Source organism: Brassica napus, chromosome C7 (assembly GCF_020379485.1).
Source record: "Brassica napus cultivar Da-Ae chromosome C7, Da-Ae, whole genome shotgun sequence".
Classification (NCBI taxonomy): domain Eukaryota; kingdom Viridiplantae; phylum Streptophyta; class Magnoliopsida; order Brassicales; family Brassicaceae; genus Brassica; species Brassica napus.
In genome coordinates, this window is record NC_063450.1 from 52,337,036 (window position 1) to 52,610,386 (window position 273,351).

The 273,351-nt window shown below is 35.4% G+C and overlaps 45 protein-coding genes, 1 long non-coding RNA gene and 2 pseudogenes across 69 annotated transcripts; 27 read left to right on the forward strand and 21 right to left on the reverse strand.

Annotated features, from left to right (window-relative positions):
* Nucleotides 1–5,573: 5,573 nt before the first annotated feature.
* On the forward strand, nt 5,574–6,873 carry LOC111207666. Its single transcript, XM_022705924.2, has 2 exons — nt 5,574–5,859; nt 5,935–6,873. The coding sequence occupies exons 1-2, from the start codon at nt 5,692–5,694 to the stop codon at nt 6,484–6,486; spliced, it is 720 nt and encodes a 239-aa protein (XP_022561645.2). The 5' UTR covers nt 5,574–5,691; the 3' UTR covers nt 6,487–6,873.
* Nucleotides 6,874–8,525: 1,652 nt separating this feature from the next.
* On the forward strand, nt 8,526–11,676 carry LOC106407704. Its single transcript, XM_013848577.3, has 14 exons — nt 8,526–8,847; nt 9,075–9,202; nt 9,286–9,351; nt 9,431–9,544; nt 9,831–9,899; nt 9,994–10,050; nt 10,150–10,203; nt 10,289–10,351; nt 10,426–10,488; nt 10,615–10,770; nt 10,851–11,006; nt 11,093–11,173; nt 11,262–11,323; nt 11,410–11,676. The coding sequence occupies exons 1-14, from the start codon at nt 8,691–8,693 to the stop codon at nt 11,489–11,491; spliced, it is 1,308 nt and encodes a 435-aa protein (XP_013704031.2). The 5' UTR covers nt 8,526–8,690; the 3' UTR covers nt 11,492–11,676.
* Nucleotides 11,677–13,382: 1,706 nt separating this feature from the next.
* LOC111208293 (fasciclin-like arabinogalactan protein 5) lies at nt 13,383–14,665 on the reverse strand. Its single transcript, XM_022707309.2, has one exon. It carries the CDS (start codon nt 14,438–14,440, stop codon nt 13,559–13,561), a length of 882 nt encoding a protein of 293 aa, XP_022563030.1. The 5' UTR covers nt 14,441–14,665; the 3' UTR covers nt 13,383–13,558.
* A 13,940-nt stretch (nt 14,666–28,605) lies between these two features.
* LOC125590150 (flowering-promoting factor 1-like protein 1) lies at nt 28,606–29,335 on the forward strand. The gene has a single exon (XM_048763274.1). The coding sequence runs from the start codon at nt 28,677–28,679 to the stop codon at nt 29,049–29,051; it is 375 nt and encodes a 124-aa protein (XP_048619231.1). The 5' UTR covers nt 28,606–28,676; the 3' UTR covers nt 29,052–29,335.
* A 3,150-nt stretch (nt 29,336–32,485) lies between these two features.
* Nucleotides 32,486–34,300, forward strand: LOC106409280 (protein CHROMOSOME TRANSMISSION FIDELITY 7-like). Its single transcript, XM_013849938.3, has 6 exons — nt 32,486–32,778; nt 32,919–33,156; nt 33,252–33,350; nt 33,425–33,493; nt 33,677–34,005; nt 34,083–34,300. The coding sequence occupies exons 1-6, from the start codon at nt 32,609–32,611 to the stop codon at nt 34,225–34,227; spliced, it is 1,050 nt and encodes a 349-aa protein (XP_013705392.2). The 5' UTR covers nt 32,486–32,608; the 3' UTR covers nt 34,228–34,300.
* Nucleotides 34,301–34,962: 662 nt separating this feature from the next.
* Nucleotides 34,963–37,917, reverse strand: LOC111207611 (annotated as a pseudogene).
* Nucleotides 37,918–46,164: 8,247 nt separating this feature from the next.
* Nucleotides 46,165–47,812, forward strand: LOC106408780. The gene has a single exon (XM_013849480.3). It carries the CDS (start codon nt 46,475–46,477, stop codon nt 47,441–47,443), a length of 969 nt encoding a protein of 322 aa, XP_013704934.2. The 5' UTR covers nt 46,165–46,474; the 3' UTR covers nt 47,444–47,812.
* Nucleotides 47,696–50,528, reverse strand: BNAC07G50990D. 3 transcript variants are annotated; one of them, XM_048763275.1, is made up of 6 exons: nt 50,343–50,440; nt 49,789–49,942; nt 48,730–49,707; nt 48,501–48,650; nt 48,266–48,409; nt 47,696–48,145 (listed from the first exon to the last, which is right to left on the reverse strand). In XM_048763275.1, exons 3-6 carry the CDS (start codon nt 49,681–49,683, stop codon nt 48,005–48,007), a joined length of 1,389 nt encoding a protein of 462 aa, XP_048619232.1. In that variant the 5' UTR covers nt 49,684–49,707; nt 49,789–49,942; nt 50,343–50,440; the 3' UTR covers nt 47,696–48,004. The 3 variants fall into 3 exon arrangements, with proteins under 3 accessions (XP_048619232.1, XP_013707086.1, XP_013707089.1); XM_013851632.3 differs by lacking the exon at nt 49,789–49,942 and having other exon boundaries at nt 50,343–50,528; XM_013851635.3 differs by lacking the exon at nt 49,789–49,942 and having other exon boundaries at nt 50,360–50,507.
* Nucleotides 50,529–63,167: 12,639 nt separating this feature from the next.
* On the reverse strand, nt 63,168–64,128 carry LOC106409871 (pathogenesis-related protein PRB1-3). Its single transcript, XM_013850422.3, has one exon. The coding sequence runs from the start codon at nt 63,827–63,829 to the stop codon at nt 63,281–63,283; it is 549 nt and encodes a 182-aa protein (XP_013705876.1). The 5' UTR covers nt 63,830–64,128; the 3' UTR covers nt 63,168–63,280.
* Nucleotides 64,129–66,264: 2,136 nt separating this feature from the next.
* Nucleotides 66,265–70,739, forward strand: LOC106410259 (coatomer subunit beta-1). Its single transcript, XM_013850745.3, has 6 exons — nt 66,265–66,468; nt 67,127–69,183; nt 69,372–69,881; nt 69,965–70,050; nt 70,122–70,327; nt 70,426–70,739. The coding sequence occupies exons 2-5, from the start codon at nt 67,138–67,140 to the stop codon at nt 70,324–70,326; spliced, it is 2,847 nt and encodes a 948-aa protein (XP_013706199.2). The 5' UTR covers nt 66,265–66,468; nt 67,127–67,137; the 3' UTR covers nt 70,327; nt 70,426–70,739.
* A 2,470-nt stretch (nt 70,740–73,209) lies between these two features.
* Nucleotides 73,210–74,558, reverse strand: LOC106407607 (protein OXIDATIVE STRESS 3 LIKE 2). Its single transcript, XM_013848481.3, has 2 exons — nt 73,922–74,558; nt 73,210–73,616 (listed from the first exon to the last, which is right to left on the reverse strand). The coding sequence occupies exons 1-2, from the start codon at nt 74,152–74,154 to the stop codon at nt 73,229–73,231; spliced, it is 621 nt and encodes a 206-aa protein (XP_013703935.2). The 5' UTR covers nt 74,155–74,558; the 3' UTR covers nt 73,210–73,228.
* A 112-nt stretch (nt 74,559–74,670) lies between these two features.
* LOC106409186 lies at nt 74,671–76,687 on the forward strand. The gene is made up of 2 exons (XR_007326359.1): nt 74,671–75,304; nt 75,945–76,687. It is a non-coding gene; the product is annotated as an uncharacterized LOC106409186 (long non-coding RNA).
* A 603-nt stretch (nt 76,688–77,290) lies between these two features.
* LOC106411220 (sanguinarine reductase) lies at nt 77,291–79,102 on the forward strand. The gene is made up of 8 exons (XM_013851929.3): nt 77,291–77,625; nt 77,755–77,921; nt 77,992–78,076; nt 78,192–78,297; nt 78,377–78,463; nt 78,535–78,632; nt 78,713–78,822; nt 78,936–79,102. Exons 1-8 carry the CDS (start codon nt 77,352–77,354, stop codon nt 78,999–79,001), a joined length of 993 nt encoding a protein of 330 aa, XP_013707383.2. The 5' UTR covers nt 77,291–77,351; the 3' UTR covers nt 79,002–79,102.
* A 6,583-nt stretch (nt 79,103–85,685) lies between these two features.
* LOC106411287 (probable WRKY transcription factor 11) lies at nt 85,686–87,276 on the reverse strand. Of its 2 annotated transcripts, none has more exons than XM_013852023.3 (3): nt 86,488–87,276; nt 86,071–86,196; nt 85,686–85,988 (listed from the first exon to the last, which is right to left on the reverse strand). In XM_013852023.3, exons 1-3 carry the CDS (start codon nt 87,156–87,158, stop codon nt 85,808–85,810), a joined length of 978 nt encoding a protein of 325 aa, XP_013707477.2. In that variant the 5' UTR covers nt 87,159–87,276; the 3' UTR covers nt 85,686–85,807. The 2 variants fall into 2 exon arrangements, with proteins under 2 accessions (XP_013707477.2, XP_013707475.2); XM_013852021.3 differs by having other exon boundaries at nt 86,071–86,199; nt 86,488–87,265.
* A 9,969-nt stretch (nt 87,277–97,245) lies between these two features.
* On the forward strand, nt 97,246–98,213 carry BNAC07G43330D. The gene is made up of 2 exons (XM_013849668.3): nt 97,246–97,563; nt 97,883–98,213. Exons 1-2 carry the CDS (start codon nt 97,279–97,281, stop codon nt 98,009–98,011), a joined length of 414 nt encoding a protein of 137 aa, XP_013705122.1. The 5' UTR covers nt 97,246–97,278; the 3' UTR covers nt 98,012–98,213.
* A 182-nt stretch (nt 98,214–98,395) lies between these two features.
* On the forward strand, nt 98,396–108,144 carry LOC106420437 (golgin subfamily A member 4). 7 transcript variants are annotated; one of them, XM_048763280.1, is made up of 10 exons: nt 98,398–98,608; nt 98,835–98,964; nt 99,155–99,779; nt 99,916–105,545; nt 105,639–106,425; nt 106,515–107,161; nt 107,264–107,408; nt 107,494–107,575; nt 107,657–107,777; nt 107,879–108,144. In XM_048763280.1, the coding sequence occupies exons 2-9, from the start codon at nt 98,914–98,916 to the stop codon at nt 107,757–107,759; spliced, it is 8,070 nt and encodes a 2,689-aa protein (XP_048619237.1). In that variant the 5' UTR covers nt 98,398–98,608; nt 98,835–98,913; the 3' UTR covers nt 107,760–107,777; nt 107,879–108,144. The 7 variants fall into 7 exon arrangements, with proteins under 7 accessions (XP_048619233.1, XP_048619234.1, XP_048619237.1 ...); XM_048763276.1 differs by having other exon boundaries at nt 98,396–98,608; nt 98,832–98,964; nt 107,494–107,777; XM_048763277.1 differs by having other exon boundaries at nt 98,397–98,608; nt 107,494–107,777.
* On the forward strand, nt 108,055–109,502 carry LOC106420438 (serine/arginine-rich splicing factor RSZ22). The gene is made up of 6 exons (XM_013861270.3): nt 108,055–108,277; nt 108,348–108,440; nt 108,515–108,603; nt 108,700–108,928; nt 109,014–109,148; nt 109,281–109,502. The coding sequence occupies exons 2-6, from the start codon at nt 108,352–108,354 to the stop codon at nt 109,321–109,323; spliced, it is 585 nt and encodes a 194-aa protein (XP_013716724.3). The 5' UTR covers nt 108,055–108,277; nt 108,348–108,351; the 3' UTR covers nt 109,324–109,502.
* Nucleotides 109,503–109,909: 407 nt separating this feature from the next.
* Nucleotides 109,910–112,888, reverse strand: LOC111208179 (probable xyloglucan glycosyltransferase 5). Its single transcript, XM_022706958.2, has 5 exons — nt 111,761–112,888; nt 111,386–111,694; nt 111,018–111,308; nt 110,831–110,944; nt 109,910–110,759 (listed from the first exon to the last, which is right to left on the reverse strand). The coding sequence occupies exons 1-5, from the start codon at nt 112,463–112,465 to the stop codon at nt 110,124–110,126; spliced, it is 2,055 nt and encodes a 684-aa protein (XP_022562679.2). The 5' UTR covers nt 112,466–112,888; the 3' UTR covers nt 109,910–110,123.
* A 2,670-nt stretch (nt 112,889–115,558) lies between these two features.
* On the reverse strand, nt 115,559–119,618 carry LOC125590151. The gene is made up of 2 exons (XM_048763283.1): nt 118,530–119,618; nt 115,559–118,434 (listed from the first exon to the last, which is right to left on the reverse strand). The coding sequence occupies exon 2, from the start codon at nt 118,204–118,206 to the stop codon at nt 116,050–116,052; it is 2,157 nt and encodes a 718-aa protein (XP_048619240.1). The 5' UTR covers nt 118,207–118,434; nt 118,530–119,618; the 3' UTR covers nt 115,559–116,049.
* Nucleotides 119,619–120,610: 992 nt separating this feature from the next.
* On the reverse strand, nt 120,611–123,201 carry LOC125590152 (putative B3 domain-containing protein REM4). Its single transcript, XM_048763284.1, has 6 exons — nt 122,885–123,201; nt 122,230–122,727; nt 121,779–122,135; nt 121,464–121,703; nt 121,046–121,376; nt 120,611–120,953 (listed from the first exon to the last, which is right to left on the reverse strand). Exons 1-6 carry the CDS (start codon nt 122,960–122,962, stop codon nt 120,904–120,906), a joined length of 1,554 nt encoding a protein of 517 aa, XP_048619241.1. The 5' UTR covers nt 122,963–123,201; the 3' UTR covers nt 120,611–120,903.
* A 299-nt stretch (nt 123,202–123,500) lies between these two features.
* On the reverse strand, nt 123,501–126,035 carry LOC106420298 (B3 domain-containing protein REM5). Its single transcript, XM_013861156.3, has 6 exons — nt 125,749–126,035; nt 125,381–125,681; nt 125,215–125,291; nt 124,266–124,520; nt 123,887–124,184; nt 123,501–123,791 (listed from the first exon to the last, which is right to left on the reverse strand). Exons 1-6 carry the CDS (start codon nt 125,824–125,826, stop codon nt 123,745–123,747), a joined length of 1,056 nt encoding a protein of 351 aa, XP_013716610.2. The 5' UTR covers nt 125,827–126,035; the 3' UTR covers nt 123,501–123,744.
* A 4,948-nt stretch (nt 126,036–130,983) lies between these two features.
* LOC111208146 (glutamate receptor 2.1-like) lies at nt 130,984–132,608 on the reverse strand. Its single transcript, XM_048764366.1, has 3 exons — nt 131,871–132,608; nt 131,426–131,572; nt 130,984–131,352 (listed from the first exon to the last, which is right to left on the reverse strand). The coding sequence occupies exons 1-3, from the start codon at nt 132,606–132,608 to the stop codon at nt 130,984–130,986; spliced, it is 1,254 nt and encodes a 417-aa protein (XP_048620323.1).
* A 312-nt stretch (nt 132,609–132,920) lies between these two features.
* On the forward strand, nt 132,921–134,610 carry LOC111212368 (protein TOPLESS-RELATED PROTEIN 2). Of its 2 annotated transcripts, XM_048763285.1 has the most exons (6): nt 132,921–133,134; nt 133,325–133,392; nt 133,492–133,647; nt 133,755–133,886; nt 134,024–134,213; nt 134,306–134,610. In XM_048763285.1, the coding sequence occupies exons 2-6, from the start codon at nt 133,337–133,339 to the stop codon at nt 134,366–134,368; spliced, it is 597 nt and encodes a 198-aa protein (XP_048619242.1). In that variant the 5' UTR covers nt 132,921–133,134; nt 133,325–133,336; the 3' UTR covers nt 134,369–134,610. The 2 variants fall into 2 exon arrangements, with proteins under 2 accessions (XP_048619242.1, XP_048619243.1); XM_048763286.1 differs by lacking the exon at nt 133,755–133,886 and having other exon boundaries at nt 132,951–133,134.
* A 108-nt stretch (nt 134,611–134,718) lies between these two features.
* LOC111212367 (B3 domain-containing protein REM7) lies at nt 134,719–137,862 on the reverse strand. Of its 2 annotated transcripts, none has more exons than XM_022713896.2 (8): nt 137,711–137,862; nt 137,346–137,628; nt 137,071–137,180; nt 136,922–136,974; nt 136,025–136,655; nt 135,563–135,955; nt 135,118–135,489; nt 134,719–135,041 (listed from the first exon to the last, which is right to left on the reverse strand). In XM_022713896.2, exons 5-8 carry the CDS (start codon nt 136,118–136,120, stop codon nt 134,796–134,798), a joined length of 1,107 nt encoding a protein of 368 aa, XP_022569617.1. In that variant the 5' UTR covers nt 136,121–136,655; nt 136,922–136,974; nt 137,071–137,180; nt 137,346–137,628; nt 137,711–137,862; the 3' UTR covers nt 134,719–134,795. The 2 variants fall into 2 exon arrangements, with proteins under 2 accessions (XP_022569617.1, XP_022569616.1); XM_022713895.2 differs by having other exon boundaries at nt 137,342–137,628.
* Nucleotides 137,863–138,709: 847 nt separating this feature from the next.
* On the forward strand, nt 138,710–142,080 carry LOC111212364 (annotated as a pseudogene).
* Nucleotides 142,081–147,958: 5,878 nt separating this feature from the next.
* On the forward strand, nt 147,959–148,755 carry LOC111212363 (protein GLUTAMINE DUMPER 1-like). The gene has a single exon (XM_022713891.2). It carries the CDS (start codon nt 148,087–148,089, stop codon nt 148,579–148,581), a length of 495 nt encoding a protein of 164 aa, XP_022569612.1. The 5' UTR covers nt 147,959–148,086; the 3' UTR covers nt 148,582–148,755.
* Nucleotides 148,756–161,929: 13,174 nt separating this feature from the next.
* On the reverse strand, nt 161,930–162,597 carry LOC106363708 (eukaryotic translation initiation factor 3 subunit B). The gene is made up of 3 exons (XM_013803409.1): nt 162,395–162,597; nt 162,226–162,331; nt 161,930–162,154 (listed from the first exon to the last, which is right to left on the reverse strand). Exons 1-3 carry the CDS (start codon nt 162,595–162,597, stop codon nt 161,930–161,932), a joined length of 534 nt encoding a protein of 177 aa, XP_013658863.1.
* Nucleotides 162,598–167,533: 4,936 nt separating this feature from the next.
* LOC106368694 (lariat debranching enzyme) lies at nt 167,534–170,207 on the reverse strand. Of its 2 annotated transcripts, none has more exons than XM_013808710.3 (10): nt 170,028–170,207; nt 169,524–169,658; nt 169,273–169,430; nt 169,080–169,201; nt 168,814–169,007; nt 168,556–168,738; nt 168,352–168,470; nt 168,131–168,267; nt 167,904–168,023; nt 167,534–167,806 (listed from the first exon to the last, which is right to left on the reverse strand). In XM_013808710.3, the coding sequence occupies exons 2-10, from the start codon at nt 169,644–169,646 to the stop codon at nt 167,715–167,717; spliced, it is 1,248 nt and encodes a 415-aa protein (XP_013664164.1). In that variant the 5' UTR covers nt 169,647–169,658; nt 170,028–170,207; the 3' UTR covers nt 167,534–167,714. The 2 variants fall into 2 exon arrangements, with proteins under 2 accessions (XP_013664164.1, XP_013664163.1); XM_013808709.3 differs by having other exon boundaries at nt 167,534–167,824.
* Nucleotides 170,208–170,510: 303 nt separating this feature from the next.
* LOC106368692 (monogalactosyldiacylglycerol synthase 1, chloroplastic) lies at nt 170,511–173,378 on the forward strand. 2 transcript variants are annotated; one of them, XM_013808706.3, is made up of 8 exons: nt 170,511–171,140; nt 171,607–171,779; nt 171,869–172,030; nt 172,127–172,268; nt 172,349–172,573; nt 172,652–172,714; nt 172,856–172,930; nt 173,013–173,378. In XM_013808706.3, exons 1-8 carry the CDS (start codon nt 170,619–170,621, stop codon nt 173,247–173,249), a joined length of 1,599 nt encoding a protein of 532 aa, XP_013664160.1. In that variant the 5' UTR covers nt 170,511–170,618; the 3' UTR covers nt 173,250–173,378. The 2 variants fall into 2 exon arrangements, with proteins under 2 accessions (XP_013664160.1, XP_022569615.1); XM_022713894.2 differs by having other exon boundaries at nt 170,580–171,140; nt 171,594–171,779.
* A 5,524-nt stretch (nt 173,379–178,902) lies between these two features.
* On the forward strand, nt 178,903–180,466 carry LOC125590153 (WRKY transcription factor 18-like). Its single transcript, XM_048763288.1, has 4 exons — nt 178,903–179,229; nt 179,311–179,715; nt 179,817–179,933; nt 180,032–180,466. The coding sequence occupies exons 1-4, from the start codon at nt 179,161–179,163 to the stop codon at nt 180,296–180,298; spliced, it is 858 nt and encodes a 285-aa protein (XP_048619245.1). The 5' UTR covers nt 178,903–179,160; the 3' UTR covers nt 180,299–180,466.
* A 153-nt stretch (nt 180,467–180,619) lies between these two features.
* Nucleotides 180,620–182,362, forward strand: LOC106423298 (protein POLAR LOCALIZATION DURING ASYMMETRIC DIVISION AND REDISTRIBUTION-like). Its single transcript, XM_013864082.3, has 3 exons — nt 180,620–181,068; nt 181,410–181,747; nt 181,842–182,362. Exons 1-3 carry the CDS (start codon nt 180,828–180,830, stop codon nt 182,154–182,156), a joined length of 894 nt encoding a protein of 297 aa, XP_013719536.2. The 5' UTR covers nt 180,620–180,827; the 3' UTR covers nt 182,157–182,362.
* A 7,170-nt stretch (nt 182,363–189,532) lies between these two features.
* On the forward strand, nt 189,533–190,350 carry LOC106423333 (early nodulin-like protein 1). Its single transcript, XM_048763295.1, has 2 exons — nt 189,533–189,797; nt 189,886–190,350. Exons 1-2 carry the CDS (start codon nt 189,620–189,622, stop codon nt 190,221–190,223), a joined length of 516 nt encoding a protein of 171 aa, XP_048619252.1. The 5' UTR covers nt 189,533–189,619; the 3' UTR covers nt 190,224–190,350.
* A 474-nt stretch (nt 190,351–190,824) lies between these two features.
* On the forward strand, nt 190,825–194,544 carry LOC106423362 (pentatricopeptide repeat-containing protein At4g31850, chloroplastic). Its single transcript, XM_013864137.3, has one exon. The coding sequence runs from the start codon at nt 191,043–191,045 to the stop codon at nt 194,340–194,342; it is 3,300 nt and encodes a 1,099-aa protein (XP_013719591.2). The 5' UTR covers nt 190,825–191,042; the 3' UTR covers nt 194,343–194,544.
* On the reverse strand, nt 194,423–196,932 carry LOC106423363 (probable protein phosphatase 2C 60). Of its 6 annotated transcripts, XM_048763293.1 has the most exons (12): nt 196,779–196,837; nt 196,542–196,625; nt 196,352–196,475; nt 196,193–196,256; nt 196,007–196,115; nt 195,784–195,937; nt 195,529–195,654; nt 195,325–195,448; nt 195,176–195,252; nt 195,045–195,097; nt 194,902–194,956; nt 194,423–194,801 (listed from the first exon to the last, which is right to left on the reverse strand). In XM_048763293.1, the coding sequence occupies exons 3-12, from the start codon at nt 196,466–196,468 to the stop codon at nt 194,622–194,624; spliced, it is 1,059 nt and encodes a 352-aa protein (XP_048619250.1). In that variant the 5' UTR covers nt 196,469–196,475; nt 196,542–196,625; nt 196,779–196,837; the 3' UTR covers nt 194,423–194,621. The 6 variants fall into 6 exon arrangements, with proteins under 6 accessions (XP_048619250.1, XP_048619247.1, XP_048619248.1 ...); XM_048763290.1 differs by lacking the exon at nt 196,542–196,625 and having other exon boundaries at nt 196,779–196,932; XM_048763291.1 differs by having other exon boundaries at nt 196,568–196,867.
* Nucleotides 196,933–200,851: 3,919 nt separating this feature from the next.
* On the forward strand, nt 200,852–202,643 carry LOC106423404 (putative glutathione peroxidase 7, chloroplastic). Its single transcript, XM_013864180.3, has 6 exons — nt 200,852–201,355; nt 201,593–201,669; nt 201,747–201,808; nt 201,896–202,014; nt 202,121–202,288; nt 202,453–202,643. Exons 1-6 carry the CDS (start codon nt 201,113–201,115, stop codon nt 202,480–202,482), a joined length of 699 nt encoding a protein of 232 aa, XP_013719634.1. The 5' UTR covers nt 200,852–201,112; the 3' UTR covers nt 202,483–202,643.
* A 15,410-nt stretch (nt 202,644–218,053) lies between these two features.
* LOC106423380 (sister chromatid cohesion protein PDS5 homolog C) lies at nt 218,054–223,549 on the reverse strand. 3 transcript variants are annotated; one of them, XM_048763299.1, is made up of 14 exons: nt 223,183–223,549; nt 222,686–222,889; nt 222,428–222,609; nt 222,073–222,199; nt 221,805–221,996; nt 221,629–221,667; nt 220,227–221,543; nt 220,037–220,150; nt 219,680–219,753; nt 219,482–219,533; nt 219,242–219,322; nt 219,117–219,166; nt 218,949–219,008; nt 218,054–218,858 (listed from the first exon to the last, which is right to left on the reverse strand). In XM_048763299.1, the coding sequence occupies exons 1-14, from the start codon at nt 223,282–223,284 to the stop codon at nt 218,384–218,386; spliced, it is 3,069 nt and encodes a 1,022-aa protein (XP_048619256.1). In that variant the 5' UTR covers nt 223,285–223,549; the 3' UTR covers nt 218,054–218,383. The 3 variants fall into 3 exon arrangements, with proteins under 3 accessions (XP_048619256.1, XP_048619253.1, XP_048619255.1); XM_048763296.1 differs by having other exon boundaries at nt 219,117–219,322; XM_048763298.1 differs by lacking the exon at nt 221,629–221,667 and having other exon boundaries at nt 219,117–219,322.
* A 5,098-nt stretch (nt 223,550–228,647) lies between these two features.
* LOC106378718 (CHD3-type chromatin-remodeling factor PICKLE) lies at nt 228,648–234,400 on the forward strand. Of its 2 annotated transcripts, none has more exons than XM_048763301.1 (18): nt 228,648–229,114; nt 229,709–229,781; nt 229,968–230,107; nt 230,204–230,365; nt 230,455–230,672; nt 230,790–230,885; nt 231,173–231,309; nt 231,398–231,583; nt 231,672–231,779; nt 231,919–231,984; nt 232,187–232,295; nt 232,377–232,479; nt 232,748–232,822; nt 232,933–233,000; nt 233,104–233,180; nt 233,544–233,674; nt 233,755–233,968; nt 234,077–234,400. In XM_048763301.1, the coding sequence occupies exons 2-18, from the start codon at nt 229,713–229,715 to the stop codon at nt 234,152–234,154; spliced, it is 2,037 nt and encodes a 678-aa protein (XP_048619258.1). In that variant the 5' UTR covers nt 228,648–229,114; nt 229,709–229,712; the 3' UTR covers nt 234,155–234,400. The 2 variants fall into 2 exon arrangements, with proteins under 2 accessions (XP_048619258.1, XP_048619257.1); XM_048763300.1 differs by having other exon boundaries at nt 228,648–229,053.
* A 2,465-nt stretch (nt 234,401–236,865) lies between these two features.
* On the forward strand, nt 236,866–239,526 carry LOC106453563 (brassinosteroid-related acyltransferase 1). The gene is made up of 3 exons (XM_013895802.3): nt 236,866–237,420; nt 237,893–238,333; nt 238,832–239,526. The coding sequence occupies exons 1-3, from the start codon at nt 236,992–236,994 to the stop codon at nt 239,342–239,344; spliced, it is 1,383 nt and encodes a 460-aa protein (XP_013751256.2). The 5' UTR covers nt 236,866–236,991; the 3' UTR covers nt 239,345–239,526.
* Nucleotides 239,527–239,920: 394 nt separating this feature from the next.
* LOC106453574 (two-component response regulator ARR10-like) lies at nt 239,921–242,657 on the reverse strand. The gene is made up of 6 exons (XM_048763302.1): nt 242,322–242,657; nt 241,911–242,063; nt 241,459–241,824; nt 241,297–241,373; nt 240,271–241,041; nt 239,921–240,148 (listed from the first exon to the last, which is right to left on the reverse strand). Exons 1-6 carry the CDS (start codon nt 242,446–242,448, stop codon nt 240,071–240,073), a joined length of 1,572 nt encoding a protein of 523 aa, XP_048619259.1. The 5' UTR covers nt 242,449–242,657; the 3' UTR covers nt 239,921–240,070.
* A 2,924-nt stretch (nt 242,658–245,581) lies between these two features.
* On the reverse strand, nt 245,582–246,942 carry BNAC07G43600D (uncharacterized protein At2g39795, mitochondrial). Its single transcript, XM_013818814.3, has 3 exons — nt 246,595–246,942; nt 246,007–246,335; nt 245,582–245,887 (listed from the first exon to the last, which is right to left on the reverse strand). The coding sequence occupies exons 1-3, from the start codon at nt 246,856–246,858 to the stop codon at nt 245,728–245,730; spliced, it is 753 nt and encodes a 250-aa protein (XP_013674268.1). The 5' UTR covers nt 246,859–246,942; the 3' UTR covers nt 245,582–245,727.
* A 136-nt stretch (nt 246,943–247,078) lies between these two features.
* Nucleotides 247,079–247,819, forward strand: LOC106453592 (60S ribosomal protein L39-1). The gene is made up of 3 exons (XM_013895826.3): nt 247,079–247,174; nt 247,295–247,398; nt 247,622–247,819. Exons 1-3 carry the CDS (start codon nt 247,172–247,174, stop codon nt 247,668–247,670), a joined length of 156 nt encoding a protein of 51 aa, XP_013751280.1. The 5' UTR covers nt 247,079–247,171; the 3' UTR covers nt 247,671–247,819.
* A 301-nt stretch (nt 247,820–248,120) lies between these two features.
* On the reverse strand, nt 248,121–251,373 carry LOC106453582 (aspartate aminotransferase, chloroplastic-like). Of its 2 annotated transcripts, none has more exons than XM_013895818.3 (12): nt 251,154–251,373; nt 250,944–251,029; nt 250,776–250,826; nt 250,476–250,670; nt 250,332–250,370; nt 250,158–250,247; nt 249,959–250,067; nt 249,766–249,875; nt 249,546–249,689; nt 248,905–249,071; nt 248,570–248,834; nt 248,121–248,472 (listed from the first exon to the last, which is right to left on the reverse strand). In XM_013895818.3, exons 2-12 carry the CDS (start codon nt 251,001–251,003, stop codon nt 248,341–248,343), a joined length of 1,362 nt encoding a protein of 453 aa, XP_013751272.1. In that variant the 5' UTR covers nt 251,004–251,029; nt 251,154–251,373; the 3' UTR covers nt 248,121–248,340. The 2 variants fall into 2 exon arrangements, with proteins under 2 accessions (XP_013751272.1, XP_022562210.1); XM_022706489.2 differs by having other exon boundaries at nt 250,944–251,041; nt 251,154–251,311.
* Nucleotides 251,374–253,511: 2,138 nt separating this feature from the next.
* On the forward strand, nt 253,512–258,566 carry LOC125590154 (B3 domain-containing transcription repressor VAL2-like). Of its 2 annotated transcripts, none has more exons than XM_048763304.1 (13): nt 253,512–253,888; nt 254,214–254,343; nt 254,443–254,524; nt 254,616–254,717; nt 254,871–255,385; nt 255,480–255,576; nt 255,652–255,826; nt 256,382–256,458; nt 256,594–256,911; nt 257,000–257,049; nt 257,327–257,440; nt 257,543–257,610; nt 257,679–258,566. In XM_048763304.1, the coding sequence occupies exons 2-13, from the start codon at nt 254,225–254,227 to the stop codon at nt 258,269–258,271; spliced, it is 2,310 nt and encodes a 769-aa protein (XP_048619261.1). In that variant the 5' UTR covers nt 253,512–253,888; nt 254,214–254,224; the 3' UTR covers nt 258,272–258,566. The 2 variants fall into 2 exon arrangements, with proteins under 2 accessions (XP_048619261.1, XP_048619262.1); XM_048763305.1 differs by having other exon boundaries at nt 253,513–253,888; nt 254,871–255,373.
* Nucleotides 258,567–260,575: 2,009 nt separating this feature from the next.
* Nucleotides 260,576–261,714, forward strand: LOC106453624 (proline-rich protein 36-like). The gene has a single exon (XM_048763308.1). The coding sequence runs from the start codon at nt 260,707–260,709 to the stop codon at nt 261,247–261,249; it is 543 nt and encodes a 180-aa protein (XP_048619265.1). The 5' UTR covers nt 260,576–260,706; the 3' UTR covers nt 261,250–261,714.
* A 1,042-nt stretch (nt 261,715–262,756) lies between these two features.
* LOC106364757 lies at nt 262,757–265,029 on the forward strand. Its single transcript, XM_048763306.1, has 5 exons — nt 262,757–263,240; nt 264,176–264,232; nt 264,310–264,372; nt 264,494–264,562; nt 264,677–265,029. The coding sequence occupies exons 1-5, from the start codon at nt 262,875–262,877 to the stop codon at nt 264,854–264,856; spliced, it is 735 nt and encodes a 244-aa protein (XP_048619263.1). The 5' UTR covers nt 262,757–262,874; the 3' UTR covers nt 264,857–265,029.
* An 803-nt stretch (nt 265,030–265,832) lies between these two features.
* On the forward strand, nt 265,833–267,763 carry LOC106453613 (homeobox protein knotted-1-like 5). Its single transcript, XM_013895846.3, has 6 exons — nt 265,833–266,450; nt 266,532–266,652; nt 266,721–266,926; nt 267,004–267,135; nt 267,215–267,354; nt 267,449–267,763. The coding sequence occupies exons 1-6, from the start codon at nt 265,968–265,970 to the stop codon at nt 267,462–267,464; spliced, it is 1,098 nt and encodes a 365-aa protein (XP_013751300.2). The 5' UTR covers nt 265,833–265,967; the 3' UTR covers nt 267,465–267,763.
* A 204-nt stretch (nt 267,764–267,967) lies between these two features.
* LOC106453634 (protein PHOX4) lies at nt 267,968–270,923 on the reverse strand. Its single transcript, XM_013895863.3, has 2 exons — nt 268,464–270,923; nt 267,968–268,377 (listed from the first exon to the last, which is right to left on the reverse strand). The coding sequence occupies exon 1, from the start codon at nt 270,630–270,632 to the stop codon at nt 268,494–268,496; it is 2,139 nt and encodes a 712-aa protein (XP_013751317.1). The 5' UTR covers nt 270,633–270,923; the 3' UTR covers nt 267,968–268,377; nt 268,464–268,493.
* Nucleotides 270,924–271,320: 397 nt separating this feature from the next.
* On the reverse strand, nt 271,321–272,683 carry BNAC07G43670D. Its single transcript, XM_013818823.3, has 2 exons — nt 271,866–272,683; nt 271,321–271,785 (listed from the first exon to the last, which is right to left on the reverse strand). Exons 1-2 carry the CDS (start codon nt 271,921–271,923, stop codon nt 271,484–271,486), a joined length of 360 nt encoding a protein of 119 aa, XP_013674277.1. The 5' UTR covers nt 271,924–272,683; the 3' UTR covers nt 271,321–271,483.
* Nucleotides 272,684–273,351: the final 668 nt, after the last annotated feature.

Sequence of the window (273,351 nt, forward strand, 5' to 3'; positions counted from 1 at the left end):
ATATATGATACACATCCCCATTTCCGTTTTATTTTAATCTGATCCTGCGTTTGCTTTTGCTTGATCTGATTTCCAATGTCTCCAAAATGGATAGATGCGTTAAAAGTTGTGACAAGATAGGATGATGCATTAAGTGGCTACAAACTAAGAAAATCATCTTTTTTAGTTTATACTATTATTCCACTAAGTTCACAACTCTCAAGCCCAAATTATCTTATAATGTATATTGGGCTACTAATACTTTGAGACCAACACACATTTTCTAGTAATGGTTGTGGAAATGGATAGCTCAAATGGTAACTAAATCAAATAGTCTGCAAGTGTCATTTTTCTTTGGCTATTTATCTCCACGTTTCCCTCTCTTTCATCTTGCTTATAGTGACGTTGTCTGTCCTTGCATGTGACGGAAGTTTCTAAATATAGTACATTATTAATGTTTCATGATCTTTCTATTGTTTGATTTTGGTGTTTTGTGATTCAAAAGATGAAGACTTTGTTCTGTAGAGCGATTTTTTTTTAATTAAAAATCGTTACATACAGATATGACTGGTTATGGGCATATGTCGCATGGATATCAAATTATTTAAAATAATTTTAAAATGTTTATGATCTTTTAAATCTCAGATCTAGCTCTGTACAGATTCAATAAACTTGCGTTGATACTTCACATTTTTGTTAGTTTTTTGGTATTGTTTCTTTGGCCACGCATACGTTTTCCAAAAAAATGGCTCAACGACGTTCATGGTATGTCTTTTGTTCTATGCTATATCTTATGATATTTATAAAAAATAATCAGTTTATTTTAAAAAAAAATAATATTGCCCAAGAAAGCTTTACTCTAGCAGATTTTTTTTTTTTACCAGCTCAACAGAGACATTTCAAAAAAATGGGTTCCACGAATGAGAGTTTATTCCACATGTGGGAAACATGATTCGAACATCAACGCCTGAAGATGATGTCGGATCTATGGCGAATGACTAAGCTAAACAACACTAACATTGAAAGTCACGATATACATAATCATTAAGTCGATCTCCAAGCGACATAACAATAAAATTAGTAGCTAATGTAGTGTTTCATGGAATGGAAGAGTTGATATTGATCATTAATTAAGGGTCGACATACAAAAAAGAAATTAAAGGTTCTAATTAATTTTGCTTTGAATATATGCTATGTTTAGAGCTGTCTTGTATTAAAATAAACCAAAATATAGTTCACAGCCATCAAAGAGAAAGAAACCACTTACAAAAGCCAATAATTTCGGTGTAATTAAGCTCTAGCAAATTGATATTACTGCTGTATTTTTTCTATAGAAAAAAATACATTGAACCAATGATATTTTGTTGTCACTATGGAATCCATGTCATAGACATAAGCTAATACGGATTTAGCAAATTCTCTCTTGATTTCAAAGCTAGTTATGATTCATACTCTCTATCCAAGAAGGTTTTTGTTATTTGTCAGATCACCAATCGAGTCTATAAGATTTTGGAAATTATATTTTGTTTTGTTTTCTTTTTGGAATGTATATATACATGTAAACCAATGACTCTGCCGAGATAAAAAGATATTTAGGAGCACATCCCTTGTGGGACGAGGCAGCATAATAATTTGTCTGGTGAAGTATTTTAAAATGCAAACAGCCACATAACTTTGCGTTAACATATCTTCACGATTTTATTCCGCACATCTTCAAATCTGATGCGTCTTGATATAAGTTATTCTTATGCTTCATAGTGAAAATTATAGACATGTTCTATAACTCGTGTGTTCTAAACATATATGAGTTGCTTAATACACAAAAACATACTACGTACATGCATGTATATATATATATATATGCGAATTTACGTATACAATTTAAATTTTCTTTAACATTTCCATCCTGCTTTGTTTTCAACTTTCAATTAATTGAAATGGTTTGAAAACTAGCTATACTATTGTTTTTTACTTATTGATCTGCTATACGATGGCTATCCATCCTTATATATATATATATATATATATATATATATATATATATGATGGTTCTACTACTGAATTTGAAATTGAGTGTATTTATATGTTCAAATTTACCATAATAAGTTAATAACAGTCTCTTGATTATTTTATTTATTATGTGATGTATAAACTGTATACATTTATTAATGAATTCAATATATTGCTCGATGATTGATTCAGCTTTTTGAAGTTCCTTTTAGTAGTAACTAATAAGAATATAAAGGAGCACTAAAAAGTCTCGAGTTATGTATTTGATTCAAAGTTCCTTTTAGTAGTAAATAATAAATGAACTCAAAATACGAACCAAGCCACACTTCCCGTCTAAGAACGTCGCGACCAAAGTTTGACTCTGTTAAGCAATTCTTGTCGATATATCTATTTTACTTTACTATCGATCGTTTTGTATTTGATTCCCTCAAATATTAGCAAGGAAAGATTCAAAGTAGTTATTCTTCTAAAGCATATATTTACTTTGCAATAGAATTAGAATGATAGACTCGTGCATTGATGGTAGAATAGAAACTGAGCCATCGATTCAAATTGATGAAGCTGTTATTTTTTATTGTCTGAAACAATATTTCATATGATCTTAAAAATATGTAATTTTGTTGAACAAAAAAGAAGAAGAAGTAAATTTGTATATATATATTTTTTTGAAACATAAGTAACTTTGTATACAGTAAACATACTAAATAAAAAAGGTTATAGATATACCTAACTTATAGCATGTGTTTTTCCTGCTTATTGGTTGTAATTTGTAAATAGTTGTTGATTGTATTGTTCTGTACATGATCAGGTTGTATATAACATCTAAATTGATATACTATAAACTAGTATAAAGTATTTGGTTCAGCCTCTAGTTTAAGACTATCTTACAATGTGTATATAAACTCCCAGTTGTACATTTTGCCTAATTAATGAAAACAAGATTTATTTGATAAAATGTAATAATTGAGGGTTTATATTAAAGTAGAAGTAAAAAAAGTTTATGAGAAGAATTCTGAAAGTAATAGCTAGGACTCCAACGTTTTGGAAGATAAGTGGAGTGGGTGAAATGAACACACAAAAACCTAATAAATAAGTAATGACAAAGGATTGAAATGGTTAAAGGTCGGCCTCATGCCATCTCTTGTCTCGTCTGATATGGTCCTCGTCAGATTTCACTCATTTTATTTTTGCTAAATCATTATGTATAAGTTATTGCGCTATGTTCGAGTTTTTTTTTTATTGTTTAACTTTTTAGTAGTATCTCATAAATTGAAGAAACTTGATGTTATTCGTAGATAAATAAATACCAATGGTCTGGTTTCGTGTTTGAATATATTTATTTGTAAGGATAGAAGGAAAATTATGGTTTTCGGTGACATCAATCAGTGTGAGAAATAACAAGGATTGAAATAGCTATAAGAAATTTTGGATTTTGATTATAATTCCAGAATAATCCTTCAAATACTAAATCATTGTTACTTTACAGCATTTTCTAATCGATTATTTTTTACTTCCTAACCAGATGAAACTTTGTGGAAACTTTTTAGCAAAAAAAAGGAAAAATGATTACTGACTACATGAAGTATTGACAATCACATGGCTAACCATGCAAACTAAACTAATATATATCTAATCACACGAAATATATGTTATGCATGACAACATTCTTCAATTTTATGATGTTATGTAGTTAACATCCCGAATTTAATTCATTCATTCAAAAACTGATGCGATGTTAGAGATCATTTAAATATCTTGTTTCAACAATTAAAATATGATCGACCCGACTATAATTTAATTACAATTAGATTTTGACCCACATTTTTAAAACGTAAGAATATTTTTAACAAAATCTAATTTACAAAATCAATATTTTTAATATTTGTTTATAAGTAGTGTTTTAACATTTTTATTTTTGTGTTTAAAACTATATAATTGTATTATTTTTATTTATATTAATCTGTTTTGCTATGAACTTATAATAAGTAATGTTTTAACATTTTTATTTTTGTGTTTTAATATTTTTATTTTAGTGTATTTTAAAACTATATAATTTTATTATTTTTATATTTATTAATCTGTTTTGTTTTTTTAATTATATTAATCTTTTTGTTATGAAATTTTAATAAAAAATTGTAATTCGTTTGATTAATTGCGTGATATATACTTCTTTGATAAATTTTTAATTATGAAACTTATTTTCTATCAATTTATTAAATTTAACATTTTATTTGCTTAAAACTTATGTGATGTCAACTTAAACCAAACATAATCTTGCGTATATAATTATAAATTATATACTTTTAAGAATAAAAATAATCAAAGAATAGGAATCTAATGTGAATGTTTTACTAAGTTTAAATGAATGGAATTTTTGTTTATGAAATAATATATAAAATAATTCATTAACTTAATAATTTCATATTAAACAAATAAAATATTAGAGTCAATAAATTGACATCAAAGAAGTTTTATAATAATTTTTTTTATCAAATAAGTATATATCACACAGTTAATCAAACGAATTACAAAATTTTTATTAAAAGTTCATACCAAAACAGATTAAAATAATTAAATAATATCTTATATAATTTTTATATTTAATAAAAATAAAAACAATATAATTATATTGTTTTCAAATACACTAAATAAAAATGTTAAAACACTACTTATCAAAATTTATAGAACATATTGATTTTGTAAATTAGATTTTGTTAAAAAAATATTTTTACGCTTTTAAAACACGAGTCAAAATTTAATTTATGTAAATTACCGTCAAGTACGTAACATTTCAATTAATGAAACAAAAGATTTAAATGGTCTCCGACATACACATCATTTTTTGGATGAATAAAACTAAACTCGTGATATTAACTACATAACATCATAAAGTTAAAAGATATTGTCATGAATAATATATATTTTATGTAGCGAGCAATATTTTTCCGGAAAAAAAAACATTGCGAAAACTTTATCCACAGAAGAAGCATTGAGATAAAACAACAGTATATGTCGGAGTCAGCAGATATTAGGAAAGTAAATGCGACTTAGAATAAATTTCAAAGCTTTAATTTAGATAACAGTTGTACGTGTCGTGCAGTGTGCATGTAGTAATGTATACATACATACATCATATCTCTACTCTCTAAAATTTCAACATAAACAACGTATATATTTAAATTAGAAGTTTAGAATATATATAGCTAGCTAGAGAGTGAAATAATCAACAATGTTAGAGACATAATAAAATGTTCTTATATTAAAACAAACAGTTGTAGTGTGATTTTCTTTTCGTTACCTTACTTGACTACATATACGTGATTAATATAGGCCTTAATTATTCAAAATTACGACTAAAAATAAATGATCGAAGATAGAAATCAGAAGCGTGCAAGATTTATAAAAGTATGATGGGCTCCAACCAGAAATCACTTATTAACAAAATAAAAAAGAAGAAGAAGAGAGATCAGATAACTTTAGAAACCAACAATGGCGAACAAAAGGACAAACTATCAACGTCATCCCTCTTCTTCATTTCCCTCGTGCTTCAAGTTTTCAGTGCAATAATTTTTTTTGTATTTATCAACTTTTCTTATAAATAGGGTATTTTTCTTCTACAAATCGTCGAACAAGTCATACATAAAAGAGGCGTTATAAAACCTACCAAAAAGATTTCGAGCTTTGATAAGTCTTGAACCAGTAATGGAGTGGAGAGAGTGTTATTTAGATGTGATCTTGGTGCCGCCAGGGCTAATGGTATATGCTGCTTACCATGTTTACTTGTGGTACAAGTTACGTACACAGCCTCTCACCACCATCATCGGTACCAACGCTAGAGCTCGCCGTTTCTGGGTCGCTTCCATCATCAAGGTAATCTTTAAACATGTATACATCTACGTACCCATACACATATATGTAACTATAAATGTATTTTGAATAAACTAGGACAACGAGAAGAAGAACATCTTGGCCGTTCAAACGCTAAGAAACTGCATAATGGGATCAACTTTAATGGCAACAACGTCGATCCTTCTCTGCGCGGGTCTAGCTGCGGTTATAAGCAGCACATACGCAGTGAAGAAGCCTCTAAACGACGCCGTTTACGGAGCTCACGGAGAGTTCATGGTGGCTCTCAAGTATGTCACAATCCTCACCATCTTCCTCTTCTCCTTCTTCTCTCACTCTCTCTCGATCCGGTTCATCAACCAAGTCAACATCCTCATCAACACTCCTTTTCCTCAAGAGGACTTGGATGAGGAGATGATGGTAACGCCGGAGGAGTACGTGGCGGAGTTGCTGGAGAGAGGGTTTGTTTTGAACACGGTGGGGAATAGGTTGTTCTATGCGGCGTTGCCTTTGATGCTTTGGATATTTGGACCGGTGCTTGTGTTCTTGTGCTCGGTCATGATGGTTCCTCTTCTTTATAACCTCGATTTTTTCTTCTTTGGTAAACAAAGGAAAAAAATCGATGGAAAAACTAGTTGTGGAATTGCGTAGTACCGAGTTTGAGTTGGTCGAGCAAGTGATGGTGAATAAGTGATCGATTATTCAATAAAACATGACACAGTTGCAGATTTCGAAGATTAGTTTAGTTTTCGTTTTAAGATCTTTTTGTTCAAGTGAATTTCTAAGTATATATTATGCGTAGAGTAATGTATTAATCATGGTCATATAGTATTTGATTAGGGCTTATGGAGCGTTAGATGATGAAAGAGTATGAGTTACATCATGAGAACTTTAAGATATATAATTGTATTGGAGTATGTTTGTTGTGTCACGTTTTGGTTTGTTGAGATTTGAGCGTTATTATTGGCATTTCCATGTGGGTAACTTTATAATGTATACGCGTATGATTATGTTATATATGTGCGTTACTTTCTGTTATAATTCACGTTACATACGTCTAGCAAGAAAATGTGAAGTGTACATATTGATTCCGTGCATTAGTATCACTCTGAGTTAGTTGTCATGTGTCGGAACCAGTCGTCACGATCGACTCTATATATATCCTCACTATATACAACATTTTTTTTTTTTTGCTAAGAAGACAATATACAACATTTTTTTTTTTTTTACAACATGTTCTGAGATTTATTTTTCTTTTTAAATCAGCTCTTACCGAGTCGTGGAAGCCCATGCATGTTCAGATGAAACTAAAATTGTTTGTTAATGAACTTTTTTTTGTTCTTTTTAAAAAAAAAATTAATTATAAGTTGGATCAGTTCAGTTCAAGAAAAGATGTTTCTCACAACAAAAAATTACAGTTTTAGCAATGGGAAATTATGTGGTCACTAGATACTAAGAGCATGATTATCGGGTGAAACCCATTTTGGGTTTCCAAAATTTTTTTTTTTTTATTTGATTAAATTTTTTTTTTTGTTTTATCTGATTAAAAAAAAAAATTAAAACCGAACCAATCAAAGACCGCAACGTATCGTGGGGTCCGCAAAACAGTGTAACAAACCAGCCGAAACCATTTTTTAATTCGCGATTTCTGGAGCCCGTTTTTATCTATATGGCGGGGTCCACTTCTTAAAAACCGTGTTAGTATACCGCGATAGTAATGCTCTAACGTGGCCAACATAACCAGTCATGGTAACATACTATGGCTAATTAGAAACTAATAAAATAATGTCAATTAATCCACAAAATAGTTAAAAATAAACATTTGGCTGAACGACGTAGCTTATATGTGGCCATCCATGGTCAAAGAGTTGCTTGGTACACACAGAATTACAGTTAAATTTGTCCACGGAGTGGCATGTTTGCCTATTCAAGTATGCGATTGATATGACTCTGTTTGCCTCTAAATTTGTAACCTCAAAAGGTCAAAGATTGAACATTTTCCATGAGAATACAAAAGTTATAACTATAAGTCAAATATCTGATAATTAGATAATTATCATGTATGTTCTGCAAATAGAGTAACAATGACAAAGTGACTAGCATGTTAAGAATCAATAGGGATAATTTGTTATTCAATGTTGATTTATGGCTGAGCATATGCTTGTTTTTTATGTTAAGATCATGTTCAACTGTTGTTCAAAAAAAGATCATGTTCAACTTAGTTTCATATTTGTTTTCGCAATAGTATTTGGAAATAAATCTACTCAAATTTACCTATATTTATTAGGAGAACAAAAAAAAATTATTTATTTTATTTTTTATTAAAATGAATGATATTTTAGAAAAATATATCGAAGTATTATAATTTTTATTTTGAAAAACAGCAAAATATTTTATTTCAAAACTTTTGGTAAGAAGAAAAATATGTTATTCACTGTTGCAACTTTATAGATCTTATATATTTGTTGGTAAGTAGATGAATATATGATTATTTAATTTACTTTGAAAACACTCCAATAATAGTATTTCATAGCCCATAACAATAAAATAAAATAAAATAAAGGTTTAGCCATTTGGATTCTCGCCACGTCATTAATGTAAAAAAAACACAAAGTAGATCTGGTGTACCACGTGTCGGTCACGACATCCCCACGATGTCAACAACACACAAACCTTCTTCCCTCGTCTCTGTCCCTCTTCGCAAGGTGTTGGGTGAAAAATATATTCTACGTCCATTGTCAAAAAAGTATATATAACAGAGAGAGAGATCGTGGAAACGTTTCTCTTTGTTTTGTTGGAGTCTCCGTCCCTTTAATTTGTTGATCGTTCGCGAGGTTTAGTGGTGAATCTTAGACATGGCAGCCGCCAAGCTCGTGGCTTTGTTACTTCTTGCCTTTGTTTTCACCACCACTGTCTTCTCCGATGACGAGCCAGAGACTTTTGACGCCGCAGGATCCGACGGCTCCTCTAAGATCCAGCTGGATCAGCTTAACGCCAAGATCCATGCACTAGGTTAGTTAACGAGTTGCATTCTTCAGACTCTTCCCTCCAATTGAATTATAGCAAGTTTTGATTTTTGTAACTTGAATTAGTATATGCTGATCATGAATTTCTGTTTCAGCTCGTTGATGTGGTGCTATGAGTTTGTGGCATTTGTGAAAATCCAATTATCTAAATCTCGGAGGAGCTTTGTTGAACTGGTTGATGTTAATTTTCTTATGTTTTTGTTTGTTGTGAAGAGTCTCAAATCGATGAGAAAGCTCGCGAGGTTAAGGGCAAAGACGAGTTGGTAGCAGAGAAGGAGAAGCTGCTCAAAGAAAAAGAAGACAAGATTGCTTCCTTGCAGACTGAAGTCTCATCACTACAAGTATGGATCTTTCTATTGTTTTTGAATCATCTTCTCGTTTGACACTTGTGGTAAATGTTTTGAATTTTTTTAACACATTTTAGGGATCATCAGATTCTGCTAAACGGTTGGGGAAGGTTCAAGCACGAGTTGTTGAGTTAGAGAAGCAGGTGAGACTTTTTAAGTTCGTGAAATCAAATCTGTTTATATGGCTATATTTAATTTTGTGATGCTACTTCTGTTATTCAGGTGGAGGTACTCAGGAACTTCTTGGAGCAAAAAAACAAGGAGAAAACTTCCACAGAAGCTCTGACTAAAGAGGCTGAGAAAAAACTAACCGAACTAAACTCGAGCCTAGACAAAGTATGTCTTCTTTCCCTTGTTTCCGAACTAAACTTCCACTGAATGCTTGTTTTACCTTCTTTATTCCAGCTCTAGCTAAGACTTTGTTTAGGCTGAGGTCATGTATCTTCATGATCTAGCCTCCTCATTCATGTTATCTTCTTTCCCTGAAAGCTTCCATTCTCAGCTATACTAGATCACTAAAGGACAGCTATGTGCTTGTATGGATATGTACTTTAGACTGAGCTGGTTGTTTTAATAGTAATATCCTGAAGATGTTTAATTTTTAGTATGTGATGTCTTGCAGCTTGAGAAGACAAATGAAGAGCAGATGAAGAAAATAGGCAAACTTGAACGTGCTATTAAGATAGCTGAGGTATATATAGAGTAGTACTCTCTTACTAGACTTAACTCCCTACGGTTTTGGTTTTTGCCTCACGTTTTGCTTTTGTCCTTAATTTAAATTTCAGGAAGAAATATTGAGGACAAAGCATGAAGCATCCTCAAAAACTAATGAACTCCTGGAGGTAATGGTTTGACACGGTTTTTTCATTGTTTGGGATATTAGTAGAGCCTGGAAGTCAGAATTGAACATAAAAATTTAACATCACTTGTCTTTTGGTCAGGCTCATGGTTCATGGCTTCCCCCTTGGCTTGCCGTTCACTGGATTAGTATTCAGGTAAGGTTTTTGCTTGTCTTTTCTACTCTTTTGTTACATGGCGGTTTTTTCCCTCAATTAACTTGAGCATTTAATGTACTCATAGGCTTATACGGAGACACATTGGGAGGCCCACGCGAAACCTGCTGTGGATACAGTCATTCTAAAGGTGTGCTTCTTTAGATTTGAGTTATAAACAGCATAGGAGCTTCTGACTAATGAAGTTTACTTATTATCTACTAGGTGACGGAAGCAAAGACTCAAGCTGTGAAGTGGGCTGAACCACATGTGAAAAACGCTAAAACTGTAAGCTTCTTATTGGCAATTTATTTTGCAGTAATTTTCTCTGGCATATTAGTTTATTATTGTCACAAGTCTCTAGATTTATGAGTGGCTTTTATGTTCTGTGTGTTTATGATGCACTTCTTGCAGAAATATATTCCAGCCATCAAGGGAACTGTCGCTACACATGTTGAGCCACACGTCCGAACACTATCAATTAAAGCAAAAGAGGCTTACCATGCATCCAAGAGTACTGTTTCTCCTCACATTGTCACGGTTCAAGAAATTGTAGACCCTTATTATCAGGTATAGTGTCTTTATCAGTTTCTATTTTTGAGCTTGTGTGTTTACGATTGTAAACTTATAGCGTGTTTAACCTTTTCCAGGAGGCTAAAAAGTTTAGCAAGCCATACGTTGACCAAGTGGTAACGGCCACGAAACCACATGTTGATAATGTCAAGGTTTCCATGAAACCTTACACAACCAAGGTGATTATCGTTTATACAGAGTTCCTTGAATCGGCCACGACTTATCACAATCAGGTATGAATCAAGTTATTGTCACTTTCTGGATGAATCAATGAGTTTTCTTGATTTTAAAAGCTAAAATTCTCATGTTATCTGCGAAGGTTCAAGCTCATGTTGAACAAAGACTAAAGAGCCATGAGCTCACGGAGGCTTTTGCTACCAATGAGTTTGTTTGGTTTGCGGTATTTGTCTTTTCACTTTCTTCTAGAAAGTATTTTTGATATTTTAATCTGTCTCCTCTCTTAATAACTCAAAATCTTTTCACTTCAGGCTTCTGCGTTGTTGGCGTTACCCATCTTCTTTGCATACAGAGTGCTCTCTTCCCTTTTCTGGTGAGTCTCCTAATTAACTCACTAAATTTTTCATGAATAGTTGATCTAGAAATCATTGTAATATTTCACATTGTTGTTTATTGCAGCACAAACACAAAGAAACTTGTTACACACCCTCATCACCATGGTCGTCGCAAAACCAAAAGGAGTCATCACACTGACAAGTGAATTCATTGTTCCACGCCAAGTGAATTAAAATTCAGTGTTATTAGATAAAACATTTGATAGATATGTAATTTGAAATGAATTGAAATCACTTGTTATTCAATATCCATTTGATTTTGTTAGATTTCAGTAACATTGGATTTTATTGTATTTTATATCTAAATCAAGCTTTAAACAAGTATTATACCTTTCACCTGTTTTAAGGATTTCAAATATCTCTCTCTCTCTCTTTAGCACATGAAAAAGCCATCTTGGTTATTGATGGGCAAAAGACTCGAATCCGAATATGATCTTAAAAAATAGTACTAGATATGAACTGAAACTTGTTGAATATCCGAAAAGGTTTAACACTTTGGTATCTAGAAAACTGAACCCGATCTAAATTGAAATTTTTTGGGTCTCCGAATAAAATATCTTTTGATTCTCAATCCAAATATTTAAACCAACCAATTAAAAATAAACGCAATATTATTATTAATTATATTAGGTGTTCAATTTTATATTTATTATAATAGTATACGTTTAAAATTTATATAAGTATTATATGATAATTTTATTAATTTATCATGAAACTGCTACTGTATACACTATTTAATTAGTCAAAAGTATCCGGAAAACATAAGTATAAGTTATAACATGTAAAATATACTATGGTCGCTAACCACTATCAAATGGATCTGAAAAAAATATCATTTTCTTTTGACATATTTTAATTTTCATATCTTTTTAACATGTTTTATTTACTAAGACTATGAAATGAATTGTAAATTTATTTAAAAATAAAACATACAAAATTATTGAGATTAATCTATAATTATGATATTCCTAAAGAACATAATCTATTATACTTGCTTGCAAAGTTATGAATATATATGATTGAGAATACTAATAAAAGCTTTTAAAAAAGACGGTAGGATATAAAAAATTATCTAGTGGTTTTAGTTTTTGAATGAAAACAATAAAAGTTATACAAAAAAAAAAGAATTAGAAAGTTACAAAAAAATAAACTTTAAGGCTGGCTTTTTGGTTACATTGTTAATCAGAAAGGAAAAAAGATATATTTATATTGGTATTTGTACCTTCTTTCTTTTGTTAGGACTCAATTATGTATTTTAATATGCAAGTGAAACTTAACAAAGTCAGTATTAAAAGTTGTAAGAAACTGGGACCATTTGGTGGTAACAAATGAGCTTCTTTCTCTTTGGAAATCCAGAACGACAAGTAGTCATAACCTGTAGAAGTAAAACACCGAGGCGTCTCGAATTTCTCTTTATTAATGGCTCCTGCTCCCTTCAGACAATCGAACGGTCAAATATCTTTCTTAATCCTTGTTAATCTTTACGGTACATTCAAATTACCTTTTTCCAAGATGAAAGAAAATAAGATTGACTAGAAATCTCCACCGTCCGTTGAAATCAACCAAGAAAAAGAAGAAAAAAAAAGACAAAGAGCGGTAAGAGCACTGGTAAAAAACATGTATATATAAGGGCTTTTCCTCGACAATGAAGCTAAAAGCTTTGGTGTCGTTGATGTTATTGAACTGTATGTTGAGAATCTTGTTTTCCGTGTATCACTTATGTAGGAGATGAAACGTCCATTTGCTCCAATGAAGGCTCTTGCCCTTAGTTTAATCACTAATCAGTTAGGATTATGTATAAGACTTTCTAGAGCAATGTTGGATCTGTTAGGTTCACTTTTGTAAGTGCAGTCTCGTTGTTTTACAATTTACGATTAGCTTGGTTGATCTGTTTTTCTTTGTGCGACAGTGTGAGATTAATTACTCGTATTTGTAAGGGCTCGTTTTAGTCATCTCTCATTGTTTGAAGCAAACAGATGCAGAAGCGTTTTTCGTTGTGACCAGGCATGTTTTTCTAACATTAATGGCATTGGTTAATCTATGTTTTAAACACACTTAGAATTAGAAAAGTTCAACAGGACAAATACCACATTTGCATGATCACAGTCGTCTCTCTTCTTGGTAAAAAAAAAAGCTACAAAATGAATAAATGTTTTTGAATCTCATCTACCATTATTGTCATCAGACCACATGATCTAACTCCAACTTAAAAACTAAGCAAAGCTAACAAAAAATACCATCAAGAGAACAACAACTTCAAAGCTAAAACGTGTCTTGCAAGCAGAAGAGGTCTTCCCAGCCTTATCAGCAGCTTCAATCTTCTCATTATCAGCGCTTGGAGTAGGTGCTGGAGAATCAACCTCTGGTGTCTCTGTTTCGGGTGTAAGTTTTGGTACATTACTATCCGAGGCATTGTCTTCATTACCTGGTCCAGGAGCTGGAGCTGGAGCTGGAGGGGTTGCACCACTCATGGGAGATGGACTTGGAGCCATTGCAGCATTCATAGTAGATGGAGCAGGAGCTGGAGCTAAAGGAACGGGTGGTGGTGGAGGTGGGAGAACGGCTAAGCTGAGTCCAGGAGCCACAATGGGCATGGTAATCTGTATTATAGAAAGGTTAAAAGGGTTGTGATACAACGTGGTAACATACTCAGCGTTTAGTGGTGAGCCCTTTACTCCGGATCCAAAGTAAACTCTTCCTTTGGATTTGGTACAGTTGAGAAAACCATTCATCTCTTCACCCAAACCGGTTGTTTGGTACAAGGTAGTGAGCATGATGCTCTTCTCCTTCATCCCCTTAAGCTTGAGCTCGTCATAGTAATCAAGAATGACATGAGTCATGAGGATGTTCTTGAGCTCAATGGCGGATTTGTTAGTGATAGAGCTGATGTTGTTGTTGTTAACAGCGAGTAAGGTTATGGTTTGGTACTTGCTTATGAGTGTAGTGAGCTTGGTTTTGGTGAAGAGGTCACTCATGGTGCTGAAGTTGGAGTATTTCTCAAACGCATGTGTGATGTTATCGGCTGTAACGGTGGGCGAGAAGAGGAGTAAGAGGGTTAGGGAGAGGAGAGAAAAGGAGGAGACGTTGAGATTCATCTTGTGTGCTATATAGTGAAAAGCTAAACCTCAATGGGTTCACATGTTTGGTATTTATGCTGAAGTGAGGAAGTTGTAGAATGAACTAGTCTTTTTGATGAGCTAAGTCTACTCTCCTATTTTTAGTGTGTAATAAGACTTGGCCGTAGATAAATTTAATTATTTGGAGACTAATTTTGTAGATTATTTAGGGTTTGGCATGTGTGTTTATAGAAGAATGATCAAAAGAATAGATTTGTTTCCATGCTTATGTATTCATTTACTAATTATAACTTGACAAAACCTAAAGTTATATGTACTGAGAAGCCATGCAAAACAATTTGTTACGTCAAATGATATATATTTCGTTTTAAAAACATTTAATCGGTGGATTACGTCAAAGAGGTTGGCAGAGTTTATTCCCCATGTATAATTAGGCACTTAAGCATATTATCATTATCCAAAAACATGGAATATTTTATATTCTTATTTCTTAGTATTCTTACATTAAATAACACGTTTTATTTGTCGAACCTATGTTCTAAGTTAGATGGTCTTTTACACGATACACATAAAATATATATATAAACACGAATATTAAAAAGTTGCTGCTTTGTACCTATTATTCGAATTTGCAACTCGGAGAGAGATCATATTCTCTTTGTTAACCTACGAACACAACATCTCATAATTGAGCGCGTTTGCTGCATTGTGCTACTAAAAATGTAATATTCATTAGCGTAATAGTTTTTCAATACTTTTAAAATTCGGGCAGCTGGGCTTAATTGACCTTTAACTAATCTCAACGTGATGCGTCATGCTAATTAGTTTATATGACGAGCTATAGATCATCATTATTAGTACTAATAACATCATGCTAATTGCTAAACTAGTTTACAGTGCAACTAGTATCATACACTTGAGCTATATGTCATCATTATTAGTGTAAACTTCAACTAGCTAGTATCATTCACATGTAAATGTATAATCCTAAGAAGAAACAAATAATTGGTTTCTTGACATATAAAAACTAAGCATCGGTTGATCCACCAAAGTGATAGCGGTCACTTGGTCCCGGTATGACCCGGTAAGATAGTAAAAACAATTTATACAAATTCTAGTCAATAATTCAGTTGGTATATTTCTGGTACACAAGTGGTAGTGACACCCCAAAATTCCAAGTTCAGTTCACCATATGATCTCTTGGCAGTTTTTGTTTTATATTTTTTACTTTTTTTTCTTCTCATTCTCTTAGAATTTTGGGCATATTATATTTCCTTTATGTTTTATTATGATGATAACAGTACGAACTGATAATAACTATGTTGTGTATTTATTTATTTATAATGTAATATTATTACCCTTGCCATATAAAATAATTTAAGTATTTTGATTTAGTTTTATGGCAACTCTAATTAGTATTTCATGTAAGTTCGAATAAAAATGGCGTAGGAATACATAAATTTCATAAATAACCAAAAATATTTAGTTTTTGAAGCACCAATCCAATTGTAATTGTAAAATTCTCGTCTTATTCCGCGTTAGAGATCTGAATTTGAGATGTTGTAGTTACCTTCGCCGACCAATTAAATTGTAATATTATAGAATTGGAAAAATGATGATATGTGAACCCATAAAATGGCTACACGCCTACGCTAATTGTTATTCTTAAATCACTAATAGTACAAAAAATATTCTAAGATGCCCTAATTAAATATAATTTTAAATTACCAGTAAGGAGAAAATTAGATCATGATATAGAGTGATTCACTAGATTGGAATCAAATTTCATGTAGTCTAATGATATATAATAAAATATAAATACCAATACTAGTAATGTTAGGTATCTAAAATTAGACCGAGATATCATTTTCTTGACAGGATCATTCTAAGCTGCAAGTGACATACCGATCGCTCATTCATTGGCTACTCGAGCATATCTTTCGCAATAAGAATACCACTAAAGCTATTGATCCCTCCCTATAAGATATATATATGTGTGTATGTGTGCTAATTACAGTTAAATTAACTTTTCTTAATTAATTTTGCAAAATCAATTAAGAAAACGTTGAAGATGGCTTGAATGTTCCCAACACCTAATCATTTCTGACGTCTAGAGGTATATAGTAATTAAACACTACATATAAAAGTGTGATGAATATTTTCTGGCTGAATCAAAAGGTTGGGTAGAGTATGTGGACACACGAAGAATGAGAATAATAGTTGGAAAGTGTATATCGGAGGCCTCTAGAAACAACATATAGATAATCACAGAGAATAGTTCCAAAATTTTACTGATATAGTTCTATTTTTAGTTTTGTAGAATTTACCTTTGTGATGTTGACACATCGATCAAGAACAAAGGAGGAGAACAAAGCAAACGATAAACGGATAGAGGCAGTAAATGCATAAGATGCATAAGAATAATCAATATCAGTATAACTTCGGGTGCCTATTTGTATTCATTGAATATCGACCATGGTCAATGAACTTCAGATTTTGGTGGAATGGGTCATCGATATGAGATCCGTGAATCAATACCGGCAAATACACTCGATTGGCTTGCGGTTTAAGTTTGGCTGAGATGGGCTGTAACCTTTTGATATAAAGTCACATAACCGTGAAGATCCCAAAAGTTTTGTAAGCCCAAAAACTAATAATGCGAAGCTTTACATCCGGATACAATCCATCAATATATCACTGTTATGTGGCCAAGGAGAATCAAACTCATGGCATAAGTTTTGCCAATACGTTCTCTTCATTATGTTCTTAATTTTGATCTCTAATATAATGTATCTCAAAGTTTAGGACGTTTTTAATCAATATAGGGCATAAATTAATTACATCGCAAAATCATCACAAATAAATAAGTGTGATGGATATTCCGCCCGCAGAAAAAACTAGTTTGGACCTAATTTAGGTAATAGTTTATCATTAGAATGGTTTGGTAGAATGTTTTAGTCTTGTTTATTAGTACTATCCTAATGATGAAAATACAAACTATTATATTTCTACCTCACGAGCGGTCGCAAAATGATAGCTAGATTACCAAAAAGTAAATTGTCATGCAACATCTTCAATATACTGAAAAAGTGTTTACAAATAAATTACAAATTGCACGAGCAACGTCATGCATGTCGTATAATATAATATATATGGGACCTAAAACGGTAAGTAAAAGGAGGAACAAAAGGACTAAAAACTTTGTGGTTGTGTTGTGTGAGTGCTTAAGAGAATGAGGACTGAGTGAGTTGTTAGAGATAAACTTGAAGATAGCTTGAAACTCAAGTCATATTAATCCTACTTGTATTAGGATTAGGATAAGAGGTTTTACTATTAAGTATAGGAGTTTTAGATCTCAATATAAGAAGATGTTGAGTTGTGACATGAACTTATAAGTGAGAGAGATTATTGTGAGAGCTTAAGTTTTGAGAGATTTTCTTAAGCTAATAAAGAAGTTATTCTATAATATTGTGAGTTAAGCAAACATGTTAGACCATTAATTGGTATCAGAGCAAAATCTGAAATCATATTCAACGAAGATGGGAGACATCACGACCGTATCGACGAGACCAAAAGAAGGGCCATCATCCATAAAGTGTCCGATGCTGACGGCAACAAACTATACAGTTTGGGCAATGCACATGAAGGTCCTTCTCAAGGTTCATAAAGTATGGGAAACCGTTGAAAGTGAGACGATCGAACCCGAGAAGAACGATATGGCCACAACTCTTCTCTTCTAATCCATTCCAGAGGCGCTTATCTTGCAGGTCGGAGAGTTAGATACCGCGAAGCAGGTTTGTGACGCCACTAAATCCCGGCAGCTAGGAGCAGACAGAGTTAGAGAAGCTCGTTTACAGACCTTAATGGCAGAATTCGATCGCTTGAAAATGAAGGAAACTGATACAATCGATGACTTCGTTGGCAAGCTATCTGAGATTTCTTCGAAATCTGCGTCTTTAGGGGAAAACATTGAGGAAACTAAACTAGTCAAGAAATTTCTCAAGAGTCTTCCTAGAAAGAAGTACATACACTTCGTGGCGTCCCTCGAACAAGTACTTGATCTCAAGGTAACAAGCTTTGAAGATATCATTGGTAGATTAAAAGCTTATGAGGAGCGGGTTGGAGAGGATGATGAGGATGGTCATGAAGAACAGAGTAAGCTTATGTATGCGAACTCAGAGAATCGAGAGTACAATGGAGACTTTAGAAACAGAGGACGAGGAGGTCGTTCATATGGAAGAGGACGAGGACGAGGAAGATCTTATCAAGAGTTTGACATATCAAGAATTACGTGTTTTAGGTGTGACAAGAAAGGACACTTCGCGTCCAGTTGCCCCGATAGACTTTTGAAGCTTCAAGAGACATACGAAAACAGACTCAAGGAGATAACAGATGATACACAAGAGGCAGATAGGTTATTGATGCACGAAGTAGTCTACCTCAATGAGAAGAACGTAAACCCCAAGGAATTTGAAGCTAGCTCGGATAGTGACAGAGTTTGGTATCTCGACAATGGGGTGAGTAATCACATGACAGGGAGGTATGAGTACTTTAAGAATATTGATTATTCGGAAACAGGAAAAATGAGATTTGGAGATGACTCAAGAATCGACATCAAAGGCAAAGGCTCCATACTATTTGTAAGTCAAAACGGTTATAAGAAGATCTTGGCTGATGTCTACTACATACCAGAGTTGAAGAGCAATATCATTAGTCTTGGACAGGCTACAGAGGCTGGTTGTGAAGTGAGGATGAAAGAGGAATACCTTTTTCTCCATGACAAGCAAGGGAAACTTATAGTACAAGCAAAGAGGTCGAGAAACAGACTGTACAAAGTTTTGATGAACATCGTGGAAGCTAAGTGCCTTCAGGTGGAGACACAATCCGAAAGTAGTAAATGGCATGCACGGTTGGGTCATATTGGAAAAAATACCATGCGAATGACGATGAAAGAGCAACTAGTAATAGGCTTGCCAAGCCTAAACGTCGACAATGAAACGTGCTATTCGTGTTTACTTGGCAAGCACGGCAGAGCTCCATTCCCTAACTCCACTGTGTATCGAGCAACTCAGCCATTGGAACTCATTCACGGCGACTTGTGTGGACCCATCACACCTCCTACCGCCGGAAAGAATCGATATATATTTGTTCTAATTGACGACTACTCAAGGTATATGTGGTCAATACTTTTGAAAGAGAAGAGTGAAGCTCTAGAAAAATTTAAAGTTTTCAAAACCGCCATTGAAGGAGAAACAAAAGAGTCTATAAAGACTTTTAGATCTGATAGGGGAGGTGAGTTCACATCAAATGAGTTCAGAAGCTTCTGCGAGACGACGGGAATAAACAGACACCTAACTGCTCTATATTCGCCACAACAAAACGGAGTGGTAGAACGACGAAACAGAACGCTGATGAGATGACAAAGAGTATCCTCAAGCACATGAGCGTACCTAACTATCTGTGGGGTGAAGGAGTTAGACACGCCACTTATATCATCAACCGGGTAGGAACAAAAGTTCTCGAGTCTCAGACACCATATGAGGCTCTAAAAGGTCGAAAGCCTAATGTCGAGCATCTCAAAGTGTTTGGATGTATCAGTTATGCCAAGGTGGATACACCACATCTAAGAAAGTTGGACGACAGATCAAGGATACTAGTACATTTAGGAACGAAACCGAGGAGCAAAGCATACAGATTATTCGATCCAATGAACCGGAAGATAGTTGTAAGTAGAAACGTGGTGTTCGACGAGCAAAAGAGTTGGAATTGGAGTGTCTCTACAAGCGAAGCAGCTCTTGCTCAGGGATCATTCAAGCTTTCTTTCGGTGATTTTGGGAACAATGGCATACGAGATGATGAAGGAAACGTAGATGAGAGTGTCAAAGAAGGTAAAGAGGAAGAACAAACTCCTATAACAACATCAGTTGATGACAACGCTCATGAGACAGAATCCGAAACAGAGCAAGAAGCAGAGCCTGTACTACGAAGATCAACTAGGGTCAGTAAGGCTCCAGCCTACTTAGAGGACTATGTATACCTATCTGAAGTCGAAGGAGAACGTCTGTTACTACTGTTGAATGAGGAGTCATTCAACTATGATGAAGCATGTGAAGAAGAGATATGGAGGAACGCTTGCGACGATGAGATACTATCTATAGTGAAGAACAAGACTTGGGAACTGGTAGACCTTCCTCCCGGAGCTAAAGCCATAGGTTTGAAGTGGATTTTCAAGATAAAAAGAAATTCTGATGGAACTATAAACAAACATAAGTCAAGGTTGGTAGCTAAGGGATACATTCAAAGACACGGTGTACACTATGAAGAGGTTTTCTCACCTGTGGCGCGAATAGAAATTGTACGTCTCATCATAGCACTAGCAGCTTCGAGAGGGTGGCAAGTGCATCATCTTGATGTCAAGACAGCCTTCCTGAACGGTGATCTAAAAGAAAATGTTTATGTATGTCAACCGGAGGGATATATAGTCAAAGGAAGTGAAGAGAAAGTTTACAAATTAAAGAGACGTTGTATGGCTTGAAACAAACCCCGAGGGCATGGAACGAGAAACTTAATGAAACCCTCGAGGATCTGAAGTTTGTTAGATGCACAAAGGAAGCATCTATGTATTGTTTGATGATAGATGGAGACGTTTTGCTTGTGGCGGTATATGTTGATGATTTGTTGATCACAAGAGACGAGTTCAAGGGCAATATGTCGAACAAATTCGAGATGAGTGATCTTGGTCTCTTAACCTATTATCTAGGCATTGAAGTCGTTCAACACAATGGTGGAATATCAATCAAGCAAGCGAGCTATGCAAAGTAAGTTCTTGAAGAAACGAGCATGATTGACTGCAATGCAACACAGTATCCTATGGATGCTGGTCTCAAGCTCTCCAAGGCGGATCAGGAAGCAAGCGTGGATGAGAAGGACTACCGCAGGATCATAGGGTGCTTGCGTTACTTACTCGACCGGACTTATCCTATTCCGTTGGAGTATTAAGCAGGTATATGCATGAACCTAAAGCTTCTCATTGGGCGGCTTTAAAACATGTTCTAAGGTATGTGAAAGGCACATTTGCATATGGTCTCAACTTCTCCCGGTCAAGCAAAGCAGGCTGGACGTTAACAGGGTATAGTGACAGTAGTCACAATGTTGACATTGATGATGGAAGACGTACCACAGGCGATATGTTCTACCTAAACGATTGCCCTATCACATGGTGCTCTCAAAAGAAAGAAACAGTTGCTCTATCTTCGTGTGAAGCCGAGTTCATGGCAGCTACTGAGGCGGCAAAACAAGCAATTTGGCTACAGGAATTACTTGCTGAAGTAACTGAAGAACCGTGTGAGAAGGTGGTGGTTAAGATAGATAACAAGTCTGCAATAGCGCTTACAAAGAATCCGGTTTTCCATGGACGGAGTAAGCATATTCATAAACGTTATCATTTCATTCGAGAATGCATAGACAATGGTCTAGTGGACGTGGAGCACATTGCAGGGAGTCTTCAGAAAGCTGACATTCTTACGAAAGCCTTAGGGAGATTGAAATTCAAAGAGATGCGAGAACTGGTTGGAGTTCAAGATTTGAAAGATGGTGACTTCAAGTTTAAAGGGGAGAATGTTAGAGATAAATTTGAAGATAACTTGAAACTCAAGTCATACTAATCCTATTTGTATTAGGATTAGGATAAAAAGTTTTACTATTAAGTTTAGGAGTTTTAAATCTCTATATAAGAAGATGTTGAGTTGTGACATGAACTTATAAGTGAGAGAGATTACTGTGAGAGCTTAAGTTTTGAGAGATTTTCTTAAGCTAATCTTACTCTATTAAAAGGAGAATATAAGCTCCGTTGAGCCTATCCACCTCAGCAAATTAAATCACCCAATGAAATATAATTTTTTTGTCATGTTACTATTCATTGACATGAGTTTTTTGCCTTGTCACTATTTATTGAATCCAATAAAACACTTTATCTTCATTGTTCTTAATTCTTATTGAAGTCTATGAAATTGTCGTTATCCTACATTTAAGAACCTCTATTTTTTTAAACTTAATTCCCTTCGTTGATCCTTGCAAGATGAGAGACGATGACGTTTCAACTTCCGTTGTTTCTCTCTTTATAACTCTTTCGCTGAATCTTAACCAAAGGTATCACTTCTTATAATTTGGAATCCTGCTAAATTTTAGATGTAATATTTAGTTTACAAAACGAAATAAAATAATCATACACTACATTCTCATCTTTATTGTGTTAATCATGTTATTCTTTTTTGGTTTCGTATGATGGAAACCTATTTTACAACACATAATCCATGATACATTTGAGAAACTAAAAATAAAAACTTAAGCCTTTTTCAAAAATCTTACTCTATTAAAAGGGGAATATAAGCTCCATTGATTATATCCACCTCAGCAAATTAAATCACCCAATGAAATATAATTTTTTTGCCATGTCACTATTTATTGAATCCAAAACACTTCATCTTCGTTGTTCTTATTGAAGTCTATGAAATTGTCGTTATCCTACATTTAAGAACCTCCATTTTTTTAAACTTAATTCCCTTCGTTGATCCTTGCAAGATGAGAGACGATGACGTTTCAACTTCCGTTGTTTCTCTCTTTATAACTCTTTCGCTGAATCTTAGCCAAATGTATCACTTCTTATAATTTGGAGTCCTGCTAAATTTTAGATGTAATATTTAGTTTACAAAACGAAATAAAATAACCATACACTACATTCTCATCTTTATTGTGTTAATCATGTTATTCTTTTTTGGTTTCGTATGATGGAAACCTATTTTACAACACATAATCCATGATACATTTGAGAAACTAAAAATAAAAACTTAAGCCTTTTTCAAAAATAAAAAATAAAAATAGAAAACTCTGTACTACAAAATATATGCAGAACATAGTAAAAAACATTCGGTTTAAATGTGTCAGACAAGAATATATTCTAAATTTACACTAAATACAATCTAGAATGCAAAAATATACATACAAAAATGACAAGTTTTACCAAATTATACCATATCATTCGCGTGTAAATGTCAACGTAGTATATAGAATAATATGTTCAAATAATAGAAAAATTGTCAGATCACAATGATTCAAATAACAGACCACTATTTTAAAGGAATAAATAAATATGCAAAGTTATAAATTTTAAAATTACAAGTACCACGTAAAATTGTAGGACAAAACAATTGAGTTCAATAAATAAAATTGAGAATTCGGCCAAAAAAAGCACGAACTTTACACGAATCGCCAAAAAAAAGTTGTACTCGAATCTGGCCAAAAAAATATCGTACTTTTATTGACTCTTTTAGTTTATTAAGCCACTTAAGATTGACTAGCCATTTTAGCACACCGTGAACCCACAGTTAAGACAGTGTTAAATAAACGTTAAATGTTGGCGTTAAGCGAAACGACGTCGTTTTCAAATGAGATGAAGCGACGTCGTTTTACATGATTTGAAAAAAAAAAAAATACACCCCTAGATTTGAACTCAGGTTGATTAGGACAAATGACAAGGTATTTTACCACTGGGCTAGTGGCACTTTCAATTGAGTTACTAACACATTTAATAATATTTGGTACTGATTGAATATAAAAAAATTCTCAAAAAACTTTAAAAGATCTTTAAAATTCCAAAAAATTAAAAAACTAAAAAAACAATTTATAAAATTAATTTTGAAATTAAAATTAAAAATAAAAATTTTTTTTCTTTAAAAATCAAAAATATTCCAAAATTTTCATTTTTTTAAATTCCAAAAAATTTAAAAATTCAAAGAAAATGCAAAAAACTAAAGTTACAATTATCAGCTAAAAATTAAAATCGCACTCATAATGGGTACAATAATTATTTTAAGCATTTTAATTTAATTTTAATATGTGGGTATCTTTTTATGTGTGTATAATTAATTTCAATTTTAGCAATTGTTTAAAAAAAATTGAAAATTTTGGAAGATTTTTGATTTTTTTTTAAAAAAAAATTATTTTTAATTTTAATTTCGAAATTAATTTTATAATTTTTTTTATTTTTTCAATTTTTTGGAATTTTAAAAATCTTTTAAAGTTTTTAGAGAATTTTTTTATATTCAATCAGTACCAAATAAAATTAAATGTGTTTGTAACTCCTTTGAAAGTGCCACTAGCCCAGTGGTAAAATACCTTGCAATTTGTCCCAACCAACCTGAGTTCGAATATAAAGGTCTACTTCTTTTTATTTTCAAATCATGTAAAACGACGTTGTTTCATTTAACGCCAACAATAAACGACATCAAACTTTTCTGTTAAATTTGCTGAAGGCTTGCTAAATTGGCAAGTCAACGAAAACATTGTTAATTAGGCTTTGATTGGTAACCATGCGGAATGGCGGAATGGCATATGAAACGCGATTCCGCAAGTATTTTACCAATCAAGAAAATGTTGCGGAATTGAAAAAGAACGCAAAAACGCAGATTGCGTTTTTGCCGACAAAATTATAAAGAAAAAGTTTATTAAGTGGAAAAGTGAGTTTTAGTAGATTATGGTGGAAAAGTTTACAAAATTAACACTTTTATATTATTCAATTATATGTTAATACTATCTTAAAATTTAAAATACATACTAATAATTTTTTAATGATGAATAGTTATGTTGTAAATACAAATTTATTATAACTTTTATATTATAAAATGTTAATTTATTGTTAAAACATATTGAAAGATAAACTAGATATTTATAATAAAAACTAAAATATTTTTAATACATTTTACTTGTTTTCAGATTTATAATCATTAGTTTAATTATTGCTATTTGTTTTTTTGTTATAAAAATTAAATATCATATAAAATAGTTTAATCAATTTAATATATATTCCACCATTCCACAAATTTTAAAATTTTCCGCCGCTTAATTAATTTTTTGCGCAGCTTAACTATTATTTCTGTGATTCCGCGATTAAGCGATGGTTACCAATCGGAGCCTTAATTCTAAAGTCAATGAAAGTTTTGTGTTTTTTTGGTCAACTCAAAAGTTCATGTTTCTTTTGGCAATTCGTGCAAAGTTCGTGATTTTTTTGGTCGGATTCTCAAATAAAATTACATAAAGTTAAAGAATTTTTAAAAATAGAAGCAAAAAACAAGACAAAATACAAAAATTTTAAAAATAGAATCTAGTAAAGAAGTTATTCTATAATCTTGTGAGTTAAGCAAACACGTTAGACCATTATGAGTGAGTGTGACCTCGCTTCATCTCCCACGAGGGCCTTCGCCTTTCTGTGTACTTTTTGTCCATCTTTTTTTTTTGCTAACTATCTTTTCACAAATCTATAAAAATAAAAATTAATATATAGAATATAGCATTATTATGAATTATTGCAATATACTAGACCCCTCTAGAAACAGAATATGATGATGTTGAAGCTAGTCCTTATCACATTGCATATGTGAGTCAGGACCCAAGGATCTATATAAAGATAGATGATATAACGGAAGGAACAAATCTTTTGATTGCTAAAGAATTACTCCTATCAAGCTCTATACTAATCTATGACCAAATCACTTTAGACCAATATTCCAACGTGAGACATAATAGTGTTAACGGTTTCATACATAACACATGCGCGCGCAAATATATTGTCATCCAAAATGACATAAGAAAATATAATATATATTGAATTACTGATTTACTTCCCATCTTTACTTCGATGTGAAAGATATATTGTTTTTTTTTTAAGTATGTGAAAGATATGTTAATACAAGTAAGCATATAAAAGAGAGGGGAAAGGCATAGATCGAGGAACAAGGTAGAAGAATTTGGCAAGACATGAACTTAATTCATTGTCTCGACCAAAACCCGACCAAAAGGAGAGAGTAAGGACCATTAAGTGTTGAAAATCCACTTGACATTATGTTGTTGTCTACAGAACAAACATAGAACTTTAGGAGCGTTACTTAACAAGAAAAAAAAAGAATAATATAAACTTAAATCTTAACATAAAAATTTAAGGATAACTTTTTCAATAATTATTTATTAAAAAAAAACTGAACACATTGACATTGTTTTCAAATTTAGCCTTTTAGGTATGATACACGTATCAAAATTTTAACTAAGACCATCCTCAAAAATGAAGTATTTATTAATTGTTTGTATGTCTCACATCATTAATATAATTTATCTTTGCATATATTACTTATAACACTATTTTCCACAAATTGCAATTCTCCTTTTAAAGGCAGCATTCATTTCACTTTAATTTATCTATAACGCCCGATTCGTCCACGGCTAATGGGCCACCCACGCCCGCTCTCTCGGCCCGTGGGCCCCATCCCATCCGACGGTCGGTCCGTTAATTTCTGAAGGCTCGAAATCATTGTTTTCTGACCCTGCAATCACCACCCGACCTTTTTCCATGCTTTGGCCTCACTCGCACGCTATCGCGAATCACTTCCCGATAGGTCACTCATCCTTCCACTACTCCAGCTCAAGCACGCTTAACTCTAGAGTTCTTTCAGGTTGTGCTCCGGAAAAGGTAAGTCAACTTTGGTGACATAGGTAGTCAAATCAATTCTCTTAAGCCTTTTCACATATCACAACTCGGGATGTTGCAATTCACTCCCTCTCAAAGAACGCAACGTCCTCGTTGCGCTCCACGACAGGTCTCAAGACGCCTCTCAGGTCAGAACTGAGATGGCTAACCAGCTCTGATACCACTTATAACGCCCGACCCGTCCACGGCTAATGGGCCACCCACGCCCGCTCTCTCGGCCCGTGGGCCCCATCCCATCCGACGGTCGGTCCGTTAATTTCTGAAGGCTCGAAATCATTGTTTTCTGACCCTGCAATCACCACCCGACCTTTTCCCATGCTTTGGCCTCACTCGCATGCTATCGCGAATCACTTCCCGATAGTTCACCCATCCTTCCACTACTCCAGTTCAAGCACGCTTAACTCTAGAGTTCTTTCAGGTTGTACTCCGGAAAAGGTAAGTCAACTTTGGTGACATAGGTAGCCAAATCAATTCTCTTAAGCCTTTTCACATATCACAACTCGGGATGTTACATTATCATTCTCAAAACTATAACCCTCATACAAATAATGATTTTATTATGTAGACTTGTATTGATATTATACTTGTTTAAAAAGTTTATATTGATCTTGAAACAACATGATGAAAATGAAATTTGTAATTTGCGGAACAAAACAATGATGAATTTTCAATATATTCATATATGTCTTACCCGAAACATAAGTTCTATGATATCTTACCTGAAAGACAAATTAGGATTCTTACTGTATAAGTGTTCTAGTTTATGATATTATTCAAAAAATGATTGTATTCAAAATATGAAACTTAACTATAAGAGGAAATAATCATTTTCTACACGTTGATCAAAAATTATCATTTTCTACAAGCAAACTAAATAATCGATTTAATTATCTATATCATGCAAAATATAGATATAATTCATATTTTTGAATAGTCTCATGAATTGTAAGAATATTGTGAGTGACACAACTTTGTAGTAAAGTAATAATAAGTTGGAACCGATGTTACATTAAGCATGAGCTCATGCAAACTAGAAAGAAGATGTCTTGCCTTAATTATTTGAATTCCATATAATATATTTATATATTAATATAACGATCAAGAATCTAAATTTTATGAAATCCTACCAAAGATTCTTCGACATAAAGAAAAAGAAAGAAATTAACTAACCACAAAAAAGGAAGAGATTCCCCCAAAAAAAAAAACTAATTCCTCATCAGGGTATGTGGACCCACTATTTCTAATATTCTAAATTGAACTAAATTTCTCATATTCTAACACACAAATTAAATCATTTTCAATTAATCTCCATAAGAAGATATGGCGTTTCTAACGTCGTATATATGACGATAATAAATTTTAAAATTACATGTAATTCGAATAACATAAATTTAGCTTTAAATCTATGGAATTTAAGTTATTCTTTCGTGTCCAAGTATGATAATATAAATTGGTGAGAATGATGGATAAGATTCGTCCCTTTCGAGAATTCTGGAATTCTATGTTTAACATATTAAGTTACAAATAAATGTTAATACATCTATGTATTAGTCTCATAAAATATTTCTCAGCATCTTAACATGACCCCACTAAATATCTATATATAACTCTTCACAGTTTCCTTTCTCCTCAGAAAAATCAACAAGCTCATTGTGAAGAGAAATCATATTTGAAAAAAAAAAAACTAAAAACCCTTAGTTCGTAAAAATCATCATCACAATGTCTGGTGTGTGGGTGTTCAACAAGAACGGAGTGATGAGGCTGGTTGAGAATCCTTACAACCAATCCGCTGGAGATTCGTCAGAGTCTTCCTCCTCCGGTGGTAACCAGCAGCAGAGGCTGAGAAGGAAGATCCTTGTCCATCTTCCGACCAACGAAGTTGTCTCTTCGTACGGAGCACTTGAGAGGATTTTGAAGGGTCTTGGATGGGAGAGGTACTACAATGAAGACAACGTCGATCATCTCCTCCAGTTCCACAAGAGAACATCGATCGATCTCATCTCACTCCCCCGCGACTTCTCAAAGTTTAACTCTATCCATATGTATGATATCGTCGTCAAGAACCCTAACGTCTTCCATGTCCGGGACATGTAGTAGTCCATCATCAAAACTAAAACCGAGGACAGTTTGTTTCTTCAAAATCATCCTCTCTCACATCTATCATGTATATAGTTGCATGTTTGCGTTGCTTTATTTTCTGTTGGGGGGGGGGGGGGGGGTTTGTTTTAATTTTATGTGTGTTTGTTTACGTTGGTTGATTTGGGGTGGTCTAAGCTAAACTCATTTTAATAACTTGTATCATTTTGTGGTTTTGGTGAACTTTGTATCAAGATCTCTCAAAGATGAAATAGTAAAGATGTTATATTTGATTTAGTGAATTAGTCGTTCAATAAAAAAGATATATGCTGTGACATGTTTGATTTGGTGCCTACAATACAAGTAAGCAAATCAAATAACTTAGAAAAATTCTTTAGAATAGCTTTGTTAGTTTATCTACCGGTAATAGCAATCCAATTTAATTCTGAATTCCATTTATATTAAAAACTTGTGTTATTTCTAAAAGATGTCAAAAAAAATTGTGTCTTTTCTAAAAAAATTGTCTTGCTTGGCATATTTTCTAAAACTTCCTTAGAATAGCTTTGGTAGTTTATCTACTAATAATAGCAATTCAATTTAATTCCAAAGACTGTGAATTCGAATTATATTGAAAACTTGCTTCATTTCTAAAAAATGTCAAAAAAATTGTGTATTTTCTAAAAAACAAAAACTGTGTTGCTTGGCATCTTTTCACCGAATGGTCTCATTCTCGAGGCAACTCTTAAATGAAACTTCTCTTATTAATCTCTCTCTATATATATGTGTATATGTGTTTTACTAACACTTTAATCCTCCATCGTTCTTTTGTTTCCTCTCAAATTTCCTTTCCACCGAGAATCTCAGAATTGATTTATTTGTTTCTCTCTCTATCCCCAATCTGAAGAAAATTAGAATTAATGTTTCGTAAGACAAAAATTTTGTGGCATTAATTCCAGTTGCGATGCAATTGAGTTGGTGGTTATCACTTACTGCCATCTCTAATTTCAGTGAGCATTTTTACTGTTGGATTTGAAACGTGTTTACATGTGTATCATTTTCATCTAATAATTATTTATTTTATTTCATAGATGGAGAACAATATTTTAAAATTATAATAGGGATTCCAAGTAATGTCTACAAATACGTCTCTTCATTATAACTTTTCTAGTAAAGATGTATTATACATTTTTGCTCATAATTGTTTATTGTACTTTTTTGCTAATAATTGCTTCTGTTTTGTTTATAACCGCTTTTGTTTTTTAAAACTGTATTTTTTAGAGAATTTGTACTCCCTACCCACAGCTTCCCCCCTATTTGCATTCTATACCCTATTTCCTTCCAATTTTCTTCCTCCCATCATTACCATTTTCCCTCAATTCAATGGTATTCCACTCTTCTTAGGATATTGAGCTAATTTGCTCTATTTTTTTATATATAATGCTTTGTTAGAGATTTAAATGAATAATTGCAATTGTTCGGATGGACATTTGCAACTTTTTAGGGTTAACTGTTGCAAGTTTTGGTGTTCAACCATTACAATTTTTGGTGATCAACCATTGTAATTTTTTATTGTTAACCATTGCAATTTTTGGTCTTTGTATATATAGTACTTATAAACAGTGAAAATTGCAATAACTAAAAAAGAAAGAAATATATAAAATAAGAGTGAGAGATTCACTATCCAAATGATCATAAACTCTTTGGAGAAACACATATTAACCTTCAAAAATATTTCGCGTAGCTCAAAACTTGACAAGAGTCAAAATAAAATAAATGTTCTAAATATTATATATATAATTTTTAATATAGATTTCTTCCGCGATATCGCGGGGGTTCCTTTCCTAGTTTTTACAAAAATAATCTTGAAAAAGGAAAATAGCCAAAAATAATTTTATTAAAGGATAGAAATACATTTATATCCTAGGATTAACTAATCTAGATTTAAGGTTTAAAGGTAAGGGGTGGAGTTTTGAGGATAGAGTTTCAAATTTGAAAAAAAAATAAAAAATATATTAAAATTAAAAAAAAAAATCTATTTTGGTCATTTTCTTCTTTGAGATATATTTTTGTGACAAAAGCTTAAAAAAACTATATGAGAGAATTGTCTAATAACTTACGACAGATTTATTTTTTTCAACAAGAAATTAATATCAAATACTATTTGAGACGCCAACACGTTTCAAGTTCGATTCAACTGCTACGCGAAACTAAGTCACAATTATCTTGGTCACCTAACACGGATATGGACCTATGCTTTAGGGTCCATTTGAATACCCGGAAAGATGGTCTATCCGTGGGGTGCACCTCCCATTGGGGATTAGTCTGGAGTTTTCCATGGGCCAGGGATACCCTCAGATTAACCCAAAAAAAAATTAACTTATGATTTGATGAGAATGTTTAAAGAGGTTTACAGGTTTCTCGAATTAGCTTATTTCAATAACGTGGTTTCAAAACCATAACATACATGATTAAAACCATAGATATATTATGCCATACTGAACCATAAATTTATAACGATAATTTCATTTTCATTAATGATATTTACAATCTTAGCAAAAAAAAAAAAGGATAATTTCAAGAGTCATGACGAAATCCAAAGAAGGAAAGTCAAAAGATGTCCAAATAGAGAAGGTCCCCCAAAGGTTTAGGAAGACAATGGAAAAAATGATGGGCGCACGTGATATCTCATACTTTTCCACCAAATTTTGACAGCTGTCGATTATTTATTGCCCAGTTCTCCGCTTTGTCGCATATTAGAATGATGGTGCACGTGACATATATCCTTTTGCTTAGAATCTGGACACGTGTCTATTCCCCGTTGCCCATTTCCCCCACTTTGTCACTTCCTTATCGATGTCGAACAAAACTTTATATTTTTTTAGCTATTCCCCCCCCCCCCGGCCAAACAAATTCACACATATCGTTTTCGTCTCCAACTATTATTATATTCGGGGCCTTTTAAAAATTTGTTCTTTCACGGACTTTTTCCGTTTCGATATAGATGATGTTTTAGAAAGATTTTTTTTTTCATAATAGATGATGTTTGCCAAAAATATAAATGATTTTAACTTTATCAAAAACCGTGTAACCAATTATACTTTTATTATATCTATTATAAATTAAATAAATTAGTTTTAAATTATATTTTATTGATACTTTTGATTAAGAAATAGTTTTTTTAATATATTTTCATTAAGCTGAAACATCGTCTAATATGAAACTGAAGGAGGTGTATTAGTTTCCGTGATTTTTTTGGTACTAGAATTTCTTTAATTTTTGAAAATGGTTAGATATATAGTTTGTATGATTTTGGGATTACAGTTTCTTGAACTAATACAATGGGCCTGACTAAAGATGGCGCCGTGATGGACCGCAATGCTAGAGATTCTCCAGCATCAGGATTGTCCAAAACCAATATTCTGGTTTATATATTTAATTTCCTCTTAATTCAATTAATTGATTTGATAACGTTATTTCCTCGTGGCGGGAAAATAAAATTCCGGTGGCGCCAAAATCGGAGAAGAAGAGGAAAGGGGGCAAAGCAAACCCTAAGAACAATTCCGATTCTGTAAGCTATGCAAGCAAAGATCAACTCTTTCTTCAAGCCCTCTTCTTCTCCTTCTCCGTCTCCCATCGCCGACGTCTCAGCAACAACACCAGAAGCAGACGATGGTTTAGCCGTGTGGGAGAAAAGTCGAAACGTCATCGTTAATACCTACGAGCGTCGATCCGCCACGGTCAATAGGTATATGAATCATCTCCTTAGGCTTATGAAAGAATCGATCTTTGATATGTGGTATATGAATCATCATCTGGGCTTTCTATTTTGGGTATAAAGTTTGGATTTTTCTTAATTTTTCGAAAATTTGATTTGGTTTATTACAGAAGTGAAGTGCTTAAGGGATGCATCGGGAATCCACCACTGAGGAAAGGATCTTCTTTTGGGTCGAAAAACCTCAGCAAGAAGCGGAGTTATACACAGTTCCACTTAGAGTTGGGCCAATCTGATTTTCTTCTCAGACATTGTTCAGAGTGTGGAGCTACGTATGCTCCTGGGGATGAGTTAGATGAGAAGAGCCATCAAAGCTTTCACAAGGACTATATGTATGGTATCCCCTTTAAGGTTAGGATGACTGTGACCTTATTTATATATGTGCTGAAGATATATTGTTTCCTTGGATTGTTTGATTAAGTGTTGGGTTTTTGAACTGTTCTCAGGGCTGGCAGAACGAGAGAGTGTTCGCATCGCCTTCTTTCAACAAGAACCGCATTGTTATGGTGTTATTGGAAACGGATTCTCCTGCACACAGAAACAAGGTTCGTTTTCCTTTCACAATGCTGTTTCCTGTACTGGGTTAGAGGATCTAATGGCTTATTGTTTGCACTTTCAGGTGCAAGAGGTTGTGAAGATGATGGAGGTTGAGTTGGGTGAGGGTTGGATTCTTCACAAACGTTGTAAGGTATGAGTCCTAACAAACATTGTTTTTTTGATAAACTCATACATGATTATTTAGTACCTAATGTCTACCATATTGAGCCAACTGCGATCTGATAGTAACCTGTTGGGGCCAAAGAACCAAGATGTTTTGAATAGTTTCTTTACTTCCACAGCGGTTTCAAAGAGCTACCTTGTTATGTGGCAGGTATATCTATATGTCTCCTCTCAGAGGATCAGTGGATGTTTAGTTGCGGAGCCAATTAAGGAAGCATTTAAGATCAAATCTCCTCTTGAGGATGAAAAGCGGTTAAAGAAAGAGAGCTCTTCTTTGCCTTCAACGTCCATTCAGTTTGGAAACATTGTGTTGCAAAGACAAGTATCAAAAAGATGTCGAGAATCTAATGGCAAATTGGATAACGGAGCCATTGTATGTGAAGAGGAAGCTAAACCGGCTGTTTGTGGGATCAGGGCTATCTGGGTCTCGCCTTCGAACAGAAGAAATGGCTTAGCTACACGGTTACTTGATACCGCGAGGTAAAAGGACTATTCTTAGCAGCCAACCAACCAACCACCTGAAACCATTCTCATTTTTATATGTATGTAAACCGCAGGGAAAGCTTCAGCAGTGAGTGCGTTTTGGAGAAGTCGCAGTTGGCGTTTTCTGAACCAAGCTGTTTGGGAAGAGCTTTTGGATCCAATTATTTTGGAACTTGTTCACTCTTAGTTTACAAAGCTCAAGTAGAAAGGCTCGATTAAAACAATATAGCTTTGCATTTTTATGGGATGTTATGTCACATTTTTATAATGAAAATGATTGTATTAAATCAAACTCAATCTACAACAAATACAAATAGAGAAGTCATTTCAAATGAGTAAAACTCACTTTTTCCATAACTAAATTCTAAATGCTTTTGTGATAAATGTTGATTGGATAATGACGAGCATAATAATGCTTATAGTAATGTTCTACCAATCAAATCCTAATTCATGCCTTGATTTGTCTGGAGCTCAGGTCCAAGAGTGGAAAGCAAAGTAATAGTTTGCCGATAGAAACTAGCAACCAACCATCTGACACAACGCAAGAACAACATCTGGTGTCTTTGCTTGATTTTAGAGCTGCAATGGAGGTTAATCCATCTCAACTTGGAGAAGACTGGCCATTGCTTCGGGAGAGACTTTTGATGCGTTCGTTTGAGGAGGTGTGAAGGAGAATGTTTGGGATGTTGGATAATGCAAATTGTCTGAGTAAAGTTGATGTGGCCCCAAAAAAAAAACCTGGCCACTGGTTTTAAACCGTTACATCCCATGATGGACCTGATGGCTGAGAGACACGTCCATGCCCTGCGGCCGCAGACTCGGGGCAAGTTAGTGGTAAGCTTGGTCATCTCAGTGAGTTTCAAGCTCTGTGTAACAAGCAGGTGGAGATACTGTAGGATTTAAGCGGAGCAAGGTTCAAACAATCATGTAATAGCTGCAGTACTGCTTTGTATGTAACATATAGTCTTAGAATTGTTCAGATTCATTTCTTAAAAACACATTGACATTTTTACATTTACTGAGACTAAGAATGTAAGATGAAATCTTTGTTCTTCAAATGACATCTTTGGAATGCAATAAGCTGAAGAAAAACACAGGAGAGTTGTGTCATTAGACAAAAGAGATGGAGAGAACACATGCAATAGAGAGACAAAAGCCAGTGTGAATATGTATGTACACAAAGGAAATGCTGAGGCCATTTTTAGGCAGGTTCCATTGTTGTTCACAAGCTTTGGATGAAATAAATACTATGACGAACCAGGAGGCAGAAAAAGAAGAAGACGGTGGTTACTTAGAGGGGGAGGAGGTATCTGCAGTGGTTTTGCAGATTGGGCACCAACTCTTCATCCGCAACCACTCTTGCACACACTTCAAATGGTATGTGTGCTAACAGTGTAGCCTTCCAACTTCATCACCTATTGTATACTCTTCCTGAAAACAAAAAAAAATATCAAAGAATGAATAAATCATCCACATATCAGTTCATATCAGTTCTATATTCACTGTCATGATCACCATCAATGAAACGCTTGTAATCATCAAAGCATTAAAAAAAGAGACAGACCTGGCAGATGCTGCATTTCGCATCTTCCTTGTGATCACTTGAAGGTTTCATCAGATAGATGCTTGTTTTCAAGCTCTTTGATATGGCTTCTTCTGTGAGAGCAGTGCTTACTGTACCAATTCTCTCTTCTAAAGCTAATAGTTCCTATAATTTCATTCATAAGAAAATAGACAAAAAAAGGTAATTAAAGATACTACTTCTCAGGCGGGTTTGAAGATGTGAGTTAAAGACAAAACCTCATAACACATGTTATCAATGTCTAGCCTCATGTCACGGTGTTGGTCATAGAAGCTTAGCCCACCGAGAAGTAAACCTGTCTTCATGATAAGCAGTTCCTCGTAATTAGGCTCAATATCTTGTTCAATCCTATCAAGTTCTGGCAAAATCTGCAAAAAAAGTATTGTGTTAAGGCTATATTTGATGATGCTCAGACAAGATGTCAAGCAATAGTTACCTCAGAGATCCCATCTAAATTGTAATTGCGAAAACTGTCTTGACTAGATAAAGAACCAAAGTCTGGGAAACCAGAGAAGAGCTCCAAAGAGACAGGAGAGTTCAGATTGTTTGATGTTTCAGTCTAAGACATCTATCTTGTTGTAATAGAGGATAAACCATTTCTTCCACTCCCTCGGTTTGAGAATCTAGTGCGGCTATCACCTCTATTTACTGATCTCTGACTCCCTACTGAAGCATCATTCAGAATGCAATGCCTAGCCCGTCTAGTGTCTGAAACAGAACCTCCTCGGGGGTTAAAGGCAAGACGTCTCTCTTCAGAAGGTAGTTCTGATACTATCTTTTTACCTCTAGCTGAGGAGCTAGAGCTGCTTTCTCCGCAAACTCTTCTCTTACTGATTGTATCCACCTTCCCACTAAGTCTTTTCTCCAATCCAAAACCACTTAATAAAGGGCTGCATCCTCGGTTTGTTGACTGGCTAGAAGGACCAGGACAAAACTCTTGCTTGCTCAAAGCAAATACAAGATATTTGGAAGCCTTCTTTTCATTTAGTGTTGCATTGCCCCTATGATATTAATTATCAACAAGAAACCACTTGCAACAACCCCGAGTTTGACTATGTTCGGAACCTAAAAGACCAGGTGGGGTGGCTAAACAAGGCTAATGCCTTTCTGTAACTAAATTTGGAACCTGAAAATATTTTATGTTGTCCCCCACATGTGTGATTCACTAATACAAAAAAAGTGCCTTTCATGGACATAATACTCTCATTCAAAAGAACCTTAATTATTTATGTGTTATAATAAGCAAATACGCCAATTTAATTTCACAGCACACAGAACATACAGTAGAGCAACCATATATATGGTCAACTTGGGAGAGTCCTTGAATCAGTTGTCCTTATTCATCTCTCCACCGTTAAAGGCTACAGCTGCTATACATATGGAGAAGAAATTATATATATATATGTGGGTAATTAACTTGAGCAAATGAAATAAGAAGAAACAAAATCGTTTTAAGATTATATACCATGGTTGTCTTGTAAATGTAACTTGTGCATTTGAGAAGATATGTCTTCTCCTTCTTCTTTCTTGTGCAGATCTGGGTTCATGGGAATGAGTTGATTCATCATCGTAAACATCTCATCCGTGAAAGACTTTGCAACCGAAAGGATATCAAAAGTGTAACCGTTATCTCTAGCATCCTCCCATCTGCAGCAGCATTGGCAAAAACTCAAAAAGTGTTAAAAAATTTAAGAATATAGTCACTGCTACTACTACTACTGTTAGTGATCTAAAACAAAGTAATCAATTATATATCCAGTTATTTATGTTTTGCGAATTTTTACTCCTTAAGGCCTTCATGTGCAATGCGTTGGATATCACGACTGATAAACTCGTCCGTTTCTGGTATTGGCATTTCCATCATCCCATAAGGTCGGGAAAAGATCAGCAGAAATCCTGCTTTTATGTTCTCACCTCTACGATCAAAAGGAAAAAAAAAAGAAAACAAAAAAAAGTCACAACAAAAAAAAAATAATAAAACAAAGATTTGCAAGCAAAAAAAAAGCAGAGGTTTACTCGACAAGAAACTTGAAGAATCTCTGCCTCTTAACAAAGTAGAACATGAGGTTTGAGTAATAATTTGAATCCTGTGTGGTGAAAACAGACAGATACTCCTCGGCTCCATCGACGTCCCCACTAACAAGTAATGCAAAAAAATGTTCTCTGTCGAAACTGCAACAAAGAAAAATAAAAACTTCACATGCACGTACAAAGTACAACAACCAAGTTAAACCATTCAACAAGACTGATTCATTCATTCGTGCAACTTACGTTGTAGGGAGACTAGTTTCCAAACCCCGTATAAGATCAGCCCTCATGGAATCCATCCTAATACTAAGAATCACTTTAGCTTACAGTTACAAATGATCAAACCTAGGCGGCCATCTGACTTGACAGCAGGAGAAAGGAAAGAAAGAAACACACTGCCCTAGGTTTTGTCAGTCTTTTCCTGTAACCAATCATAATGAAGCCCAAAGCCAAGCCCATTCTTCAGTTAGCTCCTTTTATTTCCTTTTTTTCTGTGTTACGGTTTTCATTCCTTAGAGCAGCATCAACAACGGGCCTCTTAGAGCCCTTCAAAAAAATAATAATTTAAAATCATACGTATCCCACCATTATTTTTAGGGCTGCCTCTTCTACCTCTTCAGTAAAAGACGAGTTTAGAAGGATTTTGCCGCTTTTTGCGGACACCAGTGACACATGGCGGTCCGCGATTGGTTCATTTTCAATTTTTTTTTTATCAGACAAAATAAAAAATATTAAAAAAAACTCGTAAGAGCCCTTTACCATTAGGATGATCTTAATACTAAAGGCTTGTTGTGGTAACAGTTTCAAAACCGCTACAAATATAACAACAATTAGTTTGAACACAGAACTCGAGGTGAGAGAGAGACGACGATGACTCGACGGTGACTCGGGAAGAGGGAGAGAAACCGATGGTGGAGAAGAAGATAAAGTAAGAGTATTATTGTCTTTTGCTTATTAATGAAAGTGATATTTCTGAAAATGTCTTTAGACTGATGGTAAAATGTTGAAAAGTGGTATCCAACAAAGTGTAAAAGTAAAATTTCCCAAAAAAAAAAAATTATTATTATTATTATTATTATTTAAATAATGATTTATTATATATATAGATAACAAAGGTATAAGAGTCTTTTGCCACTTAATGAATAATGTATTTTTGAAAATGTCCCTTTAGTGATGGTAAAGATGAAAAGTGGTACCTTGAAAGTGGTAAACATAAAATTTCCCCTAAAATTATTTTTTTTGAGTTATGCCAATTTAATTCAGTTTAATCTTGTAAACATAAATAGTCATTTAAAATCATACACGATAAAGAAAGATAAAAAGTTTAAGTCTTCTATAAAATTAAACACAAATATATGAAAATATGACATTTACTAAATATTTATAAATTTTTAAAAAAAAATCAAGGAAAATAAATTCGCGCTTTAAAAGCGCGGATCAAAATCTAGTTTATTATATTAAAACAGAATACCTTTTTTAAGTGTCCTTATGTTTCAACAATATTTACATGCCCAGTGCACTGGAATATTTAAAACCTATGATTTTAATTAAATGCTTTATATTTTTCAAGAAATCTTTATATTAACAATCTCATTATTCTGTAGAATCTTTTCAAACCACTATTTTTATGTGTACAGTCGACAACAGAATATATTCCTTCGCAAATATACATTTGATTTAATAAATGATGAATTTCCTAATGAACTTGCTTAATAAATATAAAATCGGGTTAATTATAGAAATTGTAATTTGAAAGTTAACAAAATAATAGCAATAGTTTATGCGTAATTTTAGAAAACAGAATATTTCTAGAAATAAAATACTACCAAATCTTCTGAAAGTTCAAAAGTTCTTTTTTAAACAAATTAAATACGAGACATTCAGATTTATAAATTGCATCATCCCCAAAAACCTATTTAATCACTTTTTTTTGTTCCACTTGAACACTTTAGAGACCAGAAGTTTTGCTTAGTGGGATAATTAAGAATGTGTCTCTCACAAACAGATCCATTGCTAGAGAAGAAGAAGAATGACTCTTAATCAGGGGTCAACAATCAACATGCTTTTTAAACCGAAATGCAATCATTCAGGCATTAATGTCTTCTCTTTACGAATGGGTTGATGATATACATACATAATTTTTATAGAGGGGGATTCTCCGTATATCATAGTTGTTACATATTTCCAAACTGTGATATCTAAAACCTTGGGCTGCTATGGGCATTATTATTTGTTTAGTTTAGCTTAAGCGTTAACATAGGCATACATACATATATAGGGGTTTTTTTTTTGCTAAAACATATATAGGTGTTAGTTATTCATAGTTTTGTTTTCTGGTGAAATCATCCTTCTTTTCCCCATGTTTTGATACATACACTAATAAAGATCACGCTCAGATGAGATAAATCACGACGGATGCTTAATGTCAATTTTTTTTGCAGGTTTTCGAAAATTCTATATGGTATCTACAGATTGGTTTTTAGTATGGAAAATACCTCATAGAATATATTCTTTAGGTTTAGTTTAAGTATATATGTATAAAAAATAAAACGTGTTAAAACAATAAAAACTAAATATGAAAGATTAAAACTTCAACAGATACAATTCTATTTTGAATATTATAGACTACTGTGTATGATTGCTATAATATATTCATATTTATACATTCTTACTCCCTTCGTATGTAAATATAATTTCAAATAAAACTGCTGATTGATAGAGATATCAATTCTATTTAAACAGCATAGAAGAAAGTTTGTTACAAAATTCAACACTATTGTGGTGTAAATATTTTAGAGACATTCTCATTATATGTTGATAGAATCAACATATAATGAATTTTGCAGAAACTGTTGAAATAGAGTATATAAACCTAGGTGGGAATTTTTATAAGATAATAGTTAAAGCTATAATTTACAATGATAAAAACAACTAAAACGATTTAATATCGCCTAAAAATGTTGTCTTAAAATATAATAACAGTGTTAATATATTTTATTTTAAATTTTAAAATATATTTAGTTTTATAAGAACATTACATAATTTGAAAAATTAATTTTGAAGTTATCAATTAAATGTTATTATAAATTTATATTAATTTAGTTTTGGTATATATATAATGAATAAAGTCAACATTTTAAAAATAAATAAACATTGAATTATTTGATAAAACTATAAAATTAGACAATATTTATATCTTATTATTTTTTGACATCTCCTTAGTTTTTTCCAATATTATAAGTGCGTCACTGCATTTTTCTACGTATTGTAATTATTCAATTAATGTTTTTTTGAACATATTTTAGACCTATTTAATCTCGCCTAACATCTACACATATTCCACAAAACTCTACATTATAATATCATAACAGTCTTAATATTTTATTTATAAAACCTCTCAGTAAACAAAAAATGAAACCAAAGAAAAAAGTGAAACCAAAACCGAATCACTTCCTATACTATCAAAGATAAGCTCTCCTCGTTTTAGCTGCTTGCCTCTGTCCCGTATGCATCCAACATGCGACCTCTGTCTCCATTTTATTATATTTTTACCAATTAACTTAAAAAGTGAATTATAAGTCAGAGAGATGGCTCTAAAATTTTGCAGATCTTATTTTTTTAATCTACCTAGCCATGATGAGAATAGTATAGCAATCCAACGAGTACTACTGCACCAAGTAGATAAAAACTAAACCGAGCAATCATAAACAAAAACTTACAATACGGAATTTGACTCGAAAGTAGATACTATTGCTACAAAGAACAATTTGTGTAGGTAGGTTCTATTCAGTTTGCGAGAGATCAGAGATCGAAAAGCTTTAGTTACATATATAAATATTTTGATATTTCTAGCTATGTTATATAGTAGGAAAAGTAGATTAAAAAACCTTGGCGACTTTGTGAGAAGCTTGGTGTCTATCCATATGAGCCATACCAATAATGTTGATTCTAAAAGCAGTCGAGCAAAATCTCAATAAGCAAAACTTTATCAAGACGCAGCAGAGAAAGGAAATAACAGAAGACCAAAAAAAAAACAGAGGATACAAAAAGGAAGAAGAACTGAAGAAGAAGAATAAAACGCAATAAGCAGCGATCAAAGCCTTCGGACATTCAAATCTAAAGGCATACAAAGATTTAATCGAAGCAAAGCAGAGGAGTCTTAAAAGAGAGACAGAGAGATCATTGGTTTTTGGTCGGAAGAAAGTTACTTCTTTTGTTCGGTTTTTTTTTTTTGTCATTTGTCTGAATTCTCTCTGGGTCCCGCTTCTCTCATTGCGCCCGCTTCCTCCTCCATCTCCAATTCGAAATTCATCCTTTTAAAGGCAATTCGAATCCGTCGCTCTGTTCTCAAACCTTCACTGATCTCTCGATTTGCCTCCAGCGGTAAAATTCTCAAAGTGGGTTTTGAAAGATAAATGCTCTGCTCTGATGCAGTTTCCTCTGAAGTTCGTGTTTGATTTGGTAATTTTTGAGCTAGGGTTTGGTAATATATCCTGTTACTCCAGGTTCTTGGAGGTGTGAGCTAGAATAGTATATGCTGATACTCTGTTCTCTAGGGGTTTTGGCTTCAGCTAAGTTCTTGAAAGTCTTCTTCCCGCTGCCAAATATTTCTTTAGGACAACCTTCCATTGTGTTTATCTCCTTTTCCATAAACTTGCCACAAATGCATTTTAAGGAGCAGGAGTTACTATATGCCCTAGAGCATGAATCAGAAGCTTCCAAATTCGGGCACCTATAGTACTTTGCGACCGGGGCGTCATCTATGTTAACCTTAAGTCGTTTGCATTCCCGCTCTTTCGCATTAATCGGATTCAAAAGTATATGCCTACAAGGCTCGGTTAAGAAATCCTCAGTGCTCATGTCAAACAACACTTTTGTAACTACTGCTACATGAATTCAATTCACGCTGGGAGAGATTATTTACAATGCTTGGTTCCCGGTAAAGAGGTGAATTACACCCCAAAAAAACTTAAACATACTCTATGAAAGTTCTGTAATGGCAACTCTTAATCCATATAAACAAAGATAAATGTTTGCTTCATATCCGCCTTTGTATTCAACGTTCATGATATATTAATGATTTCTTAGTGATGAAAACTTCTTTGAATGATCTCGGTGTCTTCCAAATAATTCATAAAGATAGATCATTCCTTTTGTTTTCTTTGTTCTAGATATTAATTTTGTTATTACTAATCATTGGTTGTAGTCATTTTTAGTCCATTCGATCGAATTTTGAACCTTGACTTTGTCTAAAACCTAGTATGAAAATGGTTGAGAAATAGCTTTCAAGAAATCATATTGGAGGATAACATCTAACAGAAATGATTATATTTGTTTGGAAGCAATAACCGAACTAATTCGTTTGGTACGGAATTAAAAAGTAGTCAACCTGTATTTGAGTGCGACGGGGTTTTTTTCTTTCCAATGATCTTATCTTTGGGCTAAATTTTTGGATATGAATTTGCTAGCTTAATATGACAGATATTTCGGCTGTTGATTCCATTCAAATGATGAAGTAATTATTGGGGAAACTGATTTTTATAAATAGTTAAATCAATTATGTCTATATGGACTCGACATATGAACCACTTGACAATATTTAAGACCAAAAATACTTTTAGTAAACAAGAAACAAAATGGTAAAAACCTCATTATCCATCGATTAGAATAAATTATACTCCTATATCATAAACAAAATTATATATATATCGTCTTCTAAGTCACAGAGTGACAGGCAGGGGCAAATGTAGAGGTATATTACAATTGATACATAAACTAAAGAAGATCGATTACTAGATGCACTTAAGATTTTTTTTTTTCTCACAATTATCTAACTAATTCATGTAACTTTACATTATAAAAATGTAAGACGTAAGAAAAAAACAGTAGGTGCATAGAGCATCTAGTCATTTCTCTCTAGATCTACCACTGCTGAAAGCTAAAGTTTAACGACTCTTAACAAAGTCACTCGGGATTTTTCTGTTATTTGTTGAATGAAGAAAATTCTTTTTTGTTTTCCATAGAGAAAACAAAATGTTATACCAAAACTTAAAAAAAAAAGATAAAAACATATCTCTCCTCCGTCTTTTTTCTCTCAAAAGTTACAGTAGGTGGTCTTTGTGTTCTGCTCCGGCGTTGGTTTTTCCGACGTCGGAAGCTACCTTCTCTTCCCGATCTAGTTTTCTCTTTGCTTCCTGATTCTAAAAAGATCCATCTTCGATATGTTTTGGTACTCTGAATTTTCATCGTTGGTGAGTGTCTGGTTCTTCTACGGATAGGACTAGTTTTGCCGGTTGTTTGAGTGTTTGGTGTACCGACAAGTTGGTGTGAGCTTGATAGGGCAAGGGAGAGCGTTTTCATGGTTGTGACTTAGCAGTCTTTTTGGTAAGGGTAATATGTTCAGTGGTTGCTTGCTGTTTGTGACTTCTCCCGTGAGTGTTCATGGAGAAGTTCTGTAGGCAAGGCTTCAGTTTCATGGTGTTTGGGTGAGTTTCTTTCTTTAGTTGTTTGTCGTGTATGTATCCAAGGTGTGTGGACCGAGTTGCGAGTTCCCTTTGTCGAGTTATGAAGTCTCCGGGTTAGTCTTATTGTTTGGCGGGCGAGGCAGCAGCGATAAGTGTGGTTGTATGAGAAGTGGAGGTTACCGGGTGGCGAGCCAGTGGCAGCAGCGGTAACTCCCTATCATTGGCGTTTACTCTTTTCTAAATACTGCTTGGTGTGTTGTTGTAGCTCTTGTGATGATTATCCATTTATAGTGCTAGTGTTGGTTTGGTTATTATGTTTTATGTTTTTTTTAAGTCACTCCTATGTGGGTTTAAGTCATCCCGATGTGGGTTTAAGTCACCCCGGTGTGGGTTTAAATCGCCCCTGTGTGGGATTTAGTTACTGTTTTCTATGGGTTTTCAGTGTTGGGGCTATTTCGTTTTGCCGTCAACGTTTGTATGAATTTTGGTCTTTTGGCGTATGAACGAATATCAATTTGGGAAAAAAAAAAAAAACATAATGTTATACTTATATATACTCTTCCCTTGACTTTTGTTGAGCATAACTCTCTGTAAATGCATTAAATTACAAAAACAATTTATTTGTCATTTTTATTCTTCCGAGCTAATGTGTATGCATTAAATTTTCAAAACAAGCTTAACAAATTAAAATCAATTTGATTATTTCTGATACTCCGTCTTGATATCTGTTATGTAATTCAAATTATGTCGTATTAACACTTCTCGTGTGCTTAATGTTTGATAAAGTCTCTTGTGTAGTAATTATTTGTAAACTTTAGCTAATAAAATGATTAAGATAGAAGTTTTAGGAAAAGACGAAGAAGAGAAAGAGTCTAAGAGATCTTTCTCCAACTGGTTCTACTTTGTGATCAACGTTGGTGCAATGATCGCTTCCCCTGTTCTCGTTTGGATTCAGATGAATGTTGCCATGTTGGTTGGGATTTGGCCGTGGCTGCCCTCTTGTTCTTCGCGGGAAGCAACTTCTACAGGCTTCAGAAACCAGGAGGAAGTCCCATCACAAGAATGCTTCAAGTCATTGTTTGCTTCATTTCAGAAAATTCAAAGTGAAAAGTCCCTGAAGCACCTGATGCTATGAGGAGTCTTTGCTCGGCATTGTCGCTGACGACGGTGGCATTAGGGAACTATCTAAGCACATTGCTGGCGACGGTTGTTACAAAAGTGACGACTACTGGTGGAAGACCAGGGTGGATAGCTGATAACCTGACCAGAGGTCATCTTGATTACTACTACTATTGGTTATTGGCTGTTTTTGAGTTTCTTGAATTTCTTCTCCTACCTTTGGATTGCTAAATGGTGTACTTACAAGAAAGCTACGGGGCATACATACGAAAACTTCACGACGTCTGCAATTCTTATAGAGAGATCCTATGATTCCTTTTCGGTTTGGCTCTGTTTCATGATGATATATCTTACTTTTTTCATATCTTAACTAACGTATATGCAGTAATGCATTGCATTTTTCACTAACAAAATCATATTTGATTTTTCATGAACTCACACAATAGCAGTCAGTAACATGAACATATACAAAGGTGATTTTGTAGTGAAAAAATATATATTAAGATTAGTAGATCGTACTGGTTATCTCGCATTGCAACTTGAACAATACTCAACTTGCAAGCTCTCAAGGAACCTGCAGGATTTAACAGATTAGAGATGAGAACGATGCTAAGTTGTTTGAACTAAACTAACCAGTTTTATCAGAAGAATCAAATAAAGAGAGAGAGTGAGAAACTAAGTGAGGGTGAACATATAGCAATGATTAATAGACCCAAGTTTTGAAACTTATAACTTGGGCTTGATATGTCATGCTAACTTTGCTTTTGCATCTATAGACACATCTCTCCTGAGTGGTGTTAACTCAAACCACCAAGACCAATGTGGATGCTTTATGTGTATATTTGAAAAGCAGCAGCAGCGATGTTTGTTTCAAGCTCTACTTAAAATTTAAGAATAAAGATTACACCTTTATGAACTCTTTGATAAATACAGAGAAAATACCTCAAACTCTCAAGACTAAAATTAGGAGAAAGATTCACAACTCATGAATCACGGCCAAGCTTTAGACACATATTCAGTTAGTTGTTCCAAAGTCCGAAAGCTTTCTTCTTCTTTTTCTTCGACGGCGGCGGAGGGAGCGAGTGTGTTAGGTTGTTGTGATATAATAATATATAAACCAAACCCAACCACTTAAAATCTCGAAAACGAACCAATTTAAATTTTGTCCGGTTCGATACGGTTCATTTAGAGATATGATCAGTTTTGTCTAGGTTTTGTTTCTTGAATTTTGATTCGATAAGTTTTAGAGTTTAGAAGAAGGAGAAAGATAAGTATGCAAGGTCATGAAGAAGATCACAGGACTGACCTGAAATTGCATATTGTGAACAAGGTTGGGGCTGAGAGATGTACAAGGTATTTTTATTACTTGGGTAGGTTTCTGAGTCAGAAGGTTACCAAGAGCGAGTTTGATAAGTCATGCCACCGTCTTTTAGGGAGGGAGAATCTTCCTCTGCACAACAAGTTGATTCACTCCATCTTGAGAAATGCATCCCTTGCTAAATCCCCACCACCTAACCATAATACGAATGATCATGTTTGGTCAGCCAAGGTGGCGTTAAGAGACAGGCCTAGTCCACTTGTGCCAAACGGCAAGGTTGAGAGTCTGTTGTTGCATTGTAGAGATGACAAATGCGGTAATAGAAACATGGAGAAGGGGGACTCTGGTCCCTTTGCTTATCATAGATCATCAAGTCAGTATGCTGACGAAAGAGGTAAGGTCGTCGCAGCTCCAGTTAGAATATTGACTCTTTCCACGAGCACTGTAGTTGCTGCACCTCTAGGTGGGGCCCGCAGAGCAGTTCCAGTTTCGAACAGGTCTGACTTCATTAGCTGCTACGGCAGTGGTGGGTTGTCGTCAGACGCAGAGATGCTGAGAAAGCGGATGGAGAGTATTGCAGTAGCACATGGTCTTGGGGGTGTTTCACCTGAGTGTTCTAGTATGTTAAATAGCATGTTGGACGTGTACCTGAAGAAACTGATTAAGTCATGCGTTGATTTGTCTGGAGCTCGGTCCACGGATGGAAACCAACGTCATGGTTTGCAGATACAAACTAGCAACCAACCGTCTGACACAACGCAAGAACAACATCTGGTGTCTTTGCTTGATTTTAGAGCTGCAATGGAGCTTAATCCATCTCAACTTGGGGAACACTGGCCATTGCTTCGGGAGAGACTTTTGATGCGTTCGTCTGAGGAACGAGAAGGAAAATGTTTGGTATGTTGGATACTACAAATTGTCTGACAGTCTGAGTAAGCTGCTCTGGTCCCAAAGCGATGCATCCCATGATGGACCTGATGGCTGAGTGCACATCTATGCCCTGCAGCAGCAGACTGGGGCAGTTTGGTGGTAACTTGGCCACTCCAGCGAGTTTCAAGCTCTGTGTAATCATACAGGCCGGTAAGGGAATCAGGAGAAAGTTTTGGCAGAGATACAGGCTGGAGGAAGGTACAAGCGATCATGTAATAGCTGCAGTACTGCTTTGTATGTAACATATAGTCTTAGAATTGTTCAGATTCATTTCTTGAAAACACATTGGCATCACTTTTTACATTTACTGAGACTAAGAATGTAAGATGAAATCTTTGTTCTTCAAATGACATCTTTGGAATGCAATAAGCTGAAGAAAAACACAGGAGAGTTGTGTCATTAGACGAGAACACATGCAATAGAGAGTCAAAGCCAGTGTGAATATGTATGTACACAAAGGAAATACTGAGGCCCTTTTTAGGACGGGTTCCATTGTTGTTCACAAGCTTTGGATGAAATAAATACTATGACGAACCAAGAGGCAGAAGACGGTGGTTACTTAGAGGAGGAGGTATCTGCAGTGGTTTTGCAGATTGGGCACCAACTCTTCATCCGCAACCATTCTTGCACACACTTCAAATGGTATGCGTGCTCACAGTGTAGCCTTCCAACTTCATCACCTATTGTATACTCTTCCTGGAAACCAAAAAAGATCAGAGTGTGAAGAAATCATCCCTATCAGTTCTACATTCACTGTCATGATCACCATCAATGAAACGCTTGTAATCATCAAAGTATTAAAAAGAAGAGACAGACCTGGCAGATGCTGCATTTCGCATCTTCCTTGTGATCACTTGAAGGTTTCATCAGATAGATGCTTGTTTTCAAGCTCTTTGATATGGCTTCTTCTGTGAGAGCAGTGCTTACTGTACCAATTCTCTCTTCTAAAGCTAATAGTTCCTATAATTTCATTCATAAGAAAATAGACAAAAAAGGTAATTAAAGATACTACTTCTCAGGCGGGTTTGAAGATGTGAATTAAAGACAAAACCTCATAGGACATGTTATCAATGTCTAGCCTCATGTCACGGTGTTGGTCATAGAAGCTTAGCCCACCGAGAAGTAAACCTGTCTCCATGATAAGCAGTTCCTCGTAATTAAGCTCAATATCTTGTTCAATCCTATCAAGTTCTGGCAAAATCTGCAAAACAAACATCATGTTAAGGGGCATTGCCTTCAGCTCTATTTGATAAAGTTGTAGAGTAACAAGTAATAGTTACCTCAGAGATCCCATCTAAATTGTAATTGCGGAAACTGTCTTGACTGGATAAAGAACCAAAGTCTGGGAAACCAGAGAAGAGCTCCAAAGAGACAGGAGAACTGAGATTGTTTGATGTCTCACTCTGAGACATCTCTCTTGTTGTAATAGAGGATAAACCATTTCTACCACCACTCCCTCGGTTTGAGAATCTAATGCGGCTGTCACCTCTATTTACTGATCTCTGACTCCCAACTGAAGCATCATTCAGAATGCAATGCCTTGCTCGTCTAGTATCTGAGACAGAACCTCCTCTCGGGTTAAAGACAAGACGTCTCTCTTCGGAAGGTAGTTCTGATACTATCTTTTTACCTCTAGCTGAGGAGCTAGAGCTGCTTTCTCCATAAACTCTTCTCTTACTGATTGTATCCACCTTCCCACCAAGTCTTTTCTCCAATCCAAAACCACTTAGCAACGGGCTGCATCCACGGTTTGTTGACTGGCTAGAAGGACCAGGACGAAAATCTTGCTTGCTCAACCCAAATCTCTGCCTAAATCCTTTCTTGGCTCTTGAGCTTGATGGCAAGTCTGAGGATTCCATAACTTTCTTGTGAACTCTTGGTTCTTCCGAGATCTCTGTCTCTACCTCGTCTTCGCTACCTTTGCTGCTCTCTGATGAGTCCGTAACTATCTGAGGTTGTTTCTCATTTTTAACAGAAGAGGAGCTAGAGATAGAGACAGGAATCTTAGAGGAAGTTCCAATGACTTCCTTCCCATTTGGGGAAGAGCGGCTTGAAGTTGAAGACCAAACTGCTTTCTCTTTCTTGTATGAAGAGCCAACGAACCGAGTGAACTTCATAGATTTTTTCTCATCACTGCAGATACTGTTGTTAAATCTGTCTCGCAGGACAACACCAGAACCCTTCTTTGTGTCAGGTCGCCCCTCAATGGCTCTTTTGCCTGACCACCGGTCCATGAACTATTTGGATGGATGCAATACCTGTAACAATTATAGTTTATCACAAAGTGTTTATACGCATGAAAGGAGCAAACTCTTGAAGCAAAAACTATTAGTACTAACCTGCTAAAACCTGCAGTGCAATAGTTTTCCGACCGGACATAAAAGCATCATTTGAAGAAAACGATAGTCTAACTACCACTCTTGTAATTGGGATTCAGAAAATAGGTTTAGGGGCGCCTAATCAATAATCTTTTCTAAAGGGCCTAATCAACGCCTAGCCAAAAAAAAACATTAGAAAATGAAACCTTTCATTAGATCATCCAAAGGATTCTTTTTTCACATGTCAATATATAATTATCTAGACAATAAACTAGTTATGAACCTGAACTAAACAATCAAATTTCTTGAACGTAAAGAGAAACAAATCTTAGCTAAAAATCAGTTTTTTAGACGTTTCTCTGCTAATATCTTCCATGTTTTGTGTTTTCACAAGTAATACACAACAGAGATTTGTTTTAAATATATATTACCCGGTCCAGACAAGAGATTCAAGAACAATAATAACATGATTCGTTTTCAATACATCAGAAGAAACACAGAAGTCAATATTGACCAAAAAATATATAAAAATGATAGATTATCCAGAGAGAACCAAAGAGAAGATAGAAGCTAACCTTGTTCGAATGATTGCCTTTCAATTTCTCGCTTCCTATCTTCTTTCTGGAAATGAGAAAATGAGAAAATGATAAAAACAAACAAGTAGAAGAGCGTTTGTTTGTTCTTGTTGGCGATATTTTCTCAACTTTTATTAAGTTTCTTTCTTTTTTTTTTTGGAAATCAAATATATTTATTGTTATTCCATTATGACCTGAAAGCAACTATTCATTATTTATTAGTATAAGAAAAAGAATCTGAAATGACGGAGACGTAGATAGATCTTGGCCGTCTATAAATGGGACCGGAATATCTGACGGTTGGTAGAGATTGCGACGTCTCTAGGTAGTGGTAGAGAACTCAAAACAAAGTGTAGATTTGACCACCATTTAATCAGAAAAAATCTATATATATATAAAAATGTTTGCCTCCCTCCTGTTGTGACACGTCAGCGCCAGGTCACAAAGTCGGAAGCTACTGTGCTGACACGTGTCCCCTTAAGACGGTACGCTGCGTTTCATTAATAGGACTATGCACTTCGGTTGGGCTATTCTTCTTTCACGGCTTCATGTATTTCTTTTTTTCTGGGCTTTATTTTTAATTCAAACTCCTGTGCAATTTGGTTGGACTTTTGACGTATTGGGCCTTTAGTTATTTTCGCACAGAATGAAGCCGCTTTCTGATTAGGGTTGTTAACCCCGTGTTCTTATTCTTTGCAAGATATCGTTTTCAAAATTACTAATCATAATATTTTCAGAACCTCGACTCTCTCTTCTCTTCAAGTTTTCCATTTTCTACTTTTATGAAAAACATCATATTAACGCTAAAACATTAGTTAAATTTATGGTTTTATATACAGAGTCCCGACAAATATTTACTATGTTTCAGAGGTTTAAGATATCCATAGAATATATTATACTACCATATGCATATAGCAAAGAAAATTTTAAAAAATCAAATAAATCAAGACAACTAATGCGAATCACAGCCTGATAAAATAAAAACCAACCAGTAAAAAAGTAGTCTAAAATCATTACAAACACATAAATATAATAGTAATAGTTTAAAAAAAAATAAAGAAATTGTCAATCCATATTATTAAATAACAAAAATTCGTTCACATAGTTCCATGGGAAACGAAATTGGCTTAAACTGAATTAAAAAAAAACTCTAGGAATTTTTTACCAAAATTATTCATGTCGATCATATAAAAATAAATTGTATAAAATATATTATTATTAACATAATAAAATATACCACTATATTATACTCCCTTTGTTCCTTATAGATCCATTTTTAGAAGAAAAAAATTTGTTTTAAAAAGATACATTTTTTACATTTTCAAAACATTAATTAACGAAAAATTGTACTTTTCAAAAAATACAATTATGTTTAATAAAATCTCATTGGTTAAAAGTTATTGGGAATAGTTGATTAAGAAAAACAATGTATTGAAAAATACAATTTTAAATGTTTTCTTAAGAAATGTGAAAAAACTATAACATGAATCTTTTAGGAACGGAAGGAGTACTAAATCAGTGTTTTTGGCTCATTTGGTTTGATCGGTTTCATACACCAAACCGTATACATTTACCGTGATCTCTTCAATAGAACATTTACCTTCAGAACCAAACAATAATATTTTTTTTAAAAATGTCCTAATTATTTTGGATGTTGATATGGTTTATTTGATAATTTTAAAAATATGTAAATCTTTAAACAGTAATCTGTTATGTTTTAAGTTGATAAAAACGATAGATTAAATTTATTTTGCATAATTTAAAACAATAGATTTAAAAGAGATTGTAAAATATAAAATATATATTAACAATATACAACCGAAAAAACTTATTTGTTGAATATCAACCACAATTCTGAATACTATTAGTATTAAAAATCTAAAATATTGACATAATAAAAATGATTTTTTGTTAGTTAGATAAACATATGATTTTTAATAAAAATAACAAAACTAAATAATAAAAATATTTTAAAATTACTTTCAAACTGAGAATAAATTAAATATTAGTTTCTTTTAACTTCCCGCCCGTAGGGCGGGCCTACCCTAGTAATATTAAAGCAAGTGTTTGGTTACAAGATGAAAAAGATAAACATCATTTAAGTATTTGATTACGCATTATGCACGACGATTGAAGGATAATGTATTTTATTTAGGGTTTGTCCCTTTATTATGGCAACAAACCTCTCTAGACTCTAGCCTTTATCCTTGGCTTTGTATTTCTTTATTTACTGTTTTAAAGTATTTTTTTCTTAAACAAATGCTTGAGTCTTTATATTTTATTTTTGAAAATCAGGTTTTTTTGTCTCTTTGTGGTATAGCAACCAAATTCTTTAAATTAGACAGCGACAAAAATAAAAATGGTGGATCCAAATATCCAATGTTGAGAAAATAATTTATGAAATTGAAATTGAATGGTGAAATACTTATCATCAGAAATAATTATTAAAATTCAAAAAATCACTAAATAGAAGAAACACTTCTTATATTATACGAAAAAAATTGGTGGAGGAGCATATTTTCTGATAACTGTAACACAAATTAAAACTCCGGTAAAAATCCTAGTGATAACATTTGCCAAATTTTATGTGGTAGCCATCTAGACTATCGTGTATTAATATTTAATATATGTTGACAAGAAATTTAAACATTTAGACAAAAAAAAGAAATTTAAACATATATAAGTATGTAAATATACGTAAACTGTAAAGCAGCATCAAGCATCACGCATCCATCCAACTGAGACACTTGGATTATTTCCGAATCCGACCACAATTTTTAATCCACAGAATGAAAGCGCAACAAAAATCTATTATATTAGCCGGATACATATTTATATATTGTTTTGGAGGTTTTATAAATCATGTATGTAAATTTGAACCACGAAACTTGGTCTACATTTGGTTTCACTTCTGAGACAAACATTATAATATAAGGAAAACCGGACCGACCCGATGGTTGGACCGGGTTCGACCATGAACCGGTTATATAGCCGGGTTGGTCTAGTAATTGGTTCGGCCATGAACCGGCCACATAGCCGGATTATATTTCAAAGTTATTAAACCAATAAAAACCACTAAAACTATCAAAAATCTATAAACCATCCATATAAACAAAAAAACTAATTTATATTTATAATATTTTATGTTCAAAATTGATTTATATTTTAACTATGCATCATGTTTACTAATATTACTTTTATATTTACATACTAAAAAAATATTAAACCATATTATTGAACCAGGTTTGACCCGGTCGAACTATATTGAACCGTGACCCAACATATTTCCGGTTCAGCTTCCGGTCCGGTTTTAAAAACACTGGGAAAAACTGAGACAATTCGGCTCTCATCCATTGTAATATTATGTTTTATTAACATTAAATAGTAATATTTTGACAACATATTATTACAAGAAACGAAGAACCAATACAATATATCTTGAGGATTATAACCTTAGCTTGTGAAATTGAGCTTTTTCCCATGAAAGACTGGACAGAGGTGAGATCTGAGAGGCTGAGAGCAAACACCGTCCACGATTTCCCAGTGGCCTTTTGTCCAAATTCTGATATGCAAGGTACATCGTAATTTTTTAAGTCCATCATACATATCCTAATGTATGTAACGCAGCTTCATATTTTCCTTAATTATATTTACATCAAAAATCATTTTTCATACTTAGAGATAAGAAAATCACGAATACTTATATTATATAATAATTTGCAGGAAAAAGTGATTAATACATTGGGCAAGATATATTAATTCCAGCTATCTCATGTGCGCATATACAATATTTGGCATATATATGCAGTAACAAATTATTTGAAACATGGATTATTTTCTAACGAAAATGAAGAGTGAAGAACAAATCCACAAATTTCATGAAACTAGATAAAGATGATTATCTTTTCCTCTATATGCATTTTGAACGCTTTAATATTCTTTATCTATTAAAAAAATCTTCATGATAAGAGGGACATCCGGTTGGATAACACAGACCTGATCCAACTCAAGTCGATGTTGTTGAAGGATGAATGCGCTTGATATTTGTGATTTGTGTATGTTTTAAACTTTTGTTTTCGTTGATTCTAGTCCTTTTAACCATTTGGTAGTTATGTTATTGTGTTTGGGAGTTGTTTTTCTTATCTTGCGTTATAAAGTCTTAGGTTGTGTATAATGAATTTTCATAATATTTTTTCAAGTTTATAATCAACTGAAGCTTAGGAACATAAGAACTACAATGAGATACATATCTTTTATGCCGAATCTGCTATGGGATTAGGTGACATGAGACAAGTACGTGATGTTATCATTGCTGGTTTCGCATGCCATCATCAAAAAACACTTGAAATGTAATAATTAATTATTTAAAATAGTTTTTAAATTAATCCATAGTCTTGTATATTTTATCTGAATCCGAAGATCCGAATTGGAACCGACCCCAAAAACCGATTCGGGTCGGTACATGTAATGCCATTTTATCCTACTGGATCTTATATGGAGGATCATGGGTCTTGAATCCGACCTGAACTGAACCCTAGATTCTATAGGGTAATAGTGGATTCCAATTTTAATAATCCTACCCTAATATCTATTACAAAAAAATGATTTTTATTCTTATGGATTTGTGATATATCAGGTATTTAAGTTGCGGGTTACAAAAAGTTCGAGTGGAGTATGGTAAAATAGACTCGAGTTATCCAAATTATACCCGGAATTTATAAAAGAAACCTAAAAATTATAAAGTAACTGATCTGAAAACATGAAAAAGTCAAAAAAGCTAAAAGACCTAAAAATTAATAAAAACACCTGAAAACATGAAAAGACTCAAAATACCCAAAAGACTTGAAAACCAAATCGAATGTATCTGAATATAGAGGTTCTTTACATGTATAAAAATTGTCTATCCGAGAAGACCCAACTCGAAATCAAACCAATTTTTTTTTAAATACCTAGTTGGATCCAAATGTCTAGGATCCGGAAAATTCAAACCTGGAAGAACCTAATATAAACCTGACTCGAGGATCCGATTGTCCATGCCTATTAACACGAATATAATTTTCACATATGAAGGATAATCAAAACTCAAAAAAAAAAAATTGTAATTAAATAAAAATAGTAGTAATAATATTCAATATTCCTTTTACATATAATTTAAAGGGTTTGTTATAAAATAAGTAAGACGGTAAGCTGAAAATATATATTTGGTCTAAAAACAGTATGCTGAAAGATACTTTTTATATGTTTTATGGCTGATCCGGTCGGCTAACGTACTTAGTGTTACATAGTGTACTAGCCAAAAGTGTGTCATGTTGTCTGATCCGAGTTTGAAATACTTTATGATTAATGTCAGGGGATGTACGGATCATCTATTACGGTCCACCATGTAAATCACTTGGGCCGAAACCCAATCTGAAACTGGCCAAGTAATGATAATTTAGTTTGAAGAGAAAATCGAACCAACACTGATGTGGATACACACCAAGTCCAGATTACCACTATGTTCAAAGATATTTTTACAAATATTTTTCGTTTTTACAAAAAAATATCATAGAAAATATCATTATATTCCGTTAGTATCCATTTATGTCTCATTAGAAGTTTGACTACAAATGTTTATGGCTCATTTTGGCATTTGACTTTAAATGTATGTTTGAACTTTGAGAAATTAATACGATGTTATCATTCAATATTCAGCATTCAGCAGAAATGACCATTTCTTTTGGAAACAAATCATTAAATATAATTTGCTATTGGCGCACTACACTATATATATATATCAGCTAGATGTTCCAATGGTATACCAGTAATTGTCTCAACCAATTATCAAAGAAAAAAAACTAGAAAATATGAAGAATACATTTTCACTTGTGGTTGTAATCATCTTCTTTGTCATGCTTTCTTCCGGTAATTTTTTTTTTAATTATTAGTTATTATTATTAATAAATAATTAGGCGGTGTATACTTGAGACTTTCTAACTTTTCCGGTAACATGTTCCAATGCATCCATCTTAAGATAACTAAATAGTCCAAAAGGTTTTAAAAAATACTATTTTGTTTTTATTTCATACAATGATTTATTTTAAACTGAGATGGAGAGAGTATTGTTTTGATCACATGCTTGATAAACTGAGTTACATTTAGCCAAATTCTTCTACCAATTTAGTACACTATCAGTAATTTGGCTGCATCCTTTTGTTCTTTTTATGCTATTTGGTCTATAATTTTTATGTTTATTCAATGTTGAATGTATCGTTTCCGCATTATGATCTCAAAATTAACTTTTGGTTACGGTACATTCTGGTCTTTAAATACGTTTTCTTTTCTTGTAATTGTCATAGATGCAAATGTTTCTATCAGTGATTTATTTTCCATGTACTAAAGAACACTTTTTACAGTTGCTAATAAGGTGAAGGCAAACTCATGCCAAGACCCTCTAGGTAGTTGTCTACAATGTGATGAGAGATGCAAGGCTAAGCACGGGCCAACGGGCCAAGCAAGTTGCGACAGTCGAAACCAACTATGCACGTTATTAGCAAGATACTCGTATCACTCATTTACCTTAAACGACATGATGTAAATGTAGTCGTATATTCTGTGATTTGCAGTGTTTCCCAAGCAATTGTATAATCCCTAGATTGTGGGGATTGCTTGATCATTACGATGTGTATATAAGGGACGTAGCTCCCACAAGTAATGCATCATCGATTCATCCACTTTGGCATGGTATCAGAGCCAAACCTTTTCCATCTAAATCATTTTCTTTGATTGCTTATCTTAAAAATAAAAAAAAAAAAAAAAAAAAAAAAAAAAAAAAAATGGCCAGCATGACTGCAACTGTAGCCGCCGACGCAACTTCATTGGTGTCTCCGTATTACCTCCATCCGTCAGACAACACGGGGCAGGTCTTGACACCAATCCTGTTGAATGGATCAAACTACGAAAGGTGGGCGAAGCTAATGCTGAACTCGCTTCGTGCGAAACGGAAGATTGGGTTCGTTGATGGAACCTTGAAGCGACCGTCTGACAACTCTGATGAAGCAGAGAAGTGGGACATGGTCAACTCCATGATAATAGGCTGGATATACAGCAGTATTGAATCGAAGCTACGTCCATCGATTTCTCTTGTTGACAGTGCAAAGGCAATGTGGGGAAGCCTTCAAAGGCGTTTCTCGGTGAGCGATGATACTCGTATACATCAGCTTCATGCTGAGATTGCAGCGTGTAAGCAGAATGGAGATTCGGTCGAGGTGTATTTTGGGAGAATCAAGATCTTATGGGATGATCTAGCAGATCTAGACAAAGGATTTCAGTGTTGTTGCAAGAGTGCTGACTGTGCATCAATGCTGAAGTATGAGAAGAGCCGAGAGAAGATTCATGTTCATCAGTTCCTTATGGGACTAGACACAACACGGTTCGGTACGGCTCGGTCTAATCTACTTAGTAGACAGATGGATCTGAACCTGGAAACCGTGTACTCTCAAGTCATTCAGGAGGAACGTCATCTCTCCGTAATGAGAAGCAATGAAGAAAAGATTCCTGTTGTTGGACTCTCAGGGATGACAGTACATCCTCAAGCTGCTGCAGCTCGTTTCACAAAACCGCAAGTCACATGTACTCACTGCGGAAAGACGGGACATGATTCAACCTCGTGCTTCCAAGTGATCGGATTTCCTGAATGGTGGTCCGACAAGTCAAAACCAACGGGTGGAAGAGGAAATGGTCGTGGTCGTGGAGTGGATCAGAACCGAGGACGTGGCGGAAGAGGCTCTGGATTTCGAGCACATAATGTTCTCGTCAGTGAAAGCTCTGGAGGTGGCGAATCCCAAACCTCTGGAATACCCAACTTCACTCAAGATCAGTGGGCCTCTCTCGCAAATCTCTTGAACAATCAAAAGCAAAGTGCTTCTGAGAAGCTCTCTGGTAAACTCTATCTCTTTGGTCCTAATAGTCGTTATGACATAATCATTGATTCCGGCGCGTCACATCACATGACGGGTGATGTTAATCTGTTGACTGATTTAGTAAGCATTGACCCATGTCCAATTACTCTTCCTAATGGAAAACATACATGGGCTAATCGTTGTGGAAAACTGAACTTAGGAGGACGTTTTATTCTGAGCAGAGTTTTGTATGCACCTCATCTGTCCATTACTCTGATTTCAGTCGGACAGTTGTTAAAAGATATTGCTGGGTTTGTGCTGTTTACAAGGAAGTTTTGTGTTGTACAGGACTTCAATTCGAGGACTTTGATTGGTGCGGGTAAAGAGCAAGATGGTGTTTATCATTACAAAGGAGTTGTTGCAGCTCATTCTGGTCGTGCACGCTGCTTGACTACGAGAGAGTTGTGGCATCGTCGCTTAGGTCATCCATCATCAGCTGTGCTTTCTGTTTTATCTCATGTTGGTTCTTTTTCTCGAAATTCAGAGGACTCTGAAAAAGTTTGTGATGTCTGTGTACGGTCTAAGCAAACTCGCAATAAGTTTCCTGATTCTATTAATAAAGCAGATGATTCTTTTGATTTGATACACTGCGATTTGTGGGGTCCGTATCGTGAGCAGTCTTTGAGTGGAGCTCGTTACTTTTTGACTATCGTCGACGATCATTCACGAGCAGTATGGACATTCTTATTGCTAGAAAAGAAAGAAGCACCTACTGCTTTAAAAACGTTTATCTCTTTCGTGGAGAGACAATTTCATAAACGTGTTCGAATGATACGGAGTGATAACGGGTCTGAATTCATCTGTCTCAAACAATTCTTTGCTGACCATGGAATTTCTCATCAAACCTCATGTGTTGAGACTCCACAACAGAACGGCCGTGTCGAGCGCAAACACCGTCACATTCTTAATGTCGCACGTGCACTGTTGTTTCAAGCGAGCTTACCAATTCGCTTCTGGGGAGAAAGTGTTTTGGCTGCCACATACCTGATAAACCGAACACCTAGTAAGATCTTGGCAAACAAAACTCCATATGAAATACTGTTCAGGAAGCCTCCTTCGTTTGATCACCTGAGGACGTTTGGAACCCTATGTTATGCTAAACGTATCTCTCGCGGCTCTGATAAATTTCAAGAGCGAAGTGTTCGATGTTTGTTCATTGGATATCCAGTAGGAAAGAAAGCATGGTTGATGTATGACTTGAAAGAAGAGAAGACGTTTGCATCAAGGGATGTAGTTTTTCATGAAAATATATTTCCCTTTGCACTGAAGAAACAGACTGATAGCACTGATCCAGAGCCTCATAACGAGCTACATCCTGCCATATTTGATGAGGAAGACTCACTTGGGGAGGCATCGACAGGGGGAGCTCAAGAGCTGACTCCCGAACCAGCAGCTACTGAAAGCGATGCCCTACCAGTAGAAGAAACAGCTTCCTCTAATTCAGATTCAGTGCCACCTACAGAGGACCTTGGTCGTGGGAAAAGATCAAAAACCCAGTCTGTTCTCTTACAACCATATAAAGTATATGCTGCGCTTGCTAGAGAAGCGCCTGATCAGGATCATGTACCCAAGAGTAGCGAGACAACACTTTCAGGTGCATGCACATATCCTCTGACCGATTATGTATCTGGTCATCGTCTTTCTCCTGCTCAACAGGCTTACTCAGCAGCAATCACATCAGAGACAGAGCCGCGGTCTTTCAAAGAAGCTTTCAAGAAACGAGTTTGGAGAGAGGCAGTGAAAGGTGAGGTAGGTGCACTTGAAGACACAAATACTTGGACTGTGATGACACTTCCCGCAGGGAAACATGCTATTGGGTGTCAATGGGTGTTTAAAATCAAGTTCAACGCCGATGGGACTATTGAGAGATACAAAGCTCGCCTGGTAGTACTTGGAAATCGTCAACAGGAAGGTATTGACTATAAAGAAACATTTGCCCCAGTAGTTAAGATGACAACAATACGTATATTACTTGGTGTTGCTGCGGCTAAGGGTTGGGAACTCTACCAAATGGACGTTCATAATGCCTTTCTTCACGGCGACTTAGAAGAAGAGATTTATATGCAGTTACCTCCTGGTTTTAAGTCTACAGTACCGAACCAAGTTTGTAAGTTGAACAAATCTCTTTATGGATTACGACAAGCCCCACGGTGCTGGTTCTCAAAATTGTCTACGGCACTTACTGGTTTTGGATTTCAGCAGAATAAGGCTGATTATTCATTGTTCACATTGGTTCAAGGCTCCTCGATAATCTATGTTTTGGTTTATGTGGACGACTTGATAATTGGTGGTAATGACTCTGCTCTCATCTCACGATTTAAAGACCATCTCCATCGATGTTTTCATATGAAAGATTTAGGAGTGTTAAAGTATTTTTTGGGTATTGAAGTCGCAAGAGCAAACGAAGGCATCTACTTGTCTCAGCGAAAGTATGCATTAGATATAGTCAGTGAATGTGGTTTGCTTGGTGCGAAGCCAGCTGATACACCAATTGAACAGAATCACAATCTGGCTCGGGCGGATGGTCCATATTTCTCTGATCCTGCAAAATATCGAAGGTTGGTAGGACGACTTGTTTATCTCGCTGTGACTCGTCCTGAACTCAGCTATGGTGTTCATATCCTAGCACAGTTTCTTCAATCTCCAAGACAGAAGCACTGGGATGCAGCCACTAGACTAGTGCGATACTTGAAAGGCTCACCGGGTCAAGGAATATTGTTAAGTTCTAGGAATGATTTAAAGCTTTCTGTATATTGTGATTCAGACTGGGCGGCATGTCTGCTTACAAGACGATCCCTTTCGGGGTACATTGTTATGCTGGGTAATTCTCTGATTTCTTGGAAAACAAAGAAACAGAAGACAGTGTCTCGATCATCGGCAGAGGCGGAATATCGGTCCATGGCTCTTGCGTTTTGTGAACTTATATGGACAAAGGCGGTACTTGAAAGCCTTGGTGTTGCACAATCCTCGCCAATGTCACTGTTCTGCGACAACAAAGCAGCCCTTCACATTGCCGCAAACCCGGTCTTTCATGAACGAACTAAACATATTGAAGCTGATTGTCACTTTGTTAGAGATGGAGTCCAAGATGGTACAATTGTCACGCAGCATGTCAAGACTACTGAACAACTTGCAGACTTGCTTACCAAAGCCCTTGGATCTCGACAGTTCAGATATCTACTTTGCAAGATGGGTGTTCAAGACCTTCACGCGCCATCTTGAGGGGGAGTATTAGCAAGATACTCGTATCACTCATTTACCTTAAACGACATGATGTAAATGTAGTCGTATATTCTGTGATTTGCAGTGTTTCCCAAGCAATTGTATAATCCCTAGATTGTGGGGATTGCTTGATCATTACGATGTGTATATAAGGGACGTAGCTCCCACAAGTAATGCATCATCGATTCATCCACTTTGGCACACGTGCTATTACACGTGCGGACCGCCATCACCAACTCCTCCACATCACAAACAATGCTACGGTGGGACTGGCTTGTGCAGCAGTGCATGCAATCAAAACTGTGCACAAAAGTATCTTGGTGGATCTGGATTTTGTGAGAGCATTGGCATCTCTAGACTGTGCAAATGCCAGTATCCTTGCTAATTTTTTTCTTAAAAGTTATAAATGAAACAAATCAATAAAACGGAATCAGTTTACTTTCATTTTTTTATTTGGATGGTGGTAATTAGATAGGCTTTTTGGACATTAAAAAGTTAAATATTACGCTATTCTGCATCACCTGGTTCTAACTATAAAATGGTCTCTACTTCCTGCTCTTCGTAAAGTATGGACTCAACCATTTACCGACAAAAAATATTTTACATTACTGTGATCAAACATAATCTTTTTGGTACATGTTTTGCTGACCTTAGTTTATATAGTACTTAAAACTGTAAAACATATGAAGCATTCGATTGAAAGCGCAACTAATTAAATTATATTATATATATTAGCCGGATACGTTATATATTGTTTTGGAGAATTTTGGTTTAGATCATGTATGTAAATTTGAACCACAAAAGTTGTAGTTTTATTTATTGACCGGTAAATAATCGCTCATATATTCTCCATAAACTTATAGGGGGATTATTGAGAGATAAATTTGTATAAAGTTTGTGAATTTTAAGAGTTGATAGATTTAAAAAGTTACATGGATTGTGAAAATTTATATACATTGACTTATGAAATTTGATCATAAACTTTTTAGATTGCCTAATATTCTTTTAATTTTTTCAATTTTTTTTGTAATTTTTTTTTTAAATTATAAAATTCTTTTGAAACTGTTTTATTTTTTTAATATTTATAAATATAATTATATATTCAAAATGATAAAACAATATAAAAATAATTATATATCCAAAAATGTAAAAGTATATAAAATGTAATGAATTATAGTTTTGGACATATAATTTGGATTTAAAGTGTAATAGATATTTGGTAAGTATAACTATTTTGTTTTTTAGTTTTTTATCACATGGATTTTGAAAATCACATGGATACATATGATATTTTGAAAATTGAATCTAATGAGTAAAATTGAATAGAACTAATCTCCCAATAACACTAGATTTAGTTAGAATTAGAGTTAAGGGGTGGAGTTTTAGGGAATAAAGTTTCAAATTTTTAAAAATAAAAAATAAATATTACAAATTTCAAAATAAAAAAGGGGCTTTAGTCATTTTCTTCCTTGAGAGTTATTTTGTGACAAAAACTTAAAATAACTATTTGAGAGATCTGCCTCTTTTTTTTTACTGAATTGATAATTTTTGCATAAATTTATAAGTTTTTATTACAAACACACACAAATTATAAGTTTTTTACTATAAACACAGAATTTATTTTTGTGTAAAGAATGTTTACTTGTGCCATAGATGATTGTTGTGAAGGTTTAACTTTTGATTTTAAATTTATGATATGGATATATCATATATGATAAATTTACAACATGTTTTCAGAAAACATAAAGAAAATTTTAAATGAGGTGTGCACAACATTCAAAAGGGTGGTTGTCCGACAATGTTACCCGGAGGATCATAATTACAAATGATAAAAGTGTCACCGCTCATGCAAAACACAGTTGCACATCCAATCCTCAAACTCTTCTTCCACACAAGCTGTGTGTAATGCAAGCAGTCACCATTCGCCTTACATCGGTAAGTCCTCCGGTCATAGAATTTCCTCTCCGAAGCCCACGCAACCACCGCGTCCTTTGGGGTCCACCCTTTTCCACTTCCCCAAAAGAGATTCTCCCCATAAGGTCCACCGGAGTGGATAAGGTTGCAGTCTCCACGGCGGGTTCTTGCCCACCGGGTGGCATAGCGGGCGAGACTGTTGCTCCATTTGAGAGGAGGGAGATAAAGCTTGGCTCGTAAGGCGTTGTGTGGTCGGAGAAACTGCTGTTGAATGGTGTTGCGGGTTAGGCTTTTGTATTGAGAAGAACTTAGTGTTGGTGCTGTTTTGTTGGATGGGGTTTGAGAAGAGAGCGATGGAAGTGGAGCGGTGATAGAGATGGTGATGATGAATACCAAAGTTTTAAGTTCCATTGGGAAGATGAGATAGATTTGATTGTAACACTCTAGATCTATAGTACACCATCATATATATACAAACACTATTCTTTATATTTTCATGTTTGTATGTACATGTCACCGAAAGAATCTAAGCACATGCTATGTTAATAATGTTCAAATTAATGACAAGTGCTAATCATTTCGGTGGAACATTGATTATTTGTAGGAATGATTATTTTCAAACAAATCATAGAGTATAAAGCTATTAAACCATTTTATATCTATGAGGAAACTATTTCTTATAGAATGTTACAAATAGATAAACAAAGATAAATAACATAAGGAATTAGAGATCAAAATTAGCAACTAGTGTATAGCTACCAATCCCAATACTAATACTAGGAGAAATTATATCTTTACCACTTTCATAAAGTGCTACCACTTTTCATTTATACCACCACTAAAAAAACATTTTCAAAAATACCTTCTTCATTAAGTGGCAAAAGACTCTTATGCTCATGTTCTTTATATATATAATAAATAAATATTTAAAAAAATAAAAATTTTAAAAAAATAAAAAATAATTTTTTTAATTTTTTTTTGAATTATACTATTTCGAAATTCAAACCCTAAACACTAAAACTCAACTCTAAACCCTAAACCATCAATCCTAAACCCTATTTTTTTTTTAAATACGAACCCTAAACCCTAAACCATCAATCCTAAACCCTATTTTTTTTTGAAATAAACCCTAAACCCTGAAACATCAACTCTAATCTCTAAACCCCGAAACATCAATTCTAAACCCTAAACCCTAAACCTTCAACTCTAAACACTAAAACATCAACTCTAAACCCTAAACCCTAAAACATCAACTCTAAACCCTAAACCCTAAACTTCAACTCTAAACCCTAAACCCTAAACTTCAACTCTAAACCCTAAACTATCAACACAAAACCCTAAACTATCAACACTAAATCCTAAACCCTAAAAAGTAAACTCTAAATCCTAAACCCTAAAAATTAACCCTAAACCCTAAAACATCAACTCTAAATCCTAAATCTTCAACTCTAAACCCTAAACCTTAAATCCTAAACCCTAAACCCAAAAACCATAGAGTTGATGTTTTATGGTTTAGATTTGAAGATTTAGGGTTTAGGGTTTAGATTTGAAGATTTAGGGTTTAGGGTTTAGAGTTGATGTTTTAGAGTTTAGATTTGAAGGTTTAGGGTTTAGGATTCGAATTTTAGAAAAATATAAGATTTAGGGTTTAGGGTTTACGTTTAGGGTTTAGAGTTGATGTTTTAGGGTTTTGATTTGAAGGTTTAGGGTTTAGGGTTTAGAGTTGATGTTTCAGGGTTTAGAGTTTAGAGTTGATGTTTCATGGTTTAGGGTTTAGAGTTGATATTTAGAGTTTAAAGTTGATGTTTTAAGTTTAGATTTAGGGTTTAGGGTTTACGTTTAGGGTTTAGAGTTGATGTTTTAGGGTTTAGATTTGAAGTTTTAGGGTTTAGGGTTTAGAGTTGATGTTTCATGGTTTAGGGTTTAGAGTTGATGATTTAGGGTTTAAAGTTGATATTTTAAGTTTAGATTAGTTAACCATATGTTTTTTTTGTAAAAGGTAATCAAAAGGTTATAAATGTCTTTTACCCTTCGTTAAAGATGAGAGTAAAAGTAGTTAGTGTAAATATGAAAATTGGTACTTTGAAAATAGTATTTTTGGCAATTTCCCCTAATACTATGCTTGTGAAAACGTTTCCAAAATGCTTCTTCCTATAACGAATTTTTTTTTAGAAATAGTTTCAGAATTGCAAATATTTTGATCACTGAGTAAGCTTGAATCTGTGAAACGAGTAGTTTAATTACAACATGTTTACGATGCATGTTTATGAAGCGGATGCCGTGTTATAGAGAACGTGACGAAAATTCAGGAAGCCTGAATTTTTTAAAAATCAAATTTATTCATCAATGATCAAAATACATTATGAAGCTTGTACGCATTGGATTGCAATTGTTCTTACTTTTTTTTAATAATCGAAAACACTCTTAGACGAAGGAATATGAAATTAGTTGACTAATCGCGGTATTACTAAGAACATCTCAATGTAAAGTTTTACTTGAGTTTCACTCTAACCCTATTACATTTTGAAGTAAAAAAAAAAAGAAGAAATAATTAAAAAAAAATATTATTAATTTATTTTTTGAATAAATCAGCTTTTTAATATATATTATGTAGTGAAAGGTAAAATAGGGTTGAAAGAGATTTGACTCAAAACTCCATTTGAAATATAAATTGGAGTAGCTTAGAGATGCTCTAACCAGGTAAAAGTCTAATCGGATGTCCTAAACACCTTAACCAAATTCAAATCATTATTACGCTCACTTTATATTGGGCTTACTTTGAAAAAAAAATAGAGACGTATGGACTGGGCTTTTCATCAATAAATATTTGGGCCTTTAAGGTTGACTCGTTCTCTCCGTTATTCGTTCAAACAAACAATAAAAAAAGGATCAGATTTACACAAGACGAACGACCCACCATTTGTATCTCACACACTGTGCAGCGAGTGCTTGTTTCCCTGAGATCCAAATCACTCTTGAATCCAAAGCTTTCGCAAGTCCGTGGATCTCCTCCTCCTCTCTCTCTCTCTCTCTGGATCTCGTACCTTGAGGTTCGTTTCTCTGTTACTCATGTTTCAGATACTTTTAGAGATCGATTCTATCGTGTAAATCTACACTGTTTCGATTTTATGCGGCGTCCTCTGTTTGATCTAGATCCGATCCCGTTAGGAACGCGATTCCATTGCTGTGTGAGACTGCGAACTATGTAGATCCGATTGCTGCTTTTCAAATCTGGGGAGCTAAGATGAACATTTGTTGATCCGAAGCTCTTTAATTGTTTGAAATCGATTTGATCGTAGTTGTAGCAAAGTGATGTTAATTGCTAGATCTGAGGATTTTATGTTATGTATCTATCTTTTCCTGATTGGACATTACTGAATTTTCATTTGGAGATGTGATGGTTGGCTCTTCATAAACCATGTATTGGAGAACATTGATGTCGATCTTAGCCGTTTTATTTTTAAATAAAAACTGAATTTCAAAATACGGAGATTCTTTATTCATTGTATTGTATACTCAGTATCTGGAAACTTTAAACCGCAAGAAAATATCAACATTTTGCTTATCTTGTTTGTTACTATATGACCTGTACATCTTTATGACGATGTGAAAGTCTGATGTTTGGTTCCTGTTCATTTTATTATCTCATGTAACAGTGGTACTTCTTTCATTTGAGCTCATAAGTTTTCCTTATCTCTTTTTGTGCAGCACCGGAAAAGATGGACAAATCTTGTACCTTGCTTGTGCACTATGACAAAGGGACGCCAGCAGTTGCCAAGGAGATTAAAGAAGCTCTCGAGGGCAATGATGTTGAAGCAAAAGTTGATGCCATGAAGAAGGCGGTTATGCTTCTGCTGAATGGCGAAACCATTCCGCAGCTTTTCATAACTATTATAAGATACGTGCTGCCTTCAGAAGACCACACGATCCAAAAGCTTCTGCTGCTGTACCTGGAGCTGATTGAGAAAACGGATTCTAGGGGGAAGGTGCTGCCTGAAATGATTTTGATTTGCCAGAATCTTCGGAACAACCTTCAGCATCCTAATGAGTACATTCGTGGAGTGACGCTGAGGTTTCTCTGCCGGTTGAAGGAGACTGAGATAGTCGAGCCTTTGACTCCGTCAGTGTTGCAAAATCTGGAGCACCGCCATCCATTTGTTCGTAGGAATGCGATTCTGGCCGTCATGTCGATATATAAGCTCCCAAATGGCGATCAGCTCTTCGTGGACGCACCTGAAATGATCGAGAAAGCTCTGTCAACAGAACAAGATCCGTCTGCCAAGAGAAATGCGTTTCTGATGCTCTTTACCTGTGCTGAAGAACGAGCAGTGAATTATCTTCTGAGCAATGTTGACAAGGTTTCAGACTGGAATGAATCGCTTCAGATGGTGGTGCTGGAGTTGATTCGAAGTGTGTGCAAGACTAAACCAGCAGAGAAGGGGAAGTATATTAAGATTATTATTTCTCTGTTAAGTGCCACTTCCTCCGCAGTTATCTATGAATGTGCTGGGACGCTTGTTTCTCTCTCATCTGCCCCTACTGCTATTAGGGCTGCCGCCAACACCTACTGTCAGCTTCTTCTTTCTCAGAGTGACAATAATGTGAAGCTTATTTTGCTCGATCGGTTGAGTGAGCTTAAGTCATTGCACAGAGATATCATGGTTGAGTTGATAATAGATGTGCTCAGAGCACTCTCAAGCCCGAACCTTGATATTCGCAAGAAGACACTTGACATTGCCCTTGATTTGATTACTCATCATAATATTAATGAAGTCGTTCAGATGTTGAAGAAAGAAGTTGTGAAGACACAGAGTGGAGAGCTTGAGAAGAATGGAGAGTACAGACAAATGCTTATTCAAGCAATTCATGCTTGTGCAGTTAAGTTCCCTGAAGTTGCAAGCACAGTGGTCCATCTTCTTATGGATTTCCTGGGAGATAGCAACGTGGCTTCAGCCCTTGACGTAGTTGCTTTTGTTAGAGAGATAATTGAAACAAATCCCAAGTTAAGAGTTTCAATCATAACCAGGTTGTTGGACACATTCTATCAGATCAGAGCTGGAAAGGTCTGCCCTTGTGCACTTTGGATTATTGGGGAGTATTGCCTATCACTTTCGGAAGTTGAGAGTGGCGTTGCAACCATTAAACAATGCCTTGGTGAGTTACCATTTTATTCTGTTTCTGAGGAATCTCAGCCAACTGAGACATCAAACAAGATTCAGCCAACCTCCTCTGCCATGGTGTCCTCTAGAAAACCTGTGATTCTTGCTGATGGTACTTATGCTACCCAAAGCGCGGCCTCTGAGACCACATTCTCAACACCAACCGTTGTTCAAGGATCAGTGACTTCGGGAAATCTGAGAACACTGCTTCTAACTGGTGATTTTTTCCTAGGAGCAGTGGTTGCTTGCACACTGACTAAACTTGTTCTTAGACTGGAAGAGGTTCAGCCATCTAAAACTGAAGTGAACAAGACAGTCACACAGGCTTTGCTGATCATGGTTTCTATGCTGCAACTTGGTCAATCTCCGGCCTCTCCACACCCTATTGATAATGATTCGTACGAGAGGATTGTCTTGTGCATAAAATTGCTTTGCCATAGGAATGCTGAGATGAAAAAGATATGGCTGGAATCCTGCCGCCAGAGTTTTGTCAAGATGATTTCTGAAAAGCAGCTAACAGAGATGGCGGAGCTTAAGGCAAAGACCCAAACAACTAATGCTCAACCTGATGATCTCATTGACTTCTTCCATCTAAAGAGCCGAAAGGTAACAGTATTGCTTTCCAAATCATCGCTTCCTTCATTGATTTTCTTTTCCTATGAATTCCTTGGCAATCTGTTCAGTTTTTCATTTTCTCATCTTGAAAGATGGACAACAAGAGTTGTTAGTGGTTGGTTGTATGTTATTTTTCGTTCGGCCTGTATATCAAATTACTGATGATACGTTTCTTTCAGGGAATGAGTCAACTTGAGTTAGAAGACCAGGTACAAGATGACCTAAAGCGTGCAACTGGAGAATTCACCAAGGACGAGAACGACGGGAACAAACTCAACCGCATTCTTCAACTCACAGGATTCAGTGATCCAGTCTATGCTGAAGCATATGTGACAGTCCATCACTATGACATCGCACTCGAAGTCACCGTTATCAACCGTACCAAGGAAACCCTTCAGAATATGTGCTTAGAGTTGGCAACCATGGGTGATCTCAAGCTTGTTGAGCGTCCTCAAAACTATAGTCTTGCACCAGAAACGAGCATGCAGATCAAAGCAAACATCAAGGTCTCGTCCACAGAAACCGGAGTCATATTCGGGAACATCGTCTATGAGACATCAAATGTAATGGAGCGAAACGTCGTTGTTCTCAACGACATACACATTGACATCATGGACTATATCTCCCCTGCTGTTTGCTCAGAGGCTGCCTTCAGAACCATGTGGGCAGAGTTTGAGTGGGAAAACAAGGTAATTCACCGAAACCTTTTACACTGCTTTGTTAATTTGTTTGAGTTGGGTATTAACCATTACCGCTGTGGTCTTCATGTCAGGTTGCTGTGAACACCACGATTCAGAACGAAAGAGAGTTCCTCGACCACATTATCAAATCCACAAACATGAAGTGTCTCACTGCTCCGTAAGTGTAGATCCTTATTTCTTCCTGTAGACTGAAACTCTTCTTACTGTTTGATGCTTCTCTATCTGCAGATCTGCAATAGAAGGGGAATGCGGTTTCCTTGCAGCAAACTTATATGCAAAGAGTGTGTTTGGTGAGGATGCTCTTGTGAACGTGAGTATCGAGAAACAAACTGACGGAGCATTGAGTGGCTACATAAGGATAAGGAGCAAGACGCAAGGGATTGCTCTAAGTCTTGGGGACAAAATCACCCTCAAACAAAAGGGTAGTAGCTGAGGTCAGCTATTAAACCTTCTCTTATCCTCTTCTTATATTTTTATTTGGATTTGAATATTCACACTCCTTAACCGGGTACATACCAATTGATTATTACAGGCTTGGGATGGTGGCGCAGAAGGTAACGTTCGTTTCTCTTTTAGCAAATCTTTTTGTTGGTCGAGTCTGTTTACTATATTGAGCGAGGGAGGCGTTTTAAGTATATGTAAAGACCAAACTGTTATCATTCCTTAAACCGGTTTATAGTTTCCGGTATGGTACCGATGGATTCTTCCTCATACGGCTGTGTTTTTTTTCCTTTTAATTAGTACCTCAAGATTTTGTTTTTATTTGTAATACTCTTTTCTTTCTATAATGTCGTTTGTTTGGGAGATTAAAACTATAATGATTTTCATAAAATGCTTTATCGATTATGTCTCGAATTTTCATGGTTTTTGTTCAATTTTATAAATCTTGTAAGTAAAAGAAATGATTTTAGTATTGTCGATAGAAATATTTAAATAAGGAACAAATTAAAAGAAAATATACAATCTTGATTACCTACCCGAATGCCTTTCTATTGCTTGTGAAATTTTTTATTTGGAAGAATGATAACGTCTAAGTTAGTATACATTTATGAAGTCCATTTTTCAGCATGTTATCCCCAAAGTCTAAAGTGTATGTATTTAGTATAACATCTTCAATACTTATCCGCTTCATTCATTTTGTTTATATGCAATATATCCTGAAGTAACTTCGTTTCTCCATCCGAATGAGCCATCTGGATGGAGATGAGAGTTTTGTTCGTTTAGACACTAAAAGTGCAATTCATCTGGATGGATCATCCGGATGACTTTCGAAAATTTAGGCTTAATTTTAAAGTCCATTCAGCTGATCCAATTTGGACCATTTGGATGGAGATAGTTCATTCAATTTGATATAAAGTCTATTATGTCCTTGATGTAATTCACAAATTACAAACATAAACATAATATCATTTTGTCACACACGAAAACTGACAAAACCACAAAAACGCATTTTTTCGCGAAAACCTAAAATCAAAATTTTCACGCCAAAACTCTAAAAATTGATTTCCGCACAAAATTGCAAAAACATGTTTTCCCGCAAAAACGTGTTTTCATGCCAAAATCACAAAAACGCGTTTTCACGTCAAAACCCCAAAACGCATTTTTCCGCCAAAACACAAATACACGTTTTCCCACCAAAACCACAAAATGTGTTTTCCCGCCGGAACGTGTTTTCCCGCCAAAACCGAAAAATGCGTTTTCTCATCAGAATGCATTTCCCGCCAAAACTGCAAAACGCATATTCTCGTGAAAACTGCAAAACGTGTTTTCACGCCAAAACGCATTTTCCCGCGAAAACCGCAAAAACGTGTTTTTCTGCCAAAAAACGCATTTTCCCACAAAAACCGCAAAAACATATTTTCCCGCCAAAACGCATTTTGCGCGAAATCCAAAAGTTTTCATGCCAAAACAACAAAAACGCGTTTTCACGCCAAAAACGCAAAAAGTGTTTTCCGGCAAAAACCGAAAAATGTGTTTTCCCGCCAAAACCGCAAAAATCTCGTTTCCCGCCAAAACCGCAAAAACGTATTTTCCCGCCAAAACCACAAAACGTGTTTTCTCGCCAAAACCGAAAAATTGTATTTTCCCGCCAAAACCGAAAAACGTGTTTTCCGCCAAAACTAAAAACGCGTTTTCCCGCTAAAATAAAAAAAAAATCGTTTTCCCGCTAAAACCGCAAAAATGCATTTTCTCGCCAAACAAAAAAATCTCGTTTTCTCGCCAAACAAAAAAAATTTCGTTTTCCCGCCAAAATCGAAAAATCTCGTTTTCTCGTCAAAATCGAAAAATCTTGTTTTCCGTCATAACCGAAAATTTTCATTTTCCGCCAAAACCGAAGTTATAGTCGGTTTATTATTAATATTCTTTTAGTTTGAAACTCTAATGTTTTTTTTTTCAAATACATGTTTATCAATTTAAATGTTTATTAGAAGTTATTATTGTAGTAAATTTTAACATATGATTAAATCAAAACAAGGGTATTTTGGCAATTTGTTTACTAAACTCATTTGGATGGAAATGAAAATAAAGAAACAAACATAAAATTCATTTAGATGATTCATCTAGATGAACCACTTGGATGGACAAACAAACAGTCTCAAAAATCTGAATAAATCATCTGAATAGATCATACAAATAAATCATCCGGACGGAGATGAAAGATGGTGAAACTAACAGCCCCTACTATAAGAGGTGTTTAGAGGTACAATGAAAAAAGAAAACAAAAGCAGGATTTTGTTGGCCAAAAAGGGAAGAAAGAGGCAGGACCAGTGGTAGTTAGAACGAGAATGATTCTAAAATCAGTTTATATGTTTTAAAATCATGAATTTAGCTAGCTTTAAGTGAAAGCATACTCAACAATTGGTGCCAGAAGAAATGATGAAAGAATATGCCGAGAATCTTGAATCTTTTTTATGAATATCAGTTTTTAAGTAGTTGGAGCAACATGGCTCATGTAATGCAACGTGTTTCGTCAAATTACAAAGAGAAAACCTTATCCTTTTAGACCTTGGTTCACATTTCACCTAACCTGATGTGACCTAACCAAATTTTGTTAAAAAATAATATTTTCGGGTCAAATAATGGGAGGATATTCACAAAGATTACGGACAATAAGTATGATAATATTGTTTAATTAGTGGAGATCAAATCAAATATACAAATAATAATCAAACTCACTATCGTTTAAAGTTCAACAAAAGTATGATCATCTAAACGACTAAACCATTAGTTATATTCTTTAATCAATCTATCAAATCACTTATTGCCAACGTAACTTCCTCCACGCTATTAAAAAAAAAAACAGAACACAAGTGGGTAATAGAAATGGATCTTAATTATCGATCATCATCTGGAAAACTAGATAAGCAAAAACAGCTCTGAGTTTGAACCATAAAATCTCTATTATTCGTCATCTTCATCCTCTTATCTTGCAGCTTATTAATTTCCTCATCACTACTGTCATCATCATCATCGTTATTACATTTGTGATCATCTTCGTCAGATTCTTGCAATGCAAGTAAAGGCATGGAATTAAGATTAGTCTTGGGGTAGAAGCTGAAAGATGACGATAAAGATCTTCTCCTTAGCTTGTTAGCAATAAGCAATCTCCTTCTCTTGTTCAATGGACTCTCCACTTTCTCCAGTTCCTTGGCGTTGTTGCTCGCTTCCAATAGATTCCCAAATGATTTCGATTTCCCTATGTAATGATTTGATAATCCTCTCCTTCAAACAAAATTAAACCATCAGACAAATTCAACACTACATCTCCGACCATGTAATAACAACATCCATAATGTTTGAATTGTATGATTAAGCTTGAGCAAATAACAATATCAAGACAAGACCGGTAGTTCAGGGATAAATGATGAAACAGAGTGATCAAACAGAGTATTAGCTATCATAATGGCTTTTTATATATATTTTTACTGGATTTGAATCGAATATATTCAGGCGAAGATCAAAGAATCATTTAATCATCTCTTTAAAAAAAAAAAAAAAAAAAAAATGATACTTTTAAAGAGACGTACTTAATCGGAAGAGAATCTTCCAGAGAGGAACCGAACGAATCAAGCCATCTTCCTTGTGACGAAACGGTGCCGTCTTCTTCTTCTTCTTCCTCGCTTTCGCTGCTCTCTCCCGTCACCCCGACCGATGACGAACTCTCCGGCGGAGACTTAACACATCTCCTTAACCTTCCACCACGGCTAGATTCCTCCGTCAAGAACAGAGCCGCCGGTGCAGCCTTCTCCTGCGCTGACATGGCAGAGGCCTTATCCACCAACGGGGCTCAGCTGTAATCAACTGACGATGCACGCAAGTTAAGAGCTCCACTAGGCTAAAACTAATCAGCAGAGAGAAAAAAAGAGAATCCACCGATCGGAGAAGATGAGAACAAAAGATAAAACAAGTATATATCAAGTTTCCGTATAAGAAACTGTTTGTTTTATTTAAAAAAGAATAGAAAAATACGAATACGTATATATATATACGTGATGACTGAGAGTATTTGAGTCTCTCTGTGTATACGCGCACATGCTCTAAATATAGAGGAATTTGACGTTCGGACACGTTGACGATGACGTGGTGGGAATGGATTGGCTTGCTATCGGACCATACCCGAACGTTTCGGAGCTACTGTCTCCGTTATATCCGATGCTGTTGAGTTCGGTGGTCGTTATAACACCAACAACTGTTACCTTATGGTCCTTATCCATTTCTCTATTGCTGTTTTTTTTTTTTCAGTTTTGTAATGAATTTCTGTCAGTGAAACCAGATAAGCTTTTAACAAATTGGATTACTTATTGTATTACTGATTAAATATACACGGAATTAACACAAACTACCTTCTTACAATTTTAATTTTAATACTGTATATTGACTATTTTTTTTTAAAAAAAAGGAAGAGCTTTAATGGATTTTTTATTCCGTGAATTATTAGAAACAAAATTCAAGATAAACTAACACATAATCTGTTTACATTTTCAGATAATTAAAAAGATTCCTAAATAATTTTTTTCCAAGTGAATTTTTTTTTTTGTAGAGTAGCCTTAGGACAGAACTTCAACGGGAGTGGTTTCTTGATCGGTAAAGGCAGACTCGAAGAACTTTTGAATGAGGTAGTGTTAGTTCTTGGTGGTTTCACTTGCTCTGATCTGTTCCCCTGTGGTGGACTTGGGAGATTCCTAGATTGGTTGTTTGGAGGACACAATAGGATAAACAAAGTGTTTGAAGAGCTTGATGCTTTTTACCAGCATGTAATTGATGATCACTTGAAACATGAAGCTCAAGCAGGAAAGAAAGCTATGGATTCTCAGGCGGATATTGTTGCACTCTTGTTAGGTATGATGGACAAACAAGGAGACAAAGATTATTTCAAGCTCAGCATTGATAATATCAAGGGAGTCATCACGGTAAAACCTCAAATCTTGCTTCATACTCTCTCTTTTTCTTAAAATTACATATTCTAGATTTTTCACACCATCTTGTATGTTGGGAATACCATCTTGGGAATTCTCCATTGAAACTGCTAGCATTCCCACTATACATCACTCCACTACAACTATTTAGGTCCTCATCACTTGTTTGTGTATGTATGATCTTAGGTTTATGTATAAAGATATTAAATACATGTAGTATAATTCATGTGGGCATCAGGCGTTTATACACTCTGCCAACCTATTTCAAAGAAAATTGATACATATTTCATATAAATGTTATTTTAACATTTCTTTGTTACATAAAAATATTGTTTTAGAGTTTCAATGTAATTAATATTTACTTAAAACTTAATATTAATTACAAAATGAATTAATTGTATTAATATTTTATTTTAAATATTATTAATAAATATATGTAATTAATAAAAACATAGGTATATTATTCATTTTGTAATCGGTGTGAAATGTTTAAATAACACTTTTCATCAAATAGAAGGAGTATGTTCTTTTTCAAAACGTCCCTCTTTAAGTTAACAAAAACACAAAAATAACATACAAATGCAATCGCTTAATTGTATACATGTGTTTATAGATTTGTGTGTTGGTTGGTCAGGATATATTTCTAGCGGGGGTAGATACAGGTGCTGTAACCATGATATGGGCAATGACGGAGCTGGCTAAAAACCCTAGAGTGATGAGAAGGCACAAGAAGAGATCCGAAACACCATAGGGCTCAAAAAGGAAAGTATCACTGAGGAAGACATTGACAAAGTTGATTATTTGAAGCTCATAATCAAGGAAACATTTAGATTACACCCAGCACTTCCGCTTTTGCTACCAAGGGAAACAATGTCCCATGTCAAGATCAATGGATATGATATTCCTCCAAAAACACAAATCCTACTTAACGTATGGACCATCGGACGTGACCCCGGTCGGTGGACCGACCCTGAAGCATTCATCCCTGAACGGTTTGCTAAAACTTGTGTAGATTTCAAAGGACAAAGCTTTGAGCTATTACCGTTTGGTTCTGGTAGAAGAATGTGTCCCGGAATGCCAATGGCTGTTGCTCCTGTGGAACTAGGACTGTTGAGTTTGCTTTACTTTTTTGATTGGACATTGCCTGAAGGGATGATTAGTGAAGAAGAGATTGATATGGAAGAAGCTGGTAATCTTACCATTGTGAAGAAACAACCTCTTCAACTTGTGCCTGTCCTACACCATTGATGAGCATTGTGCTGTCAAAAAATGCTTGATTTGAGTTATCGCATTTATTTTGTGTATTCATATGTTTTTCACAATGACAATAGTTATTCATACATATATGTCACATATAATATATGTTTATTTTTCTAAGTCATCAAATCTTATTCGGCCATCTAGATTAAAAGTTTCAAAAAGATATACTCCTTTGTTCTTAAAGATAATGTTATTAAAATAAAATTTTATTTCAAAAAGATGCATGTTTTAGTTTTTAATGTAATTTTTATTAGTTAATAATGATAAATTATATATTTTTTAAAATATATACTTTTTAAAATACTATTGGTTTAAAATTATGCAAAATTGGCAAATACAAAAAATAATACATTAAATGTTAAAATTTATTATGTTTTCCTAATATGTGTAAAAATACATAAACATACATCTGTTATGAACATATATAGTATATGTTTTAGTTTTTCACAAATATTAAGAAAATGTATTGAATTTTGATTATAAAGATATTATTTTATAATTAAATATTTTCACATTTTAAGCCAATTTTTTTTAATAAATAAAATTATTCTTTAAATTTTACAGTTTATCATTATTATTTGTAAACATGTATAAAATATTTAAAAAATTCTTTATATATGAAACAATTTTTTCCTAAAACATTATAGTATTATTATTTTTATTTATTTTACATTGACCAAAATTTATGTTGTCTTTTTAAATTAACAACTAATGGCTCTTTATCCCGACAGTAATTATACTTTGTCTCTCTCTATCTCTCTCGCGTTTGCTCACACCATTCATGGCTGCCATTCTCAGCTTTGCTCCTATCTCTGTTCCCTCTACGACATACCCAAAACCCTCTCTAAGAATCCCTCTTTTTACCTCTCTGCCACTCCAATCATCATCATCTTCTTCTTATGGCCTTACTTCTTCCTTCCTGGTTAGAAATGAAGCATCTTCGTCTCCATCATCCTCTCCAATTCAAGCTCTCGCAGAAGAAGCCGTCGATGATTCTTCCCCTTTAGCCTCTTCTTCAAAGCTTGTTCTTGTCGTGGGGGGAACTGGTGGTGTCGGTACGAACCAACCATAACCATCTACTTCAATTGTTCAGTTTTTGAAAATTGGGATAATGATGAATTTCTCAAAGTTTTCATTTTTATTGTTACAATTGGTTCTTTATGGTGGTGTTTTGGTAATCTCAGGGCAACTAGTGGTAGCTTCATTGCTCAAGAGGAATATTAAGTCGAGGCTATTACTGCGTGATCTTGAGAAAGCAACCAAGTTGTTCGGTAAACAAGATGAAGATTCATTACAGGTAGTCAAAGGGGATACTAGGAATGCTGAGGATCTTGATCCATCCATGTTCGAGGTTCTCTCGTCTTCTTTCATTTGCTCATCATTTTCTTTGTTTATGTTTAGATTGTTACGGGTTTGTGTAGGGTGTGACACATGTGATTTGTTGCACGGGGACTACAGCTTTCCCTTCACAGAGGTGGAGTGGAGACAACACACCTGGTAAAGTAGGTGAGAACATTTTCTCTCCATAGTCTTTATGATCTTTTGTATTGTGATGATTAACAATGAATGAAACAAGGGGGTCTCCCCTTACATTGCATGTCATGTTTTGTGTTCTAAAAAGATTGGGAAGGTGTGAGGAATCTCATTTCAGCACTGCCCTCATCTGTGGAGAGAGTTGTTCTGGTTTCATCAGTAGGTGTCACCAAGCCTAATGAGCTTCCTTGGAGGTGAGACTTATATAGTAGTGTGAAACTTCCATTATCTGATCGTCTCTATTATCACTTCATGTATGGTTTTGTTTGACAGCATCATGAACTTATTTGGGGTTCTTAAGTACAAGAAGATGGGGGAAGATTTTCTTAGGGAGTCTGGTCTTCCATTCACCATTATCAGGTTTGGTATAAAAGAGAGGTAACATATGGTAAACATATGGTTTGTTAATTTACTGTATCACATGATAACAGACCCGGTAGATTGACTGATGGACCATACACATCCTATGATCTCAATACTTTGCTCAAAGCTACAGCCGGTGAACGGCGTGCTGTTGTCATTGGTCAAGGTAATTTTTGAGGTTCTTGGATGCTGAACTATAGTAATTTGAGATAGGCTTGTTTTTACATTAAGGTTTTCTTATAACAGGTGATAAACTTGTTGGAGAGGTAAGCAGACTTGTGGTGGCTGAAGCTTGCATACAGGCACTTGATATTGAATTCACTCAAGGGAAAGCTTATGAGATCAATTCAGTTAAGGTAATCATTGAAGCGTCTGATCAAGAAACATGTCTTAAGGGGTGTCCTAAAGAACCAAAGCTTTAGTTTGATCGTTGAACATGTTTGGTTTTTTTGATGGGTTGTGGTTTCAGGGAGATGGTCCGGGAAGTGATCCGCAGAAATGGCGAGAGTTGTTTAAAGTTGCAGAATCCAAATGATAGGGGAGGACACTGAGAAATGTGTACAGATATGGTTCAGGTGTGTATACACATATACTTGTGTAATGACTTTCATCTATACATAAACATGATCAACTTCACATGGAGGACACAAGCAAGCTGAGAGATAAGAGAGGGCCAAGAGAGAACAGATAAACTGTTCATTATTGGTATAAAAAATTCATAAAAGTCGCAAATCTAGTACAACAACTAAGAACAAGAACATTGCTGATCTTCTAGTCATCACATTAAATAGAATAATCTTAACCCGCTTGGTCCCTATGAACATGAAATCTTATGAGATAAATGAACTAAAGAGGCCCTTGATCAATGACTAAATACACAATCTGCTCACATTTTCAGACAACAATCGAGGTGCGAACAGCACATGGCTTCAATCAGGCAACAGCGGAAGTAGCGCGTCGAATGTCAACATCATTCTTGAGTTTCTCACTCGGCGGTGTTCCTCTGAAACCTCCATATCTCATGGGTTTAGGAACGTAAAGAGAGCTGAGAATCTTCTCCAAAGCCACCACTGAGTACCTCACGTACTTGCAAGCTTGTTCTCCTAATGATGATGGAGACGCCATGGGGGGAGTGGAACACTGTTATCCTCCAACAGCCTCCGGAACTAGCTTTCAAGCTTGTCTAAAGCAGCATCCCTAAGCCCACCATCAAGCCCAAACTCCCTGAGACCTTTCAAAGACTTCTTCAAACTCGAAAGATTCTTGTCATCCAGCAACGCTGTGATCTTCCAAATACTCAACGATATCTTCCAACCACTGAATAGCTAAACCCACAGTTCTCCTCTAGGAACCTCAAAGCTTCCTCTAACCGCTTTAGTACAGCTAAATAACAGGAGATGTCGTTCTTGGGGTCTGATAACAAAGACTTCTCAAGTCCATGGACAGCGCGTCAAACGGCTCGGTTAATGTGGCCACCAACAGCCACGAGAGCTTCTTTATCTGCTCGGATTGGCCTAACCGCAGCTTCAAGGGAGGGTAATCTCTGCTCAATCTCATCAAACTTGGGACCAGTTTTCCACAGTTTGTTTTTTTCTCGACACGGGAAACTGCCAAAGTGCATGAGACAGCCAGGCACAATGTTACACAGTATCACTTGCGAAAACAATGCCTACATTAATCAAATTCAAATGATAATAACATACTAACCTTTTAGTTTAATAATTTTTTTTTTTTTAATTTTTCTGTCAACACAATTATGTACATTTTCTTAGAAATGTGTTCAGATTTATGCTTTTGATGCCAAGGATTTCCTGAAAATTAGATTCTGAATTAAATTTATGCTTTTGATGGCAGTTTACCGTGTTCAACTTTTTGGTAACGCAGGAGTTAGGCCTAAATTAATTCACTTGTACTTCTCAAATACATAAATGTTTAGGATGTCAAGCAGCTAAGTTCAGAAATAATATAGTTGATTTTAGTCTCTGTTCTATAAATCAGCAGCCTAGGCCCGGCCGCTTGGGTGCTACGCGTCACTCTTCCACCCTAATTTATGTCAAATCGGTTTAAAAAATCGGATATCCAATTTTCTTCGTCTAGACCGCCTAAATGACAACTTAACCGCCTAATCTGTTTTTTTTATTATTTTATTATTTTTATTTTATGTTTAGTAATATTTTTATTTATTTATTTGATCTAAAATTTTATAAATATCATTTATATTCATAATTTTGATGAAAATTATACTATATTAAGTTTATATATTCTATTTGTGTGTTTTATACAATCTTAAACATGAAAATGTATTAATGTTATATACAATTAAAGATTAACATGTTTTATAACATAGTAGTTGCTCTGGATGGTCTTCCCCCGGTGTGAAAGCAGTTGGTTCCGTAGTTTTAGAATTCTGCTGATCCCAAGTACTCCATCTCCATCATTGCATAATCTAAAAATTCCGCCCCGCATAATTTCCGATTAATCCTCAATTTTTTCTTTAGGCGCTAGGCCCAACCCAACCGTTCGACTAGCGCCTAGCGCGTTCCCGAACAGGGATTTTAGTGTGTGAGTCAGTAGTAATGTAGTTGACGTACCTGGTACGTACAAAACTTTATTTGTAGCTAATTTGTTTATTCTGATATATATATATACTGACTGGCCTAGCTAGCCACTAGAATTGAGATTATATTTAGTTATGTGTTGCACAAAAAAAAAAATTAGTTATGTATTTTGTTTTCCACGAGATTATATTTAGTTTAATCCATCTGTTAGGTATTGACTAAGATATATAGTTGAATCATCTTTTATGTATGACTTCGGTTTGGCTTTCAACTATGTGACATATTGCCGTGCAGAGACATGTATAACAAGGATGAATATTCTTCACCTCTTGTTTGGCAGAATAATCAAAGTGATTATCTAGCTAGGTTAACGAGCGGACAGTAGATATAAGTTGACACTACAAGAAAACACCGGTATTCCGATGACAAATATCGTCGGTATGTCCTCGGAATAACGGTATTCCGAGGACATACCGACGAGAATGGTTGTCGAAAATTTCTCGTCGGAAAGTAAAATTTCCTCGGAATTTCGTCGGAAAATTCCGATGGAATACCGAGAATTAAAGATTCCGAGGACATTCCGAAGAAACATTTCCTATGACTATTTGTCGGTATCTCCTCGGATGTTTCTGAGAACGGTCCTCGGAAACATTCCGAGAGAAAAGAGTATCGGAATATTCCGACGAACTTCGGCCGTCGGAATATTCCGAGAAACCTTTACCGTCGGAATATTCCGAGGAAGTGTATCCGTCGGGATATTTCGAGGAGATATGCCCTCGGAATATTCCGAGGAAGTTGTCGTCGGAATATCCCGAGGGATACACTTCCTCGGAATATTCCCAAAAATAATTTTTTTTTTTAAATTAAAATTTTATTTTTTTTAATTGAAATTCAAAAATATAAAATTAAAATTGAAATAGAAAACATATTAGATAATATTTAAAGTTGTACATACCAAAATAAAACATACAGAGTTTTTGAAAAAAAAAAAGAAAGAAACTACGGGAACTGCTCGTTCGGGTACATCCTCTTCATCATCTCCATCATTTGCTCGTTCTGCTTCCTCGTTGCCTCCCATCCCGCTTCTTGATCCGCCATCTTTTGCTCCAACGCAGCTATGCAGTCATCTTTGTCCTTCAACTGGTCCATAAGCACTTCTGGATCAACATAGGGCTGTGGTGCAGAAGGAGGAACCGACCGGGCTCGACGACCCAAACCGACCAAACGTCCCTTCTTCTTTGGAACCGACTGAAATAGAAAATAAACAAATTTAAATAATAGAAAAGATGATAAAATGAAAATAAAGAAATAAATGAATTGAACTTTTTTATAAAGAACATACCGATTCAACGATTTCGTTGATTCGAATCCGGGACAAGTTGGTCGAAGCCGTCGAAGTGGCGTCCAGGTCGGTTTGAAGCTGAGATAGATGGGTCTCTTTGTCTTCCTTCTGAGTTTCGATCAGGCTGAGCACATCCCTCACAACACCATCATCAATCTCCCCGGTGTGTTTGTTGGTATGTGTCGTCTTCATTAGGACGAAATCATCAACCGGCTAGCCATCATTTTCATCCGCCTTGAAAAAAACAAAAGTTAAACAAACATTAGAAATTAGAAGAAAAGCATAAAAATAAAATAAAAATACTTAAATAATTAAAAAAAAAAGATTGAACTTACCAAGCGATTCCCGAGAGTGGCAATAGTCCGGGCACCCAAATTGTGCTTGTACATGCCCTTCCCGCCACGATCGCTCTTGCGGTTGGCGGAGTTGGTCACGGAGGTAGCTTTCGTCTCTTCCTTATCCCAATGCACACACAACTCCTCCCAGGCCGTGCTGTTGATTAACTTCGGGACCTTTTAATAAAAAAAAAAAGTTTAATAAATCCAAAAATAGTTTAATAAATTCAAAAAATTGTTTAATAAATTAAAAAAACATGGTTGATAAGTCACTTCTGCTTCCACTCGTAGATCTGCTTCTCATAGTTGTCCATAACTTTATGGACGAAGGCGTCACGGATAAAGTTCGTGTGATCGGGATTCCAGGTGAACTCTTGCTGAAAAAAAAACACCATAATCTACATCCATTCTAATTGGTTCTTCTAACCTAACCGCAGGCTGAAGTTCGCTAGTACTACCATATTCATAATCAGTTTCTCCATGATGATACCAAATTTTGTAACTTCGTGTAAACCCATTCAAATATAGATGAGTCCAAACATCTCACTCTTTAATAATCTTTCTATTTTTACAATTAGAGCAAGGACATCTTAACATACATGTTTCTGCTTCCGGTTGTCGTTGAACTAACCCCATGAATTCATTTATACCTCGTTGGTATTCTTCCGTAAGCAATCTCGTGTTCGGATCCAAATGAGGTCGATCGATCCAAGAACGATAATAATTTGAAGAATACATGTTTTTTTCAATCAAATTCGTGTGTAAATATAGTATGTGAGAGGATGAAGAAATGGAGTGAATGAAGAGATTGGGGGGGGTGCGGGTATTTATAGATGAAATGCTGCCGACAGTACCGAAGAAATTCCGACGGAATACCGACGGCAACGGCTCTTTCCTCGGAATTTCCTCGGAATTTTTAAAATCCCCAACGGCTCTCTAACGGCTATAATATATCCTTGGATATTCGTCGGTGTTTTCCGAGGAATATGACTTCCTCGGTATTTCATCGGTATATTCCTAGGAAATTCCGAGGAAACCCAAATTTTGGGTTTTCTCGGAATTCTCTCGGAAATTCGTCGGAATATTCCGAGGATCTCATTTTCCATCAGAATGTGCGTCAGAATTACAATATTTTCTTGTAGTGTGAATCCAAGTCCAAATATGTTACGTGTGTTTTTACTATTACCTGACGCTTCATTTAAATGTTTATTTAGGGATGATAGGTGAACAAAGTCCCATTAAAAAAAAAAGACAATGTAAAATGTTGTATAGTATAGAGGTTCCCATATTCGAAACGCATAACTCAACCCGTAAGTAGAAGTTACGTTTCGTCAAAACAAATGTCAATACAAAAGAACAGTCTGATTGGGCCAGGCTAGAAAGCAGACCTCTACTGTTTTCAGTTGTAAATTTCAAAGTATGGCAGCTAAAAGAACGAAGAAAAGTGTTTGTCCGAGAATAGAACATGTTCTGCATATAATGATATCTTGAATGCATAATATACATGTTTAATTAATGTTCCAAAAAAATGCATTTTTGTAGATTACACTTACGACCACGCGAGTATTCGTCATACCATGTAAAATCCCAATAGTAACAGACATATGTTTTCATTACACTTTGTTGACTGTTACGTATAGTTACAATCTAATTAGGCAACTTGATCATATACATCAAGATGGATATAATCTCAAACGTCATCAGTCGTCACCAAGTTGGTTCAATATATGGAATTGGAACATGTCGAATATTGAACCTTATAATTAAACCATACAAGTAATCCAACCTTTATGAATTTTCTTATAAATCGTCGAGTGTATAGTTTTATTAAAAATCATTAAAAAAAACTTCTTAAAACATATGATAATAAGTATGTAGATATATATGAAACGATCAATTAAAAAAAACAACTTTTTATCAAGCTACCATATATTATTAATATATGAATATACCATATTAATATATGAATCTCATGCCAAATTTCAAGAACTAATTCTCAAAACTTGTAAAAGCTGTGGCTTAGAATTTAACTTTTATTTTATTAAGGTGTTGAAAGCCTTTGGCTTACTATTTATTTTGCGGGAAAAGATAAACATTTGTGTCTTTATCAACATGGTGTTGGTCCAGTGGTTCTGTAATAATGTAGTTTTCTCTGGGTTGCATTCGTGTTGGAAGATGATTAAGCAATCAGTTTTTGTTTCCAGTTTCCGGAATTAGTTGAGTCACAGCTTGTATGACCTAGATATCAAAAAAAAAAAAAAACATTTGTGTCTTTGTGGCAACCCAAAGGCTTACGCAAGCTCTTTGAGAAACCTCAAATAAGGATTTAAATTTTTGTACCACATGATTTGGTGGTGTGGTCGTTTTGTAATACATGTTATCGTGTATCCTATTTTGCTGGTGGGGCAAGTGTTAATGGTCTTTGATTTTTCCTTCCTGACAAGAAACTGAAACTTGTCCCACTCACAATGTATGAGCTTTTCGTACCCTTTAACATAGCGAGAAGCTGCTATGGTTTTGATACATCGTGCCAAATTGTTTGCCGTATGGATGGATGTTTACATACATATTAATACGTATAAATGCGAATGTGACACATGAAATTTACTGGAAGGAAAAATAATGTCAAAGGAAACTTCGTCTAAATTAATATAGTTGACCCTCAACTTGTCTTGAACCCATATAAGATCATAAACTAAATTCATATTTATTTTTAAACAAAAAAACTCAAATTACGTGAGTTCAACACCCAAATACACCTAACTCATTAATAACTCATTGACTTTCTAATCATTCATGCCTCTCGTCAACTTTACTTTAAGAAACAATCCAACACCCACCAACTATATATTTGTACTTATTAAACTATTAATAATAGCAAAACAAATGAATTACTGAAAATATAATTAGTGCGCAATTAATTCCATAACCACTACCTTGTACCCATATCTGATGATCATCTAATTTCATAACGCACCAGGAGATTAGTATTATCAAATACATTCCACCAGAGACTAATTTTTCTAATTAAAATATGTTTTAGTACAAGAAATTTACAAATCAATCCCTCTATTACTCAACAAATCAAAAACAATACAAGTCAAAGTCAAGCCGAATTAAACACAAAATCATTAACTCCCGGAGAAGAAACATTCTGTTGCATCGCGGACGGGTTGTGATCGTGCTCCCATTCATAAGTCACGATAAGCATCGATGGATCATCCAAAGCTCGTTCCACGTGTTTCCTCGCCGGACACTCTTTAAACGTACTGCACTTGTAGTAACCACTGCACAATAAAACATATAAACACCGTTAGATCGTGTATTCAAACATCAACGGTGGATGAAACAAGAGTGAATGATAGTTACCGTGGGTGTGGTGAGCCCTTGATTGGTTTTTGACCGTACTTCCTCCACGAATACTCGTCCGGTGGAATATCGGCGATCTTAGAGCTTATCGCCGGTACCCTGATGGTTCTCTTCACTTTATTTTTTCTGCTGTAATAAATAAAAGAAAGAAAAAAAACATACTTAATTACCGAAATTGTTTTATTTCAACAAGACCAAACAGCAGTTTTAACGTGCGATGTGTAGCTAAATGGAGCTGCGTTCATCATGGGATTAAAAGTCAATTATAGAGATAACCGGGAAAGTATACTAAACCGGGAATATATTTGCTTAATTGAATTATTGCTAATTAGTCAACTAAGCGTTGAATTTTCGGACATAACTGAAGTGTTTACTGGGGTTAGTTGTTAAAGCGACAGGTGGGTGACGTAACAATACCTTTTCTTACAGTGGCACTTCCCGTGGCCGGAGCCGGAGATCTTCCCGGAAAAATTCTCGGAGTGCTCGTGCTCTGCGCATCTTCTTCTGTAAGGATGGCCTGCCAACGGTGGCTTACCGGAGGAGTTTACAGGCTGCGACGCGAGGAAGATCGAAGATCCCTTGGAGACGCTGCCGTCGCCGGTTATCGCCGACGACATGTAGGAAGAGTTCAACGACACGCTGAAGTTCTCCTTGGCGAAGTCCATCTCGGAGCTCTTGGAGCTGGATCCAAAGACGGTGGGTTTAGTGAAATCCAGAGTTATGCTCGGCTGGCTCGACGGAGCCGCCACGACCGCCGGAAGAAGCTTCGCCGTTGGTCTAGACGGCTGAGAAACAACGACCGGAGCCGCCTCGGGTTTAGCGATTTGGCTCTGGTGTTTCTGAGGAGACGCAACCGGTCCGCGTCTGAACCGGGCGTGACCAGTACGGTTAAGTAGAGAAATAACCGTTTTGAATTTGGAAACGGTGAAGTCGGTTATCTCGGAGCAGTCAACGTTGTTGTTACGCTCGGGGGGGTTAGTGGAGAGGACGCGGATCAGATGCTCCATGCTCTGTAAGCCTTGCGATGCAGCCTCTTGGATAGCCTTTTGATCGTCCATCTTAGGAAAGCGCATTAGATCGACGGCCATGATGGATTGGTTGGTCTCACTGTTTTTTTTTTTTTGCTACGAGAAGAACGTTGAAGATGAGAGAGAGAGAGGTGGTGGGTGGAGAAGAGAGAGGAAGGATGGAGTGATATATGGTGAAAGGAGGTGACCGGGTCAGGTTTTGAGATTTTTTAGTCAAAGCGGGAAGGTTTTGATCTAACGGCTGTGATTGAGTTGAGTTTTTTCCACGGTATAAAGCAATCAAAGTTTGGTCTTCAAGTTCGAGGCTACTGGACCCCACCTGGCATCAGAATTTTTTCGTTTCTTCAAATTAAAGATATTTTTTCTTCATAATACTCAGTTTTCGTAATTATTTAACAAAAATAAATAACAAACTTAGAAAAGTATCATAAGTATTTTTGAATTTTTTTTATCTAAACTAAATAAAAGCTTTAGCTTTAATAATCAAAGGTATGGAAATAAATTTCTGTAAATTATAAGTTGATAATTAGTTCATTACAATGTCAATCATTCATCTACATACAATGGAGAAAGATGGCCAGCTTGATTTCAGTGGAGGCATGGGAAGAGTTTGTCTTTTTTTTTTTCTTTTTTTGCCATCTATTTTTATTATTATTAACGGGCCAAAACCCAACAAGCTAAACCTATATACCGTACAACCAACATAAACTTAAAACATAATGGCGAAATAAAACTACTTGGACCTCAAACCCAAATGTGAAGAGTTTGTCAACTAGACATAGGATGATTTAAAAAAAAAGAATATTTGAGATATTTGACTTTTTAAGTTTTAGTTATATTTTATGTTTGTTCCAATTTGAATCTTCTTTATTGTTGCAAAAGTCTAATGACTAGTATTTGTCAACTATATTTACGATTAACATAATTCGATAGGTTGCTTAATATAATTCGATGACCCGTTAAGGAGTTTTCATAACAATTAAAATTTAGTGTAAGACTTTTCCGTCTGAACAGCAATTATTTAATCATTTTAAACAGCAATTATTTAATTATTTTTACAAAAAGCCATCTAGAATATTTTTTTGAAAAGTTGCCGTCGATACATCCAAAGGCTTACGTAACTTGCTAAATACCCTTGTTTTTTATGACCATAAGAGCATGCCCATCAAGGGTTCATATCTAAAATCCTCACGGAATCTAAAAAAAATATTATTATGATATTTGTGGGCCCCAATGTTTTGATGAAATTGTCTTTCATGAGCTCGTTGGTATGATACGGGTTCAACACTGTTCGCGGGCCCCAGTGACACGTAACGACCCGCGATTGGTTCTTTAAAAAAAATATATATATTACGAAAAAAAATAAAATTAAAAGAAAAGGTTAATCTAAGATTCCGTGCCAGGGTTTACTAATGAGAATGCTCTAATACCCTTGTGTCTCTAGATTTCAATTTTGTCTCTTCTCTCTTCTCTATTTTTTTTTTTGTGCACCTCTTCTCTTTTCTGTATGTTCTAATATTTTTATCTCTCGTATCTCCTCTTTATGCAAGCTTAAATTAAATCACAAATCTCTATTTTTTTTACTCTGATTCTATTGACACCCATAATGCTAATCTTATTATCTCACCACCAATTCCACTGTTGCCAATTTCGAATTACAATCAACTTTTATAATCTTCCAATCTCAATAATAATTATGTGTCGTGGCATTTTTACGAGGTAGTTGAGTGACTTGCTAACCTTGACGAGTTCGTCATCTCATCGAAGAATCTGTTATCTCTGTTGCGGATTCATGGAAAAAAGGATCAGAAGATCTCGGGAAGAAGAAAGCTTGAAATCTACATTCTTTTCTTTAGATAACATGTACGTTAGTAGGTATTTTATTACTTACCTGCTCTTATTTATATTTTAATAGATTCTTAATCGATATATGGAGTGTTAGTTTTTTGGGGCTATTTGATAGATAACTGATTAGCTGTTAATAGTCTCGTTAACCGATATATGATTTGTTAGTCGATACATTTTGTGATACATAGATTGTTAGATGATACGAGAATTATTAGCTGATATGTTAGTTGTTATGTAAATTGTTACCTGATAAATAAATATTTAGCTGATATATTATTTGATATCAAATAATAAATATTCATTATTAAGTAATTGATTCTTTTAATATTGATAAATATTTTCTTAGTGGTCATTGGTCGTCCAATTGTTATATATTTCTTAAAGAATCGATAATTTATCCAACTGATATGATCCTTAACAGATAACAATTAAGTAGTTTATTTATTATATTAACAAACCGATAAATGTGATATTAAGAACTAAGAAGAGTTCGTCGGAGGATTAGATGAAAAAATAGAATTGGCGGTGATTGAGAAATTCAGAGATTGTGTGAAAAATTGATAAATATATCTTAGTGTTCAGTTAACATAATGTTTACCCGCTAAATCTACAGTTACATGTTTTTGATAAAGTAAGAGGGCATTTTCGTCGGTGCAGTGTCAAAAAATTACTACTTTTTGGGTTATCCATAGCTATGGATATTCTGTCAATTTGAATCTTCGCCTGGTATATTATACCAATTGTCTCTATTTTTTCATAGCATTCTAGAAACCTTCTTCACTTGACAATTTGACATTTTAATAAGTGAACCCTTTGTTAACTTTTCTTATTAACCTAATCATCTACATATAATGGGAAACAACGAAGAACCATTATAATGATATACTAACAAGAATGGTTTGACTAAAACATAGTATTAAAATTCTATTAGAACAGCGATAGAATACGACAAATGAGGGTGAGATTTGTTTAAACAAAGTATATAAAAATACAAAAAGACAGAGCCATTGACTACCTCGGTAACCGGGTGGTCCCGTTATCTCAAATCAAAACCGTCAGATTTTCTAAAGTGTGATCCTGCGGTCGATCTGTGAATACTAGTGTTGACTATATTTATGATTTTTATGAACCTAAAAAATCTTCAGCCAGCTATTTGGTTCCCCTCCCTCACGTGTCGACTATGTAATGTCTCATTGTATATTTATGAAATAGTTAGCTGTCCCGTTTTTTAAAGAAGAAAATGCCAAAAATAAATTAGGGAAAGCATAAAACTGAGAGAAAAAAATTAGAGAAACAAATTATCTGAATATTAACTTCACTAACTAATACAGCAATTATTATAAATTGCATTAACCAAAAGTTTGCGAAAATATAGATTTCATTAGGTGTAGACAATAGTGAAAATGAACACCATTGTTTTTTAACTACGGTATTTGGTCGAAACCAAACTAGTCTTCTAGTCAATAGTCTTCTAGATAAACAATATCGATAACTAATTGGATCCTAAATTTTCTAGAGTAAGGTAAGATAATAACAACTTAACTTTTAGCGGAAATCATATTAAGAAGTGATAACTTAAAAAAAAATGATAAGTTTATGTCTTGTCTCAAGCTAGCTACCACTATACCACCACTGTAGTTTGTGAATATAATTGTTTCAACATTTACCATGCATATTTTTCATCATACATTTTATTGTATTTGGTAATTTCATAAGCTAAGTTTTTCTTATTTGCTAAAAATTTCATAAGTCAAGTTGTTTGTGAATGCGTACGTTTATCTTCTCTACTCCGTATTTTCAGGTATTAGACAGACTACCGGTTAAGAAAAACTATACGATTAGCTATGTGAACAACCGAACGTGTTGGGTGTGCATATAATAACGTGTCATTGACGCAGAACAAGCCATGAGTTCTTATTTAAAACACCAGTTTTTGTCAACGATTAAATTATAACATGGGGTAGTTGACCCAAGATGTTGTATTGTTATTGTCGTGCACGTCTATCGTCTATGTAGTTATAGTGCAATGCAAGAAAATCCCACTGATGATCTTCTTCTATTTTGTATATGAACACTTCCAAACTAGGAACCTATTTCAGTACATGGAAATACCTGTTAAAAAAGATTATATGGGATTATACATTCTTTAAACGTTGATGAAAAATTACTGCAGCATTATAAGCGCTTAGTAGAAAGAACATCTCTTGATCTATTACACGGACTATTCAAGACTTAGATTAGCTATGAGTTTAACTCCACCACCTTTTTTTTTTTTTTGGTAAAATATTAAATTTTATACCAATTTTAATTTTTGACAGAAATACAAAGATAATACGAAGAAGACAGAAAAACTAAAATCTAAAACAACAAATAATACACTAGGAAAAAAAACGCTACAAGCACAATCAAAAACTAGCAAAAACTAGCCAACAAGACACCTTCTCCACGACTAAGAAAGAAGAAAACTCCAACCATGGCTGACAAAGACATGTCGCAGCTTCGCTGGAAAAGTACGAAGTTTCAACCACATCAGACCCGCCACAATAAAACTCACCGCAGCCTCACTTAAAGTCATAAATCATGCATAACTCTGAATAACGACGTTTGGCACACCGGTGGCTTCACGTATCATTATCACGGTATCAGTCACGATCTCATCACACACAGCAGGTATCCTCAACGACAATTAAAGCTCACATATCCCGTTGTCTTTTGCAATATTTAATAGTCTTTTCAATATATTGGAAAATCCTCCCCCATTTTTGTTATTTCTCCAATTTTTATTCACGTTTTTTCATAACGAGCAGGTGAAAGAAACGTGTTCGTTGGTATCTTTAGGTACTTATCAATTCTATACGATGCGATTGAAGCTTCGTATTTCTAACATACACTATTAACCATTATCGCGTGTTTTCATTATAAATACAACTAATTAATTGAACGGTGCATATTTTATTCTCAACACTGAAGTTAGTGGGAATTTTGATATACAAAACAATATATAGCTTTATATTAAAAGTAATAGTATATATAACTCCGATATCAGAACATTTAACCAATATATATCTAAGTATATAATAATTTACACTATAAGTTTGTTATTGATCATTCGAATGCAACCTGTCAACCGAACCATTGATTCTACAAGAAGGTTTGGGCCCAGCGTTTTAACTTTATAAAGAAGTCAACGTAAAGATAATGGACATGGATTTGTTCTATAGACGTTGACTGTAAACATGTAATGTACACACGGAGTTAACGCGCATTTGACAAAAATGGCGCATATCTTAGCGTTTACGTTCTGACTAAAAATATTGTCACTTTTTGTTTATGCTCTAACCATAATTTCTCACTGTCAATAGTATATCGATACTGTTTATATTGATCGTCTATGTTTTTTCATGAAAACATTTTGACTATAAATAACTATATTATGTTATTTCGTAAAGGGAAATTTGAGCTATAATCCAAAAAAACTATATTTTACTAACTAACCATATAACCCCCTCTCTCTCTCTCTTCATTTTTCTTCCTATCTCTCTATACCTTCTTACTATAAAACTAATATTCTCCCCAATATAGTCATTTAACAAATTAACCCTTTCGTAAACATAGATATGAGATGATAAACAAACAAATACAGAAAACAACTAGTTGTGAACTGTTATTTGTTTTTTGTAGTCAAGAAGTGTTGGACCTAGGTTTATAATCTCCTTTTTTATCGGATAGTTCAAGTGATGTTCCTTCAGGTACCGGTGTAATGATGTGGGTTGAGCTACCAAACACTGAATAGTCTGTTTTATGTCTTATGAATCGCATGTAAGTGTGTAACTATACTCAATACATGCATTATCTTGTCTACAATGGCATGCATGTTGTAGGTTTCCACAAAACTCGGTAAAATAGAGTTTGAAAGAAAGCTGTAAGGAAGAATATGTAAAAGAAAAAGCTTAACTGAGAGTGGAATCCAATGTGGACTTGCTTAATTATATTCTCAATTTGTGTTTTTCTATCATTATTTTCAACGTATACATGGATGTAACGTTGGATGTCGAATTATTTGCTTTATATTGTTAACTTTATCGTTTAGACAAGAAGCTGCACATGGTGGTCTTGGAATATGAAATATACCGTATAAAATAACCCATCTAGAAAACGAAAGAAATTATTATCCCACGAAAGAGAATTTTAAAAGTCTATATTGCTTGACTTTGGTGTTAATTATTTTGTTAATTAAATCAGCAGAAACCTCTTAAATAAACCTTCGAATCAATAGTCGTATCAGGTAGACAGATTTGATTCTTGTTTAGTTGTTTACTAGTTAAACAAATCAATGAAACATGCTCCATATATGCTTTCATATCTCCTATATAATAAACCAAGAAGGAGAATATACTTAAATCGGTGACATCGTCTATTTTATTAAAATAGAAGTATGAATAAGAAATAACCCTAAGACTTACAACTTAATTACAACTAAACCCTGCGCAGATTTGAATTTTCGGTTTTTGGTTATTTATTTAACTAAATAATGTATTTGTAATATTTGATGTATTATATTCACCACGTAAATAATTTTTTTGGCATCTTAAACCATCTATTTACAATGAATATTCGATATCATATAAAAAAATTGAACAAATAGACGTAATTAGAGAATTGTAGACGATATATAAAAACAATGGTTATTAATGTAAAATATGAAGAAATATCATATTATGACTTAGTATGGCATAAAAGATTATAAATTAGTTATACATGTTTAAAGAAAATAAAATGATTTTTAAACTTCTATGAAAAATTTATAATTTAAAAAAGGGCGATGAATTAGTCGTCAAATTGTAAATAATTTCATAATTTTATTAATAATAAATTATTTATAGTCTTTATTTTTCGTCAAGATAATTATTAAATGTCCATAACATTAATATATTAAAAGACCATATTATGAAAGACCATGTTGTAACCGTTTTTTCCGGGAAGTGTAACAAAAAAAATTACATTTAACTTTTCGTTTTGTTTAAGTTTGTGTCGGTAAAAGATTAAAAAAAATATCTCTATCTTTTTCAATGTTCAATTTGAAGCTTATTATGCGGAAATCATACGCAAATATATGCAATTGGTTGGAATCTCTATATCTTTATATTCTTATAAGTTTTAAATTTATTGTTTCCTCTTCTGCAAGCAAATCAATTATCGAAGTAATAGATCAATTGGTTGAAATCAAATATATTCTTATACTTAGTGTAATTATGGTTACAGTTTTTATATTTAATAGGTACATTAAAGATACGACATTGAAGATATTATGTTTTGATTAATAGAAGATATTGGATTTTGAGTTTGTATTTATTGATTTATTTTTTTATAAAGCTTAGAAAATCAATGGGATGATTGGTTGGTTGATACATCCTATAAAGAAAACGAAAACTATAGGTGGTTTGAATATTGTACATCGATCAATGCATGATGTTAGTTGACTATATAAAACTTGAACATGATCATTTCAAACTAAAGTATAGGTAGGTTATATGCATTTGTTATATTGTAGTTAATATATTTTAAATATTACATAAGTCAAATGATTCACGTTTTCGTAAAAATAAAATTCAAGTTCATTATTGGGCCGTACTCGTACGTAAAAAGCTACGTTAAATATGATGTATTTTTAGGTTCATTTAATGACATTAAGTTTAAATTTGATTAAGAAAAACTCATTAATTTAACTGGAAAAGACAAGCATTAAAATAGGTAGGTTTATTTAATGACATTAAGTTTAAATTTGATTAAGGAAAACTCATTAATTTAACTGGAAAAGACAAGCATTAAAATAGGTAGTTTAATTTAATTCTCAAAGGCATGGAAGTGTAAATAAGTTAGAAAATTTAGGGGTATTTTTAATGGGTACTTCTCTTTAAATAATAGAGATACAATGCCACTGAAACAATTAATAAACTTAAATCTAAATTAATTTTTTTTCTAAATCTATTCCACAACAAATTCATGTTAAATATTACACTTAATGCACAGTAATACTATAAACCTTAATATGTAAAGTTGAAAACCTCTTTTCATAAACTTGTGGTATTATCCTCTATTAAATAATGTTTATTACATTTTTCAAAATTTTATTGTTAATGAAATCAATTAACAATATTTTAAAAAAATTAAAGAATATGCGGTATTTGAGAATAAAAACTTAATAATGAGAACATATTTAAAAAGATTCATTTTACCTGATAATTCTAAATTTGTACCTTATTAAATTTTTCAAATAACCAATTTGACTAATCTATTTAATTGACGATATTGTTTTAGATATATATAACTAAAATGCTATTGAAAAATTATTTTTAAATTATGTATGATATTACATATGTTCAATTGAATTTTACCTTAAATTACTTTTCTTTAGTAAGGATTTGAAATATTAGATTTGGTAATAACATGTACATTTAATTATTAGTATTAAAAAAATTAAAAACACCTAAGATTTTTCTTATGAGAAAATGTAATAGGAAAAGTTTCAAAAGAATATTTTTCAAGTTTTGTATATAAAGAAAAACATTTAGACAAGATAACAACGTTCTAAAAAAAGAAAAAAAAGTTCAAATAAAATAAAAATCCTACATATAATAAAATGTTAAAGTTAATAAGTTAAAACCTACTTTATTAAAATAGAAGTACAAATAAGAAATAACCCTAAGACTTAACTTAATTACAATACAATGCCACTGAAGTAATTAATAAACTTAAATTAAAATTGTTTTTTTCCTAAATCTATTCCACAACAAATTCATGATAAATATTACACTTAATGCACATTAATACTATAAACCTTAATATATAAAGTAGAAAACCTCTCTCCATAAATTCATGGGTATTATCCTCGATTAAATAATGTTTATTACATTTTTCAAAATTTTATTGTTAATGAAATCAATTAACAATATTTAAAAAAATTAAAGGATATGCCGTATTTGGGAATAAAAACTTAACAATGAGAACATATTTAAAAGATCCATTTTACTTGATAATTCTAAATTTGTACCTAATTAAAATTTTCAAATAACCAATTTGACTAATTTATTTAATTGACGATATTGTTTTAGATATATATATATATAACTAAAATACTATTAGAAAATTATTTTAAATTATGTATAATATTACATATGTTCAATTGAATTTTACCTTAAATTATTTTTCTTTAGTAAGGATTTGAAATATTAGATTTGGTAATAACATCAACATTTAAGTATTATTATTAAAAAAATTAAAAACACCTAAGATTTTTCTTGTGAGAATATTGTAATAGGAAAAATTTCATAAGAATATTCTTCAAGTTTTGTATGTAAAAAACATTTAGACAAGATAACAATGTTTTAAAAAAAAGAAAAAAAGTTTAAATAAAATAAAAATCCTACGTATAATAAAATGTTAAAGTCAATAAGTTAAAATAAAATCAATTTGATAATAATATAAATACAAGAAATGCAATTACTCATTCTAACAAATTACTCATTTTAATAAGTATAATATAAATATTTTTGCTAAAAATGCATGACGAATATTATATATCGGGTTGGGAAATTAAAAATTAAGACTACTTATATAACGGGTTGGAAATTTAAATATAGTTATCATTTATGACCAAAAACCTATCAAAACATGTCAAATATTATTTTCAAATATATATGTTAGTTTATGGAAAACACACACATAAACTAAAAATAAACTAAACATATATATTTTAATTATTATGCGTAATGTCATAATAAAAAATACATAATACGTAAAAAATAAATATATATTATATTATTTATAGAAAAAAGTAAATTTCTAAAAAATGAAAAAGTGGTTTCTTTTTTTTTACTGGAAACCCAAATGTTGTAAATAATTATTTCCAACGCGTATCAAACCCGACCAATGAAAGGCTACTAGCATTTCCTTTACCACTAGCCAACTCGATATCGGATAAATAAAAATGATATCGGTTAAATAAAAACAAATATTCGCGTGATATTTACATTTACAGTTATATAAATCATTTTACTTTTACTATTAGTGGAATTATGTAATAGCAATATATGTATTATGTGATGTATTTTTATCACCATTTTATTATAATTTTTATAGATTATATAATTGTGTAAAAAATATTTAGTTACATTATGTAAACAAAAAAAAACATCCAGTTATACTTAAATGGGGTTGTAAAAGTCGGCCCATTGGATCAGATTATTCTGTTCGGGTCGGGTTGATTTTACCCGACCCATAATGATTATCCTTGTAGCTTGCTTTGGCCAATCGTTTGTTTTCCAAATCTCACATGATGGCGAGACTCTTGGTCTCTATCCCTATGCAAACCACCACACAAACGGTCTTTCCGGCGTTTGCATCGCCGTTATTTCCGCCGCCGGGGAATAATTTACTAGGAGGAGCGGGGGGATTATGCCTTAACCGGAGAAACAGAGACTGTTCCTACGTGGCAAGAGCAGGGCCGAGTACGAGTAGCTACTTGCTCGCGTTCGCAATACCAGCTACTCTTATTGCTGCAACCGTCTTCACTTCAGCCAGAATCGCTGATAAGCTTGACGATGATTTCCTTGAGGATGTAAGATCTTTGCCAGTTCTTGAGTTTTGGGTCGAACTGGTTCTACTGTTCTTGAATTTATGTTTAAGCAATGATATGATGTAGATATGATCCATATGCTTTCATAAAAATAAATATATTATTACATCCTTGCATTTTCCGACATAACTGGATCTCTGTGTCTGTGATAAATCGGCTAAAGTGTTTGCTTAGTAAAAGTGTAATAACCACTAATGCATAACTAAGCAAGAAGCTCTTTCTGTACATGAGCTGAATCGAAACAAGAAATGGTCTGTAAATCTAACAGCATATATAATTCTTCTTCTTTTTTTTTCTGCAGATTGCGTTGAACCAAGCAATAAAAGCAGCAGAAGAGGGAGATAATGCTGAAGGTGAAATCTCGCTGGACGATGTGATTAAAGAACCTGTCCTTCAACGAACCCGTAAACGTCCTAAGCGTGAAGTTTAAGCCAAAAACACACACATATATAAGCTTCTTCTTAAGGAGAGATTCTCCAATGTAGTATGTTGTGTTTGTATAAGGATGTAAGCTTGTAGTAGTCTTCCTGGTCACATTTATAATTTTATATAGTTGTAGTTACTTAAATTTTTCCAAAATATCATTTGTATAATAACATGATGATGAATCAAATACCTCATTCTGACGGTTCTATGCCATTTGTTTGTGCCCAAGCTTTCTATAACAATGGAAGAAGTATAAGGGTATATAGCTTAAAATACGGTATCGGGCTAACTGACCAAGTACAATATCTTATTGGGCTTTAAGGCCCATTTGAGTATCCATTTACCAGATTTGAGAAGTAGCGTGCAAGTAGAATTTGTCTCTTCCCTTCAAATCGACGTCTGTGTTGAGGTTGAGTCGCGTCGCGTTTTCATTCTACATTTTTTTTTCCCCCAAACGAGCAAGACACACCAGCTAAACGCCACATAGCGTTAGATCCAAGGATAGAGAGAGATAGCGACGTATAGGTTTTCAATCAATTAGTCTACAGAGATCAACGACGCGACGCGCCACTCGATTTCAGCTCCGCTCGACCGATCTCGGGTATGGTTTAGCTCACTTTCGTGTTTTCTCCACCAAATTACCGAACTTCTTTGTGAAATTTGATCTTGTATTGCGCCTTTCGGAATCTGTAGATTGGTATGTTGTTTTTATGCGCAAGCCTTTTGATTTTCAAAAGGGATTTTACAATTTGGTGTCGGTGCGGTATGATATTATTGCAAGTTTGTGAATTGAGCTCCATTTTTTTTTTTTTTTTTTGCTTCAGTAGAAGGTTCAAACCATGGTGATCTAGACTTGGTGGTGATACACAAAAGATTTATTGTGGGAACGAGAAGAGAGTGAATCCAATGGATAAGAAAAAGAACCGTGCTGATCCACTTGCTGCTGGGCGCCAAAAGGTTAGTTATTGGGTGAACTTGCATTTTATCAATGAATGTCAATGCAAATAATTAGGAATTTTTTTTTGGGTCTAAGTTCATAGTTGAGAAGGAATAAATGATAAACGTGGTTTTTTTAAAAGCCTAGAAATTTGATTGCTTGTTCTTGCCTTGGTTAATCACTAAGTTTTTTTTTTTTAAATTGTTTCAGCTTCAACAGTTTCGTCAAAAGAAGGCTGATAAAAACACTGATCATAAAAAAGACCCCAAGGGCAGTACGAGCAAAGGAAAATCCTCCAAAAAGTCTGGTAAATCTGAGAAGCATGAGGGGAAATTTGACAAAAGTGCTGTCAGTGACGAGGCAGAAGCTCTGTCGGCAGGAGGAGCTATTGTTGATGAGGTTGTTGATTCTCCACAAACTTCTGCAGATGCATTATCTAACGAGTATGTTCTAGTCCATGGTTCATCATCGGAACCTGATACCCTCCAGATAGGAAACACCACAGCAACTTCTGATAGTGGAGCTGAGCTGGGAAAAGATACTGGCATATCATTATCCACAGTAGACGAGAATATGAAGAGCATCGACATCACAGCGGCTGGCGCAGTAGATTCTGTGACATCTGACCGTGCCGATTCTGAGAAGGGAGTTACACATGACGATGCATCTATTAGTGTCGACGGAGTCTTTGCTACTTCTGGAGACCTAGCGGAGGGGGAAGGAGTTGAAGTTGAATATGGGAATGTGGAAAAGCCTCATCAGCCATCCTCTTCGCCGGAATTTATTCCTGATGTTTCCTTGAGTGGTGCAAGGGGAGATCAGGTAACTGATGTAGGTTGTTCTCTCCTTCTCTTCATGCTTCGCTCTTTATCGGTTTCTTTATTTCTTTTTCTTTGATAGGGATGAAGTGGTTAGGTCGATGGCATGCGTCCTTTTGATGTATAATTCTGTTTTCATTTGTTTCTGTTTAGGGGAAATGCAAGAAGACCGTGATTCACAGAAGGAACAGTTTTCTGAAGCATCTGCAAAGGCAGATGTGGATTGGATTGTAACTGAAGAGAGGCAAGCAAGCTATCCAGCCGTTGTGGATTCATCTGCTTCACCGTCTCACTTTTCAGAGGGACCATCAGCTGCAATTGATTCAGTTGAATTGGAAGGAACAACTGGTGAAATCAGAAGCCAGCTGATTAGGGAAGCTGCAGAGCTTAGTGAAGAGAAACCAGAGTCGTCTATTGGTTTTCATAATGACAGAGATCACGTGCTTTCCACTGAACCTGAGGATAGCTCTAATCAGCTGCAATTACCTCAGAGCGTCAGTACATCTGGATTATTGAGCCATGAGGAACCTTGTAAACAGGATACACTAAATCCATCCGGAGAAGTTTCTGCTGCCCATGTTCATGAAGGGCGCTCAGTTAGCTTCCTACAGCTTATGGAAATTGTACAGGCACTTGGACAAGATGAATTTCAAGTGTTGTGCACCGCAAGAGAGGCTGCTTCCTCTACCGATCCAGGAACAAGTTCGTTGGAGCGATTAAGAGAACAATTGTTTGTTTCCCGTAGCATGGAAGATATACTCCATGTGCAACTTACAGAACAGTCTCATCTTCAAAACGAGTTTGATCATCAACATAACCAATTGGTAGCTGAATTATCACAGCTTCGTGCATCATATAATGCGTTGACAGAAAGGAATGATTCTCTTGTTGAGGAACTATCAGAGTGCCAGTCTAACCTCTATGCTGCGACAAGCTCGAATGAGAAGCTCAAAAATCAGCTTCTTGCTACAGAAGCACAAGTGGAGGCTTTCACTGCTAAGATGAATGAGCTGCAGAGTAGCTTAGAAAAGTCCCTATTGGATCTATCTGAGGCGAAAGAAAAGGTCATCAATCTTCAGGTGGAGAATGATACGTATGGTGCAATTCTTTCTTCTTGGAATGATGAGAAAAAGGAACTTTTTGAGGAAACAGAATCCAAGAACTATGAGATTAAGCATCTTTTATCTGAGTTATGCAATTGCAAGAACTCGGAGGCTATACTAAAGGCAGAAGTTGAGCGATTGGAAAAAACTATTGGTCCATTGACAGATGAGAAGGTAAATCTTGTCGAGGAAAAATATAATGTATTGGGTGAGGCAGAGAAGTTACAGGAAGAATTGGCAAATTGTAAGACTTTGATCACCTTGCAAGAAGTGGAAAATTCAAATATAAGGGAGACGCTTTCTTCACTGACAGGCCACCTGACTAAACTTGAAGAGGATAACCTGCATCTCACAGAAGAAAATGAGAAATCACATCTAGAACGGAGTGCATATCTGATCTCGGAGACTTATTTATTGTCCGAGTATTCCAATCTAAAGGAAGGGTATTCTTTGCTGAATAATAAACTATTAAAGTTTCAAGAAGAGAAGGAACATTTGGTTGAGGACAATGATAAACTTACGCATGATCTTCTTATTCTTCAAGAGCGTATGTCTACTGTACAAGAAGAGCGGATTCACCTAGCAGCTGAGTTAGGAGAAGCGGTAGCCCGCCTTGATAAGTTGACTGAAGAAAAAACATCTCTGAGTAGCAGCATCGAGGTAGAAAAAACTGGAATTGTAGACATTGGTAATGAGGATGCTTCAGAATTGAGTAATCAGGAAATATCTGAAACATCTGGTAGAAGTCTAGAAGTCGGGGTTACAAGTAAACCGAGTCTACCTTTTGTTGAATATACCTGCCAAAGTCTCGGGACCCAGCCTACAGTTTTGGAGGGGGTAATAGACGCTTCATCTGGGTTTTCTTCCTTGAAGAAGAATCTGGAGAAGGGGGAGAAAATGATTCAGAACCTTGAGGAGGCAATTAAGCAGACCTGCACCGATTCTTCATTGATCAAGTCTAGCAATAAACCTGACACGCCACCGGTATCAAAATTGATTCAGGCTTTTGAGTTAAAGGGGCATTCGGAAGAACAGGAATCTGAAAAAGAACAGTTAACTGGTGATCAGTCAGAAGCATTTGTTTCTGTGAATGTTCAGATTAGAAATTTGAGAGGCATGCTGGAACAGTTAGCGTTGAATGCTAGGGAGGCTGGTATACAATTCAATCAATTAAATGATGACAGGACGGCAACAAATCAACGACTGGAGGAGTTTAATGTCGAGTTTGCATCTCACCAGGATCACATTAATCTTCTGGAGGCAGATACTATTGAGAATAAGATTTCGTTTGATGCTCTGAAAAATTATTCTGGTGAGCTGCAACAGAAAAACCACGAACTTGAATCTCTCTGTGAATCATTGAAGCTGAGAAATGGTAGCATGGGTCTAGCAAACACGGAGCTCAACAAGAAGCTGAATTCTTGCTTATCGAGAATTTATGAGCTTGAAAATCAGCTGGAAAGCTTACAGAATAATTTAAGTAGCATGTTGTCGTCAATGGAAGAACAGTTAGTAGCCTTGCAGGATGAATCTGAGAAGGCAACGATGCTAGAACATGAATTGACATCATCAATGTCTCAATTTGGTGATGCAGTTGTGAGACTTGATGGTTGTTTACTCAGATCTGGCGTTGCTGGAGCTCAAGTTGGCTTAGATATGAGCAAACATATATCTGGTTCTGTTGACATGGCTGTAAAGGTGATTGAAGACCTGGAGGAAAAATTAGAAGTTGCTGAGGCGAAGCATGAGTCCTCCTTAAACAAATATGAGGAGTTGAAGCAGAGTTTCAATACTCTGCATGAGAATAATGAGTTTGTGACTGCTACAATGCATAAGGTCTACGCTGATCTGGCGAAACTGATTACTGAATCATGCGGGTCTGATGAGATAGCCAAACTTAGAGTTGAAAATCTAGCTATCTCTGATCCTGTTAACGATGGCAACTGTGAGAATCTGATGGAAGCCGTGCGAAATATTCTTTCTGAGAGGCGTGAACTTCAGTGTGTGATTGATAAGCTACAGTCGGACTTGTCGAATATAACAAAGGATATGGAGGAACTGACGCAGCGAAGCCTTGACCCCACTTCACTTCGAGAATTAGTTGAGAAAGTTGAGGGTGTCCTGGAACTTGAAACTCGTGAAGTTAATTTTGAATCCCCTAGTTTATATGTGGAGTTTCTGGTTTCCCAACTTGTTCAGAAGTTTATAGAGGCTGAGGATTTGGCTAATCTCTTGAGAGGCCAATTAGAGGCCAAGGATAATGAGCTAATGGAGACCCAGGAGAGTTTACTGCACCATAAAACTGAAATGGGTGGTCTCATGGAAAATTTAAGCCAGGCAGAGGAGTCCCTTGTGGCTGTACGATCTGAGTTACAAAAGAAATCCAATGAACTTGAACAATCAGAGCAGAGGTTATTATCGACTAGAGAGAAGCTTAGTATAGCTGTTACAAAAGGAAAAGGTTTGATGGTTCAACGTGATAATATCAAGCATTCGTTGGCTGAAACCTCTGCTGAACTGGAGAGGCGCTCAGAGGAATTGAGTTTGAAGGAGACAAGGCTTCAGGAAGTAGAAGCAAAACTTAAGACCTATACAGAGGCAGGTGAACGTGTGGAGGCATTAGAATCTGAGCTTTCTTACATCCGAAACTCGGCTACTGCACTTCGAGAATCGTTTCTTCTCAAAGACTCTCTGCTTCATAAAATTGAAGAAATTTTGGAAGATTTGGATCTTCCAGAGCATTTTCATGCTCGAGATATACTTGACAAGGTCGAGTGGTTATCAAGATCAGCTAACGGCAACTCTTTACGTCCCTCTGATTATGATCAGAAAAGTTCTGATGGAGGTGCGGGATATGTTCTCTCTGAACCCTGGAGGGAAGATGGTCAAACTGGCACAAATTCTGAGGGTGACTTAAGGATCAAGTTCGAGGAGCTCCAGGGGAAGTTTTATGGGTTGGCTGAACAGAATGAAATGCTGGAGCAGTCGTTGATGCACAGAAATAATTTGGTTCAGAGATGGGAAGCACTCCTTGAGAATATTGATATGCCTCCACAGCTAAAGTCCATGGAAGTGGAAAACAAGATTGACTGGCTTGCAAGTACAATATCAGAGGCTACACATGACAAGGATACTCTCCAACAGAAAATTGATAACCTTGAAGTATATTGTCAATCGCTAAGTGCTGATTTGGAAGCCGCACAAAAGCAAGTACGTGATGTCGAGGCAAATCTTCAGTCGGTTGATAATGAGAGAGTGAATATTTCGGAAAGACTGGAAACTCTGAATGGGGATCACGATAATCTTTCTGCGAGGGCCAATCACCTTGAAGTTGAGAATGAGAAACTGCAGAACCAAGTTAAAGATCTGCATGGAAAATTGGTTGAGAAACTTGGGAATGAAGAACAACTTCAGACTATTGAAGGAGACCTATTGAGTTTGAGGTACATGATTGATGATGTTATACAGGAAGATGGCTTGCAGGATTTGGCATTAGCGAGTAATTCTGAGACCTTGGATGGACTTCTGAGAAAGCTGATTGACTATTATAAGAATTTGGCTAAATCTAGTCCATCAAATGACGAAACAACTTCTCCCAGGCACACTCCTGAGTTGGCTAATTCTAATATAGTCGAAGCAACCAGTAGAGACATAGCAGTAGTAGAGACACCTGATGTAGCGTCTCTAACAAAAGATCTGGATGAAGCACTGCATGTTCAGAAGCTGGCAAAGGAAGAAAGGGATTTATACATGGAAAAACAGCAATCCTTGGTTGCTGAAAATGAGGCACTTGAGAAGAACATAACAGAATTGCAGGAGCTCCTTAAACAAGAAGAGCAGAAGTCAGCTTCTGTAAGAGAGAAGTTAAACGTAGCTGTCAGGAAAGGGAAAGCTTTGGTCCAACAAAGGGATAGCCTGAAGCAAACTATTGAGGAGATGAACGCTGAGCATGGTCGCCTAAAATCAGAGATTATAAACCGAGACGAGATGCTTGTGGAAAATGAAAAGAAATTAAGGGAGTTGGAATCTTACACTTTGAGGATAGAAGCCCTAGAGTCTGAGTGCCAATCGCTGAGAAATCATTTGCAAGAAACAGAAAATATTTTGCAGGAAAGAAGTGGTACATTGAGCATGACACTCAACGCGTTGAATAGCATTAATATTGGTGATGAAGGTGACAGATATGACCCAGTTCTGAAGCTTCAACGGATCTCGCAACTGTTTCAGAATATGAGTACAGCTGTGTCTTCTGCTGAGCAGGAGTCAATAAAGTCTAGAAGAGCAGCTGAGTTGCTACTTGCTGAGTTGAACGAGGTTCAAGAGAGAAACGATAGTATGCAAGAGGAGCTATCAAAATTTACATATGAAATTCAGCAACTTTCCAAAGAGAAGGATGCAGCGGAGGCTGCAAAAGTTGAAGCCATATCACATTGTGAAAATTTATCCCTGGTCAACAATGAAGAAAAGAAGAAGATATATGCTCAAGTGCTGTCCTTTGGAACTAATGTGAACACTCTGAGGAAAATTCTCGCAGGTACTAGCAGTTACCTAGCTGATATTTTCACCTTGGATATGGAGTTCTTGCATTATCTGAAGACAACTATGGAATCATGTTCGAAGCAAACCGGAACTAATTTGTCTGGCTGGCCGCAAGTTAGTACAGGGAATTTTGTAGACAAGGTACTTTTAGAACCTTTCAACAGCTTAGTATGATATACTTTCAAGATTTCTCTGCGACTGACTGTTTCTGAATATTGCTTTTCCCCTTCTCAGGAAATCTTTTCAGTCTTGAGTGCTGCCTTGTCTAACGTCAACTTGCATGAAGTTTCAAATGGTGGAAACATAACCGAAATTTGTGGTTCTCTCTCGCGAAACCTTGATCAGTTTGTGGCTGATGTTAGCCATCTCGAAGAGAATGTAAGCAACCACTTGGCATCATGGCACGAGCAGATCAGCATTGTATCCAACAGTATTAACACCTTTTTCAAGTCAATTGGAACCGGAACAGACTCAGAAATTGCTGCTCTGGGTGAAAGAGTCGCCTTGCTTCATGGAGCATGTTCTAACGCGTTGGTGGAAATTGAAAGCCGTAAGGCAGAACTGGTTGGAAATGAAAAGTTCAACATGATCCTCCATCAAGAAGAAGATGATTATTCGTCCATGGAGTCTGTCAGGTCCATGGTAAATAGGCTATCGTCAGCTGTTAAAGAGTTTGTTGTAGCAAACGCTGAGACTGTGGAGAGAAACGAAAAGGAGATGAAGGTAATGATTGCCAATTTGCAAAGGGAGTTGCACGAAAAGGATATCCAGAATGATAGGATGTGCAGTGAACTTGTGGGTCAAGTTAAGGAAGCCCAGGCTGGTGCTAAGATCTTTGCAGAAGGTCTTCAATCTGCAAGTGCTAGGATGCGTGATATGCAAGACCAGCTTAGCATTTTGGTGCGGGAACGGGATTCTTTGAAGGAGAGAGTAAAAGATCTGCAAGAAGGTCAGGCCTCACACTCAGAATCACAGGAGAAGGTCACATCGCTTAGCAATCTACTAGCTGCAAAAGACCAAGGTCGACTTTTCAATCTAAACTTTTTCTTTTCCCACCTTCATACACATAGCTAATACATAATTGCTCTAATACATAATTGATTGCTGCAGAGATTGAGGCATTAATGCAAGCGCTTGACGAGGAAGAGTGTCAGATGGAGGATCTGAAACACAGGGTTACAGAATTAGAACAAGAGCTACAACAGAAGAACCTAGACTTGCAGAAAGCTGAAGCTTCTCGTGGGAAGATCTCCAAAAAGCTATCAATTACTGTGGATAAATTCGATGAGCTCCATCATCTCTCCGAAAATCTTCTTGCTGAAATCGAGAAGCTTCAAAAACAAGTGCAAGATCGGGATACCGAGGTTTCTTTCTTAAGACAAGAAGTCACTAGGTGCACCAATGAGGCTCTTGCTGCTTCTCAAATGGACACTAAGAGAGATTCAGAAGAGGTCCAAACTGTACTGTCTTGGTTCGAGACCATAGCTTCACTACTTGGTCTAGAAGATTCACCTTCCGCTGATGCTCACAGTCACTTAAACCGCTACATGGAGACGCTTGAGAAAAAGATTGCGTCTATACTATCTGAAACAGAAGAATTACGGCTGGTTGGACAAAACAAGGATTCGTTGCTGGAAGCTGAGAGGAGTAGAGTGGCTGAGCTCAGACAGAAAGAAGCAACTCTTGAGAAATTATTACATGACAAGGAATCCCAACCAAGCAGCTCAACTTCAGAGATCGTTGAAGTGGAACCCCTGGTATGATTAGTTCTTGTTGGATAATTTAACCATTCCAGATACTCTGCTTCAAAGCGATAACATTTCAAATTGGGTTCACTTTTTCTTGTTTGGGTATTGCAGATAAACAAGTGGACGACGAGTGGAACATCGATCCCATCACAAGTCAGGAGTTTGCGTAAGGGTAACAACAACGATCAAGTCGCCATTAGTATAGATGCAGATCAAGCTGATCAAAGCCTTAGCTTAGAAGAAGACGATGATAAAGGTAACTAAACTTGTCCCCTAATATACATTTTAGTTAATCAGCTACACATTCTGTTCATAACATTACCCTTTTTGTGTGCTTTCAGCTCATGGATTTAGATCACTCACCACGTCAAGAATCATTCCTAGATTCACAAGACCAGTGACAAACATGATCGATGGTTTATGGTTAGGCTCTCTCTCAGTCTCTCGTTTGATTGAAAATTTCGTAATTTCGGTTTTAAATGAAAACGACATTTTGCTTTTCAGGGTCTCGTGTGACCGGACGCTTATGAGACAACCTGCCTTACGGTTAGCCATAATGATATACTGGGCGATGTTGCACGCTCTTTTGGCTACTGTCGTGGTCTAACCAAAAGCTTCTAATCTCGTAAGTGACTTTTTTATTTCCTTAAATGAAATAGCAAACAGTTGCTTCTCCAGTTTTTTTCTTCTAAGATTTAATACGTGTTTTTATTACATCTTTCGCAGCTGGTTTCTTGTTATGGCACGGGCTCAAAGTGGTGTGTTGTCTTCACTATATGTTTTTGTCGTTCGATTCATTTTTTTTTTTAGCTTTTCATTAACCAAGCAGATTGTGGGTTCAACATTTTTATTGATTCGAATCACAGACTGGCTTGGCTTTACAACAATAAATTTTAAAAAGGTTATGTAGAAGCTGTTAATTGCTATACACTATATAAGTCACTGTGTATTTATTTATTTATTTTGGTGAAAAATACAACACAATAAGCCCAGCTAAATAGGATGTATCATTTAAATTTGGGCTTTACCTTCTCCTTGTAAAGAAGTTAACGCGTTTACAAACCCTAGTTTCATCAACCAACTTCCTTCTCCTCTCTTGGAGCTGCTCGAGTCTCTTCTCTCTAGGTATGTGACGTCAAGTTCCGATTGTTTTTGGTAGAATGTAGTTATGACTTAGTCTCTGTGACACTGACAGGTAAATGTCGCGTGTGTACGTGGGAAACTTGGACCCTAGAGTTACTGAGCGTGAGCTCGAGGATGAGTTCCGTGTCTATGGAGTCATCAAGAGGCAAGAATTGTTATACAAAGTTTCGAGCTTTCGATGTATTTGGCATTGTCTGTAAATTTGGATTTGATGTGCAGTGTGTGGGTTGCTCGTAGACCACCTGGCTACGCTTTTCTTGACTTCGAGGATCCCAGAGATGCCCGTGATGCCATCCGTGGTTTAGATGGTAAACTTATGCATTGTTCTGTAATAACACTGATGTTTTTATTTAAATTACAACATGTAGGTTCGAATTTGACATGCATGTTGTTTAAATGGACAGGCAAGAATGGTTGGAGAGTGGAACAGTCTCACAACCGAGGTGACCGTGGAGGAGGCCGTGGTGGTGACCGCGGAGGCGATCGTGGTGGGTCTGATTTGAAGTGCTATGAGTGTGGTGAGCCTGGTCACTTTGCACGTGAATGCCGTAACCGTGGTGGCACAGGAAGGCGTCGCAGCAGGAGCAGAAGTCGCAGTCCTAGATACAGGAGAAGTCCAAGCTACGGACGCAGGTCAATGCTGCTGCTTCCTTTACTTTCTTATTGGTTATAGCTTCTCTGGATGTATTAGTTGACCTTGTCCTTTTTTTGGTTTCAGGAGTTACAGCCCTCGTGCAAGATCTCCTCCTCCTCCAAGGCGCCGCAGCCCTTCACCTCCTCCTGCACGTGGCCGCAGCTACAGTAGATCACCACCTCCGTACAGAAGGCGTGAGGAACTGCCTTATACTAATGGGTAAAACTTATTTTTGTCTTCTTGATGTCAATATAATACAACGTTTTGTTCACATGCATGCATCTTGATTCGACCTATTGCTTCCCCTGTGGTGGATGTGGGCTCATTCAACTTATGTTCTTGTTTCTGCAGAAACGGACTGAAAGATAGACGCCGAAGCCGAAGCCGGAGCTGAGAGTTTTTACTGAGAAACTGAGATGATGACGAAGTACACTACTTAGCTTTAGGAGATTAAGAGAAGGACTGGATTGGTTTGCATTTTAACATAATGTTTAGTGTTGGAATTTTCTGATAATAAAGACCTATGCGTCTCTCTTTTTTTGAAGTTAATGTTGATCCCAAACGTAGACAACACCTGGCCATGTTTTCAAGTTCGCAAGTGACATGTAAGACTAAAAATATCGTAACCAAATGATAAATGAGAACATGGTTTTGGCATGACCACCACAAATAATGAAAGCCTAGGAAAGCTGAAGAGACAAGAGCATGATCCTAGTTCGGTCCCATCCTTCACTTCCACATCATTCCACTTTTGTCTGCCGACACTTCTTTTTGCTCCACGTTTCTTCACTCTCACCGACAATAAGATGAGAGGTGATCAGAATTCACAAACCGTCTCTCTTTTGCTTGTTACATTTTTGTCAGAAAAAAAAACTAGTTCTAGTTAGTTAGTTATTTACAGTTATGATCTCTTTCCTCAAAAGTTTGAGCTTAGAGTTTACAAAAAGTCTCTGCAGTTGATTAAAACATGGATCTTGTACTAGTTCTCAAGACAATAGTTCCTTTTAACTGCCAACAACATGTTTAAACTTTACAGACATTGTATACTTTGTATGAATCTCTGGCTCACACAGTACCTAACAAATTGAGTAATCGTACAAACATGAAAATAAATTAATGGCCTACCACCACTATGGTTCCAACAATCTCATTACAGAGGATACCATCGAACATAAAAGCTTCTCTGGATTTTTCTCAGCTCATCTGCTCGCCAATGAGGTCAAGACCCACCAGAAGAAATGTGACACCTTGGAACAACAAGAAGTAGAAATGCACTCCTTGAGCTGCCAACAGACTCCTAACCGCTGCAGTGAGCAACAGAAACGCTAACGCAAGCTCTTTGTGGAATATCTTGTTGGTTTTCTTGACAGGTTTCTTTTGTTTCTGCTCTTCAAGTTGGTTCAGCTCCAAAAGCTCACTGTCCGAAACCCCTCTGAGCAACTGGCTTTTCTTGTCTAGCGTCTCTTTCTCGGTGATAGATAAAAGATCCGACTCTGATGACCTTCCAGCTTTCTTTGTGACAACCCACTCGTAAGAGCTACCTAACTGGAATAACCCTGATACCATTGCGTTGAACTTGGTGACTGACATTGTGTTCTCGAACAAGAGGTAAGGGACGATGAAAGGGAACGATTTTGGAGATGGAAGAAGGTTGAGGAAAGACATGAAGACAGGTATGTAGCAGATGACCCAAACGGGGAGCTCAGCTTCTGGGACAAACATGGTTAGTGGAAGGATTATGCAGAACAATGTGAAGGAGTAGAAAGGAAGTATGAGTTTCCTAAGAAGGAAAAAGAGAAGTATCAGATTAGCCTTCTTCCATATAGCTATCTGCAAGAACAAAGACTGATTAAAAAACTTTCATCTAGTGAAGGAGAAAAGAGTTTGTAATGTACACTTACCTTAGAGGTCAAGATTGAACCAAGACACAAGCGAAAAAGCTGCATAGGTCCTGAATGCCAACGGTGTTGTTGCTTCTTATATGCTTCGTATGACTCAGGAACTTCACAAAGGACCTGTAAATGGTTTTCACACCAGCTTAATAAAATGGTTACATGAATAGGCCTATGATTGATGAGTAGTAAGTACCTTGACATCGTTAAGATATATGAACTTCCATCCATGGAGATGAGCACGGACAGCTATATCCATATCCTCAACAGTGGTTCTTTCAAGCCAGCCACCAGATTCCTCAAGGGCTTTGATTCTCCAAACACCAGCTGTTCCATTGAAACCAAAGAAGTTCAAGAACACACCGCTCACTTGCTGCTCAACCTCAAAGTGAAAACAAAGGTTGATGTTCTGAAGACGAGTCAGCAAATTCTCGTCTTTGTTCACAAATGTCCACCTAGCTTGAACCAAACCAAGCTCCGGGTTATCCTGAACACGCCAATCACATCATCAAGAAGTTAGTAACCTCTCCACTTTGATGGGAACTGATGTTAATTACCAACAACCTTGAAATGTGGAACTGTGAGTTTAAGGAAGTCTGGATTAGGTTGGAAGTCAGCATCAAATATAGCTACAAACTCGTATGCTTCCACGTAATCACAGCTCATAGCTGACTTGAGGTTACCAGCTTTATATCCAGTTCTAACCAAACGATGCCTGTAGATTATATTGACTCCCTTTTGACTCCATTTAGCAACCTCAGCTTTAATCAACTGCTGGATGCTTTCATCGTTCGAATCATCAAGAACCTGAACTAGGATTCGATCTTTTGGCCAGTCTAGTTGACACACAGCAGATATAGATTGTTCATACACCTGAAAACAAGAAGGACCAAAGATCATTACACTGAGAGTTAAAGATACAAAGATTGGTAACATTACCTCTCTTTCATTGCACATGGGAATCTGAACAAGAACCATTGGATAAACATAACCACATCCCTCAGCATCATACGGTTCCTCATCAAACCTCGGCTTAATCTTCTTATACTTGATCCAGAAACATCCCAAACAAAGAATCAAACGGTCTACCGACTGTATAAGGAACAGCACAATACAAAACTTGGAGAGAGATTTTATCAGTGGAGCAATATAATCAGCTCTAAACCCCAACCAACCAACATAGACGAGATGAAGCAAGCTCTGGATCTCAAGCGTGCTAGTGGGGATGTGGTTTTCGAAGTAATGACATCCTCTCAAGTAAGCAACAGTCTCGAACGCGAGAATCAGCAAGGAGAGAGCTAAGAAGAGCTTAATAGCTGAGAAAAGCCACCTGTCTCTGCCCAACCTCTCGGAGCCAAGCGGGTGAGTGAAGCTGAGGCGTTTTTTGATGGAGCCGAGGAGAGACCAGAAGACGGTGGCGAGCCAAGTGAGACATCCAACGGCTCTGTGAGCTTTGAGAAGGAGAACCCAAGTGACTTGCTTTGCGTTCTTGCGGCCTCTGGTCCTCTCCTCTGGTCTGAAGGCTGAGTCTGGTCCTTCGATTTCGACCACTGAGTAGTTTGGGTTCTCCATTTTGACAACGACTGGTGTTCCTTTCCTCGTGTCTTTCGCCCACCAATCTGAAAAATCCAACCTTGGAGCCATCTTATCTTCCAACAACGGAGAAGGAAAGTAGTTGAGTTTCTTAATGTGGTAAGGGAAGATTAAGCAAAACCCATTTGAGGAAACTCGAAATGGAGAGTGAATCTTCGAGAAAGGAGCGAACTTTGGATAGATAATGGAAGAAATAGTAAAACCCAGATCCCAGAAATTGGAAATCTAGAGACTGGTTTTTATATATAAACCAGACAAAGAAGCATACACAGCTCAATGCTCATTTAAAGTTTGGACCTTTTTTAAGAGAATGACAGAAGAGAGAGAAATGGGTTGGTGAGAGAGAGAGGAGTGACTCAGAGAGGAGAGAGAGAGAGAGTAATTAAATACTTGGCTTTCAGAGAGAGAGAAGAAAGGTATATGTGAACTGTGAAGCTTGTAAGATCTGTCTTACAGTTTTCATGTGTGTGTGAGTGTATTAGTGTGTGTAAGCTACTTGTTTGATGGCTTCAAGCATGCAAATTCATCCCCTTTTTATCACACTCATGTAACTTTCAACAGCACTTGTCATGTCACTGATCCTACTCTAAAAATAAAATTATTTTATAAAAAAATATAACAGTTAATGTTTTCTCTATAGGAAAACTTTTAGACAGTGATGGATGGTTGAAGACAAATTCAAATTTGTGAGAGCAACTACTTAAATTGGCAGAAGTAAGATAGTTTCAAGTGAATTACTCAAGTGTGTTCTTCTCACCGCTTCGCCTATGCGCTCCCCATGTCATTATTTTCCATGTGCTTTCTTTAATCTTTCATTTTTTATATACATCCCTTTATTTCAGTAACCAACTGTCATCAAATTTAGAATTTTGACGGGAATGTTAGGAAGACAATACATTATAGTGGGTGACTTTTAAGCTTTTTATATGTTTCTTTTAACGTGTGCTATTTGATGAAAATGGTATATTGTAAATACCTTAAACTATTATAAGTCCATGCCATAATCTTGAAACAATTAGATGCAACTTAATCAACTATATTATTTCTCAAAAAATATATTAATCAACTATATATTTTTTATACTTGTGATTTGTGATTTTGGAGATGTTATTAATGGTAAATAGTTAGGAGGAAAACATTTTAGTTGGTGGTTTGCTTTTTTATACTATTAATTGACAGTATTCTAACCATCAAAACAGAGGGTCGAGTGTTGACCACACTAGCAAGAAACTTTTAATATATTGCCGCTAATCATGGGGTGTTTTTTTTGGTAAAACAAAACAAAAAATTAAGTGGTGTGTCTTTGACAAGAAAAGAAAAGGCAATTCACCGTTCACCAGATGGATAGTCACAGTTGTTTTCAATTTGAAAAATCGGTTAAGTGTCAACCAACTACTAGGTTACGCGAGTTACTTGTCGGTGGTGCTATTCACACATGTAGAACTCTAGAAGATAAGGATAGTTTTTCGCATTTTTTAAAGTTTTGTTTTACTAGACACTACCTGACGTTTTACAAAAGTATTACAATAACTTTTTAATTAGATGTTTAATTGTAATTAATTTGGGTGGATTTAAAAAAAAGATTGGTTAGTTATACATGTTTATTATGCTTTGTTTGGACCATCTACAATCCATACACAAATCAATAGTCATAATACATTAGTTGAAACTTGATATGTTGATTGAAATCTCAATGAACTACAGTTTTGGTATGGATTTTAATTTGAAATGCATAAGTTAAGATGATCGACTGTTTTGATGAACATTTATTAATGAGAGCTTTTCAATTATGATATTCGTTGAAGTAAGTTATTATTTCATTCCACATACAGTGCTTTACACTCTCTACTTTACCAATATTTATTTTGTAATAATAGTATGATTAGTGGGTACAATCATTCACTATTCATTATTTGGATTAAAGCTTTTCATTTATTTGATTAGATTTCTTATATTGTTGGGGCTGTAAAGGTGTAACTATGGTCTCAGTTTTCAATACCGAAATAATTAAGCATGATCCGAATGCATTAACTATGAAAACGAAACCGGTTCAAGTAGTACTAGTACTAACAAATTAATTAAAGACTCGAACAGAGGTCGTAGAAATGACTCGGAGCATCTCCAAAACACACTTTATAATTTTAAATATGAAAATTTTTGCTCTTCAAAAAGGAACTCAAAACTTCAAATAACTCTATATTTGAAGTTTTAGTTCTCAAAACTTCAAATTTAAAATTTCATATTTTTATTTGTATTTTGGTCCCTACAATTACACATCACATTTATAATTCATAAATATTTTCTTGATTATTATTTTAATCCTTATAAAAATTATATCTCATAAATATTTTAAATTTTGTTTACAAAATTTAAGTTTACACATAAAATTAAATAAAACTTTAAAAGAAGATTTAAAATATTTAAACCTAGATTTATATAACAAAAATATACAAAAGAAACTTAACAAAAAAACTTTTAAAAAATTACATGAAGACATACTATTACTTAAATATTACAACAACGCTAAGTCAGGTAAGTTTGATCCAGAACTTTTAAAATTTCCAAATATTGTCCAATTTTGTTTTGTATAATTGAAGATGGTTGTTGTTGTTGTTATTGATGATGATGTCTTTTTGTACAATTTTATTGAATAATTCACGAGCATTAATATCATCAATAAAAGTTAGTCTTTTAGCAATATTTTATGTTTCTCTTTACTTTCTTATTCTGGTCTAATGTATTTATAAGTATTAATATCTCCCGATTTCAACAATTTTTATCTCTAATCTACAAATTAAAAATGAGGAGAGCTATTTTTACTTCGAAATGCACTAGTAGATCATATATGCATTACGAAAATCACTTTATAGAATAATATGGTATTTTGCTTGAAGTTTAATATTAATTAAGTTATTTTGTTTAAAATTTTATATTTTAATATAATATTTTATTAATTAATATTGTTGTAATATGTTTATATATGTGTTAGTTATTTACAAAAGTTTTATGAATTCAAATTAGTTATGACAAATATAAGGACCATATTATAAAATACAAATAGCTTCGAAGTTAAGTTTGAAGTTTTGCTTTTGAAGAAGAACACCTTTAAACTTTAAAAATAGAGTTTTGGAAACTTAAAAATAAACTTCTTTTTTTTTAGATGCTCTTTTGTGCTGTCTTCTCTAGAGATTTTTTCTTGGAGATTTTTCTTGTTTGGTTTATTTATCTTTTTGTTGTATATTTTCTGGGTGCCTTTGTTCTGGTTCAGTTGTATAAATAATTGGTCTACTTTGTTATACTAACATGCATTGTGAGTTTTTGGTTCTATTAGCAAATGGCTACATAACATCGGTGCTTATCCAAAAGACATTTTTTCTACTTAACACCATCGTCCAACAAGTTCAGGATACAAAAAAAAAGAGATTGCTGATGCTGGTCAAGTTAGTACTTTTTTTTTTTTTTTTGTAAAAAGCTTTCAAAATTAAAATACTAAGAAACATACAATGTATGGTTGAAACAACCATAAAGTTTGAAAAAATTAGATGAGACATGCCTCATATTCAACTAAGCATTAGCTTACAAAAGAGAAGACTTATGATTCTTAAGCTTAATGAAACAAGACAAAGATGAAACTACTAGGAAGAAGGAAGGTAATTTCCGCGGCCTCGGCGATCCCTTTTACCTTTTTCTCTTACCGTTTTCCATTCCATATCTTGAAACTTTTGAAGTGGTTTTATTGGTCTTCCACCTCGTGACATGTTGAGGTTTGCCGTAGCATCACTCATATACCCTCTTTCATCATCTTGCTCATTACAAGCAATTTGAGTGACAGAAGGGCTGTCATGTACCGAAGAGTATGGAGGGACCAATGAATTGTCCGCTGAAACACCGCTGGCCTCAAGGACAATAACCGGGGATGGAATTTCTTCCATAATAGGAGCTTTAGTTGGAGCAGATTGAGTGTCTGCTAATGGTGATGAAGTGGAAAGAGAGTTGGAGCCATTGGCTATATGTACCTTGGAGCAAGTGAGGTTGTTTACTGGAGTAGAGAGATTTTTCAGCTCAACACTAAATGGTTGTAAATGTCCCAAACTCAGATCCAAAGTCACTTCAGTAAGTTCTTCTCGTCCTTCTTCAGCTGAGACCAAACCCGACTCCAGATTCTCAGCTTGCAACACCAATTGATCGGATGGACCATTAGACTGAGCTAGTGCCTTTTCCATTTCTGGCTGAGTTTTTCCAGCGGAAGAATCCTCATGCGTGGAACTTTTTTCCACATTCAATTGAACAGCTGGGAGTAGACATCTTTTCTCCTTGTGTCCCAAATGTCCACATCTGCCACAAACACTTGGAATCCATGTATATTCAACATCCACCAGAAAAATATTACCTTGTTTGTCATCTAAGGCAATTTGCTTTGGAAAAGGTTTGTCAAGTTCTACTTCAACCAACAACTTTGCTTCTCCCAAACAAGTCGGATCAAGTCGAGGTTTATGAGTTTGCATAGGCTCACCAAGTCCAGACGCTACATGGCTGAGACCCAATCTTGAGTAACAGCTATCCGGAACATTTTTAAGAGTTACCCACACTGGGATTGTTGATACTTCAGGGATTTTAAATGAGTTAACTGATTTCCAAGGTGAAACAAATAACAAACAGTCATCAACATGCCACACAGCTCTCTGAATTACCCATTGTTGAGTTGAGTCGTGAGGTATATGAAACATGTAAGAGGAGTCACTCAGCTTACGACAACCTATTCTACAGGTTCTACCCCACAACCTATTAACCACAGCATGAATTAAACCCCCAGGAGGGAGAGAGCAGCGATGAAAGTGGCCAATGATATATTCATTTTTATTCTCTGGTCCTAAGAGAAGCACCTGAGAAGGAATAGTTACCTGAGGTGTTCCATCAAGTCGAAAAGTTGGCTTAGCTGCTCGATAGAGGTTTCTGGTAGCAGGGTCCATTCTGGCTGCCCATGGAAACCTTAGTGTTCCATCCCCTTTAAGCTCAGGAACTGGAATCTTCTGAACCGGCATACGAGGAAACTCTCTTACAGCACTTGGATGGGTTTTTTTTTTCTTCTGGTTTGGCCCTAATCCTTCAGTCAGCGTTGGCCAAAAAGAGTCAAGGAGATTGTTGAGGTACTGCGGATCAAGACCACTTGGCGTTGCAGGCGCTGGAGGAGTTGCAGGTGGTGCAAAAGCAAGTGGTTTGGCCCAGGCTCCAATCGAAGGAACAAAAGCAGCTATTGGAGAATCAACAGATATCTCTGGAGAAATAGTAGTTATTGGAGGGAGGCCAGTAGACTGAGGGGACCTTGAGTGTGGAACGCAAGTGTTCCTATCATCTTCAGGCTGGTTAGTGATCTCTGGAATGGTGACATTATCTCCTGCCACCTCTAGTGTTGATTCAACAGCAGTAACGATTTTCTCTATTTTGTTTTCCGAAGAAGTGATCTCTGTAGAAGTGATGTTTCCATCTGCCTCTAATTCTTGTTCAACACCAGAGTGGCTTTCCCCCATTTTTTTTCCAGTTAGGATTTTACTTGAATCCTTCGGACTCAACTCCAAGTCGACGGCATCTATTTGATGTCTCATATCTTCACCATCACCAACTTCAGTCGAAAGCGTACTTGTCGAAGCCGGTGGAGAAGACCAGCGACACTTAGACGGCCAACGAGGATCTGGAGTGACTGTGGTTTGAGTAGATATCGAGGAGGACGAGTTATTGATCGAAGGATGAGCAGCACCGTCGATTACGTTTTGTAACGGAGGTTTCAGATCCATGGCGACGAGAGCAAGAGGATGACGAAGCTTAATGAGATGTGTTCTTGAGAGGAGGCGAGACCGGATCTGATGCTCGTGCTAGGCGACGCGCCGGAGCGGCGTCGATAAAAACAGAACACCGGCGACCTTTTTTGGAGGAGAAGGAGAGTTTAGTACTTTACTTGGGTCCATTTTGTTGATCTTCAGTTTCAGTCTAAACTTGTTCATGAGTTCCAAACATCATCTCTCCTGTCCCAACATCATCATATTGTCAGAGACCTTGAACCAAAACAAACGACAAAAGAAAAAGAAAAAGACAAGATCATCAGAACCAGATCACATACCTAAGACTTCAAATTCATGCAGCGAAGCCTCTAAATGATCTGCCTTCTTATTTATCTCAGACCGAAACTATTCGCAAACTGGTCAAAATGTACTGTTCCTTTGAATCGAGCTCAGAGCGATATAGTCTTACACTGGTTAAAGTGTCTACAATTCTCTGTCTCGCTTTAGCCAACTGATGTGTCACAGACAAGTCACCAGGCTCAGGGACTGAACCTGTGAGTGGGGTGAGACGGTTCTCCTTCTGAACCTGAGGACAAATTGAGAGAGAGTTAAACAAAGAGCACTGGTTTCCACAAATAGAAATAGTAAGAACATGTATCATCGTCACCTCAGCATCCTTTCTAACATAATGAAGAATTGGTGAAAGCAACTCTGGAGGTATATCATCGCTTTCTTGTAAAACAAGGGACATAATGTCTTTTCCATATCTAAAGATACTTTGATTGGATGGTGATCCCTGAATGAAAAAAAATTATAGATTCATCATCACTCAGACATAAGCAACACACAGTAAGCAAGTTGTGAAGCTCAATTACAGAACACTGCAGAGATAGAAAACTATAGCATCAAAAAGATATATACTTCCATATTAGACTTAAATTAAAATTTGTGGCAGAAAAGAGCTTTATTATTTTGTACCTTAGAGACTTGAGAAAATGCTGGAACATTTCAATAATAAGTGCGTCACATTCAAGATCCAACATCAGAGCAGATGTTCTAACGCTAGCCACAGTATTAAGGATCGATTTCCTTTTGGCATAGGAGGGACTAGATCTACAGTTAGATGTTCAAACGATGATACAATCAACTGGAACACTTCCTTCGCGGTGAGTCAAAGAAAGCAGTCAAAGTAGCCAAGAGAGAGAGAGAGAGAGAGAGAAAAAAAACAAGTAAAACAAAGAAGCGTACCCTCATTTTTTCATCATCATATGGAGCATATGGAGCAGTTAATTCTCATAGACTCAACAATGCAGGAAGTGATAGAAACTTTCACATCGACATCTGAATGCTTCAAGAGTCTTTCAGCTGACTAAAGCTTGCTTCAATGAAGAGAGTGCATTCTCAATTGAGCTGGAAGGTTCTTGTTCCACCTCTGACAGGTACATGGAAACTCTCTGCATTATGTATCTGCCGGAGTCCGCTCCTACTAGATCAATGAACCAGTGGAGAACAATATCAAAATGGCATAGCAGGTAGTTGTTGTTCTCTTTGCAAACTGTAACTAAACTTTGTCATTATTGTTTCTATTGTTGACTCTGTCATGTATCTCGGGTCTCTTCAAATATCTTGACAAGTTCAGTTACAGTTTGCGAAGGAGAACCACAACTACCTACTATTGTCTTGTCATCTACTGGTTCACTGATATGGTCCGAGTGGACTCCGGAAGATACTGAATGGAAGGAGTTGTGGTTGGAATCTTTCACTACAAATTCAAAAGAGTTCTTATTCAACACTAGCAACCATAAAGATTCATTTAAATATCAAAAAAGAAACTTTGTTTTGCAAAAACAGAATACAAATGCAGAGGAATATATAGCTTGAACCCACATCAAAAAGTGCAAGAAGCTCGACAACAGCTTGTGGATCAACAAGCTTTTCCCCATATAACCATATTCAAGAAGCTTCTTCTCGAGGGACATGACTTTCTTCTTCCTTGCCCTAGGGTTGCACAAGAAGGGAAAATAATTATGGGAGGAGAGAATCTTCTGCTGCGTTTTACCTTTCACTTCACAGGATGACACGTGTTAGATAGAGTGTGAGCAATCTCTCAACCGTAGGCTTACATATTGATGGTAAGTTTATCAGACAGTGTTTAACCATTAAAATAAATAAAATTAATTTTCTGCTTACGTAATATTTCTACTTCGAACGTATATTTTTTTCCAAAAAGTAATTCTATTTTATATATTGTCATTGTCTTCATTCTAACAAGTTTCATTTCCAAATCATATGGACCTTAATAATGTGATATGTATCAATGTATGTTTTTGTTTTTGTTCTTGTTAAAGTTATTTGCCTCGGACTTTTAGATTTAAGCAATTTATTTTAATATAATTATTTTTTCTTTTAAAAGAATTATATGCAGATAAGTCCACGAACATAAAAAGTCCGATATATATACATATACACACATTAACTATGAGTAATTTTGAGCCGTAACTAGAAAAATTTCATTCAGTCCCTTCTTTGTTAACTTAAAATTGGTTAACCAAGATTTGAATGAGATAATTATGACTAAACAAAAATCTCAAAGTAGAAACGCAGGAGAAGTAGATGTTTCATGTGAATTTCTAAACTTGCATCGTCCTATCAAAAGCACATTGTTCATTTTCTGATCTTGTCCCTCCAAAACTTTTCTGATCTTCTCATGCTTTAGACTTGATTGATGTTGAAGAGTTTGCTGATTCCCATTATCTTTTCCCCTACTCGTTCCAACATTACATTTGTAAAAAAAAATAACCCTATACCAAAAAGATAAATATAAAGACATTGTTCATGGGTGCTTAGGTCATACCTAACACATCAATTTCCAGCAGCGCAGCTTCTAGATTACGTTCCTTTACCTCGAGTTCTGACCGAAACTGTCTTACATCGGTTAAGGCATCCACAACACTCTGCTTCACCTTTGTTACCTGATCAGAGATAGAGCAAGGTTGAATAGGTTGCTTGTGCTGCAAGTTTGATGGACCAGCACTAGATCTGTTTGATGCCCTAGTACGGTGAGATGGTCCTCCTACTGCAGAAACTCGAGCTTTCTTTTGTACTTTAGTTTCCTTTTCTTCTTCATCTCGTGACGCTTGAATCATCCTTGGCTGTGGAGTCTTATAGCCATCACATGATGCTTCCTTTATTTAAAACACAATTCTTTTTAGTATAAAGATTTCTCCAAACAAAAATCAAGAAACAAGAAATGAGAGCTAATTGGTGTTAACCTTGGAGCAGATCTTGAGAATAGGATTAGGTCCTCCTCTGATAGCTTCTAGTGTGAAGGAATCACCAACTTTCTTTATACCATTGGCTACAAAACAATTTCTTAAACCTCTAATGTAGAATAGCTCACGTCCCTTCATGTTACCTAGATGTAACTTCCACTCTACGCCATCTTTGTTCACTATAGTTATCTTTCCCGCTTCATTGATCCCATTAGCTCTTCCGAATGATGCAGGTACTCGCTTTAACAAAACTCAACCCATTTGAGAAAATGACATAAAGGCAAAAAAAAAAAGACAATATGTGTTGGAACTTACAACTCGACCTGACTTAAACATGTAAGGTTTAAGTTCTAATGCCACGATCCTGTTCTGATTCATTGAAGAAGGCTCTGAGCAGTCTTCGGATTCAATCTCATCATCACCTTCAGTGTTGGGAGACAACTGTAGCACAGGTTTTGTTCCGGTTTGGACAAGTTTGAATCTACGAAAAGATTCGGCTTTGATCCCATTTGCCTTGCAGAAACTTGTCCAGCCATTACGGACAAATGCTTGACCAGTTGATTTGTGGTGTGTAAGATCAAGAGTCCAAGACTTTCCATGTTCGTTCCTTAGATCGATCTCACACTGTCTGTTGTTCAGACCATTTGCCCTCGCAAATTTGCTTGGAAGATACTGCAGGACCGAGACTTGATAAATCATACGTAGCAAAACATGAGAATAATTATATTGAAAAGATTCAAGTGTAAGTATTAAGTTATATTTTAACCATATGGTTTCGGCTTAGGCTTGAAGGTGTGGCGTGCGCAACAAGATAAGTGTTTTCGGATGAACATTCTGTTTCTGTTCTTGCTCTCTTCTTCGACAAAGTTTTATTTGGATACAGTTCCTCTTCCGATGTCGCATCATCATCATAACCAACATCTTCATCACCAATATCTTCATCATCATAAACATCATCATCAAAGATATTGTGTTCATCATCATCATCAGAAGCTTCAGAGGTAGACGAGATGAACTGAATCTGCTGAGTGAATCTGCGTCCGAACGGTGTAACGTGGAAGACCATGTCACCGTCCTGCCTGAAGCTCAAAACGTCGTCGCTTCGTACACAGTGGTGATCAGAGAAGTGTTTCCATCCACGGGCGAATCTCTGACCATCCAACTCAACTTCCCATGTTCTGTCCGAAGCATCTGAAGTAAGTTTCAGTTTTGTAGACTGAATGTTACCCTTTAAGTGATTCGAAACAAAGGAATCAGGAATCATCTGCAAAAACAACAACAATAATCAAATTTTAGCAAATAAAAACAACAACAACAACAAGGGAAGAACCATATGTTTTTTTTTTTTTTTTTGCTAAAAAGACAAAACCATATGTTAAACTGTAACAACAGAGATTATAAGAGATAAGAAGAGAAGGTACAGGGTTTGAGTTTTGTCCGGACAGATCTAAGATGAAGATTGGTTTCTTGGTTGAGGAAGCCATAACTGGATCCACCATTGTTGAATAATCTCTAAGGAACTCTTTTTTGAAGTTTTACCAAAATAAAACTCTTTTTTGAAAGCTGTTCCTTTGAATTCGTCTTCCTCGGGATTATACTTGTGGTTTACCACCACAGAATTGAAAGTTCATTTATTATTTTCTTTTACGAAGTCGTAACGCCGTTCTTTACTGTAACAGATTATTAATTAATGACGGAGATATTTTCTGTAATTCTTCAACAAACGCCTTGCAGTTATTTTTCGGAAACACTGAACAGCATGAAGTTTTGCCAGCGACTGGTCATCTCTTTCAATCTACTTAAAATAAAAGAAATGAAATTACCATATTTAGTGTGTTAATAATTAGTTAAATTATTTTTAATATCAGAACTGGAGTTATTTTATATTATGGATGAAGGTAAGGGTTGGGAGTGTTTGTGTGGAGCGAATGAAGTAGTCGCAGGAGAGTCTCTAACTCTGGAGATACAATATAACTTGCAGTGAACGTTTGGGCTTCTCTAAGTTGAAATTACTAAACAAAAGACTTGTACTCAGATGGAGCAACCACCATTTAAAAATGAGTATCGAGGACACAAGTTTACAGTCATAGTCTTGAATTTTTTTATTAGCATAATAGATCAGTGGGACTAAACGGTGGAAACAAGAGCCAAACTAATGGACTAGGTAACTACAATCTAATTCTCCAGCACTAAAAGTCTGAGAAAATCTTTTTTGAAACAAATACTTCAAATAAAACAGAGTTTACAAAAGTCTGGATGATCTTCAACTCCACATTTAAACTTAGTTATTACTTGAGGATGTTGTTTTATTCCTTTGTATTTTCCTCTCTGTGTGTCAACATGGAACTGTTAGTAAATAGAGAGTAGAGCTAAAGATAAACTATAAGAACATATATCAAATTAGTGAAATTACACTATCTTACCTAAGTTGTTGATTTCCTGCAATGAATCTTCTAGTTCTTGTTCTTTTGTCTTTAGCTCTTCACGACACTGTCTGATACTAGTTAAAGTACTTACAACGCTATGTTTCACCTCAGTCAACAGATCTGAGACAGAGCAAGGTTGCTTGTTCTGTAAGTTTTCTTGATTTGCATTGGTTTTGTTAGATGCCCTAGCGCGATGAGAGGGTTCTCCTTCTTCAGTTGTTTTCTCCCTTATTTCCTGACTCCATTTAGCTCGTTTGTGAGCACAAGCCTCTGCTTCAAATGGTGCCTGCTCCATCTGAGTACAAGTCGTTTCATAACTTTAGGCAAAACCTAAAACGTAAGGTTGAACGCAAGTTATTTGAATTTCATAACTAACCTCGGAGCAGAACTTGAGCATAGGACTTTCGCCTCCTCTGATCAACTCCAAAGTTAGAGACTCCCCTGCTCTTACTTCATTCACGTCACAGAAGATTCTCCAGCCATTACGACTCATAATGTACATGTACATAATAGATACGTTTGTTTTTCCAACCTTAAGCTCCATTACCCACTCATCACCCTTTTTATCTACCATAATTATTTTCCCCGGCTTGATGAGTCCGTTCCCTCTCGTGAAATTTGCTGGTAAATGCTGCAAAAAAAAAAAGATTTAGAATTTAGAAACTCAAATTCAAGGCCGGTCCTGAACATTTGGTGAAGCATTGCCATATGTAATAGAGGTTGAAGATCATGAGAGAAATGTGTAAAATATCTGTATATTCAATCTCACTAACCTCCAAAACTGTTATTTACAAGTATATATAGAGAGTTTACTAAACAGAACTAAACCATCTTAATTTACATATACAATGGTAAACCGAACTAAACCATCTTAATTTACGTATACAATGTAACCAATATAAACCAAGCTGGATCTACACGAATTGATGACGAAATTGAAGAGTTTGTGAAAAAATCGAATCGAAATCAGAAAAAACGAGCTGGAATTGCTCTGATAACATAATAGAGATTGAAGATCATGAGAGAAATGTGTAAAATATCTGTATATTCAATCTCGTTAACCTCCAAAACTGTTATTTACAAGTATATATAGAGAGTTTACTAAACCGAACTAAACCATCTTAATTTACATATACAATGTAACCAATATAAACCAGCTAATAATATGGCTCCCAAAATTTTAGAAAAAATTAAATATATATAATCTTCCAAATTTGTGAAAAAAATATATAAATCCTTACCAAACTGTTTATAACCCCCAAAATTTAGGACCGATCTTACTCAAGTGTGCTAAAGATACCAGACATAGTGGTGCGAAAAGCTACCTGTTTACCGGTCTCAAAACTGCTTGACGTAGGAGTTAAAGTCACAAACCTTGTCAGATTCTTCTCAACTTCTTTTTCTGAATCAGAAAATGAAACGTTTCAAGAATAGAAAGTCTCAACTGAACGTGTATGTACAGTACATTAAACCGATGATTCAGTTTTATACCTGTTCCAACACTCTCTTCTTCCTCTTCTTGGCGGCGACTACCAGAGGGTGTGTATCGGATCTCACAGTAGCTGGATCCTAAAGCAGTGACATTGAACAGCATGTCTCGTTCGAGTCTAAAGACGACAAAGTCACCGACTCGAAGAGCATGTGCCTCAACGAACTCCTTCCAACCTTGAGTGAGTCTTTGGCCTTTCATCTCCACTTTCCATGTTTTCTCCGAGGCATCAGATCTCAACGTTACCGTCTTGCCCTCCTGTTTTCCCTCAATGTGTCCGGAGAAGAACTTGGCAGGAATATTCTGCAGCAGACAAAACAGTTATACGTAAGACTATCTATAAGGAAAAAATAGACGGAGAGATTCATACCAGGTGACTCTTGGAATGGGAAAGAAGCGGCTGGAAGAAGTGTGGGGTTGCCGGAGATAAGAGTGATGCATTCACCATTTCAGATCACTTCAACAAACCCAAGTTACAAGATAGTACAAAGAAAGATTGTTGTTGTCTCTTCACATTTCACCGGTTCATTTTCTTCTTTCTCACAATAAATGAACTCAGAGAGACTTAAATGTTTTGCACAATTTCCTAAACCAAAGATAAAATATTAATTGTAAGCTGTAATTCAAATCGTTACAAAAGATAATGCCTAGCTAGATTCAGTTTATAACATTTTTTTATCAATACTACAGGTTTTACCGCGTTGTCTATAGAACTTATATATTTTTAAAATCACACTTAAATATAAGGTTATATTATATCATTTCTTTGTTTTGATATAGTATTTGACAAATTAAAATGAATTGTTTTGAAAGATTATAATTTTTTTGTTTGGCATATCATTAACTTATATTTTAATATATATTTTAGATGTAAACAGAGTTACCCAAGTTTCTATTAATCTTTTGGTAATCATGTTTGACTCTTTATTAAAAGTTCAAATACTCTATATTTAATAAAAAATTAATATTTTCTGTTAGTTTTATGTATCATATATTTTTTATATATCATCTAATTTGATTTTAAAACTATTATTTGAAAATATGTAAATAACCTTCATTTCATATACTACATATATAAATATCCAGACATATATATATATATATTTCATAAATGTGTAATCATTTTGAATAATTTTTTTGACTCATTTTGAATGCTTAAATCTGTAAAGTTTGATGACAAATAACAATGATTGAATAAACTTATAAATTTTTGAAACTATAGTTTATTTTCAATATTAAAAATTTTAGTATTATTTTAATAAATAAGGATTTATTATTTAAAAGGGTAAAATCTGTAGGAGATTTTAATATGAACGTTTCATATTTAGATACTGCATAAAAGTACATGATGATTTGTAATGCGATTTACTGAGCATAATCAAAAACCATAAAAGAAATTTTTTTTTTTAGTTTAATACGATATGATTGATTTTTTTCAGTGGTACACACCACAAGCCGCAAAGTTATGACGGACTTTTGGACATGTAGGTTTTGACAGATTTTTTGGACATAGTTAAACATACATTTTTTGTAGTGTGTAATTATGATTGATCTAATTGAAAAAAAAAGTAATTATGATTGATTTGTTTCAGTGGTTCACACCACATGGCACAAATTTGTATGTTTTTAATTTAATTTTTAAGTGATTTTTTTTTAATTTAAATATGATTCTTTAAAATTTTGAAAAAAATTTAAGACATAAGTTGGCCAAAAAATTACAAAGAAAAGAACAAAAGTTGGCTAGGAAATCACACAAAATTAAAGGCGTAACTATTCAAAGTGTGAATATATTTTATGTGATACTATGGCTATCTCAAAATATATAACCTACAATGGTTAATTCATAACTATATAAGCTGATTCTTAAACATCTCATCGACATGTTCGAGATTAAATCTTTGCTTGATCTTAGCTTAGCAGCTAAAATATAGCATTCCAGAAGAAATTAAGTTGGCCCTACGTTCACATTTATAAATAAAAAATATATAGCAAATTCATTTCGTTGAATGACTTGTGGTTACTCCAAAACCTCATTATGTTCTTTGTTAGCAAAGTTTCTAGTTCGACCACTGGCACAATAGACAGAGTTTACAAAGATTCTATAATGTGTCTACTGCAGTGCAGTTGTTATGCACTTTAGCAAAGTATGAGTTACACAACTGAGAATGAAGATATCTTTTAAACCAAGTATATCACTATTTCCTGAAGAGAAGAGGAAGAAAAAACAATCTATAAAGGCAATTTGTTAGGAGACTGGTCGTGATGACATCAGAGAGAAGAAAGATCACTCATCCAACCAAAATCCTTGAGAAATCATTTCCTGTACCGAGAGTACTGATAATGTCAACAGGAGGAATTGGTGATGTTCCTTCTTTGTAAAACTCTCCTAGACATCCAAGAACTCAACCAACGGCACCGTCACCTCCTGCATTCTATAAACCAAACACCAAATCACATTTTAATAGTTGAAAACAATAGTTAAGAAGATATGAGACTGGTTAAATATGCGTTTACTCACCATAATCCCCAACCCATAGCTCTGCATTTCCACATTCATCTAATTCCGCTGCCCCACTCTTCAAACACGCCAACCCATATTAAACAAACTCATGTGGCTTCAGTTTCTTGCTTAACCAATGAAAATTTCAATATCATAACCTAATCGATCCAAAATAAAAATAAATAACTTTAGATCAAACACCTGTTTTCACAAAAACAGGACTTTAGATGAAACACTGATTAAAACTCCAATATCAAAACCTAATCCAAAAAAACTTCACACAGTTCCAAATATAATAATTTGGTTCGCGTTACTTAGGTTCATCATAGACGGTTATAGATCTATTCTAAAATTGATTCAGCAACATTGATCATGTTTGCTTGTCTATTGCTGAAAACTTCTTCAAGCGACTCATGACGGTGTATCTGGTGCATTCATGGAAGGCCTGGAAAACTAAATAAACCAAGGTTAAGTTACATATCTTCTTAAACTATGGAGTTCATGATTCTACTTATGCAAGATTTGTTGAGCAGCAAGACTTCGCTTGGGTCCCTCTCGAGCATCTTTCTTATCAGATATTAGCCTTTTAGACACTTGTGACCTAAGATCTGATGATTAATCAAGTGTACCCTCCCGAACCGCACTCAAAGATTTCTTCTTACGTTTCTGTTTAGATTAATAACAAACATGAGAAAACCACCAAAAACATATAAAAGTTTGTCACAACCTTACCTCACAAACCAAAGCTGGAGCCAGAGTAGCATTCAAATCATCGCACCCGTGCTCCAAATAAGTGGTTATGGATCGTAATCCTTGGTCAGAACTTCAGCTGAAATGGAGAATGGACTCCCAACCGCATCCGTGAAGTGTTCTCCTTTAGACAACAATATACATCTCAGGAAAACAGGGCAACTCAAAACAAATATGCCAACATAAGGAAAATAGCAGGCTTGAGGAACATATATAACCCAAACTGAAACAAAATAATAATATGGATATTGGCTTAGCAAGAAGATCATTACTGAATAAGGTTCACCAGACCTCAGGCTGCATCTTCAGCAATTTGAAGCCGTTAAATTAAACTGAGTCTCCATTCTCGTGGTACTACCCCAGAAAAAGAAACGCTTGATTCTTATCTGGAAGAAAAAAAACCATTTTGTTAAGTTTCCAAGGTAGTATATAAAAACCATCGAGTCTGAGATTGTAAATCGCAATTGATTTCCACTCCCTTCTCAATTGATGATTATTTTGAGGTGGAGAATTAGTCTAAGCGAAGAGATTTGGAGAAGAGGTATATGAAGCTATAAGTTTTAGGGAAGGGCAAGAGTTGAATAGCCATTATTGTTGCAGCTAATAATGAGCATTATGATTCATGAATGTGGAAAGGTGACGTTTCAAATGAGGTTCAGAGGAGGTGAAAAGGGGAGAGTTACGCCAACGTGAATGGAGAGGCGAAGAAGACGAAGAGTTAATTTTTTGAAACCACACGAAAGCCTAGTTTTGATTTTTTAGTTGAGAAAGCAACTATAGTGAAGTGGCAGAATAACACTTTTTCATTGGTTGAAATTTTCATGTTGATGTGGACACTCTCTCTACTCACCATATTTCCCTTTTAATATTGTAAGATCCACACCGGTTCTTGTCTGTTTAAAGTATCATGTCTCTGGTGTATTGATAGATACAAACTATGTATGAGTAATGTCTTTATCATAAATACGAAAGGAGACACAAAAATCGAGTTTAAAATGGGTTTCCAACTACTAAAAGACTAAAACATAAGTCACCCTTGTCATGGATTAAAACGACAACTGAACTATAAACTCTAACTAACTTGTCTTGAATGCCGGTGAAGCCAAAAAAAAAAAGTAAAACAAAAACTAGAAATGTGATTCTCAAGCTTTTAAAGCAGTAAGGGAAGGCTTGGCAGTTGCATCAGAGTTTTCGGGTTATGTATTTTAGAGCACCATTATCCCAGTTGTTTAGGGTGCTTATCAACTGTGGTCCCACAAAAACAACAAACGTCGCAGCTTCTGAGTCCAAATTAAGCGCCGTGTTTTTTCAGTGCTTGCACTGTTTTGCAGGTCCCACTGACACGTGGCAGTCCGCGATTAGTTCGTTTTTAATTTTTTTTTTTAAATCAGACAAAAAACTAAAGAAAAAAAAAAATTAAATGGGGTGCTAGGGTTAATGGTGCTCTTAGGGCTGACGCATTTAGTTTCTTTTTTATTTTCTTTTATAGTATCTGATAAATATAAAACACAAACACATAATTGTATCAACCGAAATTTTTGATTCCCTTTCTCCCACTGGATTGTTCGTCTCTTCTGTAAGTGATTCGATGTTGATCTATAGTTTAACTCTGCGTTGAATGTTTTTGACTTGGTGTTTTTCGGAAATCAAATTTGAGTTGTGTGTAAAATTTGCTTGCTACACCATTTTTTTGTTAAGTCACTGTCATGGTGTTGTAGTTCATAAGGGGAGAATATTTCAATACCTTATGCACATCATAGCTAACAATGATCATCAGAATGCTAGGAAATGTCTGGTTTTGTTTTGGAGCTTAAACATGTTATGAATCTCGCGGTGAAAGGAAAATGAAAATGTACTAACTTTGACTGCCGTTGTTTGGTTTGTCACTGTTAGTGTCTCGAATGCCTTGGCCTAAGGAGCATTGACATTTTGCCACTTCATTTATATATGAATTTAGATCTGGCTTAAAGTTTTTTCCCATAATTCTCGCAGGTTTATGAAACACAAATTCCCCAAAATGCTATAGCATATTTTTTTAAGGAAATTTTAGTTTGTTCTGCGGTTAAAAAAGTTTGACTTTGTGGGTTTTGGGAATCCAGTTGAGCTATGGGTAAAGTATATTCCGTGAAAATGCTATTTTGCCTGCTACTTCCTCTTATGAATTCACTATCTTAACGGGGGCAGATTTTTAAAGCCTTTTACTGTATATCATAGTGGACAAGATCGTCATGATCCTAGGAAAATGCATGTGTTCGTTACTTAAACATGTAATGAATCTTGAAGGAATTAAAAAACAAAACGGGAAAGGTAAATGAAATGTGCTAACTTTGACTGCCATTGTTTGCTTCTTAATGGTTATTTATGGAGCATTGACATTTCTTCACTTGGTTTATGTATGACTTTGTGTCTGGCTGAAGGAACCTTTCCCACAATCCTTGCAGGTTTCTTTGGTCTCGGTTCTCCTTCAAGAAATGAAACATGCATTTCCCCAGTGCAGTAACACATACTATGGCTGCAGCGACAAACAAAACCCAAAAACTGTCCATGCCAAGTTTCCGGAAACAATTCAGATGGATTTGGGTCGGGGCTGGTGAGTGGATCTGGGCAACTTTCATCTATTTTCTTGAACCACGCGCTCTCCAGTTGGTTTGCCTTGTTCGACTCTTCCACTTTTAGAATGGCTCTTGAAACATCAGCCACCAGAGGGGATCCAATGGGAAAGACCTGCACAATAAATTCATGAGTTGAAGAAATGCTCCAATAGAGAGTGTTTTTTGCAAAGGTGTATGAGACTTACAAAGCCAAACCCATCGACCTTGAATGGTGTTTGAACCATTTTATACTTGTTACAGTGCTGTCCGAGAAAGAGTCTCACATATGGCAATTCCATGAAAACTGCAGAAACACCTCCCTTCGCTGGTTCTGTGTCCAGTAGCTCGTGACACTGTTCTGGAGACCCATAGGTCACGAGATTAGCATCTGAGAAACCTGATTCTCTGAGTCTTCCCAAAATAAAGGGACTACGTTGATTTCCCACGCGCTCTCCCTTCGCCAGCAAGCTGTTTATGTTGGTCGGAGAATTGTTGGTAGTGAACCAACGGGGTTTGGGCTAGTGGCACTTGAGAGATAACCCTAATACAGTGAACCTGCAGTTCGATCTCTGTTGGCTACCAGATAATTTAACATTGCACTTCTTGGTCATGGTTAATTAAACAAAAAAAAAATTGTTGGTAATATTTTACCCCAAGGTACACTTGGTAGACCATAGTCTCGTAATCCATATCTTCTACAGGAAAGAAGTCATAGGAAACATCATAAGGCATCGCTTGAATAACAGACTCAAAGTAGTTGATGCAGAATCCACTGAATATTGTTGAGTTAGTGATAGGATCCTTTGTACCCTTCACGAACTGCGGGAAATGGTTATTAGTTGGGACTCCAATCTTCAGCCTTTTCCCATATGTCGGAATCTCCCATCCTTTGGGCACAAAGGTGGTCTCTCCAGGCCATGTAATTGGTCTGAGTCGATATTTCCAAGTAGTGAAAGTGGTCGTGGTAGCTTGTCTTTGGTCTACGTTCTTCAAGAGATCATGTTCTTTCGTCCAGTATCCTATGGTCCTTCCTCCATGACCATTCGCGTTAACAATCTCAAACACTGACGGCTGCAGTTCTCTAATGATAAATCGGAAATCACCAGAAAGACCTTTGAACCGGACTTTAGAGAGTGTCTGGAGAAGTTTTGGACCGTATTGAGATACACCAAGACCTTGAAGACCAGACATGTTCCTCATGGTGGCATCTGTCTTGACAAAAATCAAATTTGATGTCCCAGCTTCTTCGATGGCCAACGCAAATGCAGTGGTGGCATCATAAGCCCAAAGTCCATACACGCTCAGGTCAGAGACTGTGAATCTATTCTTCCATTTAGATTTAAATGCTTCAAGCTTGTCGGATCTTGGTACATACTCGCTTTGTTTCATTATAAGTGTCGTTTTAGGTTTCGGCACACGGATTAAGGAAACAATTAATTTTGTACATTTCCTATAAAAAAAACATTATTACCTATACACCTAACCATATTTCAACTAATAGAAAAATAAATTTTGCATAAAATTAATAAATTTTGCATTGAAAATCGAAAACGACACTTATTTTGTAGCGAAAAAAAATCTTTAAAACGACACTTAATATGAAACGGAGGGAGTATGTCTTAACACCCAAGACCCCCTGCATTGCATCAGTTTCCGTCTCTTTCATGAGACTAAGACCATCTGTAATGCCGTTGGTAAGTAGTGGGTTTGGGCTTGGGCTTTAAATCAAAACGAGGGCAGGGGTGTCTTTCCCCTGATCTTATCTTGATAATAATTAGGTTACGGACGAAGCTCGATTCCTTACTTTTCTTCTGTTCATGTTCCGTGGTCGGTTTCTCGAAGGGTTTGCCTGATTGCGAGCTTCCTCTTGTTGCTGAGTCCTCAGATCATCGCCCTGGGTGTGTGTTTAATTTAGGTAATTAGGATCCCCTTTATTTGTTGCTTTTTTCCTAATTCTATTTTCAAAATAGGTGTCGTTTCCTTGGATCCGCACGAATTCGTTAGGTGTTCCTTAGAATTGAATCTGATTGTGAAAATGAATAAATCTCTCTCTCTCTCTCTCTCTCCCCCCCCCCCCCCCCCCCCCCCCCTTCCTCCCCTCGTAGGTTACACAAAGAATGGATTCCATGAGGGCTGATCTGATTCGGGGTTTGGAAACTAGTCTCCCTACAACGTAAGTTGCACGAATGAATGAATCAGTCTTGTTGAATGGTTTAACTTGGTTGTTGTACTTTGTACGTGCATGTGAAGTTTTTCTTTTCCTTTGTTGCAGTTTCGACAGAGAACATTTTTTTGCATTACTTGTTAGTGGGGACGTCGATGGAGCCGAGGAGTATCTGTCTGTTTTCACCACACAGGATTCAAATTATTACTCAAACCTCATGTTCTACTTTGTTAAGAGGCAGAGATTCTTCAAGTTTCTTGTCGAGTAAACCTCTGCTTTTTTTTTGCTTGCAAATCTTTGTTTTCTTTTTTTTTTTTTTTTTTTTTGTTGTGACTTTTTTTTTGTTTTCTTTTTTTTCCTTTTAATCGTAGAGGTGAGAACATAAAAGCAGGATTTCTGCTGATCTTTTCCCGACCTTATGGGATGATGGAAATGCCAATACCAGAAACGGACGAGTTTATCAGTCGTGATATCCAACGCATTGCACATGAAGGCCTTAAGGAGTAAAAATTCGCAAAACATAAATAACTGGATATATAATTGATTACTTTGTTTTAGATCACTAACAGTAGTAGTAGTAGCAGTGACTATATTCTTAAAATTTTTAACACTTTTTGAGTTTTTGCCAATGCTGCTGCAGATGGGAGGATGCTAGAGATAACGGATACACTTTTGATATCCTTTCGGTTGCAAAATCTTTCACGGATGAGATGTTTACGATGATGAATCAACTCATTCCCATGAACCCAGATCTGCACAAGAAAGAAGAAGGAGAAGACATATCTTCTCAAATGCACAAGTTACATTTACACGACAACCAGACAACCATGGTATATAATCTTAAAACGGTTTTGTTTCTTCTTATTTCATTTGCTCAAGTTAATTACCCACATATTTATAATTTCTTCATTCATATGTATAGCTTGGTGTGGCCGGACCAGCAGCTGTAGCCTTTAACGGTGGAGAGATTAATAAGGACAACTGATTCAAGGACTCTCCCAAGTTGACCATATATATATATGGTTGCTCTACCGTATGTTCTGTGTACTGTGAAATTAAATTGGCGTATTTGCTTATTATAACACATAAATAATTAAGGTTCTTTTGAATGAGAGTATTATGTCCGTGAAAGACACTTTTTGTATTAGTGAATCACACATATGGGGGACAACATAAAATATTTTCAGGTTCCAAATTTAGTTACGGAAAGGCATTTATCTTTGTATCTTTGTATCACCCAAGCTAACTGATTCTAGTACCAACTAAACTTCAGCATGTGCATCTTGTTCAGGCAAACCAAAACTAACATACAAACAATATTGTACTAGTAGCGAATTAATGGCAACTGTTATCTAATTTAGAGAGTAAATAAATTACTCTGTTCTTCAGTCACAGATTGTTTCAACTTTGACCTAAGAACAAAACTTAAGAACAGGAAGTGTGTCTTCCCAAACCAACTCCAACAGAAAAGGCTGGCCAATCTTCAATACATCATTAGCCTCACAGAAATCTTTCCATCCTTTTCCTAATCCTCTTTTTCCATATTTTGATCCATCCTTCACCAGCTTCGTTACCCACCTCACACCATGTTTGTCCATAAGGATTATCTCATTCTGCCTCTTGATACCGTTGATCTTCATGAAAGTTGCTGGAAGAATCTGCACAAGAACCAATAAATCAAAAATAGAGGGAAAAAAGAGAGTAAAACATAAACAAGATCGTTGCTTAACATACAAGTTTGGAGCTTCTGAAGTTGTAACGTGTGAGAGAGATTGTGACAAAACGGTTTCTCCTTGAAGATGATGAAGCTACCCATTTAGAACGCCTCTTTGCCTTCCTCACTAGTTCTGAACACTCTTCTTCAGGACATATACATATCATGGGAGAAGTCTTGCCGTCTCCCACCAGATTAAACACCATTAAATCTCCTATTTTTCGTCTGTTATCACGGCAGAATCTTCTCCAGCCTCCTCTGATGTAATAACTTCCGCTTGATTCCCTAAATCTCAAACTCACAGTCCACGAGTTTCCCTCTTTGTTCACTACTATCATCTCGTGGCATCTTTTGTTCAGAGCATTCGAACTCTCAGCTTCCATAGGAAGGTCCTGAAAACCACAGTTATACATCATCAACATTGTTTTATAAGTGTGAAGTAGAATGAGGTAAGTAAGTACTCACAAGTGTGTCTAGTCTTAGATTTGAAGCAGTGACTTGTGCTACAAAACAGTAATCAAATGAGAAAGAGGACTTTGTTCTACAATGATTCTCATTGTCATCATCATTGTTGTCAAACTCTTCTTCCTTGATGAGGTGAGATTGTTCATAGTGAATCTCACAACAGCTAGGACCGAAAGGAGTGACGTTAAACACCATATCTCCTTCGTGTCTGAAAATAATGACGTCGCCGATTCGAAGGTCATGTGCTGTGGCAAAGTCTTTCCAGCCTCTGGTGAATCTCCGACCATCTATTGTCACTTTCCAAGTTTTATCTGAAGCGTGTGATCTCAGTTTAGCTTTTCTCTGCTCGTTTTTTCCTTCTATGTGCTTTGAGAAGAAGGCAACTGGTATTGTCTGCAACAAAAATCAAATATTAAAACAGCGACATGAACAGAGGAGAATCAGAGAAAGAGTTTAGCATACGAGGTGAGTGTCGAAACCGGGAAGAAGTGGCTGGAAGAAATGTGGATTGGTCGGAGACTCAAGTGGTGGATTCGCCATTGAATTCAAACAATTCATGAGAAGAAAGAAAAAAGAAACGTTGTTGTTGTTCCTCTTTATTAAAGAAAAAAATCATGTTTTGTTATCTTGGTTCAAACTTCAATGTGTGAATAGAACTCTTTTTTTTACTTTATAGAAAAAGTAAGTGTTTCAGAGTTTTGTCTTTAATCAAAGGAAATAGAGCCAACGTGCATGAATAGTAAAAAAAGCTGTAGAACTTTGTTGGTTTCTCTGTATCTTTTTGGGTTAAGACCAAACACTACTTAATATCCTGTGGTATTGTGCCATTAAAAGAACCTTCCCTTAATGAACTGAGAAATCGAAATCTTATTATCAGAGGGACACAAGTCAAGATACAGACAACAAAAGGATCTACTTGTAATAGACAACTAGGAAGAGAAATTGAGTTTTGCTTTTAACTGAAACACATGATCATCCTTACTAGGCAAAGGTCGTCAAGACTTGCTGGTTTCTATTCCTCCCTTGTCGCAGGATCCATTCCGGTCAAAGGGCTATCAGCATATTATGCTGGATGCTTCACGATCACACCATACTGTCAAACCGAGTTTATTCATTGGTTAGCTTTACACTATAGTAAACAAGATGAGATGGAAAAAAAGAACTTACATATCTACCTACACCACTATTCATTGATTCAGTTCTACGCCATTTGTGTAGTAAGAGTAACAGTCAAATTACATCTCACTAGCAGATTAACTAGAAACAAGAAGCATATATATTTTCTACACATACTCTGGACGCTTGTGTGGGTCAATGCCACCACTAGAAACATAAACTTAGAGAAGAAAAAGTATTTACCTCACGCAAATCTTTTGAAATGTCTTCCACTGTCAAAATATTAAACGCTTATCCTATTTCAAGAAAAATAATATTCAGGTCATGATCCAAGAGATAAAAGACCATCATTTGCCGCACATGCCAGAAACGAAAGTGAGCCAGGAGGTTACCTTTTGCTGCTTCTTGTTTAGCCTTTGCAGTGCCTCTGTTGGTTGCTTTTCTTTCGCTGGCAACATCTGCAACAAACTTCTGCGTAGCCACAGCAACTAGCCTTATTCTTCTGTTAAACCAGTAGACAAAGATATAAGCCACAAACTGGCAAGAATATATACAGAATAATAATATGAAAAGAGTATAAAACACAGCAACTCAAAATCCCAATGTTCACATATACTCAAAGTGCCAATCTTACAAGAATGAAATAAAACTGAAGGGAAATACCTACAAGTCCTTCGTCAGGGCACTGAAACCCATTCTTAGCCAAGTAGTGATCCACTAGATCATCAGGAATCTAAGATAACATAACAAGTCCAGAGCTTTCAATCATTGAAGAACCGGTCAAGTGTTCTAAACAGTGAAAAGGGAAGTTTGCAGTAGGATTATAGTCCATCAGATCAGAGACTCAAGTAACTCTGTAAGAGCAGCATCATATTCATGCTTTGCCTCGCAAGATTGTTGTCCATGGTTCATCTCTCCCACAAACAGTGCACTAGAGCCAAAGTTCCCACCTTTTAAGTAAAAAATTTCCAAAACGTTAAACAAAGAACCTCTGAAATTGCTTAAAGATTGGATTAAGATATGGGAGATTACCATTGCCAGCCAAACATTTCAAAACTTCTTCAAAGTGAGCTTAAAAAGCGAGATTGCGAACCTAAACGGAAGCTGGAACGAGAAGAACAGCAGAGAATTGAGCTGAGGAGGTAACTAATGCTAGAAGAGAAACATCGACGGTGAAACTTTAAAATTTAGGGGTGGGCATTTTACCCAAACCGCACCCGAACCCGATCCGAAAAAACCGAACCAAAATTCAAACCGAAGTAGCAAAATATCCAAACGGGTATTGAATTAAAAAAGATTGGATATCCGAACCCGAATGAATATCCGAAGATAACCGAACATATATATAATTAACCATATATTTCTAGTATATATCTCTCATTTTATATAAAATATTTATATTGATACTACACATACTTTAAGTTCATATGATATACATAGAATTACGGAGAAAATGATTTGATACTCACTTAAAATGCATGTCAAACTTTTTATTTCAAGAATTAACAAAAAGTTACATCCAAAATTAAAAACAATAACCAAATTAACGTCTTTTTTAGTTTCAAAATGTTATGTCAAAATCTATTAACCATTCAATCTATTAAAAATAAAAAATTAGTTAAGTGAAAGTTATAACTTTAAATACAAGAAATTTGAGAAATGAAAAATTTAATTTTTTTTTTTAAAATCTAAATATCCGAACCCGATCCGAAATAACCGAACCCGAACTAAAAATACCCGAATCCGACCCGAAGTACAGAAATACCCGAACGGGTTCTATACTTCTATACCGAAATACCCGAAAATCCGAAATATCCGACCCAAACCCGAACGCCCACCCTACTTTAAATCACCGAGAATTGAGCCCAAGCCTCAACTAGCTTTTTGTTTTTTTATTACTTAATTACGACTTGAAGTAACAAGTTTTATAATTTAAGGACTACAAGTCTGCAAGTCTAAATCTCATTAAAAAAAAAAGAAAGATATATCAAGTTGGAGTATGATACGTTAAACAACATAATTTAGCATACCATGACTTCTCCACTTCCCAAAGTCTCAAAATCTCAATCTGCAACAAAAGAGCATACCAAGTTTCATTCTTCCTCTGCAAGTTCTGACAACCTCGATGTCAATCTACTCTTCCTTGTCATCGTCTTATTGGTGCATGTTGGAGAGGGACAGAATGCAGCAACAGATGTTAAAGTGGGAATCGTGAACGATGTAGGAACGGCATACTCCAACATGACCTTGCTCTGTATCAACATGTCTCTTTCTGAATTCTACTCTTCCAATCCAGAAACACGGACAAGGCTTGTAACCACCCTTGTGGACTCCCAAAACGATGTTGTTATTGCAGCAGCAGCAGGTACACACAATTCTTATCTCCACTATGCCGTCTCTTCCAAGGTTTTTTTTTTGCATAACAGAACATTCCTTGGAATTGACTACGACGCAGCTCTTGATCTGATAACAAACAAGGAAGTGAAAGCGATTCTAGGGCCATGGACTTCTATGCAGGCGCAGTTCATGATTGAGATAGGACAAAAATCTCAGATTCCGATTGTTTCGTATTCTGCAACAAGTCCCTAACTAGCTTCCATCCGTAGTCAATACTTCTTTCGAGCTACATATGATGATTCATCTCAAGTGCACGCCGTTAAAGCCATCATCAAACTTTTTGGGTGGAGGGAGGTTGTACCTGTATACGTTGACAACACCTTCGGAGAAGGTATAATGCCTCATCTTACCGATGCGTTACAAGAGATTAACGTTCGTATACCTTACAGAACCGTGATCTCTCCCAATGCCACTGATGATGAAATCTCCGTGGAACTTCTCCGGATGATGACTCTACCCACTAGAGTATTTGTTGTCCACATTATTGAAGTGCTTGCCTCAAGATTTTTCGCCAAAGCTAAGGAAATTGGTATGATGAAGCAAGGATATGTCTGGATCCTCACCAACTCCATTACCGATGGTCTTAATCTCATGAACGAGACAGAGCTTGATACAATCCAAGGGGTCTTGGGTGTAAAGACTTATGTACCAAGATCTGAAGAGCTTGAAGCATTTAAATCTCGATGGAAGAATAGATTCCCACTTTCTGACCTGAGCGTGTATGGACTGTGGGCTTATGATGCTACCACTGCACTGGCAATGGCCATAGAAGAAGCTGGGACATCAAATTTGACTTTTGTCAAGACAGATGCCATGAGGAACATGCCTGGATTTCAAGGTCTAGGCGTATCTCAATATGGTCCAAAACTTCTCCAGACACTCTCTGGAGTTCGGTTCAAAGGTCTTGCTGGTGATTTCCGATTTACCAACCGAGAGCTGCAGCCGTTAGTGTTTGAGATTGTTAATGTGAATGGGCATGGAGGAAGGACCATAGGATACTGGCAGAAAGAACATGGTCTCTTGAAGAACTTAGACCAAATAAAAGCTACCACAACCACTTTGTCTACTTGGAAAGATCGACTTAGACCAATCATATGGCCTGGAGACACCACCTTTGTACCGATCAGGATGGGAGATTCCGACAAATGGGAAAAGACTGAAGATTGGAGTCCGAACTGATGACGATTTCCCGCAGTTTGTGAAGGTTACAACAGATCCTATCACCAATTCAACAATATTCAGTGGATTCTGCATCGACTACTTTGAGGCTGTTATTCAAGCGATGCCTTATGATGTTTCCTATGACTTCTTTCCTGTAGAAGATATGGATTATGAGACATTTGTCTACCAAGTGTACCTCGGGGTAAAGCATTACCAACTCTTTCCTCTTGTATGTCTAACCTCCACTAAGCTGGATTCTCTAAACGTTGTCTTTGTTCTTTGTGTTTGGAGCAGAAATATGATGCTGTAGTCGCAGATGCAACAATATCAGCAAACAGGTCAAAGTATGTTGAGTTTTCATTGCCGTACACACCGTCAGGCGTGGGTCTGGTCGTTCCTGTTAAAGACAATGTCAAAAGAAGCAGTACCATATTTTTGATGCCTTTGACATGGGGACTATGCCTACTCAGTCTTTTGTCCTTTTTCATAATTGCCATTGTCGTATGGGTTCTTGAACACAGGGTAAATCCAGACTTTGATGGGCCTGGAAAATATCAAATCAGCACTATCCTCTGGTTCTCTTTCTCCATTATGGTCTTTGCACCGAGTATGTCCATTCTCTCCTTTTACCAATGCTCATTTTTCACATACTTTAAGTGCCAAAAAATCATCTTGTTTACATGTACAGGAGAAAGAGTGCTTAGCTTCTGGGCAAGGCTCGTGGTCATAGTTTGGTACTTCTTAGTACTTGTGTTGACTCAGAGTTACACTGCTAGTTTGGCATCGCTTCTTACATCACAGCAGCTTCATCCAACTGTAACCAACATAAATACCTTGCTGGAAAAGGGACAACGTGTGGGACATCAAAGCAGTTCCTTCATTTTGAAAAGACTCAGAGAATCAGGTTTCTCAGATGCTAATCTCGTAACCTATGGGTCTTTAGAACACTGTGACGAGTTACTGAGCAAAGAACCAGCAAGGGGAGGTATTTCTGCAGTTTTCATGGAAGTGCCATATGTGAGAGTCTTTCTCGGACAGTACTGTAACAAGTATAAAATGGTTCAAACACCATTCAAGGTCGATGGATTAGGATTCGTAAGTACATACCTTTGGCAAATAACTATCTGTTGCAGTAGTCTTGAACCTAGTGCTAAGACCATAAGTTTCTTGCGCAGGTCTTTCCCATTGGATCGCCTCTAGTGGCTGATGTTTCAAGGGCCATTCTAAAAGTGGAAGAGTCGAACAAGGCAAACCAACTGGAGAGCGCATGGTTCAAGAAAATAGATGAAAGTTGCCCAGACCCACTCACCAGCCCCGACCCAAATCCTTCTGAATCCTTCCGGAAACTTGGCATCGATAGTTTTTGGGTTTTGTTTGTCACTGCAGCCATAGTCTGTGTTACTGCATTGGGGAAATGCATGTTTCATTTCCTGAAGGAGAACCCAGATGAAAGAAACCTGCAAGGATTGTGGGGAAGGTTCCTTCAGCCAGATAGAAACTCATACATAAACCAAGTAAAGACATGTCAATGCTCCATGAAGAAGCAAACAATGGCATTCAAAGTTAGCACATTTTCATTTAACTTTCCCTTTTTCAATTCCTGCTAGATTCATTACATGTTTTAAGTAATAAACACAGACATTTCCTAGGATAATGATGATCCTTGTCCACTATGATATGCAGTAAAAGGTTTCAAAATCTGCTCCCGTTATGATAGTGAATCAACAAAAACTCTGCATTCAAAAGAGGAAGTAGCAGGCAAAAGAGCATTTTCACAGAAGATACTTTACCCATAGCTCAACTGATCCCCAAAACCCACAAAATAAGTATGAAATAAAACTGAAGGGAAATACCTACAAGTCCTTCGTCAGGACACTGAAACCCACTCTTGGCCAAGTAGTGATCCACTAGATCATCAAGAATCTGAAATAACATAACAAGTACAGAGCCTCCAATCATTGAAGAACTGATCAAATGTTCTAAACAGTGAAAAGAGAAGTTTACAGTAGGATTATAATCCATCAGAGACCCAAGAAACTCTGTAAGAGTAGCATCATAGTCATGCTTTTTTGCCTCTCAAGACAATTGGCTTGGCCAGTTGGCCGTGATTCATTTCCCCCCACAAACAGAGTACTTAAGCCCCAAGTTCCCACCTTTTAGGTAAAAAGGTTTTCAAAACGTTAACAAAGAACCTCTGAACTTGCTTAAAGATTGGATTAAGATATGGGAAATCACCATTGCCAGCCAAAGTTTTCAAAACTTCTTCAAAGTGAGCTGAAAGAAATAAACTGAAGAGATGTATAAAAAATATACAAAGTGAGCGTAACTAAGCTGTAACGTGAAGAAATAACAGATAATTGAGCTGAGAGGAGGTAACTAATGCTACGGCGGTGAAACCTTAAAAATCTCCGACGCCATCTTCCACCGGTTGGAACTTTTAACAATGGAGAAGAGTCTCTTGATATGGGCTAATGGGCCTCAATAAAAATATTAGGCCCAATCAATGTGTCCATGATATTTGCATGATTATATTCCTAAGAGGATGCATAACTATGTATATCCATTTGTTTTCTTTTAAAAAAAAATATACCCATCAAATCGATTTCCAAATAACATAAAAAAAAAAAAAATATATATATATATATAGAATATCGAAAAGAAAATGTCAATCAAGAAAAAGCTTAGATTGTGACTTTGTGTTCTTCAATTTGCATAATGAAATTCTTTATTGGTTGGGAGACAAAGAATATGACAAGGAAAGCACTCCCATCCACCATCTACAATTCTACAAAAACACTTTTGTTGTATCTTTTGTCAACTCATAGTCTTTGTAACTTCCTAGATAGAAAGAAAACAAAAACTGTAGAAGTATATTAAAGACCTCACCAAGATATGTCCATCCTTCAGTTTTTTTTTGAACGAATGTAAAATTTTATTCAATCAAAATTTTGTACATCTGGTGCTTCTATTTTGTTTTGTAAGAGATTAAACTATACTCTAGGTTCTATGGAAAAAATCTTCTCCTCATGGTGGTGTCTCTGGCTTCAAACCAAGTGATCAAACTCTCCTCAAGATACTTGTGTCCTCATGCTTCATTTCATTAGAAAAGAAAAAAATGTGAGGGCAAGTATCCAATGTCCCTTGCAGAACTATTATGACCTATGATATTTCAATTTACTACAAGTACAGAATGATTGTTGAAAATACAATACTTTTTACTACGAGTACAGAATAATTGTTGAAAATGATGTAGCATGCAAACTAGTAGCAAAAAAAATAGCGATTTGGCAATACATTACAGGAGAGCTGCTTTACTAATACAGTAATACCCTTTAGCAATTTTAGCTATTTTTTCGATCTTTGATCGCTTACGAATACCAACTTCTATATGTGACTAACAAGAACCTCATTGTGTCTATGTAACAAACCATATGTTTATGTAGTTTGGTAATATTTAAAAGTTCACATGTTTTTTTTAACACAGAGTACATGCACTCGTTGGTTCCGCAGTTAAAGTTGTAATAACAATGGCTACTAAAGATGATATTTGTTTCCCTTCAGAGAAGAAATATGGTGTCCCATGGCTTACCAAATAAATAAATTATTTTCGAATTGCGAATCTAAAAAGGATTGTTGAAATAATAATAAAAATCAAATCAGGGAGAGGCAGAACATGGTGGCCTATCAAATCTATTAATTCAGACGAGGCGAATGAGCACTGCAAACGAAGCAATGTTCTAATGATCCTAATGGAATATCCACTATAGTGAATGTGATCGTGATCATCATTGTATTCCTCACGTTAGTTTTATCTTAATGAATAGTAATAAGTTAGTGACTATCTTTAATATTGTTTACCGCCAGCAACGTGAAAAAAAATAAAAGGACCAGGAAAAAATATATTTGAATCTAAAACAAGTACTTAAAATCTAAAATAGTGACGTCAAAAAAAAATCTAAAATAGTAAAAAATGAATTTGGATTTTTTTATCAATCCTGATAAACCGGCCTTGAAAAACTGCAGTTTAAGAAAGCTAAATATAATCATCAGATTGCAAATCCAACATGTTGGCGTTGGAGCTTTTTACATTTTGATAGATCTTGTTTGAATTTCCTAGAAAACTAGTTATCAGAAATTAATTTGCTTGCATGAAAAGTATGATACACTATTGTGTATACGTCAAACTGAAATTTGGAATTTGTAGGTTAGTAAGTTGTTCGAGGTCTAATCTGCTTGACGGATTTGTTTCTTTTTTTTATAAAATATTTTTAGATGGATTATTAGTTTCAGACTCTTATGACACTAAGATCAAATCAAGTAATTAACCTTTGTATAATATTAGTTAATTCAAAAGGCGTAGCTCATGTGTTGATGTAGGGTTACTACTTTGGACTTACTCTTTAATCCGTCTTTATTAAATTTAATAATTTATAGTGCATAGTACTTAGAAAATTTGTAGTGCATAGTTCCTAATCTAGAAGAAGAGAAGTTTGTACGTCACCAAACACCATTGAGGGCAAGTTTATCGGCGGAGATTAGGTAGTTTTTTAGCGAGGTGAGCCCTAACGAAACACGAAAAACGGTAACAGAAAGTCCAGATTAAAAATTGACTATTGTTGCGGTGTTGGACTCTTCGCGGACCTCACTGACACGTGGCGGTCCGCGGTTGATGCATTTTTTTAATTTTTTTCTTTTTTAAGAAATCCATTAAAGGTTTTATGGGATAATCATGGTCTAAAACTCAAGTTTGGAATATGTTCATCTGCTTATTTAAATAATAGTGTGTTTCCCTTCGAATTTAATATTATATCTGTCTCTAATCCTCAATTAACTAACTTAATAGTATAAAGTTGGAATATTATAACAGCAAAGCTGTAGTAATTGTATTTTTTTTGTGGATGTAATCTGACAGGAGATTTCTTTGGTGATTGGTCCTTTCGCCAACAATTTCTTTTATAATTGAAATATACTTTATTAGATCATTAAAAAAACAAACGAAAGTTACTAATAAGAAAGGAATGGCCGTTCAAGCACAAAAGTGGAATCTGATTATCCATCGCAATTACAATTAAATACTGCAGATTTGTTTTATGAAAAAGCGGGCATGCTATATTTTATATAAAATAAAAATTTGTGGAGTATTTGGAATCCAAGTGGCTATTCTTCATACGAAACTTGCCTTTGGGTAAAGCAATAAAAACATACGAAACAGATATTGCTTAAATATTAGCAGAGTCACAGACTCACAGCCCACAGGTTTCACAATGTTGGGATTGATTGACAACCGCTTTAGAAATGCTGTAAGATCTTTCTACAGACTAAATTATTTCTACGGTCTAAAATTTTGCTAATCATGCTTTGTAAAGATTTTTTAAAGCTACAGATTTTTCTTTCTTTTTTATTTATTTTTAACTGTGAAAAGCCATAAATCTAGAGCACTTATTTTTTGCTTTAGAAAATTTATATGTAAGTCTTTGAATCTTTTTAAACCTACAGCTAATATTCTACAGCAAAATTATCTACAACCACAGCAAAAAAAAATCTACAGATTTATTTCTAAAGCAAAAATATAAAGCTACAGCTCCTTGCAATCATCCCCGTTATGTCGTACTTTTGATAATCTTGTCCTGAGAATCCTTTTTAGCCATCATTATATTTACGTTTTATTAGATCATCTCCGACCCACCTCTATTTCTATCTTTATAATAATATTTAGAGGCAAAATCACTCCAACTCATTTCTATTTTTGCTTCTAAAATAGAGATTGCTATTTTTTCCTCTATTCATAGAAGAAAAAATATCATTCCTCTATATTTTGCTATATATGTAGAGATATCTATTTTAGAGAGATACATTGGAATAAAATCTATCTCTATTATAGAGTTCCTCTGTTTTAGAGATAAAAATAGATGAATACGTTAGAGATGGTCTTAGTGAAGTCTCGTATGTTCGATATGAAAAATCACAATTTCAAATGGTTTGTAACACCTCAATTACCACAATATCTAACATCATCTTCGATTCGTTTCCTAGGTATATACATGTTCATTTTAACAACGATTTGAAATTTGTTCATTTCATTCAGATTCTTTTACATTGTATGCACGTACGAGGGTAATGAAGATAAGTAACGATGAGCGGTGATTGTCCGTGCAGAACAAAACGTACTAACCTCCACCGCCAAAAGGTGCAAGTGGAAGCTGATGAAATGTAGGGCACAAAGAAATAATACAATATTATTTTCTCATGTTATAATAATGAGTAATGGAATACGAATGAATTATATGGCCCTCTTAATCTCTTATCCCTTGGTGCTTTTATTGTTAATTTTCGTAAAGTTCTTTAAACTCAGTAAGAAACTTTGAATCTGTGTTAGAAAATAAATAAACACTCGAAATCATGGTAAATTTTAAATCTGTTTTGTAGACGCCATTAATAAAAATCAAAACGACACATATATGTTCATATAAGAAGATTTTATATATTGCTTTTTCTTCTTTTTATATTTAGAAGATGGTTAAAAACTTAAATGCAAAGCATAAGAAAGGAAAACTTACATTTTTAAAAGGAAAAATTGGTGGTGGAGAAACATGAAGTGAAGAAGTTTGTGAGACAAAAAATAGTGAAAAGGCAAACAATTTAGTTAAAGGTAAACAAATGAAGAACGAAAGTCACATTTTTCAATTCACCGTGTATATTGGATAGCTCTACAGGGAAATAAAGTAGCTAAATCAACTAACAATCATATAATAAGTTGAATTAACATATCAATACTACATCCGCAATAGACATTTCCTACATTACAAAAGTATATATACATGCAACTATAGTGAATCGGACATCGAATTAGAAATAACAATCTTAAAGAGTATCATAAGAAAAATTATTTGACCAAAAAAAAAAGGATAACTACTTTATAATATTATATAAATATATTGAAATTTCAGTGTGAGCAGATATAACTGTACGGAAGGACTATGTATATCTCAACTCTCAAATCACTATATTTTTAGTTTAATCTTAAAAGGAAAGTGGTTAAGTGTCCAGTTATGTTGATACATGAATTGGAACCATGAATCATGACACCACCCCTTTTTTATCTGTCACTATTATATATTAATCAGCATCCCCCAATCAGAAGTTTAGCATATGGCGCAACACATGTCGCGCGTATAGTAAGTTATACATATATTAGTATATATGCAATGTTTTTCATCAATTTAATTTATTATTTAAATATCTTGTTACTAATAAAAATAATTTTTTGCAAAAGTAATGAAAATCATACGTTTCTTTTTTTATTGAAATATCTTACTAATGAAAATCATATTCAACCGTTTCTTTTTTTTTTGTTATTGAAATTGGGTTGTGGCATAATAGTAACAGTAACGTAAACCATTATGCGTAAAATAATTATACCTCACGGGTTAAAATATGGTTTACTAGGTATTTAAACTCTTTAAGACTTAATTAATGATGTCGTCTAGAAGCATCGTGAATTTCTTGATTGTTGCCACCTTCGTAAAATAACCATGCAAGGTAAAAAAAACTGTGAAATATTGTTGGGGTGCTTTTTTGTCGAATATTTTGTGGGTGTTTATGAAATAAATTTAGCACTATGGCTAAAAAAGAAAAAAAGAGGACTGAATCATTAATTTTTTACAATTTAATTAAATATAATCGTCTATTTCTTTGTCCCCAAGTTGAGTATACCCACCCATAATAAATACCTCTCATTACCCTCCCCATTGTTTCATACTCAGCTTTCCTCTTTACACGTTAAGTGAGAAAGTTAACAAACAAAAAAAGAAGTTGAGAGAATTATCAAAAAGAAATTGTCTAAAGAAAAAATGAGACTGTTGAGCGTCAGATCGAACTCAGAAGATGTGGCGATGCACGCAACGTCAGGATCGTCTTCAGCTTCCGTGAATCACGGTACGGTACCGCAGTCGCCGTGGCACTCACCGGTTCCATACCTCTTCGGCGGTTTAGCGGCGATGCTTGGACTCATAGCCTTTGCTCTTCTTATCCTCGCCTGCTCTTACTGGCGCCATTCCGGCGAAGAAGGTGGTCGGAACGGCGGGGAAGTGGACGAAGAGAAAGAGAGTCGGTCTGGGGACAAGGTGGCGAGCGGAGCATACGAGGAGAAGTTTCTAGTCATTATGGCCGGAGAAAATTTGCCGAGGTTTCTCGCGACGCCGACGGTGAAAAAGTGTACGTGCGGTGTTCAGGAGGGTAAAATGGTAATTTCTCAGGAGGATAATGTTGTTGCTGAAGAGGAGAAGCAGATGGGAGAAGGTGAAGCGAAGGTGAAAGATACAGGAGAACCAACAACAAGTCACTAAGCTTTGTTTTAATTAACGTCTTCTTTGTTTCTTCTTCTTTTTGTGCGAGTTCTCTAGAGAAATTTTCCTTGTTGTGATTCCTAGGAATGTAAATTTTACTGTAGAGCAAGATTTTGGGGTTTTACTTATTTTGTAATGTTTTTATATTTTGTTATACTAAATCCTTTATTTCAATTTTTGTAAATTTGAGGAAAGATTTGATCACTTTACCTACATAAAAGACTGTAAATGTGGTTTCATACGTGTACATGCGTGTACATCCATGTATTTAGGATTCGATCGTTCAACCAATTTCCTACACTTGGGTTGATATACTTCCAAAATTTGAGACAGTTTATGTTTTTAAAGAATTCTATTAATTAAAAAAAAAAAACGTTTGAAGAATGTATTAAGCATAAGAAAAAAAAAAACTCAAAGACAAAAGGTTTGTTTGCAAAATGGACCTAAACTCAAAGTCAAAAACAAAACTAACCTCTTTTTTTTTTTGGAAATTAGTTTTGTCATATTCGCCCCACAAGTTCATATAATTCACGAAAATACCTTCAAATTTTTTTTCTTTTCGAAAATGACATTTTTACTCTCTCACCCTCAGGATCTTCAAGTAATTACAAGATTGTCATTGTCATCAATACACCAACCACCATGAACAACCAATTTGAACCTCTTAATGCTCCCAAAATCGGTTTACCCTTATTCGTTCTCCATTCTTATGAACTAAACACAACATCTCTCTCACTTTCTCCCCACATTCAGCTAAAAAAAACCCAAGATTTTGATTCTACATTTTTTATGGTTCATAAAGTCATAGAAGCTAACGATTCTGGGTGGGTCACTTTTGTTTGAGATTCTGTGTGCTTGGAGAAACCTTCACTACAAGAAAACACACCGAATTCCGACAGAGGTTCCGACGGACACCAAGGTCGTCGGAAATTTGTGATGGAATACTGACAAATTTCCGACCAAATACAAAAAAATTAAGTCGTCGGAATTCCGTCGGCCATTTCCGACGGAATTCCGACCAAATTTGGTTCGTCGGAATTTTCCGACGAGTTTTCGACGACATTCCGATAAAAAATGTAACCGTTGTAGTCGTCGGAAGTTCGTCGGTATATTCCGACGAATTTCCGACGACATTCCGATTAAGAGCAAAGTCGTCGGAATTCCGTCGGAATTTTCCGACGGAATTCCGACGAACCATGTGACCGTTGCCGACAAATATATATGACCGTTGTATAGCCGTTTGAGATTGGACAATTCCGACGGAATTCCGACGGACTGCTTTACATCCGTCGGAATTCCGTCGGAAAGTCGTCGGAGGTCCGTAAGCAATTTCCTATAAATACAACCCCTCCTCATTCAACTCATTCACACTTCATTCTCTCTTCATTCTCTTTAGTCATAACAATTCCGTGAAAATCATGTCTTCAGAAGTTTATTATCGTTCGTGGATGGATAAACCTCATTTGGATCCGAACACCAATTTGCTTACGGAAGAATACGTTCAAGGGATTGGAGAATTCATGAGGCTTGTTCAACAGCAACCGGATGCAAAAAGTGGTATGTTAAGATGTCCCTGCTCTTCTTGCAATAATAATAAGGTTATAAAAGAATTTGATGTTTGGACTCATTTGTATATGAAAGGGTTTTCACGTAATTATAAAGTTTGGTACCTTCATGGGGAAACTGGTTATGAATATGGTAGTACTAGCGAACCTCAGCCTGTTAGTGAACCTCAGCCTGATATTAGGTTAGAAGAATCTAGAACGGATATAGATTATGGTGTAGGTACTGAGCAGATGGTACATGATCATTATAGAGGGGAAGAACCAAACCCCGAGTCTAGGAGATTTTTTGACATGTTGGATGCAGGAAAACAACCTTTGTATCAAAATTGTAGAGATGGTCATTCAGTCTTATCATCTGCAACTAGATTAATGGGTATTAAGACAGACTATAATTTGGCTGAAGAATGTATGGATGCGATTACTGATTTTGTCAAAGGTATTCTACCTGAGGATAACCTTGCACCGGGTTCATACTACGAGGTTCAGAAACTTGTTGCAGGTCTTCAACTACCGTATGAAGTGATAGATGTATGTATTGACAACTGCATGATCTACTGGAGAGCGGATGAGACACGGAATGTATGCAAATTTTGTGGGAAACCTCGTTATCAGGAGACGAGGGGAAGAGTTCCGATCCCATTCAAAAGAATGTGGTATTTGCCTTTGACGGAAAGATTGAAGAGGTTGTATCAGTGTGAGCGCACAGCAAAAGCAATGAGATGGCATGCAGAGCATTCCACAAATGGTGAGATTAGACATCCTTCAGATGCAAAGGCTTGGAAACATTTCCAGTCAACATATCCAGAATTTGCGGAAGAGAGAAGAAATGTTTATCTTGGATTATCTACTGATGGTTTCAGCCCATTTGGAAAGCATGGAAGGCAGTATTCTCTATGGCCAGTTATTGTGACACCGTACAACTTACGGCCGAGCTTGTGCATGCGACGAGAGTTTTTGTTTCTCTCAATTCTAGTCCCCGGGCCAGATCATCCTAAAAGATCACTAGATGTGTTTCTTCAACCACTAATATATGAGTTGCAACAACTATGGGCGCATGGTTTTGAGACATACGATGTTTCGCGCAAAGAAAACTTTCAGATGCGGGCAGTACTTATGTGGACAATAAGTGACTTTCCAGCATATGGTATGTTATCTGGATGGACAACACATGGGAAGCTATCATGTCCATATTGTCAAGATGACACAGATGCTTTCCAACTAAAGAACGGAAGGAAAACGTGTTGGTTTGACTGTCACAGACGATTTCTACCACCTGATCATCCATACCGCAGGAGTAAGACTTCGTTTACGAAGAACAAGCAGGTGTTTGATGGTCCACCTGAGGAAGTTAGTGGGAAAGATTTGTTGAAGCAGTTTAGGTATTTTGATGCAGAAAGGACGCCAGATGTAGGTGGACATGAAAACATTCGAGTCAATGCGGTTGGAGAGCTACATAACTGGCACAAAAAGAGTATTTTCTGGGATCTACCATATTGGGAGAGTCATCTATTGCGGCATAATTTAGATGTCATGCATATTGAGAAGAACTTCTTCGATAATCTGATGAACACAGTCCTTAACATCCAAGGTAAAACGAAGGATAATTTGAAGTCAAGGTTGGATTTAGTCGATATTTGTGATCGTTCTGAACTTCACGTTGATGAGAACGGTACGGCCCCTTTTCCCATTTATCGGCTAGATGGTGCTAGAAAAGAAGAGTTCTTTGATTGGATTACAGAGAAAGTGAAATTTCCTGACGGATATGCATCAAATTTGGGGAACTGCGTTGATAGAAGCGAAGGAAAGTTTACTGGCTTGAAGAGTCATGATTGTCATGTAATTATGCAGCGCCTCCTTCCGTTTGCCTTTTCAGCATTATTGCCACGTAATGTTCATGAAGCAATTGCAGGGATTAGTGTTTTTTTCCGTGACTTATGCAGCAGAGTATTGACTGAAGAGGGTATTAATAATTTGAAGACAAACGCACCAGTCAGCATGTGCAACCTTGAGAAGATATTTCCTCCATCATTCTTTGATGTAATGGAACATCTTGCTATTCATCTCGCAAGAGAATTGGAACTTGGTGGTCCTGTGCAGTACAGATGGATGTATATTTTTGAGCGTTATATGCATCATCTGAAGAAGATGGTCAAAAATCAAAGCAGGGTGGAAGGATCTATAGTGGCACAGGTGATCAATGAAGAAACTGCAATCTTTGCTGAAAATTATTTTCCACCAGAAGTGCAAACAAAACACCGAAGACCTGCTCGGCATGATGATAGAGGGGAGAGAGCAACATATCATGTTACTGTCCCAAGCATGTTCAAGGAAATAGGACGACTTAGTGGAAAATTCACGAAGCGGAGACTTACGGACACTGAGAACGCTCATTTGCAAACATATTTGCTCACCAACTGTGAAGATGTTCTACAATATGAGAGGTAAAAATATTTATTCATTTATTGTTAGATTAATATTCAATAAATTTATTTCATATTGATAATATTTTTGTATATAGTGTATATATGGCGGAGTTGCGTATGACTCACAGGCATGCAACAGAAGATGAGCTTCGACAACTTAGAGATAACGGATTTGCTGCGTGGCTTCGTAGTTATGTGAGTCATATATCCTATTACCCTATGCAAATGATTAGTTTAAATTTAATATATATAAACTAATTAATTTTGCAATCATATATGTTTTTTTTTATAGGTGAATGATGGTTTGGCCAGAGGTCTTGTGTTCGATGATTGGATACGCGAATTTGTGCAGGGACCAAACTATGTGGTCAAATCATATCCTAAATTTTGTACGCGAGGATATGCATTCACAAGGAAAGGTCATTCTAAGACAACATATGATGCTGGTGTTTCATCTTCTTCTGGTGACGATGTCTACTACGGCAACATAAAAGAAATATTGGAAATCCAATTTCCTGGAATGGTTGGATTGCGTTGTGTAGTATTCTATTGTGATTGGTATGACACCACCCCAGATAGAGGAGTGAAGATTGATGCGTTTGGTGTTACATCAGTTCATTCGCGGCGGAAACTTCAATATTATGATCCCTTCATTCTTGGTTCGCAAGCTGATCAGGTATGTCAATATATTCATAATTTTTTACCAATATAATTAATTAATGTTATATATTGAACTAATACTTTGTATAATTGATATGTATAGGTGTGCTACATCAGTTACCCTCGGGTGACGTACAGAGACGATCCATGGGTTACTGTAACGCAAATCAACCCAAGAGGACGAGTGGATGGAACTTCTGATGATGATGAACCATTGCAACCAGAGTCTACCAGCAACGCCCAGGCAGTTGAAGATTTGGAAAATGTTCAACTCGTTGAGAATTTGACTGTGTTTGGACATGATGCTGTCGTACATTCAGAGCCGGAAGCCGAGGTTGGGGAGTTTGATGAAGATTCAGAAGATTCTGATTAGTTTTTTTTTTTTTTTTTTTTTTAATGGTCCGTCGGAAATCCCTCGCAATATACCGACGACATAGCGACGACAACGGGTTTCATTGAAAATTGGAAAGGTCGTCGGTATTTCGTCGGAAAATACCGACGACATGTTTTTCTATAAAGTTTCAATCATAAAAATCTATAAATTTAGATGCCAAAACTATGAAAATAACACATAATAAGTGTTTAGTATAGTATTAGATCGCAACCGTTCAAATATAACAACTCATTAAAATATTTATGTATGCATATCATTGTTTTCATAACATCTCATCTTAACATTATGTACTTATACAATCATATTTATATAAGCTTACACTACAAAAAATATTGTTGTGTAAAATCGTGTTATAAAACATTTTTATTGTTAAATCTTTATGCAAATACTATATATATTATCAAAGGTTTGGATTTTGCATTTAGAAACTTGAAAAGAACACCCTAAACACTAAGTCGTCGGAATTCCGTCGGAAAATACCGACGGAATGTGTCCGTCGGAAAATACTGACGGACACGTTCCGTCGGAATTTCAATTAGCCCGGGAGAACCAAACCGCTTGAAAATTTTCGCGAATCGGCATTTGGTATATTTTAAATATACCGACGGAATACCGACGAACCCGTGTCCGTCGGAATCCACGGAAATAAAAATCCTTCTCCTTTCTTCTTCGTTATCTCCGCGGCCTCTCTCTCTCTCAAAACTCTCCGGCGATTTCGGCGACTCTCCGGCGATTCCGGCCTCTCTTCACCGGCGAATCCTCTCCTCACCCTCCTATCTCTTCCCCAAACCCCAAATCATGTAAGAATCATCCCAAACCTTTTTTTTTTCAATTGTTTAGGGTTTTGGAAGTTGATCTCGGATTTTAGGTTGTTTGATTGAACATTTTAGGATTGAATGGATAGTTTAGGATATATAAGTTAGGATTGTTGTTTTAGTTTTTTTTGGAACATTTTTTGATTTTTAAAAACGTTTTTTGATTTTTTAAAACGTTTTTTTTTTTTTTTAAAAACGTTTTTTGATTTTTAAAAACGTTTTTTGATTTTTAAAAACGTTTTTTGATTTTTAAAAACGTTTTTTGATTTTTAAAAACGTTTTTTGATTTTTAAAAACGTTTTTTTGAAAAAAATAAATATTTAACACCATTTTTCTTCATTTATAAATTTTAACAACATTTTTCTATATTTATAAATTTTTTATAATTTTGTATACATATATATATATGTAAATCATGTATAGTAAAAATTTTAAAATTTTAAAATTTTTTATATTTTTTTTAAGTTTCCACTAATAAATATTTAACAACATTTTTTTTTTAAAATATAAATATTTAACAACATTTTTCTTCATTTATAAATTTTTAACAACATTTTTCTATATTTATAAAATTTTTATAATTTTGTATACATATATATATATATATATATATAAAAGGTTTAATAGTTTTTTTTAAAACGTTTATAAAACCTTTTGTAAATATATAAATGAAAATATGTTTGATGGGTTAATTTTTTTTTTTTAGGGCCGAGGATGAAGCCCGCCCCGCAGCCCGTCTTCGACGTAGTTCGGTGAGCGGTTCCCGTGCATCGGTATCGTCTCATGACTCGGTTCCCGCATATATTCCCGCTCCAGCTCCCTCTGCCCCTCACGCTGCCCCTCACGCTGCTGCTCAACAGGATCCGGGGGTCATGCCGGTTCATCTATTGGTTCAACAACCAGGTCGAGAGCATCTCCCGTTTCTCCAACTCAACCCACGACGAGGCCATAGCACTTGGTTAGTATTTTTTTTTATTTGTACCGTTATATTTTTTGCTTTAATTAACTTGCTAACTTGTATTTTTTTTTAAAGGTTCACCAAGTCGAAAAATGGCATTAGCCGGAGCATCAACCAGATGATGTACTCCATGCTCCGTTTTGGATATCCAAAGTGGAGTGTGATCCCTTCCGACGAACGAGAGTTGTGGTTTCGTCAGTTTGCGGTATAGTAACCCTTCATTTTTTTTAAGTTTTTACATTTTTTTACATATATTTACTTATTAAATTGTGTTTGTTTTGTAGCAAGAGTTCAACTGGCACTCCGATCTTACGGAAACAGTCCGTAAGAAATTCAACGAAAAGGCCATGGACTCTTACACAAAGCAGATAAACGCGTGGAAGACAGTTTGGCAGAAGAACAAGAAGCCACGGTTCATCAACGGGGGGGTGTGGGAGCAGTTGATAGCTCATTGGGAGAGGGAAGACACTGCAGAGACGTCTTCTAGGAACTCCAGGAACCGGAAGAGCGATCGTGGCGGGAAAGGTATGTATGTGCACAACCTCGGCGCTTGCTCCATGTCTACTAAGGAGGATGAACTTGTAAGTTTTTTATTATTATTTATCTTTATATTTTTTAAATAAATATTTTATATATTTTTTGGCTAATAATGGCGGTTTTTTTAGATCGAAGCAAATGACGGTAATCCCGTTGATCGTCTCCAACTCATTAAGGTGGCTCACACTAACAAGACGACGGGTCAAATTCAGGACCCCGTGATCAGAGGTGTAGTTGATTTGGTGGAAGCTGAGATAGTTTCTCAATCTCAGCCTCTCTCTGATGACGGCGACTCCACGGGAGCTTCAACCAACCTGTCTCTATTGCAAATAAATGAGATGGTTGAAAAGGTAATTTTTTTTATTAATATATTTTTTTTATAATGTCGATTACTTACTTGTCCATATTTACTTACTTTAAATATTTTTGTAGGCGGTTCCTAAAAGGAAAGGAGGCCGTTTAGTTGGGTTGGCCCGTCGTGCTTCTTCGTATCCGGCATCTTCTTCGCAAGCTCCGTATGCCGATCCCATGATTCTCGAGGAGCTACATGACAAAGATGAACGGATTGGGGCATTGGAGGAGCAGAACACCACTATCCTTTCGGAGAATGCCACTATCCGTTCGGAGAATGCCACTATCCTTGCTGAGTTGGCATCCCAGAAGAAGTTCAACACCGAGATTATGCAGAAGCTAGATCGTTTGATGTCTTCGAGTTCTTCTTAGTTTATTTCGGCTTTATAAAACTTTCGGAATGTTTTTTTTTTCTATTTCGGTTTGTATGAATTTTAAACTTTATGAATGTTTTTTTCCTATTTCGGTTTTTATGAATTTAAATTTTATAATATTATTAGTTTTAAATTTCCAATTTTTTAAATTTATTAATATCAAAAAATATATAAAAATGCAAAATTAATTTGTAAAAAAAAAAGGGTATATACCGACGGACAACGGTCGTCGGAATATACCGACGGACATATATCCGTCGGAATTTACCGACAAACTCATTTCCGTCGGAATATACCGACGAACGTGGTTCGTCGGTATATTCCGACGACCGATGTCCGTCGGTAAATTCCGACGCCTACAGTTCGTCGGAATAAACCGAGGAACCACGTTCGTCGGAATTGTAGTTTTCCGATGAACTCTGGTCTCGTGTAGCCGCATCGTAATATCGTCGGAAGTTCGTCAGAATGACGTTTCTTGGTATTCGTCAGAAAGTCGTCGGAATTTCTGACGAAATTCCGACGAATTTTTTTTTTCCGACGAAACGATACCGACGGACGGGTTCGTCGGAAATTCGTCGGAATAGACCGATTCCGACGAATTACCGACGATTTCGGCCATCAGAATCCCCCTGTTTTCTTGTAGTGCTTATGTGTGCTAAGGAAGTTATCTCACCAATTTAAGGTATGAAATTGAGTTTTTTTCCAGATCTGTTCATCTAGGCGACTTCCCAGATAAGTCGTCTGGCTGTAGACGACTTACCTGGAAGTCATTTGGTCAATGCAGAGGTTATTTTTGCAATTGACTTTGAAATCTGTTTTCTGAGACAACTGAAATATAAGTCATCTGCTTTTGTTTGGTTACAAAAAAATCTCCAAAGAACCTAGACGACTTACATGTAAGTCTTCATAGGTTAGTTTTGCATTTGACTGGATTTTATCAGAATTTTTACTTTCCTGGACGACTTATTTTTCAGTCGTCTGGTGAAAAATTGAAATATCAATATTTTATTAAAACCCGACGACTTACATGTAAGTCATCGTAGGTTAGTTTTGCCATTGAAAAAAAAAACTTCAATATTTAATTATACCCAGACAACTTACAATTCAGTCTTCCAGGATTTTATTCTGAGATTCTGGTCAAACCTCGTAAATCCTGTAAGTCGTCGGACGGACGACTGAATTGTAAGTCGTCGGACGGACGACTGAATTGTAAGTCGTCGGACAGACGATTGAATTGTAAGTCGTCTATATATAATTAAATATTGAAGTTTTATCTTTTAATTGCAAAACTAACCTATGACGACTTAATTGTAAGTCGTCTAGTTTTAATAAAATATTGATATTTCAATTTTTCACCAGACGACTGAAATGTAAGTCGTCCAGGAAAGTCAAACTTCTGAAATAATCCAGTCAAATGAAAAACTAACCTATGACGACTGAAATGTAAGTCGTCTAGCTTTTTTAGAGTTTTTTTTAACCAAATAAAAGTAGATGACTTATTTTTCAGTCGTCTCAGATAACAGATTTCAAATTCAATTGCAAAAATAACTTCTGCGTTGACCAGACGACTTGTATTTTAGTAGTCTGGAAGACTTAGATTGAAGTTGTCCGCGTCGATCTTTAATAAACTTTCGTTTTCTTTGTTCTATGTTTGCTAATGTGTTTTATTTTGACTTTTTCAGATGATGCGTCAGTTACATGCAGTGTATGGAGAATGGTTGTTGAAAGATGGATGTTGGAATATACAAGTCAATGGAAACTCTCTTTGTGGCAACTCATATTTTCAAAATATGTTTTCTCCCTTAGTTTTACTAAATTTGACTAAGTTTTTCAACACAAACATGTTAAAAATGTGATATACTTTGACTAGTTACTATTGTTTGTTACCATCTCTTAAGTATTATTTTTATAGACACCAATGATGATTATTGTTATGAGTTGGAAGAAGAGTTAAAATGCTTCTTAAAATGTTATATCAATATGAGGCTACCAACATTCTTGTTTATTAAGATGAGAAGAAGGCCATTGGAGTTTATTATTGCATATGGGAGATCCAAAGATAAGAAAAAGGCTATTGAAGTATATTATTTCATTGATTTGTAAATGTGCAAACACATTGTTAGCACATATATTACATCTTGGAAAACATTATTACTGATTTTACAAAAAATTCACAAATAAAAGAGTAGACATGCAAATCACAAAACAGACCACAAACAAAACTATTATAGATCATTCATCTACAAAGACAAGCTTGGACCCCACTTGATATGGAAGAAGACTTCCTGGAAGTCGTCTGGAAGACTTCCTTGAAGTCGTCTAGCGCATTATATTTTAGACGACTAACAGGTAAGTCGTCCCAGAAGTCTTCCAGATCTGAAAAAAACCTGCATATCAAATCCAGATCTGAAAAACCTGCATATCAAAAAACGTTCAAATTGCTTAAAAACAGAAAAAATGAGTGGAAGATTAGATAAATATACCTTTATAGAACACACAAAAATACATATCTAAAATTGATAGATCTTCCTTTAAATGAGTGGAAGATGAGAATCATGTGATGAAAAACCTGCAAAAACAAGATAAATTAATGAGAAAGACATGAGACAAAAACAATAAATTGATATAAAGCTTAGTGTTTATAAGTTCAAAAAGATTAAAGAGAGGTTGAAGAGTTTTAGAGTGATGAACATTACATTTTTGTTGCAGCCATTTGAAAGGAGGAGAGATAATGTGTAAATTTTTCTTTATATAGGAAGACAAAAAATCCAATTAGGTTAAAATATTTTTGATTCAGACGACTTCCTAGACGACTTACTTGTAAGTCGCCCAGACGACTTATATTTTTAGCGGGAAATTAAAATATTTTTAGCGGGAAACTAAAATAGAAGACTTCTCAGACGACTTACAAGTAAGTCGTCCAGTTTAAATTATTTAAGCGGGAAAATAATTTTTTCAAAAAATTTAGGCGGAAATATTTGGACGACTTACATGTAAGTCGTCCAGCTAAAATTATTCACCAGCCGACTTCCATGGAAGTCGTCTAGACCCTAAACATAACCCCTAAACTTAATTAACTAACTAAACACTTCGTAAAATCAAATTAAACTTTAAAATTGTTTACTATATACAAAAATAAACACTTACAGGTAAAAATTTAATTTTTCAAAAAAATATTCAAGCTTTCCAAAATCTAACCCTAAGATTACATACAATATTACAACATATGTTGTCAAACCCTAGACCTAAGAATACCATGATTCACTACCTACACTCATCTATGTTGAAAACAATTCAGTTTTGTTATATTTTAATTTATATCACTTAAAACTGTTATAATTACATGATTTTATTTTTTCGCTTATCAAAATATTTCTTAAAAAATTTATAAATTATTTTTAAGATCAGCTACACCAAAATTTTCTAGAAGACTTCTAACATCTCAGACGACTCAGACGACTTACTGAGGCTATATTCGTAAAAATGGTTTCTGTTTTTTTGTTTTGTCACAAGGGACTAGCTGTAATTTCACAAAGTTTTTAGGTCAGTTTTGCATTTGATTCAAGTTTGGGTATAGGTTTGTATTTAAAATCAAGTTGTGAGTCATATTTGGCAAATTCTCCAAAACAAAAACATTATCTAAACATAATTAGAAGCTTTCAGAAAATGTTTTTATATTGGATGAGATGGTCCTTTGGACTATTTTTCCCCTTTTTTTTATCAGCAATTGGTATTCTAGTAGGTTGACACCTTTTAAATTTCATAAAAACCTAATGTTCAAGTATATATTTAATTATTTAACAATTAAAAATACATTTGAGTGAAAATACAGGCTAAGTAATTGACGATGAACAGTTCTTTTACAAACGTAAACTTTGTTCTCAATTTATTTTAAATAAAATGATATCCTCCAAGTGTTAAAAAAAATGATATCCTCCAATTATTTTCGAAAGCCAAGATGGTAAACTAGCTAATTAACAATAAAAAATTAGCTAGCAAATCATTCTGTGTTGCGTATCTGGTTTTAGGCTTTTAGCTATTCTGTGTGTCAAATAGTTAGCAGATATGTTAAGACGTGTCACATTATGTACTGTTGTGAGTTAATTATAGCAAAAGGAATAGATTCTGTTTTTGACATTTTGACACCCGCTCATTCGATGCACCGAGTAGCCGCGTCCGTCTACTAAAGAAAGTTCCAAACAGTTATCTTCCATTAAGATTTTCTTTCATTTATTGCTTTAGTTTTACGTTTATATATTTTCGTACGTTATACTTTTCTTTCAAGTTTCAACTTTGTACGACTTAATCAGAGTTTTGGATAGCTATGTAATTTATATGCAAAAACGCTTTGGATGTATGAATGCTGTCACTTTTAAAAAGTTTTACTTGTATCAAAAATCAAAGTAGGTATTTAACAAAACGTAAGGAGTTACTCTTACCCTAGTAGTTTTTGTGCCAACAACAAATGATATGTACATATTAGAATATCCTAGTAGGTTTATGATCCAAAGCCAATACTATGATGCAAAGCCAATACCCGTATCTTCGGATCAGCAACAACATAATGCTCTAATAACCTATCGCCAAATGCACGAGTAACAGCAAGAACTTCTCCCAGTAAAACATAACAACTTAAGACTATGGTTCTACACTGGCCTCAAAGAAAAAAAAGAAAAAAAACCTACACTGGCCTCTTTAGAGCACCTTACCATGTAAAACATAAGCAAACGTGATAAATACTAATAACTAGCCAGTAATTTGGATGGTTTACACATATCATAACAACATAAGATTGTGGTTCTCATGTATCAAACCGAGTCTTACTAAATATCCAATTTACCACAACTGTTCCTAATCCTTCTTCTGATGATCTATTTAACCTCTGATTAAAAAAGATACACTTTGGTTATATCTCATCTCGTCCACAAGTTTCATAATGAGCATAACCGTCCTACATAATGATATAAGTGATGTATAATTCTGCACATGCTAGGAACTCAATGGAGACACAATGTAGTATACCATCAGATAAATACATATAGTTATAATCCATATAAAGATTATTATTATTCTAAATTGTTATATTGTGCTACAAAATATGAAGCAACCAAATTTTATTCAAATAAAAAATTGAACAAGAATAAAGAGAATACCACATTTCATTCTTGCTCATGGTTCCAAGGACACAACTTCCTCACAGACATTGATCAACTCCTCAACGGTCCCATAATAATGCTCCTCTTCCTCTTCTTCTCCCTCACCAAGAAGATTTTACCTTTGGAGTTTCTCTTCCTCGTGCAGCTGTTTCCACTTGTTTATCCACATCTCCCATTCTTCTTCCATCACTCTCCTCTTCTCCATCTCTTGCCTGCTTAACAAATCCAAGACTTCTTTGTCTTCTTCCTCGTACCTCTCCACGTATGGCCGCAGATTTTTTTTCACCTCTTTTTCCTTTTGCTCCGACAACAAAGACGGTGGTCTTGGACGCAAAGCAAACTGAAAACCAAAACAGAGTGACTTGTTTCTCTTCCTTGCATTGCAAGCAATAATAGTTTTCTGAATTGTACCTGAAAGACAAGTTCCTTGAGTGTTCGGTAAAGCAGCTTCCCATACAAGGACCAAATGTAAAACCCATCCTCCATCACCGCTGATGCCACTACAGTTACAACGTACCTGAAAAAAAAATTAAAAACAGAGAAACAGAGTTATATCTGAAGGAGTGATGTTAAGGTATACCTTCCAGTTGGATCCCACTTGATATGGGCCATGAAGTTTTCAACGGTTGCCATAGTCATAAGCATATCCACAATGTAAAACTCAAGCTTGCCATTTAACCCATCAGCTATGATCATGTGTTTGCCAGTGGGAGACCAGAAGAGGGCATTGGCCTGCTTGGCCTTAAGAGTAACTAGCTTTAAAACTCTTCCAGGGGTCCGCATTGAGTAGAAACTGACATCTGGTCTCGGTAAGTTACCGTGGATCACGGCGAATCTGTGACCTTTTGGCTCCAAGCGAACTCAATGATCTTATCATTCTTCTTGTCAAGCTCAAGAACTTCTACCGGAATATCCTTTTCTTTAACTCGAAAGATCTCAAACCCTAAATCTATGCTCTTCTTTGATTTCGATCCCTATCGATCCACCTTGCAGCAAGATAGTCTCCAACCGTGTAGTAACTATAGGCCTGTTCGTTTCGAGAACACTGCGTCAAGTACCAGCGATCAAAAAATGCAAAAGAATTTTAATGACAGCTCAACAACCAATCAAAATAGAGAGTTAGAAGATGCAAATTTTTGCCGCTAACGACACATCGCCGTTTGTGCAGGAGACGCTGTAAAAAAGCAACGAGAATAAAAATATAGAGAAGACAAACAGAAAGAGTCGCCGGCGGCAACTGTATAGCAACAAACCATTAAAAAATTTCGCATCTGTTTGTTAATTTTGGTCGCTGCCTCTGACGCTGGCGTCAGAGAAATGAACAGGGCCTATGTGACTTGTTTTCTCATGCAACTAGGCAGATGCGTTGAAAGCATGTCGACACCTCAAACTTTTCGTTAGATCAAACGTATTATATCAGATTAGACACGTCTCTAGTTTAACCTTATTGTTGTTCACCATGTCGATTACCTCATATGATTAGTTCCTCAAAATTAAATTTCAATGTGGAATCTAGTATTAAAAAATGTAGATTGTTGTTAAACTATAGATTGTTCAGAGGAATGTAATTTACCATATAAGCAAATTGGCAACACAAAACCAAAATCATTGTGTACTTAAACAAAATTTTGTTGATATATAAAATATATGAAATTTATATAGAGAAAAAATTATGAATATAAATAGTTAATAATTCACTTTTTTTTTAAAGTCACAAGTAAAATATATGTGTATCAAAATTTCATGCTCAAATTTTGGTCAATTCAATCATTCTCACACAAAAAAAAATAGCCAGCCCAGAATCTAATGCTGAGACCAAATTGCAGAATTATAACAATGTTAAAACTTAAATTGAAACAATTTCTGTGGTAACCTATATATACAACAGAACATCAATTAAAAAACAAATAAAAATCAGATTATACATTAGCAAAGAACAATCTCAAATACACATCTTGAAACCTATATTATCAAAGAACATTGTCAAATATATATTAGCGAAACAACTTGAAGATTCTTCGACACTGTTCTTTCCTAATCTATGATCATTCATTATTTATGTTTTATTTATTTAATGATTGTCATTATGTATTTGAACAATATTATGTTGATATATAAAATAAATTGAATTCCAAATAGAGAGAATATACGAATAGAAATAGTTAACTATCACTTTTCTTTTACATCACAAATAAAACTTATAATGATAAAGCAAAATGTAGACATCGTGGAAGCAAGTCGGCACTTCAAACATTTCACGAGGTTGAGCGTAATCATAACAGATGAGACACGTCTCAAACTCGATCCCACTTTAACATCTGTTGCTCTATTTTGTTGTCCCTCTCCGACTTGCATTAATAAGACGAGGACAAGGAAGAGTAGGTTGAGAACAAGGTCGTTTTCTCTCGTCATCGTCAGAACTTGCAGAGAAAGAAAGAAAGGTTGTGGTCTATATGGTAATGCTATTTTGTTGCAGAGATGGTTTGAGAAGTCTTATATTATATTGTTCAATGTATCGAATCTAATGGAATGAACTTGTTTCCTTAATATTCTGATATTTTAGTAAACGATTAAGGTCAACTGTTGTCAAGGAAGAAACCTCGTCCAATGCAAATTTAAACAATAGGGAACAAGTTGTCTCTCACTTAAATCACATTCTTTCAAAGGAGAAGAGACAAGAAGTCTTGCTTTCGTTTATCACATGCATAACTCACATGAATGTCCCAGACAGTCTGGATAACATTATTTTTGGCATTTCTGGTGTAGAAACGATGATGAGGATGGTTTCTCTCCCTTCTGTGTGCTCAAACTAATGCTAAAGTATAAATAGTGGATTCATATTATTTTCTTAGTATAATATCATTCGCACTTATACTATTTAACTCTTGCACATCACTAAAAAAACTGGAAAGATAAAGTCCGATAATGGCTGCTGTTATCTAATTTAGAGACATTAATTAAATTACTCCGTTCTTTATTAGTCACAGATTGTTTCAACCTTGACCTTAGAACAAAACGTAAGAACAGGAACACTGTCTTCCCAAACCAACTCTCTCATTCTGCTTCTTGATACCGTTGATATTCATGGATGTTGCTGGAAGAATCTGCACAAGATTTAGAAACCAACCAAAGAATAAAGACAAAAAAAACAGAGGAAAAAGAGTAAAACCTAAACAAAGATCTTACTTACATACAAGTTTGGAGGTTCTGAAATTGTAACGTGTGCGAGAGATTATGGAAAAGAAATACAATTTTTATGAAGAAGAGAGAAAATATGGAACATAACGAATTTGCGTCTTATGCATCTTTACATAATCTTCTGTCCTTAATTACACAATTAATATTTCAAGCGTTTGTAGTCGTCGTAATTTAGAAATAAAAAAACCGTAACACAAAGGGAAAACACAAGAGCTAATAATTGAGGTTTGGGCCTGGGCTTCATTATGATTTGATTGGCAGGAAAAATCTGACAAAACCTAGGGTGTCTTCTTTCTTTCATTTCTCCTGTTGTCAGATCAGATAGCCGTCTAGGTAACTGTAACTGTAAGCTGAAGTGATTCAGAGGAATGTAATTTACCATATAAGCAAATTGGCAACACAAAACCAAAATCATTGTGTACTTAAACAAAATTTTGTTGATATATAAAATATATGAAATTTATATAGAGAAAAAGTTATGAATATAAATAGTTAATAATTCTTCTTCTTTTTAAGTCACAAGTAAAATATATGTGTATCAAAATTTCATGCTCAAATTTTGGTCAATTCAATCATTCTCACAAATCACAAAAAAAAATAGCCAGCCCAGAACCTAATGCCGAGACCAAATTGCAGAATTATAACAATGTCAAAACTTAAATTGAAACAATTTCTGTGGTAACCTATATATACAACAGAACATCAATTGAAAAACAAATAAAAATCAGATTATACATTAGCAAAGAGCAATCTCAAATACACGTTTTGAAACATATATTAGCAAAGAACATTGTCAAATATATATTAGCGAAACAACTTGAAGATTCTTTGACACTGTTCTTTCCTAATCTATGATCATTCATTATTTATGTTTTATTTATTTAATGATTGTCATTATGTATTTGAACAATATTATGTTGATATATAAAATAAATTGAATTCCAAATAGATAGAGAATATATGAATAGAAATAGTTAAATATCACTTTTCTTTTACATCACAAATAAAACTTATAATGATAAAGCAAAATGTAGACACCGTGGAATCAAGTCGACACTTCAAACATTTCACGAGGTTGAGTGTAATCATAACAGATGGGACACGTCTCCAACTCGATCCCATATTCAATCAATCTTGTTTGGGAGACAATAACATTTTGTCAAGCCTAAAGACATTGGTGATATCCCTGCGCATAGGCAATGCTTGAAAAGACAAGAACTGACTTTGAATAAGAGTCACTTCCTTGACAAGTTTTGCTACCGTTGAGTCTTCTGATTCAGCTTTGGTGTGTTACCTTCACAGAAAAATATGAGCCGTTAAACTTCTTTTCTGTCATTCTAATACACATTCTGAAGAAGAACAAGAGATCATATGTATTTCAAGATATGTGACAAAATTCCAAGATATTTGACTTTGTCACGGTAGAGAGTGTAGTGACCCTTCTCAATTAAAGATCTAAAGCCCATTCCAACACATTAATAACAATATTCTAATTTTTATGATATGCTTTAATTCAATCCAAACTGGTTGAACCCATTCAAATCATATTGATTTATAATCTAAAAAATTTCCAACTCATTTTCCAATCCGATTTTAATTTCAAATTAGATAACAAATATTTCCTACATAATTCAATTTTTAAATTAAGAATAAAATAAATCAAAATTTTAATACATTAATGTATTTAATTAATTCATTAAATTTATTTTTATTTATTTGATGATTGTCACTATGTATTTATATAATATTATATTGATATATGAATTAATTTTATAAAATAGATAAAAATATGAATAAAATAGTATTGATTCACTTTTGAACATCACAAATAAAACTTGTTTTGATAAATCAACATGTAATGGGAAAACCTCATTTTCAGTCTCCAAATCTTTTTCCCCACTAACATGGTGTGCAATCTTTCTTGGCTTCAATTATCTCTTCTATTTCATCAATATTATCAATATGGACTTTGTCACTATCATACGTTTGAAAATCTGCAATATCACAACCAAACATGTTTTCTTTTTCAACCAAACATGTTTGATTGTGTGATAAATTGAACTAAGCATTTTTATCATTGGTACTTGATGCAGTTTCATTACAACGCATATATGAGTGAAATGAACACTTTCACTAAAATATACTCGTTCCGTTCCACAAATCCTTCCGTTCCACAAAGATAGACTTTTTAATATTTTCACATATTAAGAAAACATATTAAACTACCATAATAAATGTATCGTTTTCTGTAATTTTCAAATTTCAATAACTTTTAACCAATATTAATTCAATAAAATCAATTAATTTTTTTAAATTTACAATTTTTTAATAGAAAACACAAAAAAATACTTCTTTGTGAAACAATTTTTTTTTCTAAAAAATCTATCATTAAGGAACGGAGAGAGTATATATCAAGAAACCAGAAGCATAGATCTCGGTTCCTTAACATTGTTCTTTGTTAATCTATAATTATTTAATATTTTTGCTTTATTTATTTAATTATTATCATTATGAATTTGAATAATATTATGTTGATATATACAAAAATGAATTCATTTTTTCGAACAAAAATGAATTCTAAGTAGACAAAGAAATGTGAACAGAATAGTTCACTTTGTTTTTACATCATAAATAAAAGTTATACTAATAAAACAAAATGTAGGATCACAAAATCACTATATTTTCTGATCACAAAATCACTACTAGTGTGGTATGTTATCTCCTTCCACTTCTGGTATATCTTCGATTTCATCAATATCATCAATAGGGATTTCTTCACTATAAGTTTGAAACTCTGCAATACACATGGCATCTGTCATCAGGTAATTTGATGCAGTTCCATTACAAGGTAGATAGAAAAAGTAAATGAATATGCAATACACAATCATTACCTGTTCCAACAGGTGAAGCAGGGATGGCGGTTCTTTCACCTGTTACCGGTGATGAATCAAGCAGATATGGAAGACCAAGAAGCTCTAACAAAGACACTGTCTGAGGATTCTGCGGGATCTCTACACAATTCCACAAGATAAAACATGATGTTAAACAATTATATGTATATCTAACCGGCTATGAGACAACTTTAAATAATCATCTGTATCAAGTGCATTTAACTTACCAGGTATGGGATCAAAGATACGTTGTGAAGGGTTATATGCAGGCACCGTCTTTACCATCTCAAAAGGTTTAAATTGCCTTTCCTCTAGCTTCTTCCTCACCCACTCTCGGCTCTCTTGTATATCCATTGCAGCAGAGCTATTACCACAACACGGGAGTAGAAAAAAAAATGAATGAGAGACATATAAACATATCTTTAGTAGCTTGCTAAAGATACTATACCTGAAACTCGCTGGTCTCTGTGTTAGCGGGAAAACAGAATTGAACTCTCGTGTTATTGCTAGCCACTCTTCATCGTATAAGACTTCAAAGGGTCCAGGCTCTGATTCTATATCAATGATCTAATGAACATTCAAAGAAGTTATAAGAGAACCTTTTGCTTGAAAAGAACAAAGCAAAAGGTGGACACATGAGAGAAGAAAGAACCTGTAGAAACTTTTTCCCTGGACCGCATTTATCCAAGGCAAGAAACTTTGTCACCGAGCCATCGTTCCCGTGTTGAACGGCAGCAGCGAATTTGCAGTGTAGGTGAGCTGAGAACCAATACCGAGGCTTCAGTTTCTCTAGCAGCTGAGCCGCTGGTTTGCTTCCAAGCGTTTTCGCCTCGATCTGGTTCAATTCAGTTCCAATCATCTCAGAACCAAAATGAAACAAAGAGTAGAAACATTATCACTAAAAGTTTACCTCTTCCTGGAAGAAGGGTTTTTGCTGAATAAGTGTTCTTGCGTCACCGTAATCAGTGATTCCAACAGGCCAGTCGTGTGAGAGGAATATATCAAGCGGCTCTTCAAGTTGCATCAACTTATGGACATCGTACTCACGAACATGATAGACTGATTTGATTGTGCTTTGGTTATATGGTGGCCGCTCATAGTGTCCTACTCAAAAAACGAGTGAGTTCACTTAAGAGATCAAAAGCTGGACTAAACAAGAAAAAAAAGTGAACAAACCTGAACGGTAATCTCGCCCCTTGTAAATACCAGAAAGGCCTCCGATTCGCAGATTACCGAACTTGACAACCCCTGCATAGCCTAGAAAGTAGATGTTGGTGGCAGCCCAACCTCCATAATACCTACAGCAAGCAACAACCATTAAGAACGCATTTTGAAGCCTTTTGTAGTTACTAATCAATAGAAAACTTACAGCTCCCACAAGTAGTTGGAAGCCTCGTGATTCCCACCGATGAAAATAGTGGGAACGGGGGCGACTTCTTGGCCGGAGTAGTACTTCCAGAAGGACTTCATCTCTCTGTATTTTATAGGTACGCTAAGGCTATCCATGTCTTTCTCATTTCTCACAGCCTAGACACAGTTTTTTTTTTTCAACACTAATAAAACAGAAATCGAATAAAAAATTTCTTTGGAAAAAAAACAGATAATGCTCATAGAGTTTACCTGGAAATCGCCGCAGCAGAGGAGGAGATCGACTTTAGTGTTGTGAATCTGTTCGTGGTGTTGGATTGTCTTGTACACATTGTCGAGGTCTCCATGCATACACCCTTCAATAGCTATCTTCATCTCTCTATCCTCCTGAGTTTAGAAACAGCAAAGAGAACAGTTAGCAAACACCATTAACACCAAACCCAACATGGGAGCAGACACCAGAAACACAAGAATTGGATAATAAACAGAGCATCACCAAATAGAAGACAGTTACAGAACAGACCGCATCAACTAAAAATCGTGTCTTTTTGTGTCACAAAGCAATATTTACAGCAATCAATCAAACATGAAGTGAAACGACAACAGTGGATGGTCTTGATTCTTAGCTCGTTATAAGAAATAAACAGACTCGTCAAAGTTTAACACTTTATCAGCATTAACATAATTTACAATTAGTAGTGCAGAAAAAAAAAACACGAGCAAAGCGCTTAGAAACTCAGATCAAACATTCAATACCTGGATAAAGCCGAGAGGAGCAGTAAGGCAGACGAATTGAGTATGAGCAGAGGAGACGCTGGGATTTAGCTAGGGTTTGTTTCCGACAATCAAATATCGGAACTCGAGGAGGAAAGAAGAGACTAGAAACGATGTCGTTTCTGGATAAGTTCAATTAATTCGGTTAAGTCCGGATAAGTTCAATTAATTCGGTTTGATGGATAATATAATGCATGTGAAAGGCATGCGTCGCCCACCTTTTAAGTTTTCCACACGACGAGTGCCTTTCCCTTCTTCTTTGATAATAATGCTTTTACAAAATGAACTACATTTTTGGTTATTACGGCGACCGTCCATTTTATGGTACAGAGAATATAATTATTTTCGAAAGTATTTAAATGTGACACGATCACGATATTTACATTTGGCATAAAATTAGCTGATTGGTCAGTTGAATGCTGGTAGAATTTGCCAATAGAATATTCGGATAAGCTTTCGGTTTAGCCAAAAAAAAAAAACAGAGTCCTTTGCTTGTATGTACAAAAAGAACAAAACACTCCATAAAAAAATCGTATCTTTCCATCGCTGCAATCTCTCTCTAATCTATCGAAAATGCAAAACCCTTCAACGGCAACAACCCATGAATCAGCATCCTCCGCCTTTGGCTTCCTCACACGTCTCACCGGTTTAGCCTCCCTAAACCGGTCTCCTTCTTCGAACCCAGATGGGTTTGCTCTCTCAACCTCCAATGCATTGTTCTTCAACGGTACACGGACTTTAACCCCCCGGAGAGCAACGCGAAAGGCCCTAGCTTCACTGAGCTTGAACGCTAAGAGCAGTGCAGGCTCGAGTCTCCGTAGGTTTATAAGTGAATTCAATAGCTTTATTAGGTTTCACTGCGATAAGGTTGTTCCCGAGAGCTTCGCCTCCGTTGGGGTTTCGAGAGATGAGAGTGGGGTTGGGGTGAATGAGACCGATGGGGTTTTGGGGGAGGAGGGTTTGCCGTTGAGTGGTGTGGAAGCTGATGGGCCCAAGAAAGTTTTGATTTTGATGAGTGATACTGGTGGTGGTCACAGAGCTTCCGCTGAAGCCATTAAAGCTGCTTTCAATCATGAGTTTGGGGATGAGTACCAGGTTCGTCTTTGAAAAGTTTTGATTTTTGATGAGTGGTGTTTTGGCTGAGTTTCACTGTGAGTTTCTTACAACTTTTCATAACGAACTGTGTATCTGTTTAGCATCTCAAACAATGAGGACACATAATTTCAGACAAGTTTATAGTTGTTTGGTTCGTGTAAGAAGATGACTTTATGAGTTTAACACTGTATTACATTCACTTAGTTGCTTTAGAATGCCTCAGCTAAGTGTGTGAAACTGTGTATCTGTTTAGCATCAATGAGTATACATTGCTGCAGAAACGTTTATAGATGTTTGGATTGTGTAAGAAGATAACTTAGAGTTTGACATTGTGTTGTAGCCACTTGGTTGCTTTAGAATGTCTCAGCTGAATAAATTTAGATTTGTGTCTTGGAATGATTGAGTAGGTCATGGAATGTGGATTGTTTATTGATTTAGTTCAGTACATTTAAGAGTGTTTGCGCAGGTGTTTATTACGGATTTGTGGACGGATCACACACCCTGGCCATTCAACCAGCTTCCCAGGAGCTATAATTTCTTGGTGAAACATGGGACTCTTTGGAAAATGACTTACTATGGTACAGCTCCACGCGTTATTCACCAGTCAAATTTTGCAGCAACTTCAACTTTTATCGCCAGGTGAGGCTCCTAGGTCTATGGTTTGGTTACTCCTCCAACTAAATAATTTCTCTGTCACTCTCAAAACGTAATTTCACATGTACATACAGGGAAATTGCACAAGGGTTGATGAAATATCAACCAGACATTATTATCAGTGTTCATCCGTTGATGCAACACGTCCCACTTCGTGTCCTTAGATCAAAGGGGCTGCTTGATAAAATCGTCTTCACGACCGTTATTACAGACTTGAGCACTTGCCATCCCACATGGTTAAGTTTTATAAGTCAAATCGTTCATGCTTTAGAGATTCTATTTCACTTTTGTAAGAAAAAAAAGTTTACATGATCCTTGTCTTCGATGTTTAGGTTTCATAAGCTTGTGACAAGATGTTATTGCCCGTCAACAGAAGTGGTGAAAAGGGCACAGAAGGCCGGACTTAAGACATCACAAATCAAAGTCTATGGCCTTCCTGTTCGACCTTCCTTTGTGAAACCAGTTCGCCCAAAGGTTGGTTTTTTAGAAAGTTCTCTTTCTTTGTCTGTTTCAAACATATCCAAGTTCAATGGTATATATTTGATACACTACAGGTTGATTTGAGAAGGGAACTAGGGATGGATGACAATCTTCCAGCCGTTTTGTTAATGGGAGGAGGTGAAGGAATGGGTCCTATAGAGGCAACAGCAAGAGCTCTTGGAGATGCTTTGTATGACGAGAGTCTTGGTGAAGCAGTTGGTCAGGTTCTTATAATATGTGGACGGAACAAGAAACTGCAAACCAGATTAAGCTCCTTAGATTGGAAAATACCAGTCCAGGTTGCCCTTAAAAACCAAATCAAAACATTCTTAGCCATTTAATGCAAGTCACTGAAATGGTTTTCTTCTCTGTCACAGGTTAAGGGGTTTATAACAAAGATGGAGGAATGCATGGGTGCCTGTGACTGCATCATTACAAAGGTAACCCAAACATAACCAAACCCTGGAACCATATAAGGTGTCTATAGTTGATTTAGTTTCAACATTGTGTACTCAACCACAACAAGTGACGTTAGACTAACTGTTTCTTATTTTTGGTGGTGGTGGCTTTCTCTTGTGCAGGCTGGTCCAGGCACTATAGCTGAAGCTATGATAAGAGGGCTACCGATAATCTTAAATGGTTACATTGCTGGTCAAGTGAGTTCAACTTTTAAAAACATCCCTCCTTTTATATCTGGTTCAGGTTTTTGAACTTTTGTGGTTATGAATGTGAGTGCAGGAGGCAGGGAATGTGCCGTACGTGGTGGAGAACGGATGTGGGGAATTTTCAAAATCACCAATAGAGATATCAAAGATTGTAGCGGAATGGTTTGAACCGCGGTCGAGACAGTTGGAGATAATGTCGCAGAATGCATTGAGGCTGGCTAGACCTGAAGCGGTGTTCAAGATTGTGCAAGACATGCACGAGCTTGTTCGGCAGAGGAACCGTCTTCCTCAGCTCTCTTGCACTGCGTAACATATATTGTAGTAACTCTATTCATTCAAACAATATCTTATTTTGGTTATAGACAAGAGTGTAACGATACCATACCATAATATTTTTTGTTGCCCTTAATTAATGCAAATGCTTAAGGCCGATTAATCACTTATGAAACTCATTGATATAGTGTTCATAACTGCAAACCGAACTAACCTTGTTAACCGAACTGGAATAAACCAAATTTCGTGCAAAACGAACTAACCATTCTGACCCTACCCGCATGCCTAGTTTTAACCTTCTTCTCATTACTGTATCGGCCGTTCACCGAGGTTTATTGAGTGGGCCCCTGTTATCAACGTCTCTTACTTCTCTGGTTTAGTAGCAGAGATGTTGTACTAAACATCTTTCTCAATTATATGTGAATTCATGTGTTAAGGTTAAGGCAAGAAGAGTAGTGGCAGAAGATGTTGTAATGTACTAATGCAGGGATTGCTAGAACGTCGTTCTTGCGCTATGCGAACCTTGAAATTGTGTCAAGATTACATCTCCTTGAACTCAATTTGCCCATTTTCAGTTGTTCCCTATGTACATTATAGGGTTGGGTTTAGGAGACAAAAGAGACAACACTGAGAGGACTCGTGGCTGTCAAAAAGTCTAAAAATATAGATAGAAGCTTACACTTCTCTCTTGTCATTTGGTCTCTCTTCTCATGGTTTTTCAAGTCTTGTAAGTGTCTCAAAGTCAGAGCCAGGCTTGGGCAGAGTCTCACGAAGCATCCGTGTAGGGCCCCCACCACCTAATGGGGCCCCCATTTCTAATTTTTCCCTTTGTAGATATGTAATGTTAATATATCCCCTAGAATATATTTGCGAAGTGATTTTGCCACATGTCCTTTATATAATCAATTTCACAAAACAAATATGACATGACTACTGAAACTGATGATATGTCTTATATCTTAATATGATATGGACAATTGCATTTAATGGTAATTTATATTTTTGGTAAACTTTTTAAAATAAGGTAATAACTCATATATTACATTTTATGTCAATTTCTATTTTTGGAAAAAAATTTAGAATATGGGAATAACTCATAAATCATCATTAAAATAAATATATTCAAATATGACATTATAAATTTTGAAATATAATTTAATTATATATTTTTCAATTATACAATTTTATTACTAAAATTTTCAAAAATGTACACAATTTTTTTAGAAAATTATAAAAATTTAATCGTAAAATCATTACTTATATATCTACAAATTTTATAAATATTGTTTAATTTTAATTTTTGGTAATTATGCAACTTTTACAAATTTATTTAATATATTTAATTAAAATAAATAGATAGAAAAATCTATCTAAGATTATAATTTCAAATATATAAATGCATATTCTTAAATATAATTTTTATGTTTAATTAAATAAAATTTATATTAAAATATTGATACAAAAAAAAAATTTATAATATTAATAAAATTTTATTTTAAAATATAATTTATATTTATCTGTTAAAATATAATTTATATTTATCTGTTAAAAATTTTTTTAAATCACCTAGTTAATTTTATGTGCAAAGCCAAACTAAAAAACAAAGTTTTGGTTTGTACTGTACAAAATAAAAAATATAATTTATTAACATTAGCGCAAGTAACTTACGGTAAGTTATTCGACTTTCTGTACTTTATTTTTATTTAAATAATCGTAAATATTATAATAAATTTAAATAAGTAAAAAACATCATTCTTAACTTACTAGAGGAAACTTACGAGAGATAGTCTTTTCAACTTCTCCTCTTCTCTTTACTCCGTAAAAGAAAGCAAGTTCATAAGAAAACCAGAGATTTTTTCTTGTTCTATAGTTTTTTAGATGTTGCTTTTTATTATCAAAGCTACGATAAGTTCATCTTTATTTCGAATAAGACTCCGAAAATCTCAGGTCCGGCTCTGCTCAGAGTCCCAGTAATTTAGTTTGGTTTGAGAAACTAACACCAAAGGAAAAGTTGTTTCGGTTTGTTATTTTCGGTGTGGTTCTTGAGATTGGGTTCTGTTCGTAAGATTGTGACCTATTAGTATTGGATTCTCTTGTCTACTCTTGCACCACTTGTATGTTTGTTTCCCCTTAAAACTGGGGGAAAATATAATCTCATAATGTCTTAGAGGGGTTCGAACTTAATTTAAAGTTGATCTCAGAGAGGCCCAATTTTACAAAACCTAATGAAAAAAAAAAGATATTACGTTTCAACAATTCCACTCCAGGTCAATTTAAATTTTAGATGAAGAAAAAAAAGAAGACTAAGGAAAAGGCGTGTGCATGCGTGATGCACAAAGGATGACGTAGGGGTTACTTACGTACGAGGCTGGTGAATCATGGACGCATCACTACCGTTCAGAAGAGGCACGTGCATTATATTACGTTTAACCTTTAGTTAGATTGACTCTTCATCAACTCAAGTCTTTCTTAAAGATAGTATGTAATATATTTCTATGCATACTATATTCATATATGATGGTTTGTTACGTTGTGAAAATTTTCGAGTCAATCAATTGCTTGTTAGCATCTTTTCTCTGGTCATAGCTAGTGATCTCTTTTTCCTGTAACTCTATAATTCATATATAATGATTTGTTACGTTGTAAAATTTTCCGAGTCAACCAATTTGCTTGTTAGCATCTTTTTGTATGGTCCTAGTGATCTCTATTTCCAATAATTCTATAATTGTTTTGAGCATTTGTGCACTATACTCTCATAAGTGCACTGTGCCGACGCCGTGCTCGGGCTTTTTGGGCCTAATAGCATGTGTAATGTAGGATTCTTAGGATGAAGTTTTTAGCGGAATAAAAGAACCCGTCTCTTAACTTTTAACTAAAACAGGTAAGAACCGGTTATTAAATAAGATATTTAAGAACCTCCATTAAACATGCCCTAAGGCAGTTTATGAAAAGAAAAAAATAATAAAAAAGAAAGAAAATGATTGAAAATTATAAATACAGTTCATTTTTTTAAGTTATGTTGCAATTTTCTGTTGTTTGAGAAGATATTATTACAACAAAAAATTATCAATCAATATATCATTTCCTGTTAGAACTATTTAAATATACATATAAATTTACTATAATTTACACCCTACTACATCTACAATGTGTAGTAAAATTCTAATGTGAAATTAAATTTTAAGTATAAAAACGAATAAATGATGCAAACATTGACATAATCTCGAAGAGGAAAACATTTATAAATCATAGAACACATATAAACTAATGTATTTTAAAAAATAGGGGTCTTTAATTTTTGATGAAAAATGCGGCCTGAGGCCACTGCCTTTTTCCATTGCCATAAGCACGGCTCTGTGTATGTGCACAATTGTTAGATAAAGCTATTGCAGATAAGTACGAGTTTAAATTAAATTTGAAGAAAGAAAATGATGATGCTTCTGATAGCTTTTGAATAGTCAGATGTGAAGAGCTAAACAAAAGATATAATCTTAAAGGTTATTGCATCACCAAATTTCAGTAAAATAAAAGGTTATTGCATCATGCTAATGGATGCAGATTCGTGACGCCATCACGTTGACGTCGTCATGTAGAATTATATCCGAGAGAGGGGGTTTTAGACGGACGACTTAGAATGGTCTTTATATTATGAGGTCTTATTAATCCATTCAGGACCAATAAACCACAAGTACTATCTGATCCTTTTCCATCTGTGAAGACGTATTTAATTAACTTTTCCTTGAGCCCTAACTATTTTCTTCATCAACAATATTATCATAAATGGATGGTTAGGCCTGACCAATATCTTTGTTGGTTGCTTGACCAATTCAAAATGAAAGTAGTTCTACGATCGAAGGAAAATAAAAACAAACTTATTTGAAACCAGTTACGTTTTCTTTGGAATCAAAAACTAGTTACGTTTTAAAATTAAATTAGTTTCTACAATAAAGAAAAAAATAACCCTACACGACTTTTTTTAATAATAATTTCTATGATTCCATCTTTGTCAAGCTACAGGCCATAAATAAAAACTCATGCATATTTAAAAGGTTGTATAATTTTATGGAACAACCAAATCTTTCAGAATCTGCACTGAACAGTGGTTAGTAATTTTTTGTATCATTGATTCATTGTGTGTTGAAAGAAACGGAATAGTTGAATTAAAATGATACTAAACTATTCACTTTTGAGCAAAAAAAAACAGGTCGGTGTCGGTCCTGTCGGAGCCGCCCAAGGTGGCAACTTGTTCACACCATAAAGCCTCACTCAAGTTGGAAGTCGCGGTCGAGTCCGGTCAAGATTTGTCACCCTTTCCCCGTGTGGGTCCTGCCTCTTTGTCTTTTTCTCCACCAAAATTTCCACGTTTTTGTATTCTCCTCCACCAATTTTTTTATGATCGACTAATATATTTATATATATTTAAATTTTTTAAGATTAATCAAATTTTTTGGTCGAATCTCACAATACATTGAACACGGATCAGATATCAGATTTTTAATAGTATTTATGATTTGCTTCGTATATTACGGATATTTAATTTTCGATTTGCTTTGTTTTTAAAAAATATAGATATCCGGAAAATAAATAGATATTTGCGGATATTTACGAATACTTTATTGATATCTCATCCGTTTAGATTAATACAAATAATTTTAAAAAGTTGATACAAATTTGTTTTGTAAAATATTTTTTTGCATGATATATAAAATTAAAATTAAAAGAATTAGTGAATCTACATATTTTGTAAAAAAATTAAACTAAGTTAACAATTATAATAACACAAAACTTAAAAAAATATAATTGTCATAAAAAAAAATTCTTCTTTTTATGTAATACTTTTATATAAGTAATAATGTGAATATAATTTGTCAAATCATATGTTAGAATAATAATTATATAATTTTATATATTTAAAACTTTAAATATAATCAAAATATACATGCATTTATATATTGTCAGATCGGAGCAGATATCTACTTTGCAAAATTTTAATATTTGTGATTTTAACGGATATTGATTTTTAGTATTTGTTTTGCTTCGAAAGTTTACGGATATCCAGAATTTTCAAATCGAATTGAAACGAATAACAAACGAATCAGATTAAATTTAACGGATAAAATGTCGACCCTGCCATACGTCTTCCATCGATAAACAAATGTCTTTCTCTAAAAAGGAATCAAATTAAGAAAGCGTTCAAAGATGAGCGTTATAATATCATAAATATATCTATATTAATATGTTCCAAAAAAATATCTGTACTAATGCAGCTATTGTCGTGTATTCTTTTATTAAGTGTTGTACTCAATCATTTAATTAGTGTATTATTTATTAAATGCTAGATTTAAATATTATCTCAACAACTATTGCAATAACACATACAACTTACCAAAGTTTTTCTTATATAAACGAAGGAAATAATAGAAAAAGAATTGCCGACCTCCGAATCAAGAGTCAATAGGTCAAGCGAGTCAAGGGAAAGTTCGTAATTGTTATGGTCACTATATCTTTAAAATAAATTTCACCCAACTGAAAAGAATAATTAAAAGGAAACACGAATCCGACCATATTGAAAGTTATGAATGACGTCCAAAACTTTCTTCTGGCGCATGGGACACTGCCGCAGCTATTGTTGATTCTTCTTTACTTGTTTGTTTTTATATAAACTCATTGATCTAGCCAATCACTGTAACCCCATCACGAAAGTCTTTAATGTCTTTAGACTTTATCGAAGACAGCTTTTTATATTTATCATCACTTTGCCAACGACTTTCCGAAAACTTTTATTTACTAATTTATTTTCTTAATGTTAATATGCACACATCACTCTTTCCAGTTTTGTATATATAAAGAAACCATTGCTCATTCACTCGGACCACCAACTTACGACCAAAGAAAGCAAATCCAGACTTGGTTTGTGTCTTTAAAACATTAATAAAATACTTTTTGTAATGGACTGTTCATCTTTTCTTGACCTCAACACCAACCCTTTCGATCGTAATTTCCCGGCAAAACTTCCGGTGAGTTCGCATGATCTATATCCTTAATAACATTTTTGTTGATTGGAACTGTTGTAACTAATCATGTGTTCACATTTTCAGAAGAAGGAGGTCAAGGTTTCGACCTCTGCTGATTTGGAAAGGAAACAGAACGCAAGTGAGTTGAGAGAGGAGCTAAACCGAGTCAACTCAGAGAACAAGAAACTAACTGAGATGTTAGCAACAGTCTGGGAGAACTACCACGCACTACATCACCATTTGGAGAAGCTTCAGAGTCGAAAAAGCCCTGAAATGGATCAGATCGAGCAACCGACAAAGAAAAGAAAACAAGATTCGTATGAGTTATTAGGGTTGGGTAATGGACTCAGCGGTGGAAAAACTGAGAACAGCTCCAGCAACGAAGATCATTATCAGGTTCTTTCATGCAAAAGACCAGTCACTGATAGCTTCAGCAAAGCAAATGTTTCAACAGTCTACGTGCCTTCTGATTCTTCCGACACAAGCTTGGTAAGTGTTTTGTCAGAATTTTTGCAATATTCGATATTATTGTCTATGTTTGTTATGGAGGCATAAGAATTAATTAAACAGAGTGTTGTATTACTTTGCAGACAGTAAAAGATGGGTATCAATGGAGGAAATACGGACAAAAGGTTACAAGAGATAACCCCTCGCCTAGAGCTTACTTTAGATGTTCGTTTGCGCCTTCATGTCCAGTTAAAAAGAAGGTAATTTACAAACATTGAGTTGGTTTTCAATTATAAATGTTTATCTCTGCTTATTCAGAAACTAATGATCTTATGTGGCTTGTGTTGATGTTGTTCAGGTGCAACGCAGCGCAGAGGATCCATCCATACTGGTAGCTACATACGAAGGGACGCATAACCACTTAGGTCCAAACGGTTCTGAAGGGGATGTTACAAGCCAAGTTGGATCAAGCACTGTGACTTTGAATCTGGTTCGTAGTGGTCAGGGAACGATGCAAGAGGTTCTGGTTCAGCAAATGGCGTCTTCGTTAACTAAAGACTCAAAGTTCACAGCTGCTCTTGCGGCTGCTATATCAGGGAGGTTGATGGAGCAGTCTAGAACATGAAGCTAGTTTCAGTGAATGCTTTTGTTTTGGTTTCTCATCCTTAGAAAAATGAATGGCGTTTCTTTTTTTCCTTTTTAAAATATAACTTTTAATTGGGAGAAAAAGATGGAAAATTAATTGTATATAAAAAACTATAAGCAAATTATAAATCATGAGCATTCAAGAGAATTTTAATGTCTATTAGTTTTCAAATGGCTAGACAATGTTATCACAAAAACAATTTGTAAAAATTTGGTCTGCTTATAATTTTTTTTTAAATAGTTTAAATTCATTTGAAATCATTTTAAATGATTGGAGAAGATTCCTAACAAACATTCAAATAACAAAATATTCAAAGTTTCCCTCCTTATTTCTCTATCATCTCTGCAACTCTCGTGATTCTCATTTATTTCCTTTCCCCATCTGTTCATCGTTCCCTGTTCCCACCATTATCAATGTCAACCCAACCTCGGTCCCTCCAGCCACCAAACCTTCTTCCTTTTTAAATCTCCTTTCCTATCTCAAACCTCAAAACCCATGATTTGTTTCAATGGAAGGCCATGGACGACACTCGCGGAGGAGAAAGGGAGATGGTTGCATAGTCGTCCAGTGTTACACGCCTAGGAGGGTCGTGTCTCGGTTGCTTTCTGGCCTCCGAAGTTCCAAAGGGAAGAGAGTGGTACAAGATGAAGAAGATAATGGAGGGCACCATTTGGCTTCCTTGAGGTGTTCAACTAAACGCATCAACGATAGTAAGCCGTTGGATGAGAAGCCAGAGACTCCTAGATTTGGTGAGAACTTTGTATTTTTCCCTTTCCTACAGTTTGAAATGGCTTAATGTTTTATGATAAGTTGATGATAGTAAATTACACAAAGGTGTTTGTTTAGGGAAAAAAAATTATTACTCATGAAAAGTAAACTACAGTTTGCATTAGTCTATATAATGAAGGATTTAACCTAATTTCTAAACTAATATAATTTTTCTAGACTCATACGATCTTTCAAGATTCTTCTTAATTTTTCGTGTTTCTATAATCTTGATTTTTCATGAGAGCTTGATTTTCGGTGGCTTTTGTTATAAATTTACACTTGTTTACATCATAATTTACCAAGTTTTCATTATATTGTGCAGAATCACAAAGCAGAGAAACACCTTTGGAAATGGGGATAGGCTCATTCTTGCTGTATCTTGTTGTTGCAAGTAAAACTGAGCTTGACAAAATGACAAACCTGAGAACGCAAATGGAGACGCTTCTTCTAAACGCAAAAGAAGAACTGGAGAAGAATGATGCATATCCAAAAGAGACAAGGGGTAACCAGTTTTCTCCTCAAGTCATTTCGGATTTGGCTTCATCCATTTTCGCAGGGTCATCAACAAGTGGTCTTCAAGAGGAGAACTCTGAACATGAGGTCTCAAAACCAGAGGATGGACATACAAAGGATCAGATACAAAGGCAACACAAACTTAAAGTATCACACAAACCACCTTTTTTTATCTTTTTTATATTGGCTATGAACAGGCTCTTGATGTGACTCAAAACTATTATTTTTTGGGTGTTTGTAGGACAACGAGAACCATGTACCAGAGATGGTGACAGATGAAAGATATGGAGTCTGTCCGTATGAACTTGAGAAAAAGCTGCATGAACTACTAGAGGCAAGGCAACAAGATGAGTTACTAAAGCTAGAGACTGCTCTGAGTCGCGTTGAACGCAGACTACAGGAGAAAGAAACCGAGGTTTCATGGTGGAAAGACGCAGCCCGCTTGCTTGCTAAGCGTGTTCCTGAATCTTCTCGAGCTGGACTAGAATGGTGCAACTCGGAATCTTCTTCTTCCATAACATGTTCGGAAGACTCTGGTCTAGTTTCACCTAGATGATTTTCTATAAGAGAAAATGTCTAGCTTTGCTGTTACAGCTTTAGTGTTTCTGTGAAGTTTGCTTACTGTCTCTGTTCCGTATACGTCATACATACCACTTAAAATCACTATCCGAGGTAGTATAATTGCAATGTATCTGTATCCAATCAAAGCTCCTTTATAAATCTACACTGCAATAGTATAATTGCAATGGTTCTCCGAGGTTACATTTTTTAAATAATTTTTAAAAAACCTCTTATTATTAGAAAATTTTCATTTTATAGAGAACTATTGTAGATTTGGGATTATGACTTAGAAATAATGATAACAAGAATTCGTTTTGATAGATGAGTATTCTTTCGGAATTTTTCATCAATGGATTACATTTTCAATATTTTTTACAAAAACTCCTATTTTTGAAAAGTCTTCATTTATATAGAGAACTATTGTAGATTTAGGATTGTGACTTTCAAATTAGGATAACAAGAATTTTTGTTGAGAGATGAGTATTCTTTCAGAATTTTTCATCAATACGTTGCATTTTTTTCAATAATTTTTACAAAAGCGCATATTTTTGGAAAGTTTCTATTTCTATAGATAACTATTGTAGATTTGAGATTGTGACTTAGAAATTAGAATAACTAGAATTTTTGTTGATAGATGAGTATTCGTTCAAAAAATTTCATCAATAGGTTGCATTTTTAAATAACTTTTTAAGAACCTGCTATTTTTGGAAAGTTTTCATTTTTATAGAGAACTATTGTAAATTTGGGATTGTGACTTAGAAATAAGGATAACAAGAACTTTTGTTTATAGATTAGTATTCTTTCAGAAATTTTCACCAATAAGTTGCATTTGTCAATAATTTTTATGAAAACTACTATTTTTGGAAAAAAAAAATTCTATAAGGAACTAGTGTAGATTTGGGATTGTGACTTAGAAATTAGGATAACTGGAATTTTTGTTGATAGATGAGTATTCTTTCAGAGTTTTTCATCAATATGTTGTATTTTTAAATAACTTTTTAAGAACCTGCTATTTTTGGAAAATTTTCATTTCTATAAAAACTATTGTAGATATGAGATTGTGACTTAGAAATAAGGATAACAAGAATTTATTTTGATAGATGAGTATTATTTCAGAATTTTTCATCAATATGTTACATTTTTCAATAATTTTTACAAAAGCTGCTATTTTTGAAAAGTTTTTATTTCAATAGAGAATTATTGTAGATTTGGGATTGTCACTTAGAAATTAGGATAACTAGAATTTTTGTTGATAGGTGAGTATTCTTTCAGAATTTTTCATAAATAAATTGCATTTTTTAAATATTTTTTTAAGAACCTGGTATTTTTAGAAAGTTTTCATTTTTATAGAGAACTATTGTAGATTTGAGATTGTGACTTAGAAATAAGGATAACAAGAATTTTTGTTTATAGATGAGTATTCTATGAGAATTTTTAATCAATATGTTGCATTTTTTATAACTTTTTAAGAAGCTGTTTTTTTTTGGAAAGTTTTCATTTCTATCTTAGATTTTGGATTGTGACTTAGAAATTAGTATAACAAGATATTTTGTTAATAGATGAGTATTGTTTCATAATTTTTCATCGATAGATTGTATTTTTTTAATAATTTTTAAAAAACCTCATATTTTTGGAAAATTTTCATTTTTATAGAGAACTATTGTAGATTTGGGATTGTGACTTAGAAATAAGGATAACAATAATTTTTTTTGATAGATGAGTATTTTTTTCAAATTTTGTATCAATATGTTACATTTCTCAATAATTTTTACAAAAACTGCTATTTTTGGAAATTTTTTATCTCTACGGAGAACTATTGTAGATTTCGATTATGACTTTCAAATTAGGATAACAAGAATCTTTGTTGATAGATGAGTATTCTTTCAGAATTTTTCATCAATAGGTTGCATTTTTTCAAATAATTTTTACGAAAGCTGCTATTTTTGGAAAGTTTTTCTTTCTATAGAGAACTATTGTAGATTTGGGATTGTGACTTAGAAATAAAGATAATTTGATTTTTTGTTGATAGATGAGTATTCTTTTAAGAACCTCTGTTTTTCGAAAAATTTCATTTTTATGAAGAACTATTGTAGATTTGAGATTGTGACTTAGAAATAAGGATAACAAGAATTTGTCTCGGTAGATGAGTATTCTTTTAGAATTTTTTATCAATAGGCTGCATTGTTTCAATAATTTTTACGAAAGCTGCTATTTTTGGAAAGTTTTTATTTCTATAGAAAACTATTGCAGATTTGGGATTGTGACTTAGAAATTAGGATAACTAGAATTTTTATTGATAGATATATATTCTTTCAGAATTTTTCATCGATAGGCTGCATTTTTAAATATTTTTTTAAAAACCTCATATTTTTGAAAAGTTTTCATTTTTATAAAGATTTATTGTAGACTTGGGATTGTGACTTAGAAATAAGGATAATAAGAATTTTTGTTTATAGATGAGTATTCTTTCAGAATTTTTCGTCAATAGATTTGATTTTTCAAATAATTTTTCTAAAACCTGTTATTTTTGGAAAGTTTTCATTTTTATGGAGAACTATTGTAGATTGGGGATTGTGTTTTTTAATAGGTTGTATTTTTAAATATTTTTTACCAAAGCTGCTATTTAGGGAAAGTTTTTATTTGTATAAAGAACTATTGTAGATTTGAGATTGTGACTTAAAAATTAAAATAACAAGAATTTTGTTGATAAATGAGTATTTTTCAGAATTTTTCATCAATAGGTTCATTTTTTAAATAATTTTTACGAAAGCTGCAATTTTAAGAAAGTTTTCATTTTTATAGAGAACTATTGTAGATTTGGGATTATGACTTAAAAATTAGGATAACTAGAATTTGTATTGGTAGATTGGTATTCTCAGAATTTTTCATCAATAGGTTGCATTTTTTCAATAATTTTTACAAAAGCTACTATTGTCAGAATGTTTTTACTTATATAGAGAACAATTGTGGATTTGAAATTGTGACTTAGAAATTAGGATAACTTGAATTTGTATTGATAGACTAGTATTTTCAGAATTTTTCATCAATATGTTGCATTTTTAAAAAAAAAAAATTTAACCTCCTATTTTTGGAAATTTTCATTTGTATAGAGAACTATTTTAGATTTGAGATTGTGACTTAAAAATTAGAATAACAAGAATTTTGTTGATAGATGAGTATTTTTCAGAATTTTTCATCAATAGGTTGCATTTTTTCAATATTTTTACGAAAGCTGCTATTTTTAGAAATTTTTATTTCTATAGAGAATTATTGTAGATTTTGGTTGTGACTTAGAAATTAGGATAACTAAAATTTTTGCTGATAGATGAGTATTCTTTCAGAATTTATCATCAATAGGTTGCATTTTTAAAATAATTTTTAAAAAAACCTCCTATTTTTGGAAAGTTTTCATTTTTATCGAGAACTATTTAGATTTGGGATTGTGACTTAGAAATAAGGATAACTAGAATTTGTTTTGATAAAAGAGTATTATTTCAGAATTTTTCATCAATAGGTTACCTTTTCAATAATTTTACCAAAATTGCTATTTTTGGAAAGTTTTCAATTCTATTGAGAACTGTTGTAGATTTGGGATTGTGACTTTTAAATTAGGATAACAAGAGTTTTTGTTGATAGATGAGTATTCTTTCAGAATTTTTCATCAACAGGTTGCATTTTTTCAATAATTTTTACGAAAGCTGCTATTTTGGAAAGTTTCCATTTCTATAGAAAACTATAGTAGATTTGGGATTGTGACTTAGAAATTAGGATAACTAGAATTTTTATTGATGGATATGTATTCTTTCAGAATTTTTCATCGATAGGTTGCATTTTTAAATAATTTTTAAGAACCTCTGTTTTTCAGAAAAATTTCATTTTTATGAAGAACTATTATAGATTTGAGATTGTGACTTATAAATAAGGATAACAAGAATTTGTTTTGATAGATTAGTATTCTTTCAGAATTTTTTATCAATAGGTTGCATTGTTTCAATAATTTTTACGAAAGTTGCTATTTTTGGAAAGTTTTTATTTCTATAGAGAATTATTACAGATTTGGAATTTTGACTTGAAAATTAGGATAACTAGAATTTTTCTTGATTGATATGTATTCTTTCAGAATTTTTCATCGATGGTTGCATTTATAAATAATTTTTAAAAATCCTCCTATTTTTGTAAAGTTTTCATTTTATAGAAAACTATTGTAGATTTGGTATTGTAACTTAGAAATAAGGATAACAAGAATTTTTGTTTATATATGTAAATTCTTTTAGAATTTTTCGTCAATAGATTGAATTTTTCAAATAAATGTTTTAAAAACCTGCTTTTTGGAGGTTTTCATTTTTATGGAGAACTATTGTAGATTTGGGAATGTGTTTTTTAATAGGTTATATTTCTTAAATAATTTTTACCAAAGCTACTATTTTGGGAAAGTTTTTATTTGTATAAAGAACTATTGTAGATTTGAGATTGTGACCTAGAAATTAGAATAACAAGAATTTTGTTGATAAATGAGTATTTTTCAGAGTTTTTCATCAATATGTTCTATTTTTTCAATAATTTTTACGAAAGCTGCTATTTTAAGAAAGTTTTCATTTCTGTAGAGAACAATAGGACATCTTTTCAATAATTTTTACGAAAGCTGCTCTTTTTGGATAGTTTTGATTTTTATTGAGAACTATTTTAGATTTTTGATTGTGACTTAGAAATTAGAATAACAAGAACTTTTGTTAATAGGTGAGTATTCTTTTAGAATTTTTCATCAATATGTTTCATTTTTTTAATAATTTTTTTAAAAAACTCCTATTTTTGGAAAGTTTTTGTTTTTATAGAGAATTATTGTAGATTTGGGATTGTGACTTTGAAATTAGGATTAAAAAAAACAATTGTTGATAGATGAGTATTCTTTCAGAATTTTTCATCAATAGGTTGCATTTTTCAATAATTTTTACGAAAGCAGCTATTTTTGAAAAGTTTTTATTTCTATAGAGAACTATTGTAGATTTTGGATTGTGACTTAGAAATTAGGATAACTAGAATTTTTGTTAATAGATGAGTATTGTTTCATAATTTTTCATCGATAGATTGTATTTTTTTAATAATTTTCTTAAACATGCTATTTTTGGATAGTTTTCATTTTATAGAGAACTATTGTACATTTTGGATTGTGACTTAGAAATTAATATAACAAGAATTTTTGTTAATAGATGAGTATTCTTTCAGAATTTTTCATCAATATGTTGTATTTTTAAAATAATTATTAAAAACATGTTGTTTTTAGATAATTTTCATTTTTATATAGAATTATTGTAGAATTTGGATTGTGACTTAGAAATTAGTATAACAAGAATTTTTGTAGATAGATGAGTATTATTTCAGAATTTTTCATCAATAGGTCACATTTTTTTCAATAATTTTTACGAAAGCTGCTCTTTTTGGATAGTTTGGATTTTTATAGAGAACTATTAGAGATTTTGGATTCTGACTTAGAAATTATAATAACAAGAATATTTGTTAATAGATCAGTATTCTTTCAGAATTTTTCATCCATAGGTTTCATTTTCTAAATAATTTTTAAAAAACCTCCTATTTTTGGAAAGTTTTCATTTATAGAGAACTATTGTAGATTTAGGATTGTGACTTAAAAATAAGGACAACAAGAATTTTTTTTGATAGATGAGTATTCTTTCAGAATTTGTTTATCAATAGGTTACATTTTTCAATAGTATTTATAAAAACTACTATTTTTGGAAAGTTTTCATTTCTATAAAGAACTGTTGTACATTTGGGATTGTGACTTTGAAATTAGGATAACAAAAAACTTTGTTGATAGATGAGTATTTTTTCAGAATTTTTCATCAATAGGTTGCATTTTTCAATAAGTTTTTACGAAAGCTGATATTTTGGGAAAGTTTTTATTTCTATAGAGAACTATTGTAGATTTTTGATTGTGACTTAGAAATTAGGATAACTAGAATTTGTTTTGATAGATGAGTATTCTTTCAGATTTTTTCATCAATAGGTTACATTTTTCAATAATATTTACAAAATTGCTATTTTTGAAAAGTTTTTTATAGAGAACTATTGTAGATTTGAGATTGTGACTTAGAATAAGGATAACAAGAATTTCTGTTTATAGATGAGTATTCTTTCAGAATTTTTCATTAATAGGTTGAATTTTTAAAATAATGTTTTTTCATTAATAGGTTGAATTTTTAAAGTAATGTTTTAAGAACATACTATTTTTGGATAGTTTCCATTTTTACTGAAAACTATTGTAGATTTTGACTTAGAAATTAGTATAAGAAGAATTGTTTTTAATAGATGAGTATTCTTTCAGATTTTTTTATCAATAGGTTGTATTTTTAAAATAATTATTAAAAACCTTCTATTTTTGGATAATTTTCATTTTTATAGAGAACTATTATAAATTTTGGATTGTGACTTAGAAATTAGTATAACAAGAATTTTTGTTGATAGATGAGTATTATTTCAGAATTTTTCATCAATAGATTACATTTTTTCAATAATTTTTACGAAAGCTGCTCTTTTTGGATAGTTTTGATTTTTATAGATAATTATTGTAGATTTTGGATTGTGACTTAAAAATTAGAATAACAAGAATTTTTTGTTAATAGATGAGTATTCTTTCACTATTTTTTATCAAGCATTTTTCAAATAATTTTTTAAAAACCTGCTATTTTTTGAATTGTGACTTAGAAATGAAGATAACAAAAAAAATTTGTTGATAGATGAGTATTCTTTTAGAATATTTCATCAATTGATTGCATTTTTTCAATAATTTTTATGAAATGTGTTATTTTTGGAAAGTTTTTATTTCTATAGAGAACTATTGTAGATTTGGGATTGCGACTTAAAAATTAGGATAACTAAAGTTTTTGTTGGTATATTAGTATTCTGTTAGATTTCTTCATCAATAGGTTGCATTTTTAATTTCTTTTACAAAACCTTTTTTTACAAAACGCTACTTTTGAAAAAAAATTCATTTCTATAGAGAATAATTTTATATTTGAAATTGTGATTTAAAAATTAAGATAACAAAATTTTTTGTTGATAAATAAGTATTTTTTCAGAAATTTTCATCAATAAGTTGAATTTATTAAATAAATTATTTAAAAATTGCTATTTTTGAAAAAAAAAATTCTTATAGAGAACTATTGTAAATTTAAAACATAAACAGCTAGCTTGACCAGTTCTCCAGGGGACCACCATGTCTCGACTCTTTCCTATCCGTTACGTTCACCTTTCACCAACGGGCAACGGCTATTTCAACGTTTCCTTTATTTTCTTTTCAATAAACTTCAACGGCTAGTAAAGTCTCTTTAGATCTATAAAAACCACACAAGATCCTCCCAGGCCCTTCATCTCCAACTCATTCATCACACTCACACTAATACTTGTGAGGTGTTACATTCAGTACAAAAATATTTGTTAGCTATGGCTTCTTATTCTTCTCTTCAGGTCACTATCTTCCTCTGCATTTTCTTCTTGTCCGTAAATGCCAATGAGGTTACAGTCGGTGGAGAAACCGGTGACTGGAAGATCCCTTCTTCCTCTTCTTTCTCTTTCAACGAATGGGCTGACAAGTCTCGTTTCCTTCTCGGCGACTTTCTCGGTATAACTTCAATTCCTCATTTCTTTTTGTACATTAATCATCGATACAACTCTGTTTCTGACATTGTAACATGTTGTTGTTATTCCAGTATTCAGCTACGAACCCGGTAAAGACTCAGTTCTGCAAGTGACGAGAGTGGCTTACGAGAAATGCAACACCACGAGTCCCAAAGCCAGCTACACTGATGGGAACACCAAGGTGAAGCTAGACCAACCCGGTCCGGTCTACTTTATCAGTGGAACAGAGGGTCACTGTAAAAAGGGTCAGAAGCTTCGCCTTGTCGTCTTCGTTCCTCATAGCTCTGCTTTCTCTCCAGCTCCTTCACCGTCCGACGGTCCCGCCGTTGCTCCTACTAGTGGTGCTGCTAAGCTCACCAGCTTCTTTGGTGTCGTTGGGCTTGTTCTTGGATTCTGGGCCTTCTTCTGAGAGAAACTTTAATCTGAAATTATATTCTATTTATTAATTTTTAGAAAATGAAAGAGAGAGAGAGAGATCTTTGCTCTCTCCCTAGTCTTGTTGTTACTAATATTAATTTAAAATTTTATTCATATAATCAGACTCGCTTTTGCACTTGTTTCTGGATTAATTAGTGGCTTTAACAGTGTAAACCAAGTGAAACAATGGTTATTATGACTATCTAATTAGTTAACACCTAAAAAGGATAATTCAGAATGTTAGAGTTGATTAACGAGGAATTCTTAAGATGATATTCTTAGCGGAATATAAGAAACCGTCGGAATAGAAGAAACCGTTTTATTTAAGAATCGGTTTATTTAAGAACCGATTCTTAGTTTTTTTTAGTTAAAAGTTAAGAGAACGTTTTTTATATTCCGCTAAAAATATTATTAACACTTTTTAGTCTGCAAGCAAAGCAAAGAAAAATACTCATAATAAAAAGTAAAAGCAAATAATAATTGAAGGAAACGAAATGGGTTATATCGTTAAGAAAAGTGAGTGTAACAGGCCTCTACAAATGGGCCAACTATTGGGCCTCAAGATATTTTAGGAGGGAAGAAAGTACAGTGAGAAGCTAGCTAGCAGTGAAGCGAGCGAGCCACTGAGATATTATCCTTTCGACAAGATTCTTTTCACCGGAGATTCTTCCGGTTCACCGAAGTATCTATGACTTCTCAGTTATCAGTATGTGTATCTCCTCGTGTTTGTTAGTCTTCACAGCTTCGCAATTTGAAATGTGACGAACCATCTCTGTTTTGGCTTCAACTTCTCTTGGTTTAATTCTTAAAGATGACAGCTTTACTCTGCTCCACGACTCTGTGCGGCGATCTTACGGTCAGTGATGCTTTTATAATTAGTAGTAACATCAAAGGAAGATTAAAGTTCCAACCTTTAAATGTTGGGTCTGTGTTTCACCGGAGAAAGAAGACCATGAGATCGTATAGTGTAGTCTCCATGAAAAGTTCTGATTTTTCGGTTCCTATGACAAACAAGAAGACGTTGATATCTTCAGGTGAAGTCACCAAGATTCTAACGTCGTTTCCTGAGACTGATTCTGCGTTTTCGTATTTCAAATCAGCAGCTGAGAGTTCGAGTCTAGTTCACACCACTGAGAGTTGCAACTACATGCTTGAAGCTTTGAGGGTCGATGGTAGAATCGAGGATATGGCTTACGTGTTTGATTTGATGCAGAAGAGAATCATAAAGAGAGATAGCACCACGTTCTTGACTATATTCAAGTGTCTTTCTGTTAAAGGTGGGTTGAGGCAAGCGCCTTACGCACTTGAGAAGATGAGAGAGTCTGGTTTTGTGTTGAATGCGTATTCATACAACGGGTTGATTCATCTCTTGCTTAAGTCTAGGTTCTGCACAGAGGCGATGGAGGTTTATAGGAGGATGGTATTTGACGGTTTTAGGCCTAGTTTGAAGACGTACTCTTCACTTATGGTCGGATTAGGGAAAAGAAAGGACACTGAAGCTGTGATGTGTTTACTTGAAGAGATGGAGACGTTGGGGTTGAAGCCTAACGTCTACACGTTTACTATATGTATCCGTGTGCTTGGTAGAGCGGGGAAGATTAATGAAGCGTATGGTATACTGAAGCGGATGGATGAAGAAGGATGTGGACCTGATGTGGTTACCTACACTGTTCTTATTGATGCTCTTTGTACTGCTGGGAAGCTTGACTGTGCTAAAGAGGTTTTCGCAAAGATGAAAACGGGAAGACATAAACCGGATCGTGTGACTTATATTACTTTGCTGGATAGGTTTAGTGACAACAGAGATTTGGATTCAGTGAGGCGGTTTTGGAGTGAGATGGAGAAGGATGGTCATGTGCCTGACGTTGTAACCTTCACTATTCTAGTAGATGCTCTGTGCAAAGCTGGGAGTTTCGGTGAGGCGTTTGATACGTTGGACGTGATGAGGGAGCGAGGTGTCTCACCTAACCTGCATACATACAACACTTTGATCTGTGGTCTCTTGAGAGTTCACAGGTTGGACGATGCGCTTGAGGTTTTTGGTAGGATGGAGTCTCTGGGGGTTAAGCCTACTGCATATACGTACATTGTTTTTATTGATTACTATGGGAAGTCTGGAGATTCCGTCAGCGCTCTTGAGACGTTTGAGGAGATGAAGAACAAAGGAATAGCTCCGAACATTGTAGCATGTAATGCGTCTCTCTACAGTCTAGCTAAATCCGGAAGAGTTCAAGAAGCAAAAGGAATCTTCTATGGGTTGAAGAACATAGGGCTAGCCCCTGATTCAGTAACCTATAACATGATGATGAGGTGTTATAGTAAAGTTGGGGAGATAGACGAAGCCCTCAAGCTGCTTTCTGAGATGGTGGAGAGCAATTGCGAACCTGATGTGATCGTTGTTAACTCTTTGATCAACGCTCTTTTCAAGGCTGATAGAGTGGACGAGGCGTGGGAGATGTTTATGAGGATGAAGGAGATGAAGCTCAAGCCTACAGTTGTGACTTACAACACATTGCTCTCAGGTTTAGGCAAAAATGGTAAAATCCAGGAGGCGATTGAGTTGTTTGAAGGGATGGAGATGAAAGGCTGTCCACCTAATACAGTGACATTCAACACACTTTTTGACTGTCTTTGCAAAAACGACGAGGTGATGCTAGCCTTGAAGATGTTCTTCAAGATGAGTTGTGTACCAGATGTGTTTACTTACAATACTATTATCTATGGTTTGATGAAGAACGGTCAAGTCAAAGAAGCGATGTGTTTCTTCCACCAGATGAAGAAACTGGTTTACCCTGATTTTGTCACCCTCTGCACTCTCCTTCCGGGTGTTGTCAAGGCCGGTTTAGTCGAAGATGCTTACAAACTCACCGCTAACTTTCTTCACAGCTGCGGTGAACAACCCGCTGCTCTTTTCTGGGAGGACTTGATGGGATCTGTCTTGGCTGAAGCTGGAATAGACAGTGCAGTTTCATTTTCTGAGAGATTGGTCGTTAATGGGATTTGTCAAGATGGTGAATCGATCCTGGTGCCAATGATCAGATACTCTTTCAAACATGGTAATCCCTCAGGTGCTAAAACTTTATTTGAGAAGTTCACAAAAGATCTTGGTGTCCATCCCAAACTTCCGGCCTATAATCTGCTAATCGGTGGGCTTCTTGAAGCTGATATGATTGAGACAGCACAGGAACTGTTCCTAGAGATGAAGAGCACTGGTTGCATCCCAGATGCTGCTACCTACAACTTCTTGCTTGATGCTTATGGAAAATCAGGAAAAATAGACGAACTCTTTGAGCTGTACAAAGAGATGTCTCCCCATGACTGCGTACCAAACATAATAACTCACAACATTGTCATCTCCGGACTGGTGAAATCAGGAAATGTGGATGAGGCTCTTGATTTATACTATGACCTTATCAGTGATGGCGACTTCTCTCCAACGGCTTGCACATATGGTCCCCTTATCGATGGTCTCTCCAAGTCAGGGAGATTGTATGAAGCGAAACAACTCTTTGAAGGAATGTTGGACTATGGCTGCAGACCAAACTGTGCTATCTACAACATTCTCATCAACGGGTTTGGAAAAGCGGGTGAGGCTGATGCAGCGTGCAAGTTGTTCAGAAGGATGGTTAAAGAAGGAGTCAGACCGGATCTCAAGACTTACTCGGTTCTAGTGGATTGCCTTTGTATGGTCGGAAGAGTGGATGAAGGCTTGCATTACTTCAGGGAGCTGAAGGAATCTGGCCTTGATCCTGATGTGGTATGTTACAATCTCATAATCAACGGACTAGGGAAGTCTCAGAGGCTTGAAGAAGCTCTTGAGCTTTACAATGAGATGAAGAACAGCAGAGGAATCATCACACCTGATCTATACACTTACAACTCCTTGATTCTGAATTTTGGTATGGCGGGAATGGTGGAAGAAGCTGGGAAGATTTACAATGAGATGCAAAGAGTTGGTCTTGGGCCAAACGTTTTTACATTTAACGCTATGATCCGTGGATACAGTTTGTCTGGAAAACATGAGCACGCTTACGCTGTGTACCAGACAATGGTGACTGGAGGTTTCAGCCCCAACACAGGGACATATGAACAGCTTCCGAATAGAGCTTGACAATTTTACACAGCAGAGCTCTACGCTAAGTGAAGCAACTGCAGAAGAGTCTTGTGTCATGTAAAGTGTACAAAACATAATGTTGTGTAAATGTCATATTGTTTTATTTTAAGGCCAACATCATAACAAGTCAATCATTCCTTCTGTATTATTGGAACTCGTGGGACAAAAGTCTAACCTTCAGGAAAGTCAGATTGTGCTATTAATGTCTTTCAAAAGAATTTACAATGTGAACCAAACTACTATATGTCATCATCTTCCTTGACTCAGAGGATGGGGCTAGTTTGATGAGCTAGGCTCATTGTAGCTTGCTTCAGCTTGGCTAGGTTCTGTGGACTGAACAGGCTTCTTGAACTGAACCAAGATCATGGTCATGTTATCACAGCCTTCACCACCAGCTGTGTTTGGAGCCAAGCATCTATCTAGAACTTTTTCACATACCACTGAGAGTTTGGTTTCCTGAATATTAATTAACGACCAAAAGAGAGAGACTGTAGAATCCAACTGGAGAAAAGAAATTTAGTATTAATCCAAAGAAGACTAATCAAGTTAGTTTTACCGTATTCATCTGTTCATGTATAAAATCAACGAGTTGTTGGCTTGACATGCAGTCCCTGCAGATATGAGATGAACCAAGACAGGTGTTTCAATATCTCTAACATGTATAATGAACTTGTCTGAAAAACTCAAAACTGATTTTACCAAATTCCATCACAGGCAAGAACAAGGAAATCATCGTCATCGCAGAGTTCAACCTGAAGAGGAGAAACTAAAAGTGACACACGGAAGATGTTTTCAGGAGAAAGAGAGAAGAGGCATTAGATTCCACTTACAGTGTTTACATCAGGACTGGCGGTAACGATTTGCTTTTCAGTTGGCAAAAACTTATTCTGCTTGAATTCCATGTCACCTGTAAAGGACAGCTCCACTCAGCGAGATGCATGTAAAACAAGTTGCAACTGTGTAAAGAAGATGAGGTTACCGATAGCTCTTGCTAGATTCAAGCTTCCATTGACACGACCAGCGTGAATAAAGCCACCAGCTTTCAATATCCTTTCTCTCTCAGCTTCAAGATCTGGTTTGTGATCTCTAGAAAGATTGTAAGCCTGTAAACACACACACGTTTGTAACCAAAAAAAAGAAGATAAAGACGCCAAAGTCTTTAATCAAATGGGTAATAATGTACCTGACCCTTTCTGGATATCACACAACGTGAGTCACCAGCATTTGCAACAAAGAGCTGATTGTGTCTGATAACAGCCACACATGCTGTGCTCCCAGAGTTAGGTCCAGTAAAATCAGAATGAGGCCCCTGTTTTGACCAACCATAGCACCAATTCTTAGATATCTAACTTTTAACTTTTGCTTAGTAATACTAATTGGATCTTCTATAACACAAGAAGAAGAAGCATAGCAATTATGCAGGTAACAAAGATTTTACTTCCTCAAAGGCCCAAGCATCAGGTCTATTAGCGCTGTCACCGCTTCTTGGTGACCATATAAACCCTTCAATCATTCCGCTGAACTTATTGATCTTGTCACCTAGTATCGCCAGTTCTCGCCATCCTCTCTGTCCTTGCATCATCTCATCCATTCTACAATGACCACAACAACTTTATGCAAAAACTGACTCTTGTTGCTGCAGAATAAGTTGGTAATGTTACCTGAAAAAAGCCTTTTGAAGAGAAGTCCCTACATCTCCAGCTGCATATGCCTCATCACTGAGAACCTGCTGGTGTAGATACTTGGCGCAGAACTTTGAAACAACTTTACCTACACCACTACCCAAAATGCATTTGAGATTCCATCTACTTAAAAGGATTCCATGTACTAAATGTTTCTTTCTTTACCTCCATGGCCATCATAGACACCCAAGAAGGAAGTGTTATCATCCAGATCAAGAATTGCAGCATGCTACCAAATTTAAAAAAACCCATTTGACTGAATCAGCAGAAGAACAAACAAAAAGAGAAAAGGTTTCAAATTTTTGATATTTTGTTTTCACTCACAGCATCTTCCATGGTGGCACGCCAGCCTTGCATAGAGGACAAACCATATCTAAGTTTATCATTCTCTCCATCTTCTGAAAACTTATCCGTTTTGGGGGAGCTAAGGTATATACCCATCTCTTTTCTGCAAAAGCAAGTAATGAATCAAGAAACAATCTTGGACACCATAATCAAATCCAAAGATACCAACTTTTGAGGAAATTTGATCTGAGGGACCTGTGAATCTGTGATCTTAATCCAACAAAGAGGCTTGAATCAAGATTAGAGTTTAACACTAGTGGTATATAGTATAACAGAACCGGAATTAGATTAGCAGCAAGCAATTCAATGGATCAAAAGAGAGGTACGTGATGGTCTCTCTCACATCTCTGGCTCGAGACCAGTAGAAATCTGAAGATCGGAATGATTAGAGGGAACAAGATGAAACCTTTGATGATGGACGGCGTAGTGAGAAAAAGTCTTGTCTTTTTTTTTTTTCGAAAAAAGCAACGAAAGTTCCTCACTTTGTGTTCTTCTCCTTACTCGTAGCAACACATCCCCACCTGTAGTGTTTCTTTACAAAATTCAAATACGTATGTATGATTTGGTGGGTAATCAAAATAATAAATTTACCGTAATTGGATTGGAGTTAGTTATCTTCGGTGGGTAACTTTTCAGCTGTATAAATGGTAAATTTGTATATTTTTGTGTAATTCTTAATTATCTGCTTTAGGGTCCGATCGGTAATGACTGTAACTTTAAAAATTTTAGTGTAAAAAATCTTTTTTGATGTGGCTTTAGATTTTATTGCTGTAAAATTTTATGGAAAGCTCTAAAAATTTGCTCTGAATTTTTGGTTCTACAGAGCACTTGTACATGTATAGATTATTTCAAGAACTGTGATTTTGAAATTTATATTAAAGCTTAATTGATGTGAATTTAGTGCTATAAAAATAAATTGGGCTGTGGACAGCACCTATAGTCACTGCCAATCACATCTTTAGTTGGTGAGGTTTTCAATTTTCAACCTACATTTTATAATTTTAGATCAAAGGCATAAATTTAACTTCTTTTATACAAAAGTTTGAAAATTCAAAATTCAAGACTATAGTAAAAGTTAAACTCCACAAGTTTATCTATGGAGTTAGTAGTTTATATTTATTGTTCTATTAAAATAGAAGTATATTTTTTTTTGCCATCTGATTTTTTGCTAAAATAGGTTGAAGTCCAAAAATGAACATAAAAACACCCTACACAAAAGTCCAAACCAACAGGCGATCCAGTCCTAAAAGCCTAACAAAACAGGCACCGAAGAAAGATGCGTAAACAGACACGCGGCAATAGATCAGTGTGACTAAACCACGTGTTTTAATCTCAGGCTACAAGGAGCCACGCGTCGCCAATTCATCCACCGCTTTCACTGTTTCCAGAAACAACGCTGGTGATGCTCACCGACGATTCACTGTAACCCACCGCGTCCCATCCAAAGCCAAATCGGGAACATGATTCTCCACTATCTTTTCTGACTTCAAACTTCTCCATCAATCCAAGCAAAGCAATCAACCACTGGATTCCACCGGGAACTCAACCACAAACACCAAAAAAAACACCTCCAACGACTGTATTGGACATTTTTGGCTTGATCAGCTACAACACATACCCCGTTTGGAGAGCATCAATCGATTAACGCCGAGATCTCATCCAAACCCATAAACTTTGCTACATAGCAAAACCTTCCATCAAGATCAATCCTCCAACCAAACTCAGACTATTCGTCCGAATAGGAGATCAACCGGAGATGGAACACAAGAAATTTAATCGGCGGAGCTTAACCACCAGAGTACACCAAAACCGAATGATTTCGCCTAGAAGATCGCGAAAGCACCAGAGTCAAAGCCAGCTACACCGCGTCAAAGAGACCACCGTGCACCAGAGTCGATGCCATGAACCAGAAAGGAGGAAGAAGACGGGAACCACCGCGACTCTCTCTCTCTCTCTCTCTCTCAAGAATTCTTAAGAGGGAAGGGAGAGAGTGTCTATTAAAATAGAAGTACATATTTTTTTTACGTGTGGTTTTTTATTTAGAATATGCTTTAAAATTTTATTAAATTATATATAATGTAATTATAATATATTTTAATATCTTAATATTTTTGTTTAAAATACAAATTAACATTTCTTTTTAAAATTATAACAAAATCATTGAAAAATATTTTTAAATTTTATTTCCAAAATTAATTAGTTGACATTCTAATTATTATTAGATTATGCCTGGACGGAAAAACTGAAACCGAATAACAAAACCGGAATCGATATTTTACTCTAAATAACCAAATTTTTATTCGAACTACTTCGAACCGGAACCAAATGAAAACCAAATTTTTTTGGGTAATTTTCGATTATAGTTTTACTATTCGAACCAAACCCAAAACTATCTGAACCGAACCGAACCAAAAGTTCAAGTAGTAAATGGTTCCTCTAGCCTTCTATTTGAACTATCTTATATCCAAAATACTCAAACCGATACCCAAAATGTCAGGCCTAACTTAGATAGTCTAGATATGTTCAAACTATATAGACAAGTGATCAATTTATTGGGTTATTATAGCTGTTTAGCATGTAAAAAAAAACAGCTATAATAACTTATAGAAAGTATACCACTAAGCAGGACTCGGAGGATAGATAGGGATGGATGGCATTTCACAAAGTCTGGAATATATACGGTCAAATCAGGATACCAGGTAGAACGGCTCTATCCAGATAGGGAAAGACCACCATTATTAATTGGACCCACAGTGGATGCTCTGAAGGCTAACTGCTGGAAAATACGTTGCCCACCAAAGTTAAAACATTTTCTATGGCAACTTGTGACAGGATGTATAGCAGTAAAGAAAAATTTACATGCACGGGGAATACAAGGGGATATTTCTTGTGGAAGATGTGGAGCTCAGGAAGAGTCTATTAACCATGTGTTCTTTGAGTGTCCTCCAGCAATGCAGGTTTGGGCTCTTTCGAAGATACCATCAAATCCAGCTATCTTTCCGACAAGTGCTCTCTTCACAAACATCGATCATCTGTTCTGGAGAGTGGTTCCGCAAATGGAAGATCATCAGTTTGCATGGATACTATGGTATATTTGGAAAGCTAGGAATAATAAAGTTTTCAGTGATCTGGACATTGATTCTTTGGATACGCTTAAACTGGCAGAAACAGAATCAACTTTGTGGGCTGAGGCACAAATATTGAATGAGCAGAGGGCTACCCCACCAATAGTAGCCACGATTATGCCCTCAATCCCAGGAAGATGGTGTTTTGCGGATGGCTCATGGAAAGAGGGGGATTCCTTTTCAGGACAAGGTTGGTATAGTACTTTAGAAGGATTTGATGGTTTGTTGGGGGCAAGGAATGTTAGGGCTAGTCTCTCTCCCCTTCATGCGGAGATGGAAGCGCTACTCTGGGCAATGGTATGCATGAGAAATTTACGTCAATTTCAGGTTACGTTTGCAACGGATTGTTCTCAATTGGTGAAGATAGTTTCAACACCAGAGGAATGGCCTGCTTTTGCAAATTATTTGGATGATATCAAGATCCTACAAGAGAGTTTTACCCGATCAAAGATTATCTATGTACCCCGAACGCAAAATACAAAGGCGGATAGACTAGCACGCAGTGTTAGGAAGCAGCCGTCTTTCGTCGTTCATATGGATGCAGATCACCCAGTTTGGTTTACAGAGTCAGTATGAGTCTGTAAAAGTCGATGACAAAAAAAAAAAAAAAAAAAAAGCATGTAAACTAAAAGTTGCTAAAAAAAAAGCATGTAAACCAGACAACTAGTACACAACCCCTGCTTTCCTTTAAAGCCCTCACAATCTTGTCTATCTTTGATCGTGACACTAGCCAGAACATGAATCAGAAACAATAACAACAAAATGAATTGTTAATGACGATCACTACAGCGTTCTCGTAAGACCTTAAGCAACTCCCTTCCTCAAGATACTGAACATATGTTTCATAAATTCTGGACTCTTTCTTCAAACCCACGCTCGATCGTGTGTAGTAACTAATAATAATGATTGGATAGTCATTTTAGAGTAACTTATTACTCTAGTTAATTTCACCTATCGTTACTAATCAAGTGGAATGCAACTTTTTCACTTTTACTCTAGTTAAATAGTAAAATTGTTTTTTTTCTCGCTTGTGTTCTACTATTTTGGTTTCTACTCTTTTTCACTTTATTTACTCTGATTTACTTTCATCCTACCAATCAGACTTAATATATTTTAAAGAGAACATATTTAGCCACATCAATTAATATTTCTATAATTGATTGAGCTTCACAACATGGTTATGTTTTAAAGAGACCATACATAGTACTAACATTAAATTCTGCCTAATTTTTGGAGCGATCAACAAACCACATGCGTTTTTTTGTGAGCAAACAAATCACATGCGTTACATTTGCATTGCAAGCTTGGGACTAGTCTTCACTCTTCACCAAACATAGCTTTTGCACCGCTCAGTTTTTTCATTTTATATGTTCATATAATCTCTATCTCGTCTGGAAACTGTGAACATAGTATCGACCACGTGGTTAAATTAGGACCGCAGTATTTTCTTGATGATTTTGATGGCAATTGTGTGTAAAAGTTGGTAGTCACGAATATTAAATTGAAGCATCATATGAATGATGCTGCTAAGCCTATTTAATAACGCGTAAATAGTTTAGTATAAACTAAAAACTCGTGGTCTACATACGGACATATTCTGTTTTTTTTTTTTGTAATGGCTTCTTCCTCTTACGCACCATTCTCTGCAGTCTTCAGCGGTTTCGCTGCAACCAAACCTAACCCACCTCCGACTTGTTCTGCTTTTCTCGTCCCTAAGCGAAGATCAAATTCTCGGAATCTGAAAAATGGGGTTTCCTTGAAATCTTGGAATAAGCATGGGTTTCAATTCAAATCAAGAAATTTGAGTGTGTATGCAAGAGCTACTGAAGAGAAGACTGTTCATGATTTCACTGTAAAGGTACGTGTCTATTTCTGTTTCTGATCAAGAAATGAATCTAGGTTTTTTTATTTCTTGGTTAGCTTCTATCGAAATAGAATAAAACCTTAAATCTCTCAAAATATTATTTTCAGTTATTTTTGAAGTACATATCCATATTAATATATATATAAGCAATCAAGAGCTTGAAACATCCTTGGTAAATCCTAAAACTAAAACATAACTATTATGTTATATATTGTTTTTCTTTTTGAACAGGACATAAGTGGGAAGGATGTTTCCCTAGACAAATTCAAAGGAAAACCTCTGTTGATCGTTAACGTTGCTTCAAAATGGTGCTCAAATTTTGTTTTTTTTTTTATAATTATAATTTTCCTGTACATGTATTCTGAATTTACTATTTTAATTTCAGTGGTTTGACATCATCAAACTACACAGAGCTTTCACAATTGTACGACAAATACAGGAACCAAGGTATTTTTTGCTATATACACCAGACTGAATATGTAACATATTGTGTGACCTTTCTCTCATTCGTTGTTATTCCTCTCGTTTTTTTAGGATTTGAGATTTTAGCTTTCCCTTGCAATCAATTTGGAGGTCAAGAACCCGAATCAAACCCGGATATCAAGCGGTTCGTGTGTACCAGATTTAAAGCTGAGTTCCCTATATTCGATAAGGTATGGAGAACATACACACAAAAAAAAGAACCTCTCATTTAGTTATTTATGTTATTGGCTGTACATTTTGAAAACCTGTACATCTTGATGAGTTGTGTGTCTACAGGTTGATGTGAATGGACCGAGCACAGCTCCAATCTACCAGTTCTTGAAATCAAAGTCTGGTCGGTTCTTGGGTGATCTCATCAAGTGGAACTTTGAGAAATTCTTGGTTGACAAAAAGGGCAACGTCGTCCAGAGATACCCTCCCACGACTTCGCCTTTACAAATTGAGGTACTAATCTTTGATTTATTATATCATTTTACATCATCTAAAGAATTATAACAGTTCCAAGAAAGCATGTGTATATAGAGAATCTATCAACTCATAACAGTCCTATATTTTCATATAATATATGGTTAATATTTAATACCACCTTTTGTCTTGATATGTTGCAGAAAGACATCCAGAAGTTGCTTGTGGCTTAAATTTTATTGTGTTCATAATGTGTGTATAAGAGATTCGTAGTGTCTCAATAACCTGTTTATTGTTGGTATACCAGAAATTCAGATAGACATGTATCCCTTATGTAACAGTCTTATAGAAATGACATTATACGATCGGAAATTCAAATGAACATTTATGCACACTTTGGAGACATCCGATTATTATGCTATTTCACATACACATAATCGTTGAATATAACCAAAGTCAAAGGGCCAGCTTATAAAAAATGAGTAGATCAACGTTGGCGTCGTGAAGAAGAGTCGTTACGTGACCGTGGCTTAAACTTGTGGCGGAGATAAATCGGTGGAGATACCTGTGAGGAACGTCGAGATATTCTGAGGAGGAGGATCTCGTCTCGGTCTAACCTTAGGGAGAGCTGGCCGTGGCCGTTGACTTTCTTCTTTGAGTTCTTCTTCTTCACGAGGAAGGATGACGAAGTGGGCCGGGGTGAGCATCTTTGTGGGGCAAAACAGGAGAAGAAATCTTGTTCGGTCGTCGTCGAGCTCTCGATGGTTTGGTTTATGATCGATCTATATATACAACCACAAGTAGTCAACACGATACCATATCTTGCATAACCCACCTGCTGCTGCTAGTGGTAGGTCTTGTGGGCTGGATTGTATTGCGACGTCATCGATTTTCGTGATCTCTCTGTTTCCGGTAAACGGAATTTCTGACGTCGGGTCTTGCCCTAACCGTACAAGCCTATCGCGCCGACTCCTCCATGTTTTTCTATTTTTTTCCTGACAGAGAGTACTTTATATACTGTTTGATCAAAAAAAAAGAGTACTTTATATACTACTACAAAAGGGTTTTCTTGGATAAATACTGTATTTACCTTTGTTTGCAAAGACTGTATGCTACAATTAATTATGATGTTACGATTATTGTTAATTTAATCAGAGGAAAGTTTCTGATTAAGTTTTAAAGAGGTATTTAAGTATGTAATTTACATGTTGTAACTTCTTTGTTTTTATTATCCTCCACTTGATTGATAAATATGACTTTGTATTACTTAATGAGGATATCATATTTGATTATTTTAAAACGGCTTAGTACGTATTAATTAATTTATTTTTCTGAAAAGGAGGAACTACTTTTGTATAACACTAAAAAATTTAGAGAAAAGTGAATAAAAATAGATTTTAAGTGTTGTATATCAACGAGAGCCAATCGCTAGGATTTGATTCGTTTGACATTTTCTAACTTTCTAGGTAAGACTTCAATTTTTTTGGATGACTTATACCATTAAACTTAGACAATTTCAACATGTAACCAACTAAATTATCAATGTATCGATAGTGGACTTGCACAACAACAATCCTATCCAGATCCTAGTCACCTGACAATAATTAACCTAACAATGTTTAATATTACAAATGTGAGCTAGAACAATCAGCATATGTCACACCTAAGGAAATCAGTTGATAGAACAAAGCACAAAAACCCTAAATCAATATCCCAAAAGATTACAAATATATAGGTTACCGCAAACACCGCATTGGTCTTTGCCTTCCCATGAACAATTTGAATCGGGCAGCGACCAAGATAGACAGTCCAAATCTGAAACATGATGAACAAAAGTGCACCAAAACGTCGATCAATACTCAATAGTACCACCTTGTAACATAAAATATCCCTCTCATCAAGACAGAGGATTTGCTGCATATTACAATCTGGCACCGTTGATGACACCTTAAAAAGATATGTTAGTGGCTCTTTGATTATGTCTTCCCTATTCCTGGCTAACGCGCGCCCGTGTGACCCTAATTTCTCAGATGAATGCAGACAAAAGTCTTGGTGACAATTTGTTACATAATGTAATGCAAAATATAAGTACTCCGTAAACCATATTCCATCGGACCCAGTTTAGAAAAGTTTGAGAAGCTCAACCTCGTATATCGATCATTCTTATAAACATGCCTCTGAGGATTCAAAACACATTTCACACTCCCCAAGTAAGAACTATCTTTCTCTTGACGAAGTTAAAACCTATTTGTTGCTAACTACAGGAATTACAAACCTAGGTTTGTGTGAAAATAGTCCATTAACTGGTTTCTACACAAGAAAACGTGGGAACAAATGAGAAAAAGGAGAAAGCAAGACCTGCATGACAAGAGACACCTACAGCAACACGAGAGAAAAAGATTGTAGATATTTGACACGATTTGAAGAATATTAATCACCTCATCACTTAGAAACAAATTGCAAGACTTGGAAATAGTATTTTGGCAGAAAGAAAAAACCACATAATTCATTTAAATGTGAGAAAATCACATTTTACTTTTCTTCAAAATTTAGTCATAGACGCGCATACATAAGCATTCAGAAAGAAATTCAATTACTGTAGATTTCGTAACCACTATATATATATATATATAGAATTGGCCATATCTACAAATCGCTTCTGGAACCCATATTTACTACTTAAAAATTCGAAAAGAATACACAAATTGATGAGTCTGTGGTCGTTTTGAAAATTAAATGCAAAGAACGTGTTCTTAGATCAAGAACCAAGTCCACAAGAATATTCTCGTAAAGATTCACAACGTGATCACATGGAACCAATGATATATAAATTAGATACCATCTATATAAATATAGTGGTTACACATCAAGCTATATAAAGCAGAATAATTTAGAAACATGCCTCAATCAAAATGTACAAGCATACAATATAAATAATCTAGAAAACCAACAGCTGAAGATCATGAACGGTAATTTGCAAATCCACAGATGTCATCATATGAAGCAAATAATAGATCTATACATATTTATGAATCAAGAGACTAAATCACAGATTTTGAAAGCTAAAAAAAGAGAGGATACAAAACCACATGATTAATAATCTAAGCTTGAATTGAGAAAATTAAGGATTCAAAAGAGTTTGGACCAGCCTAAGAAAGAACTAGGTTAACGTTAATGGTCCCATATTAATCTCGTTTAACCAAACCATAAACATTTAGATTAAAGCTTTTTCGAAACTAATGATCTCATAAAATATAAAGTAGAACAAAGGAGAAATGAAAAGAGTAAAGTCGCATGCATTTAGAAACCAAATCGTTACATATTATAGGAGCGAGATCGTATCAATTACCTTAATTTGGAGGGATGAAGAACATAAGAGAGAGAGAATGGGAACAAAATTAAAGAAGAAAACGTGAACAGACCGAAAAGAATCGGAGCCGGAATCTGACAGATAGAGCAGTGAGCACGCAAGAGAAGCAAATGCATCGAACATGCAAAGTGCCTTTGTGTGCTCACTCTCTTCTGTCAGTTTCTATGCGTTTCTCTAAAATTTATCCCAAAACTCATTCAATGTCCTTACCTACGCAGATTCTGAAATTAGAGATCGACCATTGGAAATGGGTTTGGGAAAGGAGGATGTAAAGTTAGATCTGAGAGGCTTAGGTTAAGCAAGAACCAGAGGGAATATTTATAATCAAAGGAAAAGAGGAAAGTTATACTACCTCCGTTTTCATGCCGTAAGTAGTTTTAGGAAAATGTTTTTGTTTCAAAATGTAAGTAGTTTTCGTAGTTTTAGTTAATTTTTACATTTATTGAATACAGTGTGACCAATCAAATTAAATATACTTATTTTTTATTGGTTAAATTATATCTAACCTATTTATTATAAAATACTTTTGAAAAACATAACAATTTTTTTAATCTTCGTACTTTTAACTAAAACTACTTATATTATGAAACGGAAGGAGTATTCATTTTTGGATACCCTTGAGAAAACAAATCTAGGGTTTGACCAAATCAAGAAGGGAAAATAAATCAACAAAAAAGAAAGAACAAAGAGAGATATTCGGAGGAGAAGAGAAGAGGGGAGAAGGGAGATTAACAAAAGAAGAAAATAAAAAACATTATCCCTCTCTGTCGTTCACACTCTTCAAGAGTCTTATCTCTGTTTTTGAGTTTTGTCTCTTTTCTCTCTCCCTCTTACGTGCAACGGGACAGATGTCTAGAGAGAGACATTTTGAGTGGAGGGGAATTGGATTCAACAGTACATTGCGGTTTATAGTGGTCAATCTCATAGCCTACAAACGGCAACGACAAACCTACTAAAGATCTTGAGTTTTGCGTATGAATTTTGGTCTTTCACGATGGAATCTGCTCTTCTTTTGTTGTAATTAAAATAAGTATTTCCGCGTTTTACTTTTAAATAAACAGGTGAAACAAGGCGGAAACAAATAAAGCAACTCAACACAGAAATCTCATACGTTTTACATTACTATAGGAAACTTTTGTTTTTAATTCTTAATTCTACACCTACATAGTTTTCACATTATTCAAAATTCTGCAGATAAAAACAAATTACAGAGTCACCATTTTAAAACATAATTTCTTCAGTTACAAAAAATGGCTTTAATGTGCTATCAGTTGCCGACACTACAAGAAAACATATTTTTTACTAGGGCAGTATTCGTTGTAAATTCGTCGTAAACCGGGTGTTACGACGAATTAACGTCGAAAGACGTTTCGTTGTTAAACGTCCGTCGTAACGGAGGTTTCGTCGTAAACGACTCGTTACGTTTACGACGAAATATATTCCTCGTAAAGCGCAGGGAAAGGATTCGTCGTAAAAGCCATGTAAATATTCATCGTAAAGCCCACGTAATTATTTCGATGTAAAACACACGTAAATACTTTCGTTGTAAATCACTCGTAAACATTTCGATGTAAAACCCTCGTAAATATTTCGATGTTAATCACTTGTAAACATTCGATGTAAACTCCATGTAATGTTTACGAGGAGTTTACATCGTTTCTTATTATATTATTATTAATTAGTATATAATAGATTTTAATTTATATTTAATATTCAGAATTTAAAATAATTTGAATTTTAAAACGAAATATGAAATTGGAAAACATATTTTAAAAAGTCATACAATAATATTTAAATTCATAATACAAACAGAAAAATAAAAAAAAACTACATATTCTCGAAGTAGTTGGTGGGGTTGCTCGGCTGTTGACGGGTTGGATCGGACTCTTGGGGATCTCGTGGTGGCATTCCAAGAGCGGCTCGTCTCTCACTCAACATTCTCTGCATAACCGGATTTTCCACGGCCATCACGTCTAGCAAATCCTCAAGAGAGTCTAAACGAACCTGCTGGCTATCCATTCGAGCCTTCATCTGAGCAGTCTCTTCATCCCATCTCGAAGTGTATGACGAAGTTGCCCTTGCAACTTCGTTAACAGAGCCTATACCGACTATCCGTCCCTTCTTTTTAGGAGCCACCTATAAAATCAAAACATATATTAATATAGTTAATTATGTTAAAATATTTAAAATAATGTAAACAAAAATTTTAAGTTACCTCTTCGAAGATTCTGTCGACCTCTTCGGTGGACAATGTGACTGGTAATCCATCGGGAGACTCCTGGGTTAGTTGCGTCTCCCGTTCTTCAATCCGACCAGCCACTGTTCGGAAGAGTTTCTCAGATGCAGGATCCACAAAAACTCCGTCGGATGTGGCGTGAGTCATCTTGAATAGGTCAGACAGAGAAGGTAAGACTCCCGTCTTCTCGAACTACAAAAAAAAATTAAATTAAATATTATAAATTATATTAATTGAATATTTTAAAATATATATTTAAAACAAAACTTACAGCTTCTAGACGGACTCCTGCATGAGGTTTTTGTCCGGTTCTGTGAAGCATGGGCAAATGACCATCTTTATCCTTCGTCCTTCGAGAAGCCGAGCACGAATTGGCCTTTTTGATCGACGAGGGGTGCTCCCAATAGGCGATGAGGCCATCCCACACATCTGTCGTGAGCTCAGTGGGCTTTCCCTCATACCCGTAGATCTCCCACTTGTCCTTCCAATCAGAGACTGTGTTGCAGAGGCGTATCTTTGCCTTTGCAACGAATTCCGCCTTCACCCTCTCGGTGATTCCCAAAGACCAATGCCACTTTTGCTGAAACATAAAAATTTTGAAAAAATTACAATTAATAATAAATATTAAAAATATATATATATATATTTTAAAGTGAAAATTTAATTAAATTTAAAAATCTTACCGCAAAACATTTAAACCACGTGATCTTAACGTGATTTGGTGTCTTGCTCCAGTTCGGATATGCCCCGTCGTAGTAACCCTTAATCATCGCCGAAACGGTCTGGCTAACACGGTTGTTAGCCCCAAACCTGAAAAAAAAAAAATTTAACCGTTAGAAAATAAAAATTAATTAAATTTTAAAGTAATAAAAATTAATAACTTACCAATAAGTTCCTCGGGGTCTATCGGGGTCTAGAACATCCAAACCCTCCCGTCCAGGCTGGGCAAGCAAATCCTCCACCGTATATCTCGCGAAGGGAGCATATGAAGGCACACGCAAATCCGGATGAACTGCACCTTCTGGGACAGGCTCAGGTGCAGCCGCTGGAGGAGGAGGTGGAGGCATCTGCGGTGGAAGAGGAGGACTCGAAAAAACTCTCTGAGAAGTCTGAGAGTCTGGAACTGCATCGGAAGACGATGGACCGGAAGAAGATGTACCGGAACCATCGCCAAACAACTGGGCATAAGTAGGTGCTGCTGGTTTCCTTCTAGGAGCCATCTAAAAAAAATTTAAATAAATTTAATCAATTATGACGACATAATTAAAAAATTATTCCGTTACCTAACTAATCACCTAAACTATAGTATTCCGTCATCTAACTAATCACCTAAACTAATTATCTAAATAATCACCTAAACTAATTACCTAACTAATTAATAACCTAAACTAACTTAAAAAAAAAAAAAAAAAAAGGAGGAAAGAGAATGTACCTTAGAGGGAGAGGAGAGGAGTTTGGGAGGAATGGACGAGGCAGCCTCGTCTCGGCGTCCCAATATATAGAAAAGGTTTCGTCGTAAACGCGACGTAATATTACGACGAAGTTACCAGGCCCGCGTTTTTTCATTTACGACGAAGTTACCAGGCCCGCGTTTTTCGATTTACGACGAAATTACGTCGAAACATCGGTTTACGACGAATTTACCAGGCCCACGTTTACGACGAAGTTACCAGGCCCGCGTTTTTCCATTTACGACGAAATTACGTGGAATAGATAACCATTTACGACGATTTTACAACGCTTAACCCTAAACACCGAGAATGAAATCCCTAAACCCCAAAGTCACATATCATCTAACATCATATCTCTTCTCTACTACTTTGTGCTCTTTCTCCAACTTAAACTCTAAAACCCTAAAACTCCAAATAATTTTTTTAAAATTAACACAAATACATATTATATAAAACAACATTTGTTACACATACATTAGGATGGTAAAAAAACAATATTTCTTTAAACATACGTTACAATAGAGAAATACAACATCAGAGACATATATTACATCACTCTAAATCGTTTTCGTTCTCATCAATATTACATCACTCTAAATCGTTTTCGTTCTCATCACTATCATTACAATCATCATCGTCGCTTCTCTCGAACTCGTCTTCACGTGCTTCATCTGTCGCATCTTCGGGAATATCTTCATATTGAAAGTTTTGCGGGTCGATCAAAAGGATTTCATCAGTTGGTTGTTCTGGTACCTCAACTTCATTGATAGCGTCTTCTTCTTGCAAGGGCGGTTCTTCTCCAGCGACAATGCGTCCACGAGGTGTAATTTTGATAGCAGCTAACCAGTTTATCCCGGAAGTTCGAAGCCGAGGATAAGGAAGGAAGCTAACTTGCTCGGCTTGTGAAGCTAAAATGAAAGGCTCAAATTTGTTGTATCTTCTCCCAAAATTGACATCCACAACACCAAATTTGTTATACCGAATCCCTCGGTTCACAACAGGATCGAACCATTCACATTTGAAGAGGACGCATTTTAGCTTCAATAACCCCGGAAATTCCACTTCAATAATCTCCTGCAAGATCCCGTAAAAGTCCGTTTCACCTTTCACACATATTCCGTAGTTACTCGTTGCCCGATGTCTCCCATACTCGTATGTGTGAAAGGTAAATCCTCGTGTGAAATACATAGGTGATGTGGTGACCTTTGCAACTGGACCTTGAACCAATTCGTGAAACCATACGGGATAATAAGGATCGTCATAATCAACCTGCAAAAAGCAGTTATTCTTAATTAATATTGAAGTATCAAAACACTTACTTAATTAATCAATGTATGAGATATATTACGTACCTGTGATTTTAACCACTTGACAAAGTGCTTATCTTTACGTGTGTCCACATCAGTTGCAGATATTCCTGGTATTGCTTCTTCAACTTGAGATACAAACATGCTGCAAATTAAACAAATAATCAAGTCATACATAATTAACTGCAATTCATATAATTAACATTCACAAAAATATTTACCTTTCAAAGTAACGGGTCACTGCATCCTCGCAGTTGAGCAGAATATAAGTGTGGGCACTATGTTTATCCTCTTCACATGACCACCATACTTCTTTCGTTTTACCACCAAACCGTGCAATTTCGCAGAAAATGTCAGAAACACCATCAATTGGATATGATGTCGGTACTCCACCATCATCATATCTTCTAGGAACTCTTTTCCTCGTACGAACAGTTGGAGCAAAGTAGTATGATGTGAAGTTAGATGTTTCGGCTGTCAAACTTCCCGCAACTATTGAACCTTCCACCTTTGCAAGATTTCTTGCTTTCCCCTTCAAATGTTTCATCTGTCGCTCATACGGATACATCCATCCGTTGTGAACAGGTCCACGAAGCAATGCTTCATACGGTAGGTGGACAACTAGATGCTCCATGACGTCAAAAAATGAAGGAGGAAATATCTTCTCCAGGTTGCACAATATGATCGGAATGTTATGATGAAGTTGTTCGATGACTTCTTCCTTGAACGTACGTGTGCTGAGATCTCTGAAAAAAGCGCCGATGGCTGTATATTGCAAAAGTAATCAAATTAATAACATTTCATAACATATGTATATATATTAACGTTTTATAATTACCTGCAAGTGCTTCATGGACATTTGCTGGAAGGAGCTCGGCAAAAGCAAATGGAAGTAGTCGTTGCATAAACACATGACAATCATGACTCTTCATTCCGGAGAACTTTTGACCTCGTTCAACACATCTTGACAGATTTGAAACATAACCATCAGGAAACTTAACTTCTGATGCAACCCAGTCAAACAAGGTTGTTTTGGCTTCTGATGACAACCGGAAGATGGGAACAGGAACGTTTCCATTGCTCTTGATATGTAACTCACTTCTTGAGCAAATATCAGGTAAGTCCATCCTTGACTTTTTGTTATCTTTTGTCTTCCCAGGGACGTTAAGTAATGTATTCATGATGTTCTCAAAAAAGTTCTTCTCAATATGCATGACATCCAGATTGTGGCATAAGAGAAGATCCTTCCAATAGGGTAGCTCCCAAAATATACTCTTCTTATGCCAATTGTGAGACACACCATACCATCAGGCATATTTCCAGGAACATGCCAATTTCCTCCAACTTTAACTGTTTCCTGAGCTCCGTAATAATCAATGTCTGCTTCGATCTGCTGGCCGGTGAGATATGGAGGAGGACCGTCTCTGACAATTTTTTTGTGCCGAAACAATGTCTTATTTCTTCTGTACGGATGGGCAAGTGGAAGAAAGCGACGATGACAGTCAAACCAACAACTCTTCCTACCATTCTTCAGTTGAAAAGCATCCGTCGATCCAAGACAATATGGACAAGATAATCTTCCATGTGTTGTCCAGCCAGACAACATCCCATAAGCAGGGAAATCACTTATCGTCCACAGCAGAACTGCTCGCATCGTAAAATTGTTTTTCAAGGAACAATCGTACGTCCTCACCCCTTCTGACCACAATTGCTTTAGCTCTTCTATCAACGGTTGAAGAAAAACATCAAGAGACCGTTTTGGATGCTTCGGCCCAGGGATTAATATGGTCAAAAATAGAAATTCTTGTTCCATGCACATATCCGGCGGTAAATTGTACGGCGTAAGAATGACTGGCCACAAAGAATATTGTCTACCAGACATTCCAAATGGACTAAATCCATCGGTGCATAACCCAAGATAGACATTCCGAATATTTGTAGCAAAATCTGCGTGTACCTTGTTGAAATGTTTCCACGCTCTTGCGTCTGATGGATGTGCAACCTCACCATCTCTCTGGACATGTTCCGCATGCCACCTCATCGACGCAGCAGTCCTCTCAGATTGATATAATCTTTTCAATCTGTCTGTAATTGGTAGGTACCACATCCTTTGGTACGGTACCCTATTCCTCCCACGGCCTTGCGGTTTGAATCGTGGTTTTTTGCAGAATCGACACTCTTCTAACTTGTCATCTTCTTTCCAGTAGATCATGCAGTTGTCGATGCAAACATCAATCATCTCCGAAGGCAACCCAAGACTATAAACCAATTTCTGAATCTCATAATAAGATTCAGCAGACACGTTGTCTTCTGGCAAATACTCTTTAAACAACTCCGCCCATGCATCCATGCAATTCTCAGGTAAATTATGATCCGTTTTAATATTCATCATCCTAGCTGCTAGAGACAATTTAGAGAGACCTTCTCTACAACCAGTGTAGATTGGTTGATTTGCAGCATCTAGCATTTCATAAAACTTTTTGCATCCAAATTAGGTTCTTCTACATTTCCAGTTCCATCAGCTATTGTTGTAGTTGTTTCTAAAAATGCATCACTAATCATATCTTGAACCCTATCATGATCTACCATCTGCTCATGATCTTGATGATAATTATATTCATTATGCAAATGATTCGGTTCTTCACTATGATGACCATCCTCAAAATTATTATTACTACTACTAGCTTCATTTCCCCCATAACCCTCTCCATGTTGATACCAAATGTAGTATTGTGGTGTAAATCCTCTGTTTACTAAATGCTTCCATACAGTTTCACTACGTGCAAATTTTGAATTCTTGCATTTCCGACAGGGGCAGAACATCTTACCGCTTTCCTGTGTGATCGGTGTACAACCCGCCTGGTGCATGAATGTCTCTAGCCTGCTCAGAAATGCGTTCGTCACCCTCCCGTCGGAATCTTTGTGCAAATACATCCAACTCCGTAACTCGTAAATACTACCGCCACCGGCCATTTTTTCTTAGATTTTTTTTTGAAATTTTTTTTTTCTGATTTTTTTTCGGATTTTTTTTCTCCCGTTTGTGTGTTGTGATGAAGAGAGTTGTGGGAAATGACATATATATAGAGAAATTTTCGAGTTGGGTAGTTGAAATATAACAACGATTTTACAAGGAATATTTTACATGGATTTTACATGGTTTTAACATATTATTTACAACGACTTTACGACGAAATTAGGTAAGTTAAAGCACATTGAATACATGTTTTCACCTAAATATAACGGTAACATGTTTCGTTGTAATGTCGATGTAATGATTACGACGTATTTCTCTTTCCACGTACATTCGTCGTAAACTTACATGGAGTTTACGACGAAATCTATTCTTCGTAAATTTACATGGCGTTTACGACGAAAGTTGGATTCCTCGTAATTGCGTTGTAAAGATCATGTAAATTTACGACGAAATATTTTCGTTGTAAATGTTCGTTGTTATGGGCAAACGTTAATTACGTTGTTCTTTTTTGGATTTGCTAAGAGTATTTTATTAAAATGCAAGAAAGGTTTATTTTGTTCATAAATTTTCGGGAAGAAAACAAAGTTTAGAGAATAAAGCATGCGTTTAATTTAGCTTGAGACATAGCAATAATTAAGCAAGTTAATAATAACGTTGGTCCATCCCACTAAAGCAGAAATGTAGTTTAACTATATATTTGAAATTTTAAACTGCATAAATGCATCGTACTCATAGTTTAATAAGTACACTAGTTAATTAAAACACACTAACACCAAGTTAATCTCGAGATATCTCAATTGTACGTTATAACTTATAAACACATAAGAGGTTACTTAAATTATATTATGATACTTTGCAGTTGAACCAAAAAAAAATGGTTATCTAGGGCATTTTCAATCTCATTTTATTTTTTACTTTAAAATAAAGTTTAGAATAAAAATACTCTAATGATACTTTATTTTTTATTCTATAATAGAGTAAAAATAGATTTACACTATATATATAGAATAAGCTATTTTTTGTTCATCACTTTGATTTTCGTTCTAAAATAAAGTACCATTGGAGTATATCACAATTCGATTATAGAATTATTATATTTTGAAGTAAAAAATACGGTGAACCATTGAAGATGGTTTTACCTTTATTTTTGTGGGTATTTTTTTTTTGCGAAGAACTTATTCCACGGGACACGTGTTGACGTAACAATGCGAAAAATCCAATCAATTCCTTCGTTTAATTTTCTTGTGAGATTGGGCTGGAGTTTTATCATATACCGAATCGTTTTTCATTGGTGCTAAATGCTGAGAGTTGAGAATAAATACAAAGATGGAATATGCCGAATTTTATTAAAATAGTAATAAATATATCAGCCACCCATAAAGGAAAGTCCAAATATATAGATCTCCCAAAACATACACTCAGCACAGAAGATTTTGTTCTAAGAAAATCCGAATGCTGATTTTGTAAGACCACGATCGTAGACTGTCTGTGTAGTCTCCAGTCAGGCTCATGCTTTTGTATTTGTATTTGTAGCAATATAATGTACCAGAAGCTTTGTAAGTTAGATTAGTGATCCGTTATTATGAGAATATATAAAAACTAAGATAATGGCAAGGTTATTGTTTAGTTTTAGAATCTCTAAATAAACTAAACTTTTTAAAAGTAATTGTTATTATTAAAAACTATAAAACTTTAACCAAATTAGAGTAATTATTATACTTAATAAATAATAAATTAGTTAATCATATTTAATTTTTTCTTTTTAAATATTTTCTCTGCATCACAATAGTGTATACGTTACCGTTTTTTTTTTCATGTATTTTGCCGTTTTGGTAAAAATTACATTATGGCTAACCAATGAAGTAAATCAAATAATTTTTCTATGTATAGGCATATTAGCTTTGATATAATACAATAATTGGTCAGATTTAACCTTGTAAACATCAGAAATATTCACCGGTATCTTGTAACTTGTTTAATTTAATTACATCTCTGATATAGGTCTATTACTTATTTGAAAATTGATGAACCAAATATTATTTCCTTAGGAGTTTATATAATTTAGCAACTTCTGTTTCCAATACTCTTTCCGTTTCATAAAAATAGATTTTTTAGTGTTTTCACACATATTAAAAAAACACATTAAATCACTATAACAAATGTTTCGTTTTCTGTAATTTTCAAATTTTCAGCAATTTTTAATCAATAGTAATTCAATAAAATTAATTAAATTTTTTTAAATCACAATCTTTCATAGAAAATATAAAAAAATTATTTTTGTGAAACAATTTTTTTTTTTTAAATATTTAACTTAATGAAACGGAGAGAGTATTAAATTATCAAGAGATCTACATATTTTAAATATGCGTGACAGGTGAAAAACCGAAAAGAGTAAAAACTTTATGTTTGACCTAAGAATATATTCAAAGACTGTCTAGATTCAATTCTTCTAGATGACATGATTAATAAATACTAGTATATGATAAGATTTTGTTGTCTCTGAATGACCCTGACCTTTTCTCCTCACGTAAAAAACGAAGGTACGACTTGTATTTATTAGTTTTCTTTTCTGTCAAAATCTAGATAGAATTGCGAAGATATGTTTTATTTCGAAATTATATACATATATCGTTTGACATATTTTTGAGTATTTATCTAGTAGTGTGCTACCAGAGCTGGCCTTGGTCCAAAACGAATGAATTATAAGTTTCCGGCCACCGTTTTAATAAGTACTGAACTATTCACTTTTTTCACAAAACCTGTTTGTGGTCTAGCGGCCTATTGTGTACACCATATGCATAATTTATCTTTTTGGCCATTTTTTTTTTGTTTGAGTTTGTGGCTTTAAAAAATAGGACCGGCTATATGTGCTACATAGAAATAGATATAAATTTAATATCTTGAAATTTAAATTATATAAATTTGATTGTGACAAATCTAAATCTTTTGTTTATGGATATTCATATATTAAAAATAACTAAATTATTATTATTAAATAATTAAGTAAAAATAAATTCCACAAACAAAATTTTGTATTTTAAAATTAGAGAAAAATGTTAATACAATAAGAAACCTATTCTAATTTTTATAGACAGACTCGGCTTTAATAATATAAAAGTTTTTTATTTATTTATCAAGATTACATGATGAAATTTATGCAAATCGGATGATCTTTACATATGATAATCCAAATCCAAACATTTTGAATATCCTATCCTATATTTGGCCAAACTATATATTTTGTTTTTGCAAATGAACTGAATTGAATTTTTGATCCCCAACATTTTGACCAACCTTAATATATAGTATATATCCAAATTGTCCAAATATATTAATTTGGATAGATATTTTATTCATATTTTTTTGAACTAGCTGGAATATTCTTTGCACACTTATTTCAAGTTAGTTGTTCTACCTGATCGTCTTTAAAACTCTCCTGCCCGTGCTGAGCATTAACAAATTTATTCTGTAAATGCATACATATAATTCGTTACCAGCAAAATTAAACATTCAGCATAACGAAAAGAAGAATAAAAATAGTTTTGTAAACAAATAACAAAGTTTTTTTTCAAAAAAAAAACGAATACTTGTTTTGCTTAAAAGCAAATAACACACAAATAATACATTCTAAGTATTCAAATGACATAATGGCGGAACCACCTGTAGATCAAGATGCGTCTAATATTAGTCGAAGATTGCGAGTCTCGCGTGCTGACTAAAACCTCGTGGTCGTCTCTTTGCAGGCTTCATCGTGTTCGTCATAATGTGCATATCGTTCTCGGGCTATCTGTTTGTTAGTGCCACGTGCTACATTAAGATTCGTTAATATACAATAAGGAGAAATAAAGGAAACATATTGCTACTCTCGGCCTATGAACAGAGGGAAATATAAGAGTATGGGATCATGGACCACATGTATTCACCAAGACCTTCCATGTATTATATACATCACATATTACATCTTAATTTTTATACACTTAATTTGTTTTTATTTTTTTCTTTCAGTTTGTTAATGTCTTAGATCTTGTTCTCACATGTATTCACCAAGACCTTCTATATATTATACATCACATATTACATCTTAATTTTTATATACTTGGTTTGTTTTTATTTTTTCTTTAAATTTGTTAATGTCTTAGATCTTGTTCTGATTAATACTAGTTTGTTTCTTTTCTTGTCATGATAAAATAAAAATATATTTTAACTTGCATTTCTTATGTGCAAAATCACCAAAGACCTTAAGATGATCAGATCTAGGGAGCCTTAAATTCTTGCTGCAAGGCTGTTTGATAGATATCTCAAGTCGAAAGCTTTCCTTGATCATCGTGTTATAATAAAAACGTACATGGAATGTCCCTTAGATAATGGGCGGCAACCATTGGATTTAAGAATCTCCAAGCATCTCGTAAAGTAAACCTTTAAATATACGTTTAAATATACGTAATATAATTTTCTGAAGTCTTTAGTCAACTTAGAAACAAATCCTTTTAAAACTGAATAAAATACATTCGGCAAATTTGTCTTTGAGGCCTCTACAACTCTCTAAATTCACAAAGATTAAATTATTTGGGCGACTAAAGAAAAATCCGCTGAAAATCGAACCTAAAAGTGCAAAAAAAAAAAATCCAATCACTACTACTACTACTACTACGCTTCTTGTCTTAAAAACAAAGACAACACTTGTAATTCCCAGACGACGTTAAGACCCATCGATCCACAACCACCAACACCACCGCCATTGTGCTTAGCTTTCCACCTTGAATTACATAAAGAGAAAGTCTTTCCTGAGGCCAGACTCATCGCTTCCTCTTCTTACCGGACTTAGCCTGCGACTTGCCTGAACCCACTGGTTTCCCTTTTGTTGCTGGTTCTGGCGCCTTTGGTGTCTCTTCAGATTCTGACTCAGCATCGCTCTCCTCGCCCTTGGAGGCAGGTGTAGAGTTTGCTTTGCCTTTCGCTGCTTTGCCCTTTGCTGATGAAGATTTTGAAGGTCCTCCTGGCTTGGATTTTGGAGTAGTTGTAGTCTTGGACGAACCTTTGGATGTGCCAGATTTCGATATCTCTTTCTTCGACTTGCTGGTTCCTGATTTACCAACTGTTTTGGGGATTTCCTCTTCCTCGCTCAACTCGTCAGAACTATCCTCTTCTTCTTCTTCTCTACTAGCTTCTTTCGGATCCTTTGGTTTGCTCTCTGTTTTCTCATCCTTGGACTTCTTACCGGACTTGGAAGCAGGAGCAGCTTTAAGCTTGCTGGAACCAGCTCCACCACCCCTAAATCAGAAACAATATTTGCTTATGAGTAAAGAACTTTTTAGAGACTTCAACATCTTTTTTGAACTATTTGCTTTCAGTTTCATTTACTTTTTCCCTGACGATTCCATCTTTGATTGCTTGCCAGTCTTAGCTTTCTTTCTCTGGGGCCTGCATGGAGAATTACCAAGCTTGGTCATCACAAGAATACCAAACTCATCTCAAAACATCTAGATTTTCTTTCTAGTGCCTCATAAGAACTAGAGAAGTAACACTTACTCTCGGGAGGCTTCTTTCTCGTGAACCGTCTGATCAGCAGCTTCTTCACCCTGCTGACAGGAAATGTTCAAAGGGGATAATGGAAAAAAGAAGAAGTCAGAGATGAATGAAATATAATGCCCCACCTCTGTTTCTGATTCATCCAGAAAATGCCACTTCTGTGTCTTAAGATTCAAGATTTCTTGATCTCCATCATCATAGATAACCTGAAGACGAAGATAGCAACAACATACAACAAATAAAACACCATAAAATGCACTGAATCTAATACAAAACATGTACAATCAATAGGCTAATGGTTCACCACAAACAAATTAAGACGAACAAAAGAGATTTATCGAGGAGATTGATAAAATTGGGCCTACCAGGTGCTTCTTCTTAGCAGAATCATATGAATTGACCACACCTTTATAATACCTGCGACAGTAATCCAATATTCAGTTACAAGACAACTATTAAGTTGTTAGTGCAAATTCAGCTATCTACAAGAAAATACAAAATAGAGAAGCGGATTGCATTATTGTAAATCAAATATAATTCCTAAAATAATACAAAGTGCTTACGCTTTATCTATAGGCCACCAGACTCTGACCCTCGACCCAACTAAATCTTCACCGTGGCTTTGGAGATCAGATGCCTGCCAGGGAATCAATTCAGTATGAAGAAGTCTACCAAAAAAATGGAAAAGAAAAATTTGCACAAAAAACCAGTACGAGTAAAGGATTAAACAAGAGTCGCATAAGCTCCACAGAAGGGAACGAACAGGTTTTAAAGAGAAAAATATCTCAACTTGAAGAAAATAAGAAGCTGAAATCATGCACGCACAGTTACTACTGCAAATGGCATCTAGTAGAACATGATTTTTTTCACACGTTCCTTTATGTGTAATAATTATGATAGGTGAAATTACGAAAACATACTTTCTCTTTGCTTAGACTTCGTTTTCTCTTTGTGTTTGTGTTAGGACTTCCTTCTATTGGTTGCTTCACTTCTTTCTTTGACTTCGAGGCTGACTTTACAGAGGAAACAGCTGGCTGAAACACAATTAAAGGATATCGGTAAAAGGACAGGAAGGCAGTATCGAATCATACAGGTCAAGGAAGAACTTACTTTTTCGCTATCACCTGAAGAAGTATCTAATGAGTCCTCATCCATGGCTTTCCCACGTCCTGGCTTTTTCTTTTCCTCTTTTGGCTTTGAGGATTCTTGTACATTTTCACTCTCAACTACCTTTTTCTCTGACTGCTTTGCAGCTTTTGTCTCAGAGGTGCCTTTCTTCGGGGGAACAGTACACTTGGTTTTACTTGAAGAAGCAACCTTCTTTCTAGAATTTTTGGTAACTTTAGCTTCAGAAGTGTTTGGTTCTTCGGAAGCTTCTTCAGTAGCACTAGCAGCTAATGGTTTGGCCTCCTTCGTCAAGCTCTTATTTTTCTTCTGGTTTGCAGTCTTCTTAGGCCGGTTTTCCTCAACAAGATCTTCAGCCCTAGATGGAGAACTAACATTGGCAGTTTCATCAGCTGATGTCTTAGATGGCAAAGCCTGCACACTTGTTTCCTTATCATTTGCAGTCTTCTTAGGCCGGCTTTCCTCAACAATATCTTCAGCCCTAGATGGAGAACTAACATTGGCAGTTTCATCAGCTGATGTCTTAGATGGCAAAGCCTGCACACTTGTTTCCTTATCATTTGCAGTTTTCTTAGGCCGGCTTTCCTCAACAATATCTTCAGCCCTAGATGGAGAACTAACATTGGCAGTTTCATCGGCTGATGTCTTAGACGGCAAAGCCTGCACACTTGTTTCCTTATCATTTGCAGTCTTCTTAGGCCGGCTTTCCTCAACAATATCTTCAGCCCTAGATGGAGAACTAACATTGGCTGTTTCATCGGCTGATGTCTTAGATGGCAAAGCCTGCACATTTGTTTCCTTATCATTTGCAGTCTTCTTAGGCCGGCTTTCCTCAACAAGATCTTCACCCCTAGATGGAGAACTAACATCGGCAGTTTCATCAGCTGATGTCTTAGATGGCAAAGCCTGCACACTTGTTTCCTTATCATTTTCAGAAGAAATGGCTGCTTTAACAGTTGAATCATCAGGACGCAAACTTAACACATCCTTGCTCTCCAGGAGTGCTCCAGGTTCAGTCTCTTCCTTGATATCTGAAGTTTTTGATGAATCCACCTGTATGGCAGAACTGGGATCTTTTTCCTGAGGTTGGTGTTCAACATCAGGCTTCTCTTCAGAAGTATTATCCAAGTCAGTGTTGCAAGGATTATCGTCTTTAGCATTCGTATCATCTTGCTTCTTTATAGACTCAGTATCAACAGAAGAATTATTGTGTTGCGCAACGCCGTTGCTGACTCCTGACTTACCAGATTCATCCTTAGGTGCATCAGTTCGCTCGGGTGTAGCAATTACTTCCTGTTTATCCTGCTGATTGGAAAATAAAAACCAATTAAAAATCTACTTCAGGAAACTTATTTCTCAATGCTGATTTAAGGGAAGAGCTATATGCCTCTACTTCTGCTTCCTTTTCTAAATGACCTTGACTATCCTGCAGGTTAAAATAATGGGAGAACGGTATAAGAGCATGTAATGTAACTGGACGACCAAAAGATGAGGAAGTTCGACAAAAAAAAAACGAGTGAGAAATAAATCTGGCTGGGTAAATAAACACATGAGAAGGCTTACCTCTTTTTCATTCTCAACAAGTTGGTCGTGCTGCAAAGCACTGAATGTCCCTTCACATATCGAAGCCACTATCTTACTATACTTATCTAAAGAGACACCCGACAATTTCACTGCTTCGGTCAGATACTTTTTGAGCTTGCTAGCAGAGTTACTGAGAACTCGCTCTGCCAACCCCCGTGCTACTTGGGGAACCTGAGGACAAGTTGAAAGAGTTAGCAAAAGAGCACCGGTTGCTGAAACATAACTAGCGAGACCATCAATGTATCACCTCATCATCCTCTCTAACATAATGTAGAATGGGTGAAAGCATCTTTGGAGGTATCTCCTCGCTTTCCTCTAAAACAAGTGTCATAATTTTCTCCATAGATGAAAGTACGTTCTCTGGATGAAAGTCCCTGAAAAGTAAGATGAATTAATCATCAAACAAACATGACATCGAGTGAGAAGGTTGAAGATGCGCGGAGAGAAAGTAAAAACCAAGTTTCTGTAAAAGAAAAAGTAATCAGAATGATAATAGTCACCAAATAGATTAATATGATGTTCTGAGTGGTAACAAACAAAATGTGGCATAAGGAATCTAAAGGAACAACTAAAATATTACTGGATTTATTAATGATTGTTACCTTATAGCCTTGAGGAAAAGCTGGAACATCTCAATAAGAAGCGCATCACACTCAAGATCCAGCATCACAACGCAAGATCTGACCTTGGCCACAGTTTCAAGGATCGAGATCCTCTTGGAGTAGGAGCGACTAAAATAGTCAGGCAAATTCGCAAACGAAGATACAATTAACTTAAACACTTCCTGCGCATAAACAATAAGAAAAGAGTCAGCAACCAATCACAATCACCTTTCCTCAAGGAAAAAAAAATTAACATACCTTCATGTGATCATCATCATAAGGAGCTTCAGGAGCAGTTATTCTTGTAATCTCGCTGATGCAGGCAGCGACCGCAACTCTCACATCGTCGTCTGAATGCTTGAAGAGTTTTCCAGCGACTAATGCTTTCATCAGCGGAGAGAGTGCGGTTTGCATCGACTCGTGAGGTGACTGGTCAACATCTATGAGCCAGACGAAGAGTTTCTGCAGCGAAATACAAAAGAGGATTTCAAAATCACAAGTATCCTCACCACACAACTGAATCTGAAAACAGATTAAAGAATTGAATAACCGTTCGTATCGCAATTTTAATCACTACACTAAGGAGGAACTATCGAGAAGAATCATCTATTCGCTACAGAGAAATCAAAACTAAGCAAGATCTCGACACGTAGATTCGTTAAAATCTATATAAAGGAATCCACACTAAACGCATAGCATTGCACGAAGCGGGAGTACAGCGGAAGAGATAGAGCGAGACGGTGGAGGAGGCTCACGTCGAGGAGAAGCAGAAGCTCGTCGAGCGAAGAAGGCGGATCAGTAAGCTGTTCTCCTGCTTCGAGAATCTGATTCTCGAGCTCTTTATCAGAATCCGACATGGCTCCTTCTCTTCTTCGCTCTCGTTCGATTGTATCGACGATTAGATCTCTATGAACCCTAGATTCGATTCCCAGCACGAATAGTATCTTAGCTCCTCCTTCGATTCCAGAGACGACGAGAAAATCTCCACCAGTGTCACTGAGCAACACGCTTAGGGTTTTCTCCTCTTTTTTTGTTTTTTTTGTTTTTTTTTGTTTTTCTCTCTCAAATCTTAACAGTTTAACAGAAAACCAAAAGGAAGTAAGAAAATCTTCTCAGACGCGACGCTAGAACCCTCGGCGCCGTTAAATATAGTATTTACTAATAATTATTAATATGCATGTATTATGGTTTAAACATGATGATAACTGATTCTGTATATTTTTAATTATTTTAGTTTTCTTTTAATTTTATCTCGGTGTTTGTGTTTTCTTCACGAAAAAAATCCATAAAACTATGAGATCACGAGAGCATAAATATATATCAAATATTACATACAATAAAATAAATTAAAAATGTAAACTTTTTTTTGACAACGAAGAATGTGAACTGTTGGTCTTTATTAATTTATTTTGTATTTTTAAACCAGAAAAATGCATTAAATTACCAAAAAAATCATTGAAACACACGGATTCAAGTAAACTTTAGAAGAATTTTTTTTTAAAAAATGAATTGAGATAATGATAATATTTCATTGGTTTACTTGATAAATATATACATTAACTTATCTTAATATTTCATAAGTTTACATTTCATAAAACAAAAAAAGTAGATAATGATAGTTTTATTATTATAGTTATTATAGAATGATAAATCTACTTTAGCCGTTTTAGAAACTAAACCATTAAACACATGTTCATAACATGATTACATAGTGAACTCTCTAAACTTAATAGCAAAATATAAGTTTTCTTATATATTTAACAGTAATAAAACATACACGTGAAATAACTACCATTAAATAATTTATAATAACTAATTCATAATTCCAAACTGTATGTAACAAAACCGATTTGCTTCCTAGTCTTTCAAACTCAACGAAAGAAAGAAAAACATAAAACTCCAACTAAACATAAAAAAATATCGAAAGTATATAAATATAGATGTCAAGAACCCAAAAAAGATCTAGAGATAAAGAGAGAATTAAGCTCTGATGTTGTTCATATAGCCGTTAATGCAAACAAGTCCAACCAATAATATTGTTTGATCTGCACAAAATGATTGAACCACTGAAAAAAGAATGTTCACATCAGCATGAAAGTGATGAAGAGAACACAAGCAATTGAAACAACCAGAAAACACTATACCTAGAGGATGAAACAAAAACTATAACCGATACAACTTGGAATGAACGAAAAAAATGAAACTATAGAGTTTAAAACCTCTTACGTCACATGAAAATAATAATTGGTCTTCACTTGTGAAAGTTAAAATATTTATAATTCTAGTTTCAATTAGAAAGTTCGAGATAGTTATATTATTTAAATTAATAAATTAATGATTTAAGCTAAAACTAATAAGAATATGAAAAATAAACAAAAATTAGCTAAAATCATGGAGAATGTGACAAATCAGCAAAATCTCTTTATTTAATAGAATTTCAAAATAGTTATATTATTTAAATTAATTTATTTAAATATTTAAGTTAAAAACTAATAAGAATATGACAAATAAACAAAAATTAGCTAAAATTATGGAGAGTGAGACAAATAAGCAAAATCACTTCATAAATAATAGTATAGATAACTTCTTTTTTTGTAAACTATAAATATATATAATCTTTAAGAAACAAAAAATATATATGTAAGTAATGATTTTATAATAACTAGTCATCTTTTTTATGATGTGTTGATTTCTTCTTGTAATTTATTTTTTTTTTCTTTTTTGTTGGCTTCTTTAAAATATAATCCAACATTCAAGGGATCCAGTATCCGATTTTTTCCCTTCCTCCGGATTTCACCATGACTTATATAAACTTGTCTTTCAAATCCACCTTTGAAATATTTTCCGTCAATTTTTGGGAGGAATATTGTGGCACATGAAAATTATTGAAAAATGTTCATAAAATACTGGAGAACAAACATACGCTTCAATTGCTAACTATGAATTGAATAAAAAATAAATAAAAGAATGAAAAAAAATACTCAGTCTAGGAAATGAAAAAGCCAGAAACATATGAATTTGTGTTTATTTCATTCCTCGTAGAAATTAGAGAGATAATTTTTTTCTTCATAAGTTTTTTTTATTTATAAGGAAATGAAAAGACTAGAGTGGATCCTATGAATTTATAATCCGACAAAAAATTCAACATGAATGGTACTCCCTCCGTTCCCGAAAGTAAGATGTTTTAGATTTTTTATTTGTTTCACAAAGATAGATTTTCTATATGTTTAAAGTATTTTTTATACTTTTAAGAAACATTAAATGAAAATATTTGAATTGGTTAAATTTCATTGGTGAAAAGTTATTGGAAAATATATAATAAAGTAAAAGAAAAATTAAATTATAAACATTTATTGAATTATTAATAAGCATGAACACTTTAGAAAATCTTATTTTCGGGAACAAAGAGAGTATAAAATTTGAGAAATGAAAAAAAAAATCATAAATTGTGGTCATCAATTAAAGCCATAGATTGTTAAATTTCTCATTTAAATCACCAAAACATAACCGAAACCATCTCTAAATGCTTTTGGGGATTTTAAACATAAATTTTTGCTAATTTAAAATAAATAATGCTGATTAAACAATGATATTTTAATTTACAAAAAAAAAACAATGATATTTTTAGAATGGCAAACAACATTCTCTATAAGATGTTATACTGCAAAATGTATGAAAATTCAATAGGTAGAAGATATATATATATATTGCTAAGCAGTCAATAAACATGTAAAAGAGAGTATAATTTAAATTATACAATATGTAAGTATTATACTCATCTGATAGACAACCACTGGGGGCATTAGACAATGATTTGATCTATGTCGTTTGCTCGCACCATCATGTCAATTCTCAACCTTCGACTGGATCGCAGTCAGCTCCATTTACACACACAAAACATTTTGGTGCATTTATAACCTTTCAGAAACAGCTACACATCTCATGGTAAGTATCCATGCAAAACTAAAGTTGTTTATCTCCACATTTTCTAATGCTTATTTTGCATTTTCATCGTTGAAACTACTACTCTCAATGAAAGCGCACATTTTCATTGTTGCATTTTGGAGATCATTATGTGTAATGAGGAAATTTTGGATAATCAGATGAATGAGCGAGCCAATGAGGAATGAACAAATACAGATGTCATCCAAGACAGTATAGTTAAGTTTGGAAAAAAATTAAAAACAAATATTGTGCTTTTATTGAGCGTTGAACTCAAGACCTCCCGCTTACTAAACGGGTGCTCTAACCAACTGAGCTATGAAAACCTTTGTACGGACATGTGCATTAGTCTATTTATCGTATGAATAACATTTTCTTGGGATTTATTATTATCTAATCTAAACACAGTATTGTTTATAAATAATAATTAAATATTTTATTCAGTTCTATAGTTCATTAAAAATATAATATTGATATATATGAATATCTACGAAAATATATATCTGAAGTAATCTATGATAAATGGTTTAAATCACATTACTATAACTATTTCAACCTATAAAATCTGTATATATAAAATTATACGGCAAAAATCTATGTTGGTAGTAGTAAAAAAAACTAAAAAATACATTCGACGAATTATACACCAACATGGCTATATATTGACCAATACACGAACAAATTGATGGGGATATGCAAAATGCAAAATGCAAAATGCAAAACACTATCAAAACGCTCAAGCCATTATAACACTCATCATTGCCAAGTAAGATCTCATAGCTGGTTACTAATAACTCATAAGAGATCACTCAAGCTGTGGCGAATCCAGAAAAGTAATTTAGTGGGTGCACTAATATTAATTTAATAAATATTAAATAATATATTAAAATATTATATTAATTAAAATATAAAGTAAATATTTATTAAATTTAATACCATAAAATATTTTAAATATTACTTTTCATCAGTTTTCCACTATTGCATTTATAATATTTAAATTTATTTTAATAAAATAGAATAGATAATTAATCATTAAATTTTTGTATATTTACAACAAAAATATCTGTTTACAAAAAAATGTTTTTTTCTGTAATGTTTTACTACAAAATAAGAAGTTTGTTTAAAAGTAAGATATTTTGTTCTTTTTAGAGTTTAATGATAAACTAGTAATTAAAATTATACAATACAAAACTTAAGTATGTTGTTTTGGAGTTTAAATTATTTTTATTTACTTAAATAGGCTAAATTTTTTTATAGTTAGAAACTTTTAATAGATAAAGATTTTAAAACATAAATGTCTTTTAAATTCAAGATATATTGATTTCTTAAATCGAGTGAATTATGTTTAAATTGTTAAATACATTTGATATATTGGGTTTCTTTCTAGAGTTTATCTATTTTTGTGGGTGCATGTTATAAATTATTATGGGTGAACATACAAATTTTTCTTACAAAAATACATTAATTTTCAAAAAAATTATGGTGCACAGGCACCCCCTTCCCACACCCTAGCTTCTCCCCTAGTCAAGCACTTTGATAAAATGCACGCGAACCTAAAATGTCCGAATTGGTCTAATTAAGAACACGATAATAATACGTTGACAAGATACACTAAAATGATAATATTTTCATTTTATTTTCTTATAAATTTAAATCTTAATTTTTACATGTTTAAAATTTGATAGAAATTTAACAATCATTTTATTTTCTTACAAATATTATGGCTAATTTATCATTTATAAATAGCATGCTAATTCATAATTGTCTATTTTCGTATTTTTTATTTTAAAAAATTTGTTCGTTATACATCTTAGACATGAATCTTATTATATAAATGTTAGATTTTTTATATAATACCTAAAATTGATGACACAATTTACGTTAAAATGCTAAAATATAAAATTAAATACAAATATAACATTTACATTTACAAATACAACTACATTTACAAATATATCATTAAATACAAAAACAAATTAAATACTCGTATGGTAGCGCAGATCAAATTCTAGTAAAATTTTATTATTCGACGCATGTTAAAATTTGTAGTTTGTATAACCGTTGCAAATGTTGTGAAATTAATCATCAACCTCTTAAAATCTATAACTTCCGCAAGAATATCTGCCATTTGTCTTTACGATAGGAAACCTTAGCTTCATACTATTGGTCACAAGCAAATATGCTAAACTTTATATAATCTGAACTGCATGTATAAGATTTTTTTTTTTTTTTTTTTTTTTTTGCATGTAATAAGATTTTCCCCATTGCAAATGATTGATTGTTGATTTGGTTCAATGTACTAAACTTTTTTTTTCATAGTAACCATATATACTTAATTAGGGAGCAAATCTTTCTGGTCAACTGCTCAGAAAAGAAAATTTAAGTTCAAAATAATTACTTTTCTTTCCAAAACTATGTATATATTTGGTCAAAAATGTAAATTACAGTTCTTATTAGTTACAAGTGTAAATGTAAAATATAAATGGGGGTTACCACACATTTGTAAAAGATAAGATTGAAACAAATAATCACCACACTTCCTTCAATATAAAGATGTATTAGTCGAATCAGTAAAGAACCACCGGTTATGTTCTAACGCCTGCGTTTGCACGCTCCTCTGTCGTCTTCCATTTTGTGGGTTTCGTAGATATTTCTCATCAGGCAACTTAATCTGAGAAACGAAGGTCGCGATCCTCTATCTTACTCATTGTCGCCCTTTTCCCTGAACTCAAATATCGAGAACGGGTTTGTATGTTTGGAACTCTAATGGCTGAACAAGTTCAATTGCTTTTGATTTAGCTGCCTTCTTTGTCTTAAAAGAGTTTTTTGTGTGTTTGTTGTTGTTGAGTTTGCAAATATCTGGTTTTGAGTATTGTTCGTCTTATACCTAGCTAGCTTAAGGGTGTAAGGTGCAATATGATTGTTAGTTTTACGAGAGATGTGAACGTGAATGACTCTTGATTTCTGAATTTGGATCTCTAATCAGATCTAGAGCTGGTGATATTGATCGATGATAAAAATTTCTGATAGGGTTTGTAGGACTCACCGACACCGTGTTTTCCGTTAATCTTCCCGCTTAGGTTTTTTGAATTTCATCATAATCATTTTATGTTGTCAAACATGTTGATTAGGCATGATCTTTAGCTTATGTTCATGATGTAAAAGAATTTACTCTTTAGCGTATGATATCACATGTGAAGAACGTCCGCTTAATTACCACATGTTGTTTTTCTTATACCTTTGGCTCGTTGTTTTGTTTGTATTCAACCTCTAAGCTATGTGAATGTTACGATTTGTCTCTTTAATCTATTGAATCATTCTTGTGGTGTAATCTTGCAGAGATATGGCTGGCTTGGTTGGTAGGCTGAGTGCACGACCAGATCGTACACCAGTGTACACCCCAGATGAAGCGGTTTGTCTCTTTGTCTGATTGTGCAAACATTTACTGTTTATAGGTTTTTCTAAATGTTAGGGAAAGAAAATATATACAGAAAAATTGGTGTAGAAGATTTACTACACATGGATAATTTTTATATTAAGAATGTCATGTGTTGATTGCTTAACACGGAAGTGACCTAGAATTATTTTCCATTTATAGGTTGGTCCTCTTATAGCGATGGAAAAGATCTTGGACAGCCAAATGCGTCCTATGGCATCTAACCGTCCGGTACCAAAGCAAGTTTTTGTGAATCAATATCTTGTGAAATGGAAAGGGTTCTCGTATCTACACTGCTCTTGGTATGTTTGAACATGCTAAGTATATTATGCTCATGGTGGTTTTGTTTTGTCTCTCGTCTGCTTATCTTATAACAAAATGGCTTGTTATCTTATCAGGGTGCCCGAGCATGAGTTCGAGAAGGCTTACAAGTCCCTTCGTGGTTTAGAAACCATGGTGAACCAATTTCATTCTACAATGGAGTCACTCGGTAACAAAGTATATGATTTTGTTGCCATTCCTCCCGAGTGGACCACTGTTGACCGGATTATATCCTTCCGGTTAAGTGATGAAAATCTTTTATCTTTTGTTTATTCATGGAGATTCAGCAAGAGTGTGTGTTTATTCTTGGTTTTTGCTATTGATGCAGGGAAGAAGATGGTCAGAGGAAGTACCTGGTGAAGTTCAAAGGACTTTCTTATGCTGAATGTTATTGGGAATCTGAATCAGACATCTCAACCTTCCAGAACGAACTTCGAAGGTTCATTGATATAAACTTTGGTAATCGCAGAGGTATATATGTTGACCATGAGAGAAATCATGAAGGTTTCAAACAGATAACTAGTCTTACTCCTGAATTTATCACAGGTATATAACAAGGCTGCTTGAACTTTAAATGTACTGTTGCTGTAGTGCTATGATATATTACTCATCTTGTTTGGTATTGTATGTGTATTGATTTATTCGTCTTACTGTTGTTAAAAGGCTCATTGCAGCCGTACCACCTTGAAGGACTTAACTTTTTGAGGTCTGCGTGGTCAAACCGAACTCATGTAGTCCTCGCCGATAACATGTGGCTAGGTAATGTCTTCAGTAATATCATTCACCCTAGTTGGTGGCATATATTTTCGTTTAGTATTAAGGCCGGATATAAGATCTAGAGGAATATAAACATTTTTAGGCTAATCTTAATAAAAAATCGACAATTTGGAGATCATGTATAATAGCTCTTTAAGATTTAGAAGTCAATAGAGATAAATGTTTTATCCTTGTGCCAAGAAACGAACGTGTTTATTATGGAGGCTCTTTTTTTTTTCCGTTTATGTGACCCTAATAATAATATTGAGATTTGTGGTGTTGCATTGCAGGCACAAGAATTCAAAGCATTGCCTTTTTAGCTTCGCTTTTTGCGGAAAACGTGGCTCCGTTTTTGGTAGTGGCTCCCAGTTCCACTCTGCGGAACTGGGAGATAGGATTCGCCACATGGGCACCACAGATGAATGTGGTATGTACGCAGTTGTGAACACATCATGTTTGGTATGTTTATTAATTGGTTAATAAATGATGCTCATATTTTTTGGTTAACGGTTCAGGTTGTGTACGGTGGTACTTCTCAAGCTCGTACTGTTATTGTACAGCACGAGTTTTACTTATCAAGGGGTCGTATGAATGGAGTCCGTGGAGAAACCAACAGAATTAAGTTTGATGTCATCCTCACGTCTTATGAGATACTTGACGTAGACACAGCAGTCCTAAAACCAATCAATTGGAAATGCACGGTACTTCTTTCTTATTATAATGGTACTATACGTTTCATGTCTTTCTTTAAATATCATATGTTTCGTATTGTTATTTTTCCTTGGTTAGATTGTTGATGACGGCCATCGGTTGGAAAATGAGAATCCAAAGCTGTTCTATTCGCTGAAGCAGTTTACGTGTGAGAATCACGTTCTTTTAACAGGAAGACCACTTCGGGTTCGTTTGGTGATTTTGGCAAAAGTTATCTTGTGTGCATGCATATACATTTTTCTGCAATTAAGATTTTGATATATATATTTAGTGGCATTATTTGTGCAAATATGTTACCTCTTTAAGCTATTTCGTGTTCTATTAGGTGGTAAATTCTGAGCAACAAGCTGAGCAGCTCAGTGCTCTTGGAAAGAGGAAGAGAAACCAGCAGGTATACTCTTTTTGATTCCACCAGTCCAAAATCCAAATTATATGTATGCATGTAGCATCAGGTGATAATGATTTGTCATTATATATCCTTTTTGTCTGTTACGCATAAATTTCTTTCATGTCTCTCTTCATTTTTGGACTGCTTAGGGAGTTCATATCTTTTAGAAAACGTGTTTTATTCCTCTTCTTGTTACTTCCGCTAGATTGTTGAAAAAGAATCTGAACCAACTGATGGTGAAGCAGCTAGACAGGGAAACAAGAAGACTAGAGGGCCTTGCCGTAGAAGGACTTATCACCGTAGAAGGACTCACCGTACTATAACCTTTTCATTAATTATGTTTCCCAAATAAATGTTACAAAGATTCCCAATTAATTTTTTTTTTTGGTTGTAAGTTTGTTCGGGGCCAAGACCTTTGATAGAAGGCCAAGGGAAATCTCTGAGGGTGTTAGGCTTTAGAAAGAGCCAAAGGAAGACTTTCTTAGATACGTTGATGAGGTATATCTTATTTCTCATTAGAACAGGATTTGAGATTTAGGGAGTTATAAATATTTTTAAGTTAATCTTAATAATAAAAAAAATCTATAATTTAGGGATTATGCAATCATATATAGCTCAATAAAATTTGGAGGTTAAAACGAATGTTTCATCCTATGTCTTAAACCGGCCTTGTTTCAAATAAAGTCTCTCAGTGTCTGCGCACAAGTTTGTGCCTTCATGAGTTGCCATATGGTTTCCACATTTTAATTTGATTAATAATTTGCAGGTATGGAGTTGGAAACTATGATTGGAAGGAGTTTGTTTATCCTTTAATGTGGAAGACCTATGATGAAATAAACAAGTAAGGCCATTGATGCTCTTCTCTTCACCTGCTTCACAAAAAACTTCTCATTCATTCTTTGAAAATATATATGTTTTTATCACCTACTTTTCTATTTTGTTGTTTCTCAGTTATGGAAAATTATTCCTGGAGCACATCATCAAAGACACTCAAGATACTAATCCTCCAACCTTTTCAGGTGATTGATAACTTATCTTTTCATTTTCTTGTTGCCATTTTTAGATATTTCTATTGCTTTTTCTGCTATCTTAGTTAATGTATTACTGCAATGGTCTCTGTAGATATGGCCCCAAAGATAGGACTAACTCGTGACAAAGTACTTGCCAGAATTACTGTTATGATGCTACTACAAGAGAAGGTAAGTCTACAGACTGAAACCCTTTTAAATTTTAAGAATATCTTAGTTGTCATCTTCTAGGATCAATGCACAGTTTTGCTTCATGAAGTTGAGGTGTCTGTATATGTGGATTGCTATCAATGTGGTTGTTTAAAAAATGTTATCATTATGTTAAGCTAGGGCTAGTGATGTGCTCAAAACTGTCTAGAAACCAACACTTAAACAAAATAACATTCGGTATATTCTGTGGTATACCTCTTGGTTATTTTTGCTTCATTTTCACTCTTTACGATGACTTAATACACAAGTAGAGGGACCTGCCTGTCCCTATCTTTTGGTTCACTCATTTTTGTCTGTGCTTAACTCTCACTGTTTGATTGACAGGTGAAACTTATAGAAAACCATCCAAGTAAAGCTGTTTTCCCTGACCATATTATCGGAAGATTTGCTGCACTAAAAAATGAAAAAAATTGGAACAAGGAACATGACAAGTTACTGTTGCGTGCTGTTTCTAAGTAAGAGCCTTGCAAAGAGGATCCTTACCTTAACAAAAAACATATTTCTCATATGTTGTTTCTCTTCTTGATAAATGTAGGCACGGGTTTGGGAAATGGATAGACATTGTTAAAGACAAAGAGTTCGAGCTGGAACAACTCATCTGCAAAGCACTGAAGGTCCCTGTTGAAAATTTGATTCGTACTGATCCAGACCAGAAAGATCCGCACAGACAACTTGCTGACTATTTGAGAAAACGATTTGAAATTCTGGAGAATGCAATGAGTGATGAGTGTGCTGAAACTTACTACCGTGTAAGTATCTTTTATCCTGACTCACTTTACATGTTGATGCAGCATTGGTTGCAGCAAATTCTTGATCTAATGCCTATGACTGATCCCCAGTGTATCTTTTGTGATCAGAATGGGATAAGAACTGATGAACATCCTTTACTGGATATTGCCATTGCCGACATAAGGAGGAGGGTAAGTGTCATGTGAAGATATGGTGATGTTGAGAAGGACTCAGAAGAGAGCTGCAGAAGATGTTACTGTTAATATGGAGGAAACAGAAGTTGAGGTCATTGTATCGGATTGTTTTGAACCTAGAACCAAAACATAGCTGATATGTTTTGGAGTTATTGTTACTTTTATTAGCCTATTATTTGGGATTTGACTGGATTTTTATTTGGGATGTGGCTGGATTGTTACTTTTATTAACTATATATTATTGGGGATTTGACTGAATATTTACTTTGCTTATATTTATCTTCCATCCAAATATTTTCGAAATTGAAGTTATTATAATATATATAGTTAGCCGAAATAAGGTTATGATTGATCAAATTATTTTCACTGAAACTACTTTTCTTGATCAGATATGCTGCACAACTTGAAAAGGACTCCAAATTGATAGCATCAAGCATTTAAGCTCAGAACAAAAGCTGATTCACTAATCTCTCTTATTTTATTTCATTTTTCATCCTTACATGTAATTCATCTTCTTTTAGTAAACCAAATAACTGCCTATATATGAGCTCTCTCACAACTCAAGGCACACATATCTTTACATGTTTTAACTAATGATTTGATTTCTACTTGAGATTTGCATGGAAAGAAAATTCCCCCCTCCCTGATCACCATATAAATTTGTTCGCATTATTTTGATAATGTTCAATTTAGCATCCTTGGATGAGATGAAAGACTGCGTTATCACTACGTAATATACATATTAGTATTATACTATACTATTATACACATACATACATACATGCATACATACATACATACAAAAGGTGTAATAATGTTTTGATCATATAGATATTAATTAGAAAAGGAGAAAAGAGAAAAAAGAGCGGAGTAGCAGAAAACAAGGAAGCTGGTGGGAAAGAGGAGACAAAAGAGAAAGGCTTTAACTCCACGCCTTGCTCCGGCTTCCAAACATATACCAACTTCTCCACGATCCTTTTCCACTTTACACGTTGTATATATACGTACACTCATTGTGGAGAAGTTACTCTTTTATAGAGTAGTAAAAAAAAGAGAGAATATTTACCAATATTAGTCATACAAAAGTTTAACATACATTTTTTCTTTATAAACCAAACTAAAATCATCACTAAATAATAAACTCAGAATAAGATAGAACTAGTATAAACATAATTGGTAATGATCGATAATTGTAAAGATGCATATCGAAGCTTCGTGGATTCCAAGTTCAGTCATTCAATACAGTTGCATATATGCATGCATACACGTCTTGTAACGTATACGCATATAGGTTCGTTCTTCATTACGTATACATACGGTAATGATAGTTGGATATATATAAATAAGTTTCAAAGATATATACAGCAAGGGGACAAGCCAGACTGTGATGTTCCTCATTTAAGATCCCTTCTTACAAATCGGGAATTTTCATTAATCTTCTTAATCAAAGAAAATCACATCAATTATTGATTAGCTTTCTTTTCTCTTTCACCTGTTTGGTTTTTGGTCGGTTGGTTAAGAGTTTTCCCACCGATTAAGTTTCGGCCCTAGGTTTTCCCGCATTGTAAAGCGTATAAACAATTTAATTGAAAGATCCAAAAGTGAATTGTGTACGAACCACTTTTTATCGTAAAAATCTTAGAAAATAGAGAAAAATAAGAATTTTGGTTTTTGAAAGCACTATATAATTAGTTCCAAAACTACTGAATAAGATACATGATTTTTTTATGAGTACTTCTCCATTTCATGTGAACGCAGTCTCAAGCGCAGAAATTAAATCTGAAACAATCTATAAGCCGTAAAACCAGCTTTAAAAAAAAAAAACTACAAGCTGTAATGAGGATAACTTTGTTACTTTATATCTGCAAGAATAGTGTAGATGTTTGACCTTTTATGTAATAAGTCCATAATAAAAAGGTCTTAGGGAAGGATAGCATTCCCGTGATGGAGGCCGTAGGGTTTGTATTATTGTGTATAGTCTTTTCATCTCACCTTGCCTTATGTTCTGCGAGACAGCCTTATGTTCTGCGAGACAGATCATCCCTAGCTTACTCTTCTAATATATTTATAGCAATTTACCAATCAATTATGTGTGTATTACAACTATATACCAGACAACCAAGCGCTCGTAACTTGGTGGTAAAGGAGGTACATCTGTACTGTCCGCCACCCGGGTTTGAGCCTTGGCCACAACGGATTTAACATCCCTTCCGTTGGGGCGCTGGACCCCTTTCGGATGATAGTTGGGAATGTGGCTGCCCAGATACCAGAGTTATCACAAAAAAAAAAAAAAAAACTATATACCAGACTTTCAAAACTAACACAAAATTCATGTTGAAGTATGTTTCTTTCATAATTTCTTGGGTTAGTGGATTTGGAGGTGAATAAAAGAAGAAATTTTAACTCAATAAATAAAAAAAAATTAAAATAAAATTAAAATCTCTTCTTAAATGATGTGAACCTAATTTAAAGCCTATGCCAAAAGCACATATAGGCTTTTGATTTCTGTATATCCCAATAGCATAAAATATACAAAAGCCGAATTATCGTTACAATCATTTGCATTTGGATTTAAATAACCAAATGATTATAAACACCACCAATAGTAAGATAAAGATAGTTAGTGTTGAAACTAAACATCCGCATGCATAGAGCACTTAGATGAAAGTTAGATTATTAATTATTGAAAACCCTCGAAACTATCTGAAGAGACACATAGAATGGCTCCTTGGCATTTGGTTCAGCCCCTTTAATTTATCTTCTCATATATATAAGCATATGTTACACATCTTATTACATGCACTCACCCACATTGTATTCAACTCTTATACACGCAAGCAATTGTGTTAATGGCAACACATATTGATATCAACCAAAAGCTTAATGTATATCCAATATCTCAAAACCAAGACCAGAAGAAGCTAATCACTCTCTCCCACTTGGACCGTCAATGTCCTTTGCTCATGTACTTGGTTTTCTTCTACAAGAAGACCACGACTCGTGACTTTGACTCAGTCTTTTCCGACCTGAAACTCGGGCTGGAGGAGACTCTGTCTGTTTGGTATCCCGCCGCCGGCAGGTTGGGTTTGGATGGAGGTGGCTGCAAGCTCAACCTCCGGTGTAATGGGGGTGGTGCAGTCATGGTGGAGGCGGTGGCGACTGGTGTCAAGTTATCAGATCTTGGTGACTTGACTCAGTACAATGAGTTTTATGAGACTTTGGTTTACAAGCCTTCCTTCGATGGTGATTTCTCTGCGATGCCTCTTGTTGTTGGTCAAGTAAGTTTTATCGTAAATACTATTCATCTTCGCAAGAATTATGCTTAATTATAAAGTATACTGCAGTAATATTTTATGTGTAATAGATCAATGTTTTCATCAATATGATTCGTCGTCAATAAGAATATACCTAGACACAAACATTTCGTTCGCTTACAATAAAGAATTTTTTTATTTTTTTGTTTGAGAAAGGGCTTAACTTACAATAAAGAATTGTGAGATCAAAGTCGAGCTATAACGTACTTAGAAGGGGTTATAAATAAGCAAGTCAATTTATTCTTGAAAGTTTTGGATGTTTTCTTGATTTGTGTAGGCGAAGCTAATATTCTATGTTTAGTCTTTAACGCAAGCATATCACCCCAGAAATTGGAAACCGTCTATTTTTATTTTATTATTAATAACAACAAAAAAAAATCTAAAGGATTTATTAATCCCTGTTCAGTGTTTGATCAACGACGTATAATAAATGTAGGTGACAAAATTTGCATGTGGAAGTTACTCAGTTGGTATAGGTACAAGCCATTCACTATTTGATGGCATCTCAGCTTACGAATTCCTTCATGCGTGGGCTTTCAACTCTCACAATCACGATAAATCCAATGGTAAGATTATTAATAAAAAGGATAATGTGGTCATCAAACCGGTTCATGATCGAGGAAATCTACTGGTTAACGGGGACACGAACCGGAGCCTCGGAGTAACCATGGCTGCAGCCATTTATCATCTGTACCAGCTGATCAAACAAGCCATGATGATCCATCAGGGGAAAAACCATAATTTTGAGTTAGCGGACTCTAGTTTTGTAATCAAAACATTCGACCTTAGTGGTAATGCGATAGAAACCATGATGAAGAAATCACCAGAAGGGTTCTTGTGCTCCTCCTTTGAGTTTCTTGCTGCTCATTTGTGGAAGGTAAAATCAATAAAGTTATTTAAGAACTTATTATTTCTCTAAATTTCTTTATATTATGTGGCTTATTAATTAGTAAGTTGGTATTTTTTTTCTTTATAGTTTCGTTTTCATAACAGTGCGCCTTTTAATTTCAAATGAAACCACCATTTTGAATGTCTTTACGTAAACTTTATTTGTGGCATACTATAAAAGTAAAATAAATAAATCAAGAACTTCACTTATGTATTGTGTTTTTCTTGTAGTTGAAAAAAAATGTTTTGTGTTTTTCTTTAACTTATGTTTTGTGTTTGCGTTTTAAATTTTGTCCAAACATGTTTTGAAAAAAGATAAATTATATTTTCTCAAAAGAAAAAGAGATAAATTATCTTGCAAATATTTGAACAGTAATTTAACATGAAACACAAATGCAGTATTTGTATCAGAAATCATCAACGACATTATAATAGACATTAACATGTCTTTTTAAAAAGTTATTAACCGTATATCATATTTATACAGGCGAGAACAAGGGCCTTGAGGTTGAGGAGAGACGCCATGGTGTGTTTACAATTCGCGGTGGACATAAGGAAGAGGACGGTGCCACCACTGCCAGAAGGATATTCCGGCAACGCCTACGTGCTTGCGTCCGTGGCATCAACCGCCGGAGAACTACTCGAACAACTAACACTCGAGTCAATAGTTAAAAAGATAAGAGAAGCCAAGAACTCAGTTGACCAAGACTACATCAACGCGTACATGGAAGCGCTTGGAGGTAGTGAACAAAGAAATGACGGAAACCTCCCTCCTATCAAAGAACTAACCCTAGTCTCCGACTGGTCAAAAATGCCATTTCACAACGTTGGCTTTGGCAACGGCGGCGAGCCGGCGGATTACGTGGCACCACTATGTCCTCCGGTGCCACAAGTTGCTTACTTCATGAAGAACCCTAAAGATGCTAGAGGGGTTATTGTGAGGATTGGTTTGGACCCACAAGATGTTAGTGACTTTTCAAATTATTTCCTTGGTTTTTAATGGGCTGATGCTGATGTGATAATTAATCAGTAGAATCTTTGTTTAATTACTATTTTGTGTGAATATGGCTCCTCTATAGCATGCGTGTGCGCTAAAGACACTTTTATTGTAATTGGGTTATGATGGATGTATAATGAAATGACATCTATATATGCTTTGTGTATTTGTCGTTATCACTTTAATTTCTGAATATACTTTATCTCTTCCGGATTTTCTGTATATATATATATATAAAGTTATGCTAGTATATGCTATCTTTGTAGACTTTTTCTTTAGGTCCCCAATGGACGCTTAAGCCTGGCTCTGGCCTATATGGGTTCAGTTTACAATGTCAAATGGTTGAGATAGGGCTCATGTAAGAGAATGTTCATAACGAGTTACAAGATTGATAATTTATAGACTAATCTGATATATTTTCTTTTAGTTGATGTACCCAAATTATTCTAGATAAAATTCGTTTTCTATGTACTGTTTAAAATTTATTAAACGCTTTTGGATCTCCCAAAGTTGCTAAAACCTGCGGGGAAACTTGTAAACAAGAGCTTGCAGTTTCTTTACAAAGAGAACAAACAAAAAGACCAGAACCAAAGATAATACTAAATGCAGTTTTTTTTACAAAGAGAGCAAACAAAAAGACCAGAACCAAAGATAATACTAAATGATTGTGTCTGAATAAAACACTCTTTCTCATGTTAACCAAGTACAGAGAAAACATAAAACAGATTCTCATATGCATGTTCTGAGTGAGCTATTATGCCATCCAAACCCCAAATCTCCTTCAAAGAACTCAGCTTGGCTCTGTTCCTGTTACATTGAAAGTAAATAATCATTTTGAATAAATTTAGCATTCTTTCAAAAAAAAGAAGAAGTAAATAATCATTAAATCTACTATGCAAAAATGGGCAAAGCAAATGGTTTGTTTATACCTTTGGCATCATGGAGTTGACAATATCATCCAAGGAACCAGCATTTGAAGGCATTGAACCATTCTCTACCTTCTGTTGTCCCACAAATAAACCTTCATTTGGATTGCTACTTCTCAATCGCTGAGCATCAGTCATTGGGCCTAAGTTGTTTGCAGGCTGCTGCTTCATCTGTAATGGATCAATAAAGCCTGCTTGTGCAGCATCTGAGTTGCAGAAGTGGTTCCACTCCAAGGCGTCTGGTTTTGAATGAACATCACTCTGTGGAATGTTGGTTGACAATAAAGCGTTTGACCAGTCCTCAAGACGCTTGTTGATCTCGAAATGGGGAGACAACCCTGGGTTTAAGGATGGATACGACGACTGCTGGTGACCCTGGAGAACCAACTGATTATTAGGAGCAACCATTAAAGAGCTTTGTTGTGAACTAAAGCCCGGAAAAGCCTTATTGTTGTTGTTGATATGAAGATCATCTAAAGGCGGAATCGGCATTCCCTGAAGTATGTAACCTCCTCCATCATTGTGGTTACGAGGAAGCGATGATGACACATGTGGGAACACTCCTCCAAAGGAGTTTAGGCGACCAAGAGGATAATGCCTCATGGTTGCAGCTCCACCATGGAACTGACTGGATCCAAGAGGTATCTGCCTTTGGTGGTGGAAGCCGCCAAGCCCTTTGAGAGAACTCATCTGCATGAAGTGTGAGTCTATAGCCGCCATGCTAGCTTGTTGATTAGCTTCATTAGTTATTTTCTTCAACGCAGAGCGGAACTTCTGTAACCAAAAGACATTGTAGTTATGTTAGTGGAACCTTATTAACCAATAGGGCCGGATCTGAACACAACCCTATGAAACATTGGCCTGAACTCCCAAAAAATTTAAACGTTTTTTATATAGCAGTAAGCCTTCAAATCATGAAAAAAAATTTTAATGAAAATTCTTCAAAAAATGTCTATAGCCTCCAAAATCTCAGATCCGGACCTGTTAACCAATAAAAAGAATAATAGCCTCTCTCTCACACACACACACCTGAAGGTGGCTAGCAACATTCTCTCTTGTGAGCTTGTCAACATTCATCAGATCAAGAATCTTTTTTGGTTGAGCTTCTGCATCATTTCAACTTATCAATCAGAAAAAAAAAATGATTACGCAAAGAAACTAACTAAGAGATGAGATCAAAGAAACATTTACTCTCAACGCCCAAGTGATCAACAGCTGCTAAGAACTTATTGTGAAGCTCGCGAGTCCAAAGAACACGTGGCTTCTTCTGAGCCGTTGGATCATCGTTCTCATTCCCTCTTTCTTCATCTTCTTCTTCCACCTCTTCAAACTGATCTTTACGTTTCCTGTTTGCTTTCACACCGTTCTGGTCAGAGTTTCCTTGGGATGATTCATCATGAATCACAATGCTCTTCATTTTCTTGAACTTGCTTTTCCTCACCACGTGTTGCCATATGTTCTTGAGCTCCTCGATACGCACCGGTTTAAGCAGGTAGTCGCAGGCACCGTGCTTGACTCCTTTCATCACGTACTTTGGATCGCTATGAGCAGACAACACTGCAAAATAATAATCAAATCATCACGTCACAAAGATCAATACAGAAACTAAACACAAGGCAGGGTGATGAATTGGTTGTTCATACTAATGACAGGTAAGTCCATTTCAAGCCCAACGAGCTCAAGGAGCTTGAAACCGTCCATGTCAGGCATGTCGACATCGCTAATAACGAGATCAAACTTGTTCTTGTTCTCCCTCAACAGCTCCAGTGCAGTCTGCGCACTGTCCGTTGTTGTAACTGCACATATAATTAATTTACCCCCAAAGTAATTAGCTTTGTAATAATTTCCCCTAAAAAAACTCTGTTTTTAAAAACAGAGCAAGAGACTGTTTCAAAATCAACAAACTCAAAAGATTTAAAGTTTGAAACTTTGATTGATATAGTAGCATATATGCAGAGAATTAATATAACTTCAAATAATGAATCTAACTAGATCTTAATTTTGATTACTCAAAAGCAAATATGTGTGAAAACATTAAGAGAGAGAGAAGGGACCATGGTATTGACAGCGGTGAAGGAGAGTCTCGAGAATACGGAGACAAGTTTGGTCATCGTCAACGGCAAGAACTCTCATCCCCACTGGGAACTGGTCCACTGCTTCAAAATCTTGTTCCACAGTCATCTTCTTCAGAGATTTTCAACGCAGACAAGAGCTAGGAATTGAAGTAGAACAAGGACTTTAGAAACAAATATGATTATTAGTAGTAGATTATATAAAGATCCAATGAATGGGTCTGTAAAAGAGATAATGATTTAGGGGAAAAAGGGATAATTTTATTTTTTATGAGAGTAAAAATTTTGTTTTTCATCTGACGAGAAAGGAAGAAAAGCAAAAGAGAATCTAAGCTATATATGGTTAACTCAAAAACTCTGTGTATGATAAGTCTTCAAGACTGGCCAATTAAAACTCATTTGAGGAATTTTCTTCTTTTTTAAACAACTTGTATTTTTCTTTTTATCTTTTTCTTACCACTAGAAAACAAAAGACATTTTCGGACGAGAATCTGTTGGAAAATTCAGTGAAACAATCGATCATTTGTACGTGATAGTCACGCGCCTCAAGGAGCGGAGTCTTGTCATTGGGTTTGGTTGGCTTCTTTTGACCGTCTATGAACTTGTCGGTTCAATTTTAACCAAGACTCGGTTCGGTTTATATACTTGTCGACTATAATTGTAGAATATGAGGATGGTCGACTCAGATTTATTTTTATAAAAATTTCGTTGAGTTCTTACCTTTTTATTTTTTTTTATTTTTGATTTATGTATAGAAATGTGGACGATGAGGAGGAAGAGGCCAAACCGGAATCGTCAACGGAATATTCCGGTTTAACTAAAATTATTGATTTTTTAGTTTGATAATGATGTTAATTACTAAGGGATGAAAAATTATAGGAAGGTAAATAAAGAAAAGAATGGATAGATATGGGAAAGTGATTATGTATATGATTCTGTATATCATGTAATTAAGATTTGAGATATGTTTCATATATTGTACAGAGTATTGAAGGCAGGAAATATAATTTTTAGATATTGCATAAATGAAAACTTTCCTAAATCTATGTCTTTCGATTTAATTGACCGTCAAAACCGACTGTGTGGCAAACGGATTTATAATTAACTGCAAACTATAGTAATTTAACTTTTAAAATCAAAATAGAATAATAACTGAGAAAAGACAGGCTTTAGGGAGAGCATGGTGAAAGTTGGGAAGTGCGAGACACGCATGAGCGTACTTCATGGCTTTTTCCTCTTTCGTGCAGTTTCAGAAAGATTCAGAAAAATACGTATCCATAATAAAGAACTAATAATGGCTAGTGCCGATGATATTTTAAACACAAGTACATTGTTACTTGGATAAACTTTCTTTTTGATAATACTTGGATAATATTTCACTCTAGTTATACGATATTTAGAAGAAGAAAAGTATGATTAGAAAGATGTACTTTATAATTTAGCAGATTCCGTGTAACGTTAAAAGGACTCAAGTCAATGTAATTGCTAGATTAAGCACAATATTATCACCGGCCATTTGTATCATATTTGACTTAATTAAGTTATAATTAAAAAAAATTATTAGACAGAGACTATAAGTTGAGTAGCGATGAGAGTAACGATAAAAATCTTAGAATAAAAACTAAGAAGTCCTTGAAATTTGGGTCACATCCACATTCTTAGACTAGAAACAAAAGCTTCATGAATGCAAAATAAGATCCCAATGATTTAATAGACTTTGTGTATTAATATTGTATATATCATAACAATCATATTGTATGCTTTCTTGGATTGGTCACCTACCGTGTTCGTTTCTGTACCCTCTCATTTCCTATTATACTATAAAGTATCCTACCTCAGAAAACGAATTTTCTTTTGGCTTAGATTAACAAGATTAACATTATGATCATTGTCTTATGCAAGTTAAATGATTTAATACTACATTTATTTAACGTTCTGTTCTCCAATCTTATAACAAAATTCAAGGATACCAAAAAACAAAAACTACAAACTGTAACTCCTAAACTTTTCTAGTTTATCAAGCAACTCAAAAATTCTTACCTATAATCAAAATTAATAATATCAGAAATATTTTATGTATAGAAAAAACTGATAAAACTGCTATTGACGAGTGACAAGGCTGATAACCATAGAATAAATGGAAGCATATTCAAGATTTCACTTTTTCAAAGAAAATCAACATACGTCCCATGCAATGCATTGGAAAATAAAAGACAACTTTCTAATACAAATTATTATCATTAATAGTTCCCTTAATTTTTTTCTCTTCTTCTAAAGTGGCAAAAGAGAGATTAAAGAAATATGTTTTCTAGAAGATCCATGTTATGCACCAAATCTGTCAAGATTCTACAACTTAGTTATTGGAAGTCACTTGTCATTAGCTACTCTCATTGGCTATGGCTCGTAATCTCATATATATATATTTTATATAAACACAATATTCACATTTAAACATGATAGAGAAGATGTTATAACAGCAAAATTTTGGTGTAATGTTTATTAAAAATGAAAAAAAAGATGCTGAAAGATTATAATGTAAAAGAAAGCAAACAACTAATAATAAATGGAGGGGAAAATCAAAATGAATCTAAGTCGAGTTATTCTTGTCCCCCACAAGGGCTAACCTGAGTAGTCAATAATATGCTTCTTGTTTGGTTGCTTCCTACTCATTTCCTACTCTCACTTATTTATGTTTTCAACTTCTCATACATATTTGAGGAAACTACGAATGATAACCAGGACGAGTTAGTCTGCTGGTATACGGCTTGCGGCTGCAAGTACAGTTCCGGGTTCGATTCGCACTGGCCACCGAAGTTTTCACATGGGTTCTTCGGCCCGAAGAAACTAACACGTGGCCTGATCCAAAGCGGTCGCCAAAGGCTCTAAGCCTGCCACGTGACTAGTCTGGATCCACAAAGTGGAGGTCAGGAAACTCTTCGTAAATATCAAAAAAAAAAAAAAAAAAAACTACGAATGATTTTTCTATTTATCGTCAACTCTAGTACATCATATCATAGTGTTTACTATTCATAGTAATCATTATCAAGTAATTATAAAACAGCTAGCTATGAACAATGGATGCTGATGCATAGGATTGTTTTCATCATGAACCTTTTATTCACTTCAATTGATGGAAAATGTATTTGATAGCATGTCGTTGACTTAGTAGTAGGTCCTCGTGTTGGTAAAAAACAAGGAGTAATCCTACTTAAGCTATTATGGGGAGCTACTAACCCTCATCATTGTTATAACACAAAGTACCAATTGTTACTGTATGACTAGTAATATTGTCATGATCATCTTCATATAGTACATGATTTATTCCATTTAAAACATTTTATAAACTGAGAACATAATAATCAAAAAGATGTCAACACGAAGTGAAATTTTACTTTGCCATGAATGAGTCTAGCTTTCTCAACCATTGAATGAGCTCAATCCTATCTTTATTCATCATATATTCATGGAAGAAAAAGCAAAGCTCCGAGTCTATCCCTCTTACTCGCAAAAACTCTTTAATCGCCGTCTGAAAATCATACTTCAGACTCCTGCAAAGAAACAAAAAAAAAAAATCACAAGTTTCAGTAACTGCATTTTTAAACTAGAGCTAACGTTGTAAATCAAACTCACTAAACCTAAGCGATTCTAGAAAGCAGAGAGATTGTACCCGAACTTTGGTCCCAAGTAAGGCTGGCCAGTGATTTTATCACGTCTAAGCATGTAAAGGTTTTGAATTTCAATACGGTTAGGCCAGACGGAGCAGAGGAACTCCATGTCTTCACTCCCATCAGCCTTGGAGATGTCGACAAGAAGGCTAACGTGAAGACGGACATCGCGCCCTGAAGCATCTAAACCGGTTCGTGGAACAGTCATAAACCCATCGAACATAGTTGCTTCCATTTTGATGGTTTCGTCTTCTCCAAACTTGCCTTTCATCACAATGCATTGCTCGCCCGGACGATCCTCAACAGAGAATGATTTGAACTCAGTCGCTGGCTGCATTTTAGTTTTAAAGTCAAAACAACAATCAGAAAAGGAACGGATCTCTCCCCATTTGCTTGGATATTGAACAAAACAGAACAGTAACTCTTGTCTTTGTCTCCCTCATCAATCTAATTGTCGAAACTAACAAAGCAATATACCCAACACAAGTGGAATCTAAGATTAGCATTCAATCCTAAACCCTAAATCATAAATCATAAACCCTAAAACCTGATTTTTAGCTGAACACTCAGCTCTAAGGTCTGGATAATACCTGATGCGGAGGAGCATATTCCGATTGATAATCGATCTCGTTTCTTATGATTCGAAGGAGGTTGGACCGGAAGGGAGAGTTCGCCGGCGCGATCGCTGCAAAGGATCGCCGCGAAGTAGTGATGTCTCGCGATTGGGGAGTTGGTAACAGAGGATTACATCGAGCGCAAGAAAGAGATGGAGAATGAGGATGAAAAACGCGAGCTTTCGAAAGAGTACGGAGGAGAAGAGCCATGGAGGTTTTCATGGTCGCCGTCGACGACATTAGGGCCTCGTCTGAGTGGTTTTCTGATCTGAGGTGGTGGTTAGTGGGATTTTCAATTGAACCCAACCGAAATTGAACCGGATCGGAATAGCTGGGCTTCCATATTATTATGTTTGTTACACTACTAATGGATGTTAATAGAAGTAATAAATGGGCTTGAACTATCTACTAACTATGTAATGGGCCTTAATTGGTCGTATAAAAGGCCCATCCATTACTTGACTAGGGTTTCCTCTTATAAGTTTAAAAAACGTTAGTCGCCATTTCTACTCGTTAAGCTTCGCTGCGCCGCTGCACATCCCACGACGTCAAGATGGTAAGCCTCTCTGGTTGTTTCAATCAATCGTTTAGTTTGAATTGAGTTAAGAGCTTGATATTAGCTAGAAAATGGAACGAAAGTATTTATTTTTGTTTGTGTGAAATGGAAACGAAACAGCCGTCGCACAAGTCGTTTATGATCAAGAAGAAGCTGGCCAAGAAGCAGAGGCAGAACAGGCCTATTCCTCACTGGATTCGTCTTCGTACCGACAACACTATCAGGTTCGATTTTAAAAAAATTGTTTCTTTGTTTTCTTTCCCGATCTGTCGAATAGAAACATGTAGTTGGAGTTAGGACGGAGACAGTGAGTGAGTTCGGAAATCCAGAGATGTGTAGTTGTCTATGTGTGTTGATTTAGGACAGAGACAGCGAGGCATTAAGTGAGTTCTGAAACGAGACATTCTTTTTTGTTCTAATGGTTTCGTGTTTGTTTTTTTTTTTCAGGTACAATGCCAAGCGCAGGCACTGGCGTAGAACCAAGCTTGGATTCTAGATGAACGCTTCATCTAAAAGTGTCTTGTTTTCTGTTGGGTTTAGCATTTCTTCTTGTGTTGTGACATTTTCAATTTTCTGTGAGACTTGTCTTGTGATATTTGCTACCAAATTTTATATTTATAAGAGAACTTCTTAGAAGCTGTGTTATTTGATTGTTTAAGGTTCTTGTTTATTGGTTGCTTACATATCATCTTCTGGCAATTTAGCCCACGGATTAGGTTTTACTTATCTCAGTTGTAGGCTGATGTATCCAAAATGTGATCATTGATGTTCGCCCAAGCTGTTCTAGTGATGCTTCGTGCTTTCTTAGAATCTTTCAAACTTCTTTGAACTATATCTGTCTGATATGTTATTGGTTCGGAATATGTAATTGTAAGCACTGTTTTATGTAGCAGACGATGTAAATGATATTAGAACGTTAACAAAAACAATCAAGACTCGGGTGATATGTAACAACGGTTGTTCCACTATAGCTCAATGGGGACTCTCCCAATACAACAATGCCTGTGAAACACAATCAAAGGTCCCTTGACAAAATATCTAGCGATCATTGTGCGAGAGCTAGCTTATTCATTTAGCCATCTCTTTCAAATAAGTTCAAGAAGGTGCTAAAAGGGTGATATATTATGTAACTTAAATTCTTATTGTCAACTTATGGAGGCCAAAACTCAGCTTACGTTATGGTATGAGTCGATGATGGCATCGGCAAGATACTCACATTTTGCCATAGACAATCCAGCCAGCGATATCCTCCCGTCTTTAGTCATGTACACATGCCACTTGTTCGTCATGTTATCACTCTGCTCATTTCACATACCAAAAAAAAAAAAATACAAAATTAAAACCCGTTGTCCCAACACAGCCAAAGGAATATGAACATTTTGAGCAATAGCAAACCTGAGCTTTGTTGAGGCCAGTGAATGAGAACATGCCAATTTGCTTCAGAATAAAGGACCAGTCCTTGCCACTCTTGTCTTTTGAAACAAGACTGTCATACAACCTTTGTCTCACAGTCTTTATCCTACCCGCCATCATTTCCATCTCTGCTTTCCACTCACCAAACATAGTTGCATCTCCCACCACATTAGCCACGATCCTCGCCCCGTGAACCGGTGGGTTCGAGTACATAGGCCTAGCAATCCTTTTCAACTGGCTCTTCACCCTGAAAAGAAAGTAGTGTTACTCTTGAAATTTCTGTACATAATAAGAAACTTGATTAAGTGTTTTATTACCTTGTAGCAGCATCGGCTGATGAGCAGACGACATTGATTGCACCTATTCTTTCAGCATAAAGACCCAAATTTTTACTATACGACTGAGCAACAAAAAACTCCATTCCACGTTCGGCGAATAATCTCACAGATGCTGCATCTTCATCAAGGCTTCCACTAGCAAAGCCCTGGAACATATGAGTGTATCATCAAAAGAAAGTTGAGTAGCTCTCAAACTACTCACAAGCAAGGTTCTACAAATCCATTTAGGCGGCAAATATATCATAACCGAAAGATTTTCTTAAAATCCGATTGAAGTAGTTCAAACTGGTTTAAACTATCCTAATTTTGGTTTTAATCGGTCTAACGCAATCTAAATCAATCTAAATTGATGTAAATCGGTTAAATTAAGCAACAAGGTTAGTGAAAGTCCAAAATTTGTCTGATTTATTTTGTGTATATCGAAATGTTTATTATATATCCAAAATAATTGTATTATTAGACCCAAAAAAAACTAAAATATAATAAATAAACAAAGAATTCGTTAACGCCCAAGCCTAGACCCCAAATAATCCGCATAGTCAATAGGTCTATACAAAGCGCCTAGCTACAGCCTCGCGATTTCTTGAACATTGCTCTAAGTGTAGGAATGTGATACCTACCTGGTATGCAACATCGAAAAACGGGATATGGTTCTTCTCCTGAACGACATCAGCTATTTTCACCCATTGTTCTGGTGTTGGGTCAATCCCAGTTGGGTTGTGAGCACAACCATGAAGCAAAATGAATGATCCTTCCGGAGCTTCCTGTATGAACCATCCTAATTCATGAGAGATATTCTTGATAGTTTATGGAATGATCATCACATAAAAGCAAACAAACCTTAATATCTTCTATCATCCCCTCAAAGTCCAAACCAATAGTTTTTGGATCATAGTAACGGTATTCAGACCATGGAACTTTGGCATCATTGAAGATATTCTTGTGATTACCTGAAGTAGTATTAGTTTGTCAGTGGATAAAAACATGCTACATATGAATGCGTTATATATTTATGGTCATTGGAAACACACACCCCATGTTGGTGCTGATATCAGAACTTTTGCTCCAGGGAAGTAACGCTCAATGAGAGCTGCTGCTAGTCTCAGTGAACCGGTTCCAGAAAGACCCTGAATGGTTGCCACCTGGTGATTTGGAGCAAAGGGAAATGAATCAGCTAATACTAACGCATAGCTGAGAAAAAAGGATCATGAAGAGGGAACACATGAACATACTTTTTGTTCCTTAATAACAGGATGACCAGCTCCGAAAAGCAGCTCAGCAGTGGCTTTGTTGAATGCAGCCAACCCCTCTATTGGTAGATACTGCAGTTTTCATCCAAGCCTAAGTAAGTTTTAAGCATATTCTGAATGATCTAACTGTTTGTAAACACACATTTTCAAAGTTACCTCTTTATTATCTCCCCTCTCTAACATCAGGTTCTCGGCCTAAAAATAAAAAAAATTAAGAAGATTAACTAACCCTTAATCTGTCAAAGACTTTCCGCAATGCGACAAAACTTAGAGAGAGAGAGAGGCTAAAATCTTTCAAACCTTTTTAACGACGTTAAGCACATAAGGCTGGAGTTCCTCAGTTCGATAAGCGCCAACACCGAGATTGAGTTTAAGCTCGTTAGTGTCAGCTTTGAACGCTTCGCTGACTCCAAGGATAGGGTCTGGTGGTGCCATTGTTATACCCTCAAAACGAGAAGGTTTCACTGAAACCGACATGGTCACCCGACTAAGAGACTGTAACAAAAGCCACTTTAATCAGATATGCTAATGCAGATTACAAACTACAGTTAGCAAACTTAGCTTTAAATGTCATTTAGACTGTTCTCGTAAAGACAGTACCTTTGTTCTCAGGAAGGGGTTCGAACCTGAGGGTCCAAGTTTTAGCTTATCCTGAGTTGTGAATAAAGAGATGCGGAATCATTTTGCCTTATTGGTAAGAGGCTAAGAGCTAAGCATATAATTTTGTCTGCTAAAACTTCATTGGTTCTAATCTCTTAGAACAAGTACCTTGTTAATCTCGCGCGGTAACAGAGAAGTCGAGCCGAGAGAGAGCATTGAAGAAGCCATTGAATCGATACGGATAAAAAAAAAAGCTGCAAGAGATCCTAAGTCAGTGAGAGTGAACTTAGACTACTTAGTACAAGGATAAGCTATTCAGACAGATGACGTAGTGTGAAGATGATCCACACAAGAGATACAGAAGAGATGACTAGTCACCTGAACTTCGTTACGACCGCGCGGTATGGAAACGATCAGATCGAGATTACTGTAGAGAGAACAATCGATCACGAGACGATAAGTACGAAGTTAATTACTCTAGGCTTGTCTTGATAGAGGGTATTATGGTCACTGCGCAGTGTTTAAAAATCTGGAAAGTACAAAAGAGTTTGGATTCTGTCTGGATAGTAGTTGATGACTTTGTAACAGTCCAAAGCTGATATAACAAATACAATAATTACGAGCGAATACCCCTGGGAAACCTCTGTTCTCACATTTTCACCCCCAGAGTTCTTAGGTAGTCAGATCAAACCCTTTTTATAGGCAACAATTATTTGCTTTTAAGACGATGATGGTCTTGTTAACCGGTTAAATGTGGAAAAGATCATAAAGGAGACGACCATAACGTTCCATCCCATTCGTAGATAATTATTAAAACAAAAGAGAATCATGTTTTCATAATATAAAATCACAATTTCATGGATAAATTTTGACGACTAAAGTGTTTTTCTCTAATTTTTCAATCTAACATATTTTAAAAGAAAATAAATACAATTGCTTACAAGAATGCACGTAATGTTTGGAGTTTTTCATATGTTATATTTTCTTTACGTTTTCTTTCTACTGGTTTGGCTTTTCAATTTGGTATCTATTTCAAACTAGATTAGCAATTGTTTGACAAGAAAAAAAATCATGATTCCATCTAAAATCATTAGAAGAGTAAAAAGATATGTCATGATTATCTAGTGGTATAAGCGAAGCAGAGTAAGAAGATGATTTTTGCTTCTAAACGGCCCCCATCAACCAATCTCTGTCCATTGTCATATGGTTCTTTGAGCTATACATACATTTAAAAATGTTTTGAGCTGCAAACTCATTTAATATATCCAAAATCGAAACGTGACGCATATGTTTCTGGCAATTAGATTAACGCTAAAGAACGTGCACAGCTTGGAGAGAGCGTTCAGAAACCACGAACCACATCTTCTTCCTGTGTGCGCATTATCGGAACTGGTCTGGTCAATAGAGTAAATAGGTTAGAGTATGAAGGGTGAGTTTTAAGGAACGTGTTAATGTCTTATGTCGTAATGATGATACATGGACCCACTCCACGCAAGAGAAAGCAGCTGACTCAAATGAGAGACGCACATTCTTAATAAGGGTCGTCGTGGGATCCAATCACTCTCGGTTCCTAATCCACTTAATAATTTCCATGCGCCTCTTTCACGTTAAAGCTGAACATAAGCATACTTTAAATATAAGTTAATATTTTGGTCGACTACTTCTTTCATTTCAAACGTTGTTGTCTTTTACCTATTCCCAACGCAAATATTCTAATTACCTTTTAAACTTAAAACATATATAAATTCCTATATCCATCTAAAAATTTCTCAATTTTGGTGGAGAATAGTCGATATACATACATGTCTATTTCATTTAAATAGACCAACCAATTTAAGAAGTACCAGGTAATACTCTAATTAATAGTTTAATACTTGTTTTAATGGTGGACCTTAAACCAAAACAATATGAAGCAAACGGTGTACGTAATCCACATCGTAACTTTTGAAACACAAGGTTAAGTATATATTGATTTTGAATCTTATAACAATTTCAACAAATGCAATGATAGATAATGAAGATTATTTGTCTTTTTTTTTGTCAAGATGAAGATTATTTGTCTAAAACGTTAATTTTCATAGACATACGTGAATATGGTAAATTTCAGGGTTTTTTTTGTTGTTACTGTTCGTACCATTAAGACCACTAGACCAAGGATTCTGATGAATGTGTGCTGCCTCAAATATATGTGCATGGTGTATCTGTCGAATATGCATGCTTATGTATGTCAGCATGTCGTATTAAACGTTATCGAATGCATCACTTGCATTATGTCGTTATTAACTAGTCATACACACAATTAATGTTCTATCGTATGTTTGGTTCACAAATCAACACGTTCGATCGCACTTAAATATGAACCTGTTACATTTCAGAAAGATCATATCAACGTAGCATCGTTATCGCATGTTACTTGTTCATTTCAACAGTTTCAACCAATTTGTTAATGTTCACAAATCAACATTGTATTAATCTATTACGAAAGTTTCTTCGCTAATTTATTATTACTATGACATGTTATCGTCTGTATAATAATTTTATAAATTCCTATTACTAGTTACTGGGACATAGTATTATTTATGGATAGAGTATGAGTAAAGTTTACTCAAAGGTCGTCGCCAAGGCTTGCTTCCAGATTTATTTACGTCTGTAATGCCTCTCTCATCAATCCAAACGATTCTTATTTTATTTCCTTAAACGGTTGCGTTTTACAGGTCTACTGACGCCAGCAGTTTCGTTAGGTGACGTCATCAGGTTTTCAACAGGGAGAAAATAAAGTTTCCATCTAACGGTTCAGATTTGTTTTCATGTTAATCCAACGGTGATAGTTTCTGTCTTCACAAACCTTTTGATGTTAATGGAGAATAATCCTCTGTTCACCAACTTCTTCATTCCCTTCTAATAATAAATAAACAAACATGCCATTTCTAATTTTCTACATCCTCCTGCCACTTCTCCGTATTGCCTTTTTTCTTCCCGATGTTTCAGACCAATCTGAAGATCGCTCGAGTTCATCGTTCACTTGGTCGGTGTTGACTTGTTCGAACTTCAACTTCTTGTCCTTCCACAAGTACACGTTCTTTCCGATCTAATCTGCTCTCTATACACCCAAGGTAAATAACGGTTTTACTCTTCTGGTGATTACGCTCTGATTAATTCACTTCTTCGATTAACGTTTATTTCATATATTTTTTTATTTATTTATTTGTTATATATGCATGGTTTTAAATTCAAAAGGCCGTAGATTTTGGAACTATGATTCTGTGAGTTGAAGAAAATAAAAAAAAGATGTAGAATTTGAGTTTTTGACTTGGAGATTATTGTCTCTTCTTTAACTCCACATCTCACATCTTCTATTATGCATTCTCTGTTTTGGTCGTATCTGATTTGAATTGGGTTCTCTTCAAAACGCTCTTCCTTTGTTCTGTTGATTAACAGTTTGGTCAACGATGGAGTCAACAAAGGTGTGCATGAACGCACAGTGTGGATCTACCTCCACGTCGGGGGAGTGGAAGAGAGGCTGGCCGATGCGATCGGGCGAATTGGCCTCTCTCTGCGATAAGTGTGGGTAAGCGAACTTAGTCACTCTTCAATCTTCATGTTTCAATTCAAAGTTGGTTACTTTTTGAGCTAAGTTTTTTTTGTTGGATGTTGGTGTTGGAGTTAGGTCCGCATACGAGCAGTCCATATTCTGCCAAGTGTTCCACGCAGAGGAGTCTGGTTGGAGAGAGTGTAATTCATGTGACAAGGTGAAAGAAGAAAAAATAATCCATTTGCTTAAAATCTGTTTTGTGCTCTAAACATGTTTTGATTTGTGTTTTTTTTTTTTTTTTTAATCAGCGTCTTCACTGTGGATGCATTGCTTCTAGATTCATGATGGAGCTTGTGGATAATGGTGGTGTTACATGTATAACCTGCGCCAAAAAATCCGGACTATTCTCTGTAAGACTAACCTCTCACTGATTTGTTCTTGGATCTTTTAATCTCCAAAAGGCCTCGTACTAAGCGGAGTTGGACTAGATATATATTAGAATTTTTTTCGGTCTAATATCCAATGTGGAACTTGGATTGCTTATTTATCCTAACAATACTCAGATGAATGTCGAATCCAACGGTAGGGAGTTCCCTACATTTGCTTCAGCAGAGCATGTAAGCAGCGTTCTCGAGAGGACAAACCTCAAGCACTTGCTTCATTTCCAAAGAATCTCCCCCACACAACCTTTCCTTCAGATGAAACAAGAGGAATCTCTCCTTCCCGCAAGACTAGAATCTCTCAGACACAACACTGAGAAGAAAGAATCTGCACAGCCAAACTTGAGCATTTCACTTGGACCTACTCTTATGACAAGTCAATTTCATGATGTGGACGACAGAAGCAAGACTACTCCTATTTTCCAACTCGCCTCTCGGTCTAGACAACTCCTTCCAAAACCTGCGAACTCAGCTCCCACTACTGCTCCTCCCATGGAGCCTAACGGGAGCCTCGTGTCGCAGATTCACGTCGCTAGGCCTCCTCCAGAAGGTCGAGGCAAGACTCAGTTGCTTCCGCGTTATTGGCCTAGGATCACTGATCAGGAGCTGCAGCAATTATCTGGACAGTATCCTCATCTGTATGTTTCATAACATTCTTATTCTATGTTTTTTCTTTTGCAATATCTTCTTCTATGCTAAGGTGTGTCCTTAACTGTTTATTCTCTCTCCAAGCTCAAACTCCAAAATTATACCACTGTTTGAAAAAGTTCTGAGTGCAAGCGATGCTGGTCGTATTGGTCGACTGGTTCTTCCTAAAGCATGTGCAGAGGTAACTTGTTTCTCCATAAAATGTTCCCCAAGTGCTTTAGTATCAGCTAATAACCTTTTATGGTTGGTAATTTAGGCGTATTTTCCACCGATCTCTCAGCCTGAGGGCCTCCCGTTAAAGATACAAGACATAAAGGGGAAAGAATGGGTGTTCCAGTTTAGGTTTTGGCCTAATAATAACAGCAGGATGTACGTTCTGGAGGGTGTGACTCCTTGCATACAGTCAATGCAGTTGCAAGCTGGTGATACTGGTACTTTTCAAAACCCTTTTATTTCGTGATATACTTACTCATAACATGTTGTTGGAACCTCGGTATTAGGCCTGCTATTTTGAGCCGAACCGAACAAAATGTTTGGTTAGTTCTGTTCGATTCGGTAGCTTTTTCTGTTTGGTTCGACAATCGGTTACTTCGGTTTTCTTTATGTAAGAAAGTTATAACTAAACGATACCAAAAACCTGAACCGAACTAACAAAACTAACCAAATTTTCAAGCTAAACTAACCAAATTTACCTGAAATTAACCGAACTTATCTGGATCTTTAACAAAATTAAACCAAAATCTACCGAAATCAAAAACTTCGGTGGAATTTTCAAAAACGGAGCTAACCAAATGCCGAAGCGAACCAAACTTTATTTTGGGTTAATTCTATAAGATATATGCTCAACCGAACTAACCGAACCAGCAAGCCTACCTGGTATGACTAAATCAAACATTGGCATTAAGCGTTTTCGATCATGTGTTGTGTGTTCTTGGTACTTTTTTTATTACTTCTGATGTTTTGAATTTTTTTTTTGATATCTGCAGTAACGTTCAGCCGCACAGAACCTGAAGGAAAACTCGTAATGGGATACCGTAAAGCGACAAACTCTACAGCAGCACAGGTAAAAAGCATGCCAGTCTCATGTTGTAATGATAAGCAACTGTACTGTGAAGAGTATTGAACTAAAAGTATGCTTTCTGGTGCTCTTATCATTATGATGCATTGAGTGAAACGTTTTTTTCTGTGGTTTCTTCAGATGTTCAAGGGAAGCAGTGAACCCAATCTGAACATGTTTTCCAACAACTTGAGTTCGGGATGTGGTGATATCAACTGGTCTAAACTTGACAAGTCTGACGACATGTCAAAGGACGGCTTAATGCTTCAGCCGTCGCTAATCTCTGCTAGGAAACGTGTTCGAAACATTGGCACTAAGAGCAAGCGACTGCTCATTGATAGCGTAGATGTTCTGGAACTGAGATTAACCTGGGAGGAGGCGCAGGAACTGCTGCGGCCTCCTCAGTCTGCTAAACCGAGCATATGTACAGTTGAAGATCACGATTTTGAAGAATACGATGTGAGTTGATAGAGTCTACCTGTTTTTCACAAAAGCAGCTGGATCTTTGCACTGTAGTTTCTGAAATTATTTACTTGATGGTACTCAGGAACCACCAGTTTTTGGGAAGAGGACAGTGTTTGTGTCACGTCAAACAGGGTGAGGCCTCATGTACTGTGTAATGATAGGATCAGAAGATGTTAAATCACACTTTGAATGAATTATTTGGAATAAATCGTTAGGCGGTTTATATTAGATTATTGATTAGGTCGGTGTCTAGACCGATTTTTTAAATGCCTAGACCAATATTTTAAAAAAAATGTTCTAGAAAAATTGTTTTGCATGTCCGATTTGCCGACTAGTGGGACGCCTAGGCTCAGCTATACCGAGTTTTAGAACACTATTTGGCTCTAATATGTGATCCTTGGATTCTCAGGGAACAAGAGCAATGGGTTCAGTGTGATGCTTGTGCTAAATGGCGACGGCTTCCTGTGGATACTCTTCTTCCACCAAAATGGTTGTGCTCGGATAATGTCTTGGATCCTGGCAGGTAAACGAGACTGCATACATGTTCATGTGCTTAACCTACAGGACATTGCACATGACTCCTCACTGAGACAAATAATATGACTTGCTGTTTTTTTATCTACAGGTCTTCATGTTCTGCACCTGATGAACTCACCCCAAGAGAACAGGATACACTTCTCCGGCTAAGCAAAGGTAATGATCAGTATGCTTCATTAGAAACTTTTTTTTTTACATTAGAAACTAAAGTTTCATTTGCACAGAGTTCAAAAGGAGGAGACTGGCATCATCAAACCAGGAGGAGGCCTCTGCTCTAGACACTTTAGCAAATGCAGCCATCACCACTACAGGTGAACAAGGAGAAACCGAGGTTGCAGCCACGACCAAGCACCCAAGACACCGAGCTGGCTGTTCGTGCATTGTCTGCAGCCAGCCGCCGAGTGGGAAAGGCAAACACAAGCCGTCATGCACTTGCACTGTGTGTGAGGCGGTGAAGAGGCGGTTCAAGACGCTCATGATGCGGAAGCGAAACAGAGGAGAAGCAGGGCAGGCAAGCCAGCAGGCGCAGTCAGATCAGTGCAGAGAGGAGACAGAAGCTGAGAGCATTCCAGCGGTTGAACTGCCAGCGGCAGGGGGGAACATTGACTTAAACTCAGACCCAGCTTCTAGAGTGAGCATGATGAGTCTTCTGCAAGCTGCAACGTTTCCTCTGGAGGTGTATCTGAAACAGAAAGGTGTTCCAAATACAGCGGGAGAACAGCAAAGCAGTGATATAGTAAGCACAGAGAACGGTTCGTCCTCAGCCGCACAAGAACATGACAGAGACACAAGCGGAGCTCCTGAGGCATTGAACTAACTTACTAGCCCCCTTTGGAATCCTCCTTGAGTATTTATTCTTCAGAGGTGTGTTTATTAATGTATACAACCTTTCTTCAGTTTCAAATTGGTAGAGTGGTTAAGACTATTCTGCCAATTGTTTTATTTTTCTTCTTGGTTTGGTTGTTGGTGTGTGGTGAGGCTTGAGAGAGAGAGAGAGAGAGAGAGAGAGAGGAATATTGGTGAGGTTTTTGGAAATATATAAGACAGCCAACATAATCTTGACAGATTGTAATATATATATGTGGTTCGAAAAATGATATTTTTGATGCAAATTATGTCTCTCATTCATAGGTTTTTATAATCCATATGCATCTTTGGCGCATTTGAGAAGATGATTAGTTAAAGAGATTGTAATGGTATAATGTATCTTGCCAAAGTTATTGTCTACATCTTCTATATGTTGTTTCACATCATTGGTTATTGATTTTGATTAATAAGAATTGTAATGTCTCATCTATGTGAAACAAGTGACATTTGCTAATCGGATATAAGATGAGTTCAACAATGCAATAAAAGTTACAATTTTTTTTTTATGACAGCTTGTTTGTAACCCGGTTTGTACGGGTTTGAATTATATATTTTCAGTTTAAACCGGTTTAAACTTCTATCCGAAATCACCAATTCAAAATCTTCTTAAAAATCATGGACAGACCCCCACAATAAATAAATAACTAAATACGATCAATAATACTTTTAAAATAATAATTTGGGCCGGCCAAAGTTGAGTCGCCTCAATTGACTAATTCCGAAATCACTCGCACAAAACTACACGCCATTCATTTTGTCATACGTGTTTTTTTCTAATTGATTAACACGTCCTCCCAGACTCCAACACATGGACTCTGCCTTCTTTTCTGCGTCATCAATATGAAAACATGACCTTTATTATGATATTAATTAATTACCATATATGCCCCCACTAGCCTCCAAATGTCACAATTCTGTTTTTTCTATTCCCATTTAAAAAAAAAAAAAGTTAAGAGCACAGAGATTATAAAATAACACGAAAGATCACGAGGTAGTGTAGTAGTAATCTAAAGTTTATTATAACGATTGTAACAATAAAGATACTAATGACGTGGTCAAAGTAAATGGACAAGTGGGTGTGGCAGTAGAGTAAATAAATTGAAAAATGAAGGGTGAGTTAGGCAGTAACAGAGGGAAGATGAGATAGATATTAGGTGGAGAGCGTGGTGGGTCCCACAAACGCGCAAGAGTGATAGCTTGGGTTTCGGTAAGGTGAGGTCGTCTCGTCGTGGGTTCCTCTCTCGACCCTCGAAAGTAACAACTTCATTTTCACGCGCTTCTTCTTTCACGTTATAAAGTTGAATAACAAAAATATAGTAAAATAAAAGGATTCTGGTCGACCACTTCTTTCAAATGATGTTGTCTTTTACCTATTCTCAACACAAATAATTATAGTTGGTTCTTAATTTAAATATATATAAATCTTGATCCACCTAGGAAATATCTGAATTTTAATAGATTATAGTCCACATATACTATAATACTATTTCATTCAAATAGATGGAGGAATCTGCGAACTATATGATGTCAAATAGTAGGGTTTTAAATTATATGACTAAATCATTCTGTATGTCAAATAAAACAAACAAACACTTCAGTACAGATGTTTGAATACATTGATTTTAAAGTGGCAGCGTTATCAAAAATTAACTAATTGCTAGGTTAATTGAAGTTTATATGATCTAAAATCTAAATACTAGTAATAAATACAAATGAGTCAAAAGCGTTTGAGGGACCACAATTTATATAAGATAATTAGCGTTTACTTTAGATGCATGGTATATGGGAATAATGTAAAGTTTACTTAATGGGTGAGATATGTTCCTATTCAAATTGTGACAAATAAAAATCGACATATGCGCAGTTTGATAAGGTCAGGGAAAGCTACTTTATAAAATTTGTATAATTGATAGGTTTGGATGGATCGTAAATAATTACAATAGCACAATAACCTTTATAATAAAACATAAATCGTTTATGTCGTGGTTTATCTTGTTATGTTTTAGATAAATCAGAACATTAGTACCATATATCAAAGACCCATACTATTGAATCGATAAGGAAAATATACCTTACCGTGATTAATCAGTTTCCTTCGTAAAAAGGAAATGAATAAAATAAACAATTATAACGGGAAACAGTTTTTAAGAAAAAGAAAAGAAAAGAAAAAGGCAAACAACTTAGCGCGTGGAATCACGGACGTTAAGCGAGAGTAGGCTAAAAAACTAACTACAAGCTGTTTCGGACACGCTGGGGCATCGTGTTATAAAACCATGTTCGTCCTCTTCATCATCCACCACACATGTATTCCATCTCCTTCTAAATTATCATCTTTCCTCTTCTTCCTTCTAATCTCCCCGAGACAATCTGCCCTTCCCAGTAACCATGGGCGTCGCTGTTCTAAATCCCCAGGACTGCTTGAAGCATCCTTTATCTCACATGAAACATCCACGTAACCCCAGCGCATGTCCCAACAGGCAGAAAAAACCGGTTTCAAACCGCACGCGCCGCAGCCCGCCGCGAAAACAAACCTCCCCATCTCCCCCTGTAGCCCCGCCGCTTCCAAAGGGAACGGTGACGACGCGCCCCAACAACAACAACAACAGCGTCGTCGCTGGTCAGGTTAGAATCCTGAAGCGCGGCGAGGAGATCCCTAAGAAGACAACAGATCTGGTCGTAGAAAAGACAGATCTTGTCTCTACTCGTAGGATCGGACCGGATCCAGGAATGGTTCCGAGTCAGATCCGTTTACCCGTCCGCAAAGCAAAGACCGTCCCGTTTTACGCCGGTCCCGTGACCATGACGTCTCCTCCTCCAAGCGACGTCCCTCTTCCAGCCTTTTTCGCTGCAAAGAAGAGCGTCTCTTTGTTCCAAGCCGCCGACGCTACCAACGAAATCATCAGGATGCTCCGCCTAAACATCGCGTGACCCGCGTACGGCCGATGTTCCACTGTTGTCCAAAACTGTTCCATTTTCGGATCGAATCTTTCAAATAAATCATCTACAGACGGATGAAATCGAGAAGGTGAAGAAACAGCATCTTCAGTTATGAAACCGTTTTGTATCTTCCCTTATTTTTTCAAGGGGCAAGGTCGAAATATCTTCTTAACAGGCCTTAGTTTCTCTTCGAGTTTAGTGTTTGTATAGAGTACTTGTTCATAGGCTTTCTTTTTTTTTAATTGTGTCTTTTGGTATCTCCTGTGTTAGTTGCCGGTTTACTTTTAAGTTCGTCTTTCTTCTGTTGTGTCTCTTGTTGTTTCTCACCGTAGGCAAAGTATCAGAGATATGTATGTATCTTTCTGGCAATATGCAGATTGCAGTTTCTGTATTACTTTGATCTTTCGATGTAAGATCAGTATTTCCATCTTTATATTAATTGAAATTTAAGTTTTATTTGTCTTTTTTTCCATGGTTGTTCAAAGTATTCTATTCATCCCTGATATCAATCTAAGCGATACGAAGACCTTGATATTGTGACATTCTTATGGATCTGCTTTACAATAACTCAAGATATAAAACTGGTTAATGCTTCCCTCAATTGTTTAACTTGTTACATAAACTATTCACGTTTGAAACTTGAAAGTGTGTCTCTTATCACACGCAAAGAAACAGTGTTTATACGTTTTAAACTATCACACGCAAAGAAACAGATTTTTAAGTCTTTTCTGATTAGTGATTTTTAATAATGCACGCTTGATCCATTTGGGATTTTTAAAAACGGTCATCGATCTTAGATTTATCATTGTGAACAAATTATAAATTTTATAGGTTGTCATCAATTACATGCCAAGTTGCAAGATACCAGCTCTCATGGTTGGGCGGCCCACCATGACCCTCTATAGCCCATAACTTTACATAAGGTAATTTTAAAAGAATCTGCATTCGATTTTCACAAAATAACATAAGGTAATTTAATATGATTGATAGAAACTTATAATTTATTTATCTCTAAGTTAAACTACTTGCCTTGTCTTTTTACTTCCGTATCAAAAAAAATTGACGGTGTTAACGGGGCTGGTTGGCACTAGGCAGCTGTCGATTGTTCATTGGTTGAACATTACGTGTTAAATGATAAATCCCCAATAAGTCAGTAGCCACATCAGTTTTTTTGTTCCTTTGCATATAATAATAATAAAAAATGTTTTAAATCCATAAAACAGCAAGGTGCCCTAATAGTGAGACAAAAAAAGAAGAAAGATTAACCCAATTGCAAAAAATGTTATAGAGAATCTTTACATATAAATATAAGAAATAATTAGATATACACTTTCCTAGCCATGTTAATTAACTACTTATTATCTCAAAGTTAAATCCAAATCTGCATCTTGCATTTGCTAAAATGTAAAAAACAATTTATGTTTCGAAAAATACAATAAAGAAAGAAAAAAAAAGAGACGAATAATAATAGAGTGAGCCTCGTATATAACAACACCATACATCTCTCTTTTTCTTCTCTGTTTCGATACTTCAACTTCCTCCTTCTCTCTCTCTCTTCTGTAACTTCCCCCTTCATTCTCTTGCATATCTGATTCCCTTTGATTGGTGAAGCTTCAATGAAGAAGGTTGTTACATCGGCAGCAGCTAAGATGACGACGGTTAAGGATGAGTGGGTGGCGGCGGCGATGACGGACGACCAGATGGTCGTAGAGCTTCTTTTACGGCTGAAGCACGCGGGGACGGTAGCTGCGGAGAATCCGGAGACGAATCTCCGGTGGGGAATCCGTCAACGGAGGTCACGGTCCTCAAGATTTGGCGGCGGCGTTACGTTGAAGAAGGGTGTGGATTCGGTTAGAGGTAGTCCGAAGACGCCGCTCTCCTGGAGCGGCGGATCTGGAAGTGGCGGCGCCTCTGCATCTCCCTCCGCCGAGGACACCAGTCGCCAAGCTAGCTGCTCCACGTCTGCAGGATCCGGATCTAAGGTACTTTCTCCTCCTCCTCCAAACTTTCTTCTCCGGCGATACACGTCCGTCGTGTGTTAGTAAGTCGTTCTCCTCGTCTCTGTATCATCCCTTCTTCATGATTCACACGATTCGTAATTCTATGATGACGTCATCTCTTTCAAGCCGACGGAGACGGGTCGGACCTCCCTCGGCGTTTACGGCGGAGCCACCACCTTATTTTCTCTAGCTCTAGGTTTATTTTCAAACTAACTCTTCCGTTTCCAAAAGTCAAAAGCATTTTTTAGTTTATTTTCCTTTTTTTCGTTCTTGACAATATTCTATGGCAAAGCTTAATAAGATCTGGTGGTTGGACGGTTAATCTTCTCGATTAGTTTAACGCTCCGGTTTGAACCGGAGTTTTCAAGCGGATCTCACCTTGTGGAGCGTCTCATAATTGGCCGGTTTAGAGGTGATTTTATGAACCGGCCGAGTTTTAAATTTTGTCTCGAGGAATAATATAAAGCTTCTTTAGGATTTTTATTATGGGGTTAGTACAGCAAGTTGGTCAAACGTGCACGTTCGCTTTACGTTTTGATGCGTGAAACGATACCGTTTTGGGTGAAAAGGTGGGAGGCGAGTTAAATCCTGTCGGAGAGATTAGGATCACGTGATCTTAAAAGAATGATGACGATTGATGACGCAGGGATTTTCACATCCATTTTAGTAGTTTTACTGTCTTTCTGATTTTCCTGACTTTTTTTTTTGTTTGAAATTTTCTATTGTGGGAAAACAAACTTTACAAGTATGTTAAATAAGATCTTTGGGTTTGATTATAGGAAAAGTGAAAGATCTATAAACAGTTGTCCTTATTCGTCAGCATATCATTGTCTTCATTGATAGTAACACCTTCAATTTGGAAGATTTGGCATTTTAAATTTTCTGAATCAGTATATTTTCTTATTTTGTTTTTGCAGGCTTTCCCCACTAACGAAATCACCAGTTGTTTTCCCAAGAGATTGAAGAACAAGAAGGTATTAAAAAAAAAACTCTCTTGAATTTACAAATTACACTTTAATACTGAGCTGAGTTTTTTTTTAATATTTGGCAGTCAACTTCTGAGCTTAAACACGAAGAGAACTTGAAGTTGAAGGAAAGACTCCACCTTGAAAAGGTACTTTCTCTTTTTCTAACCTTTGTTTTATCAATAAATATATATATATATATATATATATATATATATATATATATATATACTTTCTCGTATTTCTAACAAATCGGGTTATCTTCTACAGGAGATTGCAAGTCTCCGAGCAACATTCGACCAACAAAACGTAATGAACCAAAGGTTGAAGAGGATTAAGGTAAGAATTTTTGAGAAATTTGATACTCTCCCTAACCAGTTTTTTTAGTCTTGTAATCTTCCATATCCTCTCTCTCTCTGTTGGTCTTAACTGAATTATGTTTTCTTGTATCAGCTTGACTTGAACTCAGGCCATGTCAAGAACGAGACTCCTGTTGATCTGATTCGTAAATCACAAGGCGAATCAAAACCTTGCAGAATGGAGGGCAAGACCGCTACCTCGGAGAGCTTATTCTTCTTACCTGATCTCAACATAACGCCATCCGAGGACGAGTTATTGTATGGAACTAGCTAGGTGCCAAAATTTCTATCTCGATTTGAGTTACGACCAAGAAGGGAGGCAGAGACTTTAACAAAGAAAGTGATTGTATATTGTCTCTTCCCATCATTCTTGTTTCTTTCTGGGTAAAACGCTCATTACTTCTTGATTATTTTTTTTTAAGAAGAAAGTGAATGTTAAGTTCTTTAGTGTTTTGTTCTCTCTCTTTTCTACCCGATTCCTTGTAGCTAAAGCGTTGTTTGAGGAAAAAGTAGGACAACTAGTAGACTTTTGTGTCTTCGAATTTCAACTTTATTTTTAAAATTAGAAGGATAAATCCCTTGTTTCTGCTCAACTAATCCAAGACAAGAGAGATCTCTCTATCCACCTCATTTGTCCACGATTATTCTAGTATTTAATTTTTCAATATTTTATTTAAAACTTGTGAGGTGTAGTGTTATTGGTGGTTCGTCGGCGTGTCCATGAATATAAAAGAAAAACAAATGACAACTTGTGATCACCTAATTTTGTCGGTCTTTTGTATAGATCCAAAGTTATTTATTACTATTGCAGATAAATACACAAAAGTTAGATGGTACTTATTGTTTATAAATGTCATAAAACATGTAATTTGAGGGAAAATGGATTTTTAAAGGAAAAACTATATTTGATACTCCTTCCGTTTCATATTGTAAATAGTTTTAGAAAAAAAATTTTGTTTCAAAATGTAAGTAGTTTTTATATTTCTAAGTAATTTTTACATTTATTGAATATAATGTAACCAATCAAATTAAATATATTTATTTTTGATTGGCTAAATTATATCTAACATATTTATTATACAATACTTTTTAAAACATAATAATTTTCTTAATTTTTGTGATTTTAGCTAAAGCTACTTACATTATAAGATTAAAAGAAAAAAATATAATATTACATATATGCTAAAATATCCAAAACGAGAAGCAACTGAGAAAGTAAAGTAGTATATTTTCAAATTATTAGCAGTTGACAAAAAAATAAAGAAAGAACACGGTTTCAGACATTTATGGTTAATTAAGACACGGTTGGTCTGGACGAATAATAACTCCTAGGGGAAAGAGAAAAATAGTATTTTTTTCTCCAATCCCCAAAACGCAAGAAAACAATGTCGTTTAACAGCTCCCACCTCCTTCCTCCGCAGGAAGACCTTCCTCTCCGACACTACTCCTCCGATCAATCACACCAACCGTCTCTCCTCACCGCCAGTTTCCTCCACCTCCCTCCCACCACAGCCACAACCGACTCCGAGTTTACCCATCCGCATCGCGACGGAGACAGTCCCGCTGCTGCTGCTACGAACCGACGGTGGCTCTCATTCCACACGGAGGTCGAAAACACGGAAGAAGTCAATCCTGAAGTCAACGCCGATGGTGTTGAAGATTGGAAGAGCGCTAGCGACAAAGCTGCGATTTTGAAACATCCCATGTACGAGCAGCTTCTGGCAGCCCACGTGGCTTGCCTTAGTGTCGCTACTCCCGTTGACCAGATTCCGAGGATCGATGCCCAGCTCAGCCAGTTACACACCGTAGCCGCAAAGTACTCCTCTCTCGGTGTGGGTATGGACAACAAGGAGCTTGATCATTTCATGGTAAGTTGGATAAAAGGAGCTTCCTTTTTTTTTGTCATACTCTGTTTTGTATGTCTTATGGCTTGTTTTATGATGATGCAGTCACATTACGTTGTGGTGTTATGTTCGTTTAAAGAACAACTCCAACACCACGTCTGTGTCCATGCGTTAGAAGCCATTACGGCTTGTTGGGAGATTGAGCAGTCACTACAATCCATAACGGGTATGTATGGTCTCACCTTCTCGCTGTATTGTATGTCTTTGTGATTTTGTGTTGTTTGTGGGCTGCAGGAGTTTCACCGAGTGAAAGTAACGGCAAGACAATGTCTGATGATGATGAAGATGATAATCAAGTAGTAGAGAGCGAGGTGAACATGTTTGATGGAAGTTTGGACGGTTCAGATTGCATGATGGGATTCGGGCCTCTTGTTCCAACCGAGCGGGAGAGATCCTTGGTGGAGCGTGTGAAGAAGGAACTGAAGCATGAGCTTAAACAGGTAGTTGCGATATTACATTAAATTAAACTAGAACACATTTGTGTTATATCATGTCATGTGTGCTCGTATTTTTATAGGGTTTCAAAGAGAAGATTGTGGACATAAGAGAGGAGATAATGAGGAAGAGAAGGGCTGGGAAGTTGCCTGGAGACACAACGTCTGTGCTCAAAGAGTGGTGGCGGACTCACTCCAAATGGCCATACCCAACTGTAAAAGCCTCAGCCAAGACATTTTCTTACAACTTTCTAAAAGGTTTTTTTTTTAGTTGGTTTTTGAATTTTTTTGTAGGAGGAAGATAAGGCAAGGCTTGTGGAAGAAACCGGTTTACAGTTGAAGCAGATTAACAATTGGTTTATCAACCAGAGGAAAAGAAACTGGAACAGCAGCTCTTCCACATCATCTACTCTCTCCAAGAGCAAACGTAAACGGTAATAACAAGATTTGCGTTTCCTCATAATATATATATAGTTTTGTTTCTTGCACAATTTAATCAGTCTCATATCCTCTATCTACCAAACTCAGGACTGGGAAGTCGTAGGTGACATTCTGGTTAACCAGAGGATGATGCTTGCTTCTCCGGATATGAAAGACATGGTTTCTCCTCCGGTTATGTGATCGTACTAATTACAATATGTATAGGTCTATCGGTTTGCCTATAAAATTGGATTTGTAGAGCTTAATCATGTTTGTATCAGCTTAAAATCTATGTTTATGTGTGTATATAAAGTATAGTTCTTGGAAGTTGGTTTTTGCGTCTAGTAATGAACGCTTGGTCGGTTTTTTTCTTTGTAAATTGCTATGGTTCATTAGTATCAAACAATATTCATCGCAGTTAAATCTTTATCTCAAACAAAAAAATAGTTTTGTATAAGTGCAAGCAGCCAGTACCGGTCCTGACATATAAATGACCAGAAATTAAGTTTTTGTATAAATGAAAGCAAGAGGTAGCAGCTTTAGGCAACTTTACAGTTTTGTATAGTTGTGACCTCTTGCTAATCCCCGTTATTGGACTTGACCATTGATTTTAATCTGAGAAATACCTTTTTATTCAATTTTTTTTTTAAAATAAAACAATCTGAAGTCAGGGTACAACAAACATTCACACAACAACAAACACATTTAACACACTAATCCAAAATCAACAACTAATAAAAAAATGATTACAGAGCTATGTTACAAAAAACAAACAAAACAAACAAAGAACATATTAACCAATATGTTGTATCAAATCAGAAGAGAAGAGAAGTATCACCATCTAAAAACCTTCTTCTCTAGACTGAATCCTAATCAGTCTCAGCCTACCACATGATTATCGCAGAGGCCAAGAGTATATATCCCGTGGAGATCAATATCCATAGAAAAAATTATAGTGTTCTTTTGAAATATGAGACTAAACCAAACCAAAAGGGAGGAGATAAAAATGAACACCACTCCCAAACAAACAAAGTGACCTGCAATACATTGTTGAACAAATCAAAAGATTAGCTTTCCATCAGGATTATGTGAAGCAGATATGAGTTACTACTTACTTACTTACCTACTGATACATACTGAGAAGAATGTTTCATCAACCAGATCCAGAAAACACATTCTCCAAGATATCATGCAGTTTTGGAGCTCGTCTCCGGAACATCGGTTCTAACCGGAAAGAAGGGACACCGGTCTGCCATCGCTTGGCATCATACATCTCATTCCACGCCTGTACTATCTCATCAATCTTGAACCCCATACCTTCAAGTGCACTCTCGCTTGAACAATGACTCTTCACCATCACAGCTACATCAGTTGAAGAAGCTCCAGCTAGTTCAAACTTCTCAACCGCAACCTCCAAACATTCCTCCCAAGTTAGCAACCCAAGCTTATACTCCACTATAGAGCGTTCATACAGCAAGGAGCCCCACAAGAGATTAATCTGAGAACTCATATTAGCCGTCTGTTCTTCACTAAACAACTCCATCTTATGCAGCAGTGACTTCTCTTTATCATACTTTGAGATTCCGTTTAGACGACCCTCTTCCATCTCTTCCCATATCTGCATACCCTTCTCCATGCTATCCTCAGCTTTGTTGTACAGCATAAGAACCTCCTTAGACACCTCACTCTCTATATCCACCTTCCTTTTGAGAGCATGATACCACAAAAGCTTTGCGTGTTCGAACTGTTCTTGACCAAGCGCAATGAGAGCTTCGTAGAAGTCAGGTTTAATCTTGAGAGCTTCCTCATACTTCTCCGCAGCTTTGTTGTACTCGTTCAGTGTCCACACAAACGCAGCTTCTATTACAGCTTCTGTTGAAGCGTCTTCTGGAAAGTAGACTTGCTTCCTCGCCTTTGACATATGGACGTTACCCCAGTTGAACATAGCTAGCGCACCCATTTCTCGGAACTTATCAGCTGCTATTTCGAAAAGCTTTTGAGCGTCTTCGCCAGTTACTGCTTCCTCCATCGCTTCTGTGTAGAGCTTCATCCCTAGGTCGTGGAGGTCCAAGTAAGAATCGGAATCAAACCCTACATGGTTCTTGAACATCTGCGCAAACTGGAAGATCCAGTTCTCAAAGGAGGTGGATGCTTTGTCAGATTCAACCTTCATGCCATCATAGGTTGGTTCTTGATCAGGGTGAACTTCAGCTATATATATTCTTAAGGAACCGAGTTTGTCATTGTTAGAAGCAGCTAGATTCAGTTCATTCGTTGCAGTGATGGTGACTAAATCACCTTCTGGATCCTTGTACTTGATCAAGAAACCTCTGAGAGAAGGGAAACGATCTTTGATCACATCTCTTACGAGTCTAACGCTGGAATCTAGCGGTAACTGTGCCCACCTGATATCATCTCCATGTACCAACTTAACCGTTCTAGTAACTGTTGACTGTTCGAAAAACTCAGAGGCAATGACCTCTTTGTCCATGACAACAACCTTATCATCTTCCATCTTCCTCTCTTCTCCTCCTGCCTTGTTACCATTTCTCTTCTTCTGTTTCTTGAGTTTAGGTTTCTTTTCTTCTTTATTACCACCAATCTTTGCATCAATCTCAGACTTTTTATCGCTCTTCTCCTTGCTCTCTCCTTCGTCTCTCTTGACAATCTTTGGACTCTCAACACCACTCTTCTTCTTCTTCTTGCTCTCCTTAACAACCTTCTTTAAACTCGCTGGGCCAAGAGGCTGCACATTAACAAAGCTCTTCTCCATCTCATCAACATCAACACCTTTCTCCACCAACGCCTTCTTCACCCTCTCAAACACTTCATTCGCAGACGCGTTCTCCGGCTCCATGTTCAGCACAATCCTAGCATCCCTAAACGCGTAATCTAGCTTGTTCAAAGCCTCGTAACACCTAGACCGTCGCACTAGAGCCTTACTGTACCTAGGAGAAGCCTCGAGAGCCAAATTACATTCGTTTATAGCGTTTGGATACTCACCTAAACCCATTCGCATGTAGCAAGAAGCCATGCTCGTTCTAAGATACGCTACATCGATGTGTTCCTTAGGCAACAGCTTAACGGCCTTGTCGAAGCTTAACATCGCTCCTTCGTTGTCGCGTTTTTGGAAGAGCTTGTTCCCTTCTTCTTTGAGCTCGAGTGCTCTGCTGATGAATATCTCCATGTCTTCGTCGAAGGCTCTCGAAGTCGAACGATGGTTGGTTTTTCCGCCGCCGGAAGCATCCTTTGCCGTCACCGGAGTTTTCTTCTTCGTCGCCGGTTTTCCCATTTTCAAACTACTTTCCCGATATAGAAAACAATTAATAAACGTGTAAGATTGAAGTTTGATGATGAAGCAGAGGAATGAAACAGAGAATAAGAAGGAGAAGCTTTTATGTTGACACTTCAAAGGGAACACGACACGACTCTTTCCATAGGTGGAGTGAACCCTAATCCAAGAATAAAATAAATAATAGTAAAAAAATACACATTTGTTTGTTTGCTGTAATAAGCAAACGGTATTGTATTCCGACCAAAGCGAAAGTCTTCGTTGTGTGTGTTTGCTGGAAACTGGAAAGATAGAGAATTATTAGTTTTTCTTTTTCTTTTCAATATATATATACGAAATAAATATCTATAAGGAAAAAAAAAACTCACAGAATATTTTGATATTGGCCCCAATAAGTATAATGTAGTATTTTAGATAAATAAAATTATTTATAAAATCAATGTATTTGTAATTAACATTAAACTAAAAGTTGCATTTAAATTTTAAAATGACATTTTTGTAATTAACATTAATACTAAAAGTTGTATAACAAGATTTTCAGAAACAAAATGAGTAATTTTTTCCTTTTATAATATGTGAATATGAAAAATCGATTTAAGAAAAAACACATACAGAATAATTGATATAGGCCCAATAAGTAAGTTTATCTAGGCCCAATAGGTATATTTAGCCCTCTCAATTTCTCAAATTTTTACAGAAAGATGCTCACATCAATTTTATTGGCAAAAAAAAAAGAGATAACTCATATTGCTTGAGACACATGAAACCTAATAGCCTTGTTCATAGGATCATAGACATGTTTCTTGTTACATAAATCATGTTTCTTGTTACATAAATTAATGGTTGAAACTTTAGCCGACCCTGGAGCTTACGGGTTTGAAGAAGTAAGGCTCGCCGGCATAAGTAAACTGAGCGGTGCCGCCAGCTGCTATAGCGTTTCCGTTAATCAGAAGACATGTGTTTCCTCTTGGGAGCAGTAGCCACGGTTCAACAGGCTTCACGGGAGCAAAACCTCCGCAAGAGAGAGTCACGTGCAACTGAGGTTGGGAGCACGTGTTGATCACCGATATTTTCCACTCCGGTTCTCCGGAGATTACTCTCCCCGTCCTCGCCCCTCCGATCTGGATGTTAGCGAAAGAGCAGCCGCACAGTCCTGGATTAAGATAAAAGGCATGAAACTTATGGGATACATCATACATGAAAAAAGTCTATAGAGATTCGATTATACATTACCTTGAGTGACCATAGACAGAAGAAGAAAGACAACAAAATACCTAAGAGCAAACGTCATTGTTGTTGTGATTTTGTGTGTTTTGAATGAGAAAAGAGTCAATCAGATTTATATAGTCGTTGCTTATGCTTTAAGTCTCTTGCAGCCTTAATTAGTAAAGATATAGTCCTAGATTTCATAAGAATATGGAAACACAATTACCAAATAAACAACAGTATAGTTAGTATATATCTATACACTTTTGGCAATGTATTTTACTTATTAATTGCTTGTATTTGGTTGGTCAATGTATCTAAGATTTCAAGGTGTTTACTTGCAAGGTGTTTTATCTCTTTATTATTTTTAAAACATTTCATACTATGTGTCTTAACACTACACTGACTGCCCATATCCTTCAGATTAATATTATTATAGTTTTTGCATGAGATTTGTGCTAAGGAAATTATATAATAGACGGAAGAATGATGAGTAACGAAAAAGTAATACTCAATTCGGAGCTAACCATTCCCTATTTTGTTTTCTTACCCTAAAGCTCAAGAGATATGCCCTAATCATGTAATGAATGGCCTAATCATACTTTCATCCTACCAAAACGAATTATAATTTTTGTATCAGGTCTAAAAATTGCCTCAAAGAGTATCAAAGCGCCATGGATGTGAGGAGAGGACAAGTGATCTAGCTACGCATTGTTCATGCCATGGAACACACTTTTTCTGCAAAATGAACAGATTTACATCGGTTATCATTCAGGTACTAAGACAAAATAATTTGTTTCTTAACCTCGTAAAGCCTAAGCATTATTCAGTTAACCATGAGAACAGTTTTTTTTTTATTGTGGGAGAGAAGTATTCACACCTTATCTTGTGCCGCTGCAACAAAGTCGATTGTCGTTTATATATGTTGCTTGGACACCAATCATCCAAGATCCGATGGAGGTATATATCATCCAACGCATATGTCTTCAACTATCCACTGCATTTATATAAACACTAGTGGAGAAATTGTGAACCGAGCTTAATTTGACTTATATCTAGATATAAAATTTACTCTTTCAGGTGACAAAATATTTTTACCAAAGTGTGGAAACCTAACGTTTTTATATTGATATACGTGCATGCCACCGAGAGAGGCACACGAATTGCATGATCAATCAGAGACAAAGGGAAGAGCTTAGCTTTTAACCTGTCATTGATATTTGAAGGTCTCCCTCTCAACATGTAAATGTAAATGTAAATTTATAAAATTAATCAAAATAAAATATTCGTTCATTTAGAAAAAGTAACAAATTATTAAATTTTGTAGATATATATGTTTGAAGAGTAAGAATTTAAAAATATGAAAGAAAACATGCATGATGTTATGTACAACAGAAAAAAATATCGTTTACCAATTTATTTACAAACTCAAAACAAAATCCAATGAGCTGACCCAACCAAACCGAAAATAAAATAAAAAACGTGGTTCACGAGCCAAACCGAAGGTGGGGGA

What these genes read in the sequence shown, in the direction of transcription:
- LOC111207666 (XM_022705924.2), top strand. Translation starts at nt 5,692, where the DNA reads ATGGAGTGGAGAGAGTGTTATTTAGATGTGATCTTGGTGCCGCCAGGG. An exon ending in GGGTCGCTTCCATCATCAAG is followed by an intron (nt 5,860 to 5,934) that starts GTAATCTTTAAA and finishes TGAATAAACTAG; the next exon opens with GACAACGAGAAGAAGAACAT.
- LOC106407704 (XM_013848577.3), top strand. Translation starts at nt 8,691, where the DNA reads ATGGCAGCCGCCAAGCTCGTGGCTTTGTTACTTCTTGCCTTTGTTTTC. An exon ending in TAAACTCGAGCCTAGACAAA is followed by an intron (nt 9,545 to 9,830) that starts GTATGTCTTCTT and finishes GATGTCTTGCAG; the next exon opens with CTTGAGAAGACAAATGAAGA. An exon ending in ATGAGTTTGTTTGGTTTGCG is followed by an intron (nt 11,174 to 11,261) that starts GTATTTGTCTTT and finishes TTTTCACTTCAG; the next exon opens with GCTTCTGCGTTGTTGGCGTT.
- LOC111208293 (XM_022707309.2), bottom strand. Translation starts at nt 14,440, where the DNA reads ATGAATCTCAACGTCTCCTCCTTTTCTCTCCTCTCCCTAACCCTCTTA.
- LOC125590150 (XM_048763274.1), top strand. Translation starts at nt 28,677, where the DNA reads ATGTCTGGTGTGTGGGTGTTCAACAAGAACGGAGTGATGAGGCTGGTT.
- LOC106409280 (XM_013849938.3), top strand. Translation starts at nt 32,609, where the DNA reads ATGCAAGCAAAGATCAACTCTTTCTTCAAGCCCTCTTCTTCTCCTTCT. An exon ending in CGATCCGCCACGGTCAATAG is followed by an intron (nt 32,779 to 32,918) that starts GTATATGAATCA and finishes GGTTTATTACAG; the next exon opens with AAGTGAAGTGCTTAAGGGAT. An exon ending in TGTATGGTATCCCCTTTAAG is followed by an intron (nt 33,157 to 33,251) that starts GTTAGGATGACT and finishes AACTGTTCTCAG; the next exon opens with GGCTGGCAGAACGAGAGAGT.
- LOC106408780 (XM_013849480.3), top strand. Translation starts at nt 46,475, where the DNA reads ATGCAAGGTCATGAAGAAGATCACAGGACTGACCTGAAATTGCATATT.
- BNAC07G50990D (XM_013851632.3), bottom strand. Translation starts at nt 49,683, where the DNA reads ATGGACCGGTGGTCAGGCAAAAGAGCCATTGAGGGGCGACCTGACACA. An exon ending in ATTTAGATGGGATCTCTGAG is followed by an intron (nt 48,651 to 48,729) that starts GTAACTATTACT and finishes TTTGTTTTGCAG; the next exon opens with ATTTTGCCAGAACTTGATAG. An exon ending in CGAAATGCAGCATCTGCCAG is followed by an intron (nt 48,146 to 48,265) that starts GTCTGTCTCTTC and finishes TTTGGTTTCCAG; the next exon opens with GAAGAGTATACAATAGGTGA.
- LOC106409871 (XM_013850422.3), bottom strand. Translation starts at nt 63,829, where the DNA reads ATGGAACTTAAAACTTTGGTATTCATCATCACCATCTCTATCACCGCT.
- LOC106410259 (XM_013850745.3), top strand. Translation starts at nt 67,138, where the DNA reads ATGGACAAATCTTGTACCTTGCTTGTGCACTATGACAAAGGGACGCCA. An exon ending in AGTTTGAGTGGGAAAACAAG is followed by an intron (nt 69,882 to 69,964) that starts GTAATTCACCGA and finishes TCTTCATGTCAG; the next exon opens with GTTGCTGTGAACACCACGAT. An exon ending in ATGAAGTGTCTCACTGCTCC is followed by an intron (nt 70,051 to 70,121) that starts GTAAGTGTAGAT and finishes CTCTATCTGCAG; the next exon opens with ATCTGCAATAGAAGGGGAAT.
- LOC106407607 (XM_013848481.3), bottom strand. Translation starts at nt 74,154, where the DNA reads ATGTCAGCGCAGGAGAAGGCTGCACCGGCGGCTCTGTTCTTGACGGAG. An exon ending in GAAGATTCTCTTCCGATTAA is followed by an intron (nt 73,617 to 73,921) that starts GTACGTCTCTTT and finishes TTTTGTTTGAAG; the next exon opens with GAGAGGATTATCAAATCATT.
- LOC106411220 (XM_013851929.3), top strand. Translation starts at nt 77,352, where the DNA reads ATGGCTGCCATTCTCAGCTTTGCTCCTATCTCTGTTCCCTCTACGACA. An exon ending in CTTCCATTCACCATTATCAG is followed by an intron (nt 78,464 to 78,534) that starts GTTTGGTATAAA and finishes ACATGATAACAG; the next exon opens with ACCCGGTAGATTGACTGATG. An exon ending in ATGAGATCAATTCAGTTAAG is followed by an intron (nt 78,823 to 78,935) that starts GTAATCATTGAA and finishes TTGTGGTTTCAG; the next exon opens with GGAGATGGTCCGGGAAGTGA.
- LOC106411287 (XM_013852021.3), bottom strand. Translation starts at nt 87,158, where the DNA reads ATGGCCGTCGATCTAATGCGCTTTCCTAAGATGGACGATCAAAAGGCT. An exon ending in AAGTGCCACTGTAAGAAAAG is followed by an intron (nt 86,200 to 86,487) that starts GTATTGTTACGT and finishes TATTTATTACAG; the next exon opens with CAGAAAAAATAAAGTGAAGA. An exon ending in AAGGGCTCACCACACCCACG is followed by an intron (nt 85,989 to 86,070) that starts GTAACTATCATT and finishes TTTATTGTGCAG; the next exon opens with TGGTTACTACAAGTGCAGTA.
- BNAC07G43330D (XM_013849668.3), top strand. Translation starts at nt 97,279, where the DNA reads ATGATGGCGAGACTCTTGGTCTCTATCCCTATGCAAACCACCACACAA. An exon ending in ACGATGATTTCCTTGAGGAT is followed by an intron (nt 97,564 to 97,882) that starts GTAAGATCTTTG and finishes TTTTTTCTGCAG; the next exon opens with ATTGCGTTGAACCAAGCAAT.
- LOC106420437 (XM_048763276.1), top strand. Translation starts at nt 98,914, where the DNA reads ATGGATAAGAAAAAGAACCGTGCTGATCCACTTGCTGCTGGGCGCCAA. An exon ending in TTGCTGCTGGGCGCCAAAAG is followed by an intron (nt 98,965 to 99,154) that starts GTTAGTTATTGG and finishes AAATTGTTTCAG; the next exon opens with CTTCAACAGTTTCGTCAAAA. An exon ending in AGATCAGGTAACTGATGTAG is followed by an intron (nt 99,780 to 99,915) that starts GTTGTTCTCTCC and finishes GTTTCTGTTTAG; the next exon opens with GGGAAATGCAAGAAGACCGT.
- LOC106420438 (XM_013861270.3), top strand. Translation starts at nt 108,352, where the DNA reads ATGTCGCGTGTGTACGTGGGAAACTTGGACCCTAGAGTTACTGAGCGT. An exon ending in GTCTATGGAGTCATCAAGAG is followed by an intron (nt 108,441 to 108,514) that starts GCAAGAATTGTT and finishes TTTGATGTGCAG; the next exon opens with TGTGTGGGTTGCTCGTAGAC. An exon ending in GAACTGCCTTATACTAATGG is followed by an intron (nt 109,149 to 109,280) that starts GTAAAACTTATT and finishes TTGTTTCTGCAG; the next exon opens with AAACGGACTGAAAGATAGAC.
- LOC111208179 (XM_022706958.2), bottom strand. Translation starts at nt 112,465, where the DNA reads ATGGCTCCAAGGTTGGATTTTTCAGATTGGTGGGCGAAAGACACGAGG. An exon ending in TCACAGTTCCACATTTCAAG is followed by an intron (nt 111,309 to 111,385) that starts GTTGTTGGTAAT and finishes TGGCGTGTTCAG; the next exon opens with GATAACCCGGAGCTTGGTTT. An exon ending in GTTCAATCTTGACCTCTAAG is followed by an intron (nt 110,760 to 110,830) that starts GTAAGTGTACAT and finishes TTGTTCTTGCAG; the next exon opens with ATAGCTATATGGAAGAAGGC.
- LOC125590151 (XM_048763283.1), bottom strand. Translation starts at nt 118,206, where the DNA reads ATGGATCTGAAACCTCCGTTACAAAACGTAATCGACGGTGCTGCTCAT.
- LOC125590152 (XM_048763284.1), bottom strand. Translation starts at nt 122,962, where the DNA reads ATGGTGGATCCAGTTATGGCTTCCTCAACCAAGAAACCAATCTTCATC. An exon ending in TTCTCAAGATCTGCTCCAAG is followed by an intron (nt 121,377 to 121,463) that starts GTTAACACCAAT and finishes TTTTAAATAAAG; the next exon opens with GAAGCATCATGTGATGGCTA. An exon ending in GCTGGAAATTGATGTGTTAG is followed by an intron (nt 120,954 to 121,045) that starts GTATGACCTAAG and finishes TGGAACGAGTAG; the next exon opens with GGGAAAAGATAATGGGAATC.
- LOC106420298 (XM_013861156.3), bottom strand. Translation starts at nt 125,826, where the DNA reads ATGGTGAATGCATCACTCTTATCTCCGGCAACCCCACACTTCTTCCAG. An exon ending in CCCATTCCAAGAGTCACCTG is followed by an intron (nt 125,682 to 125,748) that starts GTATGAATCTCT and finishes TGTCTGCTGCAG; the next exon opens with AATATTCCTGCCAAGTTCTT. An exon ending in TGCTCAAGTTCTGCTCCGAG is followed by an intron (nt 124,185 to 124,265) that starts GTTAGTTATGAA and finishes ACTTGTACTCAG; the next exon opens with ATGGAGCAGGCACCATTTGA.
- LOC111208146 (XM_048764366.1), bottom strand. Translation starts at nt 132,608, where the DNA reads ATGAAACAAAGCGAGTATGTACCAAGATCCGACAAGCTTGAAGCATTT. An exon ending in TCTACCAAGTGTACCTTGGG is followed by an intron (nt 131,573 to 131,870) that starts GTAAAATATTAC and finishes TCTCCAGAACAG; the next exon opens with TGTCACGAGCTACTGGACAC. An exon ending in AGGTCGATGGGTTTGGCTTT is followed by an intron (nt 131,353 to 131,425) that starts GTAAGTCTCATA and finishes TTTATTGTGCAG; the next exon opens with GTCTTTCCCATTGGATCCCC.
- LOC111212368 (XM_048763285.1), top strand. Translation starts at nt 133,337, where the DNA reads ATGGATTCCATGAGGGCTGATCTGATTCGGGGTTTGGAAACTAGTCTC. An exon ending in GAAACTAGTCTCCCTACAAC is followed by an intron (nt 133,393 to 133,491) that starts GTAAGTTGCACG and finishes CCTTTGTTGCAG; the next exon opens with TTTCGACAGAGAACATTTTT. An exon ending in ACGACAACCAGACAACCATG is followed by an intron (nt 134,214 to 134,305) that starts GTATATAATCTT and finishes TCATATGTATAG; the next exon opens with CTTGGTGTGGCCGGACCAGC.
- LOC111212367 (XM_022713896.2), bottom strand. Translation starts at nt 136,120, where the DNA reads ATGAATTGTTTGAATTCAATGGCGAATCCACCACTTGAGTCTCCGACC. An exon ending in ATCTAAGACTAGACACACTT is followed by an intron (nt 135,490 to 135,562) that starts GTGAGTACTTAC and finishes TGTGGTTTTCAG; the next exon opens with GACCTTCCTATGGAAGCTGA. An exon ending in ACTTCAGAAGCTCCAAACTT is followed by an intron (nt 135,042 to 135,117) that starts GTATGTTAAGCA and finishes GTTCTTGTGCAG; the next exon opens with ATTCTTCCAGCAACTTTCAT.
- LOC111212363 (XM_022713891.2), top strand. Translation starts at nt 148,087, where the DNA reads ATGAGACTGTTGAGCGTCAGATCGAACTCAGAAGATGTGGCGATGCAC.
- LOC106363708 (XM_013803409.1), bottom strand. Translation starts at nt 162,597, where the DNA reads ATGCGGACCCCTGGAAGAGTTTTAAAGCTAGTTACTCTTAAGGCCAAG. An exon ending in AAGTGGGATCCAACTGGAAG is followed by an intron (nt 162,332 to 162,394) that starts GTATACCTTAAC and finishes TTTTTTTTTCAG; the next exon opens with GTACGTTGTAACTGTAGTGG. An exon ending in TCAAGGAACTTGTCTTTCAG is followed by an intron (nt 162,155 to 162,225) that starts GTACAATTCAGA and finishes TTTGGTTTTCAG; the next exon opens with TTTGCTTTGCGTCCAAGACC.
- LOC106368694 (XM_013808709.3), bottom strand. Translation starts at nt 169,646, where the DNA reads ATGAAGATAGCTATTGAAGGGTGTATGCATGGAGACCTCGACAATGTG. An exon ending in TATCTTTGATCCCATACCTG is followed by an intron (nt 168,024 to 168,130) that starts GTAAGTTAAATG and finishes GGAATTGTGTAG; the next exon opens with AGATCCCGCAGAATCCTCAG. An exon ending in TGCTTCACCTGTTGGAACAG is followed by an intron (nt 167,825 to 167,903) that starts GTAATGATTGTG and finishes ACCTGATGACAG; the next exon opens with ATGCCATGTGTATTGCAGAG.
- LOC106368692 (XM_013808706.3), top strand. Translation starts at nt 170,619, where the DNA reads ATGCAAAACCCTTCAACGGCAACAACCCATGAATCAGCATCCTCCGCC. An exon ending in GTGACTGCATCATTACAAAG is followed by an intron (nt 172,715 to 172,855) that starts GTAACCCAAACA and finishes TCTCTTGTGCAG; the next exon opens with GCTGGTCCAGGCACTATAGC. An exon ending in ATGGTTACATTGCTGGTCAA is followed by an intron (nt 172,931 to 173,012) that starts GTGAGTTCAACT and finishes ATGTGAGTGCAG; the next exon opens with GAGGCAGGGAATGTGCCGTA.
- LOC125590153 (XM_048763288.1), top strand. Translation starts at nt 179,161, where the DNA reads ATGGACTGTTCATCTTTTCTTGACCTCAACACCAACCCTTTCGATCGT. An exon ending in ATTTCCCGGCAAAACTTCCG is followed by an intron (nt 179,230 to 179,310) that starts GTGAGTTCGCAT and finishes TCACATTTTCAG; the next exon opens with AAGAAGGAGGTCAAGGTTTC. An exon ending in CATGTCCAGTTAAAAAGAAG is followed by an intron (nt 179,934 to 180,031) that starts GTAATTTACAAA and finishes GATGTTGTTCAG; the next exon opens with GTGCAACGCAGCGCAGAGGA.
- LOC106423298 (XM_013864082.3), top strand. Translation starts at nt 180,828, where the DNA reads ATGGAAGGCCATGGACGACACTCGCGGAGGAGAAAGGGAGATGGTTGC. An exon ending in GCCAGAGACTCCTAGATTTG is followed by an intron (nt 181,069 to 181,409) that starts GTGAGAACTTTG and finishes TATATTGTGCAG; the next exon opens with AATCACAAAGCAGAGAAACA. An exon ending in AAAGGCAACACAAACTTAAA is followed by an intron (nt 181,748 to 181,841) that starts GTATCACACAAA and finishes GGGTGTTTGTAG; the next exon opens with GACAACGAGAACCATGTACC.
- LOC106423333 (XM_048763295.1), top strand. Translation starts at nt 189,620, where the DNA reads ATGGCTTCTTATTCTTCTCTTCAGGTCACTATCTTCCTCTGCATTTTC. An exon ending in CCTTCTCGGCGACTTTCTCG is followed by an intron (nt 189,798 to 189,885) that starts GTATAACTTCAA and finishes TTGTTATTCCAG; the next exon opens with TATTCAGCTACGAACCCGGT.
- LOC106423362 (XM_013864137.3), top strand. Translation starts at nt 191,043, where the DNA reads ATGACAGCTTTACTCTGCTCCACGACTCTGTGCGGCGATCTTACGGTC.
- LOC106423363 (XM_048763290.1), bottom strand. Translation starts at nt 196,468, where the DNA reads ATGGGTATATACCTTAGCTCCCCCAAAACGGATAAGTTTTCAGAAGAT. An exon ending in TGTCTATGATGGCCATGGAG is followed by an intron (nt 196,116 to 196,192) that starts GTAAAGAAAGAA and finishes GTAGTGGTGTAG; the next exon opens with GTAAAGTTGTTTCAAAGTTC. An exon ending in TGATATCCAGAAAGGGTCAG is followed by an intron (nt 195,449 to 195,528) that starts GTACATTATTAC and finishes GTGTGTTTACAG; the next exon opens with GCTTACAATCTTTCTAGAGA.
- LOC106423404 (XM_013864180.3), top strand. Translation starts at nt 201,113, where the DNA reads ATGGCTTCTTCCTCTTACGCACCATTCTCTGCAGTCTTCAGCGGTTTC. An exon ending in TTCATGATTTCACTGTAAAG is followed by an intron (nt 201,356 to 201,592) that starts GTACGTGTCTAT and finishes CTTTTTGAACAG; the next exon opens with GACATAAGTGGGAAGGATGT. An exon ending in CTTCGCCTTTACAAATTGAG is followed by an intron (nt 202,289 to 202,452) that starts GTACTAATCTTT and finishes GATATGTTGCAG; the next exon opens with AAAGACATCCAGAAGTTGCT.
- LOC106423380 (XM_048763296.1), bottom strand. Translation starts at nt 223,284, where the DNA reads ATGTCGGATTCTGATAAAGAGCTCGAGAATCAGATTCTCGAAGCAGGA. An exon ending in AGCTTCTGCTTCTCCTCGAC is followed by an intron (nt 222,890 to 223,182) that starts GTGAGCCTCCTC and finishes ATTTCGCTGCAG; the next exon opens with AAACTCTTCGTCTGGCTCAT. An exon ending in GAGAAAGAAGCCTCCCGAGA is followed by an intron (nt 219,009 to 219,116) that starts GTAAGTGTTACT and finishes TTCTCCATGCAG; the next exon opens with GCCCCAGAGAAAGAAAGCTA.
- LOC106378718 (XM_048763301.1), top strand. Translation starts at nt 229,713, where the DNA reads ATGGCTGGCTTGGTTGGTAGGCTGAGTGCACGACCAGATCGTACACCA. An exon ending in GACCGGATTATATCCTTCCG is followed by an intron (nt 230,366 to 230,454) that starts GTTAAGTGATGA and finishes CTATTGATGCAG; the next exon opens with GGAAGAAGATGGTCAGAGGA. An exon ending in TTCTTAGATACGTTGATGAG is followed by an intron (nt 232,480 to 232,747) that starts GTATATCTTATT and finishes AATAATTTGCAG; the next exon opens with GTATGGAGTTGGAAACTATG.
- LOC106453563 (XM_013895802.3), top strand. Translation starts at nt 236,992, where the DNA reads ATGGCAACACATATTGATATCAACCAAAAGCTTAATGTATATCCAATA. An exon ending in TGCCTCTTGTTGTTGGTCAA is followed by an intron (nt 237,421 to 237,892) that starts GTAAGTTTTATC and finishes TAATAAATGTAG; the next exon opens with GTGACAAAATTTGCATGTGG. An exon ending in TTGCTGCTCATTTGTGGAAG is followed by an intron (nt 238,334 to 238,831) that starts GTAAAATCAATA and finishes ATATTTATACAG; the next exon opens with GCGAGAACAAGGGCCTTGAG.
- LOC106453574 (XM_048763302.1), bottom strand. Translation starts at nt 242,448, where the DNA reads ATGACTGTGGAACAAGATTTTGAAGCAGTGGACCAGTTCCCAGTGGGG. An exon ending in TCACCGCTGTCAATACCATG is followed by an intron (nt 242,064 to 242,321) that starts GTCCCTTCTCTC and finishes TTATATGTGCAG; the next exon opens with TTACAACAACGGACAGTGCG. An exon ending in AATGGACTTACCTGTCATTA is followed by an intron (nt 241,825 to 241,910) that starts GTATGAACAACC and finishes ATTATTTTGCAG; the next exon opens with TGTTGTCTGCTCATAGCGAT.
- BNAC07G43600D (XM_013818814.3), bottom strand. Translation starts at nt 246,858, where the DNA reads ATGTCGTCGACGGCGACCATGAAAACCTCCATGGCTCTTCTCCTCCGT. An exon ending in AATATGCTCCTCCGCATCAG is followed by an intron (nt 246,336 to 246,594) that starts GTATTATCCAGA and finishes ACTAAAATGCAG; the next exon opens with CCAGCGACTGAGTTCAAATC. An exon ending in TACTTGGGACCAAAGTTCGG is followed by an intron (nt 245,888 to 246,006) that starts GTACAATCTCTC and finishes GTTTCTTTGCAG; the next exon opens with GAGTCTGAAGTATGATTTTC.
- LOC106453592 (XM_013895826.3), top strand. An exon ending in CGTACCGACAACACTATCAG is followed by an intron (nt 247,399 to 247,621) that starts GTTCGATTTTAA and finishes TTTTTTTTTCAG; the next exon opens with GTACAATGCCAAGCGCAGGC.
- LOC106453582 (XM_013895818.3), bottom strand. Translation starts at nt 251,003, where the DNA reads ATGGCTTCTTCAATGCTCTCTCTCGGCTCGACTTCTCTGTTACCGCGC. An exon ending in ACCCCTTCCTGAGAACAAAG is followed by an intron (nt 250,671 to 250,775) that starts GTACTGTCTTTA and finishes CTTTTGTTACAG; the next exon opens with TCTCTTAGTCGGGTGACCAT. An exon ending in AGAGGGGAGATAATAAAGAG is followed by an intron (nt 250,248 to 250,331) that starts GTAACTTTGAAA and finishes TGAAAACTGCAG; the next exon opens with TATCTACCAATAGAGGGGTT.
- LOC125590154 (XM_048763304.1), top strand. Translation starts at nt 254,225, where the DNA reads ATGGAGTCAACAAAGGTGTGCATGAACGCACAGTGTGGATCTACCTCC. An exon ending in TCTGGACAGTATCCTCATCT is followed by an intron (nt 255,386 to 255,479) that starts GTATGTTTCATA and finishes TCTCTCTCCAAG; the next exon opens with CTCAAACTCCAAAATTATAC. An exon ending in AATGTCTTGGATCCTGGCAG is followed by an intron (nt 257,441 to 257,542) that starts GTAAACGAGACT and finishes TTTTATCTACAG; the next exon opens with GTCTTCATGTTCTGCACCTG.
- LOC106453624 (XM_048763308.1), top strand. Translation starts at nt 260,707, where the DNA reads ATGGGCGTCGCTGTTCTAAATCCCCAGGACTGCTTGAAGCATCCTTTA.
- LOC106364757 (XM_048763306.1), top strand. Translation starts at nt 262,875, where the DNA reads ATGAAGAAGGTTGTTACATCGGCAGCAGCTAAGATGACGACGGTTAAG. An exon ending in CTGCAGGATCCGGATCTAAG is followed by an intron (nt 263,241 to 264,175) that starts GTACTTTCTCCT and finishes TTGTTTTTGCAG; the next exon opens with GCTTTCCCCACTAACGAAAT. An exon ending in AGAGATTGAAGAACAAGAAG is followed by an intron (nt 264,233 to 264,309) that starts GTATTAAAAAAA and finishes AATATTTGGCAG; the next exon opens with TCAACTTCTGAGCTTAAACA.
- LOC106453613 (XM_013895846.3), top strand. Translation starts at nt 265,968, where the DNA reads ATGTCGTTTAACAGCTCCCACCTCCTTCCTCCGCAGGAAGACCTTCCT. An exon ending in GTCACTACAATCCATAACGG is followed by an intron (nt 266,653 to 266,720) that starts GTATGTATGGTC and finishes TGTGGGCTGCAG; the next exon opens with GAGTTTCACCGAGTGAAAGT. An exon ending in CCAAATGGCCATACCCAACT is followed by an intron (nt 267,136 to 267,214) that starts GTAAAAGCCTCA and finishes ATTTTTTTGTAG; the next exon opens with GAGGAAGATAAGGCAAGGCT.
- LOC106453634 (XM_013895863.3), bottom strand. Translation starts at nt 270,632, where the DNA reads ATGGGAAAACCGGCGACGAAGAAGAAAACTCCGGTGACGGCAAAGGAT.
- BNAC07G43670D (XM_013818823.3), bottom strand. Translation starts at nt 271,923, where the DNA reads ATGACGTTTGCTCTTAGGTATTTTGTTGTCTTTCTTCTTCTGTCTATG. An exon ending in TCTGTCTATGGTCACTCAAG is followed by an intron (nt 271,786 to 271,865) that starts GTAATGTATAAT and finishes ATCTTAATCCAG; the next exon opens with GACTGTGCGGCTGCTCTTTC.